Consider the following 288,358-nt stretch of genomic DNA (forward strand, 5'->3'; position numbering starts at 1 on the left):
TGTGTAAAATAACACATGACTTCCTAAGACTCTAAACTCAAAGTTTGGGACTTGAGTCCTGAGTAGCAAAACAAATTCAGTCCCACCTCTGGTCCTAAATAGAAATGTGACAGGATGGCAGCTCAGGAAAAAACGGTGTCATTGAGAATGGACGGCCCGCCGGACGTATAATGTGTTTTTAAAGTCTAATTTGGAGGACAATCAGGGTGACGACGGGACATTAAGAAGTCACTGCACTGACCAAGAAATAGTCCCGCACAAACCCCATTTCCAGTCTTTATGCTAAGCTAAGCTAACCAGCTGCTGTCTGAAGCCTCATATTTGTCGTACAGGCTTTACAATGTTATAGATACTCATCTAACTCTCATGAAGAAAGCAAAAAATCCTATATCCCAAAATGTCGGAGTATTCTCTAAATAATCTTTCCTTGATTAAAGTGTGTACCTTTTTAAAATACCCTAATATGTGTTATCAAATTGGGTGTAACTTCGTGATTGCTTTGTGTAGCCATGGAACACGCTGTCAGCACGGTTAGGCACAATGTTTACGTCATTGACTTTGACATTTGACGTGTCATTGATAATTAAACTAAAATAATAAAAAAATGCCTAAGAAATGCACCTTTAATGTTTTACCTGCGTGTCACCATTAAGCCTGGCATGTAATGTCTAGCTATAAAAAATGATAGTGTCCATCCATGGCTCATTTAGCAAATAAGATAATATCTCTTCACGTACCTGCCTGACAGTCACAGAGCCTCCCACTAATTTTCTATATGACTTACTTCTCTGTGCTTATGTGATAAGCCGTGATAGTCACCTAATCTTGTAACTTCTTGGCAGCTGTGAGCTATCTCATCAATTACAAAATCCCAGCGGAGGATTAATTCCCAAAAGGAATAAGTAAAATATTATTATCCAATTACGATCTGCTTACAGCTGTGTAATTATACTTGACCATTCTTCCTGCTGTGTGATGAGGGGATTGCTGAAGTCCATCTCGTTTTAATTAACCTGCATGCATGTGGCCCTGACAATTCACAGAATGGGCTGGTGCATTGGTGTTAACTCCAATTATCAATCAATCCCATTCAAGCCAAAACATGTAACATTTACCAACCACTAACAGATGGTTGATTTCTTAAAATAGCGTTTTTCGTGAACAATTGAAGTGATTTTATTCATGTTTGCCTTTTTTGGGATTGTTATTTTAACAGGAAACACATGAAAAGCAACATCACACTCTAAAAGTAGTTTTTTGCATATTTATCTTTTTGAAAAGAATCTTAAAACAAATCAAAAATGGCCCCACATCTTAAAATAACTAATGTGAAAATAACAGAATGAACTGATCCTTTATTATTTAAGAGAGCCTGCCCTTCCTGCTGCACTACATTACGTTGCTATATTGCTTTTAACATGAAGCATGAAGGAAGTTGTTGTTGCCATCAAATATGGTGCGTACCTGATAAAAGTGGAACATTCACTCTACATCCAGCCTAATGGACAGGACACATGCTGATGGAATGTGGTTCAGTTCCTGGGAGAATTCCCCTCGCTTGTTTCTGATTGGAGCAGAAGAAAAACAACACTGTATGAATGAGAACCTTTTAGGCCAAAATGCCACATACATTTCTGCAAGTCACAATAAAAAACAGCTTATCCGTGTTTTTAATGTTTCTGCTAGTCCCTGTTTATTCATCTTTTTGTATTGTGTTTGTTTACTTACACTCCACACTCCATGCTTGCTCCAACAGTCCCTTGCATCACTATGCTAACTCCTCTCTATGGACTTAAAAGCTTTTTCAATGCATCTCAAAATATTTATGAATCTAAATACAGTTATTTTGCTTCAGCAACTGAGTGCAAGTGAACGCTGCAGCAGAAACCGACCTATAGAGTCATATTTGCAGACTCAAGCATAAGAGTCCATTTGGCCAGTGCGAGAGACTATTGACTCTCTATCGGAGGATGGCTAATGGCACTGAGAGAACGTGTTTTTGTGTGGAAATGGATTAGGTCATCCCAGCGGCTCATAGTGCACTGTGCCACCTACTTTGCACACAGGGGCAGGATTGTAAAATCTTGAGGGACAAATCATTATTGCATGTACATGAGTGTATGTGTGTGTGTGCAGCCATGCATGGTTGTGTGTATTTGTATATTTTTTTGTATGTGAAAGCGTAATAAGCATCACAGCCCTCAATCTATTCCTTCTTCCCGGCTCAACCGCCAGGCACACCGCCTTAGGTCTGTTTCATATTGTGAATTAATTATTCTCTGCTGGAATTGTGTTAGAGCTTGTGTGTATGTGTGCATGTGTGTGTTTTAGTGACTGTGTGTGTACTTTGTTATTGCAAAAATAAATGACAGAGCATAGTATTATTTCCCATGTAGCACATCCAGACCTCACATTTTTGAATGCATTACCTCCTTTTGCAAATGCATCTCCAATGCCAATCACATTCTTTTGAATTTGAAAGATGGAGAGGAAGAGAAAAAGGGAGGAGTATTGGGGGTGAGGGTGCAAGGTGGCTACTCCTCACTCGTTGTGGCGCCGTGCTTGTTAATAAGGAAAAATAAAATCTTAAATGCAGCTATGTGCACTGGAAAGCCTCTGCTTGCTGAATTTTAAAATACCTTTGGCACCATTGTTTTTTTTTCCTCCTGTGTGTATACAAGCTGCAAGCAGTCACGCAGCTGTTTCCATGGCAATATCTATCTGTGTGAGGAATTCATTAACCCTTTCTCGTAGGAGTTCCGTGTAGAAATCCCACGTAGAATACAGATAGGAAAAGAGGAAGGGAGGCTACACGGGGCTATTTTTTTACAAAATGCTACTATTTATGAAATGCTCAATATTTTGGGCGTGTAGTGGTTGAATCCATGTTTTCTCTGGGAGTTGACATTCATTGTTCCCGTTTTCTGGAGACAACTTAAGGCTGTTTCATTTGGCTTTGACATTTGAATTTTTTAGGAAAACTGAAATGAGGACACTTTGAATGCAAATAAGGGAATCACATGCCAGAGGAACAAAATAATGACCATGTAGCCTCGACATTTCAGCCAATGGCATGCTGAGATCCACCTAGCTGAAAGACAGTGTCGTATAAAAGATACATGGAGTACAAAGAGGAATCTATGACACAAACATGTGGACAGCATGTACTTACTCGCACATGCAAAGAAAAACAAGGATACTCTCAAGAGGGAGAGAGCGGTAACACTGTCACAGACTAAAGACTTGCTGGACGACACGCGACACAGACGTGCTGTTTTCATATTGATAAACCATTGAGAAGATTAACCTCATGCCAGACCTTTACAAACACTTACAATTATTTTTGATTGTATCAATAAAAGGCCACGAGGGTCTGTTTAAATATGCACCACCCCAAATGTTCTATAAATGAAGAGAGTTGGAAAGGGACATGGCTGAGGTATGGGACAGAATTGCAGATTCTTATTAGTGTTTGTCCTCCATCAATAGCTATTTAGCATCAAGTGTTGTGCCGCGCCCATGCTAATTTTGGAGCCGGCGAGCCATGTGCACTCCTTCTGTGTGGAGGACGGATGAGTGTTTCAGGTTAGTTAGTGGAGAGTCGCCTGCAGGGAGACGAGCGCTTAGGTTTCTCTCTTAAGGATGAACAGGTGTGTCAAGCTGCCAGACACACATGTCATTTCACAACATAAAAATACTTCTTTTACAGCAGGTGTTTTGACACATCTTACCTTTTTCTTAGTCTGATTAGTATTATTCAGACCCCCTGAGGACAGAACGCGTCATCATTATTGATCTTCTTAAAATATATATTACATTTTCCCTGCCTTTCTTCAAGGGCCATGACTTCCTTGTTTATGGTCGATCAGGATCATGTTAATTAATTTCCAATTATGTTGGAACATTGCTGTGAGCCATCCAACATCAGAATTGAACAATCAAGCATGAAACCGAGTGGTAAATATTATAGCTGAATGTCTTTCATTTTTACAGCCATGTTTAACAATCACGAATGATTGTTATTCGGAGGTCATAAATCATAAACAGGATCTGCCACCCTGTGGTGTGTATATACTACACCACATAAAATGATCAATAGAGGATATTATTCATGTGATGCATCATTCTGGCTTGTTTACATCATTGTTTTTTTCCTGCAGAGATGGACAAAGCGGAAGCATTAGCATGCATTTCCCTTCTCTCTCCATCTATACGGTTTGAGTGTAAACGGCGCTCGTCACAAGTATTTGGAACATTGTGGTGCAGTTCAGCCTCAACGAGCAACACACTGCACTTTGATTGGGCTTTCTGCGGTATCATAGCAACAATTGCCTGGTAGCCTGCTTGGAGGTAGTGCTTCAGAGCCGTGTGTTTTCAAAGCCTCCAATCTCATCACTGCGGTCAATGAATGGCGTGATGTACATTGAAGTTGAGGCATCATTTTCTCAGAGCTTGTCAGGAGCACCGTTACACAGCGGGGGGGGTGAGCTCTCGCAGTGTATGATAGCATGCTGAACAGTGGATAATCATGGAGTTTAGTACCCCCGTACATATTAAAGCTGATTCAGCTGCTGTTAAAGTCCTATTTATAGAACCTGGCACGGTTCTTGCATGGTTCACACATTTTAGCTTGACTTTACACTAAGTTCATTTGGTCATGGGGGTCAGCTCAGATCTCAATTTGTAAGCGTTTAGCTTGTGTGTGGCCAGGGGAATCATGAAAACACCTGTGGATCCTAGACCCTGCTGGCAAAGAGTGTCTCAATGGATACTTTCTTTTTTTTTTGTGGCAACTTCTCTGAAGCAAAGACTTTTACCTTAACACCTCATCACTGAATCTGAAAAGGCAATTATTTTCTGGAAGCCCCCGACGTACCTTCCTTAAAGTTCAACAATTTTGGTGGTTAAACATAACAGATGTAAACACGCGTGTTGTGTTTATGTTCAAAGCATGTTGGGGGCTCATGACAGCATCTTCCTGCAGAGTTTTGTTGTCCACTTTATCTACTGTGACATCACCTCTGAAAAACGATTGGCCACCCCGGTGCCATCCCATTTTTCGAACCTATGGCTATATAAGTGTAATACACACAGAATAAGAAAGGATAAATAATGAAAGCTTTATATTACATTTGTCTGATTGTTAGGTCCGTTTATCTTTTAAATGACACTTCTAAATACAGGAGTGTAATCAAGGCAGGCTAGTCAAAACAAAGTCTGGACATAGGACTGTCCATCTATTCCATTTGAGTCAAGTCTTGGCAACACAATGCTAAAAAGACACAGGTCATCGAGTTCAGACCTAAATCAGGGCAATACTGCAGTCTCTGTGTCTCCAGGGAGGATTGCTGCTCTGCTTTCACAAACCAGGAGGAGACCGTGTTGAAACAGACTTTATTTAACCAGTCAAGGAGAGCTCTTTCACAGTGAGGTTGACCAAACATGAACTTGAGCTCTCATTGGACCTCGTAGTTACAGCCTGCGTTGCCTTAAATGAAACTTAACTTCTGCATGAGAAGCCCTGATTGTGTTCTCTAATCAAAGGGAGTACACAAAGTCCCACAGCACATTAACGTTAAGTGAACTCTCATTAAGTCAGCCCCTTTTATAAAACGCATACATCCACTCGTGTCACAGACTCATGGAGAAGTTGCGCTAGGAAAGAGGGAAACATGTTCAAACATCTCTAAACACATATATGGTGTGTTGGGGTGTTTGACAGATATGAACAGTAGGAAGAACAGGGAGTGACTGGAAGGCACCAATGCATTAACCATGTGATACTATTTATATCATAGGAGCAAGGGTGACCCAGTAACTCACATGTGTTATGCAACATATGAATGGAGCAAAAAAGAGCATGGGAGATACACATCTCAGGGGCTGGGATCTCCTTGTCATAGATGTCAATTAAAGATAATTGCAATAATCAGGGAGTTATTTTTAAGTTTATAGAGGCAAACACAGACTGAACATTCACAGGGCGATCCAACATGGTGCCACACAGGTTCTAACTCCATATTGGACTCCATTACTATACTGTACTGACACTGCTCTTCTCTTATACCATAACATATGGGAGATGGACTCTCTTCAAAGAATACATTTATGGACTAGTCTGCTTTTTCAGCAATTATCCAGCACACAATTACGTTGCCTTGGCACCTATGCATGAATAAAATGATTAAAAAAAGTATGTCGAGCTATTTTTTTTCTTAAATTGCCTGGTGAATAATTTGCATTTAAATCACTAAATCCCATTCTGAAAACCAATCTAGTACTAGTTAAGTATCTACCCCCGGATTCAAAGGTGAAAGCCCACTGATTTACTAGGTTTAGTTATAAATCAGTATTTCCCTCCATATTGTGTACAAGAAATATTGGAAAGAACACAACCCAGGGATATTAACTATCACCAAAAAATTAAGTTAGAGATTTTGTTTGAAGAAAGCTACAACACAAATTGTTATTGGGCCAGTAGAAACTTGGCAAAAGGGTCTAGCATGGGCCATGGAAAAAACTCATTACATTTTGTAGCCGATTGGAATCACGGAACTGATACAGAAATAATTGTTCACTTTCGTTACCTTAGAAAAATACGGCATTTGTGCCGTGTAAAAAGAATAGGAAAAATGAGGTTCACGACTTGAAAAATTCCCATGAAAACCACCTCAAGTTGGAACATCTCAGGAACAGCTATCAATGTGTTGAAAGCTTTTAGCTATTAAATACAAATCACATCATGTTTGTACTGTCCATGGTGTCTTTACATTTCAACTTCAAAATAACTTCAACTCTGAAAATGGGACCGTCAAAGAGCACCTGAATGCACATGCATCCCATTAATGTTTGGTCTGGACCCTCCTCTTGTCTTATGAAAAATGTAAAACTCTCCCCCATAATTTCTCAACTCAAACCTAATTTAAAGCATAATATGATAATGCAACAATCACATTTGCATACCAACAAGGAATTACCACTCACCAGAATGATGGTAAACGCAACAAAGGGTGTTTCTTGTCGACCAAGCATTTTAGAGCTGCTCAATTAATATTTTTCTATTCAGTCACAGTTTTTTTCTTCTTATAATAGTGACTGAATTAGAGAACGGGGTGAAGGTTGGAGCTATGTGGTTGCTAAGGGGCTTGAACTCTGTAATATTTTCAATTAACCCATTAGCAGAACAGGTTGTGTGCTGTGAAAGATCATATTATATTTTATTTGTTTGATAATATAATACTTTATTATTAATATAACTTTATTGTAAGGCAGGATACAGTGAAGGCTGCTGTTTATAGTTTTTTTTAAAAGGACTCAATCTTTAGAGTGATAATATTAAATCCCTAGTTAAAGGTTCACACCTACTGTTCTCAAACTCACAATTATTGTTACTGGCACCTTTAAAATAATGTGATTATTGACCCTGCATTTATGGCAAAATGCAACTTTGTGTTCCACTGAGCCCCCCCACATTAAATCCTACAAGAAAATAACAAATATTAATCTGATGAATAGAAAAAATAGACCCTTCCTTGCTCTCCTTAACGTTTCAGACCCCCCCCCCCCCCCCCCAACCCCCCCCCCCCTTTTACGATTTTTTAATGTGAGGATTTTAAGTAGTTCATTCAGTATTGCAAATATTCTGTAAGGACTTGAAATGATGTCCTTGGTGGTTGTAGACAATAAAACGTAATTAAACCGACAAGGATACTGCTCTCTGAAGAACCCTTTCACCTTTTGCTGCACAGAAAGCTCATACTTCTAACCGACGTGGTCGTAACCAATCAGATTTTAACTTTAGACTCACACTCTAAAAGTAGGAAGAGGACCAATCAGCAAATGTGTTTTAGGTCGCAGGCAAAGCATTATGAGCAAGTATTCTCTTAAGAACTCAAGATTCACTAATTAACTTTCTACATAATCTTACACTGATAAGAAATATGTTGGCCTTGATCTACTATTAAACTAATTTGAAATAAAGGTAGAAGGTAGCATATCTTCTGGCATCATGGGCCCAATTACAGAAACAAACCATGTTAAATCTTAAATTAGGATTATTTGGGGGGTTTTACAGAAGAAAATACTAATTTAAAGTGGACCTATCATGCTATATTTAAATGATATATTGTAGGGCCATACCTATATAAGGTATATTTATACGTTTCTGTTTTCAAAATACCAAACAGATCATGCATTTTAGCCATGCCTCATTTCGCTCTATGTGCTGTTTGCTGTCTACGGGTCTGATTCTGCTGACCACGCCCCCCTGCAGGAGAGGTGAGCCGTGCTCTGATCAGCTGCTGAGCTGTCAGAAGAGGGGGAGAAAAAGAGATCTCCGTCCTCCGTGTTTTATTATATAGAGTCGTTATTCATTTGTTTTAAAGCTCAATAAATAACAAAGAAGACCTTTGACCGGCACTTTTCAAATTTTGTCCGGAAGATTTCAACTTTAACGGACATCTTGACCGGCGAAAGTAACTGAAACTGAAACTCTGCCGCACGGTCCCCTCGTTCCTTGGAAGAGGCGGAGAGGTGGGTGTTTGTCATCTGCTGGTGGACTAACCGGAGAGAATTACAGTGCTTGCCTCGACGGGGAGGGATTGCATTGAATTAAAGCAGCGGGAGCAAACGCTTGCCTCGGGGAGGGAGAAAAAAAGCCACAGCGGAGAATAAACAGAAGGGTAACCATGGTAACTATGGGCGGGAAGTCTTCTTCGCTGCTTTTGTGGCAGACTACAGCGCCACTTACAGGCCTGGCATATGTACTACAGCGTCTCCAGCGCTTTCGAGCGGCAATGGCCGGCCGTGGCCCAACCCCACATTCCCCTGATAGGTGGAGAGTTGGCCCAATAGCCGTAGCGCCACTTCTGTGACGTCATAGAAGTGTTCAAATCTGGATCAGTCTGTATCAGATCCATTGCAGCCCCTTTTTTAGAGATTTGGGTATGGAGGAAAATAGAGAGGGTTGTGTTTTCTGACACGTGGTGAGTTCCCTGGAACACCGGGGACACATATTCATGTATAAAAGACGTACAAAAGTGCATTTTGCATGATAGGTCCCCTTTAAAGAATATTATCTGATTTTAATGTATCCTTACCTTAGTACAGGAAATCCTAAACACTGAATTCAACTTAGCACATTAACTTTTCTGTGCGATACCAGCAACAGTGGTACATTTTTCTAATCTCGTCGAGCTAAACTATTTTAAGTTGTTGTTTGCGTACTGAAACATACACTTCAAGACAGATAAGTCAAAGATGTTTGTAACAGAAAGACAAATCCAAAGATATACTTTTTGGGAAACTTTTGTGTTGTGTTTTGAGCTTCTCCCAGTGCTTTTGTATTTGCAGTATTATTCTTTTACAGCATTTCGTTTATGAAGCACTTTTAGTAAACGCTGCGCGTGTTTTGTCAAGTCAGTGAATGTTTTATAAATGCTGCACATGTGTTTTGTTATATCTGTGTGTTTATATTTGCATTGTTTTTGAGAGTGCAGTGCATTTATCCTAATGTGAGTGTTTTTGGCTGTTGTAGTGTGTTTTCTCCTGTTGGCCACTGTATATTCCCTATACAAAATTCTGAATGTCTTGTGGGATGAACCAATTCAGGTTAACTTCACAATTTGATAAATTCATATTAAGACAAATCCTATTTTATTGTTAGTATCACATTCCATTGTTATACATTTATTTTCTTCTTTAGCAAATAGTTTTTTTGTTTAGTTTTATATCAAACAATCATCCGTTATGTCACAGCTGAACTTTCACACTCAATTTACTGATATCATTTATAATACTTTGCAATAGATTTACAACCATCAAACAATAAAAGCTTGCAGGCATTACAATTATTTCCTGTGATGCAACAAGTATGAACTGTAAAAGTCTGTCTCACAGATCATGTCATGCTTAGTTCACCCTTCAGAGCCCGGTCATGGTCAGCACTAGTGTGCACTTTGAGGTAATGTACGTAAATTAAATGCCATCTCTTTTTCTTTTTTGTATGCTGCATTATGTCAGTCTAATGATCGTGGGGTTAAATGCCGTTCTAGGACATACCTCTTCCAAAGCTGGATCACAAAGCCAAAATACAAATGTATATTCTTCTACTTGTTTTGTAGACAAGTTGACGTTCATATATGGGTGACATCACCAGGAAAACTCAATTGTCATTTTTCCGTATTTTCTGATTCAATACCTTTGGGGTGAAATATTACATGTTAGAGAAAAATATATTTTTGTTCTCATGTCTCAGGGTGCCATCAAAGAATATTTCAAAGCTAAAATAACCTGTTGTGTAACTAGGAACAAATCTCAGACTTTAGACTGATTGACTCTGCTTTTTCATCACAGTGTCCCTGACAGTGATGTTAATGAGGATGATAATGAGAAACAGGACAATGATGATGAAGCAAAAGCAGTGATATCCCTGGCACGCAACATTTATTTTACATGTATTATTGTTACCCCCCTCCCTCTCCTCCTATCATAACAGAAATGGCTCCATGGTACATCAGTTGCTGTCTGCTTTTGTCCCACTGACACCCCAGTGGTGACAGCATTGGGTCTACTCCTTTAAATGAGCCTTTGCGCATAGCCTTCGAATCACCACAACTGCATCAGTGCTGGATGGGTTGCTTAGCAACTGGACAGCACAGAGATCCCTGAAGAAAACCTCCTCCTCTGTATAAAACACCAAGCTTGTGTGATTCTTGCATTGTGTGTTTCCAGTAAGCATGTTTATGTTACAAAAAACAAACAAAGAAACGGCTGGTTTGTTCTAAGGAATTAAATAAGTAAAACTAAAATATTGCGCGTATTCATGATGTGGCATGATTGAGGTGCGTGTCTCTCTCAGGGTGCATGGTTTCCAAAATTGTACAAAAGTGGAAGAAATGAATTAAAAGACTCAGTCCTAACACCCTTATGTGTTTTAGAGAGAATAGACAGCGCAGGAACAGCTTGTCGCTAAGGAATTCACCTTAGGTGTCCCCCTTTACTCCCCCGGTAGGACATCATTTTAATTTCAACAACAACAACAAAAATCGCAAGGAGTCAAGCTTTCCTCATCATGTCTCTCCGGACTGTTGAATGTCTGTCATGTGTGCGCTGTTTGGAGGAGAAGCGGAGCGGACCGCGTTAACGTGTTGAAACGCCATTTAACGTTGGGCAGCGCCAGCGGAGGCAAGTGGACTTTTTCAAAAAGCTTTTGCATCTTTGATATGAAATCTGACGCTGTGATACATGCATCGGCGTATAAGGGGCCATCCATATTTCTCGGCATCTAATTTTTTTTCCACCAGAGGAGTGATATAGCCTTCTCTGACGTCTGCATCAGATATTACCCAGTGCTTTTTCAATGTGCATTTTCCCCTCAGTGACTTTGCGCTGATGTACATCATCAGCAGCAGCAGCAACGGGGGAGAGAGAGAGAAAAAAAAAAGGGAATGAAGATTTCATTTTTCTTTTTTTTAAACCCACCGCTCCCCTTCAGACGACCAGCGTTTCCAGCTCAAACAAATATCTTTTAACAACATCACGTTGTGGAATAGTCTGGCGCCGGAGCATCGCTGGAACCATGCCTCTTCTGCAGATTTGGACTGGGAAATTTCATCCACCAATTTGATCATCGGGAGGCTGCTGCTCAGTCATTCATGCCAGTGTTTGTTTTTTTAAGAGGAAGAATACTTGTCATCACTTTTAAAAGTATTGTCTATGCTGTTTTTTAAGCAAGATGTCTGATCTTCTGGTGTTGGTCGAGGGGCTCTGTGACCTGCACGGATTTCCATAGCCGGGGAAAACAGCGGGGGCCAATTACGAGATTTTTTTTAAATCAAGAACCCTATTTTAATGAAGACATCGCATGCGTAGATGTAGGGTAGATTATTCGACATTTAAAAAAAAGGCAATTATATTTTAATTGCCAATTTTTACTTTGTGCATTTTCTGGAGGACCACTGGACTGGTTGGATTATAGAAACTATATATAAGGATTTGTGGAGATGTTGGGTCGTCAAGAAGATAAAATATGTGGAATTTTCTCTGCTCTGGCGGCTTTGTCCTTCTTCTGCTTTGTTCAAAGGTAAGAAAAACGTCGTTTGAGAAATAAATTATTAAAAAAAGCTTTCACACCAACAGATGTCATTACCGGTCAATAAAAGGCTGAGATGTGGCAAATCGCATTAACGGGGTACCCACTCAGGCCTACTTATTAGGGGCATTGCTGCCGATATATGCTCTATTAGATGGTGCTGTGGCCCGCGCGAGCGTAAAAACATGCGCGTGCACGGTTGCAAGCCTATTGTGAAAACGTAACCTACTCCCGATATCAAAATGGGGATATTGAAAGGGCGACTTTTGGTTTGATCCTGCTTAAAAGGACAGCCCTCTGTAGGCTGCTGTTGGCCGATGATTAGCCGATCAATCAGCCGGGGATCGATTGATTACTCCGGGGTAAGCAGCTGGAGGTAGTCTACAGTGCAGCAGCAACACTCTGGAATCTACGTATTGCATTTGTCTCCATAAGTAATATTCCACCTCCTATAATCTTTTTAATTCCCCATTTTATTGACCAGAACCAAATCAATCAAATTGAAAAATAATCCCAGCAGGTCATCATCTGCTGTTGCTTTCAAGACAGAGGAGGGTGTGAGATATAACATTTCAATAAATAAGCTCTCATCCATTTGAAATGTTTACAGTATGAATTACTGCATGAACACCATCACAGTCTCCAGATCAATCCTTTTATTGTTTTGATGCTACATGGCGCTGATACATATCCCTCGTGGCCTACTCCTTTTCCTTGGCTGCAGTAACCTACAGCCTCACTTATGAGATCTAGATGCTCACTGGGAACTGGGTCGCACTTTTCTGATCCCATTTTAATAACCCGGAATAACAAATGAAAGGGGCGTAATCTGGTATCAGGTGTCATTGATATTCCCCCTCCTAATGACGCTCTCAGGTGTCAAACCCACAAGTCCTGTAACCTGCCGGCTTGATGAACAGCTGCACTGCCCATGAGCTAATTGAACAGTGCTTCCCTGACTGAGCCTGACTTCCCCCCCCCCCTCATACACTGATTCCAATCCACACCCTCATCCGTAACAAGGAGCCTCAGCTGGAGAGCCGGTCTGGTCAGGTGATGCAGGTCGTGGCACCAATGTTATAAGTGTCAGTCAGACGAGTGCGGACTATACATTCCTCCTGAGGATAGTCTGTCTGCGGCCCAGGCTCAGACCAACCAAGCCTCTGTTATAACACAGAGCTTATTTAAATACATGCCCACGAATCAGACTTGGTTCTGTGGGAAAAAACATGACATTGTTCCGTTTCAACGTCTCTTTATGAAAGAGCGACATCAATGAAACACTTGACAGCTGTATCATCATCACAGCCCCTCAACTGATTAGATGCTGGGATACAATGGGGAGGAAAATGCAAACCAAAGGCACATTTTTATAACCTTCACCATGACAACACCACAGTCAGCATGCTTTTCATTTATTTGTCTGACAACTGACTGCAACATACAAACAGAGAACACCTCTCCCAGCTAAAAGGCTTCACAGTGTCAATGTTTATTCATGCTGTGGAATGGAAATGATTGGAGTTGACTAATGCAAAAGACACAATAGGACACATTTATTTCTATTATGTATATTTTGGGTGCTGTTCAATTAATCCCAAGTTGTATTCCTCTTTCACTGTGCCTCACCACAAGGCTTCTACTTTTAAGGTGGCGTCATTAATGTTGAGAACCGAGAGTATGTGCAGTAATATTTGAGAGTACAGTACGTTTGCTGTAAAAACAATATGTGTAAAACAAAAGGCTCAGTGTTTTTGCAGTTCTTTTCCCACCACACGTCTTAAAATGGCTCTAAAACTTTGTTATTTTCTGCCCCCAGCTCTTCCACGGGAAGCACCGGAATGTCTTTGGCCAAGACCACCGTGGACAAGTTGCTGAAGGGATATGACATCCGATTGAGGCCTGATTTTGGAGGTACGTGTTGCATCTGTTTCTGGGTTCCCGTTTGTTCGAGGGCGAGTGCAAGGCGAGGTGTGTGCACGGCGATATTCACGAGTCATTCCTCTGAAATCTCTCGACGAGCGGGCCTGTGGCAAAATATAAGGGAACAGCTTTGATGTGACTGCTACCATGTCATTACTATGCATCTATTCACATATCGAAGATGGCTGCTCCTCAAGAAGTAGGGCACACACGGAGAAGAGCAATCAATCACTACGTTTTTAAAACCCAGATATGGTAAATGTAACGTTTCTTCGTCACTTTTCTAATTGGAGGTGTTTTATTGAGTCTTTGTGTTATGTCGCGATGTTTCCGAGCATTTGATTTGCAGATTTTCAGAAAACACTCTTGCCCCATTAACTTTTATTAGAAATTGTGCAACTTGTACATCCGCTCTTTAGAATAATGGTTATTTTGATAATTGCTGAAAATAGAAGGCGTGGGGGACGAGTCATTAGTGTATGTCATTTGGGTTGATTGTTTTACTGAAACTATTTAACCACAATAAATGTTTAGCAATATAAAACTGGTTAGATTTCTCAACAGCATTCTGGTTTATTGCCGAGAGCTAATAATCAGGCTACTTCAATTTCAGAAATAAAGGTATAGGGAATATTTCTTGTTGCAAAGTATGTATGGCCTGAACCTAAAACGTATAGGAGGATACAAAGAAGATGTTTCCTGTTTCATTGCTCTGACAATAACATCTGGGGCCCAGTCTGAGCAAGGCCACTCACTGAAGATGTCATAACTCACCGCTGACTGACAGCCACAGTGATGGCTCTAATTGAATAAAGTATGATTGTACCTTTTCATTTCAGCACCAGCTTTATTATTCCTGCTGTACAGATTTGAAAAAAACCGTTGTGTTCAGAAAAGCTTATGGCTGCTTCCAAAAACAAAGAACAAAGGAAGCATTTTACTTCCAGGGCATGTTAACAGAGTGTGATGTTAATTTAATGAGAGCAAGTAACACAACAGTTTGTCTGTCGCCACTAAAATCTGCTCCAGTGTTTCATGGCCAAAAGAAAAAAGAAGGCGTAAAAGGAAATAGAAAAACATGCTGAAAACCACTATGCTTGTATTCCTGTGTTAAACCAGAATTACTTTAAATATTATTCAGAATTCAAAAATATATCTTTCAATGTACTAACAAATTAAGAATGGTAGGTAAAGATAATGTGGCACAACTCACCCACAAAATATCTGAATATGCAATGCAGTCAACTGATGTATAAAAAAGCCATTCTACAATAAACAAAATCACATGATGTTTACATGATACATGATGATGGTCAACGCCCGAAGAACTTCCCATATTTAATTCACTGTGGCAGGTTGACTTTTTCTGTAATGCTAAATAATTTATTTTATGTATTATAAGAATATTCCGAATAATTCCAAGTACATGTATATACATTTTGTAATCTGTTTGTTTATTAATATATTTAACAGATGCAATCACATGAATAACTGTTAAGCTGATACTTCTCACCAGTATCCTTTCTTAAGGAGCCAGTTAGCGCCTACCTCACACTTGATGAGAATGAGAGGGAGCAGTGAAACACATATAGCAGGTGTGCCTCCTCAGATAACCTTCCTCTGGTCGGGTGCTCTGCCAAAAACAGATGCTCTGATGAAGGCGTATGTGCCAAAATATGTTAGCCTGATGTTAGCCATTGTAAAAAAAGTAATAGTTGAGGTTACATCTTCCTTCTGTGTTTTCGACTGCTGCCAATCCAGAGTTGCTTCATATCTTCAGTGAAAGATATAAGAGCAAGCAGCAAATAGATCTTTCAGATGCTCAACAGCCGTTGTGAAATTTCCACATTTAATTATTTTCAATTGGCAGCCAATTTCTTATCCCTTCTAAGACATATTCACACTTTACTGTTCCTCACTAAAGGCATTTCCCGTAGCGCTTTCATGACAGTTGTCACGCAATTTTAACCAATATAAATGACTTGAGAGTTTTTGTCGTCCACACCAGCGACAGTGTTCGTCGTTCACCAGTTCTTCAATTCAAAGCAGAAAAAACGACTAAATGTAACCCACAACGGCTCAATTTTTGTGTCGCATTTTTGTTAAAAAAACAGCCGTCAGATCTGAAAAAAGCACCCTTTTATATAGAATCACACAATTTAAAACTTACTGCGATAAACATCTTGTCCACAATGATTCATGAACAATGCATTAATAATCAGCACAAGATTGGATAAAGATGCTTATTTACTGTATATTTCAACGCATTTACGTCTCCCAATAACACGACTGTGATTTGTCAGGATATATTTAAGGAAATGGAAGAGGAATTGTTCTAATTTAGTTTTCTAGATCAAGTTATTTTCTGATTTATACATCAGTATTGGCAGCTTTTTTAGACGATGATTCCCACACACTATCTTCCAGTATTTAAATATTTGTCGGCTACAGCCAACTATTGTCTAGCAGTGTGAATGCACTGGAGTGGGTGCAAGTTTTAAAGAGTATCCCAGGCTGAGAGTAGCTGTTCATTACCCTCAGGCTGGGAGCTATAGTCCATCATGTCTTGATATTTCCAACATCAGTCAGCTACTTCTGTCGTGACACAACTGCTGACGACTTTCAGCTCTCCAGATTCAACGAAGAGTGTTTTAATTTGGAACAATGCTGGACGCTGACTGTGGCTACTAACAGCCCTGCCAACACCCATATTTGAAATAAAAACTGATTCACTGGACATTGATTAAATATTTGAATGATCAGAAAGAGGCTGCCAAAAGTGATGCAATAGGATTTTACTCATGTGTTGTGGCCTTCGCACCAGTATATCAAAATGAAAAGCCCACTCTGCAGTCATTCTATTCAGACTCTGCCCTCTTCTCCCTATTGATCTGTGAGCCAAACAGGAATTCAAGAAATGGTACACAGACCCAAAGAGCTGCTAGCCCAGCATTCAGCGTCTTGCAAGAGAAGTGAAATGCATTTCTTCTAGTTATTATAATTATCTAATTTGCTGAAAATACCACTTTGTGATATTTCCCCAGAATAATGTATCAGTTGCGAATGGTGCTTGTATCTTTTCTCTTTCATCATCTGCTTTGTTTGGATTATAGCCCTTGGATGTAACTTACTAACAAATTGGCCATCGTCATAGAGCTGAATCATAGAAAACAACCCCCATGTAACCTTAGTGATGCATTGCGTAGATGTAGATTCAGCGAGATGACCAGAGCATTGCTGACCCGGCTAACAAAGTTAGAGAACAGCAGCAATGTTGATGTTTCATTTTTATTTTAATCACTTGAGAGAGATATGAGAGTATGCAATTCAAACATGTGCTGGTATAATGTATCTTTAATACACTACACTTTCTAAGAAACCAGTGTTTTTGGTACGCAAAATTAAACTAGAACATAAATGGGAGATAGATTCCTGTTTAGGGAGCCGATTCTAGACAATGCATGAGGATATGTTTGGATAATGCGGGTTGTTTGGGAATGTCAGTTAATTTGTGTAGGGAACAAAAGCTTATCAGGAGAATGGGGAGAGATTGGAACACTGGGACATTGCTAATGGGATTACAGATGAGGTTAAGAAGAGCGCTATTCTACTCGGCTTTTCTGGTGTGTGCGATATACCATATGAGGAAGTGTTCTCTGAACTACATGGTCTGAAGCCCTCGGTAGTTCAATATCAAAGTTCACAGCCATTCCAGTAGGTCCAGCGTAGAATATATTGTGGCAGATTTGCACCAGCTCTTTGACTTTTACGTTGTGTTTGATAACATGCTCTAAGACAGGCTACTGAAGGTTTCATGAGGATTGCATACAGTACAGTGCCTTCTCTTGGGAGAGTGTCCATCCCTGATTTCCGAGAAAGCACTTGAGATTCTACAGGGACCTCATGACGGCGGCAAAACATGCAACAAATATTCAGAGGGGACAAGGAGGAGTTTAAATGTCCAGGGTCATTACATTTGAGACTGATTTGTGGTATCATTATCAGTCATCATGATTGGCCCTGATTGGCTCAGAGAACTAACTGAATTGGCGACAATTCAAGTACAGCACTATATCCAAAGATACTATGAGGTTTTTAAGAAGGCACTGGGCACACTCAGGGGTTTTAAATTGAGGAAGCACATCGATCAAGAGGCCTACCGATACTTTTACAAGCCTAGTGTGCACTTTATACCATGAAAGGAACATTATAAAAAGAGTTGAAGCATTCGCACAGACTGAGTATGTGCCAGTTCATCTTTCCAAGAGGGTGGCATCCATTGTATTAGAAGAAAGAAAAAATGGATGTTAGACTAACATACACCACAATCACTTAGTGCAGATGAGGCCAACCATTGTGAGCCAGTCTGCTGGTTTTCCAGCCAACCGAATAATACCCTCACTGATTACTACTAACTACTTCAAGTAGAGGAGAAGAAGCCATCGGTAAATTCACCTGCTGAGGTAATCAGATTGTTGGGCCTCCATGGCTCATGGTTGGCCATTCTTGGATTATTATAAGTGTTAGTTCAAGTTGGGGTTAGATGGATAGCGAATGACCTTATCCTGGATTCAACCTTTGGAGAACCATAATGGTTGTACCTCCCTGTGACTGATGGTCTACAGATAATGGATAAAATACATAAAAAATAATGTAGATGCCCAATTGTATGTCTGGTGGCCAACATAGACAAAAAGGTAGCGAACAAATCTATCAAAGAATGGTTTCACCACGTCCTTACGTGCCAGTCCATAAAAAAAATTGCTTTCCTGAATTGTCCATGAAATTGTGGACGCTCGCTCATTCAGAGACAATTGATGGCCCCATCACAACAAAGTGTTTTCAGTCCATGCTCTGTCCGACACTGCAGTGACAGGCAATGGAACAACACTCACCTGTGACCTTCTATAGTGAGTTCATGAAACAGAATGGTATTATTTATGTGAGTACAGCTTATTGTTTTACCTTCCCCCTACTGGTTTAATAGCACAAGCAGTTCAGACGTTAAAGGAGTGCTTTAAAAGATTACGAGGTTTTCTGCACAGTCTTGCCAGATATTGATATTAGAGGGGCCCCATCTCATGTTTTGTCTAAATTGCAGTATGATGTGGTAAATTACACTAAGACGATCTCCTTTTGGTAACTTACTTAAGACAAGAGATTTAGTTCTAGTGGCAGCACCAATGACCCAATGCACCTGTTACCATCAGTGTTGTTGCCAGAAGAACAGGGACCCACAGACATTTCTCATTCAAAGGCTAGAACCCTCTCACAATGGTGAACCTTTTTTACCATCATCCCCTGATTGTCTTGAGCCTCCTGCCCTGTGAAGGCTTCCCGTGACAATGAGGTTCATGCTCAGGTCTTGCATGTAAACATCGTCTTGTTGACATGGTCTTGTTGGAAACAGTGGCGGAGCAAGGACATTTTCAGTGGGGTGGCCAGGATGGAACCAGTGATCATTTTGGGGTGGCATTGAAATCACTATTATATGAACATAAAAATACATCACACTATAAAATAAGGGGTTATTTAAGGCACCTACAACACACCTCTACATTATTTGGGATTAACTGGTGGAATAGATCAAATAATATCCAGTTTATCTAACTATTTTTTTCTTATTCCTGCAGGCAAAGTAACAACGAAGCTTACATTATACAAATGTAATGCAATATACAGACTGTTTAGCTTATGGTGATCAGCAGCACTATGAGCTCATTCTCTCAGGAATACAGAGACACACACACATCATTTAAATAAGAGTTTTTAAATTAAATTATTGGTTAAGAATAAACATCCTAAATTAAATAACAATAAACAATAGCCCTTAACCCTGTAAGGCCCCCGGTTGTAATTTTACAACATTACTTTAAGCTATCCAAAAAAGTCAGTAAATGTTTTTGTTTTTTTAAAGACTACATTTACATAGTCAAAAGGTCCTTTTGTTCAGCCTCACAATGCTATTGGGTAGTAAATGTGTTTATAGGTCCTGCCCTCTGGCCATACACTCACACAACCAGGGGCGCCGCCAGCGATTTTGGGCCCCATGAAAAGATATCACATTGGGCCCACCACCAGGCCCAGGCCACGCCAACCAAGCACAATTGCTGTAACCACACCTCCAGAACCCAGCCGACTCATGTATGCTTTAAATAACTCTACCTGTACAGGCTTGCATCTATCTTGTAGTCCAATACTAACTGCACAATATTTACTGACACTGAGCTGTGAAAATATCACACTGTGCAGACGTGGACCATTCTGCTGCAGTAGAATTCACTATTTGATATTAGACTAACATTCCTGACAATAGATCTCAATAGTCATCTTTTATGGTGTAAATGCCTTTTTAATAATAACATTTTTGAATGGAACATTCTCAACATGAATGCACACATCCAAATAAATATAACTTAAATATGTGGAAAAATACTGTGATTGAAATGTATAATTGAAATGAGAAGTTAGCTTTTTGTTTTGATATATATATATATATATATATTTTGTATTCCAGTCTCCCTTCAGATATGTTAAGTGGCATTCAACACAATGCTGCTCACCTCCTTCAGTTGGGAGAAAAGCTGGTTCAGGTTCAGCATTCTGGGGGGACAGGGCTGCTGAGCCTAGAGATGGATCTGTTGGTCCTGGCACCAGAGGGAGGGACAACTGATTTAGTATAGCTGCTAAAAATCTACCTGCATTTATTAAATATCAGCTAAAAGAGCAGTGAAATAAAAAAAACCTGCATTTTCTTTATAGATATTAACAGTACTTAATGTCAGCTTAGTAAAAAAAACAACATAACAATTATTATTTACAATGGACTACGCTTAGCTAACAGACTAATTTCCACCACTCATGGACCACACCCACCTTTTCTCTTGAAAAACTGGGTGACATACTGTCGCCCTTTAGTCCCTCTCTCTTGTCTTTCTCTCCTTTCTTTTCTTTTTGAAAGCCTGACTTTGTTAGTCGTTGAGACATGGCACACACGTAAGTACTAGCATCCCTCCTCACATGCTCTCACTCTCTGCTAGAAAGTGCCGTTTGGAGGCGGAGGCGGCACCAAACCATTACATGTAAATAGAAGGGGGTGTACAGAGGCTTTGGATAATTAACTTTTGGAAGAAAATAAGTTAAATGAATTGTAAGTTTAGTGAGTACATTATCAATATAACGTTCTATTAATGTTAGTTATTGATGAATGATGAAAGGTTGCTTAAACATTTTTTTCTTAATGTTCTAAAATTGTTTGGGCCCCCGTGGTGAGGGTGTTTGGGGTGGCCAATAGGGTGGCCAGGATTCAGCCACCCCCCAGCTCCGCCACTGGTTGGAAAGCCCTTTTTTAGTTTAATGGCTGCTAGTCTGTATCATGTCAAGATATTTTGAAAACTCTGCCCCTGCTTTTTCAATCTCTGAGGAGAAGCTCAGTGTCAGCAGACGTCACATAGCATGCTTTCCAACTACAGCTGCCAATTTTATTGTAATGAATATCACTTAAGTGTAACACATTTTGTGTATTATTGTTCCTAGGACCATGCATCATTTATATTAGGCTTTGCATTTAGTAAAAGCTATCACCTTGACTACATAGGAGATTTCTTTTTTGGGTACATTTATTATTTTGAGGCAATATTGAAATTATCAGTATCCCTATTCTAAAAAAAAAAAAAAGTTAGGGATTAAATTATTTTCACATGTATTTCAATTGAACTTTTTGCTGCACACTAAGAAAGAAGCAGATGCTTATTAGAACAAGAGCTATTTATGGAATAGTAGCCATTTGTCAATAGGGTAAATTGAAACAAAAAATATCATTGTGGCAATGCACATTTTCGAAATGCATTGCCCGGTTTCTCTGACACATGGCCTAACAGTACATGTTGGCAAGGGGGAAGTTATGCTGTAGGGTGAAGTGGTATTCATAAAGGTGGTGACCCATAAAATATATCTGAATACATTTATTAAGTAGAGTAATGAAATACATGACCTAGCTAAATAAGTTTCATAAGAGGCCCATTTAATTATTAACTAGTCTCTCTATATATAACAACAAATATGTTGTTCCCTTATAGTAGCCTAGACAATTATTAAACACAATGAATATTTGATGGCCGTATGTTTTAGATTAAAGTAAAGACATGCAAGTCTTGCTGCTTTGGCGCATATACTGTACTGTACCCAGCATTTTAATCACAAATTGTAACATGACATTTCAACATTTTCAGAGAAATTGTGCCTTTATTTTGACCTACGGTACACAACCATAGTTTTTCTGCTCATTTATTGGCCTTTTTCCCAGAATTAACGAAAGACTGTCTATGAAGCAGATATATAAACTTGTAATAATGTTTTGTGCCTTATTTGTGCCACTTCCTTATGCCACCTGCTGTTTGTTCACATGTATCTCTTTATCTGTTTCTGCATCTGATCTAAAGATATTTTCTTCATGTGAGCCCTTCTGCTACCAGCGGTCATGGAGGGTGTCGCGGGGGTTTGCACAGTCGTTCAGGAAAGAGGGCGGGGCTATCTAACATTGCCTCAGTCGCCATTATTGATTTGCACATGGCAACTGGAATCATGTAGAGTAATGGGTCACCAGTGGGCAGACTTGCTCAGGATTCAGGCAACAGAAGATTCACAGTATTGATTTCTATATTAAAGAACAATCCACAAAAAACATGCGACATCCAGTAAGTTGGAAGAGATAACACGACCCAGCTCATCTCTCAGCTCAGACACACATTCGTCCTTCTGGAGGACATATTTCATATCAAGCTGTCATCATCACAGGAATGGGTTTTACGATCTCGGCTACCGCCATTAACATCGCATGAAGGGTGACATATCACAAGTGCTGTGAACATGCCATCCTTCCTGCTGAGCCAGGTGCTGGACATTACTGGAACCAAATTTGTCAAAATGTACACCGTTCAATAGATATATAAAAAGTTAAATTTGCTGGGGTCGGGTGTTCTATTCTTTACAAGTACACGGTATTTAGCTGGTAAAAGGCCTGCCAAGATTTGTGCAAGTGCTACTCATGAAGAGCATAGAGTGAGGTTGAAAGCCCCTCCCACTAAATATAGTTGACAAATGTCCAGGGGGTGTTCTGAGGCAAGCACTTTTGAAATGGTGACTTTGGGATGAGCTTGAAGTCATAGTAATCTTTAAATGACCCACCCCGGTGTACCAGACTTTAATGGTAGCTTCATGTAAGCAGAACTAAATACTATATCATATATTTTAACATTTAAAGATGCAACCTGAATTTGATTTGAAGTAAATCAGAAAATAATTAACTTTACAATCAATATTTACATAATTAAATGGGAGTTTCTACACTGTGCGCACCATTATTTTCCCAATGATCAATGTACAGTACCACTGTGTTTTATGTGATTACTGAAAAGTGCAAGTTGCAGCACATGCAACATTAAAGGAGGGCGATCACTCACCAATGGGTTTAAAGCTCTTTAACTGATTGAAGTATACATTTATCTACTTCTCTTCATTATGTAGAAAAGCCTGAAAAAAACAAGTTGCCTGGTTTTATTGGTCTTTATTGACTAACAAGGTAATCGGACAAACAGATGAGTTAAACTTGGACTCTCATTACTGTAAAACACGGACTGCGCACACTATCACAATGCAGTTTAATAATAAATCCACTTCTACATCAGATTACAGAAGATGGCAAAAGCATCAAATGTAGTTTTGAATATGCTGCATAAGTCATATTTGTATTGCATGTAATGTATTGGGCTGTTTCATACTATTCAGCTTTTTGCAGTGGTTGCTGATTATGTCAGCATTTGTATTGTCTTTCTCTTTCCGATACTGAACATGGAAAATAATTTAGATTATCAGCACAAATACAGTTTTCTGATGCTTTCCTAAGCTACTCTCCTTCTTTACTTTGTCCTTGTCTGGCGTAATAAACAGTGATACTGGCTTAGTGTGTATTAAATGGTATTCTGTCAGTTGTGCAGCGGAGAGAAAATGAATTTCGCCAAGCATACTGTAGATGTGCATAAACAGGATGACAAAGAAACTAGAGAGCGTGTTAATGTATAACAGAAGGTGCTGAACTGGGGTAATTTATGAAGTGTTGTCAACTGTTGTAGATAGCCCTGCAGATTGTAGACCATGTGAATGCTCTGCAAGTGGTAATCTGTTCTTTTGATTATTTCAGATGACTTCAAATAAAATGCATATAGAGAAGCACAATGTTTCTGTAAAGGACGCATTAACGTTAGTTTACTTGTATCTTTAAGGCAAATAGGAAGGCAACAGTCATATCCTTGGACTGTAATGTCACAAATGAAGCTTCATGTGAGAATATATTCATGCCTAATCTTTACTTTAGACAAGACAATAGTCATTAATATATTTCATATATTTTTTTAACATTACAATATCCATGTATTTTGCTATTCTTGTGTCTCAAGTTAGTCATTAGACCAGGGGTATCAAACTCAATTTCATCGCGGGCCACATTAGCATTATGGTTGCACTCAAAGGGCCGGTTGTAACTATATATATATAAATATATAAATATATAATATACATAAAACATTATATTACATTATTGCCTCTGCATTGGATTATTATCGGATAGGGTAATAACTTCATAAATGACTACGTCTGAAAGCAGAAGTCCAGGGTAAATAATTGCAAGTCTCTTCAGTGCGCATGTCACAAAATCAGATGCATTGTGGGACATGTAGTTTATGGGCAACCTGCTTCTGTAAAGTGGCATGTGACCATATAATAAACGTATTATATTCTTTGCAAGCTCTTGCGGGGCCACATAAAATGAAATTGCGGGCCGGATTTGGCCCCCGGGCCTTGAGTTTGACACCCCTGCATTAGACTGTAAACAATGAGCGACGCTCTAAAAAAGAAAGTCTTGGCCCGCATATGCACTGGCTACAGTTAGCCAAACATATTTCCCCTTCCCCTTTTGGTTTTGAGATTGCTGTGGCCATACTTTAGTCTACAGCAGGACAGCTGCCTCTCAAGGCTCCATTATGACGGAACTGAGTTTGTTTCAGAATGAACTGTAAGGGATATTCACATGACCCTTTAATGGTTCTTACTGATGAACCATTAGCATATATTTTGCACTTAAAAAGCATCAATAGGTGCCAGGAGCATAGCGGAGTGAAAGCCTGCCTCTATCTTTACCCCAGATTGTAGCCATAACTGTAAGCACCTGCTTCCTGGCTATAGGTTGCATTAATTAATTAATTAATTCATCCTGCAAGCGTATCATCAAACTACGGTCACCTGTCCCTCTCTGCCGTACGCAGCCTGGCTTTTACTGATCTCATTTCCCATTGACCCAAATGAGCCCCAGCTGCAGCTTGATCTTGTTTGTAATGGAAAAGCAGTAAATGTAGCCCTGAAACTGCAGATCAGTTGCAGTGAGACTGGTGCGTAGAATAGACACTTAATTGACCGAATATAAAAGGGAGAGCCCCGGACGCATGAGTAAAAGCAGGAGGTGCAGCACTTTATATTCAGCTTCTAATGTACTATACTGTACGCAATGTAGGTGTAATTGATCTTAGGCTACGCGTTGTGTCCTACGAGATAACAGACTAAATGCACTTCACATACTGTATGTGTGCAGCTATTTACACAAATCACTTCCCACGAGATAGTTTGGCCCTCTGTGAACATGACCGCTGATTGATGTGCGCAACCGGCAGCCATTAAGTGATATACGGCGGCAGTTCTTTCAAGACCGCTGGACACTTTTGCAATACTGAGGACAATCTCCCCGTCGTTGTGCTGCCACATGTCAAATGCTGGGCTGCTTTGCATACGGGCAGATAGCACAGGCCATCGTAACTCAGTCTCAAAGTATTGCCTATTCAGCGCAAAACAGGAGTGTGTTGTCAGAGTCCCAGGATGGATGTTGGGGCATGAACAAGTGGTATCTATCCTGATGAAGAGAGAACGCCCAGTGATTTATTTCAGAGGAAACACGGGACAAATGCTCAAGCTGGGCGCTTTTCCCTTCTCCCTTCACTTAGATTTTCTATTTGAATTAAATGAGGTGTGTATGTAGGCAGGCAGAGGGGGGCAAGGGTGGTGAGAGATAGCATGCAGGAGAAAGGACATACTTCATCTTCCCATTCAAAGTGTTGTTTTCAGCAGCTTTGAAATGAAGGAGAAAAATGCTGATCGAATTGCACCAGAATGGATCGCAGTGGACTGCAAAGTACAAAAACCCTGGGTCAGACATTGGTGAGGCGTCCTGCATGCTGGGCTTTTTTTTTTCTCCATTTCCACTCTCCTCTTAAGGTCCCCTGTGACTCACTTTTTGAACCTACAGTGATTGATGGGAGGTGTACCCTTGACAGGATATGCTGGCCAAGGGCAAGATGCAGCTATCCAATTGTTTCACATAGAAAAACACATGTCATTTATAGCATCTAGAGATATATGCTGTCATCCTCACTACCAGGAAGCTGGCCTAAAAGCCCAGCTCATTATTGAGCTCTAACAGCCAGCCGTATAAAAGCAGTCTCAACAGAGAAATTACGTTTGCATCATGCAGGGCTGCAGGAAAAAAAACAAGATGGGAGAGTGTAGCTGAAGAAGTCAACATGATGATAAAAACTGCTTATGCTGTACTAATATGCACATTAGAAATGACTGAGTTCAGGGGGCCTAGTCTGCTATTTGGGGTTTTCCCTTTCTCGTAGTGTGATATATGTGTTTTTGTGACTGTAAATGGTCTGCAAAGGCAAAAATCCCTTTTTACATTTACATTTCTCTCCCACACACTCCCCCCCCCCCCCCACCCCACCCTGCCTGAAACGCCTCCATTGGACTCCACTTGCAAAGTGACATCACTACGTAACACTATAAACACTTCTATTGGCTAGCGTTTCAACACATTGTATGTGATAGGCTAAGGGGCGGGACATCTCTTAGCGGTTGACCAATCACAACAGAGCTGGCTAACCAATCAGAGCAGACTGGGCTCTGGTTTCAGACAGAGGGTGAAAAGAGGTGCTGCAGCACAGGCAGTATGAGAAAAATAAAGAGCTTTTTGAACATTGAAGCATGCAGACATGTCACAGTAGAGACACTAAACACAAATATGAACCTGAACATTTGCATAATAGTGCCCCTTTAATAGTTGGTCTTTGTAGTTACATCCTTTTATTATTTCCTACAACTATTGTAGTATCTAACTTCTATTTTACCACTTTACAACAGGTTTGAGATAAGTTGTACAACATGTATACACATAAAGGTTTTTCAACTCTGTGTGTGCAGTGTCATGTCTAAAATGTACAGATACATTTTGTTTGCGAATTGCTTTGGTCATTTATTGAAACTTGAGGCCACACAAACGGCAGTAATAGTCCTCAGTTGGACCCTATTCTAATTCCGTGCACAGAGTATACTGAACTGCAGTTTACCATAGCAACAGCACTTTGCTTTTGTGCTGCGTAGACCATGGTATAATCATGATAATGCACTCTCAGGTACTCTGGTATAGAACCTGGATGCAATCAATTCAGTGTCAATTCAGGAAGTGGTATCCAAGTCCAAGTGGTTTTACAGTCTTCAAACTTCAGTACTTAAGTTTATGTGTTTGGACATTGAGGGGCTGTAATATTGATTTTATATAAATCAATCCCCTTACTCAAATATCATACCACTTTTGTTGTTGCCACTGTTTTTTAAGTGCATGCTTTCAAAAGATTATCCATTATTTAAGATTTTGTGGCTACATTTTACGCTGTGAGTACACAGTAGCTGCTCTTACCGAGTCAACAGTAACAATCGAAGGCCGCTATGCAAACATTAAGAAATGACTTTAACATGTTAGTATGATTGCTGTATGTGTTATTGATTTATAAGTCAAATGTACTGTCATTTACTACCTGCAAAGTGCTCATTTAGTTTATAATTTATAACTTCTGGTCTCCATTAAAGGAATCTGGAATATAGCCACCCCTTTTTTTCTTTTAAGGTCACTTGCCTCTTCAGTTCAAATATAAATATCAAATGACTCTCTTCCTAGAAAAACAACACACCTTCTCCCCGTCTTTGAACACACACTGTCACTTTTTCCTTTTGATTCCGCTCTTCTCATTTCGTCTAAGTTTATTTTGTTTTTCTCACTTTACATTGTTTTTGAGTCTGTCATTTTGAGTCTGTTATCCAGCTCTGTTGACTGTTGTTTGTCTGTTGGTTTATTTTCTTGGTTTCTATTTTTATCTCACTTGCACAATGTGACTTTATCGAGTCCTTTGGTGTATCATCATTTCATGTGCTAATAAATAAACTCTAAACCCTAGATGGCAGTGAAGAATTACAGGGTAGTCAAATGTAAACAGGTATTATGTGCCCATGTTTCTCTTAACTCATATATCCTATCACTCACTAACATCCTGAACTGGACAACAGAAAAACCCATTCTTTTTATCATGTGGTATTTCATGTTGGCCATTTCTTCAAGGCAGGCTTATGTAAATACAGTATAATGGAATTTGCAGGCCATAAAGTGTGTTTTATGTAAAAGCAACTCCCAGAATCCACTTTCATATTCTATCGTCATGGCATTAGAGAGAGGGCGGGAAATATATGGGGGGTGACATGTAAAGGTCCCGGTCCAGACGTGAACCAAGGACGTTGCAATTCATCGTCGCTGCCATAACGCCAAAGCTTCAAGAGGGCCCCAATATTTCATTTTTTATGAGTTGTCATCTTAGAACGTGCTTTGGTGGCTGTTATTGTCATACCGGTTTGAACTAGCGAGTAAAAATAAGAATCCGCCGTAAGAATATGTCAAAATGGCAGGCAACAACATGATCCCATATTCAGTTGCATGCACACTTGAGTGAATGTAATGACCGAAAATTAATATATTAACACAGAATTAATTCATTAATCCTACTCTCTTGAGACACATTAACCATGATCGTTGAGGAGGATCTACACATAATTACCACAGGTTAATGTAATTACTCGGGCAAGACTTACCATTACACGGCATGCCACTGAAGTAACTGGGATTTATTGCACATGTAGGGTTACTCAGAAGATTAGCTTTGAAGGAGACTGAGACCATCTTTTCAGAAAAAAATACATACAAATTCTTACTTTTACCATTTGTTCATACCTCAAAATCTTCTCTGGAAAATTAAAATGGAAAAAAATGTGTTACTTCTTGAATAAATGATGTCTGTATAAATAAATAAATGATAAGTTGGACCATAATAGACTATTAAATCAATCATACACTTGTTTAGCCAGTTTCCTAATGGCTTCAGGAAAGATCCTGCAATGAGCAGACGTTGTCCTCAAGTACCCACACACTACATGGTCATGCTGACTATTTTTCTTCGTCAAGAAATGAACCTTCAATTTCTTTCATTTTGACATGTTTTAGTTCAGAACCATGACTCACACTATCTTGTACAGTACATACTGTCCTCAGTTTGTGCATCACATTGCAGTCAAATCCAGCTCTGCACTTCTTTTGTTGGTATAAAGCATCATTTTTGACCTTTTTCTGATTCTAGTGAAGAAATTGTGGCATGACAGGGAGGAGCTAAGGACAACCGAACGCTAAACATGACATATACAATACAATTAGACTTTTCTTAAACTGAAACCACATGGTTAAAGTTTTAAAAATATAAATACTGCCATAACCTGGAACAGACAATTCAACTGTCAATCACAGGGTAGCCACGCCCTTCATCATTCCCTGCTTCATTCTTTATTTGACTCCAAATGGGACCATTGTTTACGAAATGAACACCATGTTCTTTTCAATGAAATGTAAAACTAGTCATTAAGACCACAAACTCCTAAGGAAAATGTTTTCTTAGGTCATGAATCTATTGAAAAGCCATTTTTATTCATAGACTTCTCTACAATCTAAACTAACATAAACGTATACGCTGATGAAAGCATAGTTATGAATATAATATTCAATTTCCGCCACTACATCCTTCTAAATTCTACACACTGGCCCTTTAAATGAAACTAAACCGTCTACTGTAATTCACTCTTCATCCCTTCGGAGTACTTTAATAATGTGCCTCGAGGGATTGTAATTTATGAGTTGGAAAGGCAGCCGGGTATTATGTGCTGTGTTTTATAATTCACTGACAAAATCTGTGTATGCAAGTGGGAAGCATTGTTCATATGCAGCCTCTTAGTGTTGAATCTAAGTAGGCTTCATATATCAGGTTAGAGGTTCTGACAGGATAGGACGATAAGATGAGGCCACCTTTACTTATCCCCTGTCTCTCCGGCTCCCTGTGATGTACTGCCTCTGCTCTCTTGCGCTACCTCATCATTTTCCGTCTCTTCTGTCCTTTTTTCACTTGTCGTGCCAGATCTGCTTTAATGATTTCCCTTTATTAGCTATCACTAATCTACCTCGCTGTTTCTCAATCAATACAGTTTCCGTAATGTTAGTGCTGGATATTTTACAGGTTGATTTTATCCCCAGATAAAATGGTAATGATGCTGTGTTCATTTAATACAATCTGAACATTTTGGACAGAGTATTTTCAGATTGGATATCAGGACCTATTTTCAAGTGAGAGTTGAATACATGTAAAACAATAAATAATGTTACAGGTTAATAAAGAATTTAATATAGATCAGAAAATAGCAAGGTATAATAATGATTGTGTTCAAGGTGGGAGCAACAGCACTGGGAGGGCAATATTCTTACTGGGTCAAAGACAAATTAAATGAACATGATCATTTTCAGCAAACTTGAAGAAGGCAGCATTTTTTTCTGAGAAAAAGACAACACAATTATGATTTTAATGGTTTATCCAATGTTTCGTATTTCTTTTTTTCAAATGTATTGATGTGGAAAATGTACAGGTTAAATTACTAAAGTATGAAATATATGCCACACTGAATTAGGCCTCAAGAAAAACATTAAGCTGCAGAATGATTTGCCGTGGAAAGTCAGGAGTCTCCTGTTGGGCAATAAAACAAACAGCATGGCTTAGATAGAAGAAATCACATTGGGGACATTACTCAGAAATATCAAGTATACAATTTACAACATTAACCTTTTTATTGTAATTATCAAACACAAATAACTTTTGACTGTGAAAAACCGTGATTACTGCATCGTTGATCAATCAGAAATACAAGAACAACGTTGCACAATCAAATCACAAAGATAAGAAAGACCTGCTGTCGTGCCAAGCAGTAAACAAGCATTTTTATTTTTGAAATGGTAACTAGGGACACAGTGGAGAGGAGCCAATAACAGGTCTTCTGAATCTATTTGAATATTTATTAAGACCACATGGTGGCTCAGTGGTGAGCACTGTCGCCTCGCAGCAACAAGGTCCTGGGTTCCAATCGGCCAATCTGTTCAACACTGTGATCATTCTGTGGGCACTTTACGCCCCCCCCCCCCTGTCTGACTGGGTTTCCTCCGGCTGCTCCACTTTCCTCCCACAGTCCAAAGACATGGCGGTTAGGTCAACTGGAAACTCTCAATTGCCCGAAGGTGTGAATGTGTTTGTCAGTCTCTGTGCGTGTTAGCCCTGTGATAGACTGGTGTCCAGTCCAGGGTGCATTCTCGCGCCCAGTGCATCTTGGGACACAAGCTCCTGGCAACCCTGTAGAGAATTTAGAAAATGTATTTAAATTAAAATGAATGATTTAGTCTATTGCTTTGAAGCAATGTAAGAGCTTATTTGTTTCGGCTAAAACTGCTTTTATGATTCTTTAATGATTTCTGAAATTGTCAATGGAACACAGCGCACCGCAAGTATTCTCATTTTGTGAACGTCTGGGGATATTTAAGGTCTTGAGGGTGCAGCATGAATAAATTCAGCCAGTGCAGGCTACTCCAGTAGTTCCCTGTGGTGACCTATATATCTTCATTCATAAAGACAATCCACATTTACAATCTAACCTATCAACACTGTAGGACCACCTCTCTCTCTCTCTGTGCTCTCAATGTATATCAACTAGTGACCTCCCTTGTATGGAATGTGTTTTTTGGTACGATTTCTTGTCAACCATCACCAAGGGAAGAATTAGAGAAGTGTTCAGTTCATAAGTTGTGAAATGGATGTTAGTGTCACATTGTGGCTGTACTGTTTACACAAGACGCACAGCAGTAGGTCAATCCCAGACTTTTCACATGCACAACATCATTATGATCCATCATAATCTACATACAGCAACAACAAGCGCTCGTGTCTCAGCAGTGCTCTTCTCTTTTCAGTATCCCCTGGAAACGCTTTCCGTTGTGTTGAGCTTCTCGCAGCGCAATTCTGTATCCGCAGCACTTTTCCTGAATGCCATAGCCTACGTGTTGTCAAATGGATTTTTCCATGCTTCGTCAAGCGTAAAAATATGTTTTCTAAATGCTGTGCATGTGTTCCCACATTCGTGAAGGTTCCTTTTCCGTGTGCTCCTCTCAGGGCCACAAAACGATTGTAGTAACAATATCGTCTTTTCATCACAGCCGAAAGGTAGATGTTTTCTTAAAAAGGGGACATAATGACATTTAAATTGGTACATTATTGATTTCAATAGACCTGCTGTTCAAATTGTATTCAATAACTGAATTTGAAGGTGTCCTTGTTACATTTATATTCTCTGTATTTGGTTACAGTCGATGTCTAACAAAGACAGCGTTTGGTTTTGTAATCCTTTTATGTTTTTCTCTGTAATTGCATTGATATATCTCTGTCACCATGGAAATCATTGATGATGACAGTGTATTAAATGCAGGGGGAGAATTTGGTGTGAAGTAACATGTTGTTCTATTTGTTAATTACTAAAGAAAAGGGCTTCATGAGGGCAGTGGCCATTGAAAACAAAAGCAAACACAGACTCGACTGGATAAATCATCCTGCTTCTCTTGCAACACTGAAGAGAAAATGCTGCACAGTTGCTATGGAACCCTCTGTTGCTAGGCAATGGGTTGATTATCAGAGTTTTTTTATATACTGTAAGAGGCAGAGTGGTGTTTTCTTTGATGTCCACCAAATTTGCTTTCAGAACTGACAGGTATTTACAACTGACAGAATCTGTGGAATAAAATGAAATCCCTATCCACTATTCAAATGCAGTGTATCTAGTTTGATACAATCGTACTCTGGACTGAAATGTGTGGCATACTGAATATTCATACGCTCCATATTTACATGAAATGTAAATCATGAAAGGTTTCACTGGTAAACATAGATGTTGGGGGGGGGGGATAGCGCTTCTCCTTCCTTCGTATACCAAACAAATCCCTATCTGTGATTGTCTTGCTTCCTTAATCAGCCTATTTGAATCAGATTTCATCATGTAAGGACGGTGTATTGGGTGCAATGAGATGTCTTCTTGTCTGCTGAAAACGACTGTCTATTGGCACACGCACAGAATCAACCCAGATATGCCAAAAGATTTAACGCACACCCTAATCTCTGCACCTGTGTGCTGGTAATTTATGCTGCTCCGTTTATTAAAATATCCAATTTCCATGCAGTGAAGATAGTGAGGGAGTGTCATAATGTTGCCCTCTTGTGGTTGCATTCAAATATCAGACTGCCTTTTGGAACTACTTTTGCAGTGCGTGTTTCCTTTGTTATCAGGCACATGTTGAAATCAACGATCTCAGTCATTAATATTGTTGATATTCCAAGAAAATACTAATTTAATACATTTTTGAGGAAATACAAAATTGCAAAATACAAAACACAGGCAATATATATGATTAGAGAGGTCTGCAATCCCCTCACTCTCTGCCTCAAATCCTTTCTGTTCATGTAGTAGTTACATTACTCTGACTAGAGAAACACAACCACCCTACTCCCCAAACAACTGATAAAGCCTGCAATTATGCATGGCAGACATGTCTAATATTACCATCCATGAGACTCTGCTAACCCTAACAACAACCAGGGTAAGCTTAGGCCAACCCTAAGTGATTCCTCTTGTGGAGTATACCATACCAAACTCCATTATAAAAGATCTCCAAAAACACCAGACAGAATCTAATTTTAGTGCATTGCAAGTTTGCTTATTGGCAAAATACTAAACGATTAAAAAGAAACAGACTCTGTCAAAGACGGAAGATAAAGCCATTCATGTACATGTGTTTTCTCTTTGAGGAACAAATAAATGTACAATAGGGGTTTGGCTGACGTTGACAATCCATAATGGAAGCACTTAATGGTTTTTGCTCATTTGTCAAGCACCCAGCTGGTTGCTCTCTGACAGACTAAGGAGAACCACATTAACTAAAAACTATGACAACCCATTACAGCCTTCTTTACAGCCCAGGGTAAAGCTGGCATTGACTATACAGTGACATGGACGGGCTACATAAATCAGTTTGATTCGCTGTGCAACCAAGCTGCAACCTCCGTGTCTGAAAAGTGAAGCCAATGTATATGTGCCCCTAACCTGCATCTTTTATAATATCCAGCAGCTGGTTTCAGAAACAAGTCCGATTGTATAGAAGTCTATGAACAAATTACCATATCTCTTACTTGATGTATTACCTCAGTAAACATTATCCTGACAAGGTTCCAGTCTCTATTGCTAGTTTCAAGTCTTCTTAAATAGAGAATGATGTGCATTTTTCAAATTATGGTCACATTTAAAATAAAATGAACATTGAAGCAGGGTATGCTTTGGGGCGTGGCTACCTTATGATTGACAGGTTGATGCACCTGCTAACATTAACCTTTTGTACAGTGTTTTGAATTCTTAAGAATAAAGGGAAATATTTGTATTGCCTAAAACGTTTTTTTCAGAGTTCAGAATGGAAGTCCACAAACAATTGGGTGATATTGTTGTGAATACAACCTCTTATTATTATAATAATCATGTTATTTGGATGTTCCTCTCATGACACCCAAGGACACAATTCATAAATACCCTAAAAGGTAAAAAAAATAAAAATATGTCAAACACAGGCCATGCATAAAAAAACACATTCCAATGAACATTTAATCATTTTAATTGGAATGTTTGTCAGATTTCTACAATGGGATTTTGTTGGAGATCTATAAGGTCAAGCCATGGTTTGTGGAAAAACAAGATGACCACTCCCTGACACTAAACTTATATAAACATATTGTTTTGATATGAAATGCCTTCAGCAAGGAAATCATTAAGTAGGGCAGCCTCGCCGCCCACTAAATCAGTGTTGCTTGTCTGCCCTAAGGCTCGATGAGACTGTCAGACTTGAAGCACATTGTTCGAGTTGAGAGGACAGCATACATACATTATAAGCAATGGAGGGGACAGCTAGGCTAAATAAAAAAGGCAACTGTCAACATGGAGTGAAAACACTATAAGCACAGCGAGATGCTTGACTGCCTGTTTTTCGAACCATCCGGGGGAATTTTTCTCGAAGCTGCATCAACTCGAAGTTCCCGACCTCGCTAAAAATTCGCTCAGCCGTGATCCGGGTCAATCATCCGATGCAGATACACTGTTTAGATGTGGTGAGAATGATATATTAATTGTAAACGGTTACCATGGGGATCATAAGGTGGGCAACACCATTCAGTAAGCACGTAATGTAAATGTTACAGCATTTAGCTCCAAAATGAAGTTATGTTTGTATTATTAAGGAGGACGCATTTCCCATAAAGATAAGAGGGATAAGGCCCGTGACACGCCAGAAGGCTAAGCAATAGTTATTTCCCTCTGTTTACAGCATGTACAATATTCCTTTTAACTGCTTCCGGCATGATTACTTTTGTAAGCAGTGAATGCTATTTTATTATGCAATAAAAATACCATTTGTTTTTTATAAGTTGTTTTATTGATTGCTTTGCTAGATGGCTCTTCTGGGACAAGGTACGGTCAAAGTCATTAGCACATTATTTGGACTTTAATAGTAAGGATATCTGATGAGGTTATGATCGATACTTATCGATACTGCTGCCCAATCAGAGTGATGGATCATAAATAATACTTAAGGAACCTCCTCCAAGGATGTTTTCCATTCAGTTTGTTTGTCAGTTTGTCAGCAGGATATCAGATATGTGCTATATTCATGAAACTTGGTGGAAGTGTGTAGCATTGGGCAAGGAAGAACCTATATCCTTTTGGATCAGATGCAAAGAACAGGGCAAAAGACATTGGAAAATATCCCTCCTCATATGGCAGTTTCTCAATCATTCTGTACTTAGTGATCAATATCTCATTGGCAAGGAACATGATGGTCAATAAGAGAGTCTGCATATCTGAATATGCCCTCACAGTCTTACATGATGGTTGAAGCTGTGAAAATCTCTTTACAACACAACAGAATGTATGAGGACAATCTAAAAACAAACATATGGAAAATCTCCTCTTTGCTTGTGGGCTGGAAGAAATGCCTTTACTTCTGTCACATAAATGACTCACAATGTAAGTCTGTGTGTTTTCTTTCACATTATTTCTTTAGTCAATCATGATGGAAAGGACCGCAGGGATCTGACATTTAGTTTTTTGAAGAATTAGACTAACAAGATTTAAACATGTTGGTTAGTGAGCTTTAGAGTCGCTGGCAGGCCTTTTTTTTACCTTTGAACTGAGCCAGGCTAGCTGTCTCCCTTTATTTCCCATCTTTATGCTTACTTTAGCTTAGCTTAGCTAACCGACCGCTGACTGTAGCTGAATATATTTACCGGACAGATATGAGAAGGGTACTGTATCAAACTCGCCAAAAAAAAGCAAATCAGCAATTTCCAAATTGAATCAGAACAAAATGCTGCTATATTTAATTTTATTGCAAGACTAGCTTCGATTGCTGATTAACTAGCTCTGTATAGATGTAAGTGTATGTTGTCCATCTATAAACTGAAAGAGTACGTTTGTGCCTATTGCGACTGAACATGTGCATTCTTATGTGCATGCTGGTAGGGGAAAAACCCAACAGGGCACCTTTTAAATGAGTAAAATGTCAGTAAATGTGTTCCATCCTCGGAGCGCTGTCCCTGTGCCCAGTCCTGCAGGCAGCCACATGCCGGGTTCAGACAAGAGGCAACACTGGTTGACAATTTTGAGATCAGTGCTTATTGTTTCTTTGTCTGTTCTGTTACTCACATCTACATCCAGGCCATCACCAGGAGTGTGTTGAAAGCTGTTCCTATTGTGATATTGGACTGACATTGGTGTAAAATCACATGCACTCTTTGAAAGGAAATAGAAACTGTTAACACACTGATACGATAATGTTCAGAGACAATATGGTGAGCCTAGGGACACTGTTCTCTTTCACTCACTCCTTCCTTTTATATCAAATCCAGACAAAGGGATAGACTAAAAGATGACTGTACAGAACACTTTTTATAAGAATTATTTTTAAAGAATATCCAAGTTATATGAGAACAAAATCAAGCCTTTTCTAGACAATGTTGAAAATAGTGGTTGACAGTGATTGGAGGAATGGTTATTTAAAGATGAGAAGTGTTGATCTGCCAACTTGTGAGTGCGAGTACAGGTAACGTTATTTCGAGAAAGCTGTGGTGACAAAGTGAGTGCCTCTGTTTCAATGAAACGGGGTCAACAAAGAGAAAGAGAGACGGAAAGAGATCTGGTGCTTTCTGTTTTCATCTAGCGAACAAATGTACTTTGACATCTCTAGGAGAAACTGTTACTGTGCCTTCACAGAGTGCGATGGAAAATGGCCCTACTTTTTCCTCTTTTTTTTTTTTAATGAGATGGGTCAGGGAATATGACAAAGCTTCAGGGCATTCAGTCTAGTGGGAGGAGTAGGTGGAAGGAAATAGGGTTACAAAAAACAGAGAGGATGGCCTTTTGGGTCAAGTGCTTTTCATGTTAATAATTTAGTGTTTGAAAAAAAAAATCTTAATCAATTAATATCTGTACGAAGGGCCCAAGTGGAAGACATGTCATTTCAAATGAAGCTTCATGTTAAAGAGGCCTTATTATGCCGATTGGGGTTTTCCATTTTGTTTATTGTGTTTTATACGTTGTTGTGCATGGTCTGCAAAGGCTCCTTTGTTTACTTCCATTACATAGTGACATCACTTTGTAACACTTAGGCTTGTATTGGCTAGCGCTCCAACACATTATACATGATGGACTAAGGGGCGGGACGTCTCTAAGCGAGTGACCAATGACAACCAGGAAGCCAACCAATCAGAGCAGACTGGGCTCTGGTTCCAGACAGAGGGTGAAAAGAGGTGCTGCAACACAGGCAGTATGATAAAAATAAAGACTTTATTAAACATTAAAGCATGTAAACATGTCACAGTACAAGCACAAAATAAAAATATGGACCTGAAAATGAACATGTGTCCTCTTTAGCAGATAGTTGTTATGGATTTAATTCTGTTTCACCCCATCATAGTTTTAAGAAAGGGTAGTGTACTTTGGCTTTTGAATATATTGAAGTGAACGGAGGAGTCATTACTGTTCAACTCGAACAGAAAGGGCCTCCAGTTTTACATTAGAAGTTCTGAATGTCCCTTAACAGTGTGATGTCATAGATGAGTACAGTCACGACTGTCTCCCCTCAGGCTCTGGGGGAGTATTTCCTGACCCTAATATCTCAGGATTGTAGGAAGAGTGCAGGATAGTACAGGATATCCTTTCCTTTGCAGCAGAGCTTCCAGATAAGGTACCTATTACGATCATGTTTTGCTGAACACAATGTTATACACCCAGGTGGGCATTATTGCATGCATGTGTACAAATGCAATCATATTAGCAAGCTGCACCCCAATAGCTGTGGACAGTCTATAGATTCATGCAGTGAAATATGTGCAGTGCATCTAGGGATGTTTCTACGGTGCGTTAATTGGATATTTGCCCTGTAGGTTTTGAACGAACAGTACTAAATTGGTTTTTGCTATGGCTCATCATTATGTAGTGAATTTCCATTGCATAATGTAATGGCTATATATAATAAAAACACTATCAGCAGTTTGATGGTCCCTATGGTATCCCATCTCCTCAGAGAATGAATGCTGGATTAATGGCAAAAAGGAAGTGCGTCAACAATTACACAACCAAAACAGGAAAAGGATGGCACTTTAGTTTTAATGGCCGACAGGTGGAATTACTAAAGGAACATTTAAAAACATGTTGGTGTTAGTTGCTAAGCTCTGTTGACAACAGAAAGAGACCTGGATGTTTGAACTACAGTAGTTGCCTGTTTCCACGTCATAACTTGTGAATAATTGATTTGGAATAAATCACATCCTGGCAGTGTGCACTGCAGGGGGGGGGGGGGGTGGGGGGGTGTAACCTGCACAGGCATGCTAAGAAACATGTGTTAAACCACCTGTTTCAGACTTTATTCAGTGATGGCTTCCTGTTCGCTTTGGGCCACTGAGCATTTGGTTTAGCCTTTGCATGGGGTGTTTGGACCCCATTATACTTGTCATGTAAGTCTTGTTTTACAATGCACTTGGTGAAGTCTTACCGAGATGAAAAACAAAGAAACATGTATTTTGTTTCATCCAAGCAAACTGCTGTGTCATTCAAACATATTTGATGAAGTTTTACAAATTCTCGCTAGAGTGTTCAATTGTTGGTCTGTTTTGTTTTGTGTTTGGTCAAATGTGTTCATTCCTTTCTCCTTTCATATAAGAAGGTACAGTTAGATCCATGCTATTAGTGATTGAAGCAATACACACAATGTGAGGGTTGGAACTATAGTTAGTGAGAGTGAAGCGCACAGTGACAGCTTTGATTGGAATGTATTTGAAGCCATATCCAATAATAGAAAGTATAGTTGTGTCATATGGCCTTTTCATGCACTCAGATTCTTTATTTCAGGTTTGTCTATGCTATCTGGACAGATTAGGGTTATAATAGCAATTGTTATACATTGTCAAAGATATTTATGGGATCTGATCTGAACAAGTCTGCAACCCATACACATCATCATGACATATGCTGTCTTCAGTAACTGTCAAGAGTTTTGAGAGGATTAGAAGGAAGGGGGCGTTGTAGATCTGTTCTGGTCAAACAGAGATCATGCACTCTTTTGTTTAAACTATATTATGAACCTGTGCACTAGATCCATCAGCTGAGCGGATAAATGAATCACCCCGTCCTCTGAGACCTACCTGACGCTTCAGATGTTGTTAGCTCATGGCTGTCACATTGAGCAGATACGACTGTGTAGGGGAACGAGACCTTGCAAAGTATTCAAGGAGAGAGAAAATGTGAAAACAAGTGATCTCAACGGATTTTCAAGGACGCCTTACTTCATTTTGCTTCTTAACTGTTCAGCTCTTCTCATTAGCATCTTTTTCTAAATGTCTTGTATGATTGTGCAGTGAGTCACAGGAGAGGACCTTCAAAAACAGAGTGGCAGGGAGAGAAGCGCTCCATGAGGACGGAAAGTAAAACATATAAACAGTACTGTTAAAACCCTGTTTGAGTCAAAGTACCTTTCGATTATGATGATACACGCAAAACGTACATATTGTAGTACAGCTGTTTTCTGTTGTTTATGACCCTTATGCTAATGCCATTTCCACTATAATACAATGAAACATTCAACTGAATTGACTGATTCAGCACTGCCTCATAAACCAATCACGGAGATGTTTCGGCTGTTTCTGTTCACTGTGTCAGCACTTCATATTTTGTGGCCCGATCATTCTCACTGAAGCGATGTAGGGCTGACACGGTTTGAAAAGGAAGGGACGAGGGGACGGGGGGGGGAGCATGTTTAGGCGATAAGGATAACATAAGGACTAAAAATGCTTAGAAGGAGAAATCATTTGAAATGATAAAACACTGAGAATCAGTGTCAACAAATATGTTCCCTCACAAAACCCACTGCCTGGGGTAACGGCTTCTCAAATGCTGGGCGCTATAGTTTGCTTTACTTCTCTGCTTGCTAGAAAAGGTATTAAGTATAAAACAGATAAAAGGAATATGAAACTTCAAATGGACTCCAGCCCTCTCTGCACTTTTGCGTCTAGCTTATTCTGCATTACTGTCGGTCTTTACTGGGTGTGGTTGTAGTGTCAGGCCAAGTCATCGTGGCAGGAAAACTCTGCTGTTTACTGGCATCCTGTTGGCTAAAATCATGGTGGTATTCTTATGTAGACAAACACATATGTTAACACAAAGGGAAATATCGAGTCATGTTCACATTTAGTACGATAAGTCGTTACACGTACAAATGATCAAGGTTAAGTCCATATATCGTACAATTAGCTTATTAATGTAAACACAATCATGTCAACATATAGTAGTATGTAAGTCAAATAAAGTACAATATTATCAAAGTATTTCCATTTATCGTGCGAAAGGCTGATAACAGAAAACAAATATTGAGGTCATGTCTTTATGCTGACAATAAGCCGATTAATCCAAACACTGTCAAGGTCTTGTCAGTTACGATAAGTCAATAAAGAGATCATTTCTATATACTGAATATACCAATAAGCTGATCAATTATAGAACTATCAACGATGTATCCATATATCGTACGATAAGGTGGTAACATAAAAACAATCAAGGTCTTGTCCATAAACGGTTCTGTAAGCCAATAAATGGTAACACTATTATCTTGTCCATATATAGTAGGATAAGTTGATTAAAGTTATTTAGGTAATGCCGATATATCGTAAGCTGATAACGTAAAAATGATCGAGGTCATATCCATATATTGTGCGATAAGCCGATTATGTAAACACTATCGGTCATGTCGTTATAAAGTAAGATAAGTAGAGAATGCAATTATCTTTACAGTCCTAATGACGTGTTTATGAACAATGGCCCTTAGATGAATACTATGCTGTACATATGCTTATCTGTGTGCTCATACATAACACAGTGTGTCTGAATTCCTCTTCTCTTGGTTGCAGTGTCTGTGGGTACTTGGCCTCTGTGAATGGATAATGGATAAGTTGTGTGAATATGAAAGTGAGCTTAGTGTTATCTGCACATGGAGGGGAGTTCATATACATAGCTGTTTACATGTCTACAGCATGTACTGTAATCATGTCAATGATGCACAGTCTGCTTTTCCCATTCCTTTCGAGTCTAGAAATTATCTTGGATGAATGCATTTTCCTTGTGTTGTTTCTCAAGCATAACAGGAGAGTAGCTGGTCTTTACTCTCTGTTACACATACACCCTCTGGACAGCAAGAACAGATTTAAATGTTTCATCAATGTTGTTCAACATGTGCAAAGAATGCATAATGCAAATATATCGGTTGGTCTTTTAACTAGGAATATTTAAAACACGTGTGTGGGTGAAATAGTTTCGTTTGTATACACAATTCTATGGTACCGTGTATGCCCCTAAGGTTATGGAAAAGTAAAGGTGATTTCTCTCCACTCTATCTCTTTATGCTACTTGGCACAAATGAAAGTGCATTCAAATTCCAGTGGTTGCATGTTAGTGACTCGACTTTTTCCTTTGTTTCCTCAGGTCCTCCAGTCATCGTAGGAATGAGCATCAACATTGCGAGCATCGACTCCATCTCAGAAGTAAACATGGTGAGTTACAAACACTTTCGTCTTACGATCCCGCACTGGCTTCCCACCCAGAAAACAATCTGGTTATTGGTCTGAAGGATTCAACCAGGCTGAGGATACTGCTACAGAGTTTCTGTGGAGATAGGAAGGACTTTAGACATATTTCCACTAAATGAAAATAAATATTGCAATGTACTGAACTACTGAAAAATTGCTCATAGATGACGTCATCTTGTCTCTTGGCACTCTCCTTATTTCACTCAGCGTGACTTCACCTATATGGCGATCAAGCCCAAGTTTAAAAAATATATATATATTTTTCATACGTTAAGTGTTCTCCTTTTGCGATTAAAAGTTAAAAATCCATAGCAGTCTTTGTTCTTAATGTGTTTGTGATCTGCTTGAGATGACATGTTCTTGTATGACTCTGAATCATGAGTCTTAAGCGGTAACACTTGATAAGTTGTATGTATATTTGATTCTTAATTCATTTTAATGAGGCTTTTAAAAATTGCTCTAATGGGAAAAAAGAAGACAAAATATGAATGTTTGTAATGATGCTCTTTTAAAAACGATGTAAAATAAAGTTTTAGATTAGAGCTCCTTTCATTGAATATGCATTTTAAAAACGGCTCATTTTAATGACATTTATGAGCGAGGGGGTTGATTGAGTAGTTTATCAGTTGTATGGTTGAGTGCGTATTAAGACCTGTGTGTTCATTCACTTCATCATGATGGATACTTCTCAATACGAAATACTTTGCTTCATTAATTACAAAGCAGGATGTAAGGGATCCTGACGGTCCCATCATGCATCATGCTCAAACACATGAAGCTAGGCGAACATGCAATTTAAAAAATGATTGGAGATAAATGGCACACAATATTTCAAACCATTGGACTGTGTAGGTTGAAAATGAAGCCCATGGGCCTTTCTCATTTCACTAATTTCCCCTCCTCGACTCCTATCCTCGTGTCTTAGTCCCGCCCACAGGAGATGCGAGCGGAGGAGTCGAGGAGGGGAACCGAGGAGAGAGGAGGGGAAGCAGCAGGCGGTTAGAGAAATGAGAACTCCTCTCCTCTGAGCGGTCATTTTAAAGAGACGTCCATTAATGATGACAGGAGGCACAGCAGCCCTCTGTCTGATGGACAGATGTGTTCATGACGACTTATATATTTACTTTTAATTCATTCACAGTGCGGCATAATGAGACAATAACAGGCTACAGATGCAGACACACACACACATATATATATATATAGGTATATATACAATTTCAGAATCAAACAAGTATGAGAGCACTCACAGCATAATAACGTAACACTATCAGAGACTGGATATATCTCCCCCCCCCTCTCTGGTCGCTACTATGGGGAAATGAAATTACGGGCCAAAAGTTTTATTTACAAATATTAAAAGTAAGCATAGGACACCAAACCAAGTGAGACCTGTCTGTCCACCGCATCTACACACACACACACACACACACACACACACACACACACACACACACACACACACACACACACACACACACACACACACACGCACACGCACACACACACACACACACACACACACACACACACACACACTGTACCACACGCACCTACACACTGTACCACACACACCTACAGCTCCTAAAGCATATAATATCAGGCTACAGCCATTGTGTATTTTATTATGTGAAGCACTAAATGGTTTTAGACAAATATCGACTCTTTGTTTGTAGATATCTACTAAACTACAGCATACAAATACAGAGAGTAATGTAGGCCTGTTATACTGAGTGATATATATTATACACACTGCTCTGCTTTCTGCACGGACATCACAGCTGTTCTCTCTGTAAACATTGCGTCGCGATGAAAGCAGTTAATAAAATAATATCCAGGGGATGCATGCAGAGCTGTCATTGGCTGAGATAAGTCCGGCCGTGCGTCACGACTCTTTGAAACATCTCTGTTCCCGGAAATGCATCCGCGGAGGACCCATCAGTGTATCCTCGGTTATAGCTCCTCCAGAGAGCCTCCTCGACGCTCGATCCTCGGTCCTCGATGTGCATTTAGAGAAATTAGATGTCCTTCAACATGGCGCACTAAAATCCATTTCCGGGTCACTACCGGAGGACCGAGGAGTCGAGGAGTCGAGGAGGGGAAATTAGAGGAATAAGAAAGGCCCTTTGTCAGTTAGAAACAGTGTAACACAGGAGCACTAGCACAGCAGTATTTATTGGTTTGATGCCCATGTTCTATTTTACAAATCCGGAGCAGTTCGCTTTTCTGATTGCGTAAAAAGACAAAAACAATGTTCATGTTCTGAGAGCATAACAACAGTTTTGTAGTGCCCTTGTAGCAGATGCTTTCTGCTTTTATTGCTGTGGTGGCCTTATCGCAAGTGCTTATTCCTCTCTTTGTCCTTCATTTAATTACATTGTGGTAAACCACTGAATCGACATCTTCATGTCAGCTTAAACTCTGCACATTGTTCTTGTTCCCTACATGACTTAGTGTATCATCTGGTAATTGTGATTTTAAGGCTGAAGTAATAACTTCTACGTTCATGCGTCATTACGTTTGTTAAACCATGCCCACTATAAAGGGTTCACTCAAACCATGCACTGGAAGCAAACAATAAGACACAAAGAAAAGCACTTTTTGCTCAATTCTTTCATTAGCTTATGGCCTTGTGTTCATCTGAACGGTTATTATGATTTTGTTTTCCTTCTCCCCAGGACTACACCATCACAATGTATTTCCAGCAGAGCTGGCGGGACAAGCGTCTGGCCTACACTGAGATGAAGCTGAACCTGACTCTGGACAACCGTGTAGCAGACCAGCTGTGGCTCCCTGACACCTACTTCCTTAACGACAAGAAGTCCTTTCTTCATGGGGTGACAGTGAAGAACCGTATGATCCGACTGCACCCAGATGGCACTGTCCTCTACGGGCTGAGGTAAGAACGCTGGAGACGCTGTTCATTTTCTTATCGTAACCATCAGCATTTGTGGATTGAGGCTAATCAATTCAATACTTTGTTTCTTCCTGTTTTGGTTTGTATGTGTACTCTGTGATCCTAAACTGGTACTACTGTAGTACTAGATGTATTTTGAGATTTTGAACATTTACTGTGGTGTCAAAATGTGTGTAGCCAAAACATTTATTTGTAATCACAATCACAATTTAAGCACAAACGGACAGATGTGCAGCTCAAAAGTCAGTACTGTTGAGTAAACGGATTCATCACCACGTGATAAATGTTCATTCTTAATGCATGGCTGCAGGTTTGAACTTTTTTTTTTTAAATGTACGACGTAACAAATAAATAGGATTGTTTGACGCTTCACAAAGTAATCAGAGCGCTGAGAAAAGATGAGGTCAGCTAAACTTTGAGTTGTAGCACGTCCTGCAGCGACAATTGTTGGACGTTGGTTTGTCCCTTACGGTCACCGGCGGTCTGAACGCACAGTGAAGTGTTTTACAGGTTAGAATCACTTATTTAGTCAGCTATTTTGACCCTCCATTTTAAGGCCCTTCCTCCACTCTGTTAATATTGCAGTCCGAAGACAAATCAGGTCAGGTTAACCGTGAGTATGACTCTGCCGTTACTAGCGATAGCTTGAAAACATAGTAAAGGGACTTTCTCTGCCGGTTGCACTGTGCATGCTGGCAGTTCCCCAGAAAAAAAGAGGATGGTATGGTATAGGGAAGAGATGGATGGATTATTCATGTCCTTTTAAACTTTTCGAAAGATTTAATAATGCAAGGAGATGATGTCTCAGGAGAAAATATTGAGATACAGCAAAAAAATCCACTCATGCTGGGCTAGGCTTTACCCCTCTGTGACCCCAAACAGCATCACTAGTATTTGGAAATCTAGAGCAAGAGCAAACACTTAAATATGAGACCAGAGCAAACGGAAGCACTTATGGGAAGGAGGAGTGATATTTGCCCACAGTAGACTGCTGAACACCCAGAGAGCCTCGTGATGACTTTAATTAGAGAACTGCTGCCTTTATCATTTGCCTTTGTCATGTGGCAGTTATACAGCAAGTGAAAATGTTGATAACCTCCGAAGAAACAAGATCACCCTGCTATTATTTTGGCAGAATGAACTAGACAGATGTATTTTTGGCAAGAAAAACAGCCTTTAAAGCTTTATTTATAAAGTAAATAGTCTACAAAGTGTGACTCAGGACAAACAATAACAATATTTCAGAAGGAGAGGGGTGCATTAAAACCCAAGATTCTTTGTCCCAGAAACGCTAAAAAAAGGTTCAAAATACTCACCACCAAAATGTCCCAGATCACTGCGACAAACTAGACAATTCAGTCAACAGTAAATGTGCACACAGGGACCCATTCCAAATCCCCCGGGGGCGGCTAAAAGTACGAAAGCGTCCCGAGGTTTGTTCAAGCTCAGAACGGGTCGCTGCTTTTCTTAACCCAAGTCGTTAAAAAAAAAGCAGTTTGATGGAGGCAAAGGAGCAGGGAAGGTGTGTTGTTCCATAAAGAAAAGAAAATGGCAGTGATAGGGTGTATAGATCATATGAAGTAATGAATTATTAATGCAATAATCACTATTCAGAAACTCTGAATTACTGAATTGGTGCTGACACAAAAGGAGATTTGATTTTTTTTCCTTTTATGACTCTTAACAACTTTGTAGAAATGCAATCTCACTGCTGCTGAAGGCCGTGCTGCACATGTCTGCCTGCTGGATGAATCTTTGAGCTTTTGTTCATTACCCTTCATGCCAATCGCACATGGGCCTGGCAATGTACAAGTGCAATCTTGGTGCAGCCCTGAGAAGGGTCTGGAGCGGGATGAATATATATCATTTGTCAGAGAAGTACGTCAGCAGGTACCATCGGGGTCTGCTTCAATAAAGACCAATCAAACCCCCTTCTGTCTTCCCCCTTCTGTCTTCCCCCTTCTGCTGCTGCTGCTGAATGTCTACTGAACTCAAACAGAAGGACCTCCCCACACAGTTGCAGATAACAAGACGTTGTGCTAATTTGGCATTAATCAATTATTAAAATGTATTTTAAATGTGTACCAGATGAAAAACGTCCAATACGTGTGCCTCCACTAAATAAAGCAGGTGAAAACTGGTTCAATGTTACACCATTTGGTGCCAAAATGATACCGTGCCAATGTATGTGAATAATCATGCCCATCTGCTTCTCTCATCGTTCGTACCTCATGCACATCCGGGATCCTTTGGAGCCACAAAAGTACGAAGCTGGCGCCGCACAAGCATAGTGAAATTACACCTGCATTTGCACCTCTGCTGGCTTAGTGCCTGCATTACAATCAGAGAGCTAAGGCTGTTGCTAGGGACACCAGCCTCCTCCAACATCTCATCTTCAAGCTGAACAGGGGTTTACGGTTACCATCACCCACTGCAGTAATGGTGAAATCCAGATGGTGTCAGCCCTTGAATCTGTCCTCCAGACCATTTTTATTTAGCCGTGTACAATAATTAGAAGCAGTGAATAATCTACATGCCATGGTGTGTTTGGGACCTTTAAAAGCCTCCTCTAAGCATGCAATTAAATTACTTTGTGAAAATGTTCGACTTTGCCCAAGGGTTGTGTAGACATTTCCTTTTTCCAGAGAACAAAAGATGTAACTTTCACAACAGATGTTGCGTTCTCAGTTCAATTCATTTGAATGCAGCGCCTCTCAAGTTTGACCGCTTGAGGTTTTTTGTTGTCTTAAATGCAATTTCTTGTAAAGACCTCCTGTTTGTATCCATCCCCTGTGCCACTGTTGAGCACAATAGGATGCAAACTGTGGACAATCACATTACACACCCCGCTGCACCTAGCCGCTCTCTGTGAAATGTGCTGATACTTGTGTTTGGCTTGGTTTTTCAAAACCTTTATTTACTGGATTCTTATTGCTTTTAGTGGTTTTAATGTCAGATCTACTCATTTGTGTGGATTAATCACAAGCTCTGATTCAGAAGTAGATCCACTGATCTTGTATTGAGCAATAAATGCGGCATTCGCTGTACCTGCAGTTTTTATTCTGTGGACAAACCAAGCAGGTCGCGTATTTGTTTTTACCAGGTTTGTTTTATTTTCCTACTTAAGAAAGGTACATGTATGATGAACAGGATTATTGAATAGATGCTACGTATAGTCGGATTAAAAAAAGAGAGCAAACATTTAGTATTTCACAAATACAAATCAAAACTACACATTAAAGAATTACTGTCAAATGATGAACTCGGTTTATAGTGGTCCTTATTGTGGAATTTTCCAAACTGTTACGCATTGAAAGTGGATCTGGGAATACAAAAATGTAAATTTCCAGCCAGTGGCTATTTCTAAGAAAAGTCAAATTGTATAGAAGTCTATGAGAATATGACCGTACTTCCTTTTATATCATTTAACAAGAACAAAGAAACATCCAAAATGTTTAGATCAAAATAAATGTTCTTCCTGTTAACCCTTCATCTCCCTCAGATGTATCTTTTGACCCTTTTAGAAGGGTCTGACTCCAAGGCAGGGTAGCGCTGGATCGAACTGCTTTAATGCATATAAAGTCCTTCAAACTAGCTCCACCACAAAAGTAAAAAGCTGAAAAACCGTTGGGACATTTGTTGCAAAACAAGTTCTTATATGTTTGATCTTTAAGAACATTTTTCTGACACTACATTTGTACTGTACCTTTGAACTTTTAGTTGTAATGGAGCATATTTACATCCGGGTATCAAATAGATTGGAAATTTGAACCATAGTTCATGAATGTGCATTTGCCTGCCCATAATTCCTTTCCCTAGGAGTCACTTTAAACTGCGATAATCAAATGGAGTTACCACACTGCACTGTAGGTCCAACATTCAAATCAAATCAGGGAAACTGCCCACAATCGTGTTCCTTGAGTAAATGTTGCTTTTGCAAGCATTGCTCAATTTGTTATTTTTGTAAACTTGAGATACACTATAGATTTTCGAATCATGTGTAGAGGAAGGGTCTGAAGACTGCTGAGTGGTGCAGGAGAGCGTATGGGTGTAGCAACAAAGTCATTTGAAACATCAATCAAAGAAGTGTGTGTCAGTAGAAAGTGTCCAGGCCTGTGTGCATGATCACTCAGCTTTTCTTTTTCTAACTTCATCGTAAGCACACTGACAATTGAGCGCAGATTCCTAAGACCATTGAAGCCTTGTCCTGATTATGATTTATTTCTTCCCATCTTGTGTTCCTCTGTTTATTAAACCATGGTGTAGTACTATGATCTCCTTTGGTAAGCAAACTGCCTCACAGATAAGGATACAGGAGTAGACTGTGTAGGTGTCAAAACTATTGCTCATATATCTGAAAGCCTCTTGTCTGTAGTGCTGAGCCTCTGGGATCCTCCTCCAGATTGCTTTTAGTCGTCACGTATGCTGGCACGATACATGGTCTGAAAAGACAAGACTGGCCTTTAGAAGTGAGTGGAATGCACCTTGTTGTGGATTCAAATATGTTTTACTTCCTCAGACGCTACACCTACTAGTAAGCTCTTAGCTTTGGTTTAGCATATGCATTTTTAATGACATTTAACAAGTCACATTTGCAGCAGTGATTCTGGATAATGAGGTGCTGTGGGTTAGGGGTTCCCCTGCCCTTCACACACAAAATGTCAATCAAAGGGACACACATTGACCAGGAAAATATACAACACAACCAAAAAAAAGACACAAAATGACTACAAAGAGACAACAACAACAACAATCAAACCAAAAACAGCCATAAAGCAACTGAAAACCCAAGAAATTACAGTAAGAACTAGCAGAAAGAAAACGCACACAAATGACAACAACGAGACACAAAATGATACAGCATCAGAATCAGAATCAGAATACCTTCATTCGTCCCACAGAGGGGACATTTACATTTGTTACAGCAGAAAAGAGCCAAAGACAGCTTCATGTTAACTAAGAATCATGCATAAAAAACTAAACTGTTGTATGTCTGTGCTAAGAGACCCATTCTCTCGTAATCCGTCCATGCTTAGTGATAATTACAAAGCAATACAAACCAGCTAATATTGTGTATGGTGTGTAGAGTGAGCAGTGAGTGGGGGGGTGCAGCGCTCAGGTCTGAGGCTGCTGCTCTCTCCCTGGACAGGAAGTTGCTGACCTACATCTGCTGACATTTCCAAATCCCAGGCCCTCGCTGTGAGCCGTCCCAACTTGTGCCTACTCAATGAAGATTCTCTCCTGACTTGTTAACTGTCACATATGAAGTCAACTTTATTCGTCCTAGGTTATTCCCCCTCTCTCTGCCAGGGGGTGAAATATTCATTCCTGTCCCTTACTCGGAGCTGCTGCCGGTTTCACTGCTGCGCTGTGCTGCCAGGGGTTCTGTCTGTCTCTAACAGCAGTAGCTGAGTCTGTCAGGACTCGTCTTCCTGTGTATGATCTCACAGGATACCGGAGTTTGTGCCGCTTTAGGTTTCAGACCGCAGGTTTTTTGTCTCTCCATATTTTAGTTTGTTCCATTTTGTCACTGCGTGATGTTTTGGTTTTACGTCTACTTCATTTTTTGGAGCCAAGGCCTTTTGGTAGATTTGTAAAAAGGCTGTGGTTATAATGTGTTAGAACTATGTTTTTATAGTTCAGTGGTCTTCAGACATATGGGCTTATATAATTAGGCGTACAAATGTAATTTCTCAATCAATTTCTGAATGTAAAAGAAGGGTTAAGTAGTGCAACTAATGCTTATTGTCATTATCAATTATTCTGCAGATTCATTTCTCAATCAATAATTTATTTGTTTGGTTTATGTAATGTGAGGAAATAGTGAAAAACGTCTATTTCAAGTGATCTTTTTAACTCATGTATTGGTTTAATAAACAGAGGAAAACATTTTTAAATGTCTTATTTCATCAGTCCAAAACCCATCGATACAAAAGTCTCCTTATTTGAGAGGCAGAGAACAACATTTTCTGACATCCTCGCACAAAAGATCTTCCACAGATTATATGAAAATAGTTTGCGATAATTTTTTCGACTATTTCATAAATCGACTTATCGTAGCAGCTCTAGGTCCTTCATAAAGACATACAGATCTATTGCTAAAATTAGAACCATGACATTTTCACATTAGAGATTTCTGTGTATATTTCTTTGTCTGCACAGTAGCTCTCTTAACTCTATTTGTATCAAACTGCCGATAATCGCTCCTAATCTCCCTCCATCTAATTATGGAAAAGACATTCTGCAGTTTTTTTCCCTGGAAAATCATGATTTCCAAGTGACCTCCCCTATTATTGTAATAAAGCAGGATGTTGCCTCCTCGCAGTGTGTGAGGAGCAGCCCTGCTGTACGCTGAGCGCAGAGGCAGCGGGGGGGTGCAGTACAGTAGAGCGGAGCACAATGCAGTGTGAGCAGCTTAATGCTTGTGCAGCAGAATGCAGCTCAGTGTCATTGTGAATAATAAATAAATACCTGACACATTTTGTTTATGTATTATTTTCTTCACCCTTCTGCTATCATGGAGCTAGAGGCCCCACATGCTTGTGTGTTAATCTGGCCCAATCAGCTTTAGCAGGACATATTTTGTTTTCCAATTACCCGCCGACAGCACTCTGTTCACCCACCATGACCAATTTACAAACCCAAGCAATATATTTCCAATGCAAACGGCTTATTATCTACTGTATTACTAATTCTACTGTAGATGCTTGTTTGCTGCATCGACGTTCAGACACACACTGAAGCGGCATTAGAAGATATGGCTTTAACATGATTGATAATGTAACCAAATGTGAAGATAAAAAAACACTCATCAGGCTCCTGTGTCAGAAGCCACTGGCACGTTCTCGGGGGAGCGTGCCGGTGGCTTCTGACACCGAGATGATGAGCTGAAAATTAATTTTTGTATTTCATTTACACAGGAGGGCAGCAAGCTAGTATGATGAACACATAGCAGCTGGTTCAAACAGCAGAGATGTAATTACTAAAATGTGCTGCAGCGGTTAATATTTCAGTTATATGCCAGAGACCCCTACATGTGTAATTTGTAGCCAAAGCTGTTTTTCCTGGGCTACTGGATTTATTGATATTAATAAACTGCAATGCATACATATTTTCCAAAGCTACCTGGCAGAAATGCATATCTTGGAACGAGCAATAAATAACGTGCATTGACAAAACCGCAGATGCTGAGCAGTTAGTGATCCATATAAAAGGAAATACTTCTCCAGACTACTCACAGAAACATGAAGAATAAATCATATTTAAGAGTCTCTGCATGAAGAGGAAAAATACTGCAGAAACTCCCCTCAAAAAGATTTGTATTTAGGAGAGCAACGGTTTTCCACAAGTACACAGGCAGTGCCCAGCTCCCATGACCCTGAACTACACCGTTACATACATTCAAACCCACTTCTGTTTTATTATGAAACATCGTATTAGCTGTGAGTGCTGCAGCTTCAAGATAATTACTCTGCAACTGTATTTAGTGATGGACATACTGGTAGTTCATCATATTGTTCAAGTACATTACATAGGATTCAAACTAAGGACAACAAGAATAGTGCTGATAACTTTACTTCAAACAAGCAATATCATTGTAAGTGGTAGTGCATAAGCACAAATCTTAAGTGCGTTTTTTTGTTTTTTGTGATTCTTCGCCAAGGTAGAAACTAAACAGGTGGGTCTTCAGTTTGCGACGGAAGATATGTAGACTCTCCGCTGTCCTGATATCAGTGGGAAGCTCGTTCCACCATTTGGGAGCCAGGATAGCAAACAGGCGTGTCTTTGTTGACGTGTACCTGGTTCCACTTCGGAGTGAGGTAGTAGCAAGCCGATTGGCCAATGCAGAACGAAGTGCACATGCTGGAGCGTATGGTTTGACCATGTCTTGGATGTAGGATGGAGCAGATCCCTTTACAGCATGGTAGGCCAGGGGGCTGAGCACACGTCCTTGGGGGGCCCCCTTGAAGCTTGTTCTGGCAGCCACTGGTACATCTCTCAAACACCATGACTTTTCTCTCAACCATTTCTTTCACTTGTAGGAAAACATTACGTACAACTCGTGTGTATCCACATCTTTAGAATATAACTGAAATATTTTCTGTGTTTCTGTCTGTTTTTCATAGAATAACCACCACCGCTGCATGCATGATGGATCTGAGGAGGTACCCTCTTGATGAACAGAACTGCACCCTGGAGATTGAAAGCTGTGAGTATTTTTTTACTTTACTCCCTTTAATACTAAACTTACAGCAACCTTCAAACACATTTCCTGAGCATTGTTTGTACCAGGTTATCTTAAAGGGGCCCTATTGTGATTCCCTTTCCTGTAGTGTGTTATATAGGTTTCTGTGCATGTAAATGGTCTGCAAAGGTTAAAATCCCCAAATTCCCTACGGAGGAAGTTTCTCAAAATACAATTATGAAACCTGAAAATTAGCAGAATAGAGCCCCTTTAATATTGTCACATTTGTACCTCTAAAAGCGAATATACTACTTAGTGCTTTCTTGCTGTAAATACATTTGTGTGATATATTTTCAAGGGTTCATTAGTGAGCTATTTCGCATCTTTGCCCATATGTACCATTTGTCTGACATCTCCATTGATGATTGTCTTGAGGGATAGTGAAGAAATCACAGTGCCTGCTGATGCACATTGACACTGGTGAAGGCTAAGTGATAGCATTTATATTAGGGACCTGACTTCACCCTCAAAATGGCTGTTATCCCGTACCATGACATACGTGTCATGCTAATGTTGAATAAATACCCCAACATCCACAAAAATCATTTCCCTGAATAATTTGCACATGCAACACGTATGAATGTGACAAGGAAGTCATAATTAATTATTGGCTAAGTGTCATTTAGCACCAGATTAATCAGGGGTGATTCATTAAGGACGTGGAGTATGTAGATAACCAGATAAATAGTTCAATAACACACAGTATGCACTAATTTATCATCATACACCATTGATCTTAAAGGAGATTTTTGGAAATAATTGTATCTGCTTTCTTGTAAAAAGGGAAATAATAACAACACAACAACAAATAGTCTGGATTAAACAAACAAATGGGTTTATATCAGTGTTGGGAAGGTATATTTTTTAAATGTACGGATTGCTTGCTGCCTTATTATTATGAATATCGTATAGTAACTATTTCAATAACTTATAAGAAGTAATGTAACTTGATAATATTTCTAATAAATGTTTTAGCCTATCATCCTGAATTAATATTGGAACAGAGCAACAGAATGTTACATTTGGCTTTTCAAGGGTAACTCAGTTACTGTAACTGATTACATTGAATATTTGTCATGTATTAACCTAACTCTAGCTATTCCCTAACACTGTTAATAATGAGGTAAGGAGGTTCTAGTAGGTGTGTATTGTTCCCTTTGGGCAGAGCCATGCTAGCTGTTTCCCCTTGTTTCCACTCTTTATGCTAAGCTAAGCTAACCGTCTCCTGGTTGGAGCTTCATATGTACCGTACAGATATGAGAGTGCTATTAATCGCCTTGGCTAACTTTTAACTAGAAAGCACACAAGCCTGATTCTAAAAGTGTCTAAAAATCATTTTAATTCAGAGTTGATATAATTATATTCCTGATTTATTTCAACATAAAACAGGAAACTATTTTCACACGTAGAGTAGTAGTATATTCTCCACAGGTAACTCCTTTATTTTTAGATTTCTGTATGTATAACACATGTAGACATTTTGACAATAAAGCTGACGTTGACTTTGATATGTAAAAATAAAATAAAGAAAACTAGAAGAATTAAAAACAATGTGGAACATGCACAGATATTGCCGTCTGCATGTGTATCTGTAAAATAAATAATCAGGTATGTACATAAAAATTAGTAAAAATGCAAACTTGCCTGATATCACACAATATCATTTAATTGACTTTTCATGTCTTTTTTTCTCCGAATGCATTCATTTAGATAAATCAATATCCAGGAGAAAAAATGTGCTTGTGTTGTAATTTAAAATGGTATTTGCGTGATCATTTTCATCGACCACTCCATCAGTCAACCCTCTTGCTCAATACAGCAGATATTTGTGGTTCTCGTTGTTCCAGATTGTTTATCCTCGGGGACATCAGTAGGCAATGAAATATGGATATGCCGTGAATTAAAAAGTTGCAGGAATATCTGCTGTTGGTGCTCGTGCTCTGCTCTGCACTGGTTGGAGTCATGCACATTAACCATCACTGTGATTGATTAGGCAGGCAGTTGTTTCAATTTCATGGACAATGTCACATTTCCTTAGCCTATAACCTCAGAGGGAGATTTAATGGTAATGAATCCTGGTCCCTTAGTGAGTTTAATGCCATCCAGGTCTGGGCGCGGGGGGGGAGATGTGAAATGTAGTAACACTTCCCGCACTGAGGAATTGCTCTGCAGTGAATGCATACTGGCCTATTGACATAAATCTTCTGCTGTGGTCACTTTCAATTGCACTGCCAGTTGAGAATGTGTGGGAGCGCCATACCAAGTGACACATGTTAATAAATATTCATGCAGGTAGTAATGCATGCAGTGATTTAAAGCTCCATAGGAGTCTGGACAGTTGAGCATGTGATAGCAGATTTAAGTCCTGGGTGGGATTGTTTTCCACTCAAAGAGGTCTTTTGTTTTACTGGAGGAAGCATTTCTCTTCCAACCGCATCTCATCCCATCTTCTAACTGCCATACAAAATGAACCTTTAGGATTCATTTTATAAAGCTGTGATTTCTTCTTTGTTATTTTAAGCAGAAACATTTTAAATCCCGATTGGAAAGTCTTTTGAAGCATTTTCCATGATGCCAATATCTATCTATTATTATCTATTTAACATACTTATAATGCAATATAATCTAGTTATCATTTTAACAACTTTTAATTGTTTCGTAACACATTATTGAGCATTTTATAATGAATATTAGTTCAAGTTTCATATTATTTTATACATGCTGGTTATTCCCCAACATTTTAGATTTATTATTCTTTTCATTTGACTTAAAACAAACAATGACCACAAAAATGAATAATAACCAGCTTTTGATGAATTATACCTGTGTTATTATACCTCAGGAAAGTAATGCATTATAACAAGATTATAATGTATAACTACTATTGGAATTATAATCAAATAAGATCACTGCAAAAAATGTCAATGAGTTACAATTCTGTGTAGTATGATTCTTGACTTTATCAGTCATAATAAAATGCTTGATAATGTGTTGTGATTAATCATTGTAATGCATTTTATCTATGTTTATGATGCGTTATACACATGGGCGCAATAGAAACTATTTTATTCCAACAAACAAGTTGTATTATTTGTATTCATTGTTGATCTTATTGGAAATCTTCAATAATTAAATTAGTGATCAGGTAAATACAGGGTGATGGTAATACAATTATTGGCAATAATGAGTCAACCAAGCATAATGTAATCCCAATGACAGCGTGGACATTGACAAATCTCACTGTCATTGCTGCTGTGCAACTCATGGCCAAAGGGTACATTGAAATGTATAGGGAATACCAATTTTAAAATAAAGCTATAACTCACAATATGTGCTGTTGGCCCATTTTTATGTATATCTTATGTGTTTTTCATTGCTATTGTCCAAAATAAAAGAAAATGGGTAGCAAAAAAATATATTGTATTGAGTCCTTTAATAGAGGGTATACTTTTGTAATACTTATATGTTCTGGTTTGGGGTTAATTTGGGGTTAAGATACCACAACTGAGTCACTGTAAGAACATACATAGAAATATACAAGTAGAAAAAAATGTGTACTTGGTAAGAGCGACTTTTAGTGGTTATTGTTTAACAGACTTTAAATAGAAACGTGTTTATCTCTCTTCCCCCCTCTCTTCTCCTGCCCTTTCCTTGACACAGACGGATACACCACAGATGACATCGTATTCTTCTGGCAGGGAGGGGACACCGCTGTGACGGGCGTTGACAAGTTGGAGTTACCCCAGTTCTCCATTGTGGAGCTCCGCTTGGTGTCCAGGGAGGTCGAGTTTACTACAGGTGAGGAGACAAACATGCTTCTAATTGGGCTGCAGGTGTCAACCGCCTTCACCAAATGATTGCTACATTGTCTATAAACACCTCTCCAACTGCTGCGAGTTCTGCGTGAGCACATCCGTAAGCACGTCACTGTCCCCACAGGAAGTATGATTATATGTGAGTCGTGCAGGAACTAATTTCCTTTTTCGATGCATAACAGATTGTAGGTGGTCATCTCAGCTTTCTTATAACATGTGCACTTATTTCTAACTACAGTCATTTACTCTGGCATATTTCATCTTCAGTGATTCAATTGGAATCAGACCTTCAGTTAAATACTCTGTGACGCATGCAATAACACACAGTAAATACTGTAGATATGTCCTACTGACATTCTACCTGCAATATTGCACCTTGCACTGCATACTTCAGACATACCGTAAAATAATGTAATGGTTTTATTTTTCTCGCCAAATATTATCAATTGAGCAGAAGCTTCTTAAACTTGTTTCTGTCTAAAAGAAATACCCTATAAATTAAATTAAGTCTCTAATGAAAGGAAACTTTCTTTATATGATATGAATGACACTTGTGAAGAATAAAACATCTCATTACAAGTGTCATTGAAATATTTAAATAAAACATTTCAATACAAATTAAATGAAATTGTAAGGAAATGTAAAAAAATGCTATTATTGATAGCCATTATTAATTATAAACATACTCAATGTAGAAAACAGGGCTGTTTATGAATCCAGTCCTTGGATGATGATGGATTCTCACAGCTGGAAGGCTTAATGTATAATGTTTGTTTATGTTTTTCTGCTTTAAATGCAAGAAAATGGCGAAAAACGTCTTCTCTTCTCTCCTCTTCATTTGGTAAACTAATCCAAAAGTTACAGAACGTAATCATGTTACATTTATGGGCTTCGATTTGTCTCATCATTATTTGTGTGAACATAAAAATAATGTGTGTGTAAATATGTGATTTGTAAATGTAAAACACCATCCACAAATGCATTTAAAAGATTTGCAAACTCACAAATACATTTGCAAATGTAAAACGGATCTGCAAATAAGCTAAATATTTTTGCAAATAAAAAAAAGATCTTTGAATATCTCTTTAACATTTACAACTTTCGATCAGGCATTTGTGAATCCATTTTGTATTTGTCGACCAAAAATGCGCTCGTGGATCTCACATTTATTTTGTGTTAGTTTATTGGTTCAATACAGCATTGAACTGTAATGCTGTATTGAACCAATAAACTAACACAAAATAACTGTATCACTATAACATGATGATGGTGATGGTGATGGTGATGGTGATGGTGATAAAGAATGCATCTAACGTTCCGCTGTTCATTATAATACAAAAACAGAGCGTTAAACAAACCATCATGCTCTTACTTTGAAAACCATGCGGAAATGTCGTCATCAGCCGACCATCACGTGGTTTCCGAAAATAACCGAGTGACACGAGTAGATTTTAGCCGAGACCAGAGGAAAGTTTGTCTCAAAACTCTGTGTGTGTAAAAAGACGATCCACAAGCAGAGATTTGAGATCCGCAAGCGCATTTTTGGTCGACAAATACAAAATGGATTCACAAATGCCTGATCGAAAGTTGTAAATGTTAAAGAGATATTCAAAGACCTTTTTTTTTATTTGTACAAATGTTCAGCGTATTTGCAGATCCGTTTTACATTTGCACATTTATTTGTGAGTTTGCAAATCTTTTAAATGCATTTGTGGATGGTGTTATACATTTACAAATCACATATTTACACACAAATAATTTTTATGTTCACACAAATAATGATGAGACAAATCTAAGCCCATAGACATTACTTTAATATTGTGAGACTTTGATTAGGATACATTTCTTTACACGTATTGAGTAAATGAATCGGAATACATTTTCAAATGTATACTCCCTACCCTGCTTTTACTTCTATATAGGATTCTCTGGCACGTATCAAAAAGGCACACAGATTTAAAACAAGCTCAAATGTAAAATAAAGCCCAATACAACAAGAAAAAGTGATAGAAAAGCTCTGTGTGAATGTGTCAGTAATCTAATTTCAGTTCCACCAAATCGTCCAAGTCCAAGCGTTACCCTCACGTTTGACTTTAATGAAACCCGTGAACATTTGTCGCCTCCATTAATCTAGGATGTACTTGGGTGATCTAAGCCACTTGTCTCAGGTTTGATGAAGTATGTATGCTAAGGTATTGATTCATTAAAAGATTTACAGGAACCTGGAGATGATGAGGTCATTCATCATTGTGCGTTCCCCACAGCAAATCGCCTTTTAGATTAAAACCATCACGCTTATCTGAGAACTTTTTTTTTCCGTCGGTGACATATTGGAAATAAAAGTGTAAATGGAATACAAAGAAGGGAATTTAACTATATTTAGAGCAATTTGTATTGTTTCCAGCCTCGTAAATATGTAGTTAGAGCTGAAGCAGATGGAGCCTGCCTTGATGTTTATATTGCTGTTTGCCTCAGCATTGTATTGTTCCGCGTGTTTAAATTAAAGTGCAGTCAAAAGAGCAATTAACGTCTTGGCGCTAGCTGCTGATATTCTTCCTGTTCACTGGAATGAGTTACCACCTACTGTATATTTTCCTTCCTTTTCTTAGTGTAAAGGCATGCGTTGCAATTATGCGCCTCTAAAATGCCCTTTTGTTAATGTTTGGAGGACAGAGAAAGTGCGAAAGGAAGGCCGAGCAGCGCTCTGTGACAATTCTCAGAGGGATGCTGAGCTGCCTGCTGAGATAGGGGGTTGCAGAAAAATCTGCCTCGTTTGCGACTTTCTGCCATGTTTAATTGGAATCGAACTTGTCCCTGGAAAGGAATCCGTCGCTTTGGGGAAATTAAGTGCTCCATCTGAACAAATGGAGAAATGACTACCCTGCGCGTTGTCAAAGTGCAGACTTTGGAACTCCTAAGTTGTGCCAGCGACCCCTCCCTCCCACTTCTCTATTCTCTCCTTTTTGTCAATGATTTCACTCTGTCCCTGCCCTTTTTTCCAAACTCTCCCTCCATCCTTTCCCCTTACAGGTTCATACCCGAGGCTCTCGCTGAGTTTCAAGATTAAGAGGAACATTGGATATTTCATCCTGCAGACGTACATGCCCTCAATCTTGATCACCATCCTCTCCTGGGTCTCCTTCTGGATCAATTATGATGCCTCTGCAGCTCGGGTGGCCCTGGGTAAGACACAGCCACGCTGCATTATTAAAGTCCCAACTGTTAAACCCAGTGATATAACAGCAACTAAGAGCATGGGGCTGTCACATGTTCGACGTTGTTGTGCACATTGTCTGCACTTACTGGCACGTGGAACTTTGTTCAAATCAACTAGTGCTGTTTAAACACGGACTGCAGGAATAATGACGTCCTGATGTCTAAATATGGACTGATGAGTAATATTGAGAGCACTTACAGCATTATATCAGTGAGCCAGACAGACATGCTTACTCATAATAAAACAAATGTGTCCTAATTAAAGCAGAACACAGAACATCACATGATCTAACGAAACTTAATGACACTATCCCTGCTTTTGTGATGTTATTGACATTACAGACATTTTCTGCAGTGTGTTATGTAGGTTTTTTGTTCATGTAAATGGTCTGCAAAGGCAAATATCACAACGTTTCCTCCAGCCCAAAATTGCAATTTAAATTAGTGGCTCTGTATTATAAAAGAATAAGTATTTTGATAATTAGATAATACTGAACTGGTATAATCATTGAATATTTAAAATATCTAGGGCGTTTAATGCTCCTTGACAGTGAGTTTCACTTGAGTATCCAATGCACTGTATTTACTCTGGATTTAGAATTCACATCCAAAACGTAACATCGTCTCACAAAATATGATGTTTTAGATGAGACAGTATATAAAGTAGTTACAATGAACTGCTTCTTACCAGCCACAGAATGTTGGTCATGTTTATTTTGACCAAAATAATTCACAATAACTGACATTTCAGCAGTATTTAAAGATCAAGTCAAATGTCTAGCTAACTTTATTTTTCATGTTGTCTCTTTTATATCAAATGAATAACACTCATGTGTGTAGTGGGGGGAGATAAAGCAGGAACAGAACAGGAAATTGTAATTGTATGTGTTTTATCAACAAAATATCAATATTTAAATGTATAATTCTAACAGTCATCGTCTAAAACAGTGTATCTTGCCACCCCTAATCTGAAACCCTCTCACTGTACGAGTTGCAGTAACGCTGGTCACATGATGTCATTACAAAGTGTGTCTAAATGCTGATCCAGTGTGTGACGCTCACCTCTCTGTCTTTGTGTGTGCTGCTGTGCTCAGGTGTGACAACGGTGCTTACCATGACAACAATTAACACCCACCTTAGGGAGACTCTCCCAAAGATTCCGTATGTGAAAGCCATCGACGTCTACCTCATGGGCTGTTTTGTGTTTGTGTTCCTGGCCCTGCTCGAATATGCCTTTGTAAATTACGTGTTCTTTGGCCGGGGCCCTGCGCAACAGAAGAAAATCAACGAGAGGCTGAACAAAGCCAACAACGAGCGCACAAGATACGAAGAGAAGCGCCTGAGGGAACAGGTTTGCATCTTCATCTCCTGCTTTCTCTCCGTGTCAGTCAGGGTTCAAGTACAAAACAGCTGTGTTCTGCTCATAAGTTTCCCAGGCATTTAATCCTCAGACACATATGCAGCATTCCCTGAAGTCATCTTCCAGAAGCATACTGATGCCACCACAGCCCAATATGTATTCACCAACCATCATCCATTGCTTTATACCTCAAGCACTGACTGCTTTTTATCCAGCATAGCCCTTTTCATTGAGATAGCTATTCATCTAGCTCGACAGTGGTGTAAACATTCCCATTCCCTACTTAGGTTGTTGTCTCTGTATAGCTGTGGGCTTCATTCATTCTGCTACCTTGTATGTTAACATTTAAAACTAAAATGGGCTAAAAAAACACAGAATGAGCATTGGATTTTAATATGGCAGATGCTGAAGTTGTCAGACTGAATGAAGCCCACCCCTCCCTGTTGTTGTGTAAATGCTTATTCAAAGTTGTTTACTGTAAACGTTATGTCTATATGCAAAGTGTAATTTTGAGAAATATGTGCTTCTTTGCCGGACTTTTATAGCCTTTTTTAATGTTCTCTTCATTTTTTCTTTCACATTGCAAGGACTCCATTTCCGCGTCGTATCAAACCAACACCTTCAGGTCATTTACACAGCGAAGAAATCTGTATCTCGAGGAACAAAGAAAAGTTGGGGTACATGTATTTAGAAATCATATCAGCTGTAGTCCAGCCCTCACAGTAAAGTCAGAATGTCACTTTGTTGTGAAAAGTCACTAATGGATAAACTATTTGCTAACTATTTCTGTGGCATGCAAAAAATCCATACCATCCCTGTATTTTGACAGCTAAATTAAATTAATTATTAAGGGGGGTTTTGGGGGGCTACTGCTCGACACTTCCCCTTGCTGACTTTGTTTCCCGTGTCCTGGCAGGTGGATGCTTATGGAAACATCCTCCTCACCACGCTGGAGATGAACAACGAAGTGATGCCTTCGGACGTGGGGAGCAGCGTCAGTGACTCTCGGAACTCCGTCATGTCCTTCGACAGCTCCGGGGTCCAATTCAGGAAGCCCATGACTCCCCGAGACGGCTTCAGCCACCACTCGCTGGACCGGAGCGCCATGCGTAACCGTGCCAACTGCCGGCTACGACGACGATCCTCCAAGCTCAAGTTGAAAATCCCAAACCTGTCAGATGTTAGCACCATTGACAAGTGGTCCCGGGTCATTTTCCCAATCACCTTTGGATTTTTCAACCTAATCTACTGGTTGTACTATGTGAATTGACGTGCATCCCACTAGGAATCATGGGCCATATTTTGAGAGCACATTAAATTGGCTTTGATACAGTTCCAAAATATGTATACACATATACAAGTTGAACATATGTATATGCATATTTATATATATTATATTTATATATACATGTGTGAAATCCGAAGGACCTTTCTGCTGTACAAAGTATTAATAGGATGACTTGAATGTTTAAGAGTAATTGTGAGAGAAGAATTTCAAGGCTTTGAGTTTCTTTTTGCTCCCGGAAGAAACAAACAAACACACAAACACGAGATCCCACCCGGGGTTTTTGGAACTAAAGACTGCATGATATTTTTGCTAAAAAAAACAACCAACAACAACCACAAGAAAAAAGAGAAAGTGAAACTCTTGAGAGGGGAAAGATGTCTCAGAGTCCCATTGACTTTTTATTGATACTTATTGTAATCAGAAATCCTCGACTGCAGCTCTTGAGATCAGTGGTGGCTCGTCTGTTCAGGCATCAGCTGAGTGAGATCCTTGACAACCCCCCCCCCCCCCTCACCCCAGCCGCCTCCACACCACCCCTACCCTACACGACCCCACCCATCGCCCATGGATAACATGCACGGAAAATCTCCGGTTCTACTATGTACAGCAACCTTGTTTGGATTATGTGTTGTTCCTTGGGTTTTTTGAAGTGGTATCGTTCTCTTTATCAGACATCCGGCCTAACGGGCTCCAGAGATGGGATGACCGACCGCCGCGTTCCCCCACCCCCCAGAGTCAACACAAACTTGTGTTCCTTTCTCTTCTCATGTTATTTTTATCACGTCTTTTGGGTATCGGGAGGGGGCGGGTCTTTTTCATTATGGTTGAAAACAAGTGCTGATTATTGTAGATATGATTTTGTCTTGAAAAATACTGTGATTTCAGAGAGTGTCGGAACATGTTCTAGAGCTAGGGCATTATAAGATAAAAGAGTCAAAGGTATGCATTACTCATTTTGATTGTGTGAAGAAGAAATATTCTATACATTTTAATCATTCGGTATTCTCATGAAGGTGTGCTGTTTATTTCCTCCTATTGACTGGTTCTCGTGCTCTTTAGAAGCAGAGTCCATCGACGTCATATCCTGCTTTGTGTTTGCTAAAAAAGAAATGGGAGGATTGCTTTTGCGGTTCCTTTGGAAAATGGTTCCACAGCAGAGATGTAAGGACATGTATATTTAAAAAAAAAAAAAAAAAAAAAAAAAAAAAGAGTCAACATATCAGCCCGCAGTTTGACCAGTTGTCATTCAGTATTTCTTTGTTATTCGTTTGTTTTGCATTCGTGTTGGAGTCGCAGTTCGTGAAGGCAAGATTATTTATTTGCGATAGTGATGGGCAGCCCGGGCAGAATATGTATGAGGAGAAGGATCCAACATTTCAATCTCGATCAGTGCCATCACAAATATGTTCCGAACCCCCGAGGATCAGAAGCATCAGCCTCCTCGGGAATGATGCGGTGATTCTCGGGGAGAAAATGTGATTAATAGCCATGAACTGAAATAACAACCAAAAGGCCTATAATCATATGGTTTCTTTCTCAAACACATAAAAACACACACTGCATTTCCAGTGCTCAGGGTCATTTGCAACAGAACAAAACAACTCCTATAGGATCTTTATTTATTTTTTAACCACATGTTTTAAGGTTTTGGAAACCAGCCACCAACGAAAAGTGAAGGAAATTAGATTGTTCCTGTGAATCCTTAATGTTACTTTAATTAGCTAAGCTCAATCATCTTTAAATAAATTCTTTATTGGTATTAAAATGTCCAAAATCAATCTTTCAAAAGTCTTAAAAATGCTAAAACATAGGAAACGTTATGAATTCTTTATTTCGGACGTTGCTTTATTAAATAGTGGTTGGTATCGTCATTTTTCTTTTTTAATAATTTACCAAATGACTCTCACATTACCGTTTCATAAATCTGGATAAAAAGTCCTTAATCTAACATGCCTTAAGTAGTCAGAAGCCTGAATTTAGATGAGGTCAGAGAAGTAGTAAACTGTGGATATTGTAGGGGGAAAACACATTTGAATATCCTCCAAAGACTGTTTAGCTTCAGCAGAAGTGCAGATCAGACAAATCTAACATTGGGTCGCGTAGCATACAAAAAAAAAAAAAGTGACTGGCTGATTAGAATACGCTGCAGTGTACCTGAGTAATACAAATGGGAAAAAGAAAGCGAAATGTTCATACAGACACAAACACACAGGGACAAGAGGAAGATGGAATGGCTGCAGAGTCATTTATCCCGAGAAATATCCACTCCCCTCTGGAGCGCAGTGTGCATACGGTCTGCAGAAAGGAATACTGATCAGAAAGCAATTTGTCTCCGTGAGTCAGAGTGACGTTTGTACAGTGACGTGGCCTGAGCTGTGATTCCAGTCTGGTTTTTATATTTGTTTTGAATTTGAAATATTGTTGTCATTGTACTGAACGTGAAAAGAGAAAGAAAAAAAAGATCCCCTTTAAGTATCCAGTAATCCACAAAAATATGGAGGAAGATGAGGACGAGGGTAACATACTGAGCTGAGTGTTTTGTTTCTGTCTGCAGCTGAACAATCTGTTTGTCTCTCCAGTCAACTGTGAGGTCCAAAGGATTAGACCAAAACATAGTGATGAGTCTTAAATGTGAAGAGAGTTAATTTATTGTTATTTATGAGAAGGCTGTGCCGCAATGGACTAAATTCGCAGTTTATATTGTGTTATATAAAGAGTACATATTGAGTATTACACTGTGGTAAGAGTAAAGGCCGAAATTGCAGCATATGTGCACAAATTCTTTAAAAGTTGCCAAATGGAAGTGAGGCAATATTATAATGCAATGAACTTGAAAACAGTAGCATCAGTTGTTTCCACATGCTAGTAGCGGCTAATGTAGCCTCGAGACGCTAGCCTTAAGGAGAAGTGAGGAGCGCCCTGCTCAGCTCACGTCTTTCTTACTCCACCCCCCCTCAGATTTGTTTAATCCTCAAATTTCTAGTCTTCAGACCAAGCTTACTCAAGTGACTTCACTTGAGCCAATTTATTCGACAACACAAAACTCTCTGGAGCCAGAAAAGGCTACTTTCCCCCCCACATATACAGTAGTTCTTCCCAAACCTGTAAAGCAGACTTGAAATTGGTGTGGCGAATTGGCAAATGTCCCCTTTAACTTACAAGACACATTCCTAAGATCTGCATGCTGCAATTCTAACTTCTCATTTGAAATGATGCAATTACTACATAGATTTGCCAATTGGTTTTTGCAATAAGATAAAGAGCAGATCCTTATTGTGTTCCCCGCAGAGTATATAACTCCCATGGTTGGTTCAAGGGTACACTCATGTTTCAGGTTACCTTGACCTTAAGAAATACAAATATGAAAGGTGGTAATAGTTAGTTGAATGAATGCAAGTTCATTCCAATAATTCCCTTTACAAAGTGTTTTTTTTTGCATCATTTCATCCGGGGGATCACACTAACAGCTTGTCAAACTGTTCAAAGGCAATATGATGGATCTTTATTGAAAGTGTGAGGATACTCTTTTTCCAGTGCAAGCAAATATTGTTGGAAAAAAAAAATATGGGACCTAAGTAAACAATGTAAGTGTTATTCTAAGTAAATCAATAGAACGTGTTTAACCAGAGAGAAGCCTTTTCCTACTCTTTGGTCTCAACTTGACCTTACATTTTGTAACACAAACTAACTGTTAGATTCTTATTCAGGTCAGATAATTCCCAGAAATGAATACAAACATGCCTATTCAGGTGTTATCTTCTTTTGAGAGATATTTGATGCATATCTTTATTAAACTCTGAACGCTTACAGAGGAGAAACCTTAGCAGCCCTTGCATGCTCGCAAAATCTACTCAGCACTCATCTCACTCAGAACATGTTTAACCTGCTTTCTGGACATGAAATCAGCACATCCATCCCAAAAGCTGTGAGGATCTTCTTTTCTATGCTTTCACTTTAGGATATTTGCTTATACAAGAGAGAAGATACATTCCTTTTGACACATATGTTTGAGGAGTAGAGGAGGAGAAAAAAAAAGTGTTGAACTGATTTCAATGTGAATTTTCTTGCCTCTAGTGTATATGTGTAATTACATGTGAATTGTACTGTAAATATGATATCTTTCACTTAATAGTTCTTAATGCATGAACAAAAACATGGCAGTTCGTAATACCAGCTAGCCTCACTGCTAATGGCATGGACCGCTTCTCTAGCATTGGCATACTTCTGCAAACGAAACCTAAAAAATGAAACACAAGAAATACATGGTGTGAACAGAATAATGGAGAAATCAATGCAAAGTCCTCTCACAGTGACGGAGTTTCTGGTGGCTCTGAGCTTGTATTGGTTCACCTGCTCCATCGAGAACGAGGCTAGCGCTGCTAACGATTTCCTGGAAATTGCAGCAGGCCTTGGTTCACTGTCAGCGAACGGGACGGTGCCATCTTGAATGAAATTCTCTAGGTGGGCTTTCCCATTAAATACGCCCGAATTTAAAAGTTGGGTTAGATTTCAGCACAGTATACCTGCAGTGTTTACCTCAGACATCAACAAGTCACCCAATTGTCCGGGAGTCTATGAAAAAAATATTAAGGGTATGATAGGCTAGCTGGCTTATAGAGGCTAGAGGAGCAGGATGGCCTTAAGAAGGCGAGTGGGATGTTCTTTCCTGCTCCTCAATAAGACAGTCACATGTGCCCTTGAGCAAGGCACTTGGCCAAATGCCCAAGTGCAGCTGCTCACTTGCTAACAATAGAAGTTTATGTCTGTGCGGTGTAGCTCCTGGGAGTAAATACGTTTAGCAATGTGAGGGAATTGCCCTCTGAATACTAACGTAGTTCCACTAATGCACCTTGGTTTGTTTGAGTAACTCAAGCCCAGTATTGTCATGGTATAATTACAAGCTAGGACCTTTATGCTAAAAGTTATGAATCATGACCGTTTTTGTTGACTCCAGTCTTCTGTTAGGGCATTTCATCTATGATTACACCCCTCCCAGATAAAAGCAATGCATGTTAGCCTAAAACTGAGCCCCTAATAAAAGAACAGACCACGAACGCACAAGAAAATTTCATCCACCAAACACCAGAACAAGGCTGACAGACTCCTCACTGTTAGAAGAACTTTTGCTGGTGCATTCATTATTTTGTACGTACCTTGTAGGTTTTGTTTTGCATGACCTGAGTTTTGAAAGGTTTATTTTCATATCTTTTTACTCCGCACCATCCGAATTCATCCCCACAGCCAGGAAAAAGAAACATCCAGTGTTTACATGCTCAAATTGCACTTGTTTTACAGTCCGCTCTTTAAATCTTGTGAAACAAAACTGTTCGTAAAACTGGAGGGAAAATAAAAACGTACATGGTGTGACCCGTGCGAATCGCAGACATGTACTTCTAGACGATGTATTTACTGTAAAGCACACAATTTGGAATAGATGCACCGAGTGCATGCTGTAGTTTTATCAGGTTCAGCATAAGCATTAACATCAGTCGCCCTTCAACTACAACGGATGTAAAGGATGCTCAGCAGTAGCATCTGAACGTAAGCCATGTGATTGCACACTGAGTGGGTGTTCCCTGTATTTTCTCTTTAATAAGTTGCCTCTGGTTATGGTCTGTTGTCCATTACTGGGTGATGGAGAAGCTGGTTCCCAGTTACACATCAGTATTCCTCCCTGGAGCACACCAGGGAGACTCATGTTTAACCAGTGAGGGGGAAAGATTTAACAACACTTTATAACAATGGCAACAGACAGAAAGAAACCCACAAGACCAACAGCCCATTTATTTTTTAATATGAATTAGTAAATGATTTGGTTAATTTCTGTGTTAATTTCTGATTTATTGTATTTGTTGCATTTGTTATGGATTGTTATTCTTACTGTTGTTGTTGTTTTATCATAAGAAGGAAATGTAATTCATCTGATATACTGGCACTGGAAGAAAAATGCATTTGGTTTTTGTACTGTAATTGTTTTGTTCACATTGGGCGCTTATTTGATTCAGTTGTTTAATAAGGTGTTTGATTTCATTTGGAGTATCAGTACTCATGGAATCAACATTTGTGTAGTATGAAGTTGTATTTTTTTTGTCAGTGCAATTTAATGTTATAGTGTCAATCAGCTTTTTTAGGTGTTTGAACAAAATGTGTTTTTTACAAATACAAGGTGTTCAAGTATGTGGTATAAAAAGGGTTATCATTCAAACAACAGACTTTTTACAAATAAAGGCTTATACAGTAAGAAAAAGAGCTTATTTTTCATATATGAGCCCGTAAAGGTAAATAGAATACAATGTTGCAAAACGGGGATAAATCAGGTTGTCTTCTTTGCTATTCCAGGTTTTTGTCAGCTCTCGCCTCCCAGTTGGTGTCTTGCTTTTGATATGAACTTGTACAGTTCAGAAATAAAAAATGTAAGAAACATTTAATTACAAAACATGCGCGTTTACGAGAAGATACCTTCTATCTTACCCTATTTCCTGAATAAAGATGCAAAGTGACTCCTGATCACAAGTGTACTATTTGCCCCCTTTTAAGTTCAGCAACTTTTTAAATAGCTATTTTTCTTTCACATTGTTGGCAAATATGACATTGCAAAAATCAAACGTAAGCAGAAAACTAGATAAAGTAGTGTTGATGCTTCTCTGGGGCAGTTTGCAGTTCTGCATCTACAAAGCACTAGATAATTAATTTGTTTTGTTCCAAGGACGGATGCAGTTGGAACTCTTTGCTGGGACTTTTTGTCCTCTGGTGGAGGACGTGGCGCTATATATGGCAACACATCTGGATTTTATTTGTATTCTCCATACTGAGCTTGAACTACAGCAAATGTTTAGGTTGGTGAAGGTGAGCAGAACAGCCGCTGACGGCACCTGGAGCGAAGAGAACAATAATGATCCAGCGAGACATTTGAAATATTATGAGTCCATATGCCTCCAAGCATTAGGAAACAGCTTATCTATTTCCAAACCAGCTCATTGATTTTATAGATTAATTGTTATGGTTGTTTGGTAATTTGGGTACAACCTTTGCACAATTTGTGGTCTAAAGGAAATAAATTATTTAGTTGCCCTCACCACAAAAAATCCCGGAACAGGGACTTGAATTCGCTTTCACTTCCAATTGAACTGACAGGTTCATTGCAACATTATTAATGATATTTTTTTATCAAATCAAGGCCTTAAAAGCATTGGTAGTTAACATTGTAGAAACCAGCAAGAATATTTGTAAAAAAAAACCTAGTCCAAATGATTCAATTAAGGTACTTTTGGGAAGGATTTGCTCCAAAAGTCGCTCTATCTAAAAGGAAAGCTTCCAAGCGTTATTATGATGAACAGAAACATGTCAAAATGCAAGAAAACAACAAAAATTACTATTTTACTCATAGCTGTCAAGCAGCAGATAGTGAGATAGTCTCCTTTGACGCGCAATGTGCACGATAAAAGCACGCACAGTCCAATCACTTCAACCGGGGGAAAAAACTAAACTATTGATCACTTTACAGTCCTGTGACATCCACGGATATCAGATTTGTTTTGCTTTTTTCATTTCATTTATTGGTTGCTGTCTGGATATAAAGAGTATTTTAAAAAAATGTTTCGGAAATGCACTACTCTCCTTAGCTTTACCAGCAGACAAGCAAAAAAAAAGATCTTTCATAAACTCTTCTATATATTATGGATGGCGGGGGGCCTCTATTGAGTTACCATGTCCACCCCCCGTCTGTGTGGAGGTCCTCCGGGTGTTGTGGTTTCCTCTCACAGTCCAAAGACATGCAGGTTATTTCCACTGCAGACTCTGTATTCCCTGCAGGTGTGAATGTGAGTGTGAATGTGTCTACATGTGTGTTTGCTATGTGATAAGCTGACATGTCCGTGCCTCACGCCCAGTGCATGCTGGGATAGATTCTAACCCCCAGGTGACCCTTAAAGGGATGGTTCAGACTTTTTGAAGTGGAGTTGTATATGGTACTTATCCATAGTCACTATATTACCTACTGTACATTTAGAGCAGGCCGACATCCAATAGATAATACACTGATTATGGATAAGTACCTCATAAAACCTTTATACCATCAGAAATATCCCTTTAACCGGATATGTAGTCAAGGAAATGGAGAATTGGTTGTACTTAACATGTCAAACTCTTAAATGATATGTGAATATGATTTTATTTGTCAAATGTGATTTAAATATATGGTTAAAAATCGCTGAATCAAATTGAACAAATACCAGCGTTGGTAGTTCATTCTGTATTGATGGCTTTAAATAGTCATCAGTTCCAGGCTTCATTAATGATTATTAGGCATTGACATCCCCAGACACTAATACTTCAATGTCTTCAGGAGCGGGACCCGGGGATCTTATGTGCACATGCATACAAATGACACATGTACGCAGCTGGGTGTGCAACGTATCCGATGTATAGCATGGAAAGTGGACGTGACTGCATATGCTACTCATCATGTGTATGCAGGTTTGTGAAAGGATTGATGTGTGGGATACGCTGATGCATTATTTACTAGTGTAATTACAATACAAAGTTAGTTTTCTAATATCCACTTTTCAGGTGGAAACATTACCTCACTATGAAGTCTGAGGCATTAAAGATTCATTTGAATGTGTGTTACGTTACCCGGCCTGTTGTCCTACAATCCTGATGCACAAAAATCTACACATATTTTAAATTCTAATTGATTAAAAACATTAACAAGACTTAGCGTCTACAGCGCTAGCAGCTCTGTGAGGACAAGACACAGCAGTGCTTTAAGCTAGATGCTAACGTCAGCGTGCTCACAATGACAATGCTAGCATGCAGAAACAGGTTGACCTTCTTAGTGTAGCATGTTAGCATGCTAACATTGGCTTATTAGCACCAAACACAAACTACATCTGAGGCTAATGGGGATGACATTTTGCCGGTAGTTAGTCGCAATCTTGGGACTCATGGGCCGTAGTCTCACAACGACACGGCTCTGGGGACAGAGGTAATTTAGGGGCGATGTGATGTAGCCAGTGAATATCCAAGACTTCCTTCAGTGCTTGCTATATTGACCGAGAGAGCTGAGTTTGCAGTTGCGTCAGAAGCTCGTATGTAATGCATCCTGGTTCATTTAGGCACTGCCAGCATAAAAACTTTCTTAGTCAATGAAGCACGCACTGAGGAATTTATTGCTTCAGCGGACTACATTTACCATGCACACTGATTGAACATCCATTTAAAAGGTATTCAAAAAAGGTTATAAAACAAGCTGTCAATGTTAAGGTCATTCACATGCGCAATGATCCACTTGTTCTTTTAAACACTAAAATGCCAAAATGTATGTTTGTTTTCCCTTGGAAAGAAGAAAAAGTAAGATACAAATGACACAGTTTTGTTTTAGCTACCAAGTTGATAGCAGCTGTAGGCCTAACCTCAAACATGCAAAACAGCCACCCAGTAACCATTAAGGTAATAGCTAAAGCCCCGCCCCCCTCCCCCCCTTGTTTTTCCCCAGTTCTGCTTTTTTCTGGCCCATATCAGTTCTTTTTTTAGATAGAGCTGTTTTACAATAAATAATGCATGGGGGCAAGGAAATGCATGCAGCAGCACAGTTAATAGAGGAGGGAGACCTTTACATTTCAGTCTATACACTTCATAGTATGTACTTTACACATCATGTTTAAATTATTTAGTCCATTCACTGGGTCAAAGTGAATCTTTCTCAACAGAAAGCCTCAAAAAGAGAATTTAATATGTGAAAGCGAAAAGCAGATGTGCAGCGATGTGCAGAATGTTTTTGAGTTGTTCTGCACGTGACACCTAACAAAAGGAGGTTGATCTAAAGATCTCCATTTTCAACACCAGCAACTACAATTACTATTCTTCTTTAGCCCTGTTAATACAAGAACCTACACATATTAAGAAGACTGATTTGAGGTCAGAGGTCAAATAGTGATTCCAAGGAATGAATAAACGCCTAAACGATAACCTGGGGACCAATGCCACTAATATGTGTGAAGGTCATAAAAGGTTATGGTGAAGCCTCCCCAAAGAAGGTTATGTTATTTGTGATGTGTTTGTCTGCCAGCGAGTTTTATTAAATGTGGTGTAAGGGTGTAAAATGGGCTAAGAAGGAATCAATAACATGTTGGAGCCGATCCAAATCACGGGCGAAACCACAAATAATGTTTTACTTTTGTTAACATTGTGAGATCACAAGCTACATTGAGCTACATGGTTTATTTGGACGGTCTAAAAAAACAAAACATCTATATTTGATTGATTGCTGTAGCTAAACCTATTGTGTCTTGCTCTTTGTTGTTGTTGTTGTTGTGTGTGGTGTTCTTCATCATGCTTACCTCTGGTAATGATCCTCTCCTGGCGTGTCCTCTTCAGACACGAGGCAGATTTAATGCACGGGTTTGTCTCACCTAATTGATTTCTTTTAATTTACTCTCAGCGCCTCCACCGGGCCCTCTGACAGTTGATTACGCCTAAGTGAGTTCACCTTGAGAGGAGCGAAGGTATATAAATAATATGTCCAACATGAATGGATGTACAGAGATCAACTCTTACATTTAATCAAGATGGAATTATACCACCTATTGAAAGTCACCTTTGGAAAATGGCTTCGAAACAATAATTTGTACAAATACTACTGATTGATTTCAACATCTATGTTAAGTGTGCATAAAAATGTACACGTTCAGTCTCAGTAGTGTTTTGCTCTTTCTGCATCGGAGTGCATAGCAAGCTGAGGGGAAGTCAGTGAAGTGGCTGCTCACTCCATTTCTGAGTTCTATTGTCAGCACTCCATATAAAAACATTAAATATTGAAAGTGTGCATTAACATGGGTCAGGAATTGATGGCTGTACCTCTGTGGGGGGAGTAAACCTGAAAGCGTTCAAAAAGCAGTGGTTGCTTTGAGGCTTTTAATGCTTGTGTTTTCTGCCACGTGTGTGCTTTTAAACAAATAGCTTGAACTCATTTCAAACGATGGAAGAATATTTGAAACTTGAAAGAGAGATGTTTAATTTTGCTCGGCTGTTGTTGTAACAGTCATGATTTCCATGGCTATGCAACAGAAACATCCAGTATTTCAAGAATAGCTCATGATTATTACAGTAGCCTCTACAACACAGAGGTGCTTCTGATCCAGGATTTTGCAGGACAGATAACATCCACTAAAGTCATCGTCAGTTAACAGTCAAATCTCTTCTTTTTTACCCCTAAACAAGAATTTCTTCTAGCATTATCTTTGGAATGATCAAATGTGAAGCATGCTCCTCCTGCTGCGCGGCGTGTCCTTCTGTTTTCCTTTTACAAGATGTTCATCTGTGTTGCCATGGATGTCTTGTTTGGGGGTTGAAAAGGGACTGAAGAGATGAAGAAGAGTGGAAGTATAATGTGTCTAATGAAATATTAAAACACATCTTTTTTAAAGCAATGTGACCTCGGCTGAAACACTAAATCTAACCCCCACAAAGGGACATCATTTAGGAAATGAAATCGTAAACCGAAAAAGATGTAGGGAGAGCAGTTCAAGGTGAGATCAATCATACGGCACATTGATTGTTTCATGTAATTGAGTAGATGCACATGCCATCTGTGTCACTTTTCACAATGAATTGATAATACATGTCTTTGTTTGTGCTCGTCAATTCCCTCCAACATTTGCATGACCAAATGAATATCAATCGAGTTTCAAAATACTGAAATCTTTCTCCTGTATGTTGCATTAGGTATATAGAAAGCACAGTGAGAACCACTTTAAAATTCTAGCTTGGTAGACTATGCTGCGTGGAAAATACAAACCGCCTCTTGCCAAGCTAAATGTGTCAGTTAAATTGTGATAAGATCAAAAGTCAAATGCGTAAAATTGTACTTTTCTGCCAAATCCCAAAACCCTGCTACTCAATTTATTTTGGCATTTTCCCTGGACTGAAGTCAGTCACTAAAGGACAGATTGTAATGATCAGAAATGCCATTAGATAGTGTGTCTTGGGAGGTGTAATGCTTCTTTATGCCAATAAGGGTCACACATTATGAAAGTTATAGCACACTGACGGGCTGTCATTTAAACTGTTTGCTGATGTACACTGCCCCCCCCCCCTTCTGCCCTCTGTGTCGCTCTGTTCCTGACAGGTCACCTCCTCAAATAACACACTCTGTAACTCAGAGGTGACAAAAGCATCAGGAGACGTTGCCACTGACTTCCTGTGCCCCACTTTATTTAAATATAGGTTTATTTGTACAGTTGTGTCTGTTTTTATCAAAGCAGTGTTTCATGTTGGCATTTGATGCCAATGTGTTACTTATTTTGGAAAAAAAACAACGCAAAGAAAACCTTTGCTTCAGAGCGAGTCAGATGAGGTTGTACGCAACTTGCTGTGGTTGCATTGTTCTCACACTCCATTTGGATTTGTAACATCACTATTCTAAAAGTCAGTATGATTGCCTGGCACGTGCTAAAGTCGTGCTAAATATCTGGTTATTATCTTATTTGTATTTATTTGTTTTGTTTTTCCCAAGGCTGTTGAGAGATGAGGAGTGAGGCCAGTTTGTGATACACACACACACACACACACACACACACACACACACACACACACACACACACACACACACACACACACACACACACGACATCTAACAGCCTGGCCTGTCATCTGCTGGCCAACTCCTGAACTGCATCCCTGCTTTCCTACATAACAGGAGCATGGACAGTATCTCAAACAAAACCATTCCTAATAAACTTTAAATAAATACACTGCTACAATAGTCAACTGATAAATGTTTGATTATATGTTGTTTTTGTTGTTGTAACATCCAATCTATCTCCAGACAGGTCTATCCGAAGGCAGAGAAGGCCCCACTCCTCCGTGCTGTTCCTGAGCCAGAGCTCTGATTCACAGCTGCTGGCAGTCTGCTGACGGGGAAACACTGGCTGTAGTGGGTGGATGGAGATGTGTGTGTGGAGATGTGTGTGTGGAGGTATTGCACTGAATCGTGCTGGAGGTTTGTGTGGGACACCGTGCTCAGCAGACACACTTTCTGAGTTGGTGCACACTGCCGGGGGGGAGGATTCGTCATCGGCCCTCGGCTCACATTCAAACCTTAAGAGTCATCAGAGTGATTGACTGCTGTCTGTGGGTGCAACACTCTGAATATAAATAGCTATTGGATGGATTTCTTTAGAGTTTGCACAGACGATCATTGTCCCCAGATGATACACCTAAATGAATTTGGTGATCCCCTGACGTTTCCTGTAGTGCCACCATGAGGTTGATATTTCTGTATTCCAAATATCACAACAACTGATGTGTGATTAACATCACATATCCAATATCCAGGGCACCATGGATCCACAATTACCCATGGTGCCCTGCGGGTGAGTCTTAATGACTTTAGGGATCCCCTGACTTTTTCTCAGCAGTGAGTCAATGTTACCATTTTCAATTTGTCCAATACTTCTATACGTCAATGACACATTTCTGGCAAAACTTTTATTTTGAAATGATATAGTACTTTTCCTTTTTGTTAACATTATGTTTGTGCAAATAAATTGTACATCAAAAATGGAAAAATGTATATATAAATAGGAAACCAACGATTACAAAAATGAATGCAGATATGCAAGGTTAAAAAAAACTGAAATGTAATTATTAAAGAGGACACACTATAGGTGAATTGTGACATTTTTAATTATGAGATATCACCATGAGGCCTCTTAGAGTTGAGTGCGTATGACAATATATTACATTGTTCTGAAATTCTATTTTTCTATTAAACGAGGCATTTTCTAAAGCATCTAATGGTAGCTTTTAGTAGAATTAAACAGACGCAAAAACACAATTAGTATAATTAACACCGTAATGTTTATTTTGGATGTTTTCTTTTCACTATTCAGAAATAAGCAAAATATCACAACCCTTAAAAACTACCATAAAAAGACGTGTGTTTGTCTGCAGTGTCTCCTCTTTTAACGTTTTGGATGCTGATAACAAATAGATATATAATAAAACATTGTCCCAAATACAGAAGTGTGACTGTTGCTGAAATAAAGGGGGAACCAAACAGTGGAGCATATATCAAACAGCTTATATCAGAAGAGATAACCAGTATTCCCCAAATGTACCCACAGGTTTACAATATTCAGAGTTTACGGAACAAAATGCAGCGTTCACTTCCCCCTCTTTGATCACTTATTGACTCACACTGCTTGCTACTTGATCCTCCATAATGTTTGTGAGTCTTGGATCCTGATGAGTCGCTCATGAGTCATGCTGTTGGTTTCACTTATTTAAAGCCGGCCCCTTGTTGTTGCAGCGTACAGTTCTGCCCAAACACACACAGCAGCCAACACATGTTGTTTTCTGCACACAAAGTCTGCAGACACCCCGATCGTCTGCAGACACCACTTCCTGTCCTCTCACGTTATCGTCTCCTGGATAATGAGCTCCACACGCCTCCATCCACTCCCCACCTCCTCCCTCACCCCTCCAGTCACCCCTGATCAACATTTTTCACATTGTTAATGGCTTATGTCAGCTTCTGGTAATTATAGACAATTAATCATGTGTGATTCACTGTCTCCCTCTCTTCGTCAGCATTGTGCTCCATGCTGCGAGAGGGAAAACGACAAAGGTGAAGCTGCCTTTATTAAGTAGGCAGCGCCAGGGAGTGAACTCCCCAATGATAAGCAGCGTGTTGCAGTGCTTTGGCTTACACTTCCTTGAGGCGAGCGATAAAGGCCAGGTGGAGATTAAATTACATGAATTCCTCCGCCAGAAGCCCTGACCCGGAATGACTTACAAGACAAGAAGGATGGAGCGATGAGTTTAGGAGAAACCACTGCCAAAGTGCTGCAACATGAATTAACCATCAGTGTCACAACCAGCGGTGCAATGTAACTAAGTACTTGTACTCAAGTAAGGTATACTTAATCACAATTTTGAGGTACTTCTACTGGAGTATTTCCATTTTATGCTACTTTATATTTCTATTCCATTATATTTCAGGGAAGCTTGTTACTTTGCAGAATCTGAATATTATGCCACAATATAAATAAACCAACAGCATCGTCAATCATTAATATCAGCTCTACCTTTATCAGCAGCAACATTCAAATGGTGAACATTGTACATGTAATTCAAATCATCTATTACTTTTATTTTTGGTAAAACATGTTGATGCTAATACTTTTGTACTTTTACTTAAGTAAGATTTTGAATTACATTTACCTATAGGCCTATAGTATATTTAGCCTGTAGAAATGATGCAAGTTGATTACCTGAACCTGCCTTCTAAAGTCACACATTAGGCTATAACTTCATTTGCTGTCATTCAAAATGGACATTGTATTATCTCAGTTATTCTTATATGTATGGTACGTTTTTTTCTAGTTTTCATCTCCCCACACCCAAAAGTATAACTGGCTAAATCAAGTTTGAAAAAGAATAACACACCCAGTCTGGCAAACATTGATTTGCAAACATTGTTATCAACAGGCCCAGTATCAGCCAGTCCATTACCCAGCATACAGTAACCTTGCCTCTCATACTGTAAGCGTTTCTGATCCTCTCTTCCTGTTGGGTGCAGGAGTCAGTGGTGGAGAGAGTGGAAAATTCATTTCTTGAGAAGACCTGTGAAAGAATCCAACATTCAGTCGAGATGTGCTCCACGATGTCGTTGTTGGTGCTTTTAAGCATCATAGGTAACAACCTTTCTGCCTGTAATTCAGTGTTCTGAGGATTTTTTTCATGTTTCTGTTTGAATTTCTGGGTATTTATTTTGATTTGACTTGTTTTGCAGGATACGTTGAACTGATCATGGTCAGCACTCCGCACAAATATGTCAACGTTACAAGGGGAAAAGATGTCCTGCTGCCATGTACGTTTGTGACTTCTGCGCCGGATACAAAAAACCTCAACATCCAGTGGGACTTTGTTGCAACGTCCTCCGTGATACCAAAGCCGGTAGATACACACTGAGCTTTTCTCAAAATGTTATTATTATTCACTGGGATGGAAGGATACTGTGAAATCAGGTATAGTGACTTACTTTATGGGTTCAAAGTGAGTATCAGAATATTTCATAATATATTTAATAAGCCTGCTAATACCCCTTTACAATTGGTATCACTCCAGTGGCTTACAGTTTTGTTTAATAACTGCACAATGCTTTGAGTGATTTTTAAAGCCGTCCGTCATTTTGTATTTCAATGTTGGAATCCCTGCCCTTCACCAAGTAGTGCCATGTGGTCGATTTACCTGGTTATTCAAATGCAACATGCCTTTGAGCTGGATGCATGTTGGGTGGTATCTAATGAAAACCTGAACATTTTGAAAATATTCAAATGTAATTTGCCATAATTTACTGTTAACCTCATTATAGAGCCTAACATAAAACACATCTTCCACACAGGTTAGCGCCTTTTTCTACTCCAGTATGCCGCGTATTCTTCACCAACGGTCATGAGACACACCTCACTGAGACAACAAAGACTGACTGCCAAATCAGATAAAGGCAGTTTTTTAAAACACCAATCCAGTATGATTTCTGTTCTGAGTTTTAAACTGATTTAACAGGACCACTCATGTTTAATTATCTGCTACAGGTGTTCAAGTTACTTTATGAGCAAAATGGTACCATCCACTGGACCTAATAACACTAAAAGGGATTTATTTAGGACCATGGACAACTTGAACTTTTTTTATTTATTATTTAAAGGGGACTACGTCATAAACATACATATTTCTACTTTTTTATACTACTATTTGAAACTATCCTTGTGAAAAATATTTTTGTTGGCAATGCTAATCCAATAAACTGCCTTCACAATACAGAAGACACCATTCTCTCTCTGATTAAAGCACATATCCAGTGTGAATTTCGGTATCATTGAGTATCTACAGTGTATCTTATACTCAGAACATCTGGACCTCTTGGGCAAGCCAGTTTTACAATGAGGATTGACAGAAACAGTTGAATCTGTATTGTGTCTAAGGTGTTGCCGTATGTTTTCAGGTGTATTACTATCTATCTGGAACCGTAGACATTGCAAAATCTTATGAGGGCCGGGTTCAGCCTCCCTCCTCTCCCGCCACGACCAAAAATGCCGCCATCATAATAAGGAACATGCAACCATCAGACGCCGGCGTGTACAGCTGTCAGGTTCACAACCTTCCTGATGTGGAGGGAAAGTCTGAGGCCGATATCATTGTGCTTGTTTTCGGTAAGTTTTAAGAACTGAAGAGGGTGAAAAAAGGTTTGTAACCCAATTTGTAAATAGAAAAGGTTGCTGTTGTGGAGCTTTAAACATTAGACATTTAATGGAAATGAATAAGTTACTTGAAAAGTGGTTTATTCAACCACTGGTTCTTACCTGAAGAAGAAGCAAAGGAGGAAGTAATCAGTATTCATTTTTTGTAGTATATCTTTTACTTAACTTAAAGTATACTACAGTATAGAAAACGTGTACTTATAATGCAGAATGGCCGATTTAAGTATCATATATACCGTGTATTATGATTATTGATGCAGCTTGACCTATAATAATACATCAATGTTTTGTATTGACAATCCGGTACTGCAAAGTAACTGAAGCGATCAAAAAAATACAGTTGAGTAAAAAGAATATTATTTGCCTCAGAATTCTTTTGAAGTAAAAGTGTAAAGTAGCAGGAAATTGAAAAAGTACCTCAAATGTGTATTTTAGTAGAATACTTGAGTAAATACATTTAGTAACATACCCTACTGGGTAGAAGAAAAAAAGGTCAAACCCATTAAATGAGTAAGAAAGTACATATTACTAATAATAGAGAATACAGAATAAGAGTTCTTATCAGGTACAATAACACTGTGAGAGTGTACAGTGTGAAGGGGATTACCGCACCACACCCCTCAGCAGTATCGGCTGAACGTTAGTGAGCAAAGCAAAAAGTCGTTCTTCGTTTCTCTGAAGGTGCTTTTACACCAGCACTCACACCTGGACATGTGTTCGGTCTGACAGGATGATCTGCTGTTGCTGTCTGAAACCGTTATTACTGGTAGATAAATAGAAGAAAACCGTGTCCCGGTGATCAGCCATTGTTCTTTCTGCTCATAAGGGTGTGGCTGCCTGAAAAAGGAGAGCCAAAGCACATTATCGGCCTCTTAGAGGTTTGAAAAATAACATGGACAAAGGTTTTTTTGTTGTTTTAGTTTTAAGTTGAATGTTTGAATGTCTTAATCCTTATTTGTCTTTCTCACATTATTCATGTGAAAGTAGATTAGTAATGTGTCAGAGACTTAGCCTTTTGCTTTCATTTGAAAATATTTTTCAACATGCATTGACATTGACCAATCACAACAGAGCAGGCCAGCTCAGAGCAGGCTAGGCTCTGGTTTCAGACAGAGGTTGAAAAGAGGTGCTGCAGCACAGGCATTATGAGAGAAATAAAGAGCTTTTTGAACATTAAAGCATGGAGACGGGTCACAGTAGAGACACAACATACAAATATGAACCTGGAAATTAGCAGAATAGGGCCCCTTTAATCTATTTGGACCGTAACCATTACTGACTATCAAAATTACTTTTAAGGTTCAGGTATCATTATGTTTTTTGATGGTCATTTACTGAAAATGTTTTGCAATGATCATAGTGTATTATTTTCTATTGTTCCATTGATTATTTTATCAATTATATATTTGTTATAATCACAGTTGTAATGCATTATAAAGTAAACAATGACCACATGAAGTCACCTACAGTCACATTGTAACACACTATCAGTTATAAAGTTAAGAAGGTTTTATGTAACACAACTATGGAGATGAGCAAACAGTTACAATAAATATGTCAGTGCAGAGATGACTGTATCTATGTTCAGTGTTGTTACAATAACAAATCTATTAAAACAGCGACCCTGAAAAGCGAGATTAGGGAATCACATTCAGTTTGAATCTTCTCATTCAGCGAGTTACCAGGGACAACCTCGCAGGCCTCAGTATCCTCACTAGTTTCCATGGTTACTGCAGCAGTCTCCTCATTGTCAGTGTGAAATTAGAGGAGGACTGTGACTGCATCCTTGTACTGCATACAGAGTATATATCAGCATCTGCTGCATGCTAAACACACGTCTTGTATTTCATAACCTTTATGAAAATGTTAGCAGGACAGTTTCTGCATACTGAATGTGATTAATGCTGTATGAATATGTATGGCTGTTCTCGTGCTGATTATCACGGGATGAAAGATTTTCATCATCTCTTACTGTTACATAGAATTATGGTAATATGTTAAGGAGAGGGAGTGGATCATGAATAACAAAAAAGGGGGGAAGCTTTACCCTTGTTGTGAAAACAGAATACATTTAAATAATGAAGTTATTTCCTGTTAAAGATTTTCAGCACCATATAGAGAACACCTTTATGATTATTAGGTAGGTGTTGGGAAATATACAGTTAGGATTCAGTATCAAGAGGTGACAGTTGTAAGGCCACACCCAACACACTTCCTGCCTGATGTCGATTCAAAGACCCACAAAAAGGATTTGTCATTTTTAACTAAATCAAAACACATATTTATACATATAGTACTCTCAACCAGGAAGTGCACAACATGTCTTTGCTGTCTGAAAGAATGGCTGTGATACTATCAAAATGAACAGAAATTAAAATGAGCAGTCAGAATTAACAGGCATATTGATCATATTTGATCAATCAAATTGCTTAACATCGTTTCTCAGATTGTAATCAATATACAGGCCATAATTATAATATGTTGCTGGTGATACACATTCCAGCCCAAACATTTAAAATGGCATACATTATCACATTTATAATTATCACCTGGCACCCAGAAATGTGTGCTTTCCTTTAAATAAATCAAGACATTTACACCCTAAATGGTGCATATAAAGTCAACAGATTGCAAGAAATGAAGTGTTTGATGCTCAAATGTTCCTGGAGGAGGATGCCCCCTCACTTTAATGCCCCTCCCTTCCTGATTTTCATATGAAAACCTTAAAGCAGAAGTGAAAAGTATGAACTCTTTCTATATTCTTTCTAAACTGATCTGAAAAAACTGAAACATTGATTTTAATGAAATGTATTATGTCAACAAATTTCACACAACTGTATTAGATAGATGAAAGCAATACTATTAAGTTTCAATAAAAAAATACTAGATTCAACTTAATATTATTGCTTTCACCAAACCTAATACAGTTGTGTGAAATTTGTTGACATAATACATTTAATTAAAGTCAACGTTTGAGTTTTTTCAGTGTAACGAACTTTACTTAACTATATCATATTTCAACCTACTTTTTATATAGTGGAAATCTACTTCCATTTATTTAACTTATATTGTTACTGGGTGCTTTTAAGACTTCAAATATGATACCTTTTTAAAATAAAATGATTAAGGATTACACCAGTAGTTCTGAATGTCATTTAATGTGTCCTCTGTGCTCTGTCAGAGACTCCTTCGACTCCTTATTGCTCCGTCCACGGGGACGTGGAGTCGGGACACCTGGTCACTCTGACCTGCCACAGCGAGCGCGGCAGCCCCCCCCCCGACCTACACCTGGATCAGACTGGACCAGGCCAGGACAAGGAGGCCTGTGCTGGGAAGAAGTCAGTACTGCATGTGTGTTTGCCTGTAATATACTTGTTGCTTTGTTATAAACATGTGCGCTTGTCTCTTCAGCGACCGAAACTGGAATTCTGGAAATCAGAAACATATCCCAGTTTGAGTTTGGGGAATACCAGTGCAACGCTACAAATGGAGCGGGATTTTCAACTTGCACCTTAGAGTTAAATCATGGTATGTTTATTTATTTATTTAATTGTTTTGCAAATTGAAAGAAAACAAAAGTTTTGCCAGAGAATTAACAACGTTACTTTTTTTTGGGTCACTCTTATTTGCACTCTCGCATTGAAGAATTCTAACTGACCCAAAAAAAAGGAATGCTTTTAGTCCAAGGCCAACATGAGAGTTACAAAACAAACAATCCTCATGAAACAAAAGAAAAAATGTATTGAGTAAAATGTTTGTAGCGCCACCAGTTTGTTTCACGTAAAAGAAAAATGAAAAGTCATATTGGCAAAATGTGTTAAGTAATTGAAATGAGAGGAAACCTTTTAGATGAGATTACCACATGTTTTAAATAATTTGCCTCTCAGGGCTTCCGTACAATATGCACATCAACCCCAGTATTAAAAAAGGCCTTATTCCCCTTCATTGTACAGATGTGGGAGATGGAGTGATTGCCGGCGCAGTGATTGGTGCGTTGCTCGGGTGTGTCCTTATCGTCCTGGTTGTGTGGTTCATCGCTCACACATTGAAGAAACACAAATACAAAGCGGTCAAAGTCTCAGAGGGCAACGAGATGATGTGAGATTCTAACCTCTTGATGTTGTTGCATTTCATCATGTCATTCCTAATTCAAGTGTGTAACATCAACTCTCTCTCTGCCCACGAGGAGGAGCTCTACTCAGGCCCCAGAAGCCTCAGATAGCGTTACCATGGCAACTACACCCAGCAACCTCCATGCTGAGGGAGATGAGCCCAAGGCCTAAAAAAAGAGCTGGAGAAAAAGCTCCTGCAGATACGTCACACTGAACAACAGGATGTCCAGCCCTCAGCACACGTCATTCTCACATTTACTCATCATATGTCCATGCTCACTGTCGTGTATGAATTTGCATTTTGTTATGTTTTCTTAATCAAAAAGTTAAATTGCAAACCAACACTTTTACAGCTTTTTTAATATCTTTTTTACTTTAAATTGGCTCGAATGTATAGACACAATGTTTGTTGACCATTTAACCTACTGTCCTTGAAACCATGTTGATGAGCCCTGCATTGGATATACAATCTACTTTATAAATAGAACTTTTTTACATTACATTACATGTCATTTGTTAGACGCTTTTATTACATACATTGAGTACTGTGGACAATCCCCACAGGAGCAATTTGGGGTGAAGTGTCTTGCCCAGGGACACAACGACATGCTGACTGCAGTGGGACTCGAACTTGCTATCCCCTGATTCGAAGTCCATCACACTATCCACTGAGCCACAGCCTCCCTGAAACTTGAATTTATTGTGTAAAATAGAAAATTAAAGTAAATCAACTTGACGGTAGAATTTGCATCATGCAAATTATCAGTATGAGTATTTTAAAAATAAATAGGATAATAGTCCAAGATTCAAATCTTGCAAATGATAAAAGTCTTATTATAGGATTTTTCGTCTTTACAGTGAATGGATATGACAAATTAATTTGGTTAAGCATAAATGTAATACAGACAAATGCAGCTGTGATGATGTATGACAAGTTTATGTATTAACGTTCAGATATTCTGGTTAAATAAAATATTGTGTTTTCTGAGTCAACGAGTCATCTAGCTCATCAAGTGTGACAATGATGATAATGATCAATAAAAGGTTCATCTAGGTGGCAGCAAACTTACACTGAGCCTCATAATGTTAGCGCTCAGTCAGATTAAGAGTCCTTGGACGTCCATGATTTGTCTCGTGTTTCATAATCCACCCTATTCTGAGGGAAATGGGTGGATTATGATACATTAAGCAACAGGGTCAGACATGAACCTGAATTTATAGATGTTAATCCTCTCTTTTGTGTTGTTGTATGTCACCTTGTGGTGATGTTATGTCTCTGCAGTTAATCAGTGTATTTTACTGTTGTTTTGCAACAATTCGTAGTTATTTTGTGTGTATTTACATTTACTTTGTGTCTCTGTAGTTTTCTTATGTTTCTTTGTGTTAAATGTAGGCCTGTTCAGTAATCCCTCCATGGTGAGGGGTCAGATGACTTTGAAATGTGATGTAATCCATGTAGCTACAGGGGCTGCCCTTTAGCACTGCATTCTCACAGGGGTCTAAAATATGTTTAGCTGCTCACACAGGGAGAAGCCTCTATAGCTCTTTGTGACCTGATATCAAAACATCATATGCTCTATAGTCCTTAACAGAGAACCTTATTTTCATGTGATTTATAGTTTGCCTGATAGGATAGTTTGCCTGATATGGATATATACTGTCAATACATATATCAAGAAGTTCACTGTCAAATTGTAGGATTATTCTCCAGAATGTAATACCTTTACATTATTTAAAATGGTAAGAGGGCAATGGGGATTACTTTAATCCAGCTGGAAAAGTAAATGTGAGAAATCAATGAGTCACTCTCTCTCTGTTTACATCTGCAGATCAATTGTAAGCATTTTGTACTACAGACACATGGGAAAATCTTGCTGGCAGGGTGGCGTGTTGGAAATATAGGCAGAGCTTTCACTTACAGCCTTCAAAATACAAAGAAAAAAACATTATTCACACTGCTGCACCCAGATATCAGATATTGAACCTTTTCAGTTCAAACTGGCCTATCAGGAGATAGTACTCTAGTAAGAGTTGACAAGTGAACCAAAAATATGAAACATTTTCTTAACTAAACTACTGCTGTTGAGGCCTGCTTCCTGTTACACAAGATGGCTTCCACAAAGGACTCAAACTCTGACAGGTAATTGCTTACATGACAACATGTCTACTTATATATAGAGTATTCATATAATAATGCTAGGTACAATAATGTTATCCATGAAGAAAACTATGTGAGAAAAAGTTTGTCTTTCCTAGCAAACAGTTAGTGAAGGAATTGGTGCTTCCTCACAATGACAACATTATTTACAGTATTTCCTCATTAATATAAGCTAATACTGCTCTTTCAACCAAATACCTTGAATTCATATCAACATGGCTACCCCTCTGTCAATTTGAAGCTAGTGTTCAAAGAGCTATAATCATTTGGCAAGTACAAAGGCAGCACAGAGACCTTCAATATGTTCCCTTTAACTGAGCTGCTTGAGTTCTTTATGGAGCCAACTTGCTCTGCTTTATTCAGCTGAATTCAGTGACAGTTTCACACTAACCCAACACATCATCACCCTACCAAGAAAGATGTGTGAAGTCGACCATCATTACCCACTTATGGCTCTTGTAACAAGTAGCAGTCTGGCTCCAAGACTTTTGATTTGTTTTACAGAGGTGGAACAATTGGAAAACTTCATATGATATAGGTCTCAAATAATAAATAAAAACTAACTAAAATACTGGCCGTCAATGTTCTCATAATTTGGAGATAACTTTAAGTTTGCTAATTGAAAGACATATATTAATGAATTTGTTTTGACAGTAGTTCTAAAACTCATGTTCAAATAAGACAACTCGCAACACTGTATGCACACTCCTAATTTCTGTAAAATACAATAACCCTATAATTGAAATTTGGATGCAGCTTTCTGGCATAAAATTGTAACTTGTTACTCATTATGTTATTTTGCTCCAGACTAGAATTTCTCCACAACTCCTGGAAGGATTGCCATGATATTCTCATGGTCCAGAGGATGACTTGTAATAGCTCTGGTGATGCTTAACTTCTCATCTTGTGCCATCAAGTCAAAAGTACATAAAACAACTGATATTCACCTTAGCTATTGCTATTGTTTGGTGCTGATATGTTGTAACTTATCTAATCATAGGTGCTGATTCCAGGCCCATCACCCAGTGAGATGGGCAAAGGTACAGTCGGGGCAAAATAGACTTGATTTGATATCAAACTCCTACATTCATTGTAAAGAAGTAAAGTCATTGGTGAGTGAAAAACAACTACATTTTTTAATATTTAGCAGCTTTGTGTTGATGGTAAATTGACAGTAATTACTGTGTGCTTGTATGCTTTCTTTGCATGTGTAATGTGTTGGAAAGCCTATAACAACTGATGGGCTTATCAATGGGCGGGCCGCGGTAGCTTATACATAGCTTGTATTGCATTAATGGATGGCGCTAGCATGCTCTGTCAGCGTGTCTCACCGTCAGGATGGTGTCAGAATGTCCAGTTAACCAATGATGTATGTTCATTTGAGCCTTTTATTTGGTGGCATTGATTGTTACTTTCTGGGTTTCATGTTGCGTATTGGTTGCTAAACTTTTGCTCTCCAATCCCTGTAAATATTTGGTGCCTGTCAATGGTTGGTGATATTGTGTGCATGTCAATGGTTGATGTTGATTTAATTTGCTGTTAAATGTTTGTGTTTTACTGCTTCTTCCAAATCAGTTTATTAAGCTAGGGGTCGTTGCAGGCATTCAGCAGTTTTGAGATCCCACTGACAGAAGCATAGATTGGCGCCTATGACTGAATTGATACAGTCTGATGGGTAACATTACTGTGCTAATTACTTTCTTCTATACTCCATTTAATGTGATCATATGATGTATTGATTGAACAATATTAAGCCGTTTGAGAACTTTTAACAGTTTCAAGTGTGATTCAGGAGACATTCAAAAACACAACAACAATCAAACATTTATTGCAAAAATAACAAACAAGGGTGAGTACTGCCTACAACATGCAGCAAGAGTGTGATTTGATTCAGAAGGCTCTCAGTGGAAATGTAAAAACTACCTCAACCTATAGTTTTAATACCTTAATTCATATAGGATAGACTGATCAGAAATCAGTTACGTTTTATTAAACAATAAAACATTCATTCACCTTGGAGTACCAACCGTCAAAACAGGCAATTAATAGCCAGTTTTTTTCTCCATCTCTCTCTCTCAGAAAGGACCTGGATCAACTTGCATAGGCTAACTAATAAGGCACAGCGGTGAAGAGGTCTTGATGTCCAGGATCAGGCCTGCAGACCGAAGACGCGTGCAGAACTCAGGACATCATCTCTGGTCAGGTAGCATCCGCACAGCTGCCTCAGGCCGGTGAAAGAGTCCCTCCCATGCATGACCCGCCAGTTGTCAATGAAAATGACCTAACGAAGAAAAGAGAGTCAAAGAATCCTTAGATTATATTGCTAATAAAAAGCAATTACATGAAATACGGCAACATCATCAAACTTGAGAAAGCACAAAAGGCATAAGAAAATATCAAGAAACAGCAAGTTTGGTTGTTTATGACCAAATTGCAAACCAACAGCTTTCTTACTTTTCCCGGAGTCAGTTTCACCCACAGCTCATTCTCTGGTCTCCTCAGTTCATTTGTCAGCTCTCGATGTGCCACGTACCATCGTCGAACAAGGTCGTGGGGCACTATGTTTATCACTGATCGGTCATAGTTGTTGTATCTGTTGGAGAAAGGACACAACAATTTAATATTTCCTGAAAGAACACAGTAGAAAAATAACAATAAAAATGACTACAGAGGTTTCTTTAAAGTTTGTCTAGTATTAAGGCAAGGGAAAATATGAGTAATTAAATAGTGAGACATATGAAGCTTTACCTCTACATTAAAACAATGAAATTGATCCACTTCTGCACAAACATGAGTAAAATGTGGTTATACTTTAGCACCAACATACCGAATCAGGTACATTTCATCGTTCCAAGGATAGACGTTGAGTACAGGGCCGATGCCTGTCATGTGGTTACGGTGGTTTTCAGACTTTTCAATGTACTCGTGTCTGATAGGCACTTTGGCAAGCAGCTCAAAGTTTTCAGGAGACTGCTGGCGAACTTTTTCAGCGGCGTAGAACCCATCCACAAGCAGTGTCCTTCCCCCAGTTCCTTCATGCTTGAGGCAGTGGAAAACCTGGATTCTGTATCAGCAATCAGCGGTAAAAAATTAGACTTTCTTGGGCTTTGTTTTTAAGATATATGAGCTAATCTCTGCTGTACGTACCCACAAGGTTCCTGAAAGTAGGAGGTGTCAGTGTGACGGTCCAGGCCCAGCTGGCTATAGGCACTATCTCCTCTGGAAAAATCTGATGTAAAACACCACATTCTTCCATATGTAGTCTCCCTTTTGTATCAGTTACACAAAAAAACACAAAGTCAAATTGTTAGCGCAGCATAGATGCTTCAGAATGTTATTTCTAAGATAACTTTCACAAGAAAAGGCAAAAATAAAGTACCTAATACCTGATAAGACTGACTCTCTGGGTGACTGCTTCTGTGGCTTCGACTGTAGCAGGGACATCATCTACAAAAGCGATCCCATACAGAAGATAGTTTCGAAGAAAGTTCTTTACTTCATCGTCACAACTCATAAAGCTTTCCCATTTTGCAGAGGGTATGTTGGCCTTTTTGTAGGTGTCTGAATTCCATAGGATGCGTGGCTGGATGGTGATTTGCTTATTTTCTTCGTAGCTGTTCTCAGCTAGCCAGCTAAGGCTGTACTTTGAGACATGACCTCCTGGCCCTGGGATACAGAAATGGGAAAACATTAGGTACACTTAAAATAACATTAGGCAAGGATGAGTAGTGTGTTTTAGAAACATTTGTGTTGAAAAACTCTTAACATCACGTAGATCCAGTAGCTGGCCGCCACAGGAGAATCTGCCTTATTACCTACCAGCTAATTCATGCTGTAGTTTACCTGCCCATTCACTGGAGTCTTCCAGAAGAGGCTACCTTGAAAGTTGTTAAAACTTACAATAGTCATGTTGGTTGTTTACACTGAAAAGACTGAAACATTGACTTTAATGACATGTATTATGTCAACAAATTTCACATAACTGTATTAGGTTAGTTGAAAGCAATAATATTAAGTTTAATAAGGTTGAACTTAATAGTGTTGCTTCCAACTAACCTAATACAGCTATGTGAATTGTGTTGACATAATACAGTAAGTTTTTTCAGTGTATATTAATTGTTGTTACTGGTTTTCAGTGTTGCTAACTTGCCGCGTTTTTTGCTAGACTTTTGAAGCTAATGCTGTTTACTACTTTCATTGGAAAAGAGTAGGCAATAACGCTGGGTTCTTAGGTTGGGTCATTTAAAAAAATGTAGCTACTCTTGCTGGCTTCATTAAGCATTCCCACCCTAGCTTTAAATGCTACAGATGGAGCCTCTTATTTTGGACCCCAGCATACAGCTTCCTGCCGACTGCCAGCCAGTTGCCTGCCAAAGACCAGTATTCAGGAATGTTAGGCCCTCCCACTATTCTCCAATTTCAGGGTTTAACCAGGAGATGGCGCTATATATTAAATAACTAAGACTTAGTTTTTCACAATAGAAAATGCAGATATTATATAAAAAACTAAAGTTAAAATCTTGTTTTTAATGCCCCAAGAGCAATAACATCTTGTCACAAGCTTTTTGGAAGAAAAAGACTGACTCAAGAGACCTGTAGTTGACTAATTACAGGCCTCAATAAAGTTCTGCCATTGGTTGTGAAAAACAACGGTGGACATAGTGGAAAGTGAAATTGAGTGAGTGATATCTCTTTGTATCACTCCATAAATCAGAAAATACTGTCAACAGCCCTAAAATATCAATTTTCACCATGTTTTTAGGTATAAAATGTTATATAATTCAGGCTATGAATTATATATGACCAAACCCTTCTGTAAAAGCCTTCATAATATTGATAGGAATATAACTGGAAGGTTTGGTGTATGTAACTGCTGAGTGATTCTACAATTTAAGGTACATTCCATGTCCATTGATGTCCATTGATGATAATTATAATTATTCTAACTATTTTCTTCAAAAATATCATATTTTGCCTATTATTGGAAAGCATGTTATAATATCACACAAACATTATGTGCATCCTATGCATTCATGATGTTCTTAAATTGTCAGTTTTTGCTATGTCCGTTTTTCAGTTGAGGGTGTCTTGGATTCAAAATAATGAATAAAAACCATTAAAGTAAATTTAAAAAATGATTCATTTATTTCAAAAGTCTAAATACTAAAGAATAATAACATATTTTTAATTGATTTCCCCCTTTAAATAATTTAAATATCTTAATATATGAATGTCCGCAAAAGTTCTGTCAACTATGTTACTAACAGAACTTCCCCCTTTAACTCAAAAATTGTTTGTCCCAATACCATGTCACCAGCATCACATGATGCCATGTTCCTCTTTGGCAGACATTTTGAACACACTGTGGTGATTGTCCTCTACATTTTTACAATATTTTATGTATAATAGCACATGGTCAATTAATATACTCATTGACAATCAACAATGTTACGTACATTGTTATGGTTTACAATTGTTTAATGATTTTAATTCAATTATATGTGCAAATGTGATGTTAACCTGTTCAAGAAAATGACATGTGGTCATCCAGGCAAGGCCTACCATTGAAATGATGGGTCAAAATAGGGAAATTGTCAACTAGGTTACCTGTCAACTGAGTTACCCAGTACTGTAATAACTGTAGTAACTTAGTTGACAGGTAACCTAGTTGACAATTTGTACGACATGTAGACGTCATTACACATCATTATCAATGGAATTTTGCACTTCTGCCTTGAAATTAACATAGTGCTGATGGTTAATAATGTGTCCAGTCAACTATGTTATTTGCGTCAAATGTTTGACTTTCATTGTCAACTATGTTGCACCTCATTTTTTCAAATTTAAAATATCTAAAATAGTGCTTCTGATATCCTTTATAGTATAATGTATATCTACACAGGTTGGAGTTTTACATGACATCTCTTAAAACTATCAAAATGACCTGTATGGTAGTTTTATAATACAAAATATCCCTAAACTTAATGACAGTGCTGAACATATCACATGAAAAAACAAAACTTTAATACAATTATTTTTTAAACTTTAAAAAATCTTTGGATATATGGTAGAATAGACTCAAGAGCCTTTCAAATTTGATTTTACTTGAAGTGCAGGACTTAATCAAATGATTGTAATGACATCAAGTTTGTCCGTAACATAGTTGACAAACTGAGTAGTGAAAACATCCTTTCCCTTAAAATAAAAAAATATATAAAAATGTTTAAGCTTTGCAACTAGTGGATATGTTACACTGAGGAATATACTAACTTGAACCACTGATTGTTCTATCTATACATTTTATTTGGCATTAGTAAATAATTATGCACATTTACAGATATTTTACATGATATGAGTGATAACACGTGTTATAAGGGCTATTTCGCACAATAGGTGTGCCTTGAGATTTTTACTTGTCCTTTGGTGTGCCTTGGGCACAAAAAGTTTGGGAACCACTGCTGTAGAGAAATGTAAACGTTCACCATCCCCCACCCGCCTACTGTATGTTGCTTTTTGACATGTAAATGGGTAACTACACCCCTCTGAGTGAATACCTGTTGTACCTGTCCGGGGCTAAGCCCATAGGACGATGCTCTGATGTCATCACCCTCGCACATTGGTCATATGTTTACAAAAAACGATGTTAACACTTTCTCGTTCTTAATATATGCTATATTTAGGGTCGATATGTGTTGAATTTACTTTAAAATAGCAGATCACTGTGATTCACTTCTCCGCGGCTCCTCCGTGCAGAGAGGCCCCCCCCCCCGTTGACAATTCACGAGCGTCTAACTCTCTCCCCCCTGTGAAGAGATATCACAGGGGGGGGTTGGGACACACACATTCCGATGGCCAATTCGTTTTAAACAAAGAGTGGGGTGGGGGCTGGTGAACGGTATGGTCAATGTTTGTAAACACTGTGACATTTTGACTTTATTTGATCATTTCAGTTAAAAACTAACGTTCATATTTCATATTACTGTTTTGCCTGGCTGGACCTGTAATTTACAGGAAAGGAGTGCACGCTACTAAAGAGACACGCTACCATGGAAACCAAACAATGGTGTTGCTGTATTGAAGTCCGAGTGGAAACAGTCATATTTGGAGCGTTATGTTAGAATGAAACAGCGAGGTCGTGACTCACAAAAAAAAAGTGTTACTTCACTAACTGTAAGCTTGTCACTCAGAGTAACCTACAGTTAACTTAACTGTTGGAAAAGAAAGATCAGAGTTAGGAGTGTGAACACACAGCTGAGAGCTGCCGTTTCATTCTGACTGTTTAAAAAACGGTAACAACGGACTATTTTTCTTAGCGGATGCATGTAAATTTAAATCAATACATAGAACTATGTTTTAAATCAATAAAAATATTTTCTAAATCCATAAAAGCATTTTAATTAATATTGGGAGTCATGTCGTTACTTTGTTGAGAATGTGGCCATGTAATAAGCGGGATAATTTGCAGCGACTTGGTCATTATGGAAAAAAATAACACCCAGGGATCAAGATCCCTCCGCTACACGGATCTTGATCTGCCTGACAAGGCTCCATTAAAATATAAATATTTTTAGTGAATTACTGAGTTTAGGCACGTTAATAACATTTTAATGAAGTTGAATACAGTATATTCATATTTGTCAGTGATTTCATGTCAATTCGGCGAACATAAACGATTAAATTAGGATTAAAAATCGAGAGCCGGCTGCTGTTCGTTACGGTAACCCAACTAGGACACTTGACACAGTGGCTTTTGGCAAAGCACACAAAGAAAACAAAAAAAACCGAGAGAGATGAGTTATTGTTATTACAACGTGACTTCACTATTATTTAACAACTATTTTTATTGGGTTCTTTTATTTGGGGTTAAGTACATTGTCAGAATAAGTGAGAAATGGATTTAACTTCTGTTAGACAGCTATCATACTGAATAAATATTTATGCAAAAATGTATGGCATTAATAATGTATATCTAATTACATTTAAAAATGTATGGCATTAATAATGTATATCTAATTACATTAACTGTGAATGTCTTTCATTTTATTTAAAATGAAATAAAATTACATAAAACATTTTCCATAAAAAAGTTGATTCAAGAACAAATCAGTACTTTTCTTATATGACTATTATTGCTAAATTTGAAAGGTCTTTACCAGCTTTGGAATTATATATATATATATATATATATATATATATATATATAGCACCTTCTGCCATCCCATCTCTACTGACATATGGATCTTAACAAAGATCCGCTATACATTAGTACCAGATATACTGTACACGGACATTTTAGTGAACCAGACCAGCTGTTTCCGCCGGGTCTTCGCTTCCCGGGCATCACGTTGTTTACAAGTGTGTTCAGATGCTAAATAAAAGTTTAGCTTGTACTTTTGATACCCCGCCTCTCGGCACCACAACATCCAGTTTACTGTATTTCACATGAGCGATGTCGAACATTGAAAAGTCCTTATAAAATCTCTGTTATTAGATCAGTACTTTTCTTATATGACTATTATTGACTTGAACACTGAGAATGTATTTATTAACTTCAGACATTTGAAATATTTGAAATCAGATGAAAACAAACTGTAACGGAGCCTGCCGTGTTATCTATGATTACTATGCCTTACTGTACATTCATAATTTCAGCCGGAGGTAGGTGGTAGGCGTTGCGGAGGAGCAGATTGCGAGTGAGGTGCCTGTTCTAAACGAACTATTCCAGCTGTTATAAAGCATTAAATAAAAAGTAAGCAAGGAATACAGAATGTTTCGTTACGTAACTTTGTTGAGAATGTGGCCATGTACATGTACATAATACATGGGATCATTTGCAGCGACTTGGTCATTGTGGGGAAAAATAACACCCATCCTGATCGTTTCAATGAAGTTGAATACAGAATATTCATATTTGTCAGTGATTTCATGTCAATTCGGCGAACATAAACATCAATGATGATGATTAAATTAGGATTAAAAATCGGGAGAGCCGGCTCGTTCGTTTTTTCCGACTAAACAACATTATTAACAACAGAGAAGTTGATTTCACATGACTCCAGTGTGGAACCCCACTGCACCCCCTGGTGGATCAATGATCAATTGCAGCTGGCTTCACAATAATTAAATGTATTTATCATGGGGGCGGTATCAAGTCTGACTGGGGGCCGGCCGGCCATCACGGAACGTGCACGAACCGATCACGACCCTCGCATTTTAAACTGTCCAAAATAAGACGCTTCATCTGTATGCATGAGCTGAGTTTGGCTCATCGAAATCAATTACTAAGGAAAGGTTAAAGTGGTAATAGACAACCTTGATATTTTATTTACTGGTGTATCACATTTGAAGTCAGAGAAAGGCATTATTACTAATAATAATAATACATTTAATTTGCAAGCGCTTTTTCAGGTGCTCAAAGACGCTTTACAGCAAAGGGGACAGCAAACAAATGTGGAGTCGGGTGAAAATGTTACGGTTTTTAATATAGGTTTAACCAGAGTTTTATTTTGTTTCTGTTGAGTTTAAATGTAGTGGGTTTTACAAAGATCAGCAAGGTACAATTATAGTTGTGGCTTTAAAGAGAGAAAATAATACATTTTGATTATTGTCAACATTTCTTTAGATTTTATTTATTATATATTGACCTTGCATAGCGTTACACTAGAAATGTGTCTTAAATGAGTGTGCCCACACATATGTTTCTCAAGAACGAGCCAGTTAATACCCGAGACTACTGCAGAGTCATTTGTCCAAGAATTGAATGCAGATGTTTACATTCCAGTGAAAACAAGAGTGAAATGTCATAAGGCTATTTGTCCGCTGGGAAATTGGTTTATAGGGAACCACTTTAAAGGCTGTGTTCGAGCTATATTTTGATTTATATTATTGAAAAGTTAAACATTTATTTTCTGGTTGTTTTTGTTTACAGTAAATGTATTATTATTAATTGTTATTATTTAAGTTAGTTAAAGTAGTTTTATGCTTTTATTTTGAAGGTGTATTTTGGCACTGGGTGATTGGGGCACTCAGTGTAATTGTATATATTGGAGACAGGGGGTGGTGGGAGTAGAGCACCAGTATGGCATATGGTTTTTACCAGGGCAAGTAGTAGGAGGCCACGGGAAAGGCACAGGGAAAAAGTGTTAAACCTTTGTTCTTTGGATATTATTATAGGAATAGAATGCACAGAAAGGACTCTTGCCTGGACTTGGATCATTGACACTGCGTAAGAACCGCTAACTGGGGCCTCAGCGGCTGTTTTATTTGAGTTACATTCCTGGTTTATTTCTTTATGATACTGGCCGTTATAGGTTGATTGAGTCATTCTTAGCCATTACATTGTTCAATCAACTTTAACTCTGTGGAGGAAACTTCTGTGTAGTAATGCATGGAGTCACCGACTCAGGAAGGAGACACGGTGAGAGTTGGAGCTTTGATGTCAAACACTGATGGGTTTATTCAGAGTATTCGGCCGGAGGATTCACATCACAAATCAAAGAGTCAGAGGTTCTGACCACACGGTAGAGTTGCCACGTCAATTCTGAAGAACCTCTCTCTATGCTAGACCTTTTAACAGGTTCACAGAGAGAAATCAACATCTCTGAAGGAGTAGACTAAACACTGAATCACCTGCGTCCGACGCTCATGGCCTCAAGGATTTCACATCCTAGAGCCCACAAACACCGATAAAGAAGTGCTTCAGTGTTCCCACAACAATTACCCTTCGTGCCAGTCAAGTTGACCGGTCACACACTGGTGACAACAACACATATGGCACCAAGGCCTTTCCTTAAAGGAGATAACACATGTCAGAGTAAAAGGTTAGATATCTAGAAGAATTATTCCTTAACAAACTCCATAATGATAAGTTTAAAAAATACCACTTGCCACTTTGTGTGCAAGTAAACTTTTTGTTGCACACAATAAGATGAAAATGATACAGACGTTAAAGTAACTCAAGTATTTTTTATCATCTTGAATATAAACTCTTGGCTCAAATCTCTGTCCTCTCCTTTTGTCATGTAGTCTCACATTAACCTATGTACTGTGGTACATTAGGTCGTAAAGGATTACAGAAAAGCTCATAAAAAGCTTGCCATCTATGGTTTATGTACACATACAGCAGAAAGATACGATCTGCATGCAACCTGAGTATCCATGAGGGCCTTTGCACCGTTGAGATTGAGCATTTAGCAAATCAAGTCTGTGAGGGCAGATGTTGATGGATAGGATGAGCTCACCCAGACTCAGCTGACCTTGAATATGCAGCCCCACACTGTGTGTATGCCAGTGTGCCCACAGGAGTGTATGCATCATCCACTGTCTCGGGGCTGACAGCTACCCATTTGTCAGTTTATGTAAGATTCAGTGCCACTCTTGTGCATAAATAAAAAACCCTGTAACGGCCCAGCAGCCCACAGGGAGGCATCAGTCCATCTTAAGGACAACCCCGAGTGGCATAAGCCAGACAGACGCCCACAGCCAGAGAGCATGGGCATCTATAAGCTGCCAGGTTCTCACTGCACTGCTATGCTATTAAAAGCTTATAGTGGTGCTATCTCCCTTTCCATAGGCCTGTCAGGATAACCACTTTTGTTAGACGATATATTGACCCAGAAAGATTGTTCATATTTTCATTTTAAGACCATTTTAATGCCAGTGATATAATGAGTCTATCAAAGCCAAATGTCCACTGTGCCAGCCAGTAAAAGATGTTGCAAATCACCGTTAACTGATAGAGATTTATAAGTGGAAAGAAATCAGAGTACATAAAGATTTATTTAACCGTTCATATCTTTTTATCTGTCCCCTTTCATTACCTGACCACACCCTAAGGATTTACTGACAACATAATTAATCTTTACACTATAAGAAGAATGCCATCACAGAGGAAAAAGTCAAACTCTTTCATGTGAAGAGAACTTTACATCATGTGTGATGATGGTGTGCTCTATTTTTGACTCTTTACAGCAATATCCTCTCTTCCAAATGGATAGTTAGGACTGTTTGAAGCGAGTAATATAAAAATACCTTTTCATTTTCAGTGTATTAGCTACAGTTAACGGTGGCAGTAGACAAACGCTTTGTTGAGTGTGACTGAACACTGAGACTTTCAAGATGCACTTTATTAGTCAACTTAAAGTAAATCATTGAATCTGACCTAAGGTTACATGTTGTAAATGCCATGTTTTATAGTTTAGTTTCTTGGTGATTTTGTTTAATTGTTTTGTGAGGTTCGAGGTTAGGCCAGGTTAGTTTGGGGCCTCTTCATTAAACACAATTTATAACCAAGAACATGCACTATATAAGCTCAAAGTGAACTCAAATATATACAGCGTTTGACACAAGACCCCAAGATTATGCAATACTGCATTACTACCTTAGATGGTATTTTACCTGTTCTTGTAACAAAGGTGCAATGCATCAGTGGACCAGGTATATCTGACTGGGGCCCCTGGGGGTCTTGGTCTTGTGCTTGTTTGGCATCTACCCTAGTGTAATAACTTAATTACAGTGTCATTACAATGCCTTAAAGCTGGGCAATATAGAGAAATTAAAATATCACAATATTTTTGTCCAAAAACCTCAATATCAATATTACAACGATATTGTAGGGTGCAGAAATTATTACAAATTACTTTACTTGAATGCAGCCTTTAAAACCAATTAGAGACCGCCCATACTGGCATCTAACTATATCAAAATGTAAGACCATACCTAGTCTCATATCACAAAATCAATATAATATTGATATATTGCGAAGGGCTTCAGTGCATTTACTTTGGATGAGGCGTAAACACTGCCACATAACTTGAAAATGATTTAAAACACTTTGGGCATGCTTTTCCTGACCAGACTTGTATTTTGAGATGTTTGGTTTGGTAGAACTGTACTCACAGGTGAGGACCAGATGGCCGTCTTGCACAGTTGTGTTGTCAGGGCGGATGGAGAGGTCTATACTCGCAGTGTCCAGGTTCCTCTGGTTAGTGCTGGAGTTGTATGAAGCGTCAGAGCGGCAGTGATCCCTCAGCCACACGTAGTTGAAACGCATCGGCGCCCCTCCATAGTTGACCTCTGGGGGTTTCATAAGCATGAGTTTAATGTTGAGTTTTGCCCAGTGTTGTAAATTAACTAAGTACATTTACTCAAGGACTGTACTTAAGTAACATTTTGAGGTACTTGTGGTTCACTTGAGTATTTCAATTTTTTGCTACTTTGTCCTTCTATTCCATTACAATTCAGATTGTACTTTTACTCCACTACATTAATTGAATACCTTTAGTTACTTTGCAGATTTAAATTAATGATGTGAAATATAATCAACACTTAAATAACACTTTAGACACCTGAAGTGTAATTCACATTCTACCCTGCAGTATACAAAGTCATTAAAACTAGCTACACCTTTACCAGCTTTGATAAACACATTAATGCATCAATAATTACAATATAAACATATAATACGTTTTATTCTGAATCTGCATGAGTACTCAACTTTTGGTACTTTAAGTATGTTGATGCCAATACTTTTCTACTTTTACTTGAGTAATATTTTAAATGCAGGACTTTTACTTGTAGCAGAGTATTCCTACACTCAGGTACTTCTACGTTTACTGAAGTACAAGATCTGAGTACATTTCCTCCCTCGGGTTTTGCCCCACAGTATGTATTAATCGTGTTACACTAACTCACCGAGACAGTCTTCGAGTGACCGAATAGTTGCATCGCACGCAGAGCTCGCGCGGACCAGCGTCTCGTGCCTCCACAGTGGCTGCTTGTTTTTGACTGCAGACAGCAGCTGAGCCTGTTTCAACGCGGGTCGCAATATCCTATGTAACATGACAGACATCGTCAACACACGTGTGTTATGAAGAAAGAAGTACAAACCCCCAGACTTAAAACGATAACCGGGCTTCTTTCACGAGAAGCCACCGTAAACACTTCCTTAAGCGCTTCTTCACGTCTATAATCTCACAACATTTCTCAAAACGACGAGATTAATTATTAAACACGGCATGCTTTAAGCGGTAATGTGTTTACAATGGTGTAAAGTCTAACTTGGATATGATTGACCATTGTAAACAAGAGACCGTAGTGTTCCACCGCTGAGATTGGTCGAGTAGTTTTTTTGGCACATGCGTGGTACCGTTGATGCGAGTACCCGGATGTACAGAGCACTTGAGATGTATTTTGACTAGGGCTGTCGCGTTAACGCGTTAATAACGCGTTAACGCAAAAAAAAATTAACGCCACTAATTATTTTAACGCGATTAACGCATGTGTATTTTTTGTCCTCGGCCGCCGTAGTTTCAGAGCGCATCGAGTTTAAAATACCATCTACAAGCTGATGCTGACAGCCCCGCTCCTGCTGCCCGCTTGTGGCAGACCACACTTCCACGCTCACCGGCAGGCCCGGACTGGCCATCGGGAGGACCGGGAGGGTGTGTGTATGTGTGGCGCGAGCGAAGCACACCTTACGTGTTGTTGTTAGCATCTGGTGCTAGCTAGCTGAGCTAACGGATATAAGGAGCTGTTTCAATGAAAACAGAGGAGCGACATTTCGCCGACAACTGCGCCGAGCACTTGACTTTATGCAGGTAGCCAGACAGCACACTCAGCACGGATAGTGCCGCAACACAGCTCATACACACAGGCATATATGCCTTGAGCTGCACATAGCTCCAACGATCCTCCACACACACACACCACACACACACACACACACACACACACACACACACACACACACACACACACACACACACACACACACACACACACACACACACACACACACACACACACACACACACACAGTATTGTATGAGAGAGGTTCTAGGTTGAATTGAGGCGAATATTTGTAATGTTCAGAGGTTGTTGTGTTTAATATTCATGAGAATATTTGTCATTGTTCAAATGATAATAAACAAACATATAAAGCATAGTTGTACACTCATATGTTGATAAGAGTATTAAAAACTTGAAAAATATCCCTCTAAGGTACATTTAGAACAGATAAAAAATGTGCGATTAATCGCGATTAACTATGGACAATCATGCGATTAATCGCGATTAAATAGTTTAATCGACTGACAGCCCTAATTTTGACATATGATAACTTTATTGATGCACTTATTGGCAATATGCCACAGTGAGAAAAGCAGTCCCACAGATATGATTCTTTCATTCAAAGAGATGTTCACTTATTCGGCAGTTATTCCACAAAAGCCTTCATTAGTTATAGATAGAAGGAATTCTCCCTTCAGTTTGTTTTCAACCAGATGACATAAATGTAAAGAATACACTATTAATCTTATAGTAAAGTAAATAATAATGATGTCTCTTTTCAAATTAATATATCAAATATTTAACTTAAATATGAATATTTGTACTTTTTGTGACTTAGATATTGGAATACTTGTTTCTCCTTAAGGTTAACTAGGATCTCTAGAGGGAGGCTTTTCAGGTTTAAAAAAACGTCTTATCATCAAATATTGCGATACTATATTGAAACAAGGTAATACTATACAAAACTATATACAACTCATTTTTAAGAGCAAAAAGTAACAAAAGTTACCCTCAACTTCACCGGATTTTAACATTGATTGCCATAAATGATTGCATACATTTACAGTTTCTTATTTATCCAGTATGATAGATTATGAGCTATGTACGGCAACCCAAGTAGGGCATTTGACACGTTTCGCAAAGAAGTAAAGAAAACCCGACCACATTAATACGAGAGATGAGTTATTGTTATTACAACGTAATTTCACAATTATTTGAGAAGAAATCCTTTTAGTGGGTTAAGTACATTCTTAGATTAAGTGAGAAATGGATTTAACTTATGTTTGACAGCTATACTGGAGAAATAAGAAATTGTAAATATGCAATCATTTATGGCATTAATAATTAATATCTAATTCTTAACTGTGAATGGTTTTAATTTATTTAACATTAGACATGTATTAGTCTGGCCAAATTGAATAGCAACCTAAAATCCCTCTCTTTCCGTATCTCAGATATAGAAGATATGATTGGAGACAAAACAGCCAATCAGAATTGACCTTCTCGAGTTCTCCGATTGGTTGGTTTTGTGGCACATTTGTAACACTGTGCCAACTTGAGCGAGCACGCAGGCAAACCGAGCGCATACAGCAGGGGCGGACTGGGACTAAAAATCAGCCCGGGAATCTCGACCGGCCCACTTCAGTACCGCTAGTAGATTGTAAACGGGGGGGGGGGGGGGGGAGCTAGTGAATTGTCCGACCGGCCCACTTCGGTACCGCATCGGGATTCGTCCCGAACGTCCCGATGGCCAGTCCGCCACTGGCACACAGGGTGGAGAGGTTGAGCAAGGGAGAGAAAGGGAGGGAGAGCGCGTGCAGCGGTCTGCTTGCGCACGGAGCAGGAGTTTGTGAGAGGGCTTAGAGTCAATTGTGCTTGCAAAATATATTTTTCTGTGCTCAAAAATGTTAAATTGCCCGCTCAATAACATTTGATATGCTCAAAATGTTTCATTGCGTGCTCAGGATAGAGGCACAAAAATAACGCCATAGAACATCTGAGGGAATTAGTGGACTAAACCCGAGTAACTGGATTTGACTTGACAAAAAACATATAGGCTGCAACATGAAACTGATAAAACAGAGTAGTTTTTTAGAGTAAATCAGGTGGGACTGTGACCAAAGAAGCGTGTGCTGCTCAGCTGGTAGCATGAAAGGTCTTCTCTACTATGAGGACCTGAAGGCTATAAATGAGAGGTAGGAGTGAAACCAACACTTGCTGACCCTATTCATAAGAAGCCAAACATTCAGTGGCGTTTTTATATGTACAAAAGTGGTGGGGCACAAAAAACTTAGATGTCTATATATAAGCTTCTGCAGTGACGTGCAGTGAGGTTCATGGCTGCTGAGGCACTGGCACTGACTCTTCAGGTTTACAAATATTATATTTTGACCTAAACCAAAATATAATATTATTTTCAAAAGCTTTTTTTGTCTGATGCTTCGATTAATTTTAAACAGACAGTTCAACAAAAGGATACCCAAAAAATGTAATTTTATCATTTAAATATTGAATTGTTCTCTCTTAGTAAGATCCCATTTTCAATAAAATGGCGGTCTTACCTTGACTTGAAGATGAAGGCCATTTGCCTATCCTTCTGGACAAACATTTCTATTACTTTTTTGTAAAAGTCCTCCTTATGTTCTTGTAGTTTCAAAAGTCTATCATAAATCTAATCCATAGATTTATGATAAAAAAATTATAAAAGTAGGGTAGACATGTGGATGTTATCCGGCTGATCAAAACGTGCATTTATCTAACAGGTACGTTTCCCACAGATCTTATTTCGAGCTATTTTCTAAAATCCTCTGGAGAAATCTCATTGCTTTTTTGTGCTTACTTCCTGGTTTTAGGACGCGCCACTGCAGCTCTCTCGTCTCCTCTTCACACAGCACACTTTTCGCGGCACACGTACTTACAGCCAATCAGCTCTGAATGATTTGAGATGACGTATGGTGGGGATGGTAGCTCCGTGCCCCTCTGGTCATTATTTTTTTGCCACACACATTTCATTACAAAATACTCTGAGCATGCGCAGTGAAGTTTTTACAGTCACCGTTGACTTCACAGCGAGAGGAAGGGGCATAATCAGGTTTTGTCCCACATGGCTCTAAACAGCTCAATAGGCACACACTGTGACTGTAGACACACTAATTAGAAGAACACAGACTAAAACAGCAATGTACAGACGAATCAGATGATTAAACATGATCTTAAAATATATTTTATATATTTTTTTATTTATTTTTTTGCATTTTTGTAATCATTATTTGTAATACTTTCTGCTGACACTAGGTGGGGCTGTGCCCCACCTGCCCCTAATGACCAGTCGCCACTGCAAACATTAGTGCGCTAGGTCATGTTATTGCTAAAACAATCCTGCATGCTGGCTCCCTCTTGAGTCCTTTCTCATAATTAACTGCTTATCACACTCATCACCTGGCTGAATAACTCTTCCATTCTCTACACATTGCCAGTCTGTTGGCATGTGCTTTACAATAAAGAGTGGGGGCCCAGCTATCTGCACAGAAAACCTTGGCCCTACTGTACACCACACTTGGGTATCTAAAAACAAACAGACATCATGAACAATAATAAAGCATCCAAATATGAAGTATAATCCATAAACAAAGTCATTGATCAATTTTACCACTATTTGTTTTACCATTATTTTTCATGTTATTTTAAGGTGGACACCTTTTTTTCTTTTTTAATATGTCTCCAACATGTGTACAGTACACATCTGAGTTTGGCAGTAACAGATAACATGTAACAGAAATTAAGTTTACAAAAATAAATACCTATAATCAGATTACATCAAAAGAAGTAGTTACTTTATTACATTTTATTTTTATTTTAGCTCAGTGAGTTATTTTCTTTTTCAGTCAGTTGTGTTAGTTGGGATGTAACTATTGTTTTTGTTTTGAGGGTTAATTGATAATTGAGTTTTAATTCAAATGTAAACAAAATGGAAGATGATCATCGTGGCCTTCGATAAAAAACAGCAGCAACAAAAATATACACAAAATAATTTTTTTAAATATATTTCTGAAAGGGTAATGTGATTTGAAGAACTGTTGCAAACATTCACATCGAAAGTGAAAGAAAAAAGCATATTTGCAGATTTTTGTTTTGGTTCAATACGGTCTGTGAATGATTTTGAAAAAAGCAAGATTATGACAAAAGTATTCAAATAACAGTTTTTTTTGTATTTCAATAAAGTTATGTTAGTAATGAAAATGACATGTAATTAATATTCGGTTACTGACTACCACTTCAGGCCTGGATGTAAAAATAAAGTGCCATTTCTACTGATCATAATTCCATTGTTGAGGTATACTAAAATAAATGTATATTGTGCAATTTTCCAAACTCACATTGGTTTCTCATACAGCATCTCTGTATAGTATGTGTATTCACTTTCTGTCCTAAACGGCTTGTTGGAGCTCCTGCCCCCCCCTACCTGTGAGCCCAGTGGCCGTCTGCGAGACAGCGAGACACCGCGAAACTCAGCCTGGGCACACACACACACCCGCAGCCTGGCTGGGAGTTTGTGTGTGTGTCCAGGCTGAGTTCCGCTGTGTCTCGCTGTCTCGCCGACCCCACACCAGTGAGCCAGCTCACAGTGTCTCGCTCCTCGCAGCAGCCAGCCTCGCAATGTCCCGCCAAGTGTGTGTAGTCCGCTGATTGGTCCAAATGTAACGGCTCCGCGGACGTAACGTAACGGCTCCCCGGATTGGTCCATTTGGACCAATCTGAGGAGCCGTTACGTTACATTACGTCACTATACCCGAAATACGTCACTATACCCAAGAAGTAAACAATGGAAAAAGAGAAATCTCCAACGAGGCGTTCTGGGGCAGCATGGTCTTTTCTGTGTTAGAGTTTTACTCGCTACAGGGTGTACTTTGAGGGTTTGTGACTCTGCAGACCGTTTACATGCATAACAAGCTACATAAGTTAACACACAGGGGACGGGTAATAACCAGAAGAGCATTCCATGGAATATAACAAAAAGTGTTTCTGAAGTGAATTACCTACCCCACCTTGGGGTATTTTTGGTGTCTGCCGGTGTATTAATAAATCACGAGATCTGGGTACTCTCCCATTGATGATCGGTAATTAGCACCCAGTAAACATACTGCAGCCTGACACGTTGTTTTATAATGGAGATCTCATCCAGTACACTGGGATCACAGTCAGTAGCACTCCGTGTGCTTCCTGTAGCCTGGCAATGCAGCCCTGCTGAGGACGCTGCGGTAATGCCGCATTCAAGTACTCTCGGAAATTTGAAAGTTTGCATTGGGTGTCGAAGACCTGCTTGAAAAGAGAAAAATGAAGGTAAATCATAATGTAATATGAGGGTGCCTTCAACACTACGGAGACAAATCTTTGATAACTGTACGTCTCGATTAATCTTTGTCGGCTTTCATACAACTATGATAATAAGATGAACGAAAAATTACACACACCAAAAAACCAAACCATGTATTAGTGTGCTTCAGATGTTTCCAGACTACAGCCAACTGTCTTAATTACTGAATGGATAGAAAGTATCAAATACATTTTGATCTCAACTATATATCTGTACATTTTCAAGACAGCATTTTGCATGGTTGGGACTCTAGCGGTGACAAAATCTGTTCAGTCTAGGAGTTAACATTCATATAAAAAGTAAAAAGTTAGGCCTATCCTCTAAATAGTTTCTTGGCCAACTTACACTTGCACATGTTTTATTTATTGATTAGTTGATTTAATCAACAGGTGTGTTTTATACAAAGAACCAAGCAAAAGCACCACTTTAAATTGTTAACAATAGATGTCAATTAAGACGTTACTGAAAAAAAACGTCTAATAACTGACTAAGAGGGGGTAGCCTATCTATACAAATGTATATACACAGCCTATACATGGAATGACCTTATATAAGATAGTTGGATATGCTGTGACAGTAAATACAGCGTAGAACAGAACATATGCTAAGCTCTAATATAAACATATCAGTGTAGTAGCTACCCCTTTATGTGGCCTTTAATAGAAGCAACAGACAACGCTTTATTTCTGAGAACCAGTCCTTGATCAATGCATGACAACAACAAAAAACATCTCGAGTAGTGGGATTTCGGAGCTGACAGAGCGCACTTGAAGGCATCATCAGCCTGCCCCTCTGATGCATGTTTACTTGCTTTGTCAGCGGTGTCCCCGCAGCAGCACATCTCAGGACCTTACCTGCTGCTCCTCCAAACCTTGGACTTTTATCTCAGAGTGACTTATCACACCGGCAGGGCTCTTTATCAGCATATTCCTCTATCGCAGCGCTACTCGGCCGGCCCCTTTGCGGACCTTTGAGCGGGGGCACGTCGGGTTCACAGGGTGTTTTTTTCTAGCTAACGGAAAGATGACGTTAAACTCCAATAAAAACGAACCCGCTGTCGTCCTGAAGTCGGTGAGCAGCGTCCGGACAGCCCTCTCCGACCTGTACCTGGAGCAGCTGCTGCAGAACAAACCAAAGACTGACAAGGTAGGGGTCATTTTTTTTTTTGCTCCCCCATATCTTGGTGTTTGCTTCCGGGAAGTAGATATGGGGCACATGGACGTTGTTTGTCCCACTAAAAATAGACCCAGTCGTGTATTAATCATATTACAAAAACTGAATAATATATCTATAATATATATATATATATATATATATATATATATATATATAATATATATATATATATATATATATATCTGAAACAATGAGATATGTAGATGTTTCTCAACTCAGCTGGTCATTAACCTCTGCATTGCTCAGTATTGCAGCCATAGTTGGACCCCAGTAGACATTACATTGGCATTTTCACTTCTGCATTCCCCCCCTAAACTACATTGGAATCTTATGAAGAATTAGGGAAACGAGGCTTTATCACGTGTAATATGTCTTTGACTATGTCAGTCAGTGCTATATAGCCATATACAAATGCTGTGTGTGAATCCCATAATAGTCATGCTTAACTGTGACAGTCAAGTCAGCATAAAGTAACACCATTAAGCTTATTATCTGGAACAATGTTATGCAATATCAAAGAAGGTTTATAGATGGAAAGTTATGTAAATGTTTATCAGTGCTTCTATGTAACTTAGCCTACAGCTACAAGTGCTTGGCTGCTGTTGATTTAGAGTCAACAGTCAGCTGAGCTTGTTTACTGCATCACATTATACCAGGTTGGAGTTTTAGGCATGAACTTGTTTTCAAGTGGAGGCCAGATTATGTTGCGAAACCATTGACTTTGCCTTCAAGCTAGGCAACAACTGATATGTGTGACCACAAACAGTTTTAATGATTTGGAAAGTTAAATCCTTGACGACCTCCAGGCCTAAGCTTGGCTGCTTGTAATACCCAGGGAACTCTTTGTCCTAAAGCTCTTCTCTGAAACTGAAAAGTCAGCACTGAGCTGCTGAGGGAAAGGTTAAAGGAAGGAAACTCCTTTCCTGACATCAGCAGTTTGCATCTCAATAGCCTTGAGTTGCAATCTTGTCAACGTGTTCTTCTACTCATTGCTGATTTGTGAAATCAGTGTCTGCAAGTGGACTCACGTGATCCATTATCTCACAGTGCACATTGCAGTAATGTGTAATGTTGCTCATAATGTGGTAGACAGTGTATATTTCAAATGACAGCAAAATACATTTATTTAAAATGTCAAGGATAGCAATAAAGTATTAAACTACTTCTTTCCATCATGGCCCTCTTTCCAGATAGACAAAGATAGCAATACAGGTTTACGCCGTATTGTACAACTATAGTCATCCGTAAACTTTACGGATGACTATAGTTGCCAGGACCATCATATAGGATACATGAAAAACCAATGTATATTCAAAAAGAAGCCACGCCCTAAAGTATACCCTGCTTTATCACCTATTTTACTCTTAATTTGACCATTATTTACACACTAAACATCAAGCTGTTTCACATAAGACTTATACTAACGATTGAGATCATGAAGTCATGAAGTCATTGTCAGTGTAATTTTCTCATAGACTTCTATACAAATTTGACTTATTTTTGCAACCAGTGAAGTCGCCGTCTGCTGGCTACCATAGTTTTTACCTTTCTACCTTGAGTTTGGTAAAGCTAGGTAGTGTTGTTCTGCCTTACACTTCAAGTACTGTGGACTAGCCTTACATAACCAATAATGCATTTCAACTCAAGGACAGTTACACAATTTGAATGTTGAGCCACATTTTTTGTCGTCATTTTGAGAACTAAACAAGTCTACGCAAGTCAGGCTTCAGACAGATGGGTCCTAGAATCAATAGCTTTTAACAGCCTTCCTAGCTATTTCTGTGTAAACGATTCATATTAATCCAGTCCCATAGGTCAGACCTTTTGATCTTCAACAGAGTAATCTCTTAGTCTTCTGGCAGGAGACTCACCCTAATTACTAACAAATTATGTCTTGGCTTAAAAGGCAAATCATCTCTGTATTCAGTCCAGTGTTTCTCATACATTGATTTTTATTTTTTTTTATTTTGGTGGTCTAATGGATAGTGAGGTGGGCTGATGATCGGAAGGTTGCAAGTTCAAATCCCGCCTGGAACACCACTACTAGTGTGCCCTTGAGTAAGGCACTTAGCCCTCAGTTACTCCAGGGAGAATGTCCCTGTAATTGGTCATTGTAAGTCGCTTTGGAATAAGGCGTCTGCTAAATTGTAAATTGTAAATTATATTTTTGGGAGAATAAACCCCACAGATCCTCAACTCCGGTGTGTCTCACTCATTAACAACGCAACACAGAGCAACAAGAATGTTGTCTACAGTAGCCATGAACTCGCATGTATTTTCTTATTTGAGGGGGGGGGTGGATGCGTGGGCCACCCGAATAGGTTAAGGGGCCAATGGCTTTTCTTGCCGGGGGGGGGGGGGGGGGGGGGTGCGTGCCCCCACAAATAGAATAGAATTCTGTGAGAAACACTGCAGTCATATTAGATCATGGCACTTTGTGGAGAAAAACAGGTAGACAAGAGATATAAATCTTAATAGTGTTTAATCTTATCCGGAGATTGGCTTTTTTTTTAAATGGAATCTGTTGAAAAAAGCAACTTCAACCCGTAGATAAAAAAAACACTGCTTTCTGTTCCTGAATTCATTTAGCCTGTCACTCGGCCGTTTGCTTATCTTGTTGCTCCTTCACACCCAATACTGGCATCCAAGTTTCTGAAAGGGACATTATTGTAACAGTGTTAACAGTGATTGGAACACATTGTGACAAAGCAAAGTAATACTCTCTAATTATTTACCTCTTTACACTCTGACAGTGTGAGTGATTGATCTGATGGGGCTCATTGTCAAAATCCTGATGAGATTAATTTAATTAAAAATGCCTTTCAGTGCCCATCAAAATCTAATCACATTTCACGTTTCATTCCTATTGGCTACTGTTTGTAAAGATGCTGTCATTTGTTTCAGATAGTTTTAATTGTTTTGTGCTAACGCTTTACGCTTTAACCTTTGTAGGTTCCTTGCCTAGTTCTGATGGTTAGTTAATAAAGTAATATGCTATGTGTCTAGAGGGAAACTACCCAATATTTGTCTATAGGTTTAGTTTTGGAGGCAAATTTCCACCATTGTGATGAAAGTAAAAATCCTTTGAGCCGTTATAATGACAACATATCTCAAAACAATTTAGGTTTACCTGAAAGGTGACCTAACATCCTAAAACTATAAAAACCCTGTCAGAATTAAGACTTGGTATCTTAAAATATTTAGAAATTCTCTCAAAATTACTTTGTATCTCTGGATAATGAATAATTTATCTGGAAATATTGACTTATTATCTCAAAATAGTGACTTTGTAGTCATTATTTTGACAAAGTTTCTCATTATTTCATTATCCTTTTCTCTCGTTTACTGGCAGAAATGGGCTTCCGTATTTTACAGTTATTCCTGGCTATAATGATATAAAGTAGTTTCTCTAAATCGAATAAAACCCCACAATTGTCATAATTCAATACAAATTGTGGCGCTTGTGAGAAGTTTATTAACGACAGTCATAAGATCCCTAATGTGTGGTTCCACAAAATGCATTTCCTAATGTCTTTTAGAGCAGCTCTTTAGAAATATTAATGGGAGTTCAGTGAGAGAAATCAGTGTGTTTTCAGGATATATTTGTATGTGGTGATTGTATCTGCAGTCAGACTGCTGTACAGATTCCTTTCCTCAAAGGATGTAATTTCATCAGTTCCTTCTGGGAATCCGGCCAAACACTCCCTCCTGGTACAGAACAATCCTGAAATATATCAGCACGAGACTGGTAAATAACTATCATGTTGCAAGCTCCTGCATTCATTTGAAAATGGTGTACTAAACAATTGTTAGTTTTATATTATAATAATGTTACCAGGAACACATATGTGTATTAAAAGGGTATAAATAAAACGAATCAAAAAAACTTGACACAGTAATTCCTGCCTGTGTCGGACTCTAAACTGCTGTTACGGTGTGCACAGTATTTTAGGGCCCAGGTTTTACAGTAAGCGAGGAGGAGGAATGTGATAATAATATGTATTGGTTTACTGTAGTGCTGACGCTAGGAGATAGATAACAATTGTGTTTTTTTCCTGAAGCAGTTTTTATGATTAATTTCCGGCCAAAAAAATAAGTGCTGACTTTGAAGTTGTATCTTTGTCAGCTTAGAGACCAATTGATATATCTTTTTTATATTGTTCATTCATGGTTCTATATTATTCATGTTATATTCACAGTAGGCCAGCTTACTCCCCAGGGATCAGGACCTTGTGTCATGTGAGTCCTCAGTGATAGCATTGTGTTTACTTTTCTCGTATAGCTTTATAAATATATGGATTTAACTGTGACGTGATCAGGACAAAGACCACCTTTCTTGCCACCATGGAAGTAAAATGGAAAATAAAAGCATAGTATCTTGAAATAATGACTTTGTATCCTAAAATAAAAGACTTAAGTAAATCATTATTTCTGGAAAGTTTTTCATTATGTTATGATACAAAGAAAAAATATTTTTACTAAATCATTATAATGATTTACAGGAACTTTATCTCTTCACAAGGCTATGTTTTTATCTTATTTGTTTCTTTTACTGGCAGAAATGAGCTTCCGTATGTAAGCTATTCCTGGCTATAATTGTGTTAACGAATAGTTTCTCTACATTTGGAAATAACAGTAATGTAATTAAACAATACAATAACTGGAGATTTCCTGTTTTTGGACCTGCTTTTTGGTCAGTTGTTAGATTTCTACACCAAACTTTTAATATGGCTTTTAAGACTCTTCAGAAAATATAACCTTGCTTGCATTATTGCTACTCTTAAATGTGTTCACCTGATGACTCAGGTGGTATCCATGACCACATGGACCAGCTGGACCAGATCAATGGACGTGGCTAATGAGGTGTTTATAACATCGGGTTAATTTTCAACCTCGAACATATGTTGAAACTGCAAATGAAACGTGGCTGTTGGCACACATTAGCATAAAAAGTAGCAGCTATTAGAAATGCATGTTATAATGATCTGACTGACTGTAAATCTTGAGTTAAATGACTTGCATGACGGAACGTTTTTTTTTATTTCAAGCAAAGGGGGTTTTATTTAGATTGAGATAAAAAATGACCATTAATGTGTGTTTTCTTTTTGTTTTTTAACAGGCTTCTATGCAAATCTATGAGAGCAAAGGAGCTGAGGTTTACACTAACGGCAGTGCAGGACACATGAATGGCACAGAACTGACCAGGATGAAAGAAGTGGAATTTGAAAAGGGTCATTCAGAGCCCATGGTATATTATACACACACACACACACACACACACACACACACACACACACACACACACACACACACACACACACACACCACACACACACACACACACCCACACACACACACACACACACACACACACACACACACACACACACACACACACACACACACACACACACACACACACACACACTATTTTTAATATTTGTGTTGCTAATGCCTCCCCATTGACTGTGGTCTCTGTCTGCAGGGGGTCACTCTGAAGCTGAATGACAAACAAAGGTGCACTGTGGCCAGAATACTGCACGGAGGCATGATCCACAGACAAGGTAATTAATCCCATTTTCTTTTGTGTGTGAGTGTGCCGACCTGGTGTGTGTGTTGGAAAGAAAGTTCTCTAGTTAATAGTCCATCCTAGTCACAGCAAATCTATCCAGGCATTACTGGAGAGTGCACCCGAGGGGAAAAGAGTGAAAGAGAACGGAGACATTTTGTGACTGCTGCTTTGTATATTTATGGATTTGTGGGTACTGAATTATTAATCAGTCGGTTTTATTTACCATCTTTCCATCTATCTCTCTACATCTTTACGTAGGTTGTATAACAAGATATCTATTTTAAATAATATTACTTATCTTTAAGTATCTTATTTGTATCAAGTGTTTAAACATGGCATTCTATGTATTATATCCAAATAAATAGTATTATTTTTTTTTTAATATAATGTCTGTATAGTGAAGTAGGGCAACATATAATTTATACTGTATCTCAGGCCATACACAAAATATTCAAGTTTAAATATTTGAATCGTAAATGACATTATTGAGATTATACTGTTAAGTTTGGGATTTTTGAACTTCTCTTAAAATTGTGTTAACTGTAAACCCTATTTTAAGCATTTAACCAACAATAAAAACATTCTAAAACCATAGACCTTTGAGACAAGGGGAGCAGACAAGTGCAAATAAATTCTGACAAATTTTCAATTTTAGGATTTGTATTTAGAATTACTATAGCTCTCCTTTTTCTCTCTCTCTCTTACCAGGCTCCTTGCACGAAGGGGATGAAATAGCAGAGATCAACGGGAAAAGTGTGATGAACCAAACTGTAGATCAGCTCCAAAAGATCCTGGTAAGTTAATATTTGTTAACTTGGATCTTAAATTCAATGCAAATCTTTATGAAAGTATTGCACTCATACAACTAGATATATAAGTAAAACTGAATAATCTGTCCATGCAGAAAGAAACAAACGGAGTAGTCACTATGAAGATCGTTCCCAACGTGCAGAGTCGATCCCGAGCCTGTGAGGTAATGACGTGCCCGGCAGAATATGCACTTGTGATTGTGAATAATTTTTTGTCTTTTGATTTTGGTTTTCTCCAAAATCGTTTAAATTTGCATGAATGAACCAAGAAAAATTAGCTCAACATCCAATGATAACTAGCGGTACAGTATAATCCACGTAGATGGCATTTGATTGCATTTCTTTCAGTTTTTCGATCTACAAATCACTCTTTAAAAAGGATTTTGTTCTCTGTGAATCAGGTGACCCTACTGTTAGTCAATGAACAACCCAGGTGACTATACAATGAGTTTACATTTAAAGTCACACACATTAGTTTTGCTAGTTTCAACTGAACCACTTTGGTAGTGTATTTCATCCTGCCATCTACTGACCATATCACAATTTCTCCAACCGCCGATAATGTGCTTTTTCTGCATTAAGAATGGCAGCTTGCTTATTTTAACAACATTTAACAATAGTCTATGGCAATTTGGAATAATAAAAAATGGCTTGAATTGAATTGCCACGAAGAAAAAATGAATACCGAATTCTAAGTTAGGAATTTGCTGTGGTCAGTGATGGCAGTCTACCTAAAAGCTTCTAGTCCATTAATATATAGGCGTAGAGCATCATTTGTGGTGACCCAGACCACTCCAGTATACCCACTGTAGGTACAACAAATAGTTGTACTTATTCGTCTGTGTACAGCTACCACTTGGAGTAACTTGGCGAAACCACAAATGTTTCTTAACTCTACTAACAATAGTATTACTTTACCCTGAATAGAATGTGTTCCTGCTGTGATCTTTAACAGTTTAGGCAAAAATAGTAGAGATAGTATACTAATCTGGGGCATTAACAAGCTTTACGCAAATGCTCAATTGGAAATGTATTTTCAGTTTACTCTGTTATGTTTTTTTTGGTTTAGTGAATTAAGCTGTCAAATATCACATCATGAGCATTTGAATTCTGTGTGAGGGTGGATTTCCCTATTAACATTTTCAGAATCTGAATGTTTTCTGTTTATAAGTCCCTAAATAATTGTTTATTCTTGAGAATTGAGACACATATTCAGGTACTGTAAGTCCAATATTTGCCGATTCAAACATCATAATGATAAGCTCTCAATAAAACAATATAGGGGAGAGTTTCACATGAGAGCAATCACAGTATAGCTGAGGTTGATATTTTGAATATATACTCCAGAATGCTTTTATGGCTTAAACATTGAAGAAGAACAAAATATTTAATTTCAAGCTTCGCGAGAGCTCACTTTAAAGCCAGAGTGGTGTAAATAATGACCATCCATCGTGACTGAGTATTTGCTTGACTGAGCAAAGTATTTTCTCTGTGTATTGCTGAACTGCAAAATATCTGCTTCTTGTGCAACAAATGTGCAAAGAAAGTGCTCGGTAAGCATCTGGCACGGCAGTGTGTCATTTGTGACAAATATAACAGATTTAATTAAATGTGGACAAAGGGTTTTAATAGAGCTCAGACAAACTAGATTTTTTGTGTTTCAGAATCAAATGGTTCACTGAAAGGTACTTAAAAAAGTTTTTGTTCAGCAACAATAAGTACACAGATGCCGGAGAAATTCTTCCTTTGTTGATGGGATAATGTAATGGCTGTAGAATAATGACACCAAACCTTTAAAGGGGCCCTATTATGTTTTTGGGAGTTTTCCCTTTCCTGTAGAGTGTCTTATAGGTTTTTGTGCATGTAAATGGTCTGCAAAGGCTACAAGTTATTTTCAGAGGGAGTTTCTTTCCCACCCCCACCCTCCCCCTCCCCCATGCCTGAAACGCCTCCATTGTAGTCCCTTGTTTACTTCAGTAACATAGTGACATCACTACGTGACTCTCCCTCTTCTATTGGCTAGCACTCCAACACATTGTACTTGATAGGCTAAGGGGTGGGACATCTCTGCGGGTGACTAATCATAACAGAGCAATTAGTTAGGGGCCAACTCGACAATTTAGTTTATGATTGCTATCCCCAGTTAAGAACAACCAGAGTAATGTTAACTCTACCAGGCAAAAGAGCAGAAGAGCTTACGAGGAAGAAAAGGCAAAGAGTTGGTGATAAAACATTTGTATTTCTAATAAGCGAGTACATAAATAACTTGCCTACTTATTAATACTACTGGGTCTTTTTCTCTGCACTGAGTTCTGGGTTTCTTGTTCTTCGGGATTCTTTAGGTTGCCTTTGGGACTAACGTTAGCTAGGCTACTAGCGGTAGCCATATTGCTAACAACATAGGAACAAGGAGATCAATCTTCTGTTCATATGAAAATCAACGAAACGATAATATCTTTTCACCGTCTTTAGTTGTTGGAAGCTCTGAGGTATATGATGGTTGTCTTTGCCACAGTGGAACCAACTGTAACACCACTCTTCATCCACAGGTGTACATGCGGGCCCAGTTTGACTATGACCCCGCTAAAGATGACATCATCCCGTGCAAAGAGGCAGGTCTGAAGTTTCAAACTGGTGACATCATCCAGATCATCAACAAGCAGGACCCTAACTGGTGGCAGGGCAGAGTGGAGAGCAGCGTGGCTGACTTCGCCGGACTCATCCCCTCCCAGGAGCTGCAGGAATGGTACACAGCTCTGTCAAACCATCTGAATCATAATGTAATGTGTCAAGGGCGTAGGTCTCATTTAAACATTGACAGGGCACATATTGGACAGGGGGTTCTGCACTAGGAACAGCATCAAATGCTTAATTTCGGGGGCCCTGGTAATTTGTAGGCACCAATTTAAATTGTAAATAACTTTATTTACGCAATGCGAAAACACAAATTAAGGTGACAGTCAAATCTCAAGCATCCTTTATGGCTTTCAAATATGTTTTCTTCTGTGGATTTACTTTTCTCATTACGTTATATCTCTGTTGACACATTCAGCATGTAGGCATGATTTACTCTCTCCCCTCTTTTGTGTTTGTAGTTTAGCTGGGGAAACCACTTTAAATGAAATGTCACACCTATTTATGACAACGATACAATAGTTCATTTTAAATCATTTATAAACACTTTTTATAGCTATAACATGTGTTCCAGCTAAAAATAAGATAATAGTCAAAACTTTCTGCACTTTCGAAATATATCCTCTATATCTGTGTTCTCTGAGATATCGTAATATTTTGACAATATAGTGATAATATTATAAGAAAAAAGTCCTCATTCAATGAGAATAAAGTTATAATATTTAAGAATGAAGTCATAAATTAATGTTGACTTAATACTGAGGTAGAAAATATAGTATATAGTATAGTGTGCAGTGTAGCGTCTGCCTCTGCTGGGTGACGCCAAATCTACTTGGACAAACCATACAGAGAACTGCAGTACAAACTAATACTAAAATTGGTAGTAAATTAATAATGGCAAATTATTAACTATGCATGATTGTGATAACATATGGTGTGTGATCTGTTGTCTCAAAGCAAATGTTTGACTTTTGACTCCATATACAGTATAGTATGGCTATGTTAGTGCAACATCAGCATAGCACTGATTGACCTTGAACTAAATCTCTCTTCCCATGCAGGAGGGTGGCGAGTAAAAGCAAGGCCAGGCAGGGCAGCCAGTCCTGCAGCCCGTTTGGAAAGAAAAAGAAGTGCAAAGACAAGTACCTGGCCAAACACAGCTCCAGTGAGTGTCTCAAAGGAATCTTGATATTTTTTCTTTATTCATACTGCAGTGTGGGTTTGTCTGTAAAAAAACTAAATATTTTCTGTTGCAGTTTTTGACCAGCTGGATGTGATTTCTTATGAGGAGGTTGTTCGGCTCCCTGCTTTCAAAAGGAAAACTCTGGTGCTTATCGGTAAGCTACAGTATTTATTAGTGGTATAACATTCTAAGAGGCATAATAAGCCATTACTGATCATCAATACTGAACACTTGTTTCAAGAATATTACTTGAAAATGCACATCACTCTAATTAAACCTCAAATGTTACATGAAATGTCATTGGAAATAAAAACATGCTTCTGTTTTTAGGTGCACCTGGCGTAGGAAGGAGCCATATCAAAAATGCACTATTGACCAAATACCCTGAGAAGTTTTCCTACCCTGCACCACGTACGTATAACCACAGGTTTTTTTTCCTTTCCTTAGATGAACAACATTTGCTGAAAAGTCCTTTAGCTAAGTCCTTGAACTTTTTCCACAGACACCACCAGACCCCCACGTAAAGAGGAGGAGGATGGACAGGAATATTACTTCATTTCCAACGAAGCCATGACCAAGTGCATCTCAGGAAATGAGCTCCTGGAGTACGGCAGCCACCAGGGATTTATGTTCGGTACCAAAATTGAGACCATCCAGAAGATCCACGAGCAAGACCAAATCTCTCTGCTGGATGTAGAGCCGCAGGTACGCATAATATGTTTCCATGTAATAAACGGTTTGTTCCTCACTTTTTAATAAGAAAAATATCCCCATTACAAAACTAGCAAAACTTATAAATTAAAATATTTTTTCACTGAGTTAAATAATTGATCCACCTTCAGTCCTGATCATAACTACCAAACTTTGTATTTATTTAACTATTTTAATGCCAGTTTGTTTACATAAAATGTATAAAGAAAATATTAAATACTATGGGGAATTTGTATCTTTTATTATTTTCATGTGTGTAAAAGATTAAACAAAGATCATTTATTTCTAATGCATTTCCATGTAATCCATAACCCTAACCTTAATGCATATTATGTAACCTTAGAAGTAAATCTTAAACTGCCATAAAAATACTAGATATCGTTATTTTCATGGTTTTTCTTTTTTCTTTAACACCAGTTGTAGCGTCAGCAGGAACAGACATTTGTCGCTGAGAGGCTGAAGTCGGGCCTGGTTGCCTTTGTCAGACACGCTATCACAAATGAAGTCTGGTATCCAAAATGCGTTGAACAAAAAGCTTACTTTAATAAAGATCACCAAGTTATTGTAATTTGCACACATATATACTGTCTGAATAATCGAGCTGAGAAAAGGTCAACAAAAAATAGAGCGACTCTCGCCCACACACCTCACACAGGTGAATAGGTGATTATATTACCCATGGGTGCCGCCCATACCCATATGACCAAACTGATCTATCCCATAATAGATCCAGAAATAATAAATAATGAGATTATAAACAAAGCCCAATGCAAAAATGATAAACAATCAAACACCCAAATAAATCATACCTCAGAAATCCCAACGCTGACATTTCTGGCTCCTACATCAGTCCTGATAATGCCTACCAAATGTTACTTATTTTAACCCTTTAAAGGCCACGTAGGTTGTTTATTGAAAAGAAAAAGCTACAAAAATGTTTTGACACAAAAAGAATAGGAGCTGTGGTTGAGCTTCCAAAATAAAATGAAAAGAATGATATGATGTCTGTGTTTTGAAACTTACTGTAAAAGGGTAAATTATGCTAACAAAATTCTCTTTTTCCTTTCTTCAACATTTAGATCTTGAAAGTCTTGCGGACGGCTGACTTTGCACCTCTGGTGGTGTTCATCGCTCCGACCAACACATCTGCCCAGGTGCTAAATCTTTATCTGAATACACTCGAGTCATTTTAACACCATCCTGCATCTGCTAACCCTCTGTGTGTTTCCTCCTAGATGGAAAACCTGCTGATGATCCAGAAAGAGTCGGACGCCATTTTGGCCACATATAGACACTTCTTTGATGTGGTTCTCGTCAACAACGACGTGGATGAAAGCGTGAAAGGTGTGGAGGAGGCCATGGAGCGGGCCACCTCCACCCCCCAGTGGGTGCCTGTATCCTGGGTGTACTGACAGAGGTCCGGCACCAGAGTAATACCTTTTCTGTTTTTAAAAAAGCAGTGCAATATCACTCCTTACACGACACGAGTTAGTGATGTCCCAGGTGTGTATGGGTTTACTTTTTTTAATTGTCACTGAGATTTTTCTTTTTTGCACAAATGCAACCAAAAAAAAGCAATATGTGGAGATGTTTAGAACCTCATCAGGGTTGTTTTGCTTGATTGTGTAGGCACGTGTGCTTCAGGTTTTTTTGAAGGTCGTTGGGTAGTTTTGGTGATGCACATCTTTGTGATTGTTGGGGAACGTGTGAAAATGCAAAATAGGACCACAACTGTGAATGAAATCCTCTTTTTAAATGAGAGGATTTTATCATGTTAAACAATATTTCTGGATTCACTGTCTGTTATTTTGTTTTCTCATTAGATTGTGCCATGAAATTGAGATCCTGAAACGGTTTGTTCAGTGTGTGTAACTCCATACGACTATAATGTCTTCTACACCATGCCTTTTTGTCCGTCATTCAAAACCTCACTTGTCTTGTCTCATCAAAATTGTATACCTCATGGGGTACTGTAAAGGCACTTTTAAACAAAAAAATAAATGTCCCAGCTCTGTTGAAACTGATTCTTTGACTGTTGTGTGAAAATATCTTCTCTGGAGCCTTTTAGGAAAGATATGGCAGTTTTAGACAAATCTTCAAAGTTCCTTCAACTTTATCCACATAAGACAGGAAAAAAACATGGCAGTGTCACTGACTGTAATGTAAGATTTGATATTTATACTATTTTATAGTTTTAGATGACATATTGCCAGTTTGTCTAGACTAAACTTTGTTTTTTTATGTTTGCTGTCCACATGGTTCATCACGTCTGAGCAGAATATTCCATACTTCAAATCTCTCACATTTTAGATGATGGCTATAAAGAATTCTCTGTGTCGTGTGTGTGTGTGTGTGTGTGTGTGTGTGTGGGAGAATGAGTCATGTCTGCATACATTTTTCCAAAATAAGTCACAGCTCAGGGCTTTGATCAATTATAGATCGAGACTTGCCTATCTGAGCTCTACAATAAAAGTGATTTAGCTGGATCGCCCACACATTACAATTCTCCCCTCATCACAGTGTGGGAGACATAGTTACGGGTTATACATGACAATGCATTTATTCTCAGTGTTGCCAGTTCCTGTTTGCATTGTGGAAGTTGTGAACTTACTCAAATCCAAATATATATATATATATATATATATATATATATATATATATATATATATATATATATATATATATATATATATATATATATATAGTGAAAACTATTGTTTTGTCTTCAGTGCATTCTGTTTTACTTAAAGTACACAGATTTGCTCATTTAAAATTCAAGTATGACTTGCTTTTTTAAATATACATTTTAAATAAAGTATATTAAAGTGATTGACGTTGAGCAATGGAAGAAAAAACATCGTCGAGCAACTGTTCATTTTTGTTATGGCGTGTTGTATTGGACTAACTGCCAACAGATGTGCAATAACAACGGATGCTGTAGCACAACGTGAACAATTATTTCCGAATCATCATTTAAATAATGACATTTGTTTCTTTATTTCCTGCAATAAAGCTCAGAAAAGATGGATGATTAGCAACACTATGTAGTTAGGAAAAATATATTAATATGACCTACAAAGCTTTATTCTGTTTTAAATTGAAATGTTCCAGAATAAAAATAATGAGTTAAAGGATTCTATAAATACAATATATAAAACCTTTACTAGCATAGTGTTTCCCACATTCAGAACCAGGTATACAAATATAAAATATGTTGCAAAAAAGGATTTTATAATTCCAGATTTCTTCTCGAAACATTTACCAGCTGCATTCTCTCCTGATGTTTTCTAAAGGCGACAGTATACTCTAACAGGGTTGGATTTCTGCAGATAACCCCCGAAGAGAAGACAAACTGACTAGTGTGACATCATTGTAAATACAGAACGTGTGTAACACTGCACACTTTTCAAAACAACACTGGTTGCAGGCTTTCAAACAGAGCTGTCCTATAGCACCACCATGTGGGCTCTTAAGAGTGTGAGTCACCCAATTAACCAAAAGGCTGAAACTACTTCCTCCTTGGAACCACACAAAATATCCTTCATTTGTACAAGCAGGGTTCAGATGACACTTTTTATGGTTAAAAGATAGCATTATGTGGTTAAACAAAAAGTTGCAGTGAAGCTCTGTAATTGTATGGCTTGAATATTTTATAAAAATTGAGGACTAAATAAGGTGAAAAACAAACAGCAGCTGATGGTGCTCATAGACATGTTCAGTAAAAAGATCACCTGTCTGATTTCAAATGTTTTTTCTTAGTTCTGACAAAAACGTTGCACACTCCATTTCCATTTCTATATTAAAGTGAAATGCATATGGAGCCAGTGTGCAGACAAGCAGGACAACCCCTTGTTATGTATTGAATATTTTTGTATTTTAAGTAATGTTATTTACAACTTGCACTAGCTACAATTGCATGTAATGTAGAAGTAACTCCAGTTTAGTGCTGCTTCTTTGAAAAACTCAATCTGGGCTCATTTTGAATTTACTAAATAACAAACAAATACATTACAGCCTCAACCTCTGTAAGGGTTAACTTACAGGTGGACAGTTTGATTTGTGTGTTTCTTAACTCATCATAATTGAAGAAAAGTACATTTAGCCTTAAAAGGTCTTCAGGATTGTTAACTTGATGTGTATGCTTTATAAAATTAGTGATTTTAATTTCCACTATACAAGAAAGAGTAAAAGATTCAAGGTAACCAAAAGTTACATTTAATTTCAACATTTTGCCTTATTCTCAACCTTTTGACTTTATTCTCAAAATGCAAAATTAATGAAAAAGTACTCCTCTCGTTTTTTTTCTTGCCTTGAATATATTGTTTATGAGTAATTATGTGATATTGTTTTGCTTTGCTTGGGGATCTACTAAAGGAGCAGAAATGGAACCTATGACCCCCACATATAATTATGTCAGGATTATGTTTTACAATTAACAGCAGCACACTAGATGTAATGCAGATTAACCTGAAATAACAGTGAAGCCTTGTTCCTCGACCAAAAGGGTGGTAAATGATTTGCAGGTGGATTTACTCTCCACTACATCCCTGTCCATATTTACTATGAATGATAACCAAACACCTACTGAGAAGCTGGCCACACCCCCTTTTGAGGAACGCCATTTTGTTGTCACACAGACTTGTAGTCAAAATAAGCCCCTTTAATGAAGCTTTAAACCCAAACAAGACCATGACATGTAATGCATGCAAAGGAAATATGCTGAGAGTCCCCTTAGCCACTTAAATATATAAAAACAGTGCTGTTCTGGGCGATAAAACGGTGTGTTTGAAGTCTCCGGTGGTCACCCATTTCAACATGAAACTCGCCGCGATTGACGTCACTGAGCCATTTTTGTCCACCTAATCCAGGCGGCTCCGTATTACTCCTTCATTACTGCACGGACTCTGACAGCGCCGGGCTCCGGAATTAGCCTGCAGGTGCCTCATCGGCCGTAGAAATAGGAAGAGGAAAATAGCTTTTTTAGCGAGGAGGAAACGCATCTCAGTCTGTACAGATACAAGCCAGTGCTCCTCCTAGGCTATATAGGCAGGGAAACGGCACAATAACCAACCAAAGGGAGCCAGAGGGTAGAGAGGAGCGCAGAAGGCAATCCACATCCATCTGCCAGCCAGCCACTTACCAAGCGCTTACATTTCCAGTCCGGATTTCAGCACAGCTGTCCAGCCAATACAACCAGGAAAATGTGAGTACAACATCGTTTAAGGCACTCTTTTTTTCTAAATACTAATTTATTAATGAATATCGTCCTCACGACGGATGTTGTCAGGCTACGTGGGATTAATGGTGTCTGAATGGTCTCTTGTGTGTATTTTCCATTAAATACAGGGGTTATGTAAAAGGTCTCACGTTAGTCAGTATATATTTGTTAAATACTGCTGTTGAATTTCATTTTACACCTGGTATTTATCCAATATGATCCGAACGTAAAATGTAGAGGCTAAAGCGTCGGCCTAACCTTGGAGCAGACGGAGGGTGTATTGCCTTTAAACACATTATAAGCTTATTTTTTCGGCTTGTACACGATTAACTAGCTCCTTGTCTGTCGCGTGCCTCTTTTTTTATTTAACCGTCTCGTGCTTTTCGCCGACCGGAGCCAGCACGCGCGCATCTTTTCCAGTTTGGACTGGTTTGGTTTGAAAGGACACCGTTCGTGTGCGATTACCCACAGGCTAATTAAAACCACATGAAGAATACACCGTGTACAAAAACCCTGTTGTCCTTACTCAACATTTACAGGCCTTTCCTTTCTGAGTCTCGCTGAACCACAGGTGACGATTAAGCTAATTCAAGAAACAGCAAGGGCACCAGGTTGAACATTTATAGCGTCGACATTATTCGACGAACACTCCAAAGACCTGCTTATAGACGATGATATTATTAGCTCTGAAGTAGGCTTAGGCCTAGTTTACGTGATATTTGCAACCCACAGCGGGGGGTGGGGATAGCCTAGCCTCATACTGTATGTCGTCGATTGTCGTGCGAGGGCGTACAGCTATATATCTCACCATATTTCAGGCAGACTTCAGGGGGAAATGCAACCTGTAAAATGTCCACCTCCCTGTCCATTGTTTCTCCCCTTTTGTTTTATACAATTATATAAAGGGGTAGGAAAGAAGAGCCGTGACAACCTCGCCTGTCAGTTTGTGTTAAAACGTTGCTGCCGACACACGACATGTCATTGAGCTGGGGCGACATGTCTGCTCCCTCTGTGGGCTGTATGTTACATTTGTCACCGACATGTTGGTTGTATTGTTTCATCCAAGTGTTTGAAATCCAACCCCCCATATAAGGAAGCTCCCCGCCCTCTATGTTGTAGGCTTGCACTGTATTTACAGGCCTCGTCGTGATGTGTTACAGGACGTTATGTATGCCTTGTGTGTCCCTGTCAGACAGGGGAGAAAGTGAGTGTTGTGTGGGTCAGGTTCAGAGACATCAGACAGAATGGGACAGTGAGGCTGGATCAGACAGCTTCTGGTCTGGCTGCTGAGGCGCTGTCCAGTGCTGAAATGTCGCTCTCCAGTGCTCAAAGTCAGACAGGGTGCTTTTCCCATGACAGTGAGCAAACAAACAGAAATCCATTCTTTATGTCTTTGTTTGTGCGTATGATGAGGAAAGAAAAAAGGTTACATAATAAAAGAACCTAAGACAATGCACAGGTGGAATAAAAAAACACCTTAGGGCTTGTCAAAGAAACCCGCCTAACATAGAAAGACAGCTGTTTATGCTTGCCACCCTTTGACAAACATAACATATATTCTTAATAATATCTGAATCCAAGCAAATTATGCATTTTCTAAACATTATTTCTCAGGGTCAAAGAACAGAGTAGCTAGTGTCACATACAAATAATCAAATAAAAAATGATGCTATGATATTTTATCTAAATATGTAAATGTAAGGTGTGTAAAATGAGATACACCATTATATCAGTGAGTCCTTAAACCTTACACAGGTGTCGCAGGAGCCACTTTTGGACACTAAATTACTTTATAATTTGTATAAGCTCTGTCTTCCCTAAATCTAGATAATTTATTATTTCATCTTCATGACAAACATGAATCTTTTTTATGTTTCAAAGGTGAATTCCTATTATTACTGTTCTGTTGTTTAACCTTTATTGTGATGTGTTATTATGCTATGTCTATTATGCTACCTCCACGTGCAATTTTACCAGCAGGTAGGCAGATTTCTTTGTCAAAAGATGGACATCTATGGCCTAATGGTTGAGATTTTGAATCAAGGGAAATAGGTTGAACAGGCTTTATTGATCACCAATATCTTCTGAACATATCACTGTAATCAATACATCTATCAATAAAGAGGTGGTGGTATCACCATTACATATGCCATATTAGGTGGAGCATATAGAGACCACCCTCAGTGTATCATGTTCAAGTAAGGATTAAGCACCAAAGTGGCAAGGATTAAAACAGTTACAAAACACCCGTCTAGGAACACCCAGTTTGCCCTCCATCAAACCCAGTAGGCAGAGTTCACAGGAAGTGGAGCCTGGGGGGACATTTTGTCGGTGCAATAATTACTGTTCCTGGTTGGTTGAGGTGTTAGTTCAGAGGTGATAATAATCTTTGCAGACAAGTGAAACAAACCACACTGTGATTACATCGAAGCGATATAGTTTAATGTATAGGCAGGGAATGTCAACCATTCTTTATCCAACACATGAAGTATATCTTCATTTGAAATTCATAATAGAAATTCTCCCGTACACTGCAAACAGCCTTGTGTATTTCACATTGTGGGTTTCTATTAGGGCTGGTTGGCATCGACAGGGACCACCGGCACCATCAGGGCCCTATTGAAAGGGATTTGTTGTTGTTAGAGGATTAGTGATGTGTGAGCGTGTAAAGGTGACCTTTATACAGAGTTCTTTCTCACACTGAGTTACAACCAAGGTTACTTTGCCAGGAGATACTACAGACTTAGTCAATCTCACATTCTAATTTTAGAAACTGCTTCATTGTCTAATGTATTGATTACTCCGGCTAGATAGATAGCAATAAAGCTGGCAGAATTTAGCCTGCTGGGCTACTCCACTACTTCATTAAATATTTAAGTATTTTAAACATTCTTCATTTGTTTTTTAATGTATCAATCTGCTGCTATAGGAAGTGTCATCATGTTTGAGGGAATTACATTATGATATAACGTCATTAATATGGGCACAAAATATCACACTGTTTTTCTGCTTGCTTCTTGTGCTGCTGTAGTGATATGCAGGGATCGATTTTCACTTTAGTGATGAGACAACATTCAATGTCAAGATGCAATGGATTTTAGGGTGCAGTTTCTTTATGTATGCATATTTCCTGAATCTGACTAATAGGGAAATGATGCCAATACTGTGTATTTAGGTAGGTTGTCACTCAGCTGAAACATGATTCTTGTTGATGGTCTGTGGTTTTTTGCTGTCACTCAACACAGTTTGTTATTCTATCATGTAAGATTTACACAATCAACAACAGGGGCTTCGATGGAACCGGTTAAGAATCAAGAAATATAGATATACCAAGTATACTTTGAATATTTGTGGTGATATGTTTTTCCTGCTGCAAACAAGTACGTGTCAACATAATGACGAGACATTTTTTCTCAGAGCTTTCACTTTTCAATGTAAATTACGCTCTTGCTTTCACTGCCTTTCTCTCACTGATGTCATTAGCTGGGCTCTCGCACTTACACACAGATATTTTCATTATTCAAACTCAGAAAATCTAACAAATCCTACAAATGAGATCTGATTCTAACTTGAATCTCAAAAGCCAACATAAATGGGTGCAATCTTCCATATCTTTCATAAGTAGCAGATCTTGTGTTTCCATGATTTCGCCGTCATCTGTTAGCTCCAGGCAATGTTCGATCCACAGCTAAATCCCACAATCTGTGAGCAAATATACTAACTCAGTCATTTCAAAACAACAAACAGTTTGCTCAAATGATATATTTGGAAGCACCACACATTAACATTTGTAGCCCCTTGCTAACATACGTATGAGTAACAGTTATCAAATATCATAGAGCAGGAGTGGGGCAAGGTACCCATGTATTGATATACACTTTTTAGTGCTTTTCAAAACAGAAAAAGATACAATAATATGTAAAAGGGCATTTCATTTCCTATTGCCTTCAGTCACAAACCCAATTGTAGTGACATAATGGACACACATCACATCGCTACCTTTCACACATACATAAGTATGACCATCCCTCACATATACTTCTAACTCCTCATTGGGCAAATACAATTCTCATATAGTAATCTTTCATATGTGTCAATGTATGAAACATGGTTAACATGAATCGTCATAACCCAACACATTTCTATCATTCACATTGTAGCTTGTTTTCCCACATACCGCCTCAAAGACAACATAATACATTTGATTCCTATCAGACACTTTTCAAAAGGATATAGCATGACTTGTAACGCAGGCTGCGAGGTACATATCTTTATTGATCATAGGGTGTTATTGGATGTGAAATCTTTATTGCAGTATATGAGCACTTTACTCTGAAACTGTCATTAGGAAGGGCACAGTAAGACACCTAATCAAACATTGAAACTAGGGCTGTGCAATTAATCGTATTTTAATCGCAATTACGATTTTGGCCTGCCACAATTACGAAAACAACATAATAAAAAAAAACGATTATTTTGCTTTGCTAGGTTGTGACAGTGCACTGCAACATATTTGATCTAATTTATTTTAGTCTCATTTATTTGTATTTATCATATTTACATATGTTTAGTAGCTTGTTGAAGTGCGCTCCAAAATATTTGTTGATCTTGTTTATTGGTATTTATTATTTTGATATTATTTATTTAAATGTAAATATAAATGTATCATTTATTTTTGTATTGGTTTTTCAGTTGAATTATACGTTCAGGGTAATCAACAGTTAAAAAGATACTGTTCAAATTATTATTTGTATTTGTTTTAAAGTTCAATAAATGGATGTTTTCAAAGTCAATGAATAATCGTATTTAATAATCGTGATATCAATTATTGACCAAAATAATCGTGATTATGATTTTTGCCATAATCGCACAGCCCTAATTGAAACAATTCAAATGAGCCTTCTTGTGAACAATTAGAAAATCAAACATTTAAGATATGGTGAGATGTAAAAATGTATTCACTTTAATAAACTGATATCATTCTTGTTACCTTGGATCTGTCTTCTGTATTAGAATACACATGGGAAACCTACTGTCATATCTTGTTGCAGAAGCTTAATATAACCACTGATTCTTTAAATGTTTTGTATCATTAGGTCTGCCCCAGCTGGAGCCCCTGGAGCTGATGGAGCGAATCAGCCCCCCAACCTCACCAGCAACCGTCGTCTGCAGCAGACGCAGGCGCAGGTGGATGAGGTGAGTAAACACCTCTCCTCAAACCCAAAGACATGTTGTGACAACATTTACGCTTTAAACATATTTCAATAGTCACCTGTTGGTAATCTAATCTTCTCTTATTGCTCACACTCGATACAAATTTCAACATGATTTGATGTAAAAGTTAATATACTCGTTCTGCCTCGATAGCTGAATAATCTACATGGTTATCTGGTGTCTCTCCCTAGGTGGTGGATATCATGCGTGTAAACGTGGATAAGGTTCTGGAGCGTGATCAGAAGCTGTCAGAATTGGACGATAGGGCCGACGCCCTGCAGGCTGGAGCCTCTCAGTTTGAGACCAGCGCTGCTAAACTGAAGAATAAATACTGGTGGAAGAATGCCAAGGTGAGAACATGCAGGCACGCTTACTCGAATAGCAAGTGCCTGCTTATAAAAGCAGCCTTAAGCTTCCCTGTTTACAGACAAATGAGAACAATAATTATGATTTATTAACAAGACAGAAACAGATTAAATGACTGTGCTTAGATACAAATACTTTACGAAAGAAATGACCATTTTGACTGCTTTTCTAATGAACTTTTCTGAAACCCCCTGACTACAGATGATGATTATCCTGGGTGTGATATGCCTGATTGTCCTCATCGTCATTATTGGTAAGAAACCATCCATAATCAACACAGATTTGTAATCTCAATGGACTTCACATGTTATGAAAATGTTTTTTCATTGCTTGTGCGAAAACATGTAGGTGCCTTCCAAGGCACAAACTGTAAAATAAGACAACCCAGTCAGTTTCTCATTGGCTGCCTAGTCATTAAGATGTGCAGGCTCATAAGAATATACCGCCCCATCTGTTTCAGTAATGCCACTAAGGCTAGAGAACTATCATTGCTAAGAAAATCCTATAGAAATAGAATAGAGTAGAACCGACATTCGAATCAAGGCAGCAGGATGGTCAGAGCAGCGGCCATTTTTTGTCTACCGTTGCCATTGCAAAGAACTGTGAGAGGTGAATCAGAATCAGAAACAGGTTTATTGCCAGGTAGGTTCACACGTACGAGGAATTTGACTTGATGTCATGGTGCATACATAACATTTTAAACAAAGATTTTAAAAAGTACACAGATAGTGAACTATATTAAGAAAACTGTAATAACAAAAGTGGGCAACTCATTCTATTTCCATTGGCGAATCAGAGTCGGAGTGCCATTTTTCTTTGAACTAGTCAAATCGGTTCAATATCTGTTCTACTCTCATGCTGTTTCTATGGGTGTGGCCTATTTCTTTTTGCAAGCCAATCAGAGCTTTACAGGGGTTCTTAAAGAGACAGGTGCTAAAACAGAGCGTTTCAGACAAAGGGTGAATACCTGTATACTCAGACAGACAAATTGATAACTAAAATGTGTTTTTTGACATTAAAGCATGTAAACACGTTCTATTAGCAACTCAATATACATATATGAACCTAAAAAATTAGAATGATAAGTCCCCTTTAATCAACTGTAAAACGGAATGTCACATTGTACACATACATGTTGAATAATATAAGGCAGGACAATGTAAGTTGTTAGCAAATGTTGGTTTGATGACCTATGCATTACTTCACAGAGTATGAATCAAACACTCCTTTTCCTTTCTTTCTTTTCAGTGTACTTCAGCACCTAAGAAGAATCGCTCCTACCCCAGTCTAATTTTTCCGTGCAACAGAAAAGAAACCCTCAAATTGATCACAAAATTAACCATAATTTATTATATATATCTCCCGAATAGCCTCGATATAACCCCCCTAAACCTTCAGGGCCCCATGGTTCCCCCTCTTCCACAACCTCGCCTCTGGACCCTCGTCAATATTTGTCCTGTGAGTGTGTGGCCCTGTCTCCTTTCTGGGTCCTCTTGGCTTTTCTAACCTGCCATACTGAGAACCAAACACTTGTGACGATGCAACAACAGAAAAGGAAACAACGGTTGGCGATAATTGTTACATAACTGATATATATAGTTCTTTGTAGAGTTTTATTCTGATATATACTGTTTTGTAGGTGTGTGTGCGTGTGTGTGTGCATTTTGTATTTTTTAATTTTTGTATTAATTTTACGTATGCTTCAGCGTTAACTACTGCCTATTAATCAAAGTGTGTATCTTGCATGTTATCATCACCCGTCTGTCCCCTGCTTACTCTCTCTTTTTGGTGTATTTTTGCACAGTGGAGTTAGTCTCCATTTCACGATGGAAATATCATTTTATGTTAGAGTTCATCCGTGTTACTCGTGTCCACTTAGAAAGTCCAACATAAGTCGGAGATCTAAAATGTGTTAGGAAATATCATCAAGTTACAGAAATGTGGGCTATAACACAGACAAAACTGCCCTTGAGATTTCCCCAGATTTCTATAACTTGATGTTAAAGTCTTAGCTTCTTTGCTGGCTTTCTAAGAAAGTAAGTGCTCACTGATATTGATCAAACCTACAAGTAATGCATGAATTGTTAAACTAATCCCTAGTATTCATCATCATTTCTCAGCCCTTTCCATCCTCCCAGAATCTGTGTTCTCTTTCTCCATTTCACTCTAACACCTTCCATCTTCATCGCCCTAACCCTCTTCTGTCTGTCAGCATGCTTGAACACGTCAATTTCTTCTGATCATTTCTAAACTGCCATAGATTGGACCAATGTCTGTAGATGTTTCTTTTTTATTTAAATATTACGTAGTGTCTTATTTCGAAAACATTCCTTCATTGCAGTCTAGTGCAAATGGTCTTACCGTAGCACATGTAAGTGTAAGTATCTTTAAAAAAAAAAAAAGTGCGACGGAACTCGTGTCTATAACGTCGGTCATACAAAACATAGGAGAATAATAGTTATAGTTAATAGCTGTAAGGGTAAGTTTTGGATCAGACCTTCAATCTGTCCAAATTATTATGTTTTGTAATATGGGTGATGTCATCTTAACATTACACTTACAGTATACTGTGGAGATGTCATTCGTGTGGATATGGGCTTGAAATGCAAGGAGATCAAATTGGGCCGATGCATAAATGAAAAGAAATCCATAAAGCAAATGTTCATTCTGATTGGCCCATTACTCACATGGACACTGAAAAGCATCTCCAGTCACTTCTATTAGTTACTGTAGAAGAGTTCCAGTCAAACATACCCTCGCGCGGTGGAGGAGTGGCTGACTGCGTAAAAAAAGGAATCTGTTTAAAATGCACAAACAACCTTGTTTTTGATGGCGCTGTCTGGCTGGTCAATAGCCTGGCCAAAGGAGATCCTCGTGCAGCAAAACCTCTCCACTTGAAGAGCACATAAAAAAAAAAGAGACAATTCAGCCTTATTTGCAAATCCAGAAACAGGGACAGAGGTGAATGAGGAAAATGTCAGATTCACAGTTGAGTTTTAGGTCAGCAACTTTGGGGTAGGCTCAGAAGTGTTACTGTCTAAGGTTTAGCGACAAGAAACGTGAGAAGCAATTATTCAAAAAATATATAAAAGTAGCACTCCGAAGAAGAGTGTCGTGCTAGCGCAGTGGTTCTGTCTCAGTGTTTCTCCCTATAGTTAAGGCCTTTTTTTTCTTTTTTTAAATATAATAGATTCTATTTTTATTATAGTATATTTTTGTGTGATACAGACAGGTAAAGAGGAAGTGTGCAATCAGTGCTATCTGCTGCCAACAGCAGTGAGCTCCTCTTTACCTCTGTCTGGTGTGTTTTTTGTAATTCAGCTCTGTGCGTTATACACTGCCAAGCAACAAGGGAGAGGCTTCTATTCTTATTGCAATTCTTTCTTTCACTGGTGCCCTCGCTGGTCTAGTCTTAAAAAACTTTTTTTGTTTTACATGTTCCGGCATCTACTCTTGTGTGTTCTACCTTGTAGGCTACTTGAGCAGGAAACATGATGCGCCTGGTTTTTAAGAGTCAAACTAAGGCCTTGTACACATGTATACAAGATGATATGAACCTACACATAAAAGTGTGTTGATTTGAAGCTATTTTAAGATCTAAAAACATTGGAAATCACTTATTCTATAACATTTCTGTCTCATGAAACAGAGGATTTTTAAGTGTGCATTAATACATACTGAACAGGAAGCAACTCAGCTCATGCTCCTACTGCCACTAATGTCCTTGTAAAAAAAAAACTCAAATGATGGACAGGAGTCTTTGGAAAACTATTTTAAAAAAACACTACGATATTTCAAAACGTGTGTGTAAAGCCTTAGTAGCCTTGTCTCTTTTCAACATGACTTTTTACCTTCCTCACCAGCTGAGTAGACCAACCTGCCCCCCTTTTGCTCAACTTACTTACTGATTCAGAATCCTACAGTGCGTGTGTGTGGTGTGGTGTGTGTGTGGTGTGTGTGTGTGTGTGTGTGTGTGTGTGTGTGTGTGTTAGAATAGCTCTGTGTGGGGAATATCCCTAGTTTATCCCGACAGATTAGGCCGCTTAAATCTCAGAGTGAGTGCACGTTGTTTCCTTGACCACTAAAGTACAAAAGTAGACAGGTCGCAGATCTGCCGGCCATTCTATTAGGACCCTAACCTTAGCAAACCCCCTCCTCCCCCTCCCGACAGAGCAAAAGTAAACTGCAGAAGATTACCAAAGACCAGATTTCCATGCTTACGCTGCCAATTGCCATCAAAAACAAGCGGAGAGAAACAGGTTATCCTAACTATACAAGTCTGTTTTAACTAGCTTATACCCGATTTATCCACAGATTACAGGACCTTTTACACACTATTTATATGGTGTGTCAGTTTGGCTTGTGAGTGTGCCATTCTAATATGCAAGTTAAACCAAAACACAAGGGCCGAGTGCTTCAAATCTCAAATACAGTCCGCCCCGGGAGAGCCTCTTTAATCTGTAACAAATTTTCCGACACATGATCCTATAACTAATAATAGCACAACTCTTCTTCTTTTGTCTCCATAGTGCTGCCAAGTTCTAAAATGAAAAGACATATAAACTAACTATAGCTATTAAAAATAAACCTAGAAAAACGTTTAAAAAAAATCTGCATTGTTTGGTGTTGTAATATGGGGGTGTTTTGGGGGGTAGGGGGTCCTATATCCTCAGGTTTAAGGTATTAGCAATTTACCAAAATATATATGAGGACAAAACTATATTAGCAAAGTGTAAAATTGGGTTTTCGGCAATAGAACATCACCATAGGGTTACAAATGTGGTCCTTTTAGCCATCATGCAGTAGTTAACCACACAGTGGGCTGAAGTGAAATAACACTACTGATTGGGGTAGGACTTCTGTGTTATCCATGGGTCCAACGGTTGTGAGTGCTCAACACATTTGGTCACAGTGGTGAAAATGAAGTGAGTGCTCTCTTTTTTTCCGCTACTTTACTGTCTGTTCGAAAAGAAGTGCGTATCTATTTTAACACCGTGGCACTTTTTTTGTTGTGGTTTATCCGTTTTGGTGGGATGGGAACATGAGTCTGTGGAGAATATTGTCTTATGTCAACCTCAAGAATTGTTCATTGAAACTTAAACGCTGCATTCAGGTCATTTGGGAGGCAATTGGAAATGGCCAACACCACAAAGAAAGTGTGCAGTCTCCGAAAGTTTGAGTTATACCCGTGTAATTCAAACTTTGAAGGAAACACGGATAAAGAAAGAGACTAACCGGAGATTAAATCCATGAACAAAGCGTCATGTATCATGTACAGAGCAACGTTTACCGCCCCCCCCCCCCCCCCCCCCCCCCCAAATGGCTTGAATGCAGCAATGGGAGGGAACCTTTTGAGTCTCTGAATGTTCACTGGATTGCTATAATGTTACAATATTCTACTCAATATATGTTTTATTTTCAAACCAAATATTGTGTTTTCTTTTCGCATCAATTAAGTAATAACTCCAGCTGTCACTGAATTGTTTTTATGTAAACACTGATGGGTAAAGGTAAAGAAAATGGGAAGTCAATGGAAAAAAAGTATTTTTACCTTAAATTGTCCAGAATGTTTAGAATGATTCTACAGTTTACATCAGATTGCTGTTTGTATCTATGAGATATATTTTTTGTTTAAATCAGTTTATTTTTGAGGAACGATTTTGATTTATCTTTGGGACTGGTGTTTCTTGAATGAAGGCCCATATTGCCCCTGGTCTTCTGGACTTTCAGGAGGGACAAGACTGGAGGATCATGGGCAATGTGCTACGTTTGATCTTTTTTTCCCCCTTTGCTTTTATTTATTGATAGATTTATTGTGCTGTCATTTGGTATGGGATTCGAAATTAAACAAGGCTGACTCAACGTAAAGAAGAGGAGACTGAATGAAAAACTAAAGTACATAAAATAATTGTAGTGTAAATCTATCAATGTCTTATTATATTGATGAACATCATGAAATATATGTATATTGGAAAAACAGTATCTATGGCAACTTGTACTTTTGTGTGTGTGCTTCACGTGCTTTGTGGATGTGCAACAATGGGCAATTTTGATCGCAATTCTGGGACCTTATCTGACCTGTATGAAAAAGCATAAATTTATTATCAATTGAAGATAAAACTCTTGCTGCTTTACTTTATCCTAAGTAAACTGCGTCTCAAAAATACATGGAGACAATAGAGGGAGACATGAAGGTCATATTTCTTGTCCAATCACTTCAGACAGTCCACACATTGTGCAATCATCAAACACACACATTTGTGCACACAAATAAATCCGCTCTCCCAAATGGTATGAAGAATCTTATGTGTTGGAAACAATGCAAACAAAAGTCACATTATCCTTGAAATCTATAAAGCATTTACATTATCATTAATATAATGTTGTATATCAGCGTCAGCGTGTGTATGTAGGATTTGTAAAGAAACAATATTAAACCTCATGCAGTACATTAAGGTTAAAAATACTCCAGGGACAGTTGCTATCCTCACATTTCCATTCCTGCAGCCTAATGGAGCAGTGCCCTGGTTTATTCCAATGCTAGTCCTTCTATCGTGCAGTGCAGTAGCAGAGTGTGATAAAGATAGAAAGATACTGATGGATGAGAACACAAATGACCTTTCTGTAGTATACGATAAACAAGCTTCCACCTCATTTTTATCCAAACGCAGCGTCCTCTGAGATGAAAATTGTAAATTGGTCTCTATCTCCAGCTATAAAAATACAGAAAAATGTATTTAAATTAAAGTATGGAATTGCTCCTGTGGAACATAATCAATAACTCCACTGTTGAAATGGTGAAATGCTACCAAATGCCATTTGCACATTTATGGTCCCATACTGATTATACTAGAACACTTCTGAATAATTGTGTTGAATTTCTCTTTTTTGGAAATATTCAATAACTCCACTTTTATACGGTGAAGTGCTGCCAAAATGGCTACACACATTACTTCTCTGCTGGTTCTATTACACCACTTTGTTAGGAGAAATATGCTTTTGCAATAAAATCACCAAATCTTTTCAAAAGCACGTTTCTTCACAGTAAGTGTTATCAACTGGAGACCGTTAATGTGTGAAAGGAGTTAGGTAGCACTTTATGTATAACAGTGGAGTTATTGAATTTATTTTCAATAATAAAAAAACATCACCCAAATCATTCAGAATCCTTCTTATAAGGCAAGGCATGTTTATTGATATAGCACCTTTCAACACAAGGCAATTCAAAGTGCTTTACAAAAATGAAAGACATTAAGAAAATGGCATTTAAAAATAGTCATTAAAAAGCAAAGGTAATATAATAAACATTAAAAGAAAAAATACATGAATAAAAGTTACAGTGCAGTTTAAGATATGAATAGTTCAATTAAAAGCAGCGGCAAAAAGAAAAGTCTTCAAAAGTCTTTATTTATAAAATAAATGTTTCAGTAAACCAACAGGAGAAATGTGTGAACTGCCAAAGTTAAAGAAATGCAGTTGCTTTCTTTGTCTGATGCGGATAATGCATTTAAGCTCTTAAAAAGTATTGTTCAAAAATGATTCTCAGACATAACACAAGTGCTACAGTCTGGGCTTTCTGTAGGATTAAAGCGAAGGCGGAGGTGCGAAACAGCATTATATATGTGTACTCTCTTTAAATTTTGCTGTCTCTTCATCAGCACGAGTCTGTATTTGATAAATCAACAGAACAAAGACATCTAGTTAAAGAGAACCCATGTGTGTTCGTGAATGTATTAGATTCAGCGCAACAAATTTGTAGGGAGAATAAATAAAACAACTGCTCCTAAATAGATGGGTTTTGGTGGGTGCTTTCCAGTATGGGTTCACTTACAATGAGAAAACATTCCAATCTTAGATGATGTCAAATTTGGCCTTGAATTTGAAAACCAAAAAAATGAATTTGAAATTAGTAATTTGATTTTATTAGCAAAATATTTCATCGACAAATGTCGCTTCCTTAAAATGTCTATTTATTGGTTTTCTTAATGACATGGAGCTATACATAAAAATGAATTAAAGGTAGGGTAGGTAAGTTTGAGAAACCGGCTCGAGATACACTTTTTGTTTTATTCCATGGAATGCTCTTAAAGGTGGGGTAGGTAAGTTTGAGAAACCGGCTTGAGATCGCTAGAATTTGAAAATACACAACCGGAGAAAATCTGCCACTTCCTTATAGAGCCCCTCCTCCAACACACACGAACGCGCACATGACCAATGAGGGCACGAGATACGTTTGTGCACAGATGGAAGGCTGACAGGCAGGTAGGCCATCCAGTTATTTTAGCCGGGCCGGCTAAAATCATTGGTCGTACTTTTTACAGTATTACAGATGACATTTTTTAATGGATTTTTTGTCAAAGCACTTAAGATATTCATTGCTATCGGGATGTTAAGAGCATTCCATGGAATATAACAAAAAGTGTATCTCGAGCCGGTTTCTCAAACTTACCTACCCCACCTTTAACATCCCGATAGCAATGAATATCTTAAGTGCTTTGACAAAAAATCCATAAAAAAATGTCATCTGTGGAAGCTGTAGTACTGTAAAAAGTACGTCCAATCATTTTAGCCGGCCCGGCTAAAATAACTGGATGGCCTACCTGCCTGTCAGCCTTCGATCTGTGCACAAACTTATCTCGTGCCCTCATTGGTCATGTGCGCGTTCGTGTGTGTTGGAGGAGGGGCTCTATAAGGAAGTGGCAGATTTTCTCCGGTTGTGTATTTTCAAATTCTAGCGATCTCGAGCTGGTTTCTCAAACTTACCTACCCTACCTTTAAATGATGCAAACGTTTTTTTAAAAGCCCAACAATCTTACCAATTTCTACACACTTTAATTACTGATTGACCTCCTCATAATGCCCTCCGTTTGAATTCATTTAATGAACACTGGTGTGATGTATCTTGTTCTGATGTATTTTAAAAAGTGTTCAATAAAGTAGAAAATAAGAATTATAAATAAATACAAAATATGGGTTTTGAAAGTCGGAAGACATAAAAGCAAAACAGTGCCATCTAGCGATGACACAGCCGACCAGCACTTCCCGTGACGCAGAGAAACGCGGTAAAACGATATTCCGGTTTGTAGCAGGAGGGCAGAAGCAGCATGGCATCCGACAACAGCTCCATGGCTAACCTCGTTAACGGACGAGAGCCTGTCCCCCTGAACGGGGAGCCGGTCGTGAAGCGGCCCCGGGAAAGCGTCTCGCAGGAACCCTCTCTCCGCGTCCCGAAGGAGCCTCTCAACAAAGTGACCGTGGTGCTCGGAGCGCAGTGGGGCGACGAGGGCAAGGGGAAAGTTGTGGACTTGCTCGCCATGGATGCGGATATTGTATGCAGGTGCCAGGTACCCCACTACACTGTCTATTAAACTTCATAATATGCTTGAAACTGGTTTCTCCAGACAACTGTGGTGTTAGTAAAACGTCTGCTTACAGGAACATGGGAGTTTGGTAGCAACCGTTTAGCCACCGTTAGCTCAATATTAATGACGGGGTTCCGACATGGATCTATAGCACTGGATACAGCTTCGGAGGCGGGACCCCGTTCATTCCTATGAGAATTGCTCACTGGCGTCTGAAGCCAACATTAAGCTAAAGTACCCGTATGTGGGCTCGTAGAGCATGCGCACTTGAGTTTCCTCAAGCCCCGCCTCCGACCTCCCGCTCTCGGCTCAGTCAGATTAATGAGGGAAAATAACTCTGGATTCAGCTTTCAGCATATTTTACAACTTTTAGACCATAATGATTCAGATAAAGGCCATATACGTGTTCGTTCTGGGTAGTTGATTTAGTTCAAATAAAATATCCGCAGATTTACAGACGTCTCTTTCCCAATGTGAGTCAATGAGGAAACGTGCAGTAAAATCGTTTGGCCACTACGAAAATATGCTTCGCTTTCCGGCGCACTTCCTGGGGGCTTGGGCTCCGACGTCAACAACCTTGCCTGACCTCCCGGATGTAGAAATGCTAAATTGATGCTAGTGAGAACTGCTCAGATGTTATTCATTTTCCGTGCTGATAAAATGTTAACTGAATCCAGCACATGACCTCCAGATACTGATAACCTTACTCAGTGAATGCTACGTTATGTAACAGTTTGACCGGCCCGGCTGTTCCTCTACCTCTTTGCAGCATAAACATTCGGGGCTCTGCCCACAGTTCATTAAGGTACATTAAGGTACCGGGCGCTACAGTGGAATTTTCTACTGCAACACTCCCCACAAGCACATACACAAGCACATACACAGTACACCCGCGACTGTTACAATGGAGGCTCGATAATCAGCTCACGGCATATAGGTGTAGGCAGGGGTAAAGTGCTATTTTTTATAAGTGGGGGGCGGACCTAACCTCCTCTAGGGGGTCCTAACCTCCTCTAGGGGGGTCCGGGGGCATGCTCCCCCGGGAAGATTTTTTTTATAATATTGAAGTTAAAAGCATCTATCTGGTGTACTTTAAGAGCAAAATGAAGAGATCTATGGATACATCTTTCAACACCCATATGAAACAGAACTGTAAACAGATTTTCTTTTTATTTATGGATATTTTACAAATCACTCCCCTGTGACTGTGTAATGTAAGGTAGCTTCTAGCTTCATGTCGAACACTGACAGTAAGTCAACATTTTCCAGAGAGCTTTCTTTGAAATCACCAGGTAACGCTAAAAAACACAACATTTATATTGTATGACAAAGTGTTAATTTAATATCTCTGGCTAGCTATAGCTACTTGCTAACTGTTTAGCTTACCCGCGCGATTCAAAGTAACGTCAACGTAGCTGTAATTTATGCTTTGCTTACATGTTCGCATAACTTGAAAGTTTACTGACATTTACATACAGTACCTTGTTTACCTTGCACAAGTGTTGGCTCTGGGGTTGTTGTGTGAGCCACCACTCAAGAATTGTCGTCTTTTTTAAGAAAAAAAATTCTTATGTCCATCTTCAAAAACTCAGAGTCCAACTGACAGTTTAAACATTGTCACAGGATAGGTACCTGTCAGCCAATAAGACACGTTTATTTCCATGCAACTCTCTGGTGATTGGTCTGGTGTCTTGCCTCTGTTGCATTCACTGAACACGGGAAATTACACTCCTGCCGTCCTCTAGTGTCATGATGAGGTTCAGGTAAAGCACGGTTAATGTATTATATTATTGAGGGAGAATTGTCCGGGGCTAAAGAAAAAAGGCCCAGGCCAGGCGACGCGCCTGGACATGAGCATTATTTTGGGGAAACTCTGCACATGCAGTGGCTGTCCAGTGGTGTAAAGTAACCAAGTACATTTACATTTATTAAGCACTGTTCTTAATTACAATTTTGATGTAATTGTTCACTTTACTTCAGTATTTGCTACTTTGTATATTCTACCCCATGACAATTCAGATGTAAATAGTGAGGTTTTACTCCACTATATTCATTGCATACCTTTAGTTACTTTGCAGATTTTCATTAATGATTTGAATTATATTTAACACTTAAATCAGACTTTAGTTACACCTGGAGTAATATTCACATTCTACCCTGCAGCATCCAAAGTAATACAAATTAGCTGCACCTTCACCAGCTTTAATAACCCTTTAATGCATTAATGATTAGAAGATGGACCTTTTATTAATCCCCCGAGGGGGAAATTCAGTTTCTATATGTTTATAATCAAAACGTATAATATATATAATTTGGAAAATGGCCAATTTGCTTAATGAGTACTTTTTCACTTATGTACAAGATCTGAGTACTTCTCCCACCTCTGATTGTGACCCTGTTCTCAAATAAAACACAGGCTGAAGTGTTTAAAAAGACCATGAAGCTTCAACTGTCCTCGATGTTGATGGTTTCTGTGAATGTTTTGTTCTGTTTGCAGGGAGGCAACAATGCAGGTCACACGGTGGTGGTGGACTCTGTGGAGTACGACTTCCACCTGCTGCCCAGCGGAGTGCTCAACAAGAAGGCCACCTCCTTCATTGGTACGAGACCATCCTTGTGTTGTATTTTTAAGGATTATACTTTCACACGGAGAGAAGGATCCTAAAGTATATTGTGGGGGAAACTTCTGTGTAGCAATGCAGGAGGAGTCACCGACTCAAAGGAGACACGGGGAGAGCAGGAGCTTTGATGGCAAACACTGATGGTTTATTTGGAGCTTCGGCCGGAGAATTCACAAAACAAGTCAAAGAGTCAGAGGTTCTGACTTCACGGTAGAGTTGCCACGTCAATTCTGAAGAACTCTACCCCAGACCCATGTATTTAGCTAGTTCAGAGAGAATAATCAACATTGTGCATAACAAGATAGAATCATAACACCTCTATCAGCTGACGCCAACAGCCAGGAACAGGGAGACAAAACACTGAGAGCACAGCAGCCAAGGTTACAGGTGCGTGTGCTCAGTCAGGACAGTATGCACTGGGTCAAAGTTATGGGCCTTGGAAAATATTTCCCCAACATATATGACCGAGATAAGGGCGGAAATCAGAAGCGCCGCCGCAGACAGCCATATCAGTTGTAATGTAGATATGAAGTGTGTTTATGTATAGCTAACAACTACTGCCAACCCTGCAAGAAATCCTACCTTACATAAGACTACTGTTGTATTGGAAATGATCTAGATTGGTGTTGATTCATTCATTTTGTTTCTAATATATGTCCACCCTATTTATATCAATAAGGCTAGACTATATAATAGAAACACCCTAAGTTCAACAGCAATACAAACGTAAGCCTCCAAAATGATCATATTGTCGAATCAACACCTCTCCAAAACAGTTTCAACAGAAATGTCTAACCATCTTTAATGTAGTTTGTATTGCTTTGCTGTTATATCAGACTGGTACATAAAGAAGAAATCAACACAAATTTCCTCTTTTTAGTAGACTTGTTTCCAGTATGATGAAAACATGGAAAGAGGAAGCAAAAAAAGAACTCTTGTTAACCCTCTGAGACTCCAAATATCACGTTGTGTTCAGAGCGTCATAACTTCTCAGCTGTTTGAGCCAGAGACATGCCGTGTTTTTCCTCTTAAACTACAGAAACGGCAATAAACAACTCCATTAAGTTTTCCATCGAGAGGCGTTTACTTATTTCGGTGAAACGAATGTGCGTAAAGTTTTAAAAGATGCGGATAGTCTCACCTTGATTCTGGCGCATTGCTTATCGTTTTCTGTTTTATAGATCTATTCTCATCCACCATCTTTGTTTGTGACGTAAAGAGTGTAAGAGTCACGTTTCTGAATCGGACACTCTTAAGTCGATGCAGTCACAGCCAATCGGAGTCTGATTCAGAGGGTTGCCTGTAGTTCCGTTGTTTTGTGTACTGAAACGAGAGCCGGTATAATTCCACGCGCGAAAACAAAATAAAAGTTGTTCTTTTAGTGTTTTGAAAGTAAACTAAGGGATGGCAAGGAAGTTTACTACAGCTGAGGCTTTGGAGCTGATTTTTCAAAGGGACGATGTTGATTCAGACAAATCTGCTCAGCATGCCATGTGTGATTGTGGGGGAAAAAAACATGGACACTGCCCAAAAGAATGGGCATAACTAATGAACAGAATAAGTTAGAATCTTCTAATCAGTTCTGATACAATGATAATAAATGTGTACAATTTTCTGTGTTGAATGTTTCTTTCAATGTTATGGTTAGCAGTTCTTTTTAATGAAATAAGTAAAAGATTCAAGCTCCGTTTCTTATTTATTTTTTATTTATGGGCAAATATCCCCCATTATAGTGTATATAAGTCTCTAATGAGTGACATATATCATTAGCTGAGGTTGTGCTGATTTCTGGGATGTGTAAAACTTGATTATACTGCAAAACACAGAAATATACAAAAACGGAAATGTCCTATGTGGGTCTCAGAGGGTTAAAGTGATCCGTAACAAGATAGCTTGTGTGGTTAAAAATAAAACCTCAAGAAAAACACGAGCAGTCTTGTTGCTCAAGAGTTGGCACGTTGAGTTATTTCCAATATGGTTTGGTAAACAATCTTGAAATATATTATTTTTGTTACAGGCAACGGGGTGGTGATACACCTGCCAGGTCTGTTTGAGGAGGCTCATAAGAACCTGCAGAAAGGCAAAGGTAACGTTTTCTAAAGTTCAGTGATGTGTACCTATTGTCTTCCATATGATGCTATCAGTAAATAGGACATTTCAACAGAAGATGTTTTGACATGGCACAGCAGGAAAGGCACATGTGTCAATAAAAAAGAAAGAAAGATGGCTGTTCATTTAGTCGATCAGAGGCCTGGTAAATAATGGTTTAATGGGACAGCTGATTTAAGCTGAGCCATGTTATTGTAAATACCTTTATTCCTTACTGTGACTAGTTAAACTGTGTCCTGTGAGAAGATATATTGTGCTTCTAGCTATTTCTGTTATGTATATTTCCTGTTTTTCTTTTGTATGTCACTTATAGTCCGGTTAGAAATATACAGTGAAACTCATGGTGTCTATAAATATGGACTTACCCTAATAGGCAGGTTTTTAGAATGAAATGTTTCCATTTGTTTGAACCGTTCAGTGATGGACAACATTATCAGATGCAATGAAAGGAAAAACATTGGGTATTGGTATTTGCTCCTAAAACATAGATATGTCCCAAACCTTGAATAAAATATGTGTGATGTTGTAACACCTGCTTAATATGTGTTTGCTGTGGTACAAACATGTCATGTGGGTTCTGTTGTGTTGAGTGCAGGATTACAAGGATGGGAGAAGAGATTAAAGATTTCTGATCGTGCCCATATTGGTGAGTAAGCATTACTTTGTTCACATTTCCGGGTTAGAAATGTCCTCCTATTGACAGTCACTATATCCGCCTCTAGTGTTCAACTTCCATCAAGCTGTTGATGGAATCCAGGAGCAGCAGCGGCAGCAGCAAGAAGGGAAAATGTAATTCTGCTATATTTAGTTGAAATACTGCATATCTTTTACATTGAAGTGTATATTATAATGTTTGTGATGATTATTAATGTTGTGGTTTCTTTTATCTTCAGCTTGGGAACCACCAAGAAGGGTATTGGACCGGCCTACTCCTCTAAAGCCGCTCGGAACGGTCTGAGGGTCTGTGACCTCGTCTCTGATTTCAAGGTCTTTGAAGTCAAGTGAGTGTTTCTGTTGAGCTTCTTTTTCATATCATTTGCTTAAATTATAGTTTTTATTCATAATCAATAAAGTCATGTGTGTTGAGGGAATATGTCCAGCCCCTGCACAGATACAAGTTTGACTAGGAGTTCATTTTTAGCACATTTGAATATTCGACAAAGACCTCTTATGGACAGCCTAATGTCTATCACAAAGAGCAGATACATTTTTTCACTGTTTTTGTTTATTGAATCTTTCAAACAAGACACAGCAGTTTAGTGTTGAATAAATGCCCATTTCCAGACCTGTAAATAAATATGGAAAGATTGAGAGATAATAAATAATAAGTCAAAAAGAGTACAATAATAATCACAAATAAATAAATAAAGAGAAACGCAAAATAAATAAATAAAAATATAATAATCCAATACAAGGACAACATTACTGATATTAAAAATCTTATAAACAATTTATAAAAGTAAAATACAAATATGTATATAAAATACATTTGTGTTTTTGTATACAGCTTTCGTGTTTCAATGCATTTTATTTGTAGTGTCTCTCGCCACCAGATGGCGTCACCTGGCTGTGGTGCACATGTGTTTACTCTGTCCAGTATGTCATGTTGTGAGATTATATTTTTTGAATGTGTATTTTGCATACATAAGGGTGAACATTAATGTGTAAGCAGACTCTTACCATCTGTCTCTTTGCAGGTTCCGCATGTTGGCAAATCATTTCCTCACGATGTACCCAAACCTGAACGTGGACGTGGACAGTGAGCTGCAGCAACTGAAGGTGCGGTTATCGTGTAGTCAGGAAATACTGACTGTCACACTTTGTTCTGACTCACTTGTTCTTGATATGAGGACAATAGACCCTTTTTTCACCGTGGACACTTAGTCATGTCAGTGGAAAAGGCTCAGGTGTCAAATAATGCAATGCATGATGGCTGGATGTAGCTGCTGTAGTTTCAAGGTCCTGCTATTGTGCAAACTGCCTAACTGTCATGGCAACAGAGAAATTGTTAATGTTCTCACGAACAGCAGTGCTTTTACTACTGTGATCATTTATAATGTCGGCTGTGGGAAATGGCTATAGTTTGTGTATGAAAACATGTAATTATTGGGTTGATATTTATATATGTAGAAATATTATTTTTTACTTTTTATTTTGCAAGTTAAATTCAACTTGCAAAATGTTAAACAACTTAGACCTTTGTTAACTGTCAATGCTGCAAAGTCATACCTCCGCTATATGATTCCATCCCACATTGAAAACTGGTCGTTTGCTTGTGCCACAAACCTGAAACCCATAGAACAGCTGTACAAGAGAGCTATCAAGGTGTTTGACAGAAAGCCATATTCATACCACCACTGTGAAAAACACAATTTCTTGAGCTTTGACCATTACCAAAAGTATGTGTTTTTTTTATAAATGTTTACATGGACTGCCCAAAAAAATGAAATGTATATAAAATATGATAGCTGCAGGATCATTTGTGTAGATACAGATTACTTTGCATGGCTAAATCTGCCGTATTTTGATTTCATGCAATTTTGAATAGAGTTCTCATTAGGATACAGGAGCTAACTAAAGCTGCTATATCTATGAAAACAAATGTTGTCTAAGCACTTGATGGTGACTGTTTTTCAGGAATATGCAGAGAAGCTGCGCCCTATGGTGACCGATGGCGTGTACTTCATGCACAAAGCTCTTAATGGTCCCAGTAAGAAAATCCTGGTGGAGGGAGCCAACGCCGCTCTGCTGGATATCGACTTTGGTAAGCAACACGGGATTTGTGGAATTAATAATATAGATGTTTTTTTCTTCCTGAGGTTAACCGATGTTTCTCTGTTCAGGGACGTATCCTTTCGTGACCTCTTCCAACTGCACCGTGGGGGGGGGTGTGCACCGGCCTCGGCGTGCCTCCATCCTACGTGGGCCGGGTGTACGGTGTGGTCAAAGCCTACACCACCCGGGTGGGCGTCGGTGCCTTCCCAACAGAGCAACTTAACGTGAGTACAGACACATCTGGAGACAGATTTTCGATTGCGTTGAAGAAAAATATCTCTCTAATGATAGAAGTGGTCGATGTTGAGATTAAAGCATTCAATTCATCACTGGCTCCTCAGGCAGATTTTTGTTGAATAGCCAATGTACTGCAAGGGGTTTAAGACAATGTGTGATGTTATCAAATGATCACACTCTGTCAGCTAAGCATGTTTAGATTGGGGTGAAAGCAGTGTGCGAAATACCCGTCAATAATCGGGGCGGTCCCCATCTCCCGTTTATTGTGCAATATACCGGTCGAAGATAGATTTGTCAATATGCACTAGGCCTATACAATATTTCATGGATGCAAGCCAAGACAATCTGTAGTCTATAGCAGCGTTTCTCAACCGGGGCGCCGTCTGGCGTCTTCAGGGGTGCCCTCAAATCATTCTGTATTCTGACGTTCATATGAATGAATACGCGACCGTTAAAGAGCCGTCTGTTTTCGGTTCTATGCGAGGACATGCTTTTGCCAGCCAAAATAGAAGATATTTGTGAATAAATGTTTTGAATTATGAATACTGGACATAGTAAGCTTAAAAACATTTTAGTGACCATTGCAAGTGACAAATACATATTATAATTTGAGACCCCCCTCAAATGTTGCTGTTGAGGCTTTCAGGGGGGCTCAGGTGTTAATCAGGGGGGTCGAGCTCCCCCGGACCCCCCCGTATTCCGCACACTGGGTGAAAGGTATATTTAGACAAACATTCAGGTAGAGAGTAGCATACAGCATTTACTTTATCTGAAATCATTTCAAAATAAACCAAATATTTAAAAGGTAGTCATTAAGAAATCAAAAGATGGATTCATAACAATCAGGGTTCGTACGGTCATTGAAAACCTGGAAAAGTCATGGAAATTCAAAATGCAAATTCTAGGCCCTGGTAAAGTTATGGAAAACAATATTTTTCCCAAAGTTTTGGAAAAGTCATGGAAATGTAACTAAAGTTGCGTCAAATATAATTTACATTTGATCTAATCGCCTAAATAATCTGCGGTCGCGAGCTGTTATGTGCCATCATGACGCGCATGGTGTTGTTTTTTAATATATGAAGCGCGAGCTGTGTGCTCGAGTCTTCCTGCCTGTCGGGCCGGCTGAACTCTGCTGCTCCGGGATGAGGGTCAGCTACATTATCTACGGTGTGTTCGTTAACAGTAACTGTGCGGAGTCACTGTGGCACAGACTGCGCCGCTGGTGAACAGCTGTTAGAACGGGCCGCTCAGGTGTTCAGAGCAGAGCGGCAGAGCGTGATGTGCACTGAAAAGTTTTTCTGTCGCAATATTATTTAAGGAATCGTTGAGCTAGCTAGCTAGCATACATTGTCACTATTGCAGGTCTCCCTTGTAAAAGAGATCGTTGATCTCAATGGGATTTTTTAACCTGGATAAATAAAGGCTACAAACAAACAAACTATCTGCTAACGTTAGCTTTAGCCTTCGTTTTCTAATAGTTTTTTATAGCCTATAAACAGGTGGTATAAGTATAGATATTGTACTAAAGTAGAAGTACTCAGGTCTTGTACTTGAGTAAAAGTAGAAGTACTCAGGTCTTGTACTTGAGTAAAAGTAGAAGTACTCAGGTCTTGTACTTGAGTAAAAGTAGAAGTACCAGAGTGTAGGAATACTCTGTTACAGTAAAAGTCCTGCATTCAAAATGTTCCTCCAAGTAAAAGTAGAAAAGTATCATCATCAAAATATAGTGAAAGTAGCGACAGTAAAAGTAGTCATTCTGCAGATTGGTCCATTTCAGAATAATATATATGATATGTTTTATAATGATTGATCATGAAAGTGTTCTCAAAGCTGGTAAAGGTGCAGCTAGTTTGAATGACTTTGTATACTGCAGGGTAGCTTGTGAATCTCGGATCCTTGTCACCTTTTTCATACCTGATGAGTTTGCATCCCTGACTACAGTTGCTTTAGTGTGTAGAAGCTAGTAAGCCTACTATTTGATTTGTTTTAGATAGGCACAACATGTTTCATATGCAGACCTTATTTTCCTGTTCCATGTTAAAATAAACAATTTTCAGTGGTAATTTCTTTTGGTCATGGAAAATGAGGTAAAGGTCATTGAGAAGTCATGGAAAAGTCATTGAAAATCATTGGTGAAAAAGTGTATGAACCCTGAACAATATATGACTGAACTAGAACCCACTGGGGTGTAAAAATATGAAAGTGCTGCAGAGATGGTAAGTAAATCATTTAGGCTGTGTCAAATACATTGCAGTTATTACTCGCACATAAACCATACATTATTACAAACAATGTGTGAATACTAAAGTAAAATAGCAGCCTACGGTCGGTTTTTTATGTTCTGATTTTCAGAGTGTCATATCTGCTCGAGTATGAAACTTTGAAAACACAATAGTCACTCTGTAGTTTCTGTCAATTGAAAAATGCTTTCAACATAAAACGTTCAAAATACAGACACGGCCACAACACACAGAGCTACCATAGCTGCAAAGTCACAGCCATTCTGATTGACCCCATAAGCCAAACAGGCCTCAGTGGCATCATCAAGCTGTAATGGTTAGCTTCAGCTGGTGGTCAGACATTGGTTAGTTCAAATCTATAAGATTGCTGGGAAGTCTGACAGCTCTTTAACTAGACACTGGGCAGCTTCCTCATGTGAGTGTGAAATTGAAGCAGGATGTAAACTGGAAAACGGCAAGTCCAGCTGACTGTCCCTACACAAATGAACCTGTCAAAACAGGAAGCATGAACAGGATCTCTAAAGTAAATATAGTTATTCATAACTAGTTGTTGTTCACAGTTGACGGTGTGTTTGTTGTTTGTTGTCCTTCAGGAGACTGGAGATCTGTTACAGTCCAGAGGGAGAGAGTTCGGCGTGACCACGGGCAGGAGGAGGCGCTGTGGTTGGCTGGACCTGATTCTGGTCAGATACGCCCACATGGTCAACGGCTTCTCCGCGTAAGAAACTATCCCAGTGTTAAATTGTCCCACAGCTTATGTTAATACTGAGGTTACTGGTAAGCTCCATGCTGCACACTGACCATCTACAGTCATCAATTTAAACAATCTTTCTCGCAGGATTGCCCTGACGAAGCTGGACATTTTGGACACGCTGCCAGAGATTCAGGTGGGCGTGGCCTATAAGGTTGACGGAAAACCTCTGCTAAGTTTCCCCGGTAGGTCCCTCCCATTTAGATGTTACATTGACCAGCTCTTTGTCCGCCCATTAAAGAAAAACAGTGGAGTCAGCAGTCGACAACAAGCATTAGTTTATTAACTTAAGTAGGAGTTTCATGGAGAGCAGGGCTGCAACTCATTATTTAAATTAATATAAAGTATCTAAATCTAATTATGGTATCTATTCAATACAAGTTTTTCAATCAATTGTTTAAATGACATGAAAATAGTTTTAATGTATTTGACAGGATACTGAAACGCATCATTACATCTTCAAATGTAGCTTACAGCCGAAAGTAAATGTATATCATAACGTATAACATTTTATTAAGCAGCCTTATTTATCCAAAGTAAAATAAAATAAATATATATCCTTTTCTATATGTTGTTTTTTGGTGTGATACAGCACCTTTAAAAACCAATTTAAAGCAGCAACACTTTGCACATTTGAGAATCTGGAACAAATAATTGTTTTGCTATTTTTACATAAATAAAAGAAGCTAAATGATCCTGTTATGTTACAATCTTTAAAATAGTGGATCTCGATGTTCCTATCTGTAATGGAAAGTTAAGAGTACATTCAACCACAAACGTTTTAACGGCAGAGACAGGATTCTTATATACTCTGAGGAATTATCATTTTCAGAGGCGCTGCTTAGACTTGGGTAAAGGTGAATAGCTTTTATGCTCCTTAATGTCTTATTTTACACCGGTCAGCTTTTACTTGCTGGAAATGCATCATCTTGGGCTTTAAAAATCTATTTTGCAGCAGATAAGGATGCATTTATCTTCCCTCTGCTTGCACAGCCAAATGGAGCACATTGAATTGTTAAGCTAATGAACAGGAGAATGATAAAACCGCCTCTGCCTCACTCATTTCCTCGTATATTTATCACCTTTATGGTGCTGGATGTTTGATGAAGTAGCTCTTATCCTGATCCGGATTTGTTTCACAGAGTGCCTTTCTTTGAACAGTATCAAATACACTAAGAAGCCTCACACCATATTAGATTAAATCTAATCTTTCTTGTATACTGTGATAGAAATCCTTGGTGCATTGAACTGGAACTCAATGGTGAGTCAAGAGAACAGAAACAGATTTTTGGCACTGAAGATTGTTTGGAGGTTAGGACACACTCCCTCGCCCCGGCTGCTCAACTCAGTTATTATCAAAAAGAGAGGGGTTTTAGGACTATTGAGAAGTAAGAAGGGCGTCATCTCTTAATACACTTGATGCAAAGAGCCTGAGGAAACCGGTGCCATCTTATCTCTACAAGGCCGAATGCCTGCTGTGTGCAAATACAGCAATGGAGAACTTATAGTAGAAGATGTGATGCGCTCATTAATGAAAAAAGAACACCGACATGGTGATCAGGATCCTGACGCGAAGCTTATAACACGGCTACCTTCTAAATAAACCAACAACGCAACTCTATATTGATTTAAAAATGATGGCCTTGCTTCCACTAAGAAAAAAGTAATCCGTTCCACTGCGTACCAACGGCTGGAACTGCGACAGTGTAACTTAAAGTGACTGTCAGAGACAAACTCCTTCTGGAGGGATTTTAGTCTTAGCAGACCATTTACATGCACACAAACCGATATAACACTACAGGAAAGGGGAAACCCCAGAAAGCATATTACGGCCTGTTTAAATCCGTAATAGTAGATCAACAATGATCTTCCACTCATTGTCATGGTTGTGCTTCTTTAGCGAACATGGACGTGTTGACGCGGGTGTGCGTGGACTACGAGACGCTGCCCGGCTGGTGCTGCAGCACGGAGGACGCCCGGAGCTTCGAGGAGCTGCCGGTAAACGCACAGAAATACATCCGCTTCATCGAGGACTTCCTGCAAGTGCCAGGTTTGTAACTATGCTCTTTACAGTAATGGATAGACGGCAGCCAAACTGTTCCTCGCTTTGCCAAACCTGCCAGTCACATCTTGCCTTTTTTTTCCTTTCTCATTTCAGTGAAGTGGGCCGGAGTCGGCAAGTCCAGAGAGAGCATGGTCAAACTGTTTTGATGGGACCTGTAGTCCTTCTCAACGTCCGCTCACATAATTCCAGGTTTCCATAGGATCACCGGAGGAGTCTCAAATGCAAAAGCCTCCTACAGGAATCACGTCACCAGCAAGGCTATTTGGGAAACATTTAGTTGCTGCTTCTGCATCACATTTTCCAAAAATTCCTCTTAGATATAATTTATGCATTCCACATAATGTTCGCTATATTTATTAGGGTGTTCATTTTAAAAACTTGGTGCAAATGGATTGATCATTCTATTACATGTAGTTGTTCTGGTTCTTTGTAGCATCTTAAGCTTACTTACCTTAATTCATATCTGTTCTCCATTTCTTTTTTGTTACATATATTTGAAGAGCCAGTGATGAACGGGTGTAAAGCCTTTATATAAAAGGGCACAATAAAACTAGAGATCATTTTCAGGCTTTGTAAAGAAATGGAAAGATGATGGAAAGCCATCGTTCGATCAGATTTTGAACTTTTCTATTGATCAATTTTAAAACGCATGAATGCATCTTGGTTAAGTTTGTAACAATGTTTTCATAATGATTGTTGGAATGAACTTAGTGCTTTTTAAATCATATTTGAAAATGGATAAATTCACAACTTGACTTTAAATAGATGTTTTTCTTCATAATTATTGAGGGAAAGTAGAAATTCCACGTCAACACGGAGTCATTGGCTGGTCTGTGAAATGTTTGTGTAAATGTAAAGACAATGGGCAGTAATGTACCAGAGTGTATCACAATATGTTTCCTACGCCATTTCATTCCTCGGCAATAATGTAAAAGAATCTTACTCAGCTTGCTGTTATCAATAAAAGGAAACTAACATTTCATTTGTTGGGTGTTTTGTCATTTTCATTCAACCTTTAATTAGTGGTTTAGACAATATGGGTCTGGAAAACATGTTGTTGGTGTTAATGTCACATTTAAACAGGAAATAAGGTAACCAAGACGATTGCCACCATTCTGGTCATTGTGGTCTTATTCATTATGCACGCATTACCCTTTGCTGGCTGTATAGGGAAGATGTGTGTGTGATTCCATTCAGCTGCATCTCTGAAGGTCTCTAGGCTAGGCAAGGCAAGGCAAGGCAAGTTTATTTATATAGCACCTTTCAACACAAGGCAATTCAAAGTGCTTTACAAAAATGGAAGACATTATGAAAATGGCAATAAAATGGTTAATGGCTCTACAACAAAATGTAAGTCGAATCCAATCAATATGTGTATGCTATGAATGAATGAAATCAATATGTATCATATGATATCATAGGAGTCACTTGTAGTAAAAAAAAGGCACCGGAGATATTCTCCCTCAAGTTTAAGGAGCGTTTCCTTTTTTTATCAGTGTGTCGTGGTGATGCAGGAAGCTGTTTTTTAGCAGCGGGGAAATGATTGACTCATCGTACATCACCCATTGGTTTTTGGAATACTGTTTTTAAAGGTCACCTAGTATGCAAAATCCACTTTTTCATGTCTTTTATAATGTGAGTCCCCTCTGTGTAAAGAGATTCTCTCTCTTTTTGTCCTGATCCATTTATATAAAAACCTGTCTGAAAATGAGCTGATCAGATTTTGGCCACTTTATGTCATCAACGATTTATGATGTGTAACCATTAGCCAATAACCAACCAAGGTAACCCCCCCCCCCCCCCACCTTATCACCTGAATCTCCTCCTAGAGCACCATTGTGTTCTTTTTAACCAAATCTCTCTCAGAGGGGCGTGGGGAGTGGCTCCTTATTTTCATCTAAAGTAACAGACAGAGAATCAGCACTTTTGGAACAGGGCTGAAACAGAGGGGATTATGGGATGCTGCAATGATCTGTTTGGTATTTCAGCCAAACACTTCAGAGATATTATTTGTATATATCTGAGACCTATAATATATTGATGTAAAACAGTATAATAGGGGACCTTTAAGCTTTGAATTTGCCTTTTTAGCCGCTTTAATCTAGATTTGTTTTAACCAGCAGTGACATCAGAGGGTGGAGCTTAATACTACTCAACGCTGAGTAAGACATTTTTAGGCAACCAAAAGCTAACTTTCATAAACTGACAAGGTTAAAGATGAAAACAAGCAAACAATACAACACTGTTGTAGCGACCTGTCAATCAGAAGGTAGCCACACCCTAAACCAAACACCTCTTTCATTTCAATGGGATCGAAACGTACTAAAGGAACATCTGCTCAATTGAAGATCACTTGATATTAAATTTGTCGGAAAAATGATTACTGAATCTGGTAGAGGTGTCAATAGTCAGCTGTTCTCCACTGTTTTTCACACCTTTCAGCCTGTAACATCTTTCTCTCAATCTTTCTTCCTTTACACCCTCCTTAGTTAGCTGACTTCCTCTCAAGATTTAAAAGCTTTTCAGGGCCTGGAGGTATTAGATTAAAGTGTAAAGTGGATTCCTTGGCGAATCGATTGAGGTGTAACTGTCCTAGGGCTTCTCAGATACTGCAGTCTAATGTGTTAGACCCTGCACACACACACAGGTGTTTTCCTCTTCTGGCTGACGAGGCCTTGGTCCGGCAGAGACTTGGAAATGATCAAGTTTGTTATATGAAAATATGGGACTGCAACTGGAATTTGTGTTAGATATGAAACAGAAAATGTCCTTAGGAAATATGAATTATTTCTGACAGTTGTATTGGAGCTGCCTTTTAAGAGGACATATGATGCTCATTTTCAGGTTCATTTTAGTAGTTCAAAAAGCTCTTTAGTGTTCTCATACTGCCTGTGCTGCAGCACCTCTTTTCACCCTCTGTCTGAAACCACGATTGTTAGGTAGTGATGTCACTATGTTACGGAAGTAAACAAAGGAGTCCAATGGAGGTGTTTCAGGCAGGGGGGGAGTGTGTGGGAGAGAAACTCCTTCTGGAGGGAACTATGGGATTTTAGCTTTTGCACACAAACCTATAGAACACACTACAGGAAAGGGACAACTCCAAAAAGCAGAATAGGGCCCCTTTAATTTATTCTACAGCTCTGTAAGAAATGAAGGGACCCCTGCAAAATGATCAGTTTCTCTTGCTTTACTATTTATAGGTATGTGTGAGTAAAAGTAAAATAAAAAATATACATTTTATTCTTTAAACTACTTCAATTCAACAGACACTGGAATGGAATGGCTGCCATACATGAAGAGATTGAGATTTAAGAAACATTTGGAGAGTTCTCTTGATTTTTTCAGAGCTGTATATAGAGACTTGTTTGTTTTTGTGCCGCTGCCCCTTTATAAAAAAACAAACATTTGTATGATGTTTTTCTTCTACTGCAAGTGTGTGTTCCGTTAAATGAGCAAAGTTGCAGACGTTTGCTAACCAATCAATTTCCAGTCCAAGAAGTCCCTGCATCATCAGAATTGGCAGAAAGTGAGCTTACAGCATGAGCATGAAGGCTTAATTGAAAATAAAGTGCTCATAATAGCAGTGTCGTCCTCCTCCCCCCACACGTTCCCCCCTCCCTCCTTTTCTTCTGTTTACTACCACCTTTTAAGCACATCTATCATCAGCCCAATCAATTTGAGCTGTTATTCAAGTGTAGCTACCTTTCAGAGGGTCATCCCTCATCAGATCTCTTTCCAAAAGCTGTCTCGTTTGTTCTCCCAACTGCCTGGACATTAATTCATGTATCCTTATACTTCCAGCTCAACAAAAACGTTAAGGGAATTGAAGCCGTCAATCTACGAGAAGTAAGTTTTTCAGATTTTCACATTTCGTTCCATGTGTGTGAGGAGGAGTCTGATAAGTAAGGCCCATATTGTTTATATGGTGTGATATCATAAGAAGGGGTTGTTTGGTAGAGATCAGATTATGTCCATTTCTGATATCTGCATGATCTTTCGGGAGTGTTTGGTCAATATTTGACGATGAGCAGTCAGGAGTCGCTGACTGATTCATGAAGCAGGAGGGAAATGTTTTGTGCAGGCAATGCAAAAACTACCAAGTAATTGCTTTTCCTGCAGTATTTTCTCCCTGTGTACAATCTATAGAGCTTCCTGATTAGCATTGATAACTGCATTTATAAATAATCACCATATATCCTGATTTATGCGCACACAGCACAAGAGAGCAGTTTCATTGGGTTGGACAGTGTTCAGGTTGTGTGAGAGCTCAGAGACAGCTCCTCTCACACAGATTGAATTGAAGGAGTAAAATGTGTTTAACAGTTTATTTGGTGAGTGCATGGAATAAATCAAATCCTGCTACTCAGCAAGTAGAGACCAAGCCCAAAGCAGGAACATGTGGAGAAAGATGGTTTCAGTTCTTCGAATTAGACTCATTTCACAGATGCATAAAATACATTATAACCAAAGGAGGGAAAAATATTCAGATCTATTACTTAAGTATAAGTAATAATACTTTACTGTAAAAGTACTGCATTTAATATGGTACACAAGATAAATTATGTAAGTATGAGGAGAATATACTTAAAGTATAAGGAGTAAAAGTACCCATTGTAGAAACAAACAAAAAATAAAAGCAGCAGAACTTAATTTTTGCGAAGCTGGAACTATAACACGTTGTATTCACCAAAAAGTGCCTAATCAATCAGCAAATGGCAGCCAATAAATAATAATAATAATAATAATAATAGCGGTTCTGAAAGGGTGAGTTTGGAATTCTGATTTGAACATGGTGAGATGCGACGGAGAAGGCTTTGTCTCAGAATAATTGTTTTAGGTCTTACTTAATTATATCGTTGGATAGTTTAATCTACATCAAACATCACATTTTAAAGGTTCTTCATATGGCTGTGTGTACAAATCTGGATCTTTAAAGTAAATGGAGCTATAAAATAAATGCAGTTGGGAAAAAGTTCAAATATATCCCTTTTAATTGCAGTAGAGTAAGTACAGTACTTGAGTAAATGTACTTAGTTACTCTCCACCACTGATTATAACATTGATGTTAAACCCCTATGACAAACCCAAATACAATTATGTGCTTGCTAATTTCCTTATTATGAACAAGAATGCATCTGTGTATTACACTTAACACTGTGTATAGGCGACATGTGCATATTACTAATTAGTTAACAAATACCAGTCTGCATTTCATTTCTGTTAAATACATTATTTTGACCATACTGCGGCAAAATCTACTTTCCCTTACTCAAAGAAACCTAACATGATAATAAAAACATCAGTATATAATATTTTAAAACAGCATTGATCTTCTATGTCACATGAAATCAATCCCCTTTGAGTTCCTGTAAATTGTATCGTTGCTGACTCCTCTTGTTCAAAGGGTGTGTCAAACATTTCAACCAATCAGATTTGAGATGATGATCAGCTGATCGACAGAGCAACATAGAGCAAGGTGTTCAAGTGTGTCAGTTTCCAAACATGTCCACTTCCTAAAGGGCTCTGGATGTGGATAATAAATATGTGAAAACTTTTAGGTATGTTTACTCGACAGAGGAAAGTGACAATCTCTCTTCTGGTTAAACTTGCTCACTGAATGCTTGAAATAAAAAACAATATCTAAATGCAAAGATGCTAACATTGGTTCATAATGGCATTGGACATGTTTGACCTATACAGTATAAAGCGTACATTATTGCTCATTCATATTTGAAGTCTGACTGAAATTGAGGTTCCCATAGGAATGAACTCTTGTTTGACTCCCGTGCATACTAAGTTAAGCAAACGGAAGAAGTTCTTGCTTGAGTAAAAAGTATCAATACTACATTCTTAAAATACTCTACAAGTAAAGGTCCCGCATTCAAATGTTATTCAAGTAAAAGCACAAAACTATTGGCATCAAAGTATACTTCAAGTACAAAAAGTCAGAGTACTCATTAAGCAGTACGGCCCGTTCCTGAACCATGTAATTATAATTGTTGATTTGTTCATGTCAATGTTGTACGGAAGAGGATTAGGGCCACATGTCAACATTTGTCTGAGATATGATCAACAGTTAAACTTAAGTACAGCACTTGATTAAATAAGTTACATTCCACCACTGACTATTTGTTAAGGAGTTAGAATAAGCCCTTTAGATAAACATAGGGAGCAGTCCTCTTCCATATAGTCCGCCATGAGGCATCGCCATGTTTCTACAACAGCCCAACATGGACAAACCAAACTCTGGATGAAGGCCCTCTTAGTTTTCCAACTCACTTAGACAGGGAGGAGTGAGCGGAGGGGTTTCAGTTGGTTTGATTTGCAACCTCACTGCTAGCTACCTACCGCCCACTAAAACCCTCATATTGGCCCTTAAACAGGTAGTTGGAGGTAGACAGCTGAACATCCACACCCCCTCATAACTCAGTCATATCAGCCTCACCATGGACTGCCACAGCTGTAAAAGAATGCCTCTAAATGTCTCTTTTGTTATGGGCTGTTGATGAACAAACAGCACAGAGCTCTTCAGACCCCTTCTTCTGAATTTCAGTCATATATTTAGGTATCATTTGGAACGTCAGCAGAGCCTCCTGGATGTAGATGGAAAAGAGTGCCAAGAGCATTACATCAGGCTTTATTGGACGAGCTGAATTATTGTTCACAGTCAGTGCTAAGTCTAGACATTAACCATCTATGTCCAACAAACACACAGTCACTGAGTAATAATCAGTTATTTCCACTCTGGATTAGGAACATTTTAATAAAAAGAGATGTCCAGGACAGTTTGACTGATTATGGATTGATCCCCATCTTCTCAACTCCTCCCCAGCAGCCTTAGAAAAAGACTCCTCACATCCTTTGTGGTCGGCGCAACCACATTGATTCTGTCAGAAGGCAACCTGATGTTTGCTCAAGTAACACACATAAGCCTCATGCCCCCAAATGAGCTATTTAAAATCAAACAAATAATTGTATGATTGATTACACCAACCATTGTATCAGGAGATTATATGCATTATATGATTATAAGCGTCTTTGAGTTTGAGAAAAGCGCTATATAAATATAATTTATTATTATTATTATTATTCACAAGGTGAGGCGGCGAGCTGCTCAGCTGGTTGGCGTTTTCCTTAGAATTGCTTTTTAATCTGAGATATATTTTTGATCTCCATAGACAAGCCTGACTGAGCAACACGGTCACAGCTTGGGTCTTCAGCACCTTAGCTTTATATTGTTAGGTTTCTTCTGTCTATTTGTCTTATTTTAATATATTTATTTACATTTTTAACTCTTACAAATGTGGTTTGTTAATGTCAGGTCTGTGAGGCAATTTGGCTATTTAAATTACTAATACAATAACATTAAAATAAAATAAAGTATTGATATCAATGCACATTAATACATATTAACGTCTTATATTTGTGTGTAATGTTTTTGTATATATAAAACATCTTTCCTTGACACTTGAGAACATCTGTTACCATCTTTATGCAATAGCGCCAAGTAAGAAAATTGGCTAATGGTATGCTGCTATGGTTCAGCAACACATGAAAATCCCTGTAACCGTATACGCTGCTTTTTTCAATAGCTTCTATGTCATGTGACCCTCCAAATCAACGCAGCTTTCTATTGTTTGGTGTATGGCGCTGAATCATAGTGTCATACCATTAGCCACTTTCAATCTCAGCATCACTCTCTTTGTGTTCAACAAAATATGTAAAGAAGATTAGCAACAAACATTTGTATTCATAACCATCAGATAATGTTAGCATGCTTACACACTAAGCTAAGTTGGTTCACATGCTTTGCAGTATGCCTCCAAATTTGCACCAGTATGTTAGCATGCAGATACTAGCATTTAGCTCAAGGCTTTGTTATTATATGTTAAGTCAATAATTATTTGATCATTTTAATGATCATTTAATTCCTTGTTCATAGAACAACCTTTACTGAATGTGTGATGGAGGGTCACACACATGAGTTAATTGTTTTCAGCTATTTTCTTCATTTATGAATCATACCTTTTTTCCTTCTTTATATTCTTATTAATTCAATTCAATTCAAACAGCTTTATTAGCATGACCATAATTATATGCAGCAACATCCATACAGAAATACACATTTGAAACAAACTGGTAAATTCTGAGCATAAGCAAGAACAACATGTTTTCTTTATTTCTTTTAAGCAACACAAGGAAGGAAAATTCAGTCAACTCATATATTCTTATTATTTGACAACAAAAATGATGCAACCCTTACTACAGCATAAAAAGGCTGACTATAAAATAACACTAAATAGAAACCCAGGGATAATCTTTTTATTGATCTATTCTAGACAGTCGTAATTTATCTAATGACAAGATAGAAACCAGAAATGTCCTGACCGGCATGTCATTTGTGATGTATGAGAGGAACATGTGAGAATTTACTACAGTGTCCTGGATCTGCCTGAGACACCTTATCCCCACCCCTGTAAACACACACGCACACGCACACGCACACGCACACGCACACGCACTCACACTCACACACGCACACACACTGAGATAAATACAGCAGCAGCAGTTGTGTGGAGCAGACTGTGTAGAAGATGGGATATTGAAGCAGAGTGATAGGGGGCTGAGCTGGCTTCCCCCTGCAGAGTCGACAGTGTAACACCAATCGGCTCTGAATAAATCTCAAACATTGATCCTTTGTAGGCAGTGGCGGCGCCAGGGTATGGCTGGGGTAGGCTACAGCCATACCAAGAAATGGCTTAGCCCCACCTTAGCCCCACCATGAAAAATGATGTTAAAGTAAGCTAAATAAAGTCCGTCATCTCGCGCGGAGTAAATTGCACAGACAGCAGTTAGTAAAATTGATTTCAGTAGCCACTTGTCTGGAAATACCGAAGACTAGAAACGGTTTTGAAAACTTTTGTCACGTAGTGATCTTCTTCCCAATAAAACATCTTTGATAATGTCTTCTGGCCAATCAGAATCACGATAACGGCGTGCAGGAAGTCCCGACGGAGAATACTTTAGCGGTAGTACATCTCTATATACATAGATACAACATTACGTGAAATAAGACCCCACGGTTTGATGATTGATAGGTGTGTGGGCTGTCTTTCATTTTGACACACAGAACAATGGGGGCTATCCACCCTTATCCACAATGTAATTCACACAGCCTCTTCCCCTTTCTCTCTGAGGAGCAGCAGGTTCAGCTTTCAGAACAAAGTAACAAAAAACAAAAATGGCATTAATTTTTTTAAATATGTAGTAATAGATTTATTTATTTTTCTTCTCAAGAGAGTACCAGAATGTGTATTTTATGTTAGTATTTCAAAAAATCTCCTGGGGGAGAATCCCCCCAGACCCCCCTGCAGGGGTTGGGTTTTCAGCATGTCAACTCTTTCACCTGTGGGGAAATTGCAGGATTGGCTCCAGGTCGCCCTTTTTATTTACTACAAGACAAATGTGCCTTTTTATTTCATACAGTTCAATTTGGATTGAGACAGGGAAATAATCTAAACCTCACGCGTGGCGTTTCACTGTCAAGGGGGGCGATAATATAGCGTGTATGTAATTACATTGCAAATACTGACTTGAGCCCCACCACTGTATGGGTTAGCCCTACCATAGATTACCCAACACAAATACTCTGGAGCCGTCACTGTTTGTAGGTATTGAGATGACTATAGCCACTGAACTGCATTACACACATTCAATTCGACACTAATTCACAGAAGGAACTGTGGAATATGAATAATTCTGCTTACAAACTGAAGCAAATTAAACTGCCTTATCCCTTTGTATCATCATATCTTTATGATCTATATTCCTTATGTCTTTATATCATTAAATCTGTACCTAAACAAGCCGATCTAACTGGAGTCAGTAGTCATCTCCTGCTCTATTCATGTGTCTCTCTCTTTTATTCACTCTCACATTCTCCATATCAAGTGAGTTTGATTGAGTATCTTTTGCTCTCTCGTGTGCTCAGCAACAGCCACCCTCCTCACCGCCACACACACACACACACACACACACACCACACACACACACACACACACACACACACACACACACACACACACACACACACACACACACACACACACACACATACACAACCTGCCTGTATGCGGCTGCCAACCTCATGAAACACTATGCATGAGGAGACCGGTACTCTGGATTCTTCTGATCCTTCATTTTGAGGTAAGCACACTCCTTGCTGGACTGTATAGCGCGTTGGTCAGTATTATACATTTGACGGACCCGGAGGGACCCTAAGTGGTAGTAAAGCGGTCTGCAGCATTCGGATCAGCACTGTTGGCACTTAATGCAAGCCGTATTAGTATTTCCTCTGGTCTAGTGTGGTAAAAACTGTCTGGTGTTGCAGTCTGAGGTAGGTATGCAGCAGATACCATGCTGTTGATACTTGATTTGCCTCATTTTTTTTAGATGTACAGTCAGCCCAGAATGTGCTTCAATATGTTTTTGATGTATAAAAAAGTAGATTATTGTGTTTAAGGAATAACAGATGGACAGAAATGTATTGTTGTTTTTCTTTTCTTTTTCTTGGTTATTTTACAAATGCATGCAGTAAATACAAGTACCAGGCATATAGAGTTTACATACACTGCTAACTTTTGGCTGTGTTGTGTTCAATTTGGTAAGTGGACAGTCTCCTTGTGTATTCCCAGCAGCTGTAAAACTGTTTGGAAAGAAGTGTACATTTTGCTGTCACCGTGTGACAGTTTATTGCCTTGATTTTGGATCAAGATCAACAGAATCTGCTGACTCAAGAGCTGCACCCACCGAACTTAGGGAGAGGAGAATTCGTTTTTATTGTTTCTTGTTTTAATTCTAGCTTGCAGTCTAGTGATGAAGAGATTATTCGGAAGTGGCACGATCCTGATCCAAATGGTGAAGATCTTTCACTACGATATTCAGGGAAAGGGAGTGTTGGATACGCCTAATTTCTCCACTCTTTGACAAAGTATCAGAGTTCAGAGCCTTGAATCTCTAGTTTCAGTTGTATATGTGAATGCTTTCTTGGTTTGAGCTGACAATGACCATCATCATCGCATCAAACTGGGTTTAACGGCTGGACATCAAAAACATCCTCACCTCTAACATTTACCTCTGAAGTTCATTATCTGCTGTTTTTGGAGGTACCTGCACTTCAACTTGATTATTGATTCAATGCTTATATGTGTAACCTAAAGGATTCACACACTATACGTGTAACCCCGAGTGACACAGCCACGCCTGAGAAATTAACTTGTTGTTGCCTGTCATTAAGGATTGTCTAACAGCATTTGTTCTTCTTAATCAAATAAGTGTCTGTGGTTCGATCTAGTGTCCCCTCCTTCAGAGTGTGAGGTGGACGGACTCCCCAGTGGTTACGGATCCAGGGACTCCATCCTCAGACCTGGAGCGAAGAAGGATTGGAAAAGACGAAGGCGTGGGCAACTAAGGCGGATTGACAGGTAAGCTCAGCCATTATGAGTGCTTCTTTATGTGCATTCATGACTGAGCCACTTGTGCAGTCGAAGTGGTCAAAGTGTTGGTGGACTGGTGTTTCATCTGTTGTTACATTTACTCAGTGTCAGCAGTGTGGGGAAGCCATTTAATGCTTCATGTGCAGCTAATAGTCTTGCCGTCTAGTGCTGGGTTTGCTGTCAGACTGGAGTTGTGGTCGGTATGAAAACGTTGTATTCATGTGGTTGCTGATGTTTCAGCTGCAGCAGCTGGGATCCAATCCATACCAGCCCAGCTGAGTCTGGGAAAGGGAAACAGCAGCCTTCATTCGGACTGGACGGAGGTTCAACCATGCGCTGCTCCACCCTACTCGGCATCCTCACGGGGGTGCTTCTCTACTTGGTGCTGGGAGCCGTGGTGTTCCGTGCTTTAGAGACTCCACGACAGGAGGGAAAGCACAATCATCTGCAGGACACACGCCGGGACTTCTTGTTGAACTTCACGTGCATGGGCCCAGAAGACCTCCAGACCCTTATAGAGGTACAGTACAGCCCATGACACCATGTCCAGTTTAAATGTCATAAGTCTTTAACATTCATGTTGCTCCAAGTCTGTAAATGGGCATATTAGTGACACACCACAAATACTGTTGTTTCAATATTGTGCTGCATAAAGCCTTTTGTTGGGCATGTGACCCCTTTAAATTATACAATACATGTTGGCTCAACAGAGTTGATGGCCTTGACAACATTTTCTTTTCTTTTCAGAACATGTAATTTATAGCAATTTAACCCAAAAAGTAAAAAAAAAAATCTGTGTCTTCTGAACTTGTCTTGTAACCTTTGGGGGTCTTGACCCCGAGGTGCACAAAACCGGGCTTATTCACAGAGTTTACCAAGCAAGACCCCATTTGCCCTCTGTGCCTGAGCTACCCCCCTAGCAGGAGAAACAAGTTGTATCTATGCTGTTGTGGTTTCGGAAATACGAGTAGCCCATACCTGCTAAAGTTAGACCGCTATATCATCCAGACTTTCATTACTCAATGACAGACTTCATAGCGACTCAAATCAAGAGGCAAAGTGATGCCCTCAGTTTAGCACTTCACAGAGCATTTTTTTTTTTTTATCTGGGGGGAAATGCTTATGTTGCACTTCTTTATTTGAAGAGAAACAGCCCCTTAAAATGTCTATTACTGTCCCCTAAACACAATAACTACTGTATAATATGTTGACAATACGTTACTTTTGTCGAAACGGCAAAATGTCATGCCATTAATATTACAAAAATAAGCTAAACCAGAACTTTTTATGTTCTATCTTCTTTAACATCTGAAACATAACAGGGTCTTAAACACTGGCCAGCTCTCGTAGGCATAAATACAGTTACACCTAACTGTCAGGGAATAATTCTGTATACATGTTTACCTTTTGCCCTCTGACGCAGATGCCCAACCTTGGGCAGCCGCTATCTCCCTTAAAGTGGACCTATCATGCTATATTTGAATAATATATTGTCGGGCCATACCTATATAAGGTATATTTATACGTTTTCTTTTTCAAAATACCAAATAGATCATGCATTTTAGCCAAGCCTCATTTCGCTCTATTTTGCTGTCCTCCACCCTGTCTTTGCATGCGCTGCAGCTGACCACGCCCCCCTGCAAAGGAGGGGGCCGAGTTACGAGCGTCGTGTTACCATGCTGTTACCGTGCCACGGCAACCTCTCATTCCCCTGATAGGTCAGCTCCGCCGTCCTGACGTCAGAGACATTTTCAAATCTGGATCAGTCTGTATCAGATCCGTTGCAGCCCCGTTTTTAGAGATTTGGGTATGGAGGAAAAGAGAGAGGGTTGTGTTTTCTGACACTTGGTGAGTTCCCTGGAACACCGGGGACACATATTCATGTATAAACTTTGTTTCTATAGGTAAATACACATCTGAGTTGACAAATATGACATGTGGGGTACCTCAAGGCTCCATCTTGGGGCCTCTTCTCTTTAACATCTACATGCTACCACTGGCTCAGATAATGAAAAACAACAAAATAAGTTACCATAGCTATGCGGATGACACACAAATTTACGTAACAATTTCACCAGGAGACTATGCTCCAATTCAAACACTGAGTAAGTGCATTGAACAAATCAATGACTGGATGTGTCAGAACTTTCTCTAATTAAACAAAGATAAAACTGAGGTAATGGTTTTTGGAGCCAAGGCAGAACGTATAAAAGTTAGCGCTGAGCTTCAGTCTGCAATGTTCAAAACAACAGATAAAGCCAGAAATCTAGGTGTAGTCATGGACTCTGACCTGAGTTTCAACAGTCACATTAAAACAGTTACTAAATCAGCCTACTATTACCTAAAGAATATATCCAGGATTAAAAGACTAATGTCACAGCAGGATTTGGAAAAACTTGTCCATGCTTTTATCTTCAGTAGACTGGACTACTGTAATGGTGTCTTTACAGGTCTCACTAAAAAATCTATTAGAAAGCGGCAGCTAATTCAGAACGCCGCTGCTCGAGTCCTCACTAACACTAAGAAAGTGGATCACATCACTCCTGTTCTGAAGTCCTTACACTGGCTTCCTGTGTGTCAAAGAATAGATTTCAAAATATTGTTGCTGGTTTATAAAGCTTTGATTGGTTTAGGCCCAAAATACATGTCTGACCTACTGCTAAATTATGAACCATCCAGAACTCTCAGGTCTTCAGGGACTGGTCAGCTTTCTGTCCCCAGAGTCAGAACTAAACATGGTAAAGCAGCATTCAGTTATTATGCTCCAAATATCTGGAACAAACTCCCAGAAACCTGCAGGTCCGCTGCAACTCTTACTACTTTTAAATCCAGGCTGAAGACTTTTCTTTTTGCCGCTGCTTTTAATTGAACTATTCATATCTTAAACTGCACTGTAACTTTTATCCATGTATTTTTTCTTTTAATGTTATTTTATTATCTTTTATTTTTAATGACTGATTTTAAATGCCATTTTCTTAATGTCTTCCATTTTTGTAAAGCACTTTGAATTGCCTTGTGTTGAAAGGTGCTATATAAATAAACTTGCCTTGCCTTGCCTATAAAAGACGTACAAAAGTGCATTTTGCATGATAGGTCCCCTTTAAGGAGGGGCTGCCCAAGCATTTTGTTGTTGTTACCAGTTTATGACCGGGCAACTTCGGTCAGAGATAGTTATTGTTGTGGGACACCTGGAACACATCCTTCTCGGGGTGTACAGTAGATGACCCGAGCCATAAGCGACAACAAATGTGATTCAGTGTCCTCAGCTGTTTAGTCTATCTCTTGAAGAATGTTGATTATTACACTCTGAACTAGTTAAAACCTGGAACTACAGGAGGGTTCTTCAGAATTGATGTGGCATCTCAACCGTGTGGTCAACTCGTGGCCCGTGAAATGTCTTGTCAATTCTCCAGCCGAAGCTCCAAATAAATCGTCAGTGTTTGCCATCAAAGCTCCAGCTCTCCTCGTGTCTCTCTGAGTCCTGTTTCCAATTGCTTCAGAAGTTTCCCCCACCCTAAATGCATCACTTTTTATATTCATTGGGAACCTGTTTGACCATCTAAAGGAAGGTTAAAGGAACTGAATGACATGACGGAAGTTAAGCAGGCCAATACCTTATTCATACAAAGATGATGAGAGATCTGAGGTGCTCTAAACAGGCAACGTGTTTCATGGATCATAGAAGTAATATTGATTTGATGATTATTTTGAAACCTCTTAATCTTCAAAAGGTCTTTAAACAAGGGTTGGTTAAAATATATGGAAGTTTACCATTTTTTTTACCACCATCATTTTTAAAATCATTTTTAAAAAAACTAGCTTAAAAACAAGTCAAGTTATATTCCTTAAGTAACCATTTTAACGTTAGCTTGACAAGGCTTCATATGCTACCTACAGTACCTAGAAGGCTAACTAGCTAACAAGCTTGTGATTCTAGATTATTATTCAGTATCAAAGTGGAGAGCCTGTGTTAGCATTGTTAGCTGGCGAGAACGACAACAGGGAAACACTCACATTTTTATTCTTTGCAGTGTGTCTCTCAGGGGAACATTTTGATTCAGAACACTGCAGAGGTAAATCTGAATGAAGAAGCTATTGCTAGGAGCTAACTACATTTGTTCTCCACTTTGACACCGAGTAATTAACAAAGCCTACACCTAGCCTAGCTTGTTAGCAAACTAAATAAGTAGCATGTGCAGCTTCGATCAAGTAAAATACAAAAAAATAGCATTTTTAAATGAAATCTCTATATTAAAGTGGACCTATCATGCTATATTTGAATAATATAGTGTAGGACCATACCTATATAAGGCATATTTATACTTTTTTTTTTTCAAAATACCAAACAGATCATGCATTTTAGCCATGCCTCATTTTGCTCAATTTGACATTTTTTAGCTCAGTTTTTGCAAGGGCAGATTCTGTGAGAACAGCACCATCTACAGGCCTGGCATATGTACTACAGCGTCTCCAGTGCTTTCGAACGGCAATAGCCGTGGCTGTCTCCTCCTGATTGGTGGAGTTGGCCCAATAGCCGTAGCGCCACTGTCCTGACGTCAGGACAGTGTTCAAATCTGGATCAGTTTTTATCAGATCCGTTGCAGCCCCTTTTTTAGAGATTTGGGTATGGAGGAAAATAGAGAGGGTTGTGTTTTCTGACACATGGTGAGTTCCCTGGAACACCGGGGACACATATTCATGTATAAAAGACGTGCAAAAGTGCATTTTGCATGATAGGTCCCCTTTAAATAAGAAAAGGTGCTACGAAATATATTAATATATTATAATTATTCATCTTTTTAACATTGAGTTAAAGGTCCCAGGTCATGCTTTTCCAGTTATTACCCGTCCCCTGTGTGTTATGTAGCTTTTTCTGCATGTAAACGGTCTGCAGAGTCACAACCCCTCAAAGTACACCCTGTAGCGAGTAAAACTCTAACACAGAAAATACCTGTCTATGCTGCCCCAGAACGCCTCGTTGGAGATTTTTCTTTTTCTTCCTGGGTACAGTGACGTATTGGGTATAGTGACGTAACGTTACTTGCGCGGAGCCGTTACGTTTGGACCAATCCGCGGACTTCCTTTTCTGGTTGCTAACAAACGCCATTGTAACACATAAACACACATCAGAGCACACTGGACTCATAGGGAGGGGGGGGGCAGGAGCTCCAACAAGGCGTGTAGGACAGAGAGTGAATACACATACTATACAGAGATGCTGTACGAGAAACCAATGTGAGTTTGGAAAATTGAACAATGTAAATCTATTCTAGTAGACCTCAACAATGGAATTATGATCAGTAGAAATGGTCATGACATGGGACCTTTAACACAACATGGATACAAGCAACACAAGTGAATGCTGGTCTCATCAGGACATTGCACACCAACTGATCAATATTTAAATGGTGAATGTCTTTAATCATAAAGAGAAATATGTTAATTCAAAGCATCTGGCGGGTTTCTAAAAGTACATTTTTTATTTTCAAATGAGCCCATCAAAGCGATATGAATACACTCATAAGAACCCATGAGTTGATTGTAACTAGTTAGGTGCTGTCAGAAAGAAAACAACAAGCTGAAGTCCTATTATTCATGAGTGAAGCAGGCAGCTGTGATAAAGTCATTCTTCAGATGTTGTTCTGCTCAACAATTAGCTTTGTGGGTCTGGTTTCACTGAACCAATGTCAGCTGACTTTTCAACAACTCCTCAAGTTATTTCATAACCACAATCTGTTCTCATCTTGATTCATGTTAGATGTCACACCCAAGGACATGCCACTCTTGGCTATAAATGTAATTGATCCTGTATATTGAAATACTCATGGCAACATGTGGCTGCTGTATCTGCAGTCAGGTATGTCTGTATATGGTCATTCAAAGCAATAGTGAACTGCTTGCACATTTTTGGCTAGTATTACCACTACAATTATATTGCCTTTGCTGATTTATGGCATTACAGCACTGAAATATGCTCAATAGTTTGAAAGGGTAGAATATTCTCTATTTTCTGGCACCACTCAAATTCCCAGCTGTGATGAACAGAAGACTACGCAGAAGTTGACACGCACATTGGTTAACCTCTTATTTTAACCTTTGACCCTGAATTCTAAAAACAGTTTTTTACTGCTGACTGCCTAGAAGGAAGATCTGGTTCTGAAAACCATGTTGCCACCTAGAGATATGTCAGCCTTAAACCAGCAATTATTATGCTTATTTGGGGTTTACCTGTCCTGTAGATTGTTATATGTTTTTGTGCATATAAATGGTCTGCAAAGGCTAAAATCCCAAAGTTCCCTCCGGAGGGAGTTTCTCTTCCACACACCGCCCCCATTCCTGGAACGCCTTTATTGGACTTTATTAACATCCATAACATAGTGACATATGTTACACTCGCAATTCAATTGGCTAGCGCTCCAATACATTGTAAGTTGTAGGTTTAGGGACGGGACATCTCTAAGCGGTTGACCAATCACAACAGAGCCGACAAGCTAACCAATCAGAGCAGACTGGGCTCTGGTTTCAGACCGAGGGTGAAAATAAGTGCTGCAGTATGAGAGAAAGTTAAATAACAACTTTATCATACTCAGATATAAATTCTGAGTTAACAAATGTCTTCACCTACCAACTGACACAAAACAGATAATTATATGGGGAATTAGATTATCTGTGGTGGCAGGGGTTCGATACACTCGGGACAGAATGGAGCCGTCACAGTTGTAATAATAATAATAATAATGGGTTCCATTTATAAAGCACTTCATATTTGATTTCAAATCCCGAAGTGCTACAAGCAGTGAGCATGAACAGTATAAATAAACATTACACATCACGGTAGAATTAATAAAAAGCAATCAAAAAAACAATAGAAATAGAATAAAATAAAAGGGTGGTAAAAAGGTCTAGGCAAAGGCTCTTTTAAAGAGATGGGTTTTGAGGCCTTTTTTAAAAGCCTCCACGGTCTGTGGTGCTCTCATGTGGTCGGGGAGAGCATTCCACAGACTGGGAGCAGCCGAGCAGAAGGCCCGGTCTCCCATAGTACGGAGCTTAGTCCTGGGGGGTTTGAGGAAGTTGGAGTTGCTGGAGCGGGTGGTCCGCAAGGAGGTATGGGGGGTGAGGAGTTCCTTGAGGTAGGGAGGGGCAGTTCCATGGACACACTGGTGGGTGAGGACGGAGACCTTGAATTCGATCCTCAGTTCCACGGGGAGCCAGTGTAGTGCTTTAAGGATGGGGGTGATGTGATCATATTTGCGCACCCTCATCAGGATCCTAGCAGCGCTGTTCTGAATGTACTGGAGCTTCTGCATGCTTTTGTTAGGGATCCCGATGAGGAGTGCATTGCAGTAGTCCAGCCTGGAGGAGACAAAGGCGTGGACCAGCTTTTCGGCGTCAGACAGAGTGAGTGTGGGGCGGAGTTTGGCGATGTTCCTGAGGTGATAAAAGGAGTTCTTGCACAGCTGTTTAATGTGGGCCTCAAAGGTCAGATGGGCGTCCATTTTAACACCGAGGTTGGTGACTATTGAGGAGAGGGTAATGTCCTGGCCGGAGAAGGTGATGGTGGTGATGGTGGATGACCGAACCTGGTGTGGGGTGCCAACTATAATGGCTTCGGTCTTGGAGCTGTTGAGTTTCAGGAAGTTTTGCTTCATCCACGCCTGTATCTCCTCCAGGCAGGCAGTGAGTGTGGGTGAAGGCAGGGCTGCAGAGGAGGTAGGGTTGATCCTGAGGTACAGTTGGGTGTCATCAGCGTAGCAATGGAATGATACTCCATGTCGGCTGATGATAGAGCCAAGGGGGAGCATGTAGAGTGTGAAGAGGGTGGGGCCTCACCAGTCACTTCTTTGCCACTGACTGCCTGCAGCTGATGTCATGACAATGCATTTTTACAGCATTTCCAACATAACTGCCCCAGATAATTGGATAATAAAAATATACTACTTGTGTGTGTCTTTGAATCTTGTGTAACATTTTCTATGACACCCAGGTCTATTATTCATTCTAAACATACTTACAATGCATTATATTCTATATTTAATCACTTGTGATGTATCATTATACCTAAATATTGATGGTCCCTCATTGACATTCTTTTTGCAAGGAGACTATTTATTTAACAGCACTATGAATACAGTGTGTGTACATAAAGCGTCTTTGAGCATTAGGAAAAGCGCTATCAAAATCCCATGTATTATGTTTATTATTATTATATAATTATGCAGTGCTATAAGCAGATTTGAACATATTATGTATGTTTGATGATATGTATGATGCATTATTTGCATAGCTGTCATGAAAAATGTTCCCAAAAAGTCAGAAATTATGTGTTTCTATGGTTTTGCTTTTTTAATTATCTGATGAAATAAAAATTACTGAACTCTTCTTTTCTCCACCGTCCCATCACAGGAAGTAGTGGAGGCCGTTGGTGCTGGAGTGGATCCCAGCAGCAACTTCACCTTCGTCAGCCAATGGGATCTGGCCAGTGCCTTCTTCTTCTCAGGAACCATCATCACAACCATCGGTAGGTGTTCAATAGGAGCATTTAGATACAATTCTGAGTTAATATTCAATGGAATCAGTTCAACGTATCTTAATCTTCCACCTTTGACCCGCACATGTTCAGGTTTTGGAAACATCTCCCCCAAGACAGAAGGAGGGCAGCTGTTTTGCATTTTCTACGCCCTGGTGGGAATCCCGTTGTTCGGTATCCTGCTCGTTGGAGTCGGAGACCATCTGGGTACTGGGTTGAGGAAAGCTGTTGGCAAAATAGAGACTCTCTTACGGGTCAGACCCTCAACAGAGCTTTCAATGTCTAATTTGCTTGCACTGTACATGTACTCTCCTTTACTCGCCTCATCCTACTTGTTTATTACCCTGCTGATAGAAATGGCGAGTTAGCCCGACCATCGTACGAGTGATCTCTGCCGTCCTGTCCATCCTGCTGGGCTGCCTGCTCTTCGTTGCATTGCCTATATTCGTTTTCCAAGAGGTTGAGCATTGGACTCTTCTTGAGTCGGCCTACTTTGTGGTAATCACCCTGACGACGGTGGGGTTCGGAGATTATGTTGCAGGTATACGACCACACACGTGTTTAATAGTTGGCTAACAGTATTACAATATTATATCAATATTGCAATGTGGAAATTAGATATCTTATGAGGAGTCTTGTCAGATTTTACTCAAAAGCAGCTAACACATTACACAGAATAGTTTCTTTCACAGAGGGAAATGTACACTGATACGGAAAAGTGACAGTGCAGATTAAGGGCCAAATAAAATGCGAGACAATCATATTAAATAAAGAAGCAAGCTCATCTTAATAAAAGCAAATCAAATTAGTACACATCCATGCTAAACAAATGTATAAATAGGTAGCAGCATTATAAAAGTAGCATTATGCAACAAAACATTGTACAAAAGTATATATTCCACATAGTAGTATACTGTCTTAAGTAGTCAAGTAGCAGCCAGTGAAAATAATAATATATTGCAAAAGAAATGGGTATATTGCTCATTATTTTGATATTGCACAACATTATGTATACTGGCCATATGATTTTAAAGTGAATATACAATACCTTTTATGGTAATGAAGCTGTCAAATGTAAGGAAAAAGTAGGGAATTGTTGAGCTGACTTTTTTACTGGATTCTAAATCTCTAAGTCTGTCCTTGCCCTTTCTTAAAGAGGCTAGGTTTTATTTTTGTCCTGAGGTCACGTCGGAGCAGAACTTGAGCTGACCAGAGGGCCTAACCCTCTGTTAGGTGCATCAAAGTGTCTATAATCTATAAAAAAAAAATTGCATTTCAACAATCACTGTCTTGTTATCACTGGACACACTTTAATACACAGATCAATATGAATGTATTAGTGACATTGCCATGTTTGTGAAAATGCATTTGAAGTGAAAATGTGTTTTAAATCTGACTTTACATATTTTAGCTTTTTCATTGAATTCATCGACCTGTAGATGAGAAGACTTAATTAGCCATCTGTAAATGCATCAATGTCAGTTGTAATGCATTAAGTTCACTTAGCACAGACCATTTTCATTTCCCTCATAAATTATTCAGGGTGTTGAGATAAATGATTGATGATCTAATATGCTATATAGTGTCTCTTTTGTTAAATGTTTATTTACTTGGATGGATGAATATGTTGCGTTTACACACTGTTACTGTATACTGTGTCTTCTTAAAGGGGATTCTGGAAATGGGGGAAGCGAGCACTGGTACAAGCCTTTGGTGTGGTTCTGGATCTTGCTGGGCCTTGCCTACTTTGCCTCCATCCTGTCTATGATTGGTAACTGGCTTCGAGTTCTATCTAAGAAGACCAGAGCTGAGGTACTCCACATTCTCATGTCTGTTTTTTTATCACATCTCGCCCAGATTCCTTTCAATAATCTCTGTTTATATCCTCTTCTCAGATGGAAGAGCTTCGAGCCCACGCAACGGACTGGACTCAAAATATCCAGAACATGTCGGTGGACTTTCGCATTGCAGGGAAAATCGATGACCCCTTCAAACGGCGTCGACGAAAGCGCCGCCACGGCCCTCGTGTCCATGGTCACAGTGTGTCAGCTAACGGGGTCCCCGATGGTAAAGAGGAGCAGCGTGAGAGTCACACAGAGTCTGAGTCTTACTCTTCCTCCTCTTCCTGCTCTAATGAATCAGGGTCTGAATCAGAGTCAGACTCCCAGGCCACTCAGACGGAGCGAGTGCCCGGAGAAAAAACTGCAACAGAGCCTAAAGAGGAGACGACTCTTCCAGATCCACAGCTGTCTCAGCCTCTGGACTACTTTGGGGAGAACCTGGCCTTCATCGATGAGTCTTCAGATGCCCAGAGTGGGAAACTACACTTAGATCCTCTGATTGATACTTCACAACCAAACTCTGCACGCCATCGTCCGGCCAGGAGGAGACGCCAAAGAAGACCTGTTCCCCCGAGAAGCCCCAAAATCAACCGCTCCTCAAACCCTGACAAGAAAGAACCCAATGGAAAACCAGTTCCAGCTGTGCCAGTAAAGCCTCAGGATTGAAGCTGATAACAGGTGCTCACACAAGTATCACCCTGAGAGATATGAGAGAGTAATTCTCAACATAGCAATTAATGTGTGTATATGTACTGCTTACTTACAGACACTTAAAATTAAAATGCTGCAGATGCCTTAGCCACTTGTGGTTTGCTTTTAATGCATGCAAGTGTGTATGCCTCAATCAGAGATGATGATATGCCAATGTTCCCATTACTTTCTGAGGAGTGACTGCTCTCTACTGGGCCAAAACAGAAATGCACTTCTACCCCTCTCCACATGAGGGTTCCCGCCTTTTACTAATCCAGAAACAAGAAAGAGAGATAGGTAGTGAGAAGTGTCCACAGTGGTGTGGAGCTCCAGGTTGCTTTGGTCTGAGACAATAACACTTTAATCCTGCCAATCATTAAACGGGTACTCAAACAGGCTCTTGAACATTTTTGGTATGTAACAACTTTTTTAAATTCTGTGTACAACCATAATATTGGCATTCTGATGGCCAAATGCATTAATCCTACTGAACTGCATATGTAATAAAGATGTGTTTACATAAAAGAGGCTTTGTGTGTTATATGCATGTTCAGGGTGTCAATCTTTCGGTAACTCCCAAACCAATGTCAGTTTTCGGGGGTCACAAACAAGTCATGGTGTTTAAAAACAATTCTCCATTCAAAATACATTATCATATCATTCAATAGGGGTAATTTTAAGATCTACTCCAGTCTTCTGTGCACTCATATTAGCGATTTGGAAAATGCTGGCAAGAAAGCAGATTACTTGAGTGTTTTTCAATTTCGTTATTTATTTATTTAAAAAAATAGAAATGCAACCCTTAGACATTTTTTCATGCTTAACTCGCAAATATAAACACATTGTTCTAAAAAGGTTTTCAGCGTTTCTCAATTCTCAGTGACTTACAAAATAATGATAATAATGGTGTGTGGGTCACTGCCATCAATAGAAATATCTAGCGTCTTTTGTAGGAAAAATAAACGACTTTGGGGAGTTCTGGATCAATTCAAAATGGTAGGAATCTTGATTCTTACATGAATCAATTTTCCCTCCCCCTCAATGTTTGGTATAGCATAACTCAGTTTCAGCCCATAAGCTTCTCTGGGAATCATGATCTTAACTGAACAACCATCATCTTTTATCCCATATGTTGGGTCAACATGTCAAACAAAGCAGGGATTGAGCATAGTAAAGTGCATTAGGGAGTGCTTAATCACAATGAGGGTTTTAAATCTTTCTCCAGAGATCAAACACACATCAAGCAAACACAGAAAACACAAATCTGGCTACAATGTGTTCTCACTGCACCAGCAGCATACAGTGCCTCTATATGAGGATCATAGGTATGGACTGGAAAATGGTATCAGGTTTTATAGATGATTCAATAACTCATGTCAAATGTTCCTGGAGGTTTTATGGTCTGTGCTGGCGAAAAGATGCTGCTCACAGAATCTGTCAGTCACGCTTCATTTTATAGGTGTCTAGGCTGCAACGATTATAGTGGTTCCAATCACCAGATTTATACGGTGGCCGACACTTCCATTAGGACACTGCGATTTTAAAAACAATGCAAACAAAAAAACACATAAATATGAAAAAACATTTTCACCAAATTGACAACACTTTATAATACCCGAACGTCAACAGGCCCTCCGGTGCCTGCTGTGTGTTTTCAGCTTCTTCTAGCATTTTTATTTTTATTTGCGGAATTTTGTATTTGCAGTGTTTTCATTATGCATCACTTCTAGGAAACGCTGCGCATGTGTTTTTAAGTTGGTAAAGAGTTTTCTTCATTTGCATGTTTTTTTGGCCCATTCGTTTTTTTTTTTTTGTTTTTTTTTTGTGAAGATGTAGCATGTTGCTCTGAATCTTTGAATCTAGAATCTTTGAATTTGAGGTGTTTTTGCGGGCATTGCAGCACATTTGCACGTGTCGGCCATCGTAGTTTCCACCAACAAATCACCTTGTTTGGCTAAATATGAAGAAGAATAGCTTCAGACGTCTTCAGCCCTGATGATGGCGCTAGAGGGAAAATCAGAAATTACCAAAGTAATTCAAATTCATCCTCTAATCACAATGAAAGAAATATAAAGACAATCCATTAAAAGGTTGCTTAGATAGTTCAGACAGAAGTGATGTCTGGCCGTGACCGGTATATCCCTAGAGAGAAACCCCAAACACCAGAAACAATGCTCGGCTTTAAAGTAATTCTAAAAAATTAAAGTTGTTTCTCAATCAAGTTTAGCTTTTCTCAGGGTTTTGTCCGTAGTCCGAAATGCAGGCCTTAAGTTGTGCACGGATAAAGAGGCGAGAATGTATGTGGAGGCAGGCCTTACACATGGTACAGGAATTGAAAGGCATGCACAAAGCACGGTATTGCAGATGCCCTGTATGCATGCCCTTCAAATTGTCAATATGGGCCTTTTAGCATGTGCTGTTGGTCCTCAGTTGATCCATGTAAGTGATACGCTGCTGGAAACTCTACCTTGGTAGAGGACAAACATGGTGCAGTGTCCGCAGTTCTTTTGTTGTCTATTTTATATTAAAGAAAAGCTGCTGTTCCTCTGTGTCACAAAATATCAGATTCATAAAATTGAAGTTGATACTAATTTTGAATAAAAAGTTTTAACCCTTCCATTCTGGGTAAATGGATGCAGATTTTCTTGTCTTTGAACACAACCAGCAGATGGCATACACTGACACGTTTCCCTCTCTATGACAGAACAAGTCTAACTTATACTTCCATACATCATAGTTGTCTTTGTTCTTTCGTGACCTTCTTGATGATTTGAGATTAAACAAATTGCTCTTTGCCTTTTTTTGGCAAGTGAGCAAAATGTTATGGCGAGTGAGCAAAGTGTTTTTAAAGGAGACCAGTCATCTGCCCTTTAGAAATCTGACACTTTACTGCAAGATATGTAAAAAAGAGTAAAGGCAGCGTTCTGGCATTGCAATCAGGAAGTCAGCAGGCAGTGATGATGTGCTGTGGCAGTGGGTGACCTTTCAGTGGAGGACAACCACTCACTCAGCTGCTGGAACGTCATCAATGCCGCTGCTGCAGATCACTGTGCTGCCACTAGTTGGCAAATAACTGTGTCATAGTGTTTGTAGAGCTCATATAGAACACTCATGCAGTTAAAGGGAAAATCCCCTCTAATCTAGAATCCCAATAAGCTATTTCTGCAGTATACCACACTCCAGATTTGCACAAGTGTGTCTTTCAGCTGTAGTAGAAAAACTGCAGTTATCATTATTAAATACAAATCAATGAGCTGCTCAATAATGGGGAAATTGTCTAATTCAAGAGCTTTATGCTGTCATGAAATTTGTCATTTTTCACTCAATTAAGTATGGTATTATCAAGTATGGGTCGTTAAGATATCAGATTTAAGCCACTTGATTACTGTGGCCAAAATAATTACAACACATTTATTTTTGCTATCAGTAATTCCTCTTTAACTCTGTTTAAATTGTGCAAATTGTCTCTTTTTTGACAAATGAAATACATTTAAAATAAGAGTGCAGGTACTTTAACTGTACAAAAAGAACAGTTACACCTATGGATAGTGATATTTAAGAATATTTCATTCTATAAATCTCCCAGTTATCATAAAAACCAGTATATCACAACATCTCGATTATCAATCCAAGATGCTCTGATCTCCAATTTAGTGAAACAACTGTCAAATGCCCATTTTTCAGTGAATGTTTCAACTTAATATAAATGCAATTTGGATATGCACTCTGACATAGAGCCTTCTTATTGCACCAGGATAAACTGAAAGAGAAATGCTGTTAAATCCTACACACCACCCCCCTTTTAGTCTACTATGCTAATGCTGATCAAGGTGTTCTTTTTAGTAGTAAAGGTGGAGGCACTTATGTTATCCATGAGTCACTGATGCAGTGCCAGATGCTATTTGTGTATCACAAACAATGGCGTCTTGGTATTTATGAAGCCTATCAGCTGACACCTGTCTAAGGTCAGGACCTCCTGTAAGAAGCACCCCGGGGACCCCAGCTGTCTTTCACAGTATGTTTCTACTGTTCCCAGCTTGAATACATATCCACTGCCTTTCCCACTCACTGTCCTGAGTAAGTCCTGAGTAAGTCCTGTCATGATGCACTAAATCTCCAACAAACCAAATTGGACAAGCTATTGAGTGAATCTAATGAATATGGCCGGTTTGCCTCTAACAGGATGATAATGCAGACTCTGCACCAGTATGATGCAGCCCCGCAGAATTGCAGTGTCTGCAGCAGAGACTCAATGACCTTGCTTCAAGGTCGCAATGACACTGCCGTCAGTTTTTCCTCTCGTGCGCGCACCACGTAATAAAAAACTGTCCCGAGCTTATTGCACACACAGCCTGCATGTGACCAAATTAAAAAACACACACACACACACTGATGTCCTGCAAATTTGATGGACACACACACCGCGAGGGAAGTGCAAGTGTGGCTTATTGGTTTAAACAGACTAGACTAACGTTTATTGGTCTATAATTAGATGGATAATGCTGGGCTCTGTGGGGAAATACTCACTTAGGCAATCCAAAGTATACCGTGGGCTGCTACTGTCTTTCCCTTTTTTTCAAATCATTGTTTTCATGCCACTTCTTTTAATTAGTGGCCAAGGTTGTCAACTCTTCCGTGACAACTTCCCTCCTCTCGAGCCAGCTGTTACCAGGCATGTTAGAGATCGCAGGGGGGGGGGGGGGGGCTGCCTATTTCGAGAAGCAGCAGGCTACCAAGTTAGAAAATAAACGTGCATTTAATTGTTGTTATTTGATTACGCATATGGCAAACCGTCTTGAAAATAAAAAATATTATATATTTTCAATTCAAACTACTATCCCTTGATTATTTCCTCATCCCATTGCAGTGATCCCCTGATCTCCTGTTTCTTGGCTCCTGTCCAAATAGTGTAGTGCTGGAGAGAGCCGGGTCAGTGTCACAAGACCAACAGCATGACTATTTTCCATAGAGGTGTGCTGCAAGCGACATGTATACCATTATTTTTCATTCTCTCTCCCCTAAAGCTTGTGGCATTGCCTTAATCAAAATAAAAGTGTCTTTACAAAAGCCATTCTGATATTGAATGGAAGGTAAGGAAATACAAACGCTAATAAAATGAATAATAATGCCAATACATTGTACATGTATGCGTTGTATTCAAGCCCTTGTGGGAATTTCATGTTTATATTTATTTATATTGAGCTGCAGGAACAGATTTGGATTAGTGCTATGACACAACGGATTCAGCTGATGTGACACATTCTTCAGGCCGCCGGATCTTCATAAATAGGCTGTACCTGAGTATATTAGGAATAACGTTGACTGGGTCACATATATTTTTTTTTACGAGTTGCAGGCCCTTATTATAATGCTGATGACGCTGTTGGAAGGTGCGTACGGTGGGACGTAACGGAGACACAGCGGACGCAAATTGGACAGAGGGAGGAGGAAAGACACGGGATATAGGTGACGTCACGGAGCTGCCTCAAGCTAGCGAGCAGGAGCTAGGAAGAAACCGGGAGTTTCTTAGTTTGCCAAAATAAAAACGTGATTTGTGTTAATTTGAGATAAACCAGCAGTTATAGGATTCTGTGGAGCAATGTTCACATATATTTAGTAAATGACGAGTCCCTTATATTCGGTGTTGCATTTGCTTTAAGAGGTTAGCTTGCTCGCTAAATTTAAAAAGGTTTTGTGAGTCGAGTTTTATTTTGAAACATTTTTAATAACCGGATGTTCGGTGTTCCTCCTTGAAGTCTTCATGCTGAGGTCCAACTACAACCTTAGCGTTGGCAGGGGAAGACGAGAATTTATAACGCCAGTGTACAGACCCGAGCAGTAGGATAAGACAGTGTGTCGCCGGTTGTTGTTATCGCCTCATTATCCGGTAACGTAGGGATGCGATGTGAGTCACCCTGCGAGGCTTGGACAGCGCCGTTGCACCGGTTAAACCGACCGTGGACTTGCCTGCCGCAAAGACTTGCCTGACTCCTGATTAAAAAAAAAGGCAACAACCCTGCGATGTTTTTACATTTCCCAGTAAGTATGGCCAGCCTTACTAACCCTACACTGCAGAGATAGAGCATATCGTGTGTTCAGGTTGTTATTAATCTCTCTGCGGAGATGTCACGGTGTTAACGGGAGGCTGATGTGCTCGCACGGTTCGCCTGGCAGAGCTAAGTTCGCCTGGCCACGTTATTGGGGGTAGGGGGCACGATTCGGCGAATAAACATTTAGTATGCTGAATTGTGTAATCTCCCCCCTAAAAAAATATCCACTGACTAATTCCAACGAAAACACATGCTATAACACGGATGTCTAAAGCTGTACTCGTCGGTAAACCACCCACAAAATGTCTTAAATCTGATATCGAGTAAATGAAGAATGCAGGGCTATAGTTGAATAAGATGCAGTCTTAGAATTGTCTTTGTAGGTCCTCACTCACAATGCATGTAAATCCTGCATGGGCTGATACAACTCCGCACTTCTCCCACTGTACACACTTTATTTATTGGTGTAATTCAACGCCCCCTAGTTATTATTCTTCCTGTCTTAACACACTGAAGTATGAAAGACACCGAGCCTGCTGGACCAGGATTGAGGTCACTGATCTTAAGGCATAATCCACTATGGCAATTAACCTTTCACCGGTCCGAGATCAGTAGACAAGGTCACCCCTGGGTGCTGTTCTCGCTGCCTCCACAGCGCGCCGCATTCAAAAGCCTCTAACTGAGTTTATGTCCAGTCAGTGGGATGCACTATCAGTGACAGAGACTGGATGCACCTTAACAATATGATAAGAAAGCTTTGCAACCATTTAAAACGAGGGAAGGACTCACTGATATTTGTGTTGCAAAATTTAATTCAGAGATAACAATACCAGGAATTATTATAGTTTATAGCCTACCAATTAATAATCCAGATCTACAGCGTTAATTCAAATGTATTGTCTTGTTTCAAAGGTCAGTTTTAAGTTCTGATCAGTTCAGATCAGCACATTTGTGTTTGTTTTCAAATATTAAAGATTCAGTTTGCTTTAAAATACCCTTAGTTGTAATTTGGCATTTAGGTCTTTATTCTTTAAGATGTCCTAAGAAAAAAAACTTAGCATAACTCTGGTTTCATGCAGTGTTTTTTTATTAAATTAAAACTGGTCTCTTTAATTATTTACAGATTGTTATCACCGAACTCCAGCTTATGACTTTGCATGAGAGAGTGAAAGACAAGGTGTTGGCTTTACTCTGTCTGTCCTTCAAGCATTCCTGTAACTGTGACCTTTGGAGTGTGTCACGCAGCACAGGGGGGAGGGTACTCATGCAGCGTGCAGAAATCTGGATAGATACAGTGGAATATGTATTTTAAGAAGGGAAAGTCATTACTACGATCACACAAGACCTGCCTAAACTAAAGTATTTCCCATATATATGAGTACATCTGAAGATTAGCCCTGTAATCATTCCATTAATCTGATGCATACAACTAGTTCTCAGACGTTATGATGAGGCTGGACAATATGTACTGTACTGACTTACTGACCGTTAAAATGACAGATGCAGGAGGGACCTTGAAAAGTGACTTGGTTGTAAATTCTGTGACGGCACTAAAATAAACCTTTGCTTACTTTGCAGGTGTCCTGATAACTGTAGACCTCAACCCAAAGCAGCATCACTTCATTGCTCTTCATCTGGGAGTCACACGTGCATAATCTTCAAACTCCAACTAAGCAAACAGGTAATTTTTTCACGTCACATTTAATGAAATATTGTGTTATATGCTTCAACACGCGCTATGCCTGGTATTTGTAAAGGTCATTTTTATGATGGACTTTTAGCTGGTAGTGTAACAACTTTTTGGAAAAACATGCAGCCAAAAGAGGGATGTGGAGGGGGGAAATTCAGCCAAAAAGGAAAACTATTATGAAGGTTTTGGCTTCTCTTTTCATAATCCAAAATATTACAATGGGCTATAACAGAGTGCTTATCATTCTGTTGCAATCAACTCATGGGCATGTTGAAAGGAGGTCTGTGATTGCTCTGCAAATCTAAAAATGATACATGATGGAAAAGTTATGTATAAATGGGAGAAAGTATCACTCCCTTCTTGAGAAGTAGCCTATAAATCAGTTTGAGAACATCCAAGAGAGGAGCAGTCAAATTATCAGTTGTGATTCCATAACTTTTACATTTATATTTTTGTTTTTGTAAAAAAAATGAAGGGTATTTTCACAAACAAATTTATGAAGGATATCTGACAGGTATTTTGACAGTTAGAGTGAGTGAAAACTTTGGATTCATTACTCATACACTGGTATTAAATGATGACCCTGCCAGTCAGTTTAGTTATATGTCAAATGTAGAATTAGCACTGGACATATCCAAAATCCCCTTTTATTCTATTTCTATTATTCCATTTAATTTGTTACTAACATTTAGTTTCTTTGACAGTCAAAGCTGGAAAATACTGCTGTTGGGTAACAGTGTAAAACTGTTTCCAGAGTGCTCCTTGACCTAATGTGTTTTAGCTTCAGTCCTATATCCCACCATTATCATGTACCAGCTGTTAGAGAAAGCCGATTGTAGCCCGGCCCATCTCAACACACACAAGCTAGCAGGCGCTGGCAGTCTGGAAACCGATTTTCTATTGAACCTGTGCCATGATATCACACCTTGGAGAGACTTAAGCTCTGTAGTAGCCTCCGTTATCAGGTAAGATGCAGCCTAGTCCGGGTTAGAGTGATAAAAATACACCTCGTCCCCAGCACGAGAGAGCTGGTCAGTCAGGATTAACGCTAGCTGCTGTTAGCCTAGTTAGCTCAGGGTAGCTAACCTGCAGTTGTCATAATGCTGTTTGTGAAGCTAATGCTAACGCTACTCAAAACATGCTGGTACGTCAGTTTACAGTTCACACATGTGTATATGGAGAGTCAACACCATTAAGGCTAACCTCAGTTGAGAGTACTTACTGTTGAACCTGCTTTAAAATAGTTATAATGTCGTTATTATGGCTCGCCTTTGAACGTTTTCTGTACTGAAAACGATGTTCCCCATTTGCTAAAGGAGATGTGGAGCTGGCCAGTGGTGCACATTGTATGGTTGTACTGTGTTACATTGAGATTTATACATTAGTTCAGACAAAGCTGTTAAAACGCGTACGTGTCGTCAATTAGGAGAACTAAATAACAGTATCTGGGCTCAGATAGTCCTGGTGTTGTTGGCCATTTACTGAGCTTGTAAACTCAGCCCAAGCAAGCTAAACTTTAAACAGGCAAGGTTCGCTGTGACCCCCTTGCTGCTTGCCAAACAAGTCAAAGGGGGCAAACTCCATCCAGCAACTACAGGGTTGGATTATCAGCTGCAGTAATAAATATGATAAAGGCACACTTGGTTTGCATTGAGTGATATTATAACCTTTCTTCTCCTGGCTCAGTGTCTTGAAACCCACAATGCTAAAATTATTTCTCTACAGCTACACTTCCCTGTATTACATATTGTATTTTGTATAATGTAAAGCACAAGATAGACTTAGTTGATAGCAAATACAATTCCTCCTCCCATTTCTTTTTTCTCAGACAATCTTGAACCCAGTTTATATGCCTGTTTTCTAACAGCTTTGACAACCTCAGAATCTCATTTTCATGTACATGCTCTGACTGAAGAATACAGGCAAAGTATTTGATGGATACGTTAGAAGACAGCATCTTATTAGCAGTATGCAATGAGACACATAGAATTGTGTTTGTTCTTAGAGTTATATCAAACAAATGCTCTGATGTGAAGCATATGTGGATGTTAAGTTGTCACTAGAGGCCTGTTCATTATATACGAGTAATAACATTGTCCTTTAGCTTGGCACGGACAAAAAGCATATATACCACAGGTCAGGACGGCTGAGCTCTTATTGATTATTTACCATAAACTCTGATTATTGGCTGATATTTTTGAGTCAGGGTAGTAGTTAATATGTTAAGAGCTTGCTTGTAAATGATCTTATATCTGGTCTATACAGTTACCGTGGTATTAACCCACACCATTAGGTACATAGAATACAACTGGATAATGTTGTCTTTGTGGGCAGGGTTAGGGATTGGAGCATTGACCATACGCAATGCATTTTAAATATTGCAACACTTGGTAAATATATGGACTGCAACTAGTGTATCGGCCACAACTGATAAAGGAGTGAAAAATAAATTGGTTTCGGGAATAGCGGTGTACTGCCAGGGTTTACACATGAGAAAATCACAAGTTACTTTCAGGTCTTAACTGGATTGAGGCTATTTAGGCTGCAGGGATCGTCTTCACACAGTGGAACAAGAGGATGAGCAGTTGAGCCGGAGACCCTTGGCACACACTGCAATTATCCTTCTACCCTGATCATTTAAGGGCTGCTGTCAAAGTCAAATCGACAACAATTTAATCTACATGAAAGCTGCGAAAATAATTGATCAATCAGTTAGATGTCTACTTTTTAATTTGTTTGATTACATTTCATTCTTGGATTATAGCCTCCTGAAGGTTAATATGTTTTTATGTGACTCCTCAGTTAGAGACAAAAAAAGTCATTTGAGGATGTATACTTGGGCTTTGGTAAACCACTGATGCCCATTTAATATACTACATGTCAAAGAAAGCACGTTTTTAGCCTTATTATCTAATTTATAAAAGATACAATGTATGATTGACATTAGGTCGCAATCTTAAAAGCATGAACCAAATTACTCTTGGCAAACTAACCACTCGCATTGTTTTGGCTTTGCATTTTGTTGAGGAAGGTCATAACTGTGCTTCACTTAATGAAATCAAATAATTTAATTTAATCGTCATAATGTTCTTCTTACTTCAACCAAAGTCTACTTTTGGGCAGCATTTCAATCGATTCAATTCAATCATTAAGCCTTCTTTACCAAGATTTGGACATGTATGGCAATCTTGACCTCCAAATCCCAGCTGAATCTGTCTGAGATTTGGAAATGCAAGGATTTACTAATAGATTTAGAGAAAACATGTGATGGAAAAGATTCTTCTCGCCACTGCAGTGCTGAAATTTGGCCACCGGTTTCCTCATTTAAGGAAGTATGGCTGCAATGTATATATTTGTATTTATAATTCTGGTATCATAAGCCTTTGATGTGCCTTTTATTTGGATTTGTAAACATACTACATGTTTACAATTATTTAAAAAAAGCACACTCATGCAATCACAAGTATTTATTGTGCATGTCTGTAATTACATTGAGAACTATAGACAGCCGTTGGCAGGCGAGCAGGATGCCGCAGTACTCATACTGCCTTACTTGAAGTTATGTCTCTGAATAGGGAAGAGCGGTCACTGTTTATGAGCAGAGCGACCTTCATCCAGTCACCTTGGCTATTTTAATGTCCACAAAAGTCCCAGACAAAGACTTCACGCTGTGGGGATGAATCGAGGGCTGTGCAGTTTTCCTTTAAGCGAGAACGGTTATGCTTCGAATTTAAGATGTTTTTGAAGCCTAACTGAGGTAAAAAAATAGAGCAGTCAACACAGGACCTAAGTGTTAAAGAACTAGAGAGGGAACAAGCAACTCTTTTGTCTTGTTAGCATGCTGATAATGCAACATCGAAATGTTTCATGCTTCCATGCTTCCAGCTAAGAAAACTGCCCATGATATTAATGTGACATAAGCACATGTTTGTTAATCATAAGTCATTTGGGGAAGATAGGAGTAGGTCAGTTGGGCTTAAACTGAGCAAAGACGTTGGTCTGAATGCATAGGAATCTTTGTGTTACTGCGGGTATTACTGTCACATTACAGCATTCCCAGTTCAATTAGCTTATCATTGCTGCTCTGTGTGTTTTACTCTCTCATACTTTGTCTACTCTCAATTTATACTGTACTTATATATGGATAAACTAAATGCATTGGTGCAAACGGTAATGATCAGTAATGGCTGTTTAAAAAGGCTAAAGGTTCACGTCGTAGGCAATGGTGGGGTCCCGTAGCACTCTCCTACTCTCTCTTTTAGTTTGAAGATGCCAAAAAGGAAAATAAATCAGACATTAACAAATGAATTGCAGTGATTGCAAATATGAAACTGACATTATTTTCTTGGATTAAAAGATAGCTGACTCCCATAAGATTGATTCAACAACATTTTGAAAATATTAGATTGCATTGACTTTTTGCTGCTCTACACAATCATAATCTGATCTTTGCCAAGTGTTAGCACATTCAGATATTGGTCCATTTTTACCATTCAACATGTAATAAATGTAAAGGTAAACGGTTGTATTCCCTTATTCACTTAGTATTTTTTTCATTTTTCCCCCCCTAGGCATCATGTCTTCCAGGGAGCGCCGCTCAGACGTCTACATAAAGGCAGAACCGAGCAGTCCGGAGGGGGGCGGGGGGGGCCGCAACAGCCCTGGCGGGGCCTCCTCGGACTCCTCTCAAAGTGGAGGCGGAGGAATCAGAGGAGACGGCGTTAAGCGTTACTCGCCGCCACTCTACACGCCGGCCCTGCGTTGCCACTTCAAAGACGAGGGGGGGGATGGGGCAGAGGAGGGCTCCACTGGAAATGGAGCAGGGCGATGCAAGTACGCCCTGAGCACGCTACCCAAGAGGCTGTGCTTAGTATGCGGGGATGTGGCCTCAGGTTACCACTACGGCGTGGCGTCCTGTGAGGCCTGCAAGGCATTCTTCAAGAGAACCATCCAAGGTGTGTGTCGTGGTGAGGTTTTAGAGTAGGCAGTTTTCTATTATTCTATTCAAGGCTTTCCTTAAGGTATAATATGTTGCATTGTTGGTTGCTGCTTGTAAACACACCATTCAAATAAGCCCAATTTGTCATTGTTTGATGCATGTTACATTTGTGAGCACAAAAAACACATCCTCACAACCCCTCTGGAAGGTGCCCAATTTTGATTCGGGAATACAACCAAAGAGCATACTTCATCCTGCTGTGGGCTCTGTGTGTGCTTGTTTGTGTTGCTTGGCAAACTAACACACCAACAGGAGTACACAGCAAAATAGACATTAACACTGTACCTCATAAAAATGCAGAATAAGGACCCACATCACATACTAAACATGTTAATCTTTAACATGTCTAAGTATAATGTCGTACCCCCTCTGGCTAATGCATGGTCTGTTAAACAAAACATTTTGACAATTGCTTTTTTGGCATGATTGCCAACTTGAGCACCTTGTATGTTTAAAATATCAGTAAGATTCAAGAAATTCAAGGAGTACGTTTTCATTTAAATAAAATTCTCATTCATACTTCTTATTTCTTGTTCTGATCTTCTGTTAAGGTAACATTGAATACAGCTGTCCTGCGTCGAACGAGTGCGAGATCACAAAGAGGCGCAGAAAGGCTTGTCAGGCATGCCGCTTCACAAAGTGCCTCAAAGTAGGCATGCTGAAAGAGGGTGAGTGTTCAGACTTTGATATTATAGCTGAAGGCTCTTTGTGTGGATCTTTTAAATATGGTAAATGTTTAATCTATTCTTTCCCTATGCAGGAGTTCGTCTTGACAGAGTCAGAGGAGGAAGGCAGAAGTACAAAAGACGTCCAGAGGTGGAGAATGCAACATACCAGAGTGCCCCTCTACCACTGACGAAGGAGAGTGAAAAAGGTGGGATTAATTTTCCTGTCTTGTGATTTTGTTTTGAAGCCTCTGTGTCAGCGACAGCCCTGGCGTGAGGCATCATTTTTTCCGTCTATCAGTTTTTCTGTCTGTCCGTCACATCTGTCGCATTCTTGTGGACTAGATAAATCAGGAAGGCCAACAGGGATTATCTTTAATTTAACGTCCACTTGGACTCGAGTTTAACTGATTACAGTTTGGTGTTCAAAGGTCAAGGTCACTTTTGAGCACACAAAATGTCTTATGGAAAAATAATGATGTAGTGATGATGATGTAGACAGACGTGGATGTAAACTGTTGAGACTGGTTGGCAAAGGCATGAAATCACCAGGGAATAATTGTAGTGTCTTTTTTTTTTTTTTTGAGCAAAAGGCGTCTTGTCAATTGATTGTGTGCAGTAAACAAAGACAGTAAAAACAGATCTAAGCTTGCTGCCAGGAGCATGCAGAAAACATTAAAAAATATTATTTAATTATTAAACACTGCCCTCTGCTGCCAAGAAAATGGATCATTGCAAATCTTTGCTTTTTATCTGAGCTGATTTGCACACATTTAGATGAACTATCTTGGAGATGATTTACATAAATATGCCTGAGGGGTTAAAAGCGTAACCTCTCTGTTGTCCTCATAGAAGTGAGAAGAAGTGTGTGATAGTATAAGAATCAAAATTCTGTATTTATCCCCGGGTTAAATTAGGTTGCTCCATTTGGATTCAAAGGTAAATAGAATGAAAAACTAAAGATCTTTACATAAACATAGGAAGTTGAAGGAGTATGTATGAATATTATCTGTGCCTTTTGTCTCCCTGTGTCTTACCTGTGCATCATTTGAATGTATTGTTTTGTTTCATTTTTGTGGCATAGGTTCCTCCAGCATCATTGTGTCCCACCTTCTAGTGGCAGAGCCCGAGAAGTTATTCGCCATGCCCGACCCCCTGCAGCCCGACACAGCCCAGCGCACGCTCACCACCCTGTGTGACCTCGCGGACCGGGAGCTGGTCGTCATCATCGGCTGGGCCAAACACATTCCTGGTAGGAGACGCCGAGAGGATAACACAGGGGAGGAGAGGCTGGGTGGCATGGCAGCAGTGGCAGAGAGATCACATCTTAACGGGAGAAAGAAAACATGCTGTGTCATGTTTCATCCAGACAATGACTTAGGAAACCTAACAAATACACTTTTGTACATCTGGATTTATTTTTACAGAACTGGAATGTAATTGACAGATGTGAACCTGATACCGATGGCTGAGAAGCCTAAATGATAGGTTCAACAAAATGAATAGGTAAAACTAAATGTCAGCTGACAGTTGAGTCACCAGTAGGCCTCTCACTATACCTACTTTTGTTGGACGGTTTATCGTCCCAGGAATATAGTATTATCATTTTAAGACCATTTTATTTCTCTAATATATTGATAATGTTCAGACATAGGAATTTGAAATGTGAAAAAAAGTATTTATTTTATTCTAAATAAAATCAAAATAAACCACCCAACCAAAACACAAAATGAATTGGACTCTCCTACTCTGTCTTATAATGGTAGGGAATACCCTGCTTTTTATATGTCGGCCTAAATGTTAGTGACATCTCATGTAAACAAACACACCACAGCCTATATCCAGGTCAGGAAACCCAATCGAGGTCATGTCCATTTATCATACGATACGTCAATAACCTAATTATTGTGACAGGCCTAACCTTCAGCTGCCTACAGTATGTAACCCATTATCATTCAACCAAACAAAGTGCTTGCAGAAATGTGAACCTGTTGCCAGTTAGCCTATAGTTTAAGTTTATAACTAACTGTCCGTCTCTTCCTCTGCAGGCTTCCTGTCGCTGTCCCTGGCAGACCAGATGTCCGTGCTGCAGTCGGTGTGGCTGGAGGTGCTGGTGCTCGGCGTGGCGTACCGCTCGCTTGGCTGTGAGGACGAGGTGGTGTTCGCCGAGGATTTTGTCCTGGACGAGGAGATGTCCCGCGTTGCTGGACTGACGGAGCTAAATGCAGCTATTAGTCAACTCGCTCGCCGCTTCAGGTCACTAAACGTGGACCGGGAGGAATTTGTCATGCTCAAAGCCATCGCACTCACTAACTCAGGTACTAGTTGAACAGTTATGCAGATAAATGGATTGTAGTTAGTATTGTGGCAAAGCGACATTTGTTTGCATCCAATAGAGCTATTATAAAACTAATAAAATAAAACTATGAGCAGTGATATACCTGATATCACTTGCCATGATTAGATAAAACTCATACTGCCAAAAAGTGTTCTATAGTGGTATTATTTATCATATCAGAGCCTTGTTAATGTATCCGTTCTGTCTCTCGCTTAATATAATATTAGCCTTATTAAGGGGTAGTGCTCACCGTCTCTGCTAACAATTTTCCTCCACACAACTAAGTGCAATATTGATTTGAAAAAACGACACTCACTTTGCTGTTTGTTAGGAACATAGGTCATTTTCTGGTTTAAACAAATGCAGTCTATTACAGCAGCTAAGCAATTACATTTACCATCATGAAGGTTTTTGTTGAAACTGTTTTAGAGTGATATTCATTTAACTTCACGATCATTCTGAAGCCTGCAGTTTGCGGTGCTGCAGTTTTATTATGAGAACAGTTCGTATTGAATAATCTAAATGATTTGGCCTCGATTACAAAGATTGAATCATCCACGGGGAGATTTAAGTAGAGAAGGCATTGTCTCTAGGATTTATCGTAGTTGAAATTGAGGAGATATTATAGGCCTGATCAGACTGGTCATTACTTGATTTGGGTTGTGGTTTACCAAGAGGAGTTTTTAAATATTTAGTATACCCTCTTTGATATAATCTTAACATAACATGATGCAGTTTAACATCACCACAAAACACAGACACCAAACTGACCCAAAAAGTTAAATTACACCTCTCTGACACAGTTTAAACAAAAATGTAATACATAGCAATAGTTTTAGCTAGATGTACAAGCTAAACTAGGAACTACTGTACGTGTATACTTTCCTATCTTAGGCATGGTGTGACAATGAAGAATGTGTATATCCTTCCATTTGTGAGTAGCTGGTGGCAACACAATCAGTGGAAGGAGTTGACATGACAACAGGAGAAAGATCTTGTATTGTTAGGAATACCTTGTGCTTTTTTTAGTTTCAGTTTTTAGGCGATTGTATTGCAAAGTATGGCAATATTACATCCATACACAAAGGGCAAGTATTGAACGTTTATTATATAAATTATATTGCTGATACAAGTTCAAACTTAACATCAGATAAATGAGTGGGGGCATAGACCGCACCAGCATAGTATTTCTCTACTGTTACAGATCTTTAATGTGTGAACACATGGCTTCCCTCCCAGTGAGTAACAGTGGGTTACATTAACGCTCCCTGTGCTGGGTGTCCTCTTTGTAAGCAGGAAATCCCACACCTATGCTCTGCAGGGGGTATGCACAACAGGTAGACCTGGCAGAATGCACACAGACCCCCACTCACTAACTTCAGTGTTAACTTTCATCTTACACAATATCTTTCTTTTTTAAAGATTACAAGTCAATTGCCGTGACAGGAAGAAAAAATCTAATCTAAAATGATATGGAAAAACAAGAGAATGTTGACTAACAAGTTTAATTTGCAGTTTTGCATTTATAAGAATATAACTTCTCACACTACTTTTACATATGGAAGATGTTTTGAAATCGCAATAATGTATGGCGACAAGTATCTGTTATTATGTCCTCCCCTAATGATGACGGCAAAATACAATAACATTATTGCTAATGGTCTTCTAGGCAGGCAGACATGTTATTGTAAAAACATCCAGTGTTGATTCGAGTGCATTAGCTGTTGAAAGGTCACAAGCCTGGACCTGTATGTAGTCATAGAGATTCACTAAAGGTTACTGTCAACAGCAGATCATGTAGCATGGGCTGCTACCAGCTCCACTGTTTGATCTGTAAATAAAGGTTGCCTTACGTTTGTATTTGTTGCAAGTAACTGGGCAAAACAAGCTCTTTTTGAGAAAATGTAAACCCCCGACACATTGCCTTACCATGTACTCCCTGCTGTTCTGTCAGACTCTGTTTACATCGAGGACATGGAGGCTGTGCAGAAGCTGCGGGACCTCCTCCACCAGGCCCTGCTGGAGATGGAGTGTCAGCGGCGCCCGGACGATGCCCAGCGGGCCGGACGCCTCCTTTTAACATTGCCCCTCCTCCGACAGACTGCCGGTCGCGCCCTTACCACTTTCTACAGCATCAAGACCCGTGGTGGTGTACCCATGCACAAACTATTCCTGGAGATGCTGGAAGCCATGATGGACTCTCCCTAGAGTGGCAAGCAGCAGTGAATAGGATGCAGAGAAAGACCCAACAGAGATCTAGCCCTGAACAGTGGACGAGTGGTTTGTGAGGAAGATTTTATTAGAGAATTTATAATGAGGGAAATGGTCCTTTCTTTCCCTTTTCCCATAGACTACATGAAGAAAGGAAACAAATGAGAAAATAAAAAAGCTCATGTCCCTAAATGGGAATAAAGAATGAGATGTAACTGCCACACTTTGTTAAAAGGCTCCGACATCAAAGTGAGAAAACATTTAATGTGAATGCCTCAATACGAAAAACTATTTTCATGCTATGTTCCATCACAGCATCGATCTGCATTTGCATAACCACTGAGGAACAACAGAAAGGTACCCGAGAACAGACTGCAAACATGTTGCTTTTGAACTCTTTAAAAATAAAGCAACGTGTCACATGCAACGAAAGCCATAACAACATATCCGGCGAAAGACTTTGAGGGTCCAGTAAAGGGGCAGATTGACATGCACATGGAGTGCTTGTATTTAATATAGTTTAGTGTGCCGTTGTAGGCAAATTCATAGGAATTACTTGCAATATGTTTAAAGCAATATAATGACTCGATTGTTGTTTTGTCACATTTAAAATGTGGATAAAAGGGTAGTTGTGTGAGTATACCAGTAGTCCTCCACTTTCCAGACCCCAAGTGCTAATTTTTTTTAAAGAAACAAAAAGCACGTTGGGGGTTAAAAGCTGGATTTGGGAACCACTGATGTACAGAATAGGTGCAGCTTTCTTTATAAAAGGTTGTGCAATTGTTTTGAAGTGGACGAGAAGTGCATATGAAGGTTGTGCGCTCACAGAAAGATTTACGTGGAAGGTTATATATTCGGTGTTGTTTGTAAATCCTATCGGTACACAAAAAAAACTGGCTTCGATACAAGCAAGCGTGTGCGTTAGTGTGCAGTCTAAACCAATGAGCTGAGATCAGGGAAGGATACTACTCTTTGACATTAAAGTGTGGCAACAACAGTGCTAAGAACTGAAATGCATATGCCTCATCTGCTTTTTTTTATATACAATCCTCCGTTAGATCTAACCACCATTTCTGACGTCAGTGTTCTTCAGAAATAATGGTCTGACCTATTAGATTTATGGGCTATACCTTCTAACACTAACCCTGGTTTATGATGAGAGGTTGCTGCATTTTCTGCAGTCGTGAAGAACGTTGCATAAAAGATCTCCATTGTTTCAATGAGAGATCGCTCCTTCGTGTACGGACAGTTCGAACTTTAACTTGCAAGTGCCCACAACGGGCTCAGGACAACAAGAAACGCAACATATGCAACATCTTCCTTTTGGGTGTTGTCGGGCAACATCCTGAAAGTCCTACTCATTGATCAGCAAGTTTGTATACCTACAATAGAAGTGATCACTATAGTAAGCTTCACATGCAATGCAAAGCTACAGTATCTGATGTCAAGATCAGATATGATATTTAGTGGCCATATGGGCCGTTAATCTTTCAGCCATGTACAGTTCCATTTAAAGAAACAAACATGCAATTTATAGTGGAAGATAATAAAGCCAGCAAATGTGATACGAACCCTCCCCCCATTACAAAAATATTTGTGCAGCTTACAGTGTTCTAACATTTGTAAAGACTTGAAACTTGCTTTTTTCATACATTTTCCTTTCTAGGATTTAAGGGTATTTTATTTACATTGTGACACTGTTGTGGGTTTGGTATTGAAATGACGCATTCTATTCAGAATGATATAAATTGTTTTTGTTTAACGTAAGCAGTTGTGCATTTTCTGAAGCTGATTGTCATTTGAGGGATCAATTTACATGGCTCTATAGATTTAGCGGCGGGCTACAGAGGGCTACCTCAGGAGGCAGTGTAAAGCCAGATGGCCAAATAACTGTGGAGACAAACGCAACTATTGATCTTTGGATTTGTCATCTTAAATTTGAACATTGGGTTTATTGAATGTCTTTGAGTTGCAAACAACACCTGCTATTGGTTATTACTTTGTTTTTATAACTTTAAGTTGTAAATGGCTCATTAATCTTGCTTTATAAGATGCCCCATGGTACTAGATGCTGGTACGGTTTCACAAGAATAATGATGCAGCTCAAAAACACTGGAGTTCATAAATGGCAGTAAATAGTTCTACTTTTAACACACATCTAGCAAACAATGTAAAATAAAAGCCTGGGTCAAATTAGAGCTGATAAAAACTCAATCATACATATAATAATAGATTATTTATTGGCATACGAATATTTCTTGGGTACGGAGGGTTAGAGTGAAGGCAGGGTCATATGCAGTGTCACTGTTAAAATGTTAAAGTCCTTTGTAGTTTTAATAAATATGTGCGCATAAATATAAATGAGCAATACAATAAATTACCAAACCTCACACATTTCCTTGTATAGCCACAGTGTACATTTAACATTGCCAGTTATAATGAAGCATAGATACTAAACGTTATATTATTTAGAAGTTCAAATCAATGTTTGTATTTTGAAAGACTATTTAAATGATTAAATTCTATTTTTTACTCAATTTACTGTCGTTTGTTGACACTGCTTTATTTTTGTGTGTGATATTGGCTGTGAATATCTGTGTGTAGTTTTTTTTTCCTTTCATTTAGATAAACCAGTTTGATGTCCTTGTCTAAACATGTCCACATACAAATCACTGTGAAAAAAGTGAGATCTTCCACTGTCTGACGCAACGGGGAGTGGATTATTGTAGGTGCTTTGTGTTGTGTAATAAATGGACACACCACCACCACACATCATCGGTCTCATCTCTCCCTGTGTGTATTTATGTATGGGTGTTTGTGTGTGTATTGGATGGGGGATAGTGTGATGACTGTTAAAACTGTCAACTTCATAATTAAAACATTTTTGACCATGCAGTGCACATATCACATTTGGACAATCTTAATTGATGTTGAGGAGCATACTTCACATAAAGCTCCAGCATGCTGCCATTATAAACAATTTTTTCCATGTGTTTGTGTATTCATTTTAAAGCAACTTCTTGCAAGGCATTTGAAGTTTTAACCTACATTATCCTGTCAAGTGTGTCTGTGTAGGACTGCTGACTTGTGTGCTGTGTTCAAGCTAAGGTAAATAAATAGGACTTTGAAAAGAAGAAAATATATATATAAAATGTCATTTAAATCACTGGATAGATAGATTATTTGTTTATTTAAACTGACATGTGGTGCAATTAACTAATTTACCACACATAAGAATACCTTTGAAATACTTGTACTTCACTCAAATATTTGCTTTTATAATACTTTATATACTTGTACTCCACTAATATTCAATAGGAAATAGTGTAAGTTTTATTCCACTACATTTTATGTGACACTTGATTATTTTCTAAACATAAACGCTCAAATATGATTCAGTAGGCCTACTACACTGCTTATTCATCTATAGTTGTAGTATTTAAAACTGGCTCCACATTGGACAACATGAAATCGCTTTTTAATGTGTGTTAGTGATAAAAACGGAATAATATAGCATTATTTGTCTTTGATAGTTTCTGCATGGATACTTTCAGTGCATTTTCCTGACAATACTACTGGACTCTAGACTTTTACTTAGACCTTGATATTTACACCATGGCATTTTCTATTTAAACTTGTGTTTCTAGTACTTCTTCAACACTACTGCACATGTATTAGTCATTTACATTATACATGGCTTTAGCTAGCAGATGGCCCATGTAAATACAGGTTTAACAGGCCCAAATCTGGAAGCTAGGTTAAATCCCAACAGCCAAAGTCAATGTGGGACACTGCTGTAGGTTAACGGTGTGGTAAGGTTGAGTGACAGGTAGCTTGAGGTGTGTCTGTCGGACAGAAGGAACGCAGCACAGGAACACCATACAGGAAACTACTAAAGGCTAGCTGGTTAAATAGCGAGCCGTAATGCTTTCCATCACGCGCACTATCACCAAGAGCACCCGTGTCCTCCAGTGCGTCAAGCTGTTACACACTTCTCCGGTTGTCAAAATGCCGATTCAGGTAAGTCCTGCATGGGGTTAGCTGTGTGTGCTTCATGGCTAGTGCAAGGACGTGAGGGTGTCGTTGACATGTACTGTAGAATGAACTAAACTACACGACAATGCTTCGTCCTTCTCTGTGTAGCTCGCTGTGCTAACGGTCCCTCCGGAAGTCCGTCGCCATGACAGTCACTAGCTAGGATTTAGGCAATTTGTTTGACTTTCACGACTGTCCCCATCCTCTCGGTACTTCGCCAGTTGCTTTCTCGACACCTGCTGGTTATTTGAATGAAGCATAATGCAAACTGTCAATTATTAACGTAACACTAGCTGTCGGGCTGGCCCATGCCTTTTATACAGAGACGAGCGGAAACTGATATCACTTTTTTAAGACCAGTGAAGTTAAAATTAAACTTGCGTTGCCCCGTTTTTCCTCCACAAAAGTATGTGTTAAAATATTCCAAATTAAAAGTTCCCTTACAACTGGATTATCCGAGTGTGCCTGAACTTCACAGCTGCTCATACTGTATATATATTGTTTTATTAAAATATGTTTAAGGCCATAACTGAAGTTTAATATCTTGTTGGAAATGAGTTTTATGTGTAAATGATTAATCCGTCACTGTTAATGTCTTCAATAGTTAAGGCATTCGCCATTCGGCCATTTTAATGCGACACATGCGTCTTTATGTGGTCATGTGTCGCCCTCTAGCGGCAAAAGCCAATATTTGCGTCAATTACAACCTAAATGTCTATATTGCTATTCATCATGTTCTAAATCCCCCTCTAATCTTAATTAGTAGCTTTATTGCTTTATAGTACTGTTTAATGATTTACATTACAGAGTTATCAGCATTCAAGAAGTCCAAAGCATTAAAAATAGCTATGCTATGCTTCATTTAAGTGTCTTTGCGTCACTACAGTCACTACATGACAATTTGCTGGTCATTAGCTGGTAGGTAATAGTGTTGATGGTCATTTGAGAATGTGGGTCTACCTTCTTTCATGTTTTTCTTCTCAATCCCCATCAGGTTGGTGAATCTCTCCCTGCAGTGGAGGTCCAGGAGGGGGAGCCAGGGAATAAGGTTTCTATGGATCAGCTCTTCAAGGGGAAGAAAGGAGTCCTCTTTGCTGTACCTGGAGCTTTTACCCCTGGTTGTTCCAAGGTGGAGTCCACACTTTCATCCCTGTTAACTGTTTGTTGTGCACAATTCCCTTTCGCATCAGGCAGCTGACGTTGTCTTTGTTTTATGCTTTCAGACTCACCTTCCAGGTTTTGTGGAGCAGGCTGCGGACCTGAAGAGTAAAGGTATGCAGGAGGTCGCTTGCATCTCTGTCAATGACGCATTCGTCATGGCTGCCTGGGGAAAGGAGCACGGAGCAGATGGCAAGGTATGGAGGACAATGTTTTTGCAATCAGCTTTTTTTGTATGACCTCAAGACCTAAATAAGGAGTGTGGACTGCTACTTGGAGAGGTCCCAGTTCACCTCCTGGGCCCTGCCGTGGACAACCCCCGACCCCCCAACTCCCATTGCTCCCTGGGTGCTGTACAATAGCTGCCCACTGCTCCTAGTCCTATGGCTTCACAATATATATTTTATATATGTTTTATGTTCTTTGCCAGGTCAACATTGCAAAAAAAAGGCATTATTTAACTCTGGGATTTTGAAGTTAGTTAAAGCAAAGTTATGGGTTACATATTTTGTGATATTGAACTACGTTAGCTCACTTTTTCCACATTCTGAACAGCCTTTTTTCCTAGTAGCCTTCCTTAAGAAAAGAAAGGTTGATGGCACAGCAGATTTCATAATTCATTAGATGTACCGTTTGATATTAAGAATGCTGAGCTCACTGATACTCCTCTCTGCAGATTCGAATGCTGGCTGATCCTACCGGAGCTTTTACAAAGGTAAGATTATATTTCTGGTATTATTCTGTTCTATTAAATGTGACCCTTACTCATCTCTCTTTTTCTTTCTGCCCCGTAGGCGGTTGATCTGCTGCTTGACAGTGATCAGATTGTTCAGGCACTTGGGAACAAGCGATCCAAGAGGTAATGATCATTTTGCTCATATCAGATTTGCAATGACAGATTGACTGCATTTGTTTTGAATCTATTTTTGTTTGATCAATTACAATGTAAACTCAGGCTGTGTTGTAAATCACTCCCTATACTTACATCTTTTTTTACTACAAACATTTCTGAAAATGTAACAAACAAAGTAATGTTTGTGTTATTTACACGATTTGGTAATAATCCCACTATGCAAAGAATTGCATTTTATAGGTGATAAAAAGCAGTTATATTATATTATTATATACATAAGTATAGTATATTACAATTATACATAAGTGTGCTCTTTAAATCTCAATATACTGCTCTCTATAGAGTTAACTGTCAAATGATTATATAGGGAGTGAACAAGGGTGTGATTTTGAGCATAGCAACATACAATGAACCTTATGATCACAACATCTGTTCAGGGACTGCATATGAAAATAGCCTCTTGTAACTCTGGTACATTTGCAAAAATGTCCAATAATGTGCACTGTTCCTGTTAAATAAATATAAAACCCTTTTTTGTTTTGCAATATCATTTAACATATCCAACTGGACTCTCTCATGGTGCAGAGATGAAGTGTGTATTTGATCCTGTGTTTCAGATATGCTATGGTGGTGGAAGATGGAGTTGTGAAGAAGATCAATGTGGAGCCTGACGGCACTGGGCTGACCTGCAGCTTGGCTTCTAATGTTCTGTCTGAACTGTAGGCATATTTAGAGAGTATTAAACCAAACTGCAAACACTCAGTTACTGTTAAAGTTGCACTAACCAAACCAAGTTCTACCCTGCTCACGCCTCTTCCTTTCCCCCAAAATTGGATGCAAAAGTAACTTGGATGCTAATGTGAAGAGCTGGAAGGCATTTAACGCGCACAACTATGAAATTATTAATCAATCCAAAGGAACTAGTGTTATCCTCTGTCTCCTGATAACCTGTAAGAAAATAAAAGTCAACCGTAAAGCAATATTCACTGTTTTCTGTATTGTTCATAGTTTTAGTTATTGTATGTTTTAATATTTTTTTTATACACAGCCGTCAGCAAATAATGATGACCAATGCAAAAACACAGCATGCCCTAATGTGTCTTAATGACATTCTGAATCAAAGTAAACATGCTTAAGATGTAAAAAACAAGACACCATGCTAAATCTAACATTCAAAAGTACATCTTTCTTAATCATACAGGTAAAGTGTTGTAGATAGTACAACATTCACTCAGACATGTTTATCCTGTTAGTCAACAATCAGGGGGAAAAAACGCCGATGTACAGTGACTTAAGGACGCAAGAAGCAGGCGCATTGCATTGTGGTCGCCGGTGCCTGCCCTGCACAAACAGAAAGCATCAGCTCTCCACCGAACTACACTCATATCAGCCTGGACAGGACACTAAGATGTAAGTCGAAACTCATCCATAATGAAGTTTTCATTAGCTGAAATATTCTGTGTACAAAAAACGTAGTGTCAGAAGATAACGAGCATTACTTTAATGTGCCGAGTTATTGGCTAGCTACCTCTGAAGCTACTATAGCATTAAGTTATCATGCTGAGAAACTCCGTAGCTTCACTGCGCTAACTTCGTATATGGCGAGGGTCTCTTCAGGGCCACGTACTGTTTTAAGACCACCTTGAATTAGGCAGTGGCCACTGGCACTCGTAGTGCAATAAACGAAAACACAGTTTATCTACTGAGCATTAGCTCGTTGTGCTAAAACTGTTAGCACTAAGATGTGTTACCCGCGCAATTCAACGGTGGAAGGGTACCGTATTGTAGCTAGCCAGTCGCTGTATCAAAGCGTAAACAGCTTTATATACACAGTATGGTAAACCCCTGCATGAATATCCATTGCAGTGTGTGGAATTGTTTAAATATAAGCAGGCTAAAAGTATGATAAATAGGACATGCAGCAGGGAGTGGATGAATCAGTCATAACAAGAGGGCCTTTTGATACCAATAACATTGGTATCAATGGTTGGTGTTAATCATATGCTGTTTACAACTTACATTTTAAATCTGACAACTCTGAATTGATTGAAGGGGGGATATACATTTGTTTTGTATTGAACCCAAGCTTAGAATCACTACACATTGTAATGTAGCATGTATCACACTGATCTTAACATGATACTCCGAAATCGAAACCTAACACACTGTTTTAGTTTCAACACGCCCTATTCACTTACTTGTGTGAATGGATTCAAACCAGGAATGCTTATTGGGTGTGCACAATGACTTATAGCCCATTCTCCTGTTAGTTTAGGAACGCTGCCCAGTATGGACAAGACAGAAAATAATAAGCTAGTGTTACAACAGACCTCGCAGACTCACTGGGAAACATATCAAAGGCCTTGGAGACTTATTTGAAACTAAAAATAAACACAGTAACTGGTTACAAAGCTTCACAGTTGGTGTTGACCACAAACTACCTAAACCAAAACGCAGTCAGAAGTCTAACCCTACAGTCAATTCCTCATCTGCTGCATGACTTGTACTGCCTTTTTAATTTATATTATCTTGTTTGTGTTACAGTTCAGTAGTTGGTGATCTTTGACCGTCTACGAAACAGCCATGTCGTCGACATCCCAGAAACATAAAGACTTTGTGGCCGAGCCCATGGGCGAGAAGCCTGTGAACGCTCTGGCAGGCATTGGAGAGGTCCTTGGCAAAAGACTGGAGGACAAGGGTTTTGACAAGGTAATTGGGATTTTATTTGTATTAATAAATGTGTGGTAGTTATCACAAATATACGATGCACTATAAAGGGTGCTAACATCGCTGTGATTGTGGTATTCTCAATGTTATGGTATTTGTGTCTTGAAATCAATGAAAGAAAAAACATTAGTAATGCACAGGCTTATAAAATGTTGTCATTTTAAGTTTAGTAACTCATTTCATATCAGTTTTCGTAACTGCCCTTCCCTATCAAAGTATCATGAATATTCTAGTTTTTGTAATGTGAACATTTAAGAAACAGGGTTAGTGTTAAAGCAGTTGCTGGATTGTCAAATAATAATAATTATACACTTTATTTATATGGCACCTTTTTGATTGAATCAATGTTGTGTTTATAAACGGAAAGGCCATGTGCAATTTAGTGCCTTTGCTTCCAGGAAGACAGAGGGTGTTTCTCAATGTCGAGTAAAGCTGCTCCAGAGCCACTATTTCAAGCATACTACGTCATCGAGTGCCGCCGAAGTACTGTTCCAATCTCCAGCATACTTGGAAATCTACCGAGCCCGGCGTACTCCGTTTGGAGAAATATCGAGGCTGCACGTAGCGTACTCGCGATTGAGAAACACCCAAAGACAGCACGGCACACACTGGGTGTTTCTCAATGTCGAGTACGCTTGCTTGGTAGCACATGTCTTCCGAGCATCTTGCTTCAGAAGCGAGGCAAGAATACCTCCTGGCATTCGGAAAACGAAGAGTGGAACAGGCTAGCAAGTGTGCAGGTGTGCATCATATTAGAGGCCCCGCCTTACATTTTCCGCCACAGATTTGGGGAAATTGGTCCGTGCGCAAAGCATTGTGGGGATTTTAAGACCGCGGTGTCTACACATGTGCAGCCTCGAAATGTCTCGCTACGAAGTACGCCGGGCTCGGTAGAATTCCAAGTATGCTGGAGATTGGAACAGTCCTTCGGCGGCATTCGATGATGTAGTATGCTTGAAATAGTGGCTCTGGAGCAGCCTTCCTCGACATTGAGAAACACCCACTGTCTTTGTCTTCTTAAAAGTCAATGATTATTTGGGGTGAGTGTGAAAGGCTGTGACAGGGTTAGTCTCAGGGAAAACTAAAGAGCTGCAATCTTGGATCATCACTCAAAATAACAAGGCAACGTGTAAACATCACAGGGATTAATGTCTGGCTGGCGAGGCACCATCAATAAGGAGTGGTTTCAATACAGTGTTTGGGTTAAAATCACACCACGTTTTTAAACTGGCCTTTCCACCTATCCTCTTCATGCTTCATTGAACACTGGCTTCTTAACAACAGAGATGTGAATGTGGGAAACCCTTGCATTCCTGTCTTTATTATGTTTTGGGGTGTGTCTGTCTTTCCCTCCACAGGCGTACGTGGTCCTCGGACAGTTTCTGGTGCTGAAGAAAGACGAGGAGCTTTTCCGGGACTGGCTGAAAGACACTTGCTCTGCAAATATCAAACAACAAGGTGACTGCTTTGGGTGCCTCAAAGAATGGTGCGACGCCTTCTTATAAAGTGTTCAGTCATCGTTTTCTACTTCTGAATTACAAACTGTACATTACCTCTTCAGTGCTATCCATTATATTCAGCTATACCACAAATAGGAACTGACACTGTGCACCCTAATGAAGTCATTGAAGTCATTTTTATATTTAAATTACACTCAAAGCTGCAAGTATATTTCTTGACCCCAAACAGAATTCACAAATGCCATTTTCATGGTCTTTCACAAGTAGGATTCATCTTTCTTTAAAATGATATTCATACCGTAACATTTTATCTGGCCATGATGTCGGTAGGCCTTTTTATGGTGAACATTTGAACATGTCCTAGTAGTAAGTAGGGCTGTAGCTGTAGCAGTTTTGGATAAACACGGTCAGTCAATATTATGACCAATCCAATCCAATGATAGAGTAAATCAACCCCTGTTTGTCCGTTAACAGTGAAGCTGCTCAAGTATTGATATGCTCTACTGGAACACCATTTACAGCTTCAGTAGAATCTCGTGTGACAAAACTGATGTAATCTATTGGTTATATGTGTCTTAACTAACCTGTTAAACAATAGTAGATCACACGGTGTTAGTTTGCAGTGAGCTCCACATTATCTCTGACTTTTTCTGACATGATGCCTTAATGCATGCTATTCCAAACATGTTATTAACCTGTAAAACCTGCAGTAGTGCATGTCTGGGTTGTGCCATTGAATCTTCCACACCCCACCAGCTGTTTGAAGGTGTACCTGTTGTGTAGCAGCTTTTTGTGAAACACTCGCTAATTTGTTGTCATTCAACTGTGTAAACTCTTCAGTTTTTATATTCCAAATTGTATTGGTAAAAACAAAAAGCCAGTACCAGATTTGGAAACACATGTTTTTCTCTTACATGTTCATTAAAGATTCAATTTCTATCAAATAAAATCACAAGTGCGAAAACATCTTTGATACCAGGAGGTTTTATTTCAATTCTTCATGTTCCATGGTTTCTCTTTTTGCAAAGCACCACATTTGTTATTTGCAAGATTTCGAAAATATGTTTTATCGTGAGATGAGGGGAACTCCAAATTACAGCAATTTTCTTTTTCTTGCAGACATTTAACATAAATATGTCATTGCCTGTATTGTAGATGGAGAAATAACCACAGAGAAAGCGACACATTTTAATTAATAAAAGGAATTCCCAAGTCATTCACATTCGTCCTTGCTTCACATGAATGAGGAGACGTTGGGCTGAAGGGCCCATCACACCTGATTGGTTCAAATGTACACTTTCTTTAAAAGTAAATTTGACGACTGCATTTATTTTGTTTACCTTGCAGAAATATAAAACTGTTCCTGTGACAGACTCAATCAAATAGCTGATTTTGATTTAATGGCTTAGATTATATATTAAATGTTCATAACCCTAGGAATGTTTTTTTTCTTTCGGGTCTATGTGCTATTGAACTATAACATATTTTTTCCGACAGTGATCAGACTCAGGGTTGTGGCTTAAGTTTCACAGTAGCACCTTTGCATACACATACACGTTTCCACACACACGACGGCAACAGTATAGAAATGAGCAAAATGCTAACATCTTAATAAACCTTGAATGAAATGGCTCCACTCATAAACACAGCCTGGACTTGGTAGATACAAGTAACTGCCAAAACAGAGGAATGTATTTGAGGAATACAAAACATATTGGAAAAGAGAACGGAGTGCTGCAGGGTTGAAGCATTTTGTAGTCCTACAAATAAGCATTTAGCTAATGTTCCTTTTAGTTTTTCGATTATTGTGGAAAATTAGTCCTGGCCAACAAACGTTTATCATACCACCTGTCTGTCTTGTTAGTAAGATGCTATTCAGAAATTATCATCACTGATTTTAGAAGCGTAAGCTTTTTTTTTTTTTTTTTTTTTTTAAACATGTAAAAGCCTCAATTCACAAGCAGGATGACAAAACTGTAAAGTCTCTTACTGACACACAACTCATTTCAGGCATCTAACTGAAAACCCATTGACTTCAAAACGGATCCTGAAGTACAACTCATTTCTGGGGTTTTAGGATTCATTCCGCTGGATTATTTTCCTCCATTGAATGAATGTGTAGCTCTAAAAGGCTAAGCTAGCTGTTGATGGAGACAGAACACTGAAAGAGCGTTAATCTGAAGAAGAGTGGTATTACCTCCATCTACAAGTAGCAACCAGATAGGACATTTCATAAACTTACCTAACATAGGCTTTTTTTCAATCACAAATGTATGAACATTATAATGGGCTGAAGTGACAGCCTTGAAATGTCAGAGCAGCATCTGATCGAGCAAAATCCAAAGCGTGGGACTTTGCCTCCCAGTTAAATCTGCAGGATCCATATGATTATCCTTTTTTGGCAGTTACCTATAATATAAATAAGCATGACGTGTTATTAAACTAATAATAGCTGTTTCCTACGTTTATTTACTTTTGATTATGATAACTCTGACTATCGATTGAATGTTTGGGTTTTGTTATATTTGTTTTTCCCCTCTTACATTGAGACTTTAGCAGTGAAATAATTTAGTTGAGTTGATTGTGTACTGTACATCGGCAGCTTTTATGCAAGGTTCCTATAGTACATTGATGTCTCATTCAGATCAGAAGTACATGTACACACTGTACATACAGTACAGTTGTACTTTTAATCACAGCAATCCCTGATTGGTCTCAAAGCAGAGCGCAGAAGAACTTCTTCTCCCTGTAGGGGTTCTCTGAGATGGGCACGGGGCTGATCAGGGGGTCGTCACAGGAGTGAGCGTCGCAGTACGCCATCAGGTCCGCCGCGGCCTTCGATACCTGAGAGGAGGGTCAGAATCAGGGACAACTCAACATCACGTTTCAATCAAAGGTTGTTTTCTCTGGATTTTTGCAAGACATTCAAGATCTCCACTGGAGGACTTTTGCAATATTCTGTACATATTGGAAATAAAGAAATACAATTTCCATTTTTTTTACCAAAAAATGTGAATACTTTGTCACAAATAAAAGTCCTGAATTCTAAACTTTACTGTAAAAATGTGTCAGTAATGTCAGCTAAATTACATTTAATTTAGCTGACGCTTTTATCCAAAGCGACTTACAATTACCAATTACAGGGACATTCTCCCTGGAGTAACTAAGGGCTAAGTGCCTTACTCAAGGGCACACTAGTGGTGGTGTTCCAGGCGGGATTTGAACTCACAACCTTCCGATCTTCAGCCCACCTCACGATCCATTAGACCACAAAAATGATTCATTCACTTCAGCAGTTTTTCTTTTCTTGGTAAATTAGTATACTATTATAAATAATACCAACAGTATAATATTGATTCATTTTAGGAAGACTAGATGTCTGCAGTTACAATGGTCTCACAGTACAGCCATAACATAGGGGTAATAGATCATTAGGACCAAAACAGAGAATGAAACAATACAGAATCAATAACAGAAGAGTCTGAGCGGAAAGTGTGGGAATAGAAATATGGATTTACTTTGATTTTACCCAGTTTAATACTTCAAGTATCGCTATAAAGAGTTCTATATCTAAATGTTTTAAAGGTTGATGTTGAATTTCTAAATGTGTTTTGGTTCTTGAAGTCTTTGAGTAAAGAGAAGTACGCCTTTTAAAGCATTAAAACTAACCCTTTTTCTGGTCAAAGTAATGTTTTCTACTGGAAACTCCTCCATGGAAAGCATGGACTTGGAGCATGGAGAGTGCATTGATAGTCACCTGTGATTCTCTTTCAACTGCAAAACAGATGTAAATGTCAAGATCATTTAGTGCTTTCAACTTAGATGCTTTATAAGTCAATGGGCAAATCAAACGTGGTCTTTGTTTAATCTGAGGGCGGTTTTAGTTTGTGCAGCAGTCTTAATCATTCAATACAAATAATGTAGTATTATTATGACTTTGTGTGGGCATGTACTTTACATGAGCAAGTAACAGGTTTGATTTCAGTGTTGGGCATGAAATTATTTGAACTTGTATAAACAAATATTTGTTTAGCTTCTCAAAAAGCCAATTGGAAATGTGTTTAGTCGACTGTTTGGATTTAACTCATAAATTGGTTCAATTTTTTCCCTTTTTATTTTGGGGTTTAGTGTATGATTTATGTCTGAATGTGAGGCGTCCAGCTTGTCTTACCTTTATCCTGCAGAAACTAGCCTCTATTTTCAGTTGCTCCACCAGCTTCCTGGCCTGACCGACACTCATCATGGTACTGTTCACTGGGGTGTCTCCTTTCATCCTGTCCATGCACCAACACAACAACATTTAAGCTCCAGGGATAACAATGGCATAGAAATACAAATACATTCTGTAAATCTTTTCTTTCTTTTTTACATTTTCCATTGAATTGGTTGCCTTATATTTCTCCAGAAAATGATTATTCCAAAAATCTTAAAAATGTAAATCAATACTTTGACTAAGTGTGCCATCTTTCTAAAAATAAAATAAAATGTATTCCTAATATGTAAAGTTAAGATGGAGGTGTGTATTTCCTGCTCATACACATTGGGTTACTGATTGCAAAGTTAGCTTTTTTATACACATCTAGGTGGCTGATCAAAATCACTGTCTGACCTTAAAGTTCCTGAAAAAATGAATATATTTCTTATTTACATATGTTGAAACTTTGGTTGCTCAGCCATGAAACCAGTCAGTTTCCAATATGAATAAGTATGAATATCAGCCAACATTGTATTATAGAATTGACACCCCTCCTCCAATATATAATTGTAAATAGGAACAAAAGCATGGCTCTATGTATTCAATCAAATGAAAAAATAATCATTACTGGGCCAAATGGTCAGATGTATACACCATGGCCCACACCACAAGCAAGAATACCCACAGAAAAATCAAATGTAGAATGGAATAATCACATAAATATATTCATGAAATGTTAAATAAATATACATATGATTTAAACAAAAAGGTGTCATATGGAAAAGGAATCAAGAAAGATGTATTGTCAACAAGGGGGAAGCAGAAGCAGCAAAGGAGCGAATCTATTTGAACAATTCTGGACCTTTCTCCATTGTCTCTTCCCCTTTATCTCCACCCACCCCCTTTTCTCCTTACCCGTTTTATAGTCCTCTTTAGGTGCAATCTTCCCCCCTCTGCGCTCTATTTTTCCTCTCCTTTTCTGCTTCTCTGTTAGCTTTCGTTTGGTGGTATCAGTGTAGCCGGACCCCACCCCTCACAGACAGCAGCCTGGATGCTACCCTGCTCTGTACAGTCCAGTGCACTGTAATTCTGCCACAATGAGCACGAGATCTATGGTGGATGGATAGCATCACCCCCTCGGCAGGAAGTGGTACCTGCCAGACGGAGGGAGGGGGGAAGCCATTGGTGATGGTTTTCTTATGAAGGCAGATTGTACCATGTCTGTGCTGTAGGATATTGGGGGAAATGTTAAGGTTTTAATCTTTGATAGGGAAGCGGATGGTTATAATGTATTGTGGGTGCATTTGGATTTTAGTGCTTAAAGATTATAAACAGCCTTGGATGTGAACTCCAGAGGCATGAATCATGACGTGACCCTTTGCCTTTTGTGATGCCCACCCTCTCCTCTGTTGCTATGGGGACTGCAGCAGTCTGATTTATTAGTGGTTTACACAGTTTGACAGTTTAAAATGGAAAATATCTGTTATTATTTAAATGGGAATCTTATTTATGTGCTACAGATAAAAAGAAGGTCTGCATTGTACACATTAGAGTGATTAAAATAAACAGGAAATGTAGCAGAGTGGATGTATTGTCACCTCTTATGATGCTCTAAGATCAAAGACTCTGTGGAGGAAAGATTAGCCCAATGCCACAAAAGAGCTCTTTCCCAAATCGTTACACTATTTTAATGAATAGCCACCCTTTTTATTAGTTTAAATGTTAAATAAAGATTGTTTTACAAACGTACATCGAAGTAAATGTAATACAATGTGGAAGATAGGCAACTGGCAACTGGCAACACGCAAAAATTACCCGACGCCATTTATGCTAGGCTAATGTCTCCACTGTGTCCCACAGTGGTCTCCAGCGGCGGTGACCTCTCTTTCGCTAGTAATATCTTTGGTAACTAGATGGCAGTTTCTCGTTCTTGTTTATTTGTCCATCGTGCTTGCCGTCGTATAGTCCTCTCAAACAGTGCTGTTTGAAATTAAATGTTTGAATGTGAAGCTGTGGCTTTGTACTTGGTGGTAAGTATTATTGAGAACATTCCTTACACACATTCCTTACATTTTCTATCTTTCTTGTATCCACCATCTTGGAATGAAATAACGAAAATAGTTGTTTTGTGAGTCCCATACACAAATGCAAACAAGGACATACATATTTCTTTCTTTCTTTCTTTCTTTCTTTCTTTCTTTCTTTCTTTCTTTCTTTCTTTCTTTCTTTCTTTCTTCAGCTGATTTCCACACAGTTTACCAGTTCTTATTGGTACTACTACTTACCAGTTATATTGTTTATTAAAGTTTGAGTGTAACCCCTGAGAATTTCACTAAAATATAACAATAGCCTACATGTAATTTATATATGCATATGAGATGTGCAAATGAACAGATTGTCTTTTAAAAAGTTGCAAGAAATTCATGACAATATAAAATGTTGATGATTTGGTATAAACATCAGAGAGCAAAGAGAACACTGCTTTCCATACTCGTAGTTTGAGTTAAACAAATGGCTTGTTATTGTGTTGAAATTATTGTCTTTTTTTCTTAATGGCTCTACCAGGTACTGCAGAGAAGCTTCATGATGGCAGAGTGGAGAGCAGTATACATATTTGGCTGTTGAAGCCACAAGCAGCTGCAGTTTTAGGGCTCCATCTGCTGGATGATGCTGGCAGGTTTGACCCATCACTGATCTGTGAAGTCCGCACAGTGAACACAACCCAGCTCCTGATGAACCACCCAGGAGAAATCTGAACCCCGCAGCTTCTTTTGAGGTATAAAGTGCCATTTAATGGTCCGAATTCTAATAATAACAAACAGTAGGCACTAGGCAATAATGACAGTACAACTTACAGAAAAAGGGTAGAATGTATTCAATGCTAAAACTCATGTACTCAAGTGAACCTCAATTGACATTTTGGAAAACTACCAAGTGGCAAAGGCAGTCTGACAGCTTTTATCCTATTAACTATGTCCAGATCAAATGACTTCCATTTAGCACTAAAGGATGCTTTGAAAAACTGACTTTTTACAGACCTGTTACTGGTTGGGGCAGAAAATCTAAGATTTTGGAGCAAGTTACAACCAAGTTGCACCTACAATATTTTGATCATTGTTCATAACTTCATGTCTCTAACTGTAAGAGAGAAACAGGTAGTTTTACTACAGAAAATTGTACTCTGATCAAAGGCAACACATCTACAGCCAATCCCGGTTTCAATTCAGAAGGGGCTTGTCAATTTAAACTATTTTTAATCATCCTTGAGAACCTTTTTTGGTCCTTGCACAAACTGGGAAAAACAGTGACAGCAGGTACAAATCAGTACATGACTGCAAGGGCTGTATCGACTGAATCGCTCCCCAGATGGTCCATGAAACACTCCTGTTTCATCTCTGCAGGTTTCCTCTGGTGTAAGTAGTGTGGGTGCAGGACACCGTTGCCATCCAGCAAATACATCATTTTGAAAAAAGGCTGCCATATGACCAAAATGTCACAGTTAAAAGTGTAAATGGTAAAGCCAAGGAGTTGTGAAGACTTATTTCTTATAAAGCTACTCCACAATGCTTAATGCATACATCCAGCAATGCTTATAGAAAATAACATCGTTTTAATTCAATTATTAGCTCCCTTTCATCTATTGTGCCACATGTATTCCAGTTAATTAACCGACTATACATTTCTTTGTTTTTGATTAATAATCCTTAATTACATTTAACCTAATTACTGTCGTGGCACACTGGAGCATTCAAGTCTGGAGACCTCAAAGCTGAGAATCAGCACTTCATTTCTCACTCACTTGATTCAAAAATGAAGCTTAAATCTGTTTAAATGTATACACAAGGGCAAATTTGACAGAGTGGAAGTTAGAATGAGGATTCAAGCTCCCTTGTTATCTATTACCGGTGTGAGGCTGTCAGATTATCATTACCTTCTCAAACAACAGCTGTTTTAAATTATATAATGTTGACATTTTTAATGTTATTCATGCCGAAAATAGTGCAGTTCTCTGCCTCAAGGGTGATGTAGAAATGATTGAACCAATGCTGCTATTCATTTATTTGGCCCATTGATTCCATGTTTGGACCCAATGGTAAAAACACAAGGTGGACATGTTTCACGATCAATGTTAACCGTGGTTTTGATATAGAAAAACAACGTGCATGATCAATCAATCAATCAATGTTTATTTATATAGCCCAATATCACAAATGTTACATTTGTCTCAGTGGACTTCACAGTTTGTACAGAATATCAGTATGACAATACGACACCCTCTGTCCTTAGACCCTCACATCGTACAAGGAAAATCTTCCAGAGAAACCCCACAGTTTAAAAGGGAAAAATGGGAGAAACCTCAGGGAGAGCAACAGAGGAGGGATCCCTCTCCCAGGACGGACAGACGTGCAATAGATGCCGTGTGTAAATCGAAGAGATAATACATTTACAGCGTAGGTAGACCAAATGTTTGGAAATGCATGTGTCTATAATAAGAAGATGAATCCACGAGGATGTCAACAATCCTGTGGGAGCCATCAGGGAAGTAGTATGATGAGAGTCAGGCAGGACCGCAGAGACAGGTTCAGCCACGACTCGAAATCCAGGACTCAGGATGCAGGACTCAGGATCCAGGACTCAGGATCCAGGACCACAGCAACAGGCACAGCCACGACTTAGGATGATGCATGATCTGTGTGATTCTGAGCGATAGTCATGCAATTAACTGCTGCTGCATCTTAATATTCCCACAGTGAAACATCCACTAGAATAACCAATCATGCAGCAGGGGCTGATGAGCTAGTGGAGCCATTGTGTAAAGTGCCTGCACTTTGATTATTCAGTGGTCTAGTGATTACATACACATTTTCTTTTTTTCAAGGTGTGATTGAAGGTTTAATAGCAGTTGGGATTTGGGTGCGTGCCACTGCCAACAAAACGTAACTATGGAAATGTGCAGTATGATCTCGACTTAGGAAATTGTGATGTTATGTAGATCGAAGTTTCTCATATGTTGACCCTTGCCTTGGGGCATGCATGTGCCAAAATATGATTTGTTTCATAATTAGATTGTTGCTGACAAATCCATGTTTATGTAAACCTGTTTCCTATATACTAGTCAATGGTTTTGACATACCTGTATATGCTTTGGAGGAAATGTCATCATATTTAAATTGGCAAAAGCTAGGCTGTTTGCTAGGCTGACTGCAAATCTGACGAAAGAGTCAGTGTGGTGTACAGCTGAGGGTATCAAATGCTGTAGGAGTCCTAGAACCTGGAAATCAGTTGGCATCTTATAAATGATCCTTTTCCTAGTCTAGTTTTGAACGTGTTTTTGGTTAGAAGCCTAAAATAAGGTCTGTGGTTTAAAAAATATTTTCTGTTTTTGTTTGTCAGTAAATACCCCACTCTAGAATTGGGCAACTTCGGGCAAAAGTGTTGCATGGGCTCCAATTTCATTTTGCAGAAGTTGGCAGATACATAAATTATGTTTACTTTATGTTTTACTTAAATTGTGAGATAAGGCCTTGCATTCATGTGTTGTGGGAATAATCTGAAAACGTGTTCCTTTGTGGGAAAATTCTCATTAAGTCGAAAAAATCTACTTGGAAAAATATAGTAACATGTTGTTTAAAAGCTCAGAGCAAGAAAGTGCAACACATCTTCTAGCGTCAATTTTGTTTCCACATTCCAATTTAACTTAAAACCCTATGAACATACCAGACTCGGATAAAGGAAGTCGCATGATGATAGTCTGAAGTCTGTGCCATTTCAGTTTAGCAAATGGTCTTAAATCAGCATTCATGTTCATGCGTTTGTCACCTCCCGCTTGGACTACTGCAATGGTGTCCTGTTTGGGGTTCCCAACAAAACCCTGGACAGGCTCCAGTATGTCCAAAACTGTGCTGCTAGGGTACTCACAAATACAAAGCCGTGGCAGCACATCACTCCCACCCTCATCCACCTCCACTGGTTGCCGGTCAAATCCTGCATATCATACAAAATCCTCCTCCTTACCTACAAGTCCCTCCATGCCCATGCCCCCCAGTACCTATCGGACATCCTCCACCCACATGCCCCACCCCGGAACCTGCGGTCCTCAGACTCTGGCCTGCTCACCACCCCCCGCACCAAACTGCGAACCTTCGGGGACAGAGCCTTCAGTGTGGCAGCCCCCACCCTCTGGAACGCTCTCCCTGCGGAGATCCGCAACATCCCCACACTCGACGCCTTCAAAAGGGCCCTCAAGACCCATCTGTTTACTAAGGCCTTTGGCCCCTAAATCTATCTGTTGTTTTGTCTATCTGACTGGTTGTCTGACTGCCTTTTTGTTTTGTTATGTTTGTTTTTGCCCTATTCTTCTTTGTTAAAGCGACCTATATAAATCCAAGCTATTATTATTATTATTATTATTATTATTATTATTATTATTATTATTATTATTATTATTATTATTATTATTATTATTATTATTATTGGCATGAGGATTGTACAAGCAAGTACATTGTTTCACCTGATGATGCCGCTGGACAAAAAGTGAAGGGATCACCAAAGTTATAACAGTTAATCCTCAGGAGAACATACATATTCCACATTTTATGACAATTCATCCAATAGTATTTGAGACATTTGACTCGAAATCAATCAAATTTCAACCTCATTGAAGCTCTAGAGGAAAAGTAACGGGATCACCACATTTTGCAGGGTTCATCCTTTGAGGAGCATGAATAACTGCACCAAATGTCATGTCAATACATCCGACAACTGTTCCGATTTTTCAATCTGGACCAAAGTGGTGGATCAATAGGCAGAGTGTCATTGCTGCCTCTCGTGCGACGCTCCTAACATGGTTAAAAATGAAAACTCGAGATAACAGATTGCACACAGATTTTCAGATTTAGAGATTGAGAAGTCAATATGTAGCCTAATACAAGCATGCTCCACACATTAAATAAAGTGAGTACAGTGATGCTCGTTCATTTTTATTTGCATCAGTCATTGCCAGGCTGTGAGTTTGTTTTAACCTCTCTCACTGATCGATCCCCCCCCCCGGGTGCTCAATCACACAGCTGTGAATCACAAACCGGCTCTTATGCAATGGTGGGCGAAGCAGAATGGGGTGGGTTGATCCTCTGAATCGTCAATTGAAACTGGCCATTTCTATTGATGGCAATGTAACGGCTCAATACTTTCCAAATAGACACTCCTGACTTCATTCAGAGAGTGCTGGCGATCTGTGGGGGGAGAGAGCTGCAGCCTATCGCAGTGCTTGCGATTTTGGACGATTGAGTTCACCAAAGCTTTCAGCTCACTCACAGACACAAATCATAACGAGTCATTGTTTTCTCAGGTTTTTCTTTTTAATGAAAGAGCCAGTTCCAGTGTGTTTTCTAGAAATGAACATAGAGAACAACTTCACAATCCAGCCATCAGGTTTTGTACTGCACACTTTAGGATGCTATTATGGTAACATTATCATATTCAGCTATAACCAACAAAAGAGAAGACAAGACAGCAGTTAAATCACTTGATGGGGAAAGCATCAGTCATGTCACCAACATTATAGAAACCTTATAACTCCGAGCAGCTGTGAGTCAAACATGTATAAATGGAAGAGAAAGAACATGTTTGTCTAGAGCGGATCCTCAAACCTCTTTATGAAGCTAGTGTGTCTATGTATTGCACAACTGTTCTGCCTGAATGGGAGTTTGACGTCATGCCAACAAAGTGTGTTCACATGTAAACCAATAATCAATTCCCACACACCCCTTTTCTTCACATCCTTCTAACTGCAGATGCTACTGCTCTCTAAACGTATACACTTAATTCTTCTCTAGGGATGCATTTAAGGCCTGTGTATATTTGAGATTATAATCTTTACACTGGCTGCTACAGATTATTTGAAGGTACTTTAAGTAAAGCTCCACTTGACGTTTTGCATATTTCTTTGTGCTACAAGATGAGTTATAGATGCATGTTTTTGGGGCTTATTTGTCTCAGATCTGCATCAGATTTTCAAAGTTGGTAGTGTCTAAAGCCACAAGCAAATAGTTTGTTAACAAAAATCAATTAGATCCAATCAATTCTAAATAAAGTTTTTCACAGTCTTTGACTTTAAGTAGTTTACCTTAAAAGCAAACATACAAAAGACCCCTAATACTTATTTCTCTAGCCTATGGATGTTTCTATCTTTGCCTGTACAACTGACATTGAATAGGCATTATTGTAGTTCAGTATTTATTTTGTCAACCAATTTTGTTTTATAAGTATAGGCTACTTGACATCACATCATGAGATCAACTACATGTATTGTGAGCTAATGGCTTTTTTTTGCCACTCATACCAAGGAATTACTGTAAAAAAACAATGACAAGCAGTTTTAGTTTACAATCAACGGAAATCTTGCAACTGAAATGCGCGAGAGAATATGCAGATTTGTATCACAAGTGTGTTATTCATTGCGGCAACATTCACTTGACAGAAGAATATGTCTGTAATGAAGTTTTTGTATGTCTTAAGAATGTGTGTAGGTCTGAAAAAAAGACTATGTACAGCCATGCTAGCTAGCTTAAGAAAAACGGTGCTATTAGCTAAATGCTAATGTCAGCAACCTAACATGTTTGTTAGCAGTGATAGTGCTAGCATGTTTATGTTACATCTTAATCTACCAGTGCATGTGATCAATTGCCTAGCATGTTTATTTAACATCCTAATTTAGTAACAGGATGCTAATATTAGCAAATTAGCACTAAACACTAAGGCTTATTTGAATGGCATTAGCAGGTAGGCTATTGAATCATAAACCATTTTGACTTGCAGATTGCACTAGATGAAGAAGAAGTAGGGGAATTACATTCATTTAAATATTCTCTGGTGGATGAATGTATGAACCAAATTCCATGGCATCTATCAAATAGTTTAAACTCTGCACGTAACAACGCCACATTTTACATAGCAACATGTGATACAAAATGCATCTCGCTTCAGTTGCAGGATTCCTGTTTTAACCCAACCACTTTTAAATGTTCTAATCCTGATTTCTTCATAGGACATAATCTAGATTGTGTCAAATACATACATACAGAGCCTAATTAAATATTCCTATGGTTGTTTTCTCGTATACTGTAACTACGGTCAATACCTTGACAACAAATTCTGCCAAAATGGTTGCATCACAGTTATATTGACAGGAAGCTTGAGTTAGGCTTTTTGTAACCGCTACATTATACTCTCTCTTTTCTTTTATCATGCTTGTAAAGGAAGACCCTCAGGGACAGCTACAGATTTAAACACACTGCAGCGAGGCAGCACAATAATAAAGCCTGGAAAGAACTGGAAGAAAACATTTGAGCAAGGGTGCCTCTGTATCGGAGCCCACTTTGTAACACCTTTAGCGATATTCACCACTAACATGACTTACAAAATAAAAGTATTTGTGATATAGCAGCATTGTATTAGTCACAGTGCACCTCGAAGAATTATGAAGAGTATAATCGGTACATGAAGGTAAAAACATTGTCTAGATACAAGGACCAGTTACTACAATATGAAAATATTACATTTGCTTAAGAGAAACAATCCATCATGAAAAGGAAGAGCATCACAGGTTGGATAGATAACAGGAGTTTTTGGGTCTCTGGAGGAAGGCCGGGCGGGGGGGTGAAACAGCACAGCATTACTATGATAGTCATACCTGAAGAGTTCTTACCCCCGTTAGGAAGGAAGGAGGTGATCTGCTTTTTTTTTCTTGAATCGTCTCATCAGCGTCAGTCCTATGAGTTAATATCCTTGAATTCAATATTTGGTACAGGAATGTACACAATGTTTTAAAAATGAGAAGTAAAGTACAAACAGGAATAATTAAGCAATGCACGGATATACAATGTCCTCAAAACCTTATCATACACACTTTAACAACTTTTCGAGAGCAGAACACAAACTGATTTTTTTTCTTCACACACAAACACTCAAGGAGAGACTGGCCCTTCAGTTTATTTGAATTAAAGAGAAAACGTTTCCTTAGATGTGTCTCTCGAGAACAAGCGTCTGAGGTCAGCACTGACTCGACTGCACAGCAAGTCCATTCAGCGTAGAATGAATTGCTACGACAGCCATTTTGCATATAAAGTCTGTATAAAAATCAAGGAGCAATAGCAACAGGCCCTCTTCAAGGTTAATAACACACCTACTGTGAGCTTATAGCTGGAGAGACCGGAGGAAGAAACGTTGAAGTCTCTCCAGCTGAAATAAAGGCGAGAGGTAAAAACAGGAATACGGTATGTTGACCCACGGTAACGGAGGTCTGATAACAGTGAAACTGTAATACTGCAAATGCACAGTTGGAAGATGGCATTCTGTCCAAACAGCCTTTCATACAAAACAAAGATTCATGTAAAAAAAAAAACTGTAAAAGCACAATTACAGTAACTGTGTTAACCTAACATGATGAGGTTTTGATTGTAGAAAAATATATGGCCTATATCAAAGTCACTTAAACAGAAAATAAATCCCAACAAGCACAATTTAGGGTCATTTTACAAAGTCTTATCTATAATGACACCACAGCAGGACCAGATTACACACAAGGCTAAACTGAAGGCATTTTGGTTGTAGAAACTTGGGACAGGGCATTTTGTTCAAATCTGGAAAAGGTGTATAAGTTTAGATTTAGTCACGTATACACATACTGATTTATATTTGTTTGGGTTTTTATGAACATACGAGTGGGACCTTTTCTCTTTAATCGAATGTGTTAGATTTAATCAATAATGTATCCGTGACAAATCCTGCACAACCATTTATTTCCTCTGTCTAACTGAAGAGAAAACAAATAAATACAAAATAAGAACAACTCACAACACCTGAACTCTTTTTCACAACAATTGATGCGAGCAAAAAACTTTTTTTTCAAATTCTTAAGTCCTAAATGACTTTAAATATTTACAGCATCTTTGAAGAATGTGTTAATATGGCATCAGTTTAGAAAATGTGCAAAACAATTGTCATCCTTAGCTACCAGATTAGTCAACACCAGTTCTCCACCATTCACTTATTCTTTACATGGCGTGAATACATGGATATAGTATAGAATACCTAACAGGAAGCTAGGAAAAGCTGCAGTTTGTATCATACTTTTTTACAGCCCTGCATCTAAAGTCTCAATCTGCCAAAGATTTCTAACTACTTTCACATCAACTATGTTCAGTGTTTTAACCACACTATTGACTGTGCAGACTGGATACACAGGACTTCTAAGGGTAAATAAATCTGTATTGAATGGGACTCAGACCTCGACCATTATAATACAGTTCACAGCGAGTCCACCTACTCTAATAAAACCACGCTTCATAATAAAAGTCATGCATCGTATGGGGGAACAGCTAAGGATTTCAGTAAGGACAGTAAGACAAAAGAAGTAACAGACATCAACCAATCAGCTACCAGACATCACCATCTCTGAAAAACAGTGATGTCATTATACTCCTTCACAAAGGTTTTAAGTCACTAATAAGTAGATTTGGCATTTCAAGTGTTCATGACTAGGGTATGGTGTAGCCATAATACTATACACTTTCTAAATTATTACTTGGTTGAAAATCCTTTTCTGGTACTGTAGGAAAATTAACACTTGTAATTGAATTTCCAAAATAAAAGCTTTTAGTTTTCACCAAAACTATAATCAAAATGTTCCCGACCACACAAGTTAAGCAGGATGTTACATGTCGCATCTTAACTGTTAACTCCAACCAATTTAAAACATGTGCTTTGTATATTAAGAGCAATATCTGTCCGTGCACCATGACAGGACTGTTTCACGCCAGTTATATAATAAATAAAATATTGCAATTCTCTCATGAATTAAACTCTAAATAAATACTGCACAGTTGGACAAGGTCTGTTATTTTAAATCAGATCACTACAGCTGGACAAAAGGAACCAATCCACACCTCATACTGCAATAATACTGCATACAGAAACCTCTGGAAGTACTGTTGCATTGGGGTTTCAGCTTTTGCAGTAAATGTGTTTATGATCAGCATATTTTTGTGTAATAGCCTGTATTCAATCAAATATTAACACTGTGTTTTATCATCACTCTGACCCTGTGAGTGCACAGCATCATTTAAATCTTGCAGTCCTTTTTCTTTGCTAATAAACAGGCCACTTCACTGGAATACATTTACACATTTCCCTTTGCTTTTTATCCATTTTGCTACAAGTTGCCTAGGTTAATGCTACTCTTGTTTCTGCTCGGTCCATGCCGCTCTATTGCACAGTTTCCAAATATAAAAAAAACACAATTATATGAACCAAACATTTGTGACATTTCAGAAGGTCATAAAGAAACAAACGCATCAAAGGTAAAGTGCATTGCTATGACCTGTGTTTTGCTACATGTGGTGGGAACATCAGAGTGGTGATGTTCATGAAGTAGGGTCTTGTTTGCGTACCTACTTTGCATGCATTTGAGATTAATGCCAACAAAATAATTGCATTTCTGTGTGTGGTTGTGACTGTAAACAATGGGAGCAAAAAGGAGGAGAAGAAAAAAAGAAGTGAGATATCTGATGTCAGGTCTATACAAAATATTGGCACGTCATCTTATAAACAGTGTGCTGGATGATGATCATGTCTAATAATTACCACATCCAGTCTTTTGTATCACAGTATTAAAAGTGCACAAATTGCCACCATTTCCCAATTGTAATATTTCTCAGCATGTCTCTCTTCTACAATGTGCTGCACTTTTTCTTTGATGCTCATCCATTCCACTTTAAGGTCTTCTTTACCTGAAGGTACCGGACACGCTCCTGACCCCTGACCTGCCTCACACCTGAGTCTCCACGCCGCTAAGTTTAGGCATCAGGATACGAGGAGTCACCCCGGAGTTGAGGTCCCTCTCGAACTCCAAAAGCTGGCCCATGAAGTTGAGATTCGGGGACACCACGGGACGACGGCTCCGCACGTACTTGTAGGCATCTGTCATTGTCATGAGGGTGTGCTTCATAAGGTAAGCGATGGCGATGGTTGCAGAACGGGACACGCCTGCCTGGCAGTGGACCAACACTCCCTGTCCACTCTGATATGCCTCCTCTGCGGATGAGACGACAAGAGCGATGAGCTCAATTAAAAAAAAACGGCTTAACACTGTGAGCATGGGAATATAGAAGGTATCATTACTCTCATTAAAGCTTACAACTTACAGATAAAAAAGCCTATAAGAAATATATCCTAAAACATGTAATTAAGCCAGTTAATCACCAACATTTAGTATGTTACCCTGCATGTTTCTATATTCAAAACATTCCTGACTACTAAAATCTAGGTGATTTTTATTTAAAGTGGACCTATCATGCTATATTTTAATTATATAGTGTAGGACCATACCTATATAAGGCATATTTATACTTTTTTTTTTTCAAAATACCAAACAGATCATGCATTTTAGCCATGCCTCATTTCGCTAAATTTGAAAAATGTTAGCTCTGTTTTTGCAAGGGCTGATTCTGTGAGAACAGCACCATCTACAGGCCTGGCATATGTACTACAGCGTCTCCAGCGCTTTCGAATGGCAATGGCCGTGGCTGTCTCCTCCTGATTGGTGGAGTTGGCCCAATAGCCGTAGCGCCACTGTCCTGACGTCAGGACAGTGTTCAAATCTGGATCAGTTTTTATCAGATCCGTTGCAGCCCCTTTTTTAGAGATTTGGGTATGGAGGAAAATAGAGAGGGTTGTGTTTTCTGACACTTGGTGAGTTCCCTGGAACACCGGGGACACATATTCATGTATAAAAGACGTACAAAAGTGCATTTTGCATGATAGGTCCCCTTTAAATAAATGTCTGATAAGTCACCATCCATCGCAAAATGGTGATGAAGCATTTTGCCAAAGGATTGCTTTATTTATATTCTGTTTATATGCACTGTTAATAACTGGGTTTCTTAAGCAAATAATTGCTGTAGAAAGTTACAGCTAATGCAAGCTGAACATTTCCTTCTGATGTAGAATCTCACCATTTTATTTTATTCACCACAATTCTTTTTTAACACTAAACAAAAGTTCTGCCAATCAATAAAGTAACTTGTCTGAAGACGAGTCTCTACTAACGCAGTGTGAGAGGATATCAACTGTGGATATGAAAAGATGATCACATTGAATTTTGATTATTTTTCCTTTTTGAAATTGTCACTGAAAAAGACTCAAAGAAAAGACAAATGCAATCGGACGTGGGACTCACCAATGAATTCGAAAACCTCCTCAAAGTATTGTCGAAGGTTTTGCTTGCTGTTATCGGTGGCAGGCAGCCTCTTGTAGCGCAGTCCAGACTTGACGTGGTAGAGCGGCAGGTGTGTGGTCACGTTGACCACGTAGCCGATGTTGAGGTGCAGCAGCAGGTCCAGGTCCTGGGCGTCTCTCTCGTTCCCCAGAAACAGGAAGGGTAAGATGGGACTGATCACCGCATTCTCCGCATCGGGACTCATCGCGGTCTCATCGGACAGAGAGGCAGGCAAGGAAGACGAGAGCGGTAGAGAAAGGTGCACTGAAGGAAGAAGAGACAGAGAAAAAGGTTTTGTAACGTGGTCTGCCGAGACAAGTCATGACAAGAATAATACGGCGAGAAACTAACAAATAACACTCAAAGTTACCAACTCAATAATTGAAAGGTGTGTCATATTCGTCTGAACACTAACAAGCAGTATTTGTTGGTTTTTTAAGAGGTCTGGCCATTATCACTTGTTCCTTTTGTTTTGACTTAAATTAAATAATTTCGAAGACGCTGGATGTTACCAAATGTGGATGCAACAGCAGAAAGAACTGCAATATATTTAACACGCTGAGGGAACAGGATTGGAATTATGACAGGATATTCCAAGCAAAGCCAGGCACTACTCTTACTTAAAAAGCTAATTAACAGGGATTGTTTGATTGACATATTCAGCATAAATGGGGGGAAACTGCTAAATAACAGTCAACATGAACCAACTTTATGTCAGTGATTGAGTTGCTTGATAGCAATCATGAATTTGTACCACTTGCACTTGAATCGTGAGATATTCTTACTTCTGTTGTTCTCCTCGTCCTGCTCTCTGTTCAGAGAGTTGAGGGCCAGGTGAAGCGAGTGAGCCGTGGGCAGCGAATGTCCTCCATCCCTGTCTCTCTGCCAGGGCCTCGGTTTGATGAGTGTGCTAGGGGCGGACGGAGGGGGCGAAAAGGACACTGGTGACGGCGGTGAGGCGGAGCGTGGAGAGGGGGAACGTCGATATGCTGCATCTCCGTCTTGCTCAGCTTCTCCATCTTCAGCTTTATTCAGGAGCCTCTTAAGCGAGTTCCGGCCTTCGTCATAACTAGGTCCTGACCTGCGGCCCATAAAATCTAAAGCAGCCATTTTCCCCTGCTGAAGACGTCGTCGGCCAGCGTGGTCTGTATGATGAGAATGCGCGTATTCCTGGAGGTTTTGACAGTCCAGGATGGCGAGGCCTTTTCCGTTGCTACCGTCCTGGGCCTGGGTTGCGCAGGTCTTCCCGAGTTCTGCTCCCATCCCGGCACAGTGATTCTTCTGGGCCTTAGAATGGGTCATCTTCTTGGCCAGTTCTTCAGGCCAGATAGTACGCACGCTGTAGTCGTCGTCATCGGCTTGGAACGCACCTGCCGGATGAGCTGCTCTCCCCGGGGGTTTGCCTCTGCGAGGGTTAAACGTCACCACTATGGGGTCGCTGCTGCAGTAGCTGCAGGTGGAGCTGCCTGTCTGAGAGGCTTTGGGGTTGCAGCCTGTGACGCAGCTCTGTATCGCCCGGAGAGGGGCCGAAGAGGACAGCGGGGTACAGGGCAGACATCCCCCTACCAGTTTTTTGCGAAGGATAGCAGGACTCTCGAAGTTTCCGCCCTCTCCAGAGCAGGAGGCACAGCGGAGAGGTTTGAACAGGCTTGTCCGGCAGTCGGACACAGTGCTGTTAGAAGAGGAGGTGTTGGAGGTGGAGGTGGTGGAGAGACACCCCCCCAGATTTCTCAAGCCCATTTCTTTGCTTCCTCTCTTCACTGCTCCAGCATTATGAACACAGGAGAACGAGGTGGACGTGCTTCCTCCCCCTCGTTGGCAGCTTGCAGTGTGTCCCTTACAACCTCTGCATTTTACCAACCTCCAGCAGCCACAACTGAATGGGCGGGTGCAGTCGATTGTGCAGGTATGGTCAGGGCTGGGGAAGCCTCCGACGTTGGAGGTGCAGGGGGAGAGGGGTAGACCATGAAGAAGGTGAGAGCGGAGGTCCTTGGTGCGGGAAGGGTGCGGCTGGCTGACTTGCTGAAAGGAGACTGGGGCATGGGTGGGTTGGGAGGGAGGGGGTGACGGGTAGTTGGAGTTTAGTATGGCAGCATGGGGCACAGGGACGGAGTTTTGGTGGTAGGGCAGACTGTGGCTGTTATGGCTTTGATGGACAGCTCCCAGTTTGGAACTGTTCTTGTGACCTAGAGAGGGAATCTTCTGGTCTCTGTTAGGGAAGCTCGTGTTCTCCTTCTCACTCCTGAATCTTCGCTGCTGCGCCTGAGCTGGGACGAATTGTAGGATGCCTCCAGGGGAAGTTGACAGCTGACTGTGGCGACTTTGCTGTGACTTGTGTTCGGCACCACCTGGCCTCCCTGCTGTTCCAGTTCTTCTCTCACATTGTCCTTGATCTATCTGTGACGAGGCACATTTTCCTCTGCTCCCCTTTGCACCTCCGCTGTGCTCTAAAGAGTTGCCGTTTCCTCCTCCCTGTCCTCCTTTGTCCACCGTCACCCTGATATCAATAGTATGTGTGTGGGAGGGCAGTCGTGGGCCGAGAGTTACTGTCCCATTGCTATGGCAGTGGCTAGGGATGTGGCTGACATCTGCTGGGACGACCGGTTGATCGATCTTGAATTTGGGCACACGAGCGGATCTGCGCTTGCATTCCCGAGTCAGAGATTTGCAGGCTGGTGGATAGAAATGGGAATGCGAAGGGTGGAGATGAGGAGCGTGTCCATTGGAGGAAGCTGATATTTGAGATGAGTGCTGCGGGATGGTTTGTGGGGAAGCCTCACAAAGGGTTAGGTTTTTGGGGCGCTGGATGACCACTATGCGCTCATCAAGAGGAAGGGGAGGCATCTGGGTTTATGCAAAGCTGTCCAATGAAGACGGAGAGAGAAACAGAAAGAGAAAAATTAGGAAACGATTGTAATTCACAACAATTTATATAATATACACACTGGAAATGTGGTACACTTTACATTCCATCAGTTTAGATAAAACTGAACAATGAACAAACATCCAGCTATTCAATATTAATATAATAGAGTGCATAATTTGGAGTATAGTTGTGTTTTGTATTAATATACAATATACGGAAGGCGTGTGGTGCAGTGGGTTGTGCGTTGGTGTTCGAATCAGGGGGTCACAGGTTCAAACCCCACTGCAGTCAGCATGTCGTCGTGTCCCTGGGCAAGACACTTCACCCCAAATTGCTCCTGTGGGGATTGCCCACAGTATTGAGTATGTAAGTCGCTTTGGATGAAAAGCGTCTAACAAGTGACATTTAATTTAATGTAATATAGTACATCACACTATTGTGTAATTGAATGTAAAAAGAATACAAGTGAATTATTTGTGAAATGTAAAGTAAAACCCCAAATCCACAACAATTTTTTTTGTGTTTTGCAAAATGTCCTCGTATCTTGGATGTCTTTTGCAAAACACACAACTAAACACAACAAATACCAACGGCAACAATATTGCATTTCAATATTATTTCCTCTCACATTTACCACAAATGAAAGGAGAATTTATATAAAGAGAAAACCTACTGAGGTGCATGTCTGATTTTAATGGATAGCACTGTAAATCATTACGTTTGCCAATCCATTTCAACATGCACATCAACATCTGTAAACTGCTTATACCAGGGCCCTTTACCCGGCTTTAATGCTCAACGTTATTTGTAGGACTCTGACTGTCAAATTTCAACAGTTTCCCAGTAATATCATTACTAGGTGCAAGAGTGTGTACCTGTTTGCTGTTAGCAGCACATAATCCCAGCTAATCCTGATGGCACTGACGCTTTTAAAAGCTCTGCCACGAAAGCTGCAAATGAGCTGCAACAACCTTCATCACTGAGTTGCCTTTCTTAAAAAGACACATAAGATAATAAGTGAAGTCATGGCTGTTGGGAAAAGAAGGTTAATATACTTTACAACATGAACTGAACAGTGCATGTTTGCTGATCTTGATGTTTTAAAAACAAGCCTGTATATTAAAATGTTACTGTGATACAGTTAAGCCCTTCAAATTGACAGTGTCTTACATTGCTGCATTTGCACTTAAAAAGAACCCACTGCCTCTCTAAAGTAGCTTTGGGCTCAGTGGGATTCTTCACTGTGAAGACTGTGTAATGCAGGAGAACTAAAAGCTCCCAGCCATCTGTTGATCCTGCCTCTGGAAAAAACTAAATTAACCAAATCCTTTGGGCCAATTAGAAATGAGCATTTTTGTCCAGGCCTTGGTATAAACAGAAGATCGCAACACACACAATAATATAGCTCAGCTAGAGAGAAAGCTTTCTCACCATGACACAGCAAAAAGAGATTAACTGAATGCACTTTGTGATACAATTATTTGTATCATTTAATTGCCTTTATGATTAATGTCTTTAATAACAGGTAACTACTAAGACTTTAGACTTTACATGTTTTAATTAATTCGGTACATTCATTATAAAGCTGCTCTCAAAAGTTAAGTGGAAAAATTGCTATCGTTAATGCAAGAAATCCTCCTCCTGGTTCACACACTGCTAAAAACAATCAATCTGAGATGTTCAGTGCACCCAACAGTCGTTTGGTTGATGAAGTGCTTTAATTTTGTTTTTGCCGACCTACTGCTATGGCTGCAGGGTGGCTATACAAATGGAATGGGAGGATGTTAGCATGCTAATCCCTGTTGAGAAACAGTAATATCATGCTTTTGTTGATGTGAACAGTTGACATCAAATAGTCCATTGTCTCCAGCTCCATTACATTGGATGGAGATGGACGTTTCTGATATAAATCAAACACAGTACATTTGCATGGCAAGATACCAGGAGTATAAGTAAAAAAAGTAGTTTACGTTGTGATTTTAAATAAAGTTACAATCTACAAAATATCACATAACATCGTTTGGATTTTGCCACCATACAAACAAACTTGTAATTGCATTAAACTCCACTTATAGCTGTTTGAACAGGGTGGATTTAAATGTTTAAAGAACCCATCTAGTCATATTTATTGAGAATCTCCCAGGGAGTTGAAGACCAAAACAACTGGGAGGAACAGATACTGAGGACAACACTGGCTGACAGATACAAAGTGGGGCGAGAGGAAATAAAGGGGGACAGATTATAACGTGACACTGTACACCATTGACTACAGGGGGTGATGGTACATGTCAAAATAATCTGGGGATGCCTTCAGTCCCAGCACAACACACAGATACCGACCCATGGAGAACCACACTCCAGTGTCCCCGTGCTTATATCCTCGCACAGAGTATGGTGATGGTATCCTCATCTTTTCCTTTTTCAGCTTTGCCTGTGGTGGAGGGGGTGGGGGTTACATTGACCCAGTTTTATCATGGTGGAAGTCACTATCACTCTGATCACTTTTCTCTCACACACTGTAAACTGCAGGCTGGCTAGTGGCCTTTTCACTCACTCACTCACAGCTCCAGCAGACAGTAAAGGCCACACAGAGAAGGGAAACACAATAACAAAAGAAGAGCCTTTTGGAATTTTCCCTGCCACATGTTGACATAATAACTCACACGTTTAAGACAAGGCTGAAAGCATTACACCATCTGATGAGCTATGGCGACGGTACACTTTTCTGTGTTGGCAGCATACAGCCAGTACAACATGTTTAAATGAGGAAAAAAAAATACAAGCATTACAATGATTATCTTAATCTGAGAAATTTTGTTTTGATATTTCTTCTAATGTTTTTATGCTTAATTGTCTGGTGCATGTATCTACTTGTGCTAGGGCTGCATCCGTACTTTTTACTCTGTTATTGTAGTATGCTTTTACAGGCAGAATAATTAGTTAGTTTAGATTAGGACATCAGAAAATATAATGTATGATACATGTAGTGTCTGGTTGGGGGAACTTGTATCATTTCAGTTGTGAAAGTAGAATTGGGAATACAGGAGTTTTTCATTGATGTATTTTTTTAGACAATGCCCATTTTCAAAATGCATGTTATTCCTCTGGTTTAAGACGGTCCTCAAATATTAGTCATCTCAAAAAACTCTCACCCAAATCCAAAATCTTAAAGGTGTTAGAGATGTTTTGATATATAAAAGGTTGGGACTTCTTCATAGACAATGAACTGTAAAATATGTTACCGATGAGCAGCCAGGGGAATTATCTGAGTAAAAACGTCCATTTCTCAGTTTGACTGAGAACACGTCAAAGCAAAAAGCTCATTTGGGTATTAAACAATGAGTAAAGCATTGTGTGGATCCAAACAAATCAGTCTCCATTTGTTGTCAATGGAGCAGCTCTAGACCTTATACTTGATGACATCACACGTTTGAGACTTACTTCTCTTGTTTCCAGCTTTGAGAGAGAGTAGCTCAAGTTCACAGATATTGATTCAACTTTCCTCTGCTATGGAAATCACATACTGGAAGATTCTATTTAGGTGGTGTTCCCTTTTATAAGTAAATTAGTTGAGTACTTCTTCTACAGGTTTACAGTTGATCTGGTGTTTGCAGTACTACGTTTTATTTAAAGTGGACCTATCATGCTATATTTGAATAATATAGTGTAGGACCATACCTATATAAGGCATATTTATACTTTTTTTTTTTCAAAATACCAAACAGATCATGCATTTTAGCCATGCCTCATTTTGCTCAATTTGACATTTTTTAGCTCTGTTTTTGCAAGGGCAGATTCTGTGAGAACAGCACCATCTACAGGCCTGGCATATGTACTACAGCGTCTCCAGCGCTTTCGAACGGCAATGGCCGTGGCTGTCTCCTCCTGATTGGTGGAGTTGGCCCAATAGCCGTAGCGCCACCGTCCTGACGTCAGGACAGTGTTCAAATCTGGATCAGTTTTTATCAGATCCGTTGCAGCCCCTTTTTTAGAGATTTGGGTATGGAGGAAAATAGAGAGGGTTGTGTTTTCTGACACTTGGTGAGTTCCCTGGAACACCGGGGACACATATTCATGTATAAAAGACGTACAAAAGTGCATTTTGCATGATAGGTCCCCTTTAAGGTCAGGCAAATACTGTTGAGATTTTGAATATCATGTCTTGTTGGCAGACTGCTGCAAACAGGAATCACCTGAGAGAATATAACTGCAAAATGGTGTGAGCACTGTTGATTAGGAGGTTAATTAAATTGGTGTTTAATTAACTGTGTTCATGTGAAATCTCTCCAGTTGGTTGGTTTTTCTAATAGAATCTGATAAAAGGCTCTAAGCTACCTGCTCTGCCAGGAAGCACACGCTGGGTGCTGTCCTGCGTGTTTGTTGTGATTGTCTTTCCAAAGTGAGCTGCCTCAATCTGCTTTGTTGTTACTGCCAAACACCAGAAAGTGTTTCATTTTTCATTATTGCCCCCTTGTTAATAGCTCAAATGACCAGATCCCAGCATCCTTCACCGCAGAGAAAACAAACTCTGCTCAGTTCCATCGGCAAAATTGATGTGTCATGGCTTCGTAGAATCACAGCTGCGTACCATGACTGCAGCGGTATTATACATCAGACAACTCAGTATATGGGATTGCATAATAGATCTACCAGGCAAATATATGACTTCAGATGTTTACAGTAAAGTGTGAATAAGTTATGAGCTCATTTCAGAGAAACTGAGGCATAACACCCACTCAGGGTATGGAAGTTTAGCGTTAGCCACTTATATTAGGATGAGTAAACACGTGGCAGGATGGATCAAGGACTGCAAATGTATGCGCATGATTAGGTGTCTATTAATATTAAAGCAAAAGGTATGATAAGCTTTAGCTGCTTCGGAATTCAGCACATGAAAGTGTGAACGCAAACCCGCAAGGATAAAAATGAATATCTTTTAAAAAGAAGATAACTCAGATTCTGTTAGCGAGAGTGGCGCGAGCCTACTGGGGAGATCATGACGCCTTCCCTCGCGCACTGCTACCCCACCAGCAGAATAACATATAACAGCTTAACAGACACAGGCAGAGAGGAGAAACGAGCACATGCTAATGTTTTTCCATCTGATTTTACTCTTTCAAAAACACCTGAGCCAAAGCTGCACCAAGATAACTCTCTGAACTGTGAAATATATCATAAAACAAAATCCAATCAGGGTAGAAGTCATTTTACTTGACAAGGACAATAAAAAATATGCTGATGTTGACATGTAAGGGCCTGGCATACAGGACAGTGCATGACTTATGACTATCTCATCAGGTACAGTGTAGATTCATAGCGCTCAGTGTGTCTCCAGCTGCAGAGATGGTGCTTTTGGGGACAAGCTGTTGAAGAGGCTGATGTTTTTTCTGGGAACAGATGGTTGTCTGGCTGCGCAAGATCGATGGAGGTCTTCCTGTTCCCTCTCCCCGCCCCGGCTTTATGCAGCAGCTCCTTCATCACAACGCCACCTGACAGCCAAACACCCACGCTGCTGCAGAGCGGACCGCACCAGAGTTACAAAAAAAAAAGAAATGATGTGAGGAGGTGCAACTCAATTACTGCCTCGCAAATATGCTTTGGTTTAGACAATCTCTTCTTCTGCTGCATGATTATTTTTCCGCCACAGTAAAAAGGCGTCTTGAGATAGTGGATGGCAGGACAATTAGTCATCAGTTGTATGTTACCAGAGGCTGATGAGCAAGCCGTTTTTTACATCTCCACATTTTCTCGTGTTTGCCGCAAAATGACAGGGAGGCGCTTCACTTCTCTCTTTATATACAGTATCGGTCCACACGCATAGCCAGCTGACAGATGGACAGCCAGAGCTATGGGCACTTGAAGGAGAAAGGCACCAGGATGTTCCTAACCGCATTGAGGTTCAAACAGTTGGTGTCACAGATCATGAAACGACACATCCACATGCAGCAGCTGGTCTGACTGAAAATCAATGAACAGGTTCCTGCAGACAGGACCGCCGTGGGAGTGTAAAAACAAGTACGTTGATGGATTTTCTCCTGTCAGAAATTTGACATGAGTTGCGGACTCACAGCTAACGCATAGGAATGAAACAGGCACTGAAGAATAAAACAGAAAAACATGTGATTTAAAGCACAATTTCCTGTTTTTCATTATTTGGATGATATACGAGAGGTGCTGGTAGGCTGATCAATTAGTTTGACTTTGCCAGGTTAGCTGTTTTGCCCTGCTGACTCAGAATAACCTGTGTGAGCTGTGATGATTCGACTTTCTACTCAATCATTTAACCTGACCATTTGATTGATGAGGATCTTAAAGGGAAAATAAATGCAAGCTGTCCCTTTGTGTTTTCATATGATGGTAGTTTTATACTCTTCAGGAGTGTGCACCATTAGACTCGCAGATTTAATGCTCTGACATAAAGCCAGAGATGACAAATTATTGTACATGTTATGGAGTAAAGTAGCTAAAAGAAAATGGCGGTCCCATTTATCATATGGAATACTTTTCTTTGTCTGCACAGATATCAAATAACAGGCTTATTCTCAGATCTGCAGAGAAGCAGAACACGATGAAGCTAATCAGGATTTAAACAATCGGGCATGATTTGGAATAAAGCCAGACATCCGACAAGCGACTCTGATGTATTGCCCAACACTGAAAATCCATTTGTCTGACCACAAAAGCTTTGTAGGTAGTGTTCAAATTACTAGCAAATTCACAAGTCTACTTCTAAGGAATACAAATACTCTGTACACCATTGCAGTGTGACCTGACACTGGTGTCCCAGCAGCATGTAGAGTCTCCCTTGTAACACCAGACGGGGTGGAAATGGTAATTTTTACTGCAGCAGAATGGGTTGTAGATAGGTGACGCCGGCAGAGAGTTCCTCCTGCCCATCACAAATATTATATGAATAATAGTATCTACTAAACTAAAGCACCCTTTAGAGATGGCTACCTGCAAAACCGATTGAAAAATCACATTTCAATGAGATATTCCTCGCCAAATTTCTTAAACTCGAGCCATTACTCGAGCCATTCATTTTTTTGTTTCTGACAGAATAGTACTCCAAAACTGTTAAGATCTGAATCTAATTTCTTAAGAAATGTCTTAAACAGATTGGAAATAATTTGATGATGGTGTCGCGTACAAACTAAGGGAAGTGTTTTTAAAATGACCCAATTAAGTGGAGTGGGACATAAGGTTAAATCTAAGTTTTAACCAAGCAGCAACCTCAGGTTCTGAAAAGTAAAGCCAACTATTCTGTCCAAAATCCAACATGGAGGGACACCATTTGTAGCAAATATATTTAAAATTGTGTGGAAGTCTATGAAAAAATGACCCTACTTTTCACTTGATTTAGTACCTAAGTAAACAGTCTCCTAATGAGTTTATGATATCCAATTGCTAGTTTAAAGTCCTCTTCAATACAGCATGATGTTCATTGTGTAAACTATGGTCTAATTTAGAGTGAAATAGAAGATAGAAAAAAGCAGTGTGTGCTCTAGGGCTTGGCTACCTTGTGATTGACAGGACTTTACCATAGTGTTCTTTGTGTTTTTGATGACGATGGCCAAAATGCCAATTTTGAGGCTTTAAAACCAGTCAACAAACAAATGAGAGGCACCACAGTGACTATGTTCACCTATATACCGTCTATGTATGCAACACCAAATGTGGTCAGCACGACTGTATCAGGCTGAAGTCATACACTAATGATGGATAATGTACTGGGGACAAAGGGAAATGAGTTGCCTCTTGATTTCCTGCTCATGTGATGACCTGCTTTTGACTCAGATGAGCACATAAGAGTGTTTTGTCATGATAATGGTACAATAATGACACACCAGAATGAGGCTTGTGTTGAGTTAGCATTCTTTAAAGTTGCTTTGTTTTGTATTTAGAACGCTGGTCTTTTCTCCCATTGGATCCTATTCTACGATTGGTACATCTGTACTGCTAAACTGCACATTGGTGAATTTGTTTTTTCAGCGTTATCTGCTTTGTTTCACTGTGTCATCAGAGCTCACACCACTACAGGCTACTGAGGGGAAGTCAAAAATAATTACATCACTTAATCTCCACAGTCAGCAGACGGAAAGTGAAAGAAGCAACTGCACAAACCGGCCAATCAGATGGCAGCGTGATAGGGAACATTGAGCTATCTCTTCTTTCCCTCCACGATTCAGTCAAACTGATTTAAACACCTGACTTTTAGGACATACATCACCATCCACCCACATCCAGAGCTAGGCAATTGTTAATTTGTATAAGCCTACATAAAATGGGATCAGTTGCACTTTGGCTGCGAGGCAATATCTTTTCAGGGTGGCCCAGGTTTCCTGGATGTGCCCCAAATGTATAGATTGAAAAATCTAATATTTTAATCAAACAGCAAACCAGTACTAATCAGTTAGAGCACCTCTAACAGCACAATGATTTAAAAAGATGATGAAAGTAAAAAAACGCCCAATGCCAGCACAATGTTATGGCACATTGTAATGCGAAAGAATAAGACCTCTGTTCAATTGAATCCAAAGAAAAATGACTAAATCCTGAAATAGAATACTAAGAATAGAAAGTGTCAGAAGCAGCTCGGAGAAAGGTTCTGTGGTTGGTTGGGATTGAGCTCTCTGTCACACACTGATACAGAGAACAGTAATAGGCTTTGAATATATTTTAAATCTTTGAAGAATGATCTCCTTAAAAAAGCACACTGTCATGATTATTGATGGCTATGTAAGCAGACATTGTAAATTCCACCAAAAATGTTTTTATGAAGCTTGTGGCAAGGCATTTCTGTCCACCAAATGTCCTCCCAAACTGTCATTTTCTGACAAGCTGTAACTTGCAAACAGCATTAAAAAAGACAGACAGGCAGGAAAAACACATTCTGATTAATTGGTGTCGACAACAACTGAACAAACGTGCTCTAATATTACACACTGTGTGCTCTGTGGTAGTATTTGATCGATGTTTGTATCAGAGTGTATTTTGATCTGAACCAGGGAAGGAGTTGCTGCTTTGTAGAAATCCAGGAACTTGTCTTTCCAGCTAGTCCCCAAAATATATTTTCCCCTGCAGGCCTTTCATCTCAGAAAAATAGCCCTAGAAATGATTTTTGCGACACAAGGTTGCTCAACTTGAACAGGAAAAAAACCAACATCTGTTATTTGTAACAGTGTGGTAAAAAACTACGTGTTTCCATTTCCCCTCTAGAATATACTATCTTCATATCCTTAAAGAAAACCTCCTAGGAAGCATGCATGAAAACAACAAAGCAGGACATCCCGAGGCTATCAGAGCCGGCCTGCAGCATCAGCATTTAGAAGAGGGGGCGCGTAATGCTGTTGTCATAATTAATGGTTGGAGTGAATCTATAATGAAATGCTTGAGGGAACATTTTAATTTCAGCCACTAAGCGCCACAGAACTGTCTATCTGCTCATTCTTAGTCAAAGTCACCAAAGACTATACGTTTAAAAGACAGAGGAACAGGATAGGCCACCAGTCTTACACAAAAAGGGTAGAATATGCAAGCTAAAACAATTAGTTGACTGACGGAAAATTCCTTAGAAGCCACATTGATAAGCCATATTTAAAGGTGAAAAACATCATAATAGTGTTCCGATGAGATTTAATCCTGACTTTTGTATTCACTTATTAAGACACAATGCCATCATTTAAAATGGACTTTGAGTCTCTTCAATAAAGCTGATTCACTCAAACTAATTTCTGTAAAATCATTGGCACTGTGTTAGATCTTGACTGCTCTTGAATTCAGAGATATCTTTAGCTGTATATTTTAAATATCGTAAATATCTTGTTATATTTTCAGGGTTAATCTGCCCTGAGCAATCCCTTTGAATGAGAGCATTGCATTTTGTGTGATTATGAACAGTTAAATTAAAATGTTCCAGTTTTTTTTTTAAATGTTAACCTTTGCAATCATGTAGACTGTAATATCTTTCCTGGGAGATTTAATCAGAGTAAATGTAGTTATTGTTCCATGAAACCGTACACCGTCACCGGAAATGGCCAGCCATAGTTTGATATTGATGGAAGCATTGAGTCAACTCTACAGTCTCTGTAGTTCAGGCCTGGAAACCAAAATCTGAACTAGGTGTGTCATGTTAGAGGCATGATAACATTTAAAATATAGTTTAATGCAGGTTTAATTGTGATTTGTATTTGTCCTTACACTGCTTGGTCTTGCAGCAAATGCACTGCAGTGAATTTTCTGTGTGTGTGATATGAAGTTACCATAGTCTCATCATGTTTGTTAAATCAAATGAGTATGCTTTAACCATTAACACACTGTATGTTTGATGTAAATGGAGCCTTCATATGCGGGGTCCTTAATCTCCAGGCATCTTTATAATTTCACCACCTTTTGTTTCTGCTGGAAAACTTTCAATATCGACAGAGACTAAAAGCTTAACTGTTGCGATTTAAAGTAATGTGCTCAGGCTGCACATTTCTCCTGCCCTGCCTCTTATCAGCACTACCTCAAACAGAAATAAACCAGGTATTCATATTTCCATCTTCCACTGCATTGTTGTTATTCTGCGGGCCAGTAGAAATGGAAAAGCTATTAGTTCCTGTCTAGTGTCTATGCAGTCGCTAGATGGCGCACTGGCTAATTTCTGTTATATTTGATTTTAAATCGCATATTCGCTGCACATTCTTTAAACCTTTACCATGACGAGAAATAAAGCTGATGTGTGCGACAGACAGGGCCCTTTCCCAGCTGGCGTGTTACCTTCACGGACTCGCAAGTGCATGTTTATAACAAGGCTGTTTACTTGGCTCTTTCACATGGCTGCAGTTAGAATAATGCGCGCTTATTATAGCAAAACTGCAGCAGTGGATACATCATTGCATGGTTTTAGTCGCGAATTAGTACAATAACATACACAGGGAGACATTGAGGACGCGCTTTATCTGTGCTGAGAGCCCAGGCTGACCAACACGTAGTGCTGTGTGAAGCCGTTGAGCGTGACGGGGTCGCAGGCTGAGGCCGACCGGAGCGAACCGCTGCTAGAAGTACCGATACTGAACAGAAACATCACTTACATCAAGCGTGGCAGTCCCGTAGTGTTCTCCTCATGTATGCGCAGCGGAATGACAAATCCTCATGTCTGTAGTGGCCCGAGTAGCCCACGAGCCGCAGCGATGGGATGCTCCAGATGTGTGACACCTTCCCTGCCTTGCTCATGTATTTAAAAATAAAAAAAATAAAGAGCTGGCTCGGATAGAAGGTGCACAGCTCTGCCGGAGTTCAGATGGACACATGAATTAATTCATGTCATCAGGAGTGCTTGGCACACTCAGCTGGCGTCACGTCGGAGCGTGTGTCACTCTGAGCTGCTGTGCGCGTGTGAGGAGACACTGACGGGGGGGCGGGGGGCTCTATTGTCTCTGCTGTGGATGACATCATCCCAGACCAATGGCGTAGCACACGGGACGAGGGGGGGGGGGTCGGGGGGCGAGCACGCAGCACGTGTGGGCTGGTAGGGGGGGGTGTTAAACAATATGCAAGCCCCCCCCCCCCGAAACACTGTCAAACACTTAAGTATACATGATGTGAAATGAGGCTACTACAGGCAGTCATAACATGTCTATTTCTAATTAATGGGAAGAGAAACTTAGTTCATGAAATATTAATTAAATAGATACGGGCATTAATAAACATATATCAATATCACTTTGATTTGGAAACTGAAATAATGGTGATCGTAGAGGAATAGTTAAAAATGTTTTACTTTCTGTCTGATAGCTTCAAAAACATGTCAAACTATTGACTCAGTCATTGTGTCAGACACGATTAGATAATACTTTATATTTGTAGTGTTACAGCAGCAAAGGCAATTTCAATTATGTGTAATTGAGGGAGGACTCTTCAGGAAGAAACATGTTTTTTTGTTCATCTATTGGTCCATTTTAAGGGTTTGGCCTGTTTTGTCCCCTTAAACCTGATTAGTGGAAAGATAACGTCCAAAATAAAGAATGACATTTCTGTCAATATTAATTAAACGGATAAATAAATACTGTATGCGTGGGAAATAAATAAATATGGCAATGAAATAAAATCTGATATATCTTATTGAAATAACCTTTTCTAAAGGAAAACGAATTTGCATATTTAGTTATGGCATAGTAAATTAAAGGGGACCTATCATGCAAAATGCACTTTTGTACGTCTTTTATACATGAATATGTGTCCCCGGTGTTCCAGGGAACTCACCAAGTGTCAGAAAACACAACCCTCTCTATTTTCCTCCATACCCAAATCTCTAAAAAAGGGGCTGCAACGGATCTGATCAAAACTGATCCAGATTTGAACACGTTACTGACGTCAGGACGGTGGCGCTATGGCTATTGGGCCAACTCTCCACCTATCAGGGGAATGTGGGGTTGGGCCACGGCCGGCCATTGCCGCTCGAAAGCGCTGGAGACGCATAGTACATATGCCAGGCCTGTAAGTGGCGCTGTAGTCTGCCACAAAAGCAGCGAAGAAGACTTCCCGCGCATGGTTGCCATGGTTTCCCTTCTGTTTATTCTCCGCTGTGGCTTTTTTTCTCCCTCCCCGAGGCAAGCGTTTGCTCCTGCTCAGTGTTCGAATTACCCATTTGCTTTCGGGGGAGCCCTATTTTTCAGTACACATCCTGCTACTAAATATGTCACACGCACGCTCTGTTGACTGGCGCAGCAGCGCGGATTCGATCAATTGCTATAAAATCACTCTGCTACTACTACAGACGGTGTCACTACGCCGGCGGCTGTGGCCGTTGTTGAAGCCTCTTCAGGCTCCGCATCGGCAGGCCTCTCCCTCTGTGTGGAGCTGTCAAACTTGACCCTGACGCCGCTTACAGCCGGCCAACTAAAAGTTATTCCGTTCACGTTGTCATTTTTAGACTCCTTCGCTTCTTTGCTTGTGAATCCAAAAGCTGTGACGCTTGGCTGTTTTCGTTTTGCCATATTTGTTATTACAAAGCCAGAGTTAAACAAATATCAATATGAACATTTCAAATACCGCGACCTCGCCATCGTAACAATAGCAACGTAAGTAGCGTAAGGAATGCAGCGCCGCCACGTACAGATGGCAACACCCAGAAATATTCACAAATATAAAACAAATATTCAGAAACTGTAATGAACAATAACTATTATTTATTCCAAGAATTGTTATTTACAGAAACTCAACATTTCTAATCTGTGTGACACAAATATGCACGATTGTTTTGGGCTCCCCCTATTTATCTCAAAGTCGGCCTTCAGGGGAGCTCCCTCCCTCTTCGGGGGAGCCAAGCTCCCCCTGGCTCCCCCCCATTTCGAACAGTGCTCCTGCTGCTTTAATTCAATGCAATCCCTCCCCGTCGAGGCAAGCACTGTAATTCTCTCCGGTTAGTCCACCAGCAGATGACAAACACCCACCTCTCCGCCTCTTCCAAGGAACGAGGGGACCGTGCGGCAGAGTTTCAGTTAGGTTTTCTTTCGCCGGTCAAGATGTCCGTTAAAGTTTAAATCTTCCGGACAAAATTAGAAAAGTGCCGGTCAAAGGTCTTCTTTGTTATTTATTGAGCTTTAAAACAAATGAATAACGACTCTATATAATAATATAATAAAACACGGAGGACGGAGATCTATTTTTCTCCCCCTCTTCTGACTTGATCAGAGCGGCTCCCCTCTCCTGCAGGGGGGCGTGGTCAGCTGCAGAATCAGCCCCCTGCAAAAACAGGGCTGGAGAACAGCAAATAGAGCGAAATGAGGCATGGCTAAAATGCATGATCTGTTTGGTATTTTGAAAACAGAAACGTATAAATATACCTTATATAGGTATGGCCCTACAATATATCATTTAAATATAGCATGATAGGTGTCCTTTAAATGGCATTCCGTAACACAATACACATTTAAGGGTTTAATTCACTAACTCTGCTCAGTAATAGGCACCGGTGGTGGAGTGTTATATTTCCATTTCATGCTACTTCCTATGTCTTGTATTTCTACACTGCTCTCACAGGGAAATATGTTACTTCTTATTCCACTACATTTATAAATATATATCAGTTTATCATCCAACCAGAAGGGCAAACAAATAGTTATGTAAAGAATAATGAGCAAATAACAAACAGATATACAATGCAGATAAGAAGCATAGAAGTTATGTCAATAGTGACATGTGAGGTAACGGCTGGTGGTATGATACACACCGTATACTATAAACTAGATATGTCCACGATGGACAGAAGTATAAATACACACGTGTGAAAGTATATAGAGTGCAGGTAAGTGTACAGTACCGGGTGAGGCAGACTCCCAGGATTCATTTTTCTGCTATGAAGACTTTTGATAATCTAATTATCTCTTGACAGTGACATTTCAAAAGGACTGACATTATTGCCAGATTAAAAGGTCTGAGTATTTTGTTCATGACTCTTAAGCCCTAAAATGATAAAGCCGTGTAACAAATTGCAGGAAGGTGAAAGAAATATGTACTTTTCATAAAGATATTCTATTTCGTGTTCATTCTGAAATGCATTCACTATTTTGTAAATGTAAGAGTAAATACTCTAACAGTTTGCAATCTTATTTCTTACTACTGTAGGGCTGCAGGTAACCATTTTGTTCTATTAATCTGCTTTTAACCTTATCAGCAACACACTCACACACCCACACTCGCACAAACACACAGATGTCCTGCTGACCAGGAAATAGTCAGGGGAAATCATGAAGCAGCATAGACACAAATGTTAGCGGTTGAAAAAAATGTCTTGCATCATTGATGAAAGCAGAGACATTTAGCCGTGCTAGGGGGGTTACAAATGTCCGAATATAAAAGGTTTCTCTGTTGGCTGGACATTCATCCCCCTTTCAGCTTTTTTTCTCTCAGACCGAATTGCATTGTCCTCAAGAGCCCTATGTAGATAGCCCTCTGTTGTTTCACCACCATAGTTTCTATCCAATCAGGTAATAGACCTGCGTTTGTTTATCAAATATTCGGACGTGCATCTGTGTCTTGTATTCTTCTAACACTTTTTGTGAGTTCGCACAGTCATAGGTATATGGTGGCAAACGGTATCAAAGTTTTGGCAGCGTGTATAACATTTTCATGGGTTCACCTGTTGTGACATTAATGAGGCTCAGGTTCAAATGACAGTAAGGCCGCAGGCCAGGCAGAAAACTCATAGGGTGGGTGGCTATGTTGTGTTTGACAGTTGGACCTTTTCTATCTATCTGTTTTTATGTGCATAAAATAAATAAAATAAAAGTTTGGTATAGTTCGACTGAGGTGAAAAAGTTGGTGTATCGACAAAAGTTAGATACAACAAAGTGCATTTCAAACAGATCTAGCAAATAAGTAAAAGTCTGTTGAAAAAAATGAAAGATTGCATCTGATCACTTTAATACTTAAAACAAACATTAGTATATTTTTTGACTTTCAAAATAGTTTTCACGCTCTTTAAATTGCCTCATCTTTTAGCGCCCTCTACTGCAATGTAATCCATCTGGACAAGTGGCAAATTGTATCGCATACCTTGATAAATAACTCATAGCAATTGCTGAAAAACAAATACTGAAGCATAAAGAGTACATAATGCTCATTTTCAGGTTTCATATCCGTATTTTGTGTCTACTGTGACATGTCTCCATGCTTTAATGTTCAAAAAGCTCTTTATTTTTTTCATACTGCCTGTGCTGCAGCACCTATTTTCACCCTCTGTCTGAAACCAGAGCCCAGTCTGCTCTGATTGGTACTTAGCTGGCCAGCTCTGTTGTGGTTTATCAATCGCTAAGAGATGTCCCGCCCCTTAGGCCCTATATCACGTACAATGTGTTGGAGCGCTAGACATTAGAATCATGAGTGTTGCATAGTGATGTCAGGAAGTGAATACTATACAATTGGTGCTGCTTGTAATGTGTCATCTTTAGTTATAGAGCATCTTTGTGACAACTGAGCAGTGGTAAAACATTGCCTGGTCCCCCCTATTATGGCTGCATCTGTGTGTGCTTATCTACTGTAACTTGCGAAATGTGTGTTTCACAGATAATCACAGCTTGTCTGTCTGGCATTTATATTACAAAAACGACTACTACTTGACACATTGATCAATGTGTCTGCGACCTTACTTAAACTGAAGACACTTCACCTACCAGCCTCATTTAGGCCCATTCACAGCTATGTCTGTAATGTGCAAAGAGAGGCTTACAGTTTCACACACAGCATTTCATATCCCAGTGTGCAATGATGTGTAAACCTTAAGATATTATCACATTCTCACCCGCATTGCAAATTAGATAATGTGAGTGTGTGTTTTAAAAAAAAAGCATCATAAATCTCTTAATGTGTCACAATTAACCATGGCAGTGATGCCTGTAAGCTAGATGTTATTTATGATAACAAAAAGTATCCGTAATAAATTTCATCCCTCTTAATAACCCATTATCTGTTGCTGAAATGATCCGTCACGCCCTGAAGAAGTGTATCTGGTCCTGTGTCTCGTGCAACCAAGATTTTTTGTGTGTGGTCCATACTTAGCGTAGTGCAGCAGGAACGGGAGGAAGGTGATGCATTTCAATAAGCTTCTTTAATTTCTTTTCGGGAAGTTATCTCACGATCTGTTGCCAAAGTTCTGTTAATCCATCCGGTCCCAGGAGGTGGAAGTGACACCTCCTGTTAGCATATTGATGTAGCAAACCTTGTATAGAGGATTGTTTTAGGTCTGTTCTACTAACTTAAAATATGCAGGAAAAAGTCAATGACAAATATGAGTCACTTGGGAAAAACAATCGTAGGGGGAGGTGTGTGTAGATAAGGGTCTTTGTGATATTGAGGGTAAAAGATAATTTCATAACATTTCAAACTATTGCTTCAACCATACCATGAGATAAGAAATTCCTTTATTAGTCCCACAGCAGGAAGATGTGCAGTGTCATAGCAGCAAGGGGGATACTGCAATAACATGAAGTGTCTGTACAAAAAAAACATGATACAATAAATAAGTAAACCATTCTAGCAATCTTATATAATAAGTAGACAGACTGAACGGCTGAAGAAACTGTACCACTGGGGGGCATTGCAACAATTTGTAACACTGGTATTATACGGCTTTAATGTTGTTGAGGCAAACTTGTTGGCACAACATGCCCAGCAGACACAGAGAAACATCATTAGCTTCATGTGGATTCCTCTTTCTGGCCACTTAGTAGATACAACTCCAATATTCACCATCCTTTTAGATGTGTTTTGTTTTGCTTCTGTAAAATGCTTAACGATGTTCATCACATTTGGTGCTGGCCAGGTATCTTACAATGAGATAATCAGAGCATTGCTAGTAAAACCCAGCTATGTATAGCTAAAAATGCAACAAAAAGAAGAAAATAAAACCATAGTGCTGACGCTCATCTTTGGAGCCATCACTTCAGGTGACCTCTTCACATTAAACATTTGTACCTTTTGCAGACCATTTACATTCACAAAAACCTATGTAACACACTACAGGAAAGGGACAGGGTGCGTACGGGTGCTGGAAATTCTTGAAAATGCTTGAAATTGTACGAGGTGTTTTCAAGGTTTGAAAAGTGCTTGCATTTTGGGAATGGTGCTTGAATTTGGGATAAAGTGCTTGAAATTGTAAATGCTTTACTTCGCTTTTTAGATTAAAAGAAAATAAAGAAGTCGGAGCGCGCTTAATTGCTTCGCTTTTACATAAAACAGCTCCGCTCCGGCCTTCCCGCGCAATGCGCGTGACCGGCAAGTGTTTTTGTTACGTGTGTGACCTGGGCATTCTGATGAGAGTGATAGATGACAGGATGCCAGGAGGTTGCCGTTTCAACGAGCGTTGGCTAGCAGAAGACAAATACAAGCCATGGCTAAGACGAGGGTCAAGCGAAGCCCAAGAGTAGCCTCCTGCAAAGTGTGCAACAATAACGATGCGAGAGTCTGCGCTGACGAGCCACACACCACACGAAAGGTACGCCGTAGTAGAGCATTTTAGATTAGGCTATCGTTGCATGTAAAATACATGACACTTTTCTCTGTGCGCGGCAAAGCAAGCTCGCCAAAATGGCTTCACTAGTCTGGCAGTATTTTAAGTGTCTGAAAATGACAATAAAATAGCGGTATGCAACGTGTGTGTGAAGCAGAAATCCTGCAGCTCCACCCGCTGTGACGGACCGGTGAGCGGAGCAGAACACACATTAAGAGTTAGACCTAACACACTTAGCTATTTGATCTACCTCTGGAACAAGCTAAACTAGTTATAAATATATTTATTCTTCACTGTCGGGTCGCTCATTACTGGATCAGTGAGCTGCAAGGAGATACTGACAGGCTGTCAGGAGAGAGAGAGAGGGGGAGAGCGGAAAAGAGAGCGCTTCCGCTAATTTCTCCCGTGTTATTATCCCAAGTTAATGTAAACTTGAATAATGTACTTCATTTGAATGTAATAATTATGTTGGTTGGTTGGTTTGTGGAAGCGCCAGTGAATGAGCCCCATTAACTGAGTTTTAAACATCACTTTAAATGGAAGATCGGCCGATACTGATTTCGGCGATCGGCCCCAAAATTGGCGATCGGAGCATCCCTAATAATTGTATATGATATGTTTTATAATGATTGATCATTAAAGTGTTCTCAAAGCTGGTAAAGGTGCAGCTAGTTTGAATGACTTTGTATACTGCAGGGTAGCTTGTGAATTTACTCCAGGTGGAACTAAAGTCTGATTTAACACTTGATTATATTTCACATCATTGATCCACATCTGTAAAGTAACTAAAGGTATTAAATACATGTAGTGGAGTAAAAGTACACCATTTACCTCTGACTTATGTTTACTGCCAACCTAAAAGTACCTCAAAAATAGTAATCAATGTATTGAAAAGTTATTTGGCTGATTGTTTTATATTGGCTCAGCCAGGTTATATGGGATGCCCAGTCTACGTACAGATGGGTCACACATTTTGAAATATTAAACTTAGTTTTCTTTTCTAAATTTTTTAATTGTTCATCCTCATGTAGAATGCTATTATGAAACACACATTTGGTTGTTTATAGCATAAAGAACATCAGATTTAATGTGAGGTAGGGAAATAATCATTTGAGTATAAGTATGTGTATATAAATATGTAATTTACAACAGCTGTAAGATGCTTGAAAAGCTTGAAAATGCACCTTGAAAATGCTTGAAAAGTGCTTGAATTTGACTTTGGAAAAGGTGTAAGAACCCTGAGGGAAAACCCCTAAAAGCATAATAATAATAATAATAAATAATAAGGGCCCCTTTAACTATCGAGGTAGCTGATCAGAAAACGTTTTCATGGTCATACACTGCTGCTCTTTAGCTGACTAAGTAAAAAAACGACAAAAGAGATAAGCAGAGGATTTAGGATCAATAAAGTATCACATAACTTTGTGCCTGTTATTTATCAGCCCCTGTCTTCAAACCACTTATTGCTTCTCAGGGGGCCAGAGCATATCCCAGCATGCCCATGGCAGAGAGAACCCAGTCTCGGCTCAGCCTGTGTATCCCTATAAGTCCATGGCTCATTTCCCGCTCAATACGGCGAAATGGTAGAGCTGGGAAATAGACAAGAACAATAATAATCCAATATTCGTAAGCCTTGATAAAATAAAGAGATGTTTGTGAATAGAATATGTTAGGCCTGCCAGCTGTACTGCAATGTACTGGTATAAAGTTTGAGAGTTATTTTTCCAAACTTTCCCACTAGGCTGGTGCAAAAGAAAGAAAAATCCATAGAACAGGAAGTTCTGCAGCTTCATCTTCTCCCAGTTTATTTATTCATAACCGTCCTCAGACTCTCAAACACACAGCATATGTGACCTTTATTAACCCTGCCAAAGAGTTGACAGCGCATGGAACGTCTTTTTTAGTTGTCTAAGATTGCATACAATCAAAAATGCCCTTTTTTATTTTCTCTTTTTTTTACTTTTCTTTTTTTCAAAGTGACAGTTTGTCCACAACAAATAATGATTATCTTCCACAGAGGAGGTTCATTTCCCAGTCAATGCGTTTTTGGAATTAGTACATCTTAATGGCTGCTATAAAAAAGGCAGAATTATCGACCTACGGTGAGGAAAGCGATGAAATAATTATCCTACACCAAACTTCAAGTTTCAAATGATATTCTGTAATGAGTTGCTGCTGTTGAGCATAAGGTTGAATTATCATCGACGTCTTGAAACCTGAACATCACATAACAGAGCTCAGAGTGCAGCTCCAGTTTCCCTTTGAAGACTTGATGAAAGTCATTTAATTATTTCTATCCTATATTTCTACTTCTACTTAAATTCCTCTATACATTCAAAGTGGGTTATTGTCATTTCTGTGACAAATAGGTAGTTTATTTGTCAGATTAAGGAATTTATCGCCATCTGATTTGTCAATAGCTGGCGGCAGTGGCTCAGACTGTAGGGATTTGGCCTTGAGACCGAATGGTCGCCGGTTCGAGTCCCGATAGGACCAAAAAAATACGGAGTGTGGACCGGTAGCTGGAGAGGTGCCGTTCACCTTCTGAGCCCCGAACTGCTGCCTGGCTCCGGCCAGACTGGACCTGTGTGTGTGTGTGTGTGTGTGTGTGTGTGTGTGTGTGTGTGTGTGTGTGTGTGTGTGTGTGTGTGTGTGTGTGTGTGTGTGTGTGTGTGTGTGTGTGTGTGTGTGTGTGTGTGTGTGTGTGTGTGTGTGTGTGTGTGTGTGTGTGTGTGTGTGTGTGTGTGTGTGTGTGTGTGTGTGTGTGTGTGTGTGTGTGTGTGTGTGTGTGTGTGTGTGTGTGTGTGTGTGTGTGTGTGTGTGTGTGTGTGTGAGATAAAGATCCTTTAAAATACAATGCACTGATAAATATCAAACCAGTTGTCCCTGAAAATGTTGTGTTGAGACCCCTTCAAATGTGTATTATCTGTTAGGAGTTCCCCCCCCAAAAATGGTTTAATATAATAATGTTTAACGAAGTCAAACAGTTAATAGAAATGAACTTACAAAAAACCTCATGATTTATCTTGTGGCCCTAGATAGGAGACAGACCTATACTGTAAATGCCCCATTGGAAACAGCTTTGCCCGACAACCAAATGCATCGATCATTTGGCGGTGATGAGGCTTAATGATCATAATAACACTTGTAGCTTAATGTAGCTTGGGAACCTCGGACTAAACTATAAATTAAGTAGTTTAAACTAGCTCCACCTAGACGATATACAAGTAGTAGAACAACATTGTAAAGACTTAATGCAGTATTACCAAGATAATTATACAATAATACTTATTTTTATAGTTTAATTACATTTTGATGATGATATGTTTTTTCTTTTAGTAATGTAGGGTTGGTGTATCTTCACTTATAATGGATTACTTTTACATTGGTGCACTGATACTTGAGCGAAAGGATTTGAATATGTTTGGCACAGAGGCTGTAGGTGTTGCATTAAATGGTTAGAAAATCCTATTTTGTACGTTATAATTGTAAATATATAGATAGCATAATTGTAAGTTTGTTCACTTTGTCAAACCACCATACAGCTGGTTTTGTAATACCTCACTTTAATAAAATAGTTAAATATGTAGTGGTATTAAGAAATGTGGAATAAGGAAACAAGGCATCTTACAGCGTTATAAATGAGCAACATTTATTTCCACTTTTTGTACATTAAACGTGCATATCAATACAACTGAAATTGGTCATATAAATACCTTTACCATAACACTGTTACAATAAATATGGCTCTACTGATCCGAGAGTAAATAAAAACAAATTTCAATATCAACCGCTGTGCGAAAAACAAAAAGACACTCAGGAAAAAAACTGTACATGTGTTTGGGCACATTTTCATCTCAGACGATGGATTTGGGGATTGTGCTAAGATTAGGGCCTAATAACTATTCCTATTCTCATCTGGAAAGTGACCCCTTTCGTGGCTGTGCTTCATTCTAAAAGTGATGTTAAAAAAAGTTCAAGAAAACAGTTGTCCTTCGCCTCTCTGTACGCAGACAGCACTTTGTCAATAAGGAAATTGTGCCATGCCTTCGCCAATTTGTGCTGGAGAGCAGAAGTGCACGCACACACACACACACACACACACACACACACACACACACACACACACACACACACACACACACACACACACAATGCTCAAATAATGTATACTTCATAGTACAATTTAAAGCGGGCACTCTGCTCCAGGTCGATGTATGTTGTAACTAAAAAGAAGGCATTTTTACCCTGGCGAGCAGTGAAAAGGTTGTGACACAGCAGTGATTCACAGTAACACATCACCACATCATGTCAAAATATTACATACAGTACTTAATAAGATTACCAAGAAGCTCTTAATCTGATAACGTGCAAAATGAAACACACCTATCCATTCACAAAACTCCCACGCACAATGTTCATCTTTTTGATGATACACAATGAGTAATTAATGTATAGATTGAGTAATAAATATCAACACACAAATGCCTCACTCCAGCCTCAGTAATATCTTTCCTTTCAAGCAAATGTCATTAAAATGTCATTCCATGCACTTTCCTTCAATTCACTTTACAACACCTTTCAAAATACTGCTTAAATCTTGTACTTTCTTAACACTACAAACTAAAATAATTGTCCACACAGAGAGAGGACACGATGGCAGAGGTTTTAAGCGACAGAAGGTTGGATGCCGTTAATGCTGAAAGCAATGATTGGATCAATATCCAATGTATTGTGTTTAAAAAAAAAAAAAAAAAAAAAGTTTAATTTCAGTGGCTAAATCTATATATAACAGCATAGCAAAGTTCCAAAGTCCAAAGATTCAAAGTCAATCAAATAGCCTATTGCGCGGTATCAATAATAACTAATGATACAAAGAGTTATAAACATCTGTGAAAATAGACAAAAAACGAGAGTAAACACGTTCAGTCGACCGTAGCAACAAGGAGAGGAGGCGCTCTGTGTTACCCTCCACCTCAGAAGCCAGGCACATGGCAGTAAGCCTCCAGGGAGGACAACAGGATGTAGATGAACCAGAAGGAGAGGAAGAGGAAGAAGGTGAGGAGCTTGGGTGTCCGTGGGCCCCCGAGCTCTCCGCCCGCCACGCTGGGACGCCGGCGGTAGACCAGCACCATCACACACACCAGCGCCATGACGGTGAACACGGTGACGGAGAAGGCCAGCGAGCCCGGGTCCACCTTGAACACCTTGCCTTTGGACTTCCAGTAAACAGCGGCGATGGTCCACGCCACCCCGATACCCAGGAACACGTTGACGGCGTTGCTGCCCGTCACGTTGCCGATGGAGGCGTCAGCGTATTGGTCCTGGATGGCAGCCGTTTTACTCGCAAATGTATCTGTAACAGAAATGTAGGTGTATAGATTAGGCATCAAAAGAAAAGGAAAAGGATTCATTCAAATGAGCTAGTAATAGAGATCAGTGTGAGCACTCTGACCAGAGACTTTAGAACCACAAATGACAGTTGGTCCTGTAAGGGATCATTTTTTATAGGTAGTAAAAATAAATGTATTTTTGATTGGTCTCTTAACTCCTATCACTTCGCGGCCCCCCAGCCCCATGGCTTCTTTTTATAATGAACTAATAATGTATTCATGCTTTAAAGAACAGTTAGAGACCATGAACAAGAATATGTTTTACGTTGCTGGGTTGTGGAAAATCTTTGTATTTGTTATTATGACACAGCTTACTGTAGTTGAATACTCGATTCTCATTTTGGACATTTAAGAGGTTGTTAATACTCGATATAACACTGCTGCAGCAAAGTAATGATTGTTGTTAAGAAGGATTAAGGTAGAGAATAAACGTTGGATGTTAGAGAAATTAACAGTAGAAGGCAGACAGGAAGTAAACACTAACAGGAACACAATATGGGCTCTGGCATTGTTTAAGGACTTGTTAGTAGAACAGAAACTGTGAACAGACTTCGACAGTTACAGAAAACATTGATCAGTGCTGCTGGTCATTTTTAAGTTGCGTTGTTGTTGTCGCAGTTCCAGCCGTTGGTAAGCCGTGCATTTAAATGTTTTATTGAAACTCCACCCAGTCTGCAGCAAGTTACAAATGTAAAAGTTCAACATATTGAGAAATGTGCTTTCTGGAGGGGAGTTAGATGAATATTGATTATAACTCTTGTATCTTGTCCAGCAGATGGTCGGCTTAGTTAAGCTGGGGATGTCATAGACAACTAACTTTTATTTTTTGCTTGCTCCTGGGAGAAAGGTGAAGTTGATCTGGTTCGTTGTTCTGTGGGTAAAGCAGCGTGCTGACAATGGAATGACACACAGGTCACAGATTACATGAGCGGGATGCAACAGGTCAGGTACTGAGCTTTAAAGGTGCTGGTATAGGTATATCCCGTTTCCTTTCTACAGAACCAGGTGAGCTGTTTTCAGTCTTGCTGCTAAGCTATATTAACTGTCTCCTGGCTGTAGCTTCATATTTATAGTTCAGACACGAGTGGTATGGATCTTCTCATTAAAGTCTGTGCCAGAGAGTTAACAAGCATATCATGTCAAACCATTCCTTTAAGTTGTTAATACATTTAGTTGCGGTCAAAAAGACAAAGACGATGTTACCCAGCTAAAAGTATTTTTTGACACATGGCCAGCTAAAAATGGCCATGTGGGCGGGAGTGGTTCAGTCTGTAGGGGATTGGACTTTGGACCGAAGGGTTGCCGGTTCACGTCCCGATCGGACCAAAAAATACGGAGTGTGGACTGGTACTGGAGAGGGGCCAGTTCACCTCCTGGGCCACTGCCGAAGTGCCCTTGAGCAAGGCACCTAACCCCCAACTGCTCACTGGCGCCGGCTAGACTGGCTGCCTCCGCTCTGACCTCTCAACTGCATGTGCATGTGTGCATATAACTGTGTGTGTATTTGTATATGTATGTGCATGTTGTAAAAAGTGTGTACTGTGTGTACTGCATGACCTGTATAAAAACGCATGTGTGTATACGACAGAGTGGAAACTGAATTTAATAAAGGTCCATCTTCTTCTTCTTCTTCTTCTTCTTAAAGCGTGTACATACAAATGGCTTCTGACTGATCTGTGGAGCATTACATGTTTTGTTTACCACAAATTACCTAAACCCCCCCCCCTTGTACAACATTTATCAGTATTTTCTTCACATTAAGCTTTGTTTTAAAGCCGGTCTCCTGCGTGCCTCTGTGTCAGTGTTTAAGACGTGGTGACATGGAAATGCAATTAGGCAGCACGGAGAGAACAAGGGAAACAGTCTTTTTCTTTGTTTACAGCTTGTTTCAGACAAGAGCTCAGGAGAGAATTATTCTGACAGCACAGGTTACACAAGTCTACAGCACGCACTAAACACAGAGGTAACCAAGGACAAGTCCCCTGTCAGAGTGGACAGACGCCCACCTGGTACAGAGGTGCCGAGGGCCACAAACACCACGGCGGTGACCGAGTCCTTGAGCCCGACGGTGCAGCCGAAGTGACAGGCCAGGTCCCCGGTCACAGCTGTCAGGACGCCGATGAGGGAAATGGACACAAAGAAACACGCCCAGCCATTCCAGTACTCAGTGGGGGGGACAAAAGCAAAGAGGACTTTCCAGAACACTGTCAGGAAGTGCATAATGTAGTCAAAGCAGGACGGCAGGCGCTCCTCCCCGCTGTCTTCCTCGTCGTCGTTACCTGGCAGACACAGATAAGATGCATGAAGGCTTGCAAAATATTTACTCCCTGCGTTTGCATGCTGCTGTTGCGGTCTTCATCCTTCAGTATAGAAAACTGAATCAGACCAGAGAATATATTCTCTAATATCCTCAAAAGATAACAATCTTCTAACCAATTTAAGTCCTGATTATCACTACCCAATATTCATTCCTTTTCAGAGTTTTAACCCTTTAAATTCCTTTCCAATGAAAGAATATGTGTATTTTTTATGCTAGGATGTTTTTTTACAGTCTCTGCTGTGTATTTTTGCAGAAACAGGAAATTGCATGTATTTAAATGATGGGGTGAGTGTGCACAAATTGCCAAATCTGAAGGGAAATTGAAACAAATAATATATCAAGTAATTATGGATGTTATGCTGTAATAACTGTCAGAACAAAATGTAATAACAAACAAGCCAAATGATAGAAAACCTTGAAATAGCTGTGACCTTACATCTCATGTCGGAAATTGATATTAAATCATGATGGAGTAAATAGTTTCAGGTTTCATGATTTAGTTAAACTTAAAATACGTGTCTTACAGTCAAATCTAGCCAAGACGATACCCAAACCCCCCCCCCCATCACATTCAAGCCATCCGACGATTGTGTGGGAGCAACTCTCTGCATTACATCTGTAAATATAGCCGCGACTCAGTTCTTGAGACATACGTATAGGTAGGCAGCATACTTTCTATTTATATATGCACTCTGCATGCAAATCTAAGTGAACCTGATATAAAAGAGCACACAGGAAGACACATCTCTGGTGTCATAGTCAGCTTTTAGCTCTGAAAGGTTCACAAAACCAAGTGAATGGCTGTTGAAAGGGCAAAATAAAAAGGGTATACATCTGCATCATTCCTTCTGAGCCATTAGTTGTCCGGGCAGAGCTGGACAGATTCGTTTTTATGGTTACCCATTCGTAAAATCAGCACATCATGCATTTTTTATGAACCGTCTGGATTTAAAGGGTGCATCATAGGCATGGAAATGCCAAAATGTAATAAAGCAGGCTTTTGTGTGGTAAGCTTTTTCATGTTAAACTGTAGCATTATAGATTCAAACAAAGAAGTATCTAAACCATAGAAAGAAACTGAAGTGAGGTTGGTGAGAAGCAGCCGGTGAGACAGATCCTGCAGACTTAATCTTCCACAGGTGCTCACAGAGGCACAAACAGATGAGACATCTCACCGCGCTGCGACTCACCTGCACTGACAGTGACAGCACTAACAAACTGCTCCCTCCAGCTGCTGCTCCCCACCACCAGAGCCAGGTTCGTCTTCTTTATCAGCTTGTCCACTGTGCTCTGCAGACGGCCACAAAGAAAGAAAGCAAAAGGACGTGATGCACAGTATCAATATAATCCTATCATTGCCTATGAGACTAGGGAGTCCAATATGATGAATTAAGGTGCAATTAACCGTGTTACTCTTCCCTCTGTGGTGCACTGTGAGTCACTAAAACAGATGCAGGGAAGCACAAAAGCCCACAATCCCTCAGGAAAAATGCACATTGCCAGCATAAAGCTGCAGAATGTAAAGCCGTTAGTATCAGCGCATAAAACTGGAGCTCTGAGAATATGTGCAGGATAATGTTCCAGCTTAAAGCGGCAAAACACCAATTCTATACATGCAGATTGTTTTAATTTTCAAAAAGATGACAACAGAAAACCTTCGGAAATGTATCTGACAGAAGCGTGTGCAAGGCTACAATAATACAGATGATGTCATAGTGATGTCATTAGGGTTATGTCAGTTTGAGTTTGGAGAGAAGACATTCGTGAAAGAAAGGCTGCAAAATGAGGGCGTGCAGTATGAAGGACGCTCTGTTGAAATTGCATACTAACATACTATATATGCTATTCTTACTATGATACTATTTAATGCCTTTTGACTGCATAGTATCGAGAAATGCCCAAATGAATACTACATTGGCAAGTAATTCTGAGTATGTGACGTGAGATTATCTGAAATTCCAGCTGCCCTGGAAATGCATTTTGGCTTTTTAAACTGGCCAATGGTGGACTACGAGGCGGGTGGCTTTATTACTTAAAGGGGCCCTATTATGCACATTTTCAGGTTCATATTTGTATTTTGTGCCTTTACTGTAAAATGTTTAAATGCTTTAATGTTCAAAAAGGTCTTTATTTTTCCTCATACTTCCTGTGCTGCAGCAGAAACCAGAGCCCGGTCTGCTCTGATTGGTTAGCTGGCATGGCTCTGGTGTGATTGGTCAGAAGAATTATAATCGAGGCTTTTCAGGCAGGGGGCGGGGGGGGGGGAAGTGTGTGGGAGAGAAACTCCTTCTGGAGGGAACTTTGGGATTTTAGCCTTTGCAGACCATTTACGTTCACAAAAACCTATGTAACAGACTACAGGAAAGGGATACCCCCAGGAGGCATAATAGGGCCACTTAAACATTGTTTTGAGTAATACGGAAATATATTTAACTGTTCGGAAGAGGAAATGATGATTTAAATGTGCGATTAATTGTTTTCATTCAATGTTAGCTTGGACCTGTAACCATCATGTGACGCAGAGAAGATGTTTTCCTTTAGTTTCCTTCAGTGTGCCGGGAATGGAAAACGTAATTGATGAATATACGTACTGGAGTGGAGTATTTAGTACGTTAGTATGAGATTTCGAACACAACCATGGACATTTAGCAGACATAAGCAAGTTGCGTTGTGGGAAATGTAGGATACATAGATTTTTTATATATCTCAGCCTCTGTTGCATCAATTTTTATGTAATGGTTCTCTTTACCCAGGCACGTACAACCCCACACTTTATGGCAGTCCATTTCAAAACCAATTTTGACCCCTTTAAATGCTGCATTACCGTTACATTTGTTTGTTTGTTTGTAGCCTTTATTTAACCAGGTTAAAAAAATCCCATTGAGATCAACAATCTCTTTTTCAAGGGAGACCTGCGGATGATACACTTTTCTCAACTTATTTGACTTTTCAAGTTGGATGAAATTATAAGTGGCAGACTCTACTTGCAGACCCATTAGTTACATGCACATCACAAATAATTCATCCCCCTATAAAAGATTAAATATGAATCCTTAAGTTATATCGATGTGTGTATATATATATGTCATATTCGAAATATTATGACATAATTGCGGTTGCTTCAAAAATAAAATCATTAATGTTTTATACCCCCAGCTCTAACAAAATAATACAAATTAGCAAAAACTGACTAAGGTCAGGATGGATTAAGCGCTCATGGTGATTGAAAGAGATTGTTTTAGATGTCATGATGTTGTGTTTGTTAATGAGCTGGCACAGTGTCTGTAAAATAGTTAAAGGATTTAAAGGTTGTGACAGCTTTTTCTAAAGTAAAAAAAAACGGCTGTAATGGGTACTCAGTATATGGTAAATCATTTAAGAAGAAACTACATATTGGCATTCATCAGCCTACAGCAGCTTGAGACAAGTACACAATCCTTAATGTGATGGCTGAGGGCCACTCTGGAGTAAATAGCTGTTTATTTTGAGTTACCTTGAATTCATAGGACTCCTCAATCACCACCTCCAGCGTGGTGTGCTCGCCCAGGATGGGGCAGCCCATCTTTGACACGTCCTCCGGTCCCGCGCCTGTCTTGTTATCATTGGTGTCTCCTGCGGCACAGTGTGAGAAAAGTGTGTCAACTATGAGCCGTCATTTCCCACACAGGGGATCTGCTACTTAATAAGACAACATATCTACTGATAAGGAAACCCATCTACAATGTGAACTGTTTGATAATGAAGTATAATTAACCATTTGCTTGTCTAATTGATTTCAGGTATACAAAAGATTTTTTCTATGTTGATTATTTCTAACAATGCTTTATTTGTAAGTATTGTATGACCTAAACAAGTTTAATTTACGTCATTGTGTTGACATGAGTTGGGTGGGTAGGGGGTAAGCTTGTTATACAATCATTAAAGGAGCACTATTATCCTCTTTTTCAGATTCATAATTGTATTTTGTGCCTCTACTGTGACATGTCTCCATGCTTTGATGTTCAAAAAGCTCTTTATTTTTCTCATACTGCCTGTGCTGCAGCACCTTTTTTCACCCTGTGTCTGAAACCAGAGCCCAGTCTGCTCTGATTGGTTAGCTGGCTGGCTCTGCTGTGATTGGTAAATCGCTTAAAGATGTCCCGCCCCTTAGCATATCACGTATTTTGCAATATTGTCAGATAATTCAACACATTAAACAAATATGATTAAGGTCGTACTTGTCCCTTTTAGCTCTAATCCTGATATAATGATTTTAAACGCTGAATAATGTTTCTGCTGCAAAAGGGGCTCTCAATAAAAGCAATAACACAATTGTGGTGTTGCCAACTAGAGTGGTGTCGTGGGATTTTGTGTTTACAGTTAGCTTCCCCCGGTTACTGTTATTTCATTGTTCATTGTATTTGTTTTTTGGCATTTAAATGCAGAAATGTAATACCTTCAACCCACGCTATTTGACAGTTCAACAATTTAAACACAAGTACTCAATCATAAAACTAAGGGACTAAAGAGATCCCACCTTAGACCTTAAGAGTTTCCCCAGAGTCATGAGGCATTTGTATTAATGCATGTCAACGGCTCCAGTAAGAGACTAAATCAAATATTAACGAGGGAGGATCCAAATTCAAATATATCTCGAGCCATAAAATAATAATGAAAATCTCTCTGCGGCTGCATGTGTCCTCAGCTCACCATGTCTCTTTCCCACATCCAGCAGGATGGGCTCCTCCAACACAATGGTGAAAGTCTTGTTCTTCTCGTACTCCTCGTCATCGATGACCTTCACATTCAGCAGCTTCCTGTAAGCAGAGGGGTCAAGGAACAAGGAAAGGATGGAGCCAACAGACAAGTGAATTGATTAGCATTATTTAGGAAATACACAACGCTGTCAACATACATTAAAGGGGACCTATCATGCAAAATGCACTTTTGTACGTCTTTTTTACATGAATATGTGTCCCCGGTGTTCCAGGGAACTCACCAAGTGTCAGAAAACACAACCCTCTCTATTTTCCTCCATACCCAAATCTCTAAAAAAGGGGCTGCAACGGATCTGATAAAAACTGATCCAGATTTGAACACTTTACTGACGTCAGGACAGTGGCGCTACGGCTATTGGGCCAACTCCACCAATCAGGAGGAGACAGCCACGGCCATTGCCGTTCGAAAGCGCTGGAGACGCTGTAGTACATATACCAGGCCTGTAGGTGGTGCTGTTCTCACAGAATCAGCCCTTGCAAAAACAGAGCAAAAAAATGTCAAATTGAGCAAAATGAGGCATGGCTAAAATGCATGATCTGTTTGGTATTTTGAAAAAAAAAAAGTATAAATATGCCTTATATAGTATGGTCCTACACTATATTATTCAAATATAGCATGATAGGTCCACTTTAACCTGCAATATATTGAATCAAAAATAGATCCCAGGCATCCAGTATTGCTACATGCTTTTATACAAAAACAAAGAGTGTAGCCAAGAGGTAAACTGCCTACACAATGAATCATGAAACAGAGATGTTAGATAAGAACACGGAAGCCTGAGATTTTTCCAACTAAAGTCCTGAAGTACGGAACACCATGTACAACACAAAATCATATTTTATTTTTCCCCTAGCACCCCACAAGAGGGCGGACGCCTTCTACACCATTAATCCCATTAGAGCACTAGAGAAATAAAGTGAGATAGCCCACACCCCTCCCACACACATCCATTTATAAGTCATTGGAAATTGAATTATTATCTTGTTCTCTATGGAAATCAAGCTCCTCCCATCTGGGAATCCATGCAGGATCACACAAACTCTTAAGACGTGTTTACAAAATACTGCTTTTTGCCCTTAAATGCGTGTGCTACCAAAAACATGTGAGTGAGGGTGTCGAACTGTGACCGACATATTCAGCCGCATGCCCCGCTTCATTCTCCCACACTGTCACAGCGAGTCTTTCTCTCCCTCTCCCTCCATCTCCCTAATGATATGTGGGTGGCTGTCTATTTCTGTCTACTCATGTACACTCAGGATTCGACAACACGGTAGAAAGAAGAGCTGTTTGCTTTGCAATAGAGAAGAAGTTTATTTGAAACACCAACGATACGTCATCAGCTGTCTAATGTCAAGGATAGTCATACCAGTGGGAGCAAAGGGAATCGCAGTATCGCCTGCAGTCCTTACCAAGGAAATAAAAGAGTTTCTTTTACACAATATGTTATTTTTAAAAGCAATATGTACAGGGACACAGCAAGTTTAAAGGCCATCGACTAAAATGTAGTGATTCACCTGCCAGGGACTGTATTCATCCTTTTGTATCTTACATCACACTTTGGGCAGATACCGTTGATCCTGCTTTAGTTTATGAAGCTGCGCAGGATATATAACTGGCAGGGAAAATAACACATTTACATTTTGCACACCTCTCACTCAAATACGATCTAGATATGAAAGCTGGGATCGGTAACAATTTCAATCGTAACCTGTGCCTGAGTTTTTGCTCTAATTTCAGAAAACAAATGTGGGTAATGATACCAAAACCAAATGTTATCGAATCAAAAGTAACTACAGAATCCCAAAAAGTAAAAGGAGGTCTAAGGTATGATTAGTTTGATGAATAAGTCTCACAGTTTCTTTTTCTTTTTAACTGGTTTAATATAATTGTGTTACACTGTTGTTGGAGCCTGGGACCTAAGATTGTCATCGTCATAACTACACTGTAGCTATGTACGTATGACTAATAAAAGCCTTGGACCTTGAAATAAAGCCAATTAAAACATTCTGGTTTAATGAAACAACCCCAAAAGAAAAACGTACTACACACCTAGTATTATGTTCATGTGTACTGCCAATAGGGTACATGTACAAAGTGAACACTGTACAGCAAACTGAATCATCAAGAAGCCATTAGAAATATGCCAGCGCTCAATGAGACTCATTGGAATTGGACAATCAAGATACTGAACTATTTAAAAAAAAGTTCTACTACCCATTAGAGCTCTAAATGTAATGGGATATACACAACATATTTCTAAAGTAAATTAAAGGAAGTCCATGTGGCATCCTTTGTAACTCTCTTGAGAACTGGCCTTGCAAGACTACCAACTAACCAATTATCTAGCTAATAGCTGATCGGCTAGTAAGCTAGTTGAAAGAATAGTTCAACATTTGGGAAATATTCATTTCTTGCTGAGAGATAAGAAGGTTCATGCTGACCATATTAAGCCAGAGCTGCTCTTGTTAGCTTAGCATATCGTAAAGGCTGCTAACGGTGAAAATAAATTGTTCCAGCATGTACTGTAACTCACTGTAAAGCCGCACCTTGCCATCTCAGCAAGTTAGAATAATTCCAAAAATATCTTTCTGTCCATTGACATTTGGTGAGGAATGAATGAGGTTCCTGTAACTACTGTAACTGTAACTCTTTCAGTTTCTGAATGGTGTAGGAATCAGGTTAACAGTTCAAATAGCACCATCAAGTGTCCTGAGCTGCGTATCTCTGCAGGTCTTACCTCTCATTACAACAGTCACAGTAGGATTCTATCTAGACAGTCAATCCCTCACTTTCTGCATGATATCACATTTCACAGTTTATCATCTCTACCCTGGGAAAGTTTCTGAGAATCCAAAGTGGATAACATACCTTGCTATCGAGTCTGTCAAACACATTATGTGAAGGACGCCACGACTGCATTCTCTGATCGATCTCTGATTCCCTTGAAATAACCATAATCTCTGCTGAGATTATAAATTCTATCAATGCTTTTTGACTTTTCATTTCCTTTCTCACATTTCTTAACAGCCTAATGTCTGTCAAAATGGTATCTGTATATTCATTTGCTGGATTATCCTGGTAAATGAAGGTTAACTATAGAGGAATAAAGTGCATTGATTTGTGATCGAGACTGCAGCAGCTGTTAGACCTTTTTTTTGGAGTTTCCCTCTCCCTCACATTGCGTTGGTTGGATAAGGGTGCTCCAGTTTCCTCCCACAACCAAAGACATATACACACATGTAAGTTATGAGGACTGGAGACTCTGAATTGCCTGTAGGTATGGGAGTAACAGATCTTATGCTTCTATGTTCACCCTAGGAGAGTATCTCTGCCTTCTGCAGTCTCCACGCTGGGATGGGCTCCAGCCCTCCTGAGAGCCTGACAAAAACTAAGCCTGTAGGGAGAATGAGTGAATGCATAAATGCATGACAGTATGCCGAATGCCCCTGACTGAACGGGGCACTGCCATTCAGTTGGAGAATCATGGATCAAACCAATGTGTCATTGTGTCAGCATGTGTCTATCTTGCTGATGTGTCCTTGGGCAAAAAACTGGTCCTCTATCAGCTCCAAAAACACTGCGTACGGTAGATGTGAACATAAGGCTGCAGCACGATGATGAAATGTGTTTTTCTCATATCCACAGCAGATACAAGAGATTGTTTTGCATGCACTGTTATAACCTAATGAGTGTGATTTATGTGTTTTTTGTATTTGTTGCTACTGTAGTGTGTGACATGCAAGCTCAGCACGCAAAGTGGAGCACTATAAGCTCCCTCTGGAGGGACATTTGGGATTGTAGCCTTTGCAGACCATTTACATGCACAAAAACCTATATAACACTACAGGAAAGGGACAACCCCAAAAAGCTCAAAAGGGCCCCTTTAAACTAAAACCAACATTTTCCGTTTGCTTAGATTTAATGTTTGCCTTTTGAAACTTTACCTTTACCGTCTGAATAGGATTGTTAAAAAGCAGGTTTTTCAACAAAAACAAACAAACAAACAAAGCACTGCAGAGGACACATTTTTAAAGAGAATATGTTCTTTTTCAATTTTTGTTCTGATGTCCCATAATGTAAGTATTGAGGCATGTCTTTTTGTTGCATTGCATTGATATTGAGGTAATCCAAAAGTAATGTAAAGTAATCAGGTTTCCTTAATGGGGCGAAGCCTGTGAGCGAGTTCAGGCAGTCAACACCAATGATACATCAACACGTGACGCTCCTCGTCCCTCTTACAACCAACCAAACACATTCTCCTAAACCTGCTGCTTTAACGTTGCTGCGGCTCGCCGGCCCCCCCCCCCCCCCCCCCCACCACCCAGCTTCCACCTGTAGGCTCGGGGGGGGGATAGTTATCTAATCATCACTCGATGTTCTCTGTAAATCTGTGGAGGCCCGAGCCTATAGACACCAAACTATATGCTGCTTCTAATAAACATATTAAAGTTGCCATTTTTTATAATGTGATACTAAGATTAGATGACATGTTTTCACAGGTAAGTCATTGTAAAAAGGAATACATTTTATTAAAAGTAACTCTAATGATATTGGAAAATGACAGCCGAACAAGATCACAGAGAAAATGTTGCAATGTAATGTTTTTGAGAGCATTCAACATGAGAGCGAATGTTTAACAAAAGGAAGCCTATCCGCGCTGCTTTAATGGAGCAATGCTTTTCTTCTTCCTTGATGAGTCCCCAGAGAAAGCACTCTGTTGGGGAAAGATTTGAACATTTCCAAATGCGTAAACATTAGCCAACCCTGACTCTGCGGCTTCCGCTTTTATCCATTTTTGTCATGAAGTTCAGCATATTATTGATCCTGACTGCATTAGGCGGGAGAAAGAAAGAACATCACGCTATTGATTCTCCTTTTGAGAAAGTGATCTCCTCACATCCCTTTCATTTGTGCTTATGTAACTGCCCCCGTTATCCACCTCAGCCTCAACTAGTGTGTAGAGCCTCACATTTTGAGGCGCTAACGCAAAAACAGACACAAGAGGAAGCTACACACAACCATCAAAGGGTCTGTGCAGATCTTCCTCTAATCCATAAACAGGGAATGTAAAACAGTACTCTATGTCAGCCTGTTTCTCTTGGCTCAGATGCTTGTGTTCGTACATCATAATCTATTTACTGCAGTGCAGAATTGAGATGGTAAATTGTTATTTATCTGCACAGTTGGATTTAAAACCGTTCCTCCTGGCTCCGAGTCAAAAGCTTAAAACCTGCCTCTTCTGCTCCTTCTGCACGCTCACACATCGACCGGGATAGCAGATGTACACAAAGACACACATCGCTGTGACACACACACACACACACACACACACACACACACGGAGCTGCCTTGAGGCCCGCTGCCGAGTGTGAGCTCTTTGCCCCGAGTGCTCCAGGGAAACATTTGTGGAAGCTTTGTTTTGAAGGATGAACTTTGTCAGACGGCTGAGCGGTAAGCACATATGCATAGAGCAGGTGCACAAAGTCACGCGCATAGATACCTCGAGATGACGTTGACTATTTTTCCGCTGCATCTTTTAACAGGACTGACAGAACGTTTCAAATTAAACAACCTCATAAAAAATTCAGTGTGACTGGAGCATCCGAGGAGCATAAAGCAGGCACAAAATGCATTACTGTCCAAAGACTTTTAGGCACTTAAAATCTGTTCAACGGGGTAAATTGGCTCCAGTACCTTCTACACCAGCTTTGATACCTTCATGTGGAAAATATAGAACAGCTTTTCTCTCTCTTACCGTCTGACAACAGGTATCTTGGATTAAAAGAGAAGCTGCTGTGATTTGACCCATCTGGACCTGCAAGTGTGACTCAAGATCTTAGTCAAACCGTATTTACTTTGATCTACAGAACCCCTGAATTCCCCTTTAAGGCCTTGTTTGCTATTCAAAGGAGCACAGGAGTAGCTCAGCACAGCTTTGGCATTTCCCGTTGCTTTTGTGTTCTCTTTTCATCGGCTTTCTCGTCATGGAAAGTGATCCAGCTCTCCGCTGTCCTTCCTCTCCTGCTTCACAGTGACTGCTGAGAGAGGCATGACTCCAGATACATATGAAGTGCGCCAGATTGCTTGTGTCACTGTCGGCTCGCTACAGACAGACGAACAGAGTCTTGGCTCAGTAGGTGAAGGATTTCAGCTAATGCTCCGTTTTGAATGCAGCCTCTCATTTCACGACGGTATACTCAACTATCTCATTAACTGCAGCTTCTGTAGCCGCCCGCGCTCTGTTGAGAACTTGTTGGACTCCTTGAACCCCTCTTCACACTCTTTAATTGCTCCGGATGCTCAAGAAGCTCTTTTGAGGTTCCCCCTCTGGAGCGACATTCTGTTTGATGTGGGTTTAGAGTGGATTGCGGCGCACAGACATGCGCTCTTAAAGATGCACACAGACAAGCGCACCTCAAGCAAGCAAACATGCAGAATAATGTGCAAACAGAGGAATATATTAAAATCACACCTGCACTGCGAGGGACAAAAGAGAAATAGGGAGATCTGCAGTCTCTTTGACACGCTGTGTTCACCTGCCTTTCCTCCCACTCAGCCGACCTACACAACACGCCTACACACGGGCCCTGAAATCCTCCTCACACAAACGGATTCATCTGACACATTTCCATTCCTTTGTTTAGTGCTCTGTGTTCTGAATCATGTCGACGTGATGAGCTCGGTACGGTTAAGAGCGGTTTCTTTTTTGGGGATCAAATCAAAAATAACTGCCGTGGATAATTGCGAGGCTATGCACATCGCATCGTAAAACACAAACACCACAAGTGCTCTCGTTCATTCAACCAAACCTTCCGTGCAATGTTCGAGGGAAAGCTGGAAAAACCTCAGACTTTCTGTAGCCTTCCTTATCTGCCTCTCTGCTGCTGCATCCATGAATGCTTTTGTTGAAACTATCACACAGGTTTCACTGAATGCACCTGTTTCCGTATCTGCTCAACCCTTCATCCTTTCCCCCGCTGCTGTTCAGTCAACTGCCTGATTTTCTTTCCCCCCTTCTCTGTCGCTGACATACACTTCCTTTTGTTTTCTGCAGTGGAGTGTGTAACATCTAGCCAAATCCCACAGGGCTGCGTGTTAACTCAATCATAGAAAGCTGTTCCCTCACTCCTTCCTTTACATCAGCCACATTGTTTCGGTTATCTGCCGCACAATTATATCCTCTTATCCTCCCACATCATTCCTCTGGAAGATCTAAAGTTCTCCGAGCCAACGTATCAATGACGCATATGAATAGCCACTTTAATGCTTCACCAGAATAGATCATTTACAGTAATCCAGCAGAACTCTTTAAAGCGCCAACGTGTGGGCTGTGATGTTTGATGAAGTGATTAGAAGCAAAAACTAGACATCACATAACAGAAGGAAAAACTCACATGGTCTCATCGTTCTGAAACTCCAGCTTGCCGGACACGTCCTCGTAGTCTTCGCCGGCCTTGGCGGTGCCCTCGACGGTGTGGTAGGGCACCGCCACCTTCCCCCTGGCCCCGGACGTCCGGTGGACCTTCACCTGCATGTTACCCACGCTCTCGCTGATCCTCATGGACATATTCTCAAAGGTGAAGATGCCGGCGTGGTCGTCATCGTAAATGGTGACCGTGGCGGTGCTGGCGGTGCCCAGGGCGGCCTTGGGGGGGGGCGTTGGAGATCCCTCCCGCGCTGTTGCTGGAGGTGATGGAGTTTGGCTCCAGGACAGAGACCTCAGCCCGGTGCACGATACGTGGGTTGCTCAGGCGCACGTAGAAATGCTCATCTTCTTCAAAGATATCATCATCAATGACACCGACGGTGAACTCTTTGGTGGTCTCGCCAGGCTTGAAGACCAGAGTGCCCTCGGCAAACTCGTAGTCTGAGCCGGCGTTGGCGGTCGCATCCTCCGTACGGTAGTCCACCTGAGCAAAGGAAGAAGCTTCATTAAATATGTAGGGCCTGGAGTTTTAATAAATATCTGAATGATTCATCTGTGTTATCCCTCAAGCAATCCATTACATTTGAAGTCCTCCACATACAGTTTTTCATGCACTGGTCAATTTTGAGATTTGGGGCTTTTTTTAGCTTCCATTACATGTTGCTTTCAGACTTCCAAAACATCCAAACTCAGTTAGGTGCTTATTTCCCTTTGTCTATGTGTCTGTAGATGTAATCCTAAATGTACCTAATGTTACTTCACGAAACCCTTAATAATAAAAAAAGATTGCTTTCAAGGTTCTTGCAAAATGGAATTTTACAAAACATTTATCAAAATCATTTATTTGTGAGTCAGACATCTCCACTTCAGTAACACTTACGCACACCAAGCTATCCACTCTCATTCCTATTTTTAGTCCCAAGGTTTTAAAACATTGGTTTAAAAACACAAAATGTTTATTTATTTAGTGATAAAAGGAGATCCAAAATGATTTTGTAAATACTACCTCATTTGCACATATTCAAACCTGTTATTTAAAAAAGAATTGTTTTAATGCAAATAATGAACTCGCAAAGTTTAAAGTATTTTTCTTTACCTGATTCACATGAAGTATTTCCCTCAAATTGACCATTTGCTATATTTATCATAATTTCTTTTTACCTTCACAGTGCAGCCACTCTCTCCTCCGTGCCGAGTGACTGACAGCTTCAGAGAGCCGCAGTTCTCGAAGCACTGGTAGTGATCGGAGTCAAACTGCAGGTAGATGGTGTTGGGGTCTTCCTCCTGCCCACTGGCCTCATGACAGCTCACCACCTTCCTGGCCTGGTCGGCGGCGTGCTTCTTCAAGATGTTCCCCGCTCCGATCATCATGCGCGTGGCTTGGATGCGATAGAAGGCCCGGCTCTTATGTTGTTGCACCAGCACTTGGTAGTTGGCCATCTCGATCAGCTGCTCCATGTCTTTCTCCGGGTGCCTTTGTTTTAAATCTTTCAGATTGCGAGCCATGTCCCGTCGGGCCTCTTCTTCCTGATCCTGCTCCGCGCTCCCTCCACCTTCCTCCACGCCCTCCAGCATCCCATCCAGCGCCTCTTTGGGGTGAGTGTGGGAGTTCCCACCCTGGCCGTCCATCTCCAAGTCCATTTTAGTAAACATGGCGTCTCCTTCCGACTCAATGATAATGCCTCGGGTCTTATCAGCGCGATAACGCTTATGGACGTACTTGTAGAAGAGAAGGCGGCGGTCTGCGATCCAGGCTTGGAGCACACAGATGGGGAAGAAGAGGAAGGTAAGGACAGCCTCCCACACCTCCACCTCTCCCGGGGAGACCACAGACAGGATGATATACAGCCAGATGTAGGCGAACACGCTCCAGGAAGCAGTGACGAAAAACACCCGCAGGTGCTTTACCTTCCGGACTTCATTTTCGGGCACCACGTGCACACAGATAGCGATGATAATGAACATGTTGAACGCAGCGCTGCCCACAATGGTGCTGGGCCCCAGAGATCCAGCCTCGAAGTTATGGCCGACCACTTCAATGAGGGACAGAAGGATCTCTGGTGCAGATGAGCCCAGCGCCATCAGAGTCAGGTTGGATACTGTCTCGTTCCAGATGCGTACAGTGGTCGTGGTCGTCTCACCGTTGGGCTTCTTGATGGTGATCTCCTTCTCCTGGGAGGTTATGACCTCGATGGAAGACATGAAGCGGTCTGCGATGATGGACATGCCCAGGAACATGTATATGAGGGCTGCAAAGTAAACTATGGCGCGTGCCACCTTGTCCCCCACCGCGGGGTTTGTGGGGTTCCACATGGGCAGCACCACGCCATCTGTGCAGTTTTCAGTGCTGGAGCAGTTGCCTGCTGCGACGTCAGTATCTTCAAGGCTGGCGCTGCCCTGGGAGACACGAGTGACTCCTGGGAGCAGAACCAGCAGCAAGGACATGAACATGCATGGTGCGAGGATACGCTTGTTCAGAAACATGGCAGCGTGATGATGCTTGGACTCTCTGAAAGATAGAAGAACAAGAATTGTGCGATGAGGTAATCACCTTCATTGGGTGGCTCATCATCAGGGTTCAGAAGTAACCTTGACAAGCAAAGGTCACAGAAGTGCTCACAGTCATACTTGTTTGTATGCAAACGTGGGATCCAGCATTTTCGTTGGTCCGAGTTTGGAAAGCCAGAAATATTGGCAACTACAAATCATTGAGTCATTGGTATTGAACTGCCCTGTCCAACTCCCACACATGTAATGGTCATTCTGTGCTAAGCAGCATTCGAAATATGCCCCTCTGCATCTGTAGTACTGAGAGATAAAGTGACTCAGTCCACTTTGTATTGTCGAGGTAGAGGGGAGTCCAAAAATAATCCTCGCTGAAAGTAAAAAACGAAAAGCGATGTTGTTTTGAGGCAGCCGAGATAAAGATATCAAATGATTTAAAGGAGGTGAAGCATGCCCCTCAACTCTGGCGTGTTATATATTGTCTAATGCTAAACACCCTTTTTTGCATTTTACTTAAACGATTTACACTGTCAGGGGACAATTTAAGATCAGTTCAGAGTGGCTTTCTTGGCAGCAGCGTGGCAATCACTAGCAGAGAGTACAGCATCAATACCGTCCAGAGGATTAGCATCTGCATCAATGTGAACAGAGAGAAAAAAACAGCGAAGGAATGTCATCTAATGCTTCCTAATTAAAATATCAAGACCACCTCCATCTCAAAAATAGGTTGCCATCCTACAGTAGAAGAGGTTTGACAATGCTTCATGTACGCCACCTGCTCTCATTGACATGCAGCTGAGAAAAGCTGCAATCTCCACTCTGACCTGCATAACAGGGGTGCACGTTTTCCATCAAGGATACATTTCAGGGTGAAGCCACGCAGCACAGATGTAGACAACGAGTTGTCCATTTTGTTGTTACCTTGTTAATAAACGACAAACATATTGTGTTTGTGCAGCAACAGCTTTGTGCAACACATGTCTGCTGTTGAAACGGAGTGAGACATCAGCAGGATCAGCACCATGGACAGCGAAACACATCGGCACAGGCAACATGTGACCCTCGGCCCCGATGATACATCCTTATTCAACAAAAATCAATAAATAAATGAGAAGAATAGTACACAGCGTCGTCTTGAGATATCATTGATTCCTTCCTATCATTTAATATAATCCTGCATTCGTCTGGCAGACAACCTTGCACAAATTTTGAGTGGGTGACGTTTCTATGGTAAAAGCAAGCTCTCCAACTGGTGGGAAGGAAGGAATAACATTTTTTTTATCCACAGTACGATAGAGACAAATGTGTCTACATTTTGAATGTGGTCTAGTGGTGCCATACACAGTTCAGTGGCATACATTCCTCTCTGAATCACCAGGTCCCAACCAGCTAACAATGTAAAGACATGTAGAGATACTCTGTCCCTGAAGAATGCAGGATGTATGCATCATCGCCACCAAGCTGGATGTATTTCACCTTGCTAACCCTAACCCCTTTTGGACTTCAATTATCTGCATCGCTGATATTAAACAACATTTTCCTTTGTAACAACATCAGTTTAACAGTTATACCACTGACACACCCAGCAAGATGCCACTTTTCCAATTCATTAAGTGACTCCTTCAACCTTTAATAATGAAAAAAATCACCCAAATGTATACAAAAAAGTGCCTCCCCATTTAAATGGAGTCCTCAAACGTGTTCCTGTTTGGTGAGAAGAGGTCTCAGGTTGGCAAGTAAACACTTGTTCTTAATAATGAGTTACACTTTGATGCTGCCACTCGTTTTGTGAGACTTTTTTTCCCTCTTCAAATGGTGGCAGTTTCAATTTGTAATGAGACTCCTCATAAATGTCATTGCTTTTGTCTTGGGAATGAAAAGTCATAAACAGAAACAAGCAGAAGGAAAATAAAGAGTAAACAATGCGTGAACAGACAAATCGAACTGTTAGCAGACAATATGAGACCTGGTGTTGAACACACACCGTATCTAAACTAAAAAGGACATACGCCATGTACTAGGTGTTTAGGGCCCAGCATAAAAGAGAAAAAGACAAGATGCTCATGCAGGAGTATACTTTAGGTTTTTATGGGTCCTATTTTTTATATTGCAAGAAATTGAATTACTCACCGAGGTGCAGTTTTCTGTGAGTCAGCTCAGAGTGGAAGTTATGGCCTCAGGAAAGGAACTTATCTTTCATATCGCTCTGTGGGAAGACAGGTTATCTTTAATGAACAAATTGTGCAGAGAGTTTCATAATCACCATGAAAACTATAGCCGGAGAGGATTCCACGTTAGAGAGTTTGAAGAAAACGAGAAGAGATTACACAGTCGATTCAGCAACTGGAGCTGAAATACAAAAAAAGACATCACTGTTGCAGACAATTGAAAATCTTAAATTGCACATGGGTTCTAAAACAACTATATTATTGGAGATTACAGAAAATAATTCCGTCAGTACGCTGTGGACAAGGGACAAATAGACTAGTCCATTTGGTGCGCACAGCAGTCCCATGGATACTCACCGAAAGCCCCGAATCTCAGCTGGACCCTGGTCTCAGCGAGGCTGCTCTGCACCAGTTCAAGAGAAGAAGACACCCAGTGTGCCATCCACGCAGCAGGCTGGTGTAATGGTGTTGGCTTGTTGCGCTGGTGTCTTGGAAATGACGCGTGTATCTTTCCACGGTGCTTCTTCGCTATTTATTTCCCTGACAGGTAGCCTACCTCAGCAAACTTAACACTGTTGGATTAGTTATTAAATTCCCCTCGCTTCAACGCGGCGACACCGTCCACAAAGCTAAGTAATTCTTTCAGAAAACACAATTGCGTTCTCAGCTTTTTCCTCTCCAGGCTACGTGCGAATGTTGATGCGTAAAATAATAAATGAAATGACTGTCTGTCTTGATCCGTCCCGCTTCTTCTATCAGTCAGAAATTCTTCTAAACTATCAATTTGTTTAAAAAAGGCTTTTAAGGTGTGTTTTTTCTCCGTAAAATAAACTGACTGGAAAAATTCCCTTGCTTTTCTGTCTGAGCGTGAGAGTAGGCGTGAATGAATGGTGACGGATTGAGAGGACGCAAAACCACACAAACGGATCAGGACAAGATGGATATCAAGCAGAAGGATGGTGGCAGACAGGAGAGGAGAGGAGTGTGGTGTTATGCAGATGGAAGTATTGTCTTACTCTTACGGAGGGCAGCATTGGCACAAGAAACGATGAGCAAGAAGGCAAAGCTGTAACACTGCAGAAACAGGGGAGGAGACGTTCAGGAACAGCGCTACACGCACGGCTGGTCCTCCTGACTGCGCATCAGGAGTCCAGGACGAATGGCCATTTCACTCCTAAACCCTCATTATATGCTCATTACCGTTATCAGACAGCCATCATCACAGATAGATCTGCTGAGGGTCTTAGTCTGATATTCCTGTTCAAGGCTCAGTACATCCCAGATGTTGCTGCTGTCTGATATGGGTTTCTGTTGTAGTCTGGAGTTAATACACAAACACGTAGTGGGCAATTAAACTATTCACTTATTATTGTGTCCTTAACCCTGAATTCATGATGGAATCTTACTGTATAAGTTAGGGTAAGGAAAAAACAAACCAAACTTGAGTTGGAAGAAAAAACTGAGAGAGATTAAAGAGGCTAAAAGTCGATAGTGAGACAACCTAGCCACACTGATCATTACCAGTAATGGGGTTAACTAAGGTTTGAAGTTGGCCTATGAGTTGCTATAGAAAAAGCCACCAATTGTATACATAAAAGTCACTGTACTGGTCATATTGTGACTACTTCTCAGAGCGAAACCTTTAAAAAAAGTTATTACAAGGCTTAGTTTAATACTCGATTCTGATTGGTCAATCTGGACATTTCGGAGGTTGTTAATTCTCACTAACAGACCCGCTGCTAAGGAGAACAGACCGTTGCTAAGGAGGAGCAAGGGACTGAGTGCAGTCATATCAATCCGCAGAAAGAAGTCCGGTCGATTTAATGTAATCTGTGGACAACAAACGTTCATTTTTTCAGTGAATATGCACGTTTGTGTTTGTGGAGAGCACGAAAACGTTGGATTGATGATGGCTAAACTGTCCCAAGAAAAGAAAAAGATAAAACAGTGCGTGAGAAGGAAAGAGGTTAAAAGAGAAGAAGACAAGGAAGTAAACACTAACAGGGACACGGTATGGGCTCTGGCAGTGTTTAAAGTTAACTGAAAAGAAAATGTGAACAGACTTGTCCATTAACAGCAGTTCTGCCGTCATGTTAAGTGACGTTGCTGTCGCCGCAGTTCCAGCCATTGGTACGCAGTGGAACGGACCATTTCTTCTTTCTGAGCAGAAGCAATACAATAATTTAAATCAATAAAATACATTTTAATTCAATCTTCTGAATCAAGTCGATAGTTTATTTAGTAGCCGTGTAATGGGCGGGATAGTTATCCCGTACTCAACAGTTGTATAAATTCTTAGCTCTGGTGAGGCTCACTAAAGTCTAGACAAAATAACCCTGATGATGCATCAAGGTTATTTTTTGTAGGCTTCAGTGTTTTTGAGTTACAAGCACAAAGATTTCTCAGCATCTGCTGCAGAGATGTCGACTACTCTTTACAAAAAAACCTCTCTAAAAGTCTCTTATTAATCCCCTAAATGTATAGAATTATAATACTAAATCTCTAGATTACCCATTTAATTTATTAAAATAAAAATTCTGATACTGTTAAAATTGGAGACCCTTTTTTTGTATCTATAATGTACTAAGTATTTTATCAGGTATAATCTCAAGAGACCCCTCAAAAGAAAAAAAACATTTCGAAAACTGAAAAACAGGAAAAAAACTGCATAATAAAAAATACAATAGTCATGAAAAGCAACAGAAAATAAAACGTTAAACTCCTCAATGCAAGACAGTTTAAAGGTAGCTTACAGCTCAATCTACTGTATGTTAACGGTGCAAAGTACCTATAACGTTTTCCAACATTTGTGAGTAGGCCTACATGAGGGATATTTGAGGTTCAGTAGTTTTAAAAGAGGCAAGAGATGTGGGTTAGTTTGAAAGCTTTGACTGTGAAGCTTTATAAATAAATGACAATAGGTGGCCTTCTTGTCTTGACTGTGAGGCCGCCGGTACATCCCTGAGATGCAGATAACGTGTGACATATAGCATATTAGAATTAACATGCTTTATTTACATGGCTATAAAAGTTTAGTTCAGTGATTAAATATAATAAAAGGTAAGTGGAAAGTCAGGTGATTAATCCTTTGGGTACCATGTATTTCTTAATCCAAAAGCATCACTAGTTGTTCACGCTGGAAGTGTTGAAACACTGAATAACAAACAATGTTTCCGCCATGCCCGCAGCCAAATCGCAAGCAAAGCAAGAAAATATAGCTTTCATTTGTATAAAATTAATTTAGTTTTTATTGCTGGATGATTGCCTGTAATAATGGTGGAATGGAGGCGGCATATAACCCACCTGAAGCGATGATTATGGCAAACCTTGGAGAGAAATAAAAGAGATTAGACTGAGATCTGGAGGACAGATAGCTGGGGGGAGGGAACACTACCCCGAGCAGCATGGGGGGGGGGGGCACACCGGAAGCCTCTCTAAGAGGACTCAGTATAAAATGATCCACAAGTGGAAAGTACATCTTGTGCAGAAGTCTCCTAATGACTTTGTGCACATATTTTCTGCAACATATGATCACAAAGTTCTACTAAACTTAAAGGGGACCTATCATGCAAAATGCACTTTTGTACGTCTTTTATACATGAATATGTGTCTCCGGTGTTCCAGGGAACTCACCAAGTGTCAGAAAACACAACCCTCTCTATTTTCCTCCATACCCAAATCTCTAAAAAAGGGGCTGCAACGGATCTGATCAAAACTGATCCAGATTTGAACACTGTCCTGACGTCAGTAAAGTGGTGCTACGGCTATTGGGCCAACTCTCCACCTATCAGGGGAATGTGGGGTTGGGCCACGGCCGGCCATTGCCGCTCGAAAGCGCTGGAGACGCTGTAGTACATATGCCAGGCCTGTAAGTGGCGCTGTAGTCTGCCACAAAAGCAGCGAAGAAGACTTCCCGTGCATGGTTACCATGGTTACCCTTCTGTTTATTCTCGGCTGTGGCTTTTTTTCTCCCTCCCCGAGGCAAGCGCTTGCTCCTGCTGCTTTAATTCAATGCAATCCCTCCCCGTCGAGGCAAGCACTGTAATTCTCTCCCCAGCAGATGACAAACACCCACCTCTCCGCCTCTTCCAAGGAACGAGGGGACCGTGCGGCAGAGTTTCAGTTTCAGTTTCTTTCGCCGGTCAAGATGTCCGTTAAAGTTTAAATCTTCCGGACAAAATTAGAAAAGTGCCGGTCAAAGGTCTTCTTTGTTATTTATTGAGCTTTAAAACAAATGAATAACGACTCTATATAATAATATAATAAAACACGGAGGACGGAGATCTATTTTTCTCCCCCTCTTCTGACTTGATCAGAGCGCGCTCCCCTCTCCTGCAGGGGGGCGTGGTCAGCTGCAGCTCACAGAATCAGCCCCCTGCAAAAACAGGGCTGGAGAACAGCAAATAGAGCGAAATGAGGCATGGCTAAAATGCAGGATCTGTTTGGTATTTTGAAAACAGAAACGTAGAAATATACCTTATATAGGTATGGCCCTACAATATATAATTTAAATATAGCATGATAGGTGTCCTTTAACTCACCCTCATAAATGTCTAGTGATCCATTTATTTTCTAAGTTTGTTATGTAAAAGGTTACTTTAATAGGTTCACCAGACTTTTATAAGAGCAAATTGAGATTCAGTTCCTTTAGATTATGATGTGAGTAGCTGCTGCTCAGTACAGACAGTATAACCCATGACACTGATGGATCCTTTCCACTTGCACTCACAAACCATCACATTCTCATATTAGCAGGTCTGCCTGTCAGAGGCCGGTCAGCTCAGACAATGTCACTCTCTATCTCTCAAATTTCAGTCATTGTCATTCAGCACCACGGACAGCTATGACCTGCTTTAACACTGAGAGAATGATAGGCTGTGGAATAACAACGTGGTCAATGGAAACCAGTGCACAGAATGCGTCTTAATCTGAAACTAAACATTCTGAGGCTATTCACACTGTTTTTTTTTCTTGTACCAGACTTGCACTTTGACAAGACCTGCACTAATAAGACATTTGAGCGATTGTCAAAGTGCCAACACCTGCAGTTTGTGGAATGGCCACTTGCGGCTGGCTCGAAAAGCTTGTCCCCCCCCATTGGCACTTGTGTTAAAATACCTAATTTATCAGCAGAGCAAGGCTGATTTTTTAAATCTAGATCACCAGTTTAAATGTATTAGGGCTCCAAGTTGTTCATAATTAAGGTCATGGAAGGTCATGGCCATTTTAATGACAGGTAGGTGCCGTTACAGTCACTGAACTCAGAGAAATAACATGTCTCGCTCTGTGGTTAATTGTACCAACAGACAGTCAAAGAAGTTGGTGAAGGGCATTTTAGTATTTAGTTTGTATGTGAGCACCATTGGTGTCGCGCTCACCATACCTTGCTTGTTAGCTTAGCTTGTTATAAGTGACTTTCCAAGGCAGTGATACTCAATTTACGACATGTGCCAAATCTGGCCAGCAACAGGGTGCAGATGGGCCCGCTGAACACTTCTTAATAACAGTGAAAATAAATGGATTCATGGAGGTATTTTTATTTTTCTTGTATTGTCAATAAGTTGCGCGAATACATAACAAAAAATATTTTAAATAGAAGAGAATAGCGCAATGTTTTGCCAGGGGGGGATCTGAATGTCCTGGCCTGGCCCTTGGCTGTTAAATAATCGACTAAGTACGTTACAAACAATACTCTTTGCTAGCCAAAATAAGCATCGTAATTATTATCACAGTTGAAATCACACCTTAAAGCTATGATGCTATTATTGCTGGTAAGTTAGGGATTGTTATGCTAAAGTTTACCTATAGCCTCACTGTCTATAGTTCATTCAAAGGAGCTGATTGTGGATTACAGGAAGCAGCAGGGAGAGGGACACGCCCCCATCGCCATCGCCATCAATGGGACTACGGTGGAGAGAGTCAAAAGCTTCAGGTTCCTTGGGGTCCACATCACTGAGGACCTGACATGGTCTCTTCACACCACCACCATCACCAAGAAAGCTCGACAGCGGCTCTTCTTCCTCCGCAGGCTGAGGAGGTTCAAAATGGATTCCAGGATACTCTGCAACTTCTACAGGTGCACGATAGAGAGTATCCTCACTGGCAGCATGACGGCCTGGTACGGCAGCTGCACCGACCTCGATCGTAAGGCTTTACAGAGGGTGGTGAAAACTGCACAGCACATCACCAGGACGGAGCTGCCATCCATGGAGGACCTTTACTCCCAGCGGCTCAGGAATAAATCACTACGGATTATCAAAGACCCCCATCACCCCAGCCACAAACTGTTCTTTCTGTTGCCGTCTGGCAGACGTTACCGCAGCATCCGGGCAAGGACAAGAAGATTCGGAGACAGTTTCTTCCCGCGGGCAGTGAGACTGTTAAACAATTGAACTGTTGAAACAACATCAAACATTCAACTGCTACTCAGTAGTATGTATCTAATACCTAATATATATATATCATTCCAATAACTTGTATATAGACTCATACTGCACTATTCCACATCATAACTTTATTTCATTTTTATAACTATTATTATTTTTGTATTGCTCTTGCTCTTATTGTTATTATGTTATGTTATTATGTTGCATTGTTGGAGAAGCCTGTGACATAAGATTTTCAACTGCATAATTACTCTGTAGCTATGTCAGATTGACAATAAAGAACCTTGAACCTTGAACCTTGAACCTTGATTCTAAGGCTCTGATTTACACTGATATTCCCACCATCACACTTTCCAATCAAACCAGCAAATGAAAGAGTACTCAGTCGGGACAAGCAGTTACTGAAGGATTCATAATTGAACTCAAGGTCTAGCTTTTTCTGAGACTTTAACAGTATCTCACTGTGAATGGAACTGACTGTGGTGTCGTCATGGGTACAACAAGCATGTCACCTTTAATGATCTCCTTTGCTTTGATTAGCAAGAGCAAGGCTTATTGGTCTCATAGGAGATGTTTGACGTTGTAGTGACAGCACAAGCCTTCGATAACTGTTGGAAAATGGGGACCCAGTTTTCTGATGTAACGTAAGAGAAATTCATAAAGCTGTAACAACAAGTCGAACCTTTAGTGAGTTATGAAGCAAAAGTGATTTCCACACTGTGTGCCCTCTGGACATGGACTCCAGCACATTGATGCATTTCCTTGGTATGCTCATTACATCATATATGAAACGATATTGTTTGGACATATTTTGCTGTCTGACTTTGGTCTTTTCAAGCTGTTGTGTTGACTTTAAACCTCTGTGGAAGAACACACAACATTTGGATTTAGATAGATAGATAGATAGATAGATCGTACTTTATTGATCCCAAATTGGGAAATTGTTTTTGTTACAGCAGCATAAAAGGCATTTTACAATAAAACAAAATATACAAGAATAGAAATAAAATAAAATAAAATATAAAATAAAATATAAAATATACATGTCAAAATACAAAATAGAAAATATACATACAGATATTATATATATATATATATATATATATATACAAATATACAAATATATATATATTCAAAATATATGGAATTATGGAGTATTAAATATGAAACAGATTATGTGTGAGTAAAATGTACAAGGTGGTTTTATTTCTAGAGAAACTATGGAGCAGAGAGTTCTCTTCCAGCCAGAGGTGATTTGTTGTACAGTGTTATTGCAGTGGGCAGGAATGTTTTCCAGTATCTGTCCTTGTGACAGCGGAGCTGCAGCATTCTGTTGGAGAAGGAGCTCCGTTGACTGTCCAGCTGCAGGTGGAGAGGATGGGTGGGGTTATCCATGATGGACAACAGCCTGTTCAGTGTCCTCCTCTCCACCACAGCTTCAAAGGGTTCCAGCTTGATGCCGATGACTGACCCAGCTTTCCTGATCAGTTTATTGATCCTGCAGGTGTCACCGGCTCTGATGCTGCCCCCCCAGCAGACCGCAGCAAAGAAGAGTGCACTAGCCACAACAGACTGATAGAAGATCTCCAGCATCTTACTGCATACGTTGAAGGATCTCAGCTTCCTCAGAAAATAGAGTCTGCTCATCCCCTTCTTGTACACAGCGTCAGTGTTGATCCTCCAGTTCAGCCCATTGTCTAAGTGCACTCCCAGGTACTTGTAGACCTCCACAACTGCCACATCCTCTCCCAGAATGCACAGGGGCAGAGGAGGAGATGTCCTCTTCCTCCTGAAATCAATGACCATCTCTCTGGTCTTGGCCACATTCAGAAGCAGATGATTTCTTCCAGTCCACTCAACAAAATCACCCACCAGCGCTCTGTACTCCTCCTCCCGTCCATCCCTTATACACCCTACCACTGCAGAGTCATCCGAAAACTTCTGCAGGTGGCATGACTCTGAGTTGTATAGAAAGTCAGAGGTGTATAAGGTGAACAGGAAAGGAGACAGCACAGTCCCCTGTGGGGCTCCAATACTACCAACCACCACATCAGACAGCACACTGCCCAGCCGGACGTACTGTGGTCTGTCCGTGAGGTAGTTGGTAATCCAGGAGATGGTGGACGAGTTTACCCTCATAGCCTGCAGCTTGTCACTCAGTAGCCGAGGCTGGATCGTGTTGAATGCACTGGAGAAATCAAAAAAGGTGATTCTCACAGTGCAACCCGATCCATTCAGGTATGAGTGAGCACGCTGCAGCAGGTAAATAATGGCATCGTCCACCCCCAGGTGAGGCTGGTAGGCAAATTGCAGAGGGTCAAGGAATGATCTCACCTGCGGTCTGAGATGGGCCAAGACCAGTCTCTCAAGCACCTTCATCACATGAGATGTGAGTGCTACAGGGCGATAGTCATTGAGTCATGAGAAGATGAAGCACAAATTGCAGAATGAAAGAGTGAAGCCAGAAATATAACTCTACAAGTAAAGATGGCAACAGGTGGCTACACGAAGCCCAGTCCTTTTTCTAAATATGCAAATCTCTCCTTACATCCTTGTTGATGACATCTCAACAACTGCTTCGGCTTTTAGTCTTCTTAATCTTTGAAGGGGTTTCTAACACCAGCCTCAAGGTTTGGGATGGAAGGTAGAGTTGCTTCAGTGTTTGTGAAAAGAGGTTGTGTTTTTCTTAACCACATGTGGTAAGGTTTGATGTGGTTTAGAGAGGTACAGATACTGAAATATATATATAAAAATAAAACAGATACTCTCATTCAAATGATCTGAATTCCTGCAATTTTAGCACATATCGCTATGTGTGATAATTCATGCTTTGTTATTATCAGTTTTTGTTGAAACTGAATAATTACACAGATTACACTACATGTAGTAGATATCCCTTTTGTCTCTGATTTTGGTCTTCGTTACCTCACATTTCACACGTCTATGACCTCACCTCCTTTCCTCTACGTTCCTCATCTCTCATCTTTCCTGTTTGCTGCTGCTTTGTGTTCAATTAAATACATATTCATACCTTATGCACTATAACTTATTCTATTTACTATAATTAGTTTGTAATGTAATTCTGTATGTATGTCTTAAATGCTCGTGTTCTTTTGTAAAGCACTTTGAATTGCCATGTGTTGAAATGTGCTATTTAAATGCCTTGACTAATTGGTGTTGTTTTCTCCCTGATTGAACTGATTCATTTCACCTGATCAGGGGGTCCTCCTCACCCTCTCAATCTTTGTCACCTTCACATGGGGCTGAAGTTCCTACTCTTAAGTCCCTTTGTGTCTTTATTTATCCTTGTTGTGAAACTAATTAGATTTATTTGAGTTCTTGTCTTCTATTAGTTTGTTGCGGATTCACCGACCCATGTGTGTCTTGTGCTCCTTAAGATCATGCTATTACATGAGTATGGAGAAAATAAGCTTTGTTCATGTTATTTCAAACTCCTGCCTCCATTCCTTCTGTTCATGCCGTTAATCCTGAACCTCCTGATGAAGAGAGAACTTGAAACCACCGCTTACCTCTATGACACATTATATAAACTGCATTTAAAGGGGACAAATCATTTGATTTGTGGTTACAGGCCGATAAGCAACCTTACTGGATTTGTTGTTGTTGCTATGGTAACTGTTCCGCTACTGTGTATCCATGGGTGTTTTTTACGGTTGCAATCCTGCTGAGCTTCTTTTTTTATTTGGCAGAGACAGTATATTTATTTTTAGCTTGGAATAAATTCATTTGAAATGGGATAATGTTCGGTGAGGCGCTTGCTGTATTGTTGCTTTACATCACTGTGTGGGTAGTCTCTGTGGTGAACAGGATTCAAGGTCAATGGAAACGTCTGAAGTCTCCTTGTTACCACAAGGTCACAATAAACACAAATAACACACTCTGACTTGTTTGCCACGTTTGTTACATCATCTGCAAACCTGTGAGCTGTCACTGCTCGAAGGTATTTGTACTGCATTGAAGGGCAGTAAGTAACATCATAACCCTGTTTTATAGAGGGAGAATGTACTGTTTCTTGTTAGAGAAAAGGGTTATTGACCGGCACCGCTGAGCACAATTAAGCCCCGTTTCAAACAGCTCTTTAAACACACATTAAGCAGTTTGACTCTGCATGCTTACATTTAATCCTTACGTTTGACCAACTCTATGCCACACTGTTCCCTTTGGAATCTCTCTTAGTTTACCTTCATGTTATACTATGCTAAAGGGATCAATAAAGCAGTACGTGTAAAACTTTACATTTCTGTGAGGAAGGTCAGTAGACATTCAATTGATCCTATCTTGTTGCTTGGAGCATATAGCAGATGTATGCAATTCCCTCTTTGTAACCTTGGGGTGGTCATGCTTCAATCTCACTGCACTCGTCCAGCTGGGCCGTCATTTCCACGGCGGTACTGTAACCAGGGTTAGTGAGTAATCAGAACACCATGTGATCATAATTCTGCTGTGGATCAGCATATCTAGATGAAGATTGAATGACTTTATTTCACAAGGCAGTAGTTCTTGCAGTGTTTCATCTGAATGATCAGAAAGCATGCTCTCCCTGTTTAATGTGTTAGCAATGGTGCCGCAGCCTACACGTGAAACCGTTGGAAGAATTAAGAATTCTGCTCTGTTAGAGAGTCATTAGTAAATCAATACTGCTGTTCGACTCTTAATGGGACCATCTGTTGCTGCCTTGCTGCTCGTATGTTGCCATCTTGTGGACAATTTATAATGTGTCAGTCTTCATTTGCACTAATGCACCATTCAAATGTTCTTTGAATTCCATATAGACCACAGATTTGAACCAGGTGAGTTCATGACTAACAGTTTCAGTTGTTGTTCCTGTATAGGTGTAAACACTCAACAAAGCTGACAAGGCAAACGTCCAACACACTCATTTCTAAGAAGGGAAAATTGCATACTGCAGTAATGTAAATGTCAGCGATGCAGCAGTGAACACAGCCGCATTTATCTGAGACATTATCAGGATTTAGAGATCTTCAGAATTTGCTAAAAGGCTGAAGAGTTGTAATAAGTAGCTGTCTTTGCTTTTTCATCATCATAAAGAGGGATACTTACATATTTTAGCCTCATATTTATATATACAATTTGCATTCCTCTTTATGTATCTGTCTCTGGCAGTTAGCAGGTGCTTTGGTTTCAATACAAAGAAATACATTCATAGAAAATACTCATTTACACAATGTACCACCTCTATGACATTTCTGTTAAAACTATAAATAAACAAGCTAGAAATATGTTGACGTCAGTTCACATTGTCATGCATTTTGCATTGTGACTATATATATAAAAGGACAGAGCTGCAGTCCCGTGCTATGAGCACCAGGGGGCAGCATAAAGCCAGCAATGAGACAACATGAGAGAAACAAACAATCCTGGAAGGTTCCATTTACATGTTTAAACTAAAAGCAGCAGCTGATTATTGTTTTTTCAACCAATTTCTTTCACCTAATTGTTCTAAATAAGGTCTACACACTAAATTAATACGGATAAACTTAACGCATTTCATGAGGATTAATAATTGTAGACGTTTCTTTGGTGTCTCTCTCACAAGTGACTAATTCAAACCAGTGCCAAATTTGAAGAACATGCCAAAGGAAGCAGCAAACACTTGTAAGATGCATTTAAGGTGCTTTACATGGCTGAAGACCAAGTAAGGTAGTCTTAACCAGAAAGAGCAAACAGGTGTTCAAGTGTTCTCCCTGATGTCCAGAGGACTAACCTTCTTGGACTCCTTGCATTGGTTTTCTTCCAGACAGACTCATGGGGTGCTCATGATTTCTGGACTTCCGGCTGCAGATGGAGCCAAAGCTCTCTGCTGGTATCATCTCAGCCTGTCCATAAAAAACGGAGATCGAGTGGAAATATTCGAAAAAGACTGCTTTGTTTTTGGTTTGGAACATTTGCCTTTTTTCAATGTAATCTTGCATTTTGAAGGTGAGTGAAGTCAATGGAGAGGGTGGAAATGAAATCATAAACATAAAGCAATGTGTGAAAACTTGGCAGGTGATTAAGACACTTGTGAATTAATTGTTGAAAAGTTAGCTGGTTAGTTAGTGCAATATTGTTTTATCGAAACATTAAAAAACATTTTTTTTTGGATAAGGGTCCCCCTTATGATCGGAAATAACTTTTGAAACCAGGATCCCCCCTTATGTAAGATATACATTTTGGATAAGGGTCCCCCCTTATGTCCTGAATTATACACAAGGGTCCCCATTCATAAAAATATTACTTCTTACATAAGGGACCCCCCTTATATATGTTACTTTTTAGATACTTTTGTCCAGAACTAACTTTTGAATTAAGGGTCCCCCCTTACATGAAAAGTTGACCTTTTCGAGGGGAGACCAGGGACAGTTGTAACACTTTTTGGGTTTTCCCCAATAAGTAAAAAAACATTTACACTAGGATAGCCATTTTGCTATATTATACATTCTCAATTTGTCAACTGCTGAAACAATGTATTTAAGTGTTTTTATGAAATAAGTACAGGTTGGAAAATATATTTAAATACAGTCACTCAACTGTTACAACCACCCCAGTGTACAGGGACGGTTGTAACATGTTAATAACGGTTACCTTTTTTCACACTACATGACAAAAAAGAGGGAAAGCTGTCAAATTCTAAGGCAACAAGATTTGAATGGGGTTTCACACATCCTCCAACAAACAATACACAATGAACAGAACTTAAAACAGAACACCAGATGGAATTAATCTGATTCACAGTTGTGGCAGGTGTAAAAGTTACTTCCATCTTGTGCAGTCCTTGTGTGCCCAGGCTTTACAGGACCAACACTGCAGCCAGATCTCCTTGGACCCCTATCTAAAATGTTACATTTGTAGGCTACACTATGCCGTTTTTGTGATATTTTAGACATTCTAATCTATACTATGCCAGTTTTTTTATATTTTCGACACACTATACTATATGTTGTTTTTTGTGATATTTTTTGCATACAAAAAAAAAAAATATATAAATAAAACATATCACTATCAATATACAACTATGTCGTTTTTTCTGATATTTTCGACATACTTTACTGTGACGTTTTTTTAAATATATTTTTATATGTTTTTTATATTTTTCGACAAAAATGTCGTTTTTTAAAAATAATTTCTGCACACAATACTGTCGTTTTTTCTATGATATTTTCAACATACTATTCTCTCTTTTAGGATATTTTTTTACATACTATACTCTGTCGTTTTTTAAATATTTTCCCTCGTTTCTTCTGATATTTTCGACATACTAAAACTTTTTTTTAATATTTTCTACATACCAAATTCTATGCCATTTTTTTTATATCTTGTATATACAATATTATGTTTTAAAAAAAATATTTTCTACATACTATACTAGTATGCCGTCTTTTTCATATTTTTGACAAACTATGCTATGTTGTTCTTTCTGATCATTTCGACATTTTTGTGATATTCCTTATGTCGAACGGAATAGTTAAAAAAAATTAAACAAAAGCTAAATGTACAGGCATCACATACACATCAATAAAATCAATCAAGTAATACAACTTTGTGATGGATTTTAAATGCAAATAATAAATTGAAGGCGAACAGGAATGTACTGTAGTCTTGTGTAAATAAATTAATAAGAACAATACGTTTATAAATATGTTTGTAAAATGGAAGACAAATGCAAAAAACAGTAAGTTCAAGTTTAAATGACGAGGAAAGAGTTCAGAAGTTTTGCTGCAGGAGCAGACTGGATGGTTTGAAGCTGGGGATGAAGGAGGTCATCCATGATCCATGAGGCCTTCTTTCTTCTCCGCTGGATTCAGTCGTCCTCCACCTAGTGATGGACTGTGCCAATTTTATCCAAATCTATAGAGCTTAACGGTTAAGGGCATATTGTATCACAACAAACAACACAGCATAATATCTCGGGAAAAGTCACAGTATAATATGCAGAAAATATCAGAAAAAAATGACATAGTGTATTGTGTTTTAAAAAATAGTAAGATTGAAAATATCACCAAAAAAAACAAAAAACATGGTATAACATGTTGTTAATAGGCGCGTTCACACCGCAGTACTTTTCCCACTTTAGTTCCGATATAGTTCAGAAATGTCGCGTTCACACCAAAAAGAGCCGGAACTAAAATTAGTTAATGAGAACCTTTTTACCCCCTTTTCCGTCCCTGCGAGAGAGCAGGTACTTTCGTACTTTAGTTCTCATTAACTAAGTACAGATCGCGTTCACACCGGAATAAGTCCCTGGGGGAGGATTAGGCAAATGAAGCCGCTGACGTCACTTCTTCTTCTTCTGCTTTGGGTTTACTGGCAGGCCGCAAACAACTTCAAGGCGTATACTGCCGCCCGAAGTCCCCGGCCGGAAGTCCCCGGAGTTGGGGACTGGCTAGAAGCTGCTGGGAATCCCAGCAGCTTCTACTGAAGCCTTCCGAGTAAATCGCCAGAACACCGACACCTCCTCATCACTCCACCGCTCCCATGTTTTCTTTTGTGTTGTCATAAGTTAGTCTCTCTGCGTTTGTGCGCTGGGCTAATGCTAATAATGCTAATGCGAGGATAATAAAATGGCGGCTTCACAAAACCTTTTGGGAGTTTTACGGGCCGTGGTTTGCAATCCGCCCAGCCAATCAGAAATAGGAACCTTTTTCTCCCACGAAAGTCCCTGCTCTCTAGCAGGGACGGAAAAGGGAGTAAAAGGGTTCTCATGAACTCATTTTAGTTCCGCATTTTTTTGGTGTGAACGCAACATTTCGGAACTATATCGGAACTAAAGTGGGAAAAGTACTGCGGTGTGAAAGCGCCTAATCACGAGGAGCCTTTTTTTTTTTCCTGGAGCAAAACCCGTTTTTCCGCTGCCTGCAAATGTAAACAAACCGGGTCCCTCCTCCTCAACCCATGCTGCTCCGCTTCCCGCTGACGTCACACCCCCGAGGACTCTGGGAAATGAAGTCTCAGCTCCAACCACGGGTCCTAGCTTCCTGAACAACACACTCTCACTCCCTAAACGTCCAGGAGCGACGCTTGGTCAGGGTCCCGAGGCGTGCAGTTGGGACGCGCCGAGGCTCCTTCAGCTTCATAAACAGACTCAAAGAGCTTTCAACTGATTGCAATGTATTCCCATCGGCGGCGGTATTTGGCGCTCAGGGAAGCACCGCATCGGTCCATGTCGGCGGCAGTTAAAGGCAATGTGAGCGTCCATTCCCATTGGATAACGGAGGATTTTACACCCGGAAGTAAGTATTCTCCTTACTGTCGATTGATTTTACAGTGATATCTGCACTACTCATCAACTGAAAAACACCAGATTATCCTTGTTAATTACACAACATTGATTGGTTTAAATTGTGTGCAATGCTTTTGTGTTTTTCCCCTTCGATTCGGAGAAACAAATATTTTTTCAGAGTTTAGGATGGCACAGAATGGCCGGTCGTCAAGGGCCGGCTCGATTCGCTGACGGCCGTCACCTCCCTTAATTTTTTATGTTTTTAAATGGCATCATTGAAGTTGCACCGACAGAGGTCCGCCAGAGGTTTCCCAGTTGACAGATCGCTAGCATCCCCCCCGTTGACAACACACTAGCACCTCCCCCCCACCCAACACAGTCAACGAAAATAGACCAGCCACCTTTGCTTAACCAACATCATTAACACACTAACCAGACAGCTGAATACACCACACAGTCACTGCTGGGTGCTGTAACCCAGATTTTATTTTTCACACCATATTTCAAGCCATCAGCCATATGTACTGCTGTATCGTGTACATACAAGACTTTTGTCAAATATTTAGGAAATTGTTATGTAGCAAGCTAGAAAACACAGATACATACATATTTGACAAAAGATTTAGGATATAATCGAATTTCTATAATAATCTAATGAGTACATGAAGAAATAGCTTGCTGCCATGTTTTTAGCACATCTTTGAGAATATAAACATTTATTTTTCTCAACTTTGAGGGAACAATAACTAATAAACTTTCCATTTGTCTGAATTTCAACAGCAGAAAGAGTGTTAGAACAGAGAATTTGTACCAGTAGCCCAACTGTGCTGTGATAACTCAAGGGCGCTGTCCATGGTGCTGAAGTGGCAGATAGATTTGAACCCTTTTCGTTAAAACCAATCCTTCTGTCAGTTTTGTATTCGACCTACGGTTTTCTTAATCATTAATCTAAGATAGTTAGTAACAACAATGAGACTGGAGTCTTAACATTGAGATAATAAATGTTATCCCCCCCCCCCCCCCATCATGCAGAGCTAGTGAAGATGAGGAACACGTTCAGCCTCAGACTCATCTCGGACTGTCCTTTGTGCCATCAGGCTGTGCAACAAGGGCTGACCATGTGACCCAATAAAAGTAACCTGTACTGGACATTCATAACATCTGCACTGTTTGTACAGATGACTTTGACCTGCACTTGCATCTGCACACTTACATGTAAATAAATCTAACAATCGATAGTTCATGTTTTTCACTCTTACTTTGTTGCTGCTTTAACTCCTGAATTTCCCCACGGGGATAAATAAAAGTCCATCTTATCTTATCTTATCTTAATGAGATAGTTAGTCTTAATAATGAGATACTTAGGCATAGTAATGAGAAAACGAAGTCATAATAATGTCTTAATATAGTAAATCATATATTTATTTGCTCTCACTAGCAGAAATGGGCTTCCATAGTTAAGCTTGTTAGTAAGACAGCAGCAAAGTGGAAATAGTAGGCTGGCTAAAATGGATAAATAGTGGAAATATCTTGATGGAGTAAGCAAATAGAGTAATGGATAAACAGTTGAAATAGTGGCTAAAAGTAATACATAAACAGTTTAAAACAGTTAGCCTAAAGTGTGGGATGAAAAGTAAGCTAACCATAATAAATGAACAGTTTAAATATGCTAAAACAATAAATAAAAAGTTGAATTAGTTGATTTAAAGTACTCGTATTAGCAGGGCCGTCCCTCCCTACAGGCCGATCTTGCAGGCTGCATGGGGCCTCACATTGCGCAGGGGGCCTCGCACAGGGGGCCTCGGCTTATGAGCTCGGCTTGTGCGCAGTTCTCCGTGCAGTTCTCCGCGCATTCATTTATCTGCTAATGTACAGGAGGACGAGTGATAAACTGTCTGTCTAGTTGGCTTACATAACAGTTCAAGTTTACAGCCTAAAAAACATGGAGCATTTTTTTTCCCCTTTTATTCATTTTTATACAATTTGCGCATTTCATGGTGATGCTCAGCCTCTCCCCTTAACGGCCCGTCCACACGGCGGCGTGCGTTGAAGCTTCAACGCTTCTGCCCATTCACTTTGAATGGGGTGACGTCACGCTTTGCCGAACTGCATTGTGGTCGCGTCGCGTCGCTCGCTTCAAAGGTTGAGCAATGTTCTACTTTTGAAGCTTCGACGGAAGCGTCAGCCAATCGAATCATATGCCAGTACAAGCTCTAGCCAATCAAACCGCGTGCTTGTGTGTCCGGGGCGGGAGATTCATGTGATTGGTTGTTGGTCGAGTTTCAGACACGCCCGCCGGCAAGCTTCAACGCACGCCGCCGTGTGGACGCTGCGTAACTCCTAACAGTCATCATCATGTCAACCACAACACAGAGAAATACTGATAGAAATGTGTGTGTAGTTGTTGATACATTGCTGACAGAGGGAACTACATTTGAATACAGATTTAAGAAATATCAGTTTTTGAGCATGTAATAAGCATGTTTTGTCTTGACTATATTACAACTATATTATAATAAAAATAATATAGTATTGATATTATTGAATTGATTATGATTATGATTATGATTATTAGTAGAAGTAGTTTATTTGCATTACTTATATTAAAAACTGCTCTGGAGATGTTGTCATTTCTCCACAAAAGTGAGTTACAGGAACTGTACCCAAATCTCTGGATTGCCCTCCGCATTGCAGTAACTCTTCCTGTTACAGTTGCGTCTGCTGAGAGAAGCCTTTCCAAACTGAAGCTTCTGAAGACGTCCCTCCGGTCGTCAATGGCACAAGAACGCTTAAGTGGCCTGGCTATCATAAGCATCAACGCACAGTTGGCACAGCAGCTGTCATACGATGACCTTGTCGATGACTTTGCATCCAGGAAATGCCGACGTATTCACCTGTAAACGCAGACTGAACGACATACATGCACATTTACCATTTACCTCACTGTATAAAAAAGTAACTCTGTTGATAATAATAATAATAAACAGGAATTATATTTGCAAAGTACTTTGTTTCCAAAAAAAGTTCACTCCTGTCGGTGGGGGGGCCTCATCTCACAATGTCCCTTGGGGCCCCAAGTTGGCCAGGGACGGCCCTGCGTACTAGTATGAAAAACTGTTTTCTCACACAATTGATAGTAGGCTAGAATGCTTCAAATCAACACTTGACCAAGCTTGGACGATTTTTTAAAGAATATCCACTGTCATGACTAATAATGTTGAATAAAGAACACATTTGGAACATAACGAGTGGTGTGGGGGATTGGACCTCATGTGATAAGAATATGCGTCTGGAAAGGTTGGGAACCACTGCATTACGTCATCACATCTGTGTGACCCGTGCATTCAATGAGACAGTGGTGCGGTTTGTGTATTTATGATGCAGGTGATTCTTTAAAGAGTGTTGCATTTGTCAAAGATACAATGTACACATAGACATGGATAATCAGCGATGTTAATATTGAATACTTCTAACAAAAGATGTCAAATCAAATGATACAAGTGGTTTCTAAATCAGGTAAAAAAACACCAAAGGGAATATGAGCAATTTCAATAGATGTTAAGTGAAATACAAATAGACCGAATCATTTAAAAAAAGTGACAGTTGATTGAGAGCAACACCCTCTTAGAGCACATGTTGATGACATGATGGATTCCTGAAGACTCTGGTGAAAAGAAAGGAGAGAAATGGAAAGAGAGACACACAGAGAGAGAAAGGCAGACGAAAGGAAACACATTTGCAGCCTGCCCTGCCCCCTCATCACTCCCTGGGGAACAAGAGATTATCAAAATGTATAAATGCAAGACAGAGGGAAACAGACTGACAGAGAGGAGGAGGAGGGAGGAGGGACAGAGAGAGAGAGAGAGAGGAGGGAGAGAGAGCAAACAGGAGAGGGAGGGAGAGACACAGCGACGCGATTGGACGAGCGTTAGAACATCAAGCGTGATAGAAATATTTCTCTCGCAGTCTAAGAAATAGAGGTAGAGACCGAGAGAGACAGCAGACGCAGCTTTTAACATCTCAGAAAGAGACTTAAGGAAAGAGGACACAAAGGCGATAAGGAAAGGAGGAGACAAGAGAGAGCTGGACTGATTGACTTGAGACTTCTGAGGGCTGTGGACATTTTAGCTTGAGAACAGAAGAGATTTCAAAGTCAGAGTAAACGCGGCTCAACATGTAGATGTTCTGCACGTCTCTGGTTAAATCTCCCCCCCCCCCCCTTTCCCCTCCTCCCCAGACTTGAATCATTGACCCTGCACGCCAGTCAGCAGAGACAAATCTAAATGTGTTTGGGTCAATCTGGGGGATGCGTCTGAGAGGAAGATGCACAGAGGAGAATTGTGACATGGTGCCGACCCAAATTGACAGAGACGAGGAAAGAGAGGACTGTTCAGGGGCAGACTCGTCTCCAACCAGACACAGGTATTCTCTATTTGATACTACGATCAGTCAGGCAATGATACATGTTTAATAGAACTACAGTCCATATAATACTCTCATTTTGTCATTCGAAGTCTCTTTGATGTGTGTGTTGGGCTTTGTAATGTTAAATAGTTCTTTCATTTGAAATTCCAATTTGTACCGCTTCATTCTTTTATTATATTATAGTCTTTAATAGAAGAATCGCTTTGTGAGAATATAACTGTCTAAAGTGCAAAGCAATACCGTGTATCTGTAATACATTTGCACATTCATGTTCCAATACATGTAGTGATAAAATAAGTAATACCTAGGAGGCTGTCTCTGTAAACTATAACTCACAGACAACACACCTCTGGTTGTTTACAACTGGATGAAATGCGTCATTAATGGTGTTCTTGATTCAGAGCGACAGATGGAGTGAAAGCCATACTGTACGACTAACGGCTGAACTGTCACAAGCCACCACCATCCCAGACAATAGTCATCAGCGCTGTGCTTAGTATCGATGAGAATCCTGTGGTCAGCGTGTCACTCACGCACGTTGTTGCGTTTGTTACTGTGAGGAGAAAATGTGTAGGCTCTGTCTAGAGAGAAACTACAGGAAGATGGAGGAGGAGGAGACAGACATTTTGCCTGTCAGAGACTAAAGAAAAGAACCAGAGACAACTGTGGCTGCTAACAGACTCATAAGTGCTTCCTAAATCAAAGGGGTCGCCCTGCTGTCAGATATACACACAGAGACAAAGACATGACTGCTGGGTATTGATTGTGACTGAGTGCTCTACCTACTTGGACAATACAGCCCCTGCTCGCAGCAGAGGGGGAGACAGAACATAACCTCTACCTAAGAGGGAGGCAGTAGCCACCAGGCAGAAATCCTCTTCCTCTCTCTCGACCCATCTCGTCTTCAGGATGGCGGGCTCAGCCATGGCGTTCACCTTTGCGGCCTTCTGCTACATGCTCACCTTGGTGCTGTGCGCTGCCCTCATCTTCTTCGTCATATGGCAGGTGAGTAGCACTGGAAGCAGAAATGTATGGTCTGTTCACGCTTCCTCCCACGCAGGCAGACAAACACATCCGCCTACACAAGGTTGTACAACACCAACGGGCATACACACACACCTCATACACACACACACACACACACACACACACACACACACACACACATCTCACTGAGGTACTCAGGAGGCACAGTAATGGCATGCATAAATGTTCCCAATCTCAGTGTAATTGTACCTTATATTTGACTGACATTTCAAATTGCCTCTTCGAAGTCAACAAATGCCACTTTATACCCTTCAATTTCAACACCTACATGAAACTGGAAATACATAATTAGTTGAAATAGACCAGAGAGTTGCAGGAGTTGAAAAACATTGTGTTCAGTCTGAATTCTTTCACCTATTTCCGTACAGTAACGCGCTGGTTGATCAACAGTATAATTACCTGGAGCTCGTCTGACTCCATCCCTCTACAGTAGGCGACCTGTCATCCCAGAGAACTGACACACAGTTCCTCAAACAAGATGTTCAGGCTTCAGCAAAGTGCAGCAAATGAGTACAGGGAGAAAGCAAAGCTCAATAATCATACATCTCAGTGCCAGGCTGTTGTGAATCTCTCTGCCGGCGGCATTTTGAGTGAAATGTGCACAGATATGGCCGCACACCGTTGCACTCGGTTTGCTCGTTCACACAAGGGCAGGCTGAGCAAACACTTGAAGCTTTAATCTGCCACCTTTCAGCATTCAAATCCACGGAGGCAGGAATAATGTGAAATACATCATTATGAAC

General features: G+C 39.6%; 13 protein-coding genes across 18 annotated transcripts in view; 10 read left to right on the forward strand and 3 right to left on the reverse strand.

The window, feature by feature from the left end:
• The first annotated feature begins 11,467 nt into the window (after positions 1–11,467).
• On the forward strand, positions 11,468–63,843 carry gabrb4 (gamma-aminobutyric acid type A receptor subunit beta4). Of its 2 annotated transcripts, XM_034152311.1 has the most exons (10): positions 11,468–12,082; positions 13,911–14,005; positions 42,413–42,480; positions 45,195–45,415; positions 53,560–53,642; positions 57,339–57,476; positions 60,524–60,676; positions 61,804–62,060; positions 62,657–62,746; positions 62,986–63,843. In XM_034152311.1, the coding sequence occupies exons 1-10, from the start codon at positions 12,003–12,005 to the stop codon at positions 63,337–63,339; spliced, it is 1,539 nt and encodes a 512-aa protein (XP_034008202.1). In that variant the 5' UTR covers positions 11,468–12,002; the 3' UTR covers positions 63,340–63,843. The 2 variants fall into 2 exon arrangements, with proteins under 2 accessions (XP_034008202.1, XP_034008209.1); XM_034152318.1 differs by lacking the exon at positions 62,657–62,746.
• Positions 63,844–79,012: 15,169 nt separating this feature from the next.
• Positions 79,013–84,907, forward strand: LOC117499807 (V-set and immunoglobulin domain-containing protein 1-like). The gene is given in 8 exon segments (XM_034152441.1): positions 79,013–79,055; positions 79,154–79,317; positions 80,369–80,576; positions 83,806–83,891; positions 83,893–83,962; positions 84,036–84,152; positions 84,578–84,722; positions 84,811–84,907. Coding segments are annotated over 8 exon segments (930 nt in total).
• Positions 84,908–88,706: 3,799 nt separating this feature from the next.
• Positions 88,707–101,025, reverse strand: tmlhe (trimethyllysine hydroxylase, epsilon). Its single transcript, XM_034152399.1, has 7 exons — positions 100,587–101,025; positions 99,792–99,968; positions 90,281–90,560; positions 90,042–90,161; positions 89,722–89,958; positions 89,349–89,487; positions 88,707–89,175 (listed from the first exon to the last, which is right to left on the reverse strand). The coding sequence occupies exons 1-7, from the start codon at positions 100,741–100,743 to the stop codon at positions 89,044–89,046; spliced, it is 1,242 nt and encodes a 413-aa protein (XP_034008290.1). The 5' UTR covers positions 100,744–101,025; the 3' UTR covers positions 88,707–89,043.
• A 6,601-nt stretch (positions 101,026–107,626) lies between these two features.
• mpp1 (membrane protein, palmitoylated 1) lies at positions 107,627–120,946 on the forward strand. The gene is made up of 12 exons (XM_034152386.1): positions 107,627–107,982; positions 113,132–113,260; positions 113,498–113,576; positions 114,293–114,378; positions 114,489–114,557; positions 116,943–117,139; positions 118,089–118,192; positions 118,284–118,364; positions 118,541–118,621; positions 118,713–118,915; positions 120,001–120,075; positions 120,157–120,946. The coding sequence occupies exons 1-12, from the start codon at positions 107,860–107,862 to the stop codon at positions 120,331–120,333; spliced, it is 1,404 nt and encodes a 467-aa protein (XP_034008277.1). The 5' UTR covers positions 107,627–107,859; the 3' UTR covers positions 120,334–120,946.
• Positions 120,947–123,760: 2,814 nt separating this feature from the next.
• Positions 123,761–135,858, forward strand: vamp2 (vesicle-associated membrane protein 2). Its single transcript, XM_034152454.1, has 5 exons — positions 123,761–124,124; positions 129,236–129,335; positions 129,545–129,703; positions 129,921–129,972; positions 130,968–135,858. Coding segments are annotated over exons 1-5 (330 nt in total). The 5' UTR covers positions 123,761–124,122; the 3' UTR covers positions 130,985–135,858.
• A 2,904-nt stretch (positions 135,859–138,762) lies between these two features.
• On the forward strand, positions 138,763–152,861 carry adssl (adenylosuccinate synthase, like). Its single transcript, XM_034152360.1, is given in 14 exon segments — positions 138,763–139,063; positions 141,579–141,681; positions 143,720–143,788; positions 144,407–144,457; positions 144,534–144,600; positions 144,705–144,812; positions 145,509–145,590; positions 146,449–146,575; positions 146,655–146,692; positions 146,694–146,810; positions 149,657–149,781; positions 149,902–149,999; positions 151,715–151,864; positions 151,973–152,861. Coding segments are annotated over 14 exon segments (1,428 nt in total). The 5' UTR covers positions 138,763–138,823; the 3' UTR covers positions 152,026–152,861.
• A 10,808-nt stretch (positions 152,862–163,669) lies between these two features.
• On the forward strand, positions 163,670–174,935 carry LOC117499760 (potassium channel subfamily K member 4). The gene is made up of 6 exons (XM_034152373.1): positions 163,670–163,894; positions 171,778–171,892; positions 171,995–172,155; positions 172,256–172,442; positions 173,571–173,713; positions 173,797–174,935. Exons 1-6 carry the CDS (start codon positions 163,706–163,708, stop codon positions 174,406–174,408), a joined length of 1,407 nt encoding a protein of 468 aa, XP_034008264.1. The 5' UTR covers positions 163,670–163,705; the 3' UTR covers positions 174,409–174,935.
• A 5,273-nt stretch (positions 174,936–180,208) lies between these two features.
• Positions 180,209–195,285, forward strand: esrra (estrogen-related receptor alpha). Of its 3 annotated transcripts, none has more exons than XM_034113535.1 (8): positions 180,209–180,471; positions 182,061–182,163; positions 186,744–187,139; positions 187,723–187,839; positions 187,932–188,045; positions 188,921–189,088; positions 189,885–190,154; positions 192,129–195,285. In XM_034113535.1, exons 3-8 carry the CDS (start codon positions 186,749–186,751, stop codon positions 192,380–192,382), a joined length of 1,314 nt encoding a protein of 437 aa, XP_033969426.1. In that variant the 5' UTR covers positions 180,209–180,471; positions 182,061–182,163; positions 186,744–186,748; the 3' UTR covers positions 192,383–195,285. The 3 variants fall into 3 exon arrangements, with proteins under 3 accessions (XP_033969426.1, XP_033969434.1, XP_033969432.1); XM_034113543.1 differs by having other exon boundaries at positions 186,744–187,127; XM_034113541.1 differs by lacking the exons at positions 180,209–180,471; positions 182,061–182,163 and adding an exon at positions 183,007–183,137.
• Positions 195,286–196,086: 801 nt separating this feature from the next.
• Positions 196,087–199,413, forward strand: prdx5 (peroxiredoxin 5). The gene is made up of 6 exons (XM_034112888.1): positions 196,087–196,405; positions 197,415–197,549; positions 197,644–197,775; positions 198,255–198,293; positions 198,373–198,437; positions 199,049–199,413. The coding sequence occupies exons 1-6, from the start codon at positions 196,310–196,312 to the stop codon at positions 199,152–199,154; spliced, it is 573 nt and encodes a 190-aa protein (XP_033968779.1). The 5' UTR covers positions 196,087–196,309; the 3' UTR covers positions 199,155–199,413.
• Positions 199,414–199,686: 273 nt separating this feature from the next.
• Positions 199,687–203,584, forward strand: banf1 (BAF nuclear assembly factor 1). Its single transcript, XM_034112899.1, has 3 exons — positions 199,687–199,841; positions 200,976–201,140; positions 202,517–203,584. The coding sequence occupies exons 2-3, from the start codon at positions 201,015–201,017 to the stop codon at positions 202,661–202,663; spliced, it is 273 nt and encodes a 90-aa protein (XP_033968790.1). The 5' UTR covers positions 199,687–199,841; positions 200,976–201,014; the 3' UTR covers positions 202,664–203,584.
• A 14-nt stretch (positions 203,585–203,598) lies between these two features.
• On the reverse strand, positions 203,599–207,907 carry gng3 (guanine nucleotide binding protein (G protein), gamma 3). Its single transcript, XM_034112905.1, has 3 exons — positions 207,729–207,907; positions 206,790–206,892; positions 203,599–205,462 (listed from the first exon to the last, which is right to left on the reverse strand). Exons 2-3 carry the CDS (start codon positions 206,889–206,891, stop codon positions 205,334–205,336), a joined length of 231 nt encoding a protein of 76 aa, XP_033968796.1. The 5' UTR covers position 206,892; positions 207,729–207,907; the 3' UTR covers positions 203,599–205,333.
• Positions 207,908–245,576: 37,669 nt separating this feature from the next.
• Positions 245,577–267,579, reverse strand: slc8a4a (solute carrier family 8 member 4a). Its single transcript, XM_034114313.1, is given in 10 exon segments — positions 245,577–247,302; positions 249,346–249,618; positions 250,850–250,949; positions 253,153–253,271; positions 254,349–254,455; positions 261,812–262,071; positions 262,073–262,327; positions 263,005–264,352; positions 266,479–266,554; positions 266,874–267,579. Coding segments are annotated over 8 exon segments (2,817 nt in total). The 5' UTR covers positions 264,328–264,352; positions 266,479–266,554; positions 266,874–267,579; the 3' UTR covers positions 245,577–246,922.
• An 18,569-nt stretch (positions 267,580–286,148) lies between these two features.
• Positions 286,149–288,358, forward strand: part of cnih2 (cornichon family AMPA receptor auxiliary protein 2) — an 11,924-nt gene continuing 9,714 nt past the window's right edge. For 2 of the 3 annotated variants that reach the window (XM_034152543.1, XM_034152551.1), the window contains exons 1-2: positions 286,149–286,565; positions 287,477–287,573. In XM_034152543.1, the coding sequence (XP_034008434.1) occupies positions 286,450–286,565; positions 287,477–287,573 (213 nt within the window). In that variant the 5' untranslated portion in view covers positions 286,149–286,449. Of the gene's footprint in view, positions 286,566–287,367; positions 287,574–288,358 lie in introns of all 3 variants that reach the window. The other variant, XM_034152560.1, reaches the window with a different exon arrangement.

This window comes from Trematomus bernacchii, unplaced genomic scaffold (genome assembly GCF_902827165.1).
Source record: "Trematomus bernacchii unplaced genomic scaffold, fTreBer1.1, whole genome shotgun sequence".
Classification (NCBI taxonomy): Eukaryota; Metazoa; Chordata; class Actinopteri; order Perciformes; family Nototheniidae; genus Trematomus; species Trematomus bernacchii.

What these genes read in the sequence shown, in the direction of transcription:
- gabrb4 (XM_034152311.1), top strand. Translation starts at nt 12,003, where the DNA reads ATGTTGGGTCGTCAAGAAGATAAAATATGTGGAATTTTCTCTGCTCTG. An exon ending in CACCCTGGAGATTGAAAGCT is followed by an intron (nt 53,643 to 57,338) that starts GTGAGTATTTTT and finishes TCCTTGACACAG; the next exon opens with ACGGATACACCACAGATGAC. An exon ending in GGAGGTCGAGTTTACTACAG is followed by an intron (nt 57,477 to 60,523) that starts GTGAGGAGACAA and finishes TTCCCCTTACAG; the next exon opens with GTTCATACCCGAGGCTCTCG.
- tmlhe (XM_034152399.1), bottom strand. Translation starts at nt 100,743, where the DNA reads ATGTCTGTCATGTTACATAGGATATTGCGACCCGCGTTGAAACAGGCT. An exon ending in GATGAAATGTACCTGATTCG is followed by an intron (nt 89,488 to 89,721) that starts GTATGTTGGTGC and finishes TTTCTCCAACAG; the next exon opens with ATACAACAACTATGACCGAT. An exon ending in TGAAACTGACTCCGGGAAAA is followed by an intron (nt 89,176 to 89,348) that starts GTAAGAAAGCTG and finishes TTTCTTCGTTAG; the next exon opens with GTCATTTTCATTGACAACTG.
- mpp1 (XM_034152386.1), top strand. Translation starts at nt 107,860, where the DNA reads ATGACGTTAAACTCCAATAAAAACGAACCCGCTGTCGTCCTGAAGTCG. An exon ending in ACAAACCAAAGACTGACAAG is followed by an intron (nt 107,983 to 113,131) that starts GTAGGGGTCATT and finishes GTTTTTTAACAG; the next exon opens with GCTTCTATGCAAATCTATGA. An exon ending in TCCCAGGAGCTGCAGGAATG is followed by an intron (nt 117,140 to 118,088) that starts GTACACAGCTCT and finishes CTTCCCATGCAG; the next exon opens with GAGGGTGGCGAGTAAAAGCA.
- vamp2 (XM_034152454.1), top strand. An exon ending in CGCAGGCGCAGGTGGATGAG is followed by an intron (nt 129,336 to 129,544) that starts GTGAGTAAACAC and finishes GTCTCTCCCTAG; the next exon opens with GTGGTGGATATCATGCGTGT. An exon ending in ACTGGTGGAAGAATGCCAAG is followed by an intron (nt 129,704 to 129,920) that starts GTGAGAACATGC and finishes CCCTGACTACAG; the next exon opens with ATGATGATTATCCTGGGTGT.
- LOC117499760 (XM_034152373.1), top strand. Translation starts at nt 163,706, where the DNA reads ATGCGCTGCTCCACCCTACTCGGCATCCTCACGGGGGTGCTTCTCTAC. An exon ending in ACCTCCAGACCCTTATAGAG is followed by an intron (nt 163,895 to 171,777) that starts GTACAGTACAGC and finishes GTCCCATCACAG; the next exon opens with GAAGTAGTGGAGGCCGTTGG. An exon ending in AAATAGAGACTCTCTTACGG is followed by an intron (nt 172,156 to 172,255) that starts GTCAGACCCTCA and finishes CCCTGCTGATAG; the next exon opens with AAATGGCGAGTTAGCCCGAC.
- esrra (XM_034113535.1), top strand. Translation starts at nt 186,749, where the DNA reads ATGTCTTCCAGGGAGCGCCGCTCAGACGTCTACATAAAGGCAGAACCG. An exon ending in AGTAGGCATGCTGAAAGAGG is followed by an intron (nt 187,840 to 187,931) that starts GTGAGTGTTCAG and finishes TTCCCTATGCAG; the next exon opens with GAGTTCGTCTTGACAGAGTC. An exon ending in CATCGCACTCACTAACTCAG is followed by an intron (nt 190,155 to 192,128) that starts GTACTAGTTGAA and finishes CTGTTCTGTCAG; the next exon opens with ACTCTGTTTACATCGAGGAC.
- prdx5 (XM_034112888.1), top strand. Translation starts at nt 196,310, where the DNA reads ATGCTTTCCATCACGCGCACTATCACCAAGAGCACCCGTGTCCTCCAG. An exon ending in TTGTCAAAATGCCGATTCAG is followed by an intron (nt 196,406 to 197,414) that starts GTAAGTCCTGCA and finishes AATCCCCATCAG; the next exon opens with GTTGGTGAATCTCTCCCTGC. An exon ending in GGGAACAAGCGATCCAAGAG is followed by an intron (nt 198,438 to 199,048) that starts GTAATGATCATT and finishes CCTGTGTTTCAG; the next exon opens with ATATGCTATGGTGGTGGAAG.
- banf1 (XM_034112899.1), top strand. Translation starts at nt 201,015, where the DNA reads ATGTCGTCGACATCCCAGAAACATAAAGACTTTGTGGCCGAGCCCATG. An exon ending in AGGACAAGGGTTTTGACAAG is followed by an intron (nt 201,141 to 202,516) that starts GTAATTGGGATT and finishes TTCCCTCCACAG; the next exon opens with GCGTACGTGGTCCTCGGACA.
- gng3 (XM_034112905.1), bottom strand. Translation starts at nt 206,891, where the DNA reads ATGAAAGGAGACACCCCAGTGAACAGTACCATGATGAGTGTCGGTCAG. An exon ending in CTAGTTTCTGCAGGATAAAG is followed by an intron (nt 205,463 to 206,789) that starts GTAAGACAAGCT and finishes CCCTCCTCTCAG; the next exon opens with GTATCGAAGGCCGCGGCGGA.